General features: G+C 35.2%; 4 protein-coding genes across 11 annotated transcripts; 1 reads left to right on the top strand and 3 right to left on the bottom strand.

The window, feature by feature from the left end:
- Positions 1-21,921: 21,921 nt before the first annotated feature.
- On the bottom strand, positions 21,922-31,247 carry LOC123561557 (uncharacterized). Of its 2 annotated transcripts, none has more exons than XM_045354017.2 (11): positions 31,090-31,247; positions 26,674-27,011; positions 26,372-26,419; positions 25,771-25,982; positions 25,420-25,509; positions 24,622-24,961; positions 24,107-24,274; positions 23,729-23,854; positions 23,283-23,400; positions 22,621-22,723; positions 21,922-22,412 (listed from the first exon to the last, which is right to left on the bottom strand). In XM_045354017.2, exons 2-11 carry the CDS (start codon positions 26,993-26,995, stop codon positions 22,251-22,253), a joined length of 1,689 nt encoding a protein of 562 aa, XP_045209952.2. In that variant the 5' UTR covers positions 26,996-27,011; positions 31,090-31,247; the 3' UTR covers positions 21,922-22,250. The 2 variants fall into 2 exon arrangements, with proteins under 2 accessions (XP_045209952.2, XP_045209953.2); XM_045354018.2 differs by lacking the exon at positions 31,090-31,247 and adding an exon at positions 29,455-29,600.
- Positions 31,248-36,916: 5,669 nt separating this feature from the next.
- LOC123561558 (uncharacterized) lies at positions 36,917-52,801 on the top strand. The gene is made up of 11 exons (XM_045354019.2): positions 36,917-37,020; positions 41,369-41,549; positions 41,919-42,125; positions 42,824-42,871; positions 43,335-43,546; positions 43,882-43,971; positions 44,817-45,156; positions 48,155-48,310; positions 51,661-51,843; positions 52,076-52,130; positions 52,511-52,801. Exons 1-11 carry the CDS (start codon positions 37,018-37,020, stop codon positions 52,779-52,781), a joined length of 1,746 nt encoding a protein of 581 aa, XP_045209954.2. The 5' UTR covers positions 36,917-37,017; the 3' UTR covers positions 52,782-52,801.
- A 4,431-nt stretch (positions 52,802-57,232) lies between these two features.
- On the bottom strand, positions 57,233-114,434 carry LOC123561559 (N-chimaerin-like). 4 transcript variants are annotated; one of them, XM_045354020.2, is made up of 14 exons: positions 114,350-114,434; positions 106,406-106,536; positions 94,923-94,961; positions 90,415-90,470; positions 85,319-85,350; positions 81,680-81,796; positions 80,912-81,212; positions 79,882-79,944; positions 71,930-72,101; positions 71,115-71,288; positions 67,453-67,530; positions 66,512-66,649; positions 66,073-66,178; positions 57,233-65,728 (listed from the first exon to the last, which is right to left on the bottom strand). In XM_045354020.2, the coding sequence occupies exons 2-14, from the start codon at positions 106,479-106,481 to the stop codon at positions 65,551-65,553; spliced, it is 1,530 nt and encodes a 509-aa protein (XP_045209955.2). In that variant the 5' UTR covers positions 106,482-106,536; positions 114,350-114,434; the 3' UTR covers positions 57,233-65,550. The 4 variants fall into 4 exon arrangements, with proteins under 4 accessions (XP_045209955.2, XP_045209957.2, XP_045209958.2 ...); XM_045354022.2 differs by lacking the exon at positions 79,882-79,944; XM_045354023.2 differs by lacking the exons at positions 106,406-106,536; positions 114,350-114,434 and adding an exon at positions 95,416-95,680.
- Positions 114,435-121,715: 7,281 nt separating this feature from the next.
- Positions 121,716-213,931, bottom strand: LOC123561561 (protein TANC2-like). 4 transcript variants are annotated; one of them, XM_045354024.2, is made up of 22 exons: positions 213,560-213,931; positions 169,528-171,606; positions 147,587-147,808; positions 146,637-146,795; positions 137,357-137,540; positions 136,735-136,856; positions 136,091-136,330; positions 135,273-135,437; positions 134,676-134,777; positions 133,987-134,108; positions 133,550-133,691; positions 132,169-133,315; positions 131,518-131,749; positions 130,618-130,854; positions 129,213-129,389; positions 128,702-128,786; positions 128,259-128,516; positions 127,776-127,951; positions 127,212-127,436; positions 126,724-126,870; positions 126,161-126,261; positions 121,716-125,711 (listed from the first exon to the last, which is right to left on the bottom strand). In XM_045354024.2, the coding sequence occupies exons 2-22, from the start codon at positions 171,584-171,586 to the stop codon at positions 125,540-125,542; spliced, it is 6,474 nt and encodes a 2,157-aa protein (XP_045209959.2). In that variant the 5' UTR covers positions 171,587-171,606; positions 213,560-213,931; the 3' UTR covers positions 121,716-125,539. The 4 variants fall into 4 exon arrangements, with proteins under 4 accessions (XP_045209959.2, XP_045209960.2, XP_053409067.1 ...); XM_045354025.2 differs by lacking the exon at positions 213,560-213,931 and adding an exon at positions 205,423-205,605; XM_053553092.1 differs by lacking the exon at positions 213,560-213,931 and adding an exon at positions 174,819-175,180.
- Positions 213,932-280,988: the final 67,057 nt, after the last annotated feature.

Here is a 280,988-nt window from a genome sequence, read left to right as displayed (position 1 = left end):
CTGATTGTATGGGGAAAGAAAGAGTTCATATGGTATTGAGTTCTCAAATATGAGATGATATAATTGAGATTTCTTGATGGTATGAGATGTCTGTAATCTACAATTACTATGCTGTTTGCGGTTTCATGCCATGAATTCCCAGTCCAATACTACCACTTCATTTTTCCCGCAGTAGCGTACTATGACAAGTCTATATCTGCCTGTAGTTCTCGTGGGGCTATCATTGTGTATCATTACCGCATTCGCATTAACCGTTAATAAATAGGCTGTAGTATTTTTTTTAACCATCGGTATTCAAGAAATTACTTGAAGTGTTAAAGACCCACCACGACCTAGAGACCTACTTTTTCCTCCCACATGAACTTGGTGCAAATCTTTCTGATAATACTGGTATAATACAGCTATTCTACAAGATGACAGGTGGACAATTTAGGCCCTCCTTGAATTAATGTGTTTTCACAACTTCATCTGCAAACTTATTCAGTCATTCTCTTCTCTTCTCTATAGTGTTATAAACATAGAATTATAACTATATTACACTGTAGAAACAACGTGTGGTCTAAACTCACCTTAATACACGAAGCACCGTGCATACTACTACATATTTAGACATTAAACACATTGTCTTGGCCTTATATATGTCACTGTCAATTTCTAACTAAATACTTGTTTTATTTTCATTTTCTCCATGCAAAGAAGGTATAATTACCATCATGGAAACACAAAAGAATACAGTTATTTTGTGGTGCGTCTTTAAGGTAACTTGACAAACAACCACTACTGACCTTGACATTTTATAGGGAAAAATACAAGTATACATAACTCTCAAAATATACTAAGTATTTAAAATTGAACCTCAAACAAGAGTTGTTACTATTAGCGGCAAACACCCCCGAAGTGTGCCCAAGAATGCTACAGTAGTCTGCGCAAAATATGCCTTGGAGCTAGGGGTCTGGGTCTTGAGCATGACACACCAACTCATTATAGTGAACAGTTGTGACAAGTAATTTTAACATACCTTGATGAATGGCAGAGTTATTGACCTGACAAGAAACATACAATGTTAACCTTTGACTTCTAAGTGTGACCTTGACCTTGAAGCTAGGGATCTTGGTCTTGCGTCTGACACGTCATCTCAATATAGGGAGCGTTTATGCCAAGTAATTTTAAAATCTCTTCATCGATGGAAGAGTTATGGAACGGATAAGAAACAGACCATGTTAACCTTTAACCTGTAAATGTGACCTTGACCTTAGAGCTAGGAGTCTGGATTTGTGCAAGAGACGTTTTATCTTTATGGGGAATATTTATGCCAAGTAATTTCGAAATCCCTTGATGAATGGCAGAGTTACGAACCGGACACAAAACAGACCATATTAACCTTTGTCTTGACTTCTAAGTGTGACCTTGATCTTGGAGCTAGGGGTCTGGGTCTTGCACGTGACACATTGTCACATTGTGGTAAACATTTATGCCAAGTTGTTTTAAAATCCCTTCATGGCTGACAGAGTTATATACCGGACACGAAAAAGATCCTATAAAACTTTGACTTCTAAGTATGACCTTGACCTTGGAGCTAGGGATCTGGGTCTCGCGCATGGCATATTGTCTGATTATGGTTAACATTTATGCCATTATATTTCAAAATCCCTTCATGGATGGCAGAGTTATGGACCGGACACAAAAACAGACCCTGTTAACATTTGACCTCTAAGTGTGACCTTGACCTTGGAGCTAGGGGTTTGGGTCTTATGCATGAAACGTCGTCTCATCAAGGTAAATATTTATGCCAAGCTGTTTCAAAATCCCTTCATGAATGGCAGAGTTACAGCCCGGACAAGAATTTACAAAGTTACGGTCGGACGGACAGTGCGATTTATGCCCACCTTCGGGGACATAAAGATCAAAGACCTTACTGTAAAAAGTTATTTACTGAAACATCGTTTAAAGATGTAAGGGAGTTATTAATAAATAAATAAAAAACCAAAATTATCAAATGTTTGTGTTAAAATCAATCTGACTAAAGTACATCTCCTATTACGCTACGCATAGGATCTGAGAACGACCTATTCATAGCCTCGTTCTGACGACCCTTTCGCTAGCCAATCAGAGCTTAACTTACAAGATTTTGCAAATCTACCTTTAGCCTTGACTTTTGATATTTACAATTTTTGTGTCGTAATGTATTATACAGCCGGGTAGCTCAGTCGGTAGGTCACTTGCTTTGTAAGCGAGGGGTCCCGGGTTCGAGCCCTGGAATGACTGCACATTTTTCTTACTCTGACATTCGAACAAGTCTCTGATTGGTAAAAATAAAAATAGCAATACTGGAAATCCAAAATATACAGAAGACGTATGTGAATCGGTCGTTCTCAGATCTTCGTTTAGAAGATCAAGTACTTTAGTCAGATTGTGTTAAAATTCACGGAATAGATATATACTTAATAACTTAATAATAACATAATATAATAAGCCGCATTAGCTCTATTGGGTTTAATTCGTGCTCTAGTCAGTACTGCACATGTATTTACGACTATGCTTTGCACGGAATGTCACGGGTCAGAGGCGTAGGTAGACTGGCTGTACTCATCACTATTACCCGGCGCTGAGTTAACAAACTGTAGGAAATCTAAAGTGGTAGTATATTCATGGCATGTTTTACAGCATGATTAGAGATGATTTGTTTCTGCTCTGTTCTAATGTAGGCCTTAGCATTGATGTTACACTGCTGTAATGGGAGTAGTCGTTAAGTACGTGTCTTGCTGCAGCTCTTTGCACTCTTTCCAGATCATTTGATAATGTGTTCTGCCATGGTTGCAAGACTGTATTGCAATATTCAAGTTGTGGTCTTATATGGGTTTTATAGGCCTTTTCTTTGATGTTTATGTTGTTACTTTTGGATATTTCTTTTAATAAATCTGAGTGTACTTTTAGCTTGAGCTGACTTAGTTTCTATGTGTTTTTAGCTCACCTGTCACGAAGTGACAAGGTGAGCTATTGTGACCGCTTGATGTCCGTCGTGCGTCGTCAGTCGTCCGTCGTGCGTCGTCAGTCGTCCGTCGTCCGTCAACAATTTCTAAAAAAATCTTCCTCTTGAAAACCACCGGGCAGAATTACACCAAACTTCACAGGAATGATCCTTGGTTGGCCCCCTTTCAAAATTGTTCAAAGAATTGAATTTCATGCAGAACTCTGGTTGCCATGGCAACCGAAAGAAAAAACTTTAAACTTGTCCAAACTCACAGGGCCTAGGGCTTTGATATCTGGTGTGTAGCATCATCTAGTGGTCCTCTACCAAGATTGTTCAAATTATCCCCCTAGGGTTAAATATGGCCCCGCCCCGGGGGTCACATGGTTTATATAGACTTATATAGAGAAAACTTTGAAAATCTTCTTGTACAAACCCACATGGCCTAGGGCTTTGATATTTGGTATGTAGCATCATCTAGTGGTCCTCTACCAAGATTGTTCAAATTATCCTCCTGGGGTCAAATATGGCCCCGCCCCGGGGGTCACATGATTTATAAAGACTTATATAGGGAAAACTTTGAAAATCTTCTTGTACAAAACCACATGGCCTAGGGCTTTGATATTTGGTATGTAGCATCATCTAGTGGTCCTCTGCCAAGAATGTTCAAATTAACTCCCTAGGGTTAAATATGGACCCGCCCCGGGGGTCCCAAGTTTTACATAGACATATAGGAAAAAAAGTTTTAAAATCTTCTTGTCTGAAACCACAACACTTAGACCTTTGATATTTGGTTTGTAGCATTGCCTTATGGTCCTCAACCAAAATTGTTCAAATTGTACCCCTTGGGTGAAAAGAGGCCCTGCCCAGGGAGTCCCAAGTTTTATATATACTTGTATAGGAAAAAGCTTTAAAAATCTTCTTGTCTGAAACCATACGACCTAGGCTTTTGATATTTGGTATGATGCATTGTCTAGTAGTCCTCTACCAAAATTATTTAAATTATACCCCTGGGGTTAAAAGAGGCCCTGCCCTGGGGTCACTTAGTTAATATGTGAGTTATATAGGAAAAATACTTAAAAAATCATCTGATCCTATTTCCAGGACTTTAATTATAATTACCTGATGACCCCAAGTAATATGATGTCACTTGACTGTGACCTTGACCTACTGACCTACACTTTTGTTTTTTAAGATACAGTCTTGAAATTTTAATGACATACAGACTTTTGCACACAAATCGTAAAACTGAATTTCATTGTCCACTTTCTTAATATTATATCATCAGTTTGACATTTGAAACATGTAGCTCATATTACTCAGGTGAGCGATCCAGGGTCATCATGACCCTCTTGTTTTATATTGTTACTCCTAAATATTTTGCCTTTTTGTAGATTTAAGTTCAAGTTCATGTAATTTATACGGAAAGTGGACAGAATATGTTTATTTTTTGAAATTTTGATGACTTAACATTTATCAGGATTAAATTCAATTGACCGTTGACATTCCAATTTTTCTAATTTATTTAAATTATTCTGGAGTCTTACAGTATCTACAGAGAAGTCAGTTGTTAGATATAGTACGTTGTCATCGGCAAAGAGCCGGACTCTACTTTAAACTGAACTGTGAAGATCGTTTATGTAACAGGATAAAAGACAGGAACCCAGGATAGAACATTGGGGTACCCCAGACATGACTGTTACTGAATATTAATGGAAGCCTTCTACAACAACTGTTTGTGTGCGATTTTTCAGAAAAAGATCTAATCCATGAGACAGCATGTTTATTAATTCCAAGGTTCATTAATTTATATAGAAGAAGTTGATGGTGGACTTTGTCAATGGCCTTACTGAAGTCCATGACAATTAGATCAGTCTGTTTCCAGCTTCTAAATTGTCAGTGATCTCTTGAGTAAAAGATTGGAGTTGCGGTTCACTGCTATGTTTGGAGCGGAAACCATGTTGAAAAGGAGTAAGAAGATTTTTATCGTCAAGATGACTTATGGTATTCGAAACAAGGATGTGCTCCATTAGTTTAGAAGCAATGCATGTCAAGGAAATTGGTCTATAGTTGCTAGCTTTGTATCTAGGGCCCTTTTTGTACAAAGGAGAGACGACGGCAATCCTCAAGTCCTCGGGAACAGTGCTAGTATGTAGAGGGGCCTTGAAGACTTTAGTTAGAAATGGTGCTATCTCTAAACATAGTTCTTTTAGCAATCTGGGTGAAAGCTGATCAGAACCAGTTGCTTTGTTAGGATTTAAATTCTTTAATAATTTTATTACACCATTCTCAGAAATTTAAATTTCGTCCATACATTCATTTACTTGACAATGTCCATTTTCAAATAACTTCATTTCACACATTTGTTTAAGACTAATAGTTTTGGCTTTGAGGAAACAGATTGAAATTGTTGGTTTAAGATGGTGGCTTTTTCAACTTGTTTGATATTAGTTCTTCCCTCAGACTTTAATGGGACAACACCATTGTTATCAGTTTTCTTGTTCTTTGCAAAAGAGCAGAATTTTCTATTATTATTACCATTTTCAGAATCTTTGGCCAAAATGACTGACTCCAATTACTCCCAATAACATTTTCTAATTTTTTTTTTGAGAATCTTTGGCCAAAATGACTGACTCCAATTACTCCCAATAACATTTTCTAATTTTTTTTTGAGATCTTGAAGTGGTTAGGTTTTGCTTTAATTTACTGTATGTGTTACTTCCTACTGATTGTTTCACATTTATGGTGTAATTTATCAGTACTGCAGAACTGCTGGCAGACGCTTTGTGCGGAGGAATGTACTCGATGCAAAAGAGCTAAAAATAATTCAATACAAGAATCTGTATCAATTGTTTTTATCAAACGCCTTCACACTTTTCAACTTTCACAAATCATACTTCGAAAAAATAAAGAAGAAGGATATGGACTTGGCAAACTGGATACTATCAGATAAGTCTACACAGTGATATCAGTGAGACCAAAATTTGAAACAAACTACTTCCTTATACATCTTGTCGTAACCAGATTTTGTTCTCCGTTTCTCTTGAAATTTATGACAAATATACTTTGATCTGCCACTATTTCATCATAGAGATATTATCAAAACGTCAGTATGCTGTTCAAAATAGTTAATTTGAAATAATCAGGAAAGTCAGCAGACATTTCTATGAAGCATTGTCTACACTATGATATTCCTAAAACAACAGAGAACTATTTGAATCCACTAATACATAGATACTACTTTTTGGCCCGTTGATATTTGACTACTTATTGCACACCACATCATTAAAATTGTATTAGAGATTTTCAGCTTACTTCGATGCGTACTGCGGACCACGGACTGCGAACTTACTATAGGGGTTTTCTCAAACTGTATATGTTTATGCATAACTGAACAGCGGCATATTTAGCATCCGGTTCTTATGCCGTAATACTGTTTCCATTTAAAATATCCGAGAAAAAGACAGTTATAAGATTTTTTAATATCCGTTGTATTGTATATATGAATTACCGATATACATGTATTTTGTCTTACAAGCATTCTTAATAGCGTGGGCGCATTAAAACATATATATATCCTTTTACCTTTTATACCCTTTTTATAAATGTATCTATACAATACCTTCGACTACCGTATTTATAAATAAGACATCGCAAACTTATTCTTTTTTATCTGAAGTGTAGCAATTTATTTATACGCTTGTAGTCAATTTCGTGACGTTCTAGCCAGTATTCGCTAGCAGTGAAAACGACTGTTAATTCAACGATCAACATACCTTTTAATCAAGGATTTGAACCAATGACCACCTGGTAAGGAGACAGACACTCTTCCCCTGTGCCGCAAGAGGTTCGCCTATTTTAGATCAGGGAATCAAAACAACATATTATACAAGTTAGTTGAATATTTGGTATCACATAATGTTATTGTTATTTTGGAAACATAGTTTCGTACTATTGCACTCAGGTCGCTTAAGGAGGTAGGTTACCTTCATATTTGTATGTGCGCATGTCCAACCGGAAGCTAATGTGACGATTTACGACGACGTTTACGACAAACTAAATGTGTTTGTATATTCATTCTTCTGAAAACAAATCATGAACTTGTCTTCGATCTGACGCTTTATGGTTTAATAATGCAGAAATAATGAATAAATTGCAGCAGAAACGCTTCAAAACAATGTTGCCTTAAAATGACGTCATTGACGTCATGACGTTACGTGTCAGTTACCGCGCAAAATTAATAGCTTTTATCTTGAAAGTACGTAATTCTGTACATTTTCTTTATTTTAACTATTTTCAAATAACCATCATTTGCTGAAATATTTTTTATTAGTCTTTTGCTCTGAATAATAATCAATATTTTGCTTCTTTTATGTAGTTATATTGAAATGTTAAGCGGAATGTAAGAAAATGGATGACGGCAACCAATGTTATTTGGAATATAGTTGGGTGAAAGGTTACTTGTTACGGCCATTTTCAAATAAAAAGTCTAGCAGTTTGATTTGTAATACCTATTTTTCAGGTTCCATTGATAATTTGTTACTTACATACTAAAACTAAGATCTAAAATTGTTCAAATTTCAGTAGAAAATTGTCGTTTCTTGAATTGAATTGATGTTACCATGGAAACGAAGCCCGTGACCTATGTATCTAAATGTAAAATCCAAAAGCGTTGACACTGGTCTATTTAAGAAACACAGATTCGGCTTTTTATTTTCATTTCAACAATATCCATGAGAATAATAGCAGCACGCTGAACGATTTTTCCATGAAAAATGACAGACGAGGGGTACTGCTGTACGTATTCTAAGCTGTGAAATTTGTTTGAATAAATGCAAATAACACGAAAATGTAACCTACGTTAGAAATGATATGTTTTAAAGCTACATCAACTAGAAAGATAGTCTTATTCAATTTTTTTTAAAGAAATTACAACAAACAGCAAGATATAAGCAATTTTAAACATCTCTGTTGCCATGGTTACTTTAAAATTTAAGAAAAATAGGGTACCATGTGAAGTGCTTGGTATTTTGCTAATAATATTACCCAAATATTTCATGCTGGTCATTAACAGAATGGCACTGAAGCCGTCGAAAATCCCTATTTTTATACATAATTGTTTAAAAATGAGAGAAAATGCGTTACCATGGAAACACGAGCCCCGCGACATATACATTTTAAGCTTATATTAGAAAGATAACGTGCATACCAGTACAATTATCAATTATGCAGACTTCTACGGATATCAATGAAACTAAAATACACTGAAAAGTGTTAAATATCCGTATTTTCCTTCTTCTTTCAATATGAAATACCTTTGGAGGGTCATGTTCTTCAAACCTGGATAGAAATTGAACTTTAAGGGCCAGAGACAAACGAAATTGAGATTGTAGCAGTTAAAACTTCATATTACACGAAATACAAAAACATGCTGCGGTTCAACTAATTTGAATTTACCCTTGTAACAAGGTATCCTACCTCCTTAAATGCTGTTGTACGACGCACAATTTTGAATATGCACGCTACGATGCGTGACTTTTTAATGCACCGCGGTAAAAAATGTCTTACTTGGTATTATACATGTATATTCTGAACTATTTCAAACCCTACAAATTCATTTTTATACGGTACTGAATTCATTCAGTTTTCTCGGTCACGTTGTCAGGATATAAAAGATGACTACATTATAATTTTTTAAACCAATATATACTGTGAGTTTTCATGAGTTTAAAATCTTTGTCCAAGTTCCCCAAAGCCGAGTATCTACACATACCATATGTATGCATGTGTTCGAAAAGGTACCCGACTGAAAATTAAAGGCTTTGTCAATAATGATAAAGGTTAGTCTCGACTACTAAGCTGGTTGTATCAAATGACCACACAGAATTGCTCAAATGGTGTCAAAAATATAATTTCGTTGACAATTCTATGCATGCACTGGCCACAAAACATTTTTTGGAATATGATCGGAATTTGACCTTGGACGCGTCCCATGCCTACTGTTCACAAAACAATTTTCGGTCTCAGCTGGGTTTTAGATTGACATTTTGACAGCCAATTTTAATGGTACTTAAAGATTAAATTCCATTTGAGACTGATAACATGCAATTCTGATATCAGATTATGAAAATACGAAGTGGATATTTCTTTTTTTTTTTTTTTTTCCAAACATGCTTATACATAACTAATTCAGACTGTTTTAGCTAAAATATGGTAATGTATCGGATCCCGTTTCGACGGGGTTGAAAGATACATGTATGAGAACTTCCTGTATATTTAGACAAAGTGTTGAACTAAATTATTCAAGATATTTCATAAAAAACTTTTTTATCGAACATTAGATTCAGTTATCAAAATTAATGCAAAACAATGACCTTTTTCGTACAGAAGTCTATTAGAACACGGTATTTATACTATGCAACAAAAATTAAACGGACTTTCATTTCATTCAGAATGTTTTTTCTTGTTTGTTTTTTTCACAATAATATTTTGTACTGCATTTTTTTTCTTATTTTGTTGCTAGGAAAAACTAGTATAGGAATTGTATGAACGGACACATATTAAAACCAGGAATCGCCGTTATCTTCAAATCCATGTTTCAAGTTGTATTTTTAATGCATGAACATATTAAGGTAAAGTATTATCGTAGTACAGTGGATTCGAAACTTCACATGTCGTGTCGTTCGAGTCACGCGGAGGTTAAGTAACGTCAGAAATGTCTCAAAATATAAAAACAAAATGATAAAGCATATAGATAATTGAAGAACCTGCTTAACGCAAGTAAAATGCGACAGAGTATTTAGATGACATCTGAAAATTGCGATTACGTGTTTTAAATGTAGCCTGTTCACTATCCATATATTTTTAAACGTATGTATTGTATAATAGCAGATGATTATATCACAATACACTAATTTGTACAATGAAGGCAAAAGTAACTACACATTTAGGTAAAAGAAACATATATACCCTAAGTATGTTTTCTTTTTTGAGAACCTTTAAATATTTTGAGAAAACCCCCTACTGTAAGTACGCAGTCCGCTGTCCGCAGTCCGCGTCGAAGTAAATTGAAAATCTCTATTATCACATGTTTGACGTCAAGGGAGTGTAATAAAGCCATTACTTAAAAATGATAATACACTAGCGTAATAAAGCTTTGACGTCGACGTCGTTTATAGTGTAGGACACGTTGGTCAAATTGACTTGTTTTATATATTAAAAGAAAGTAGAATTTTTGATGTTCCGTCAGGAAAATCTAACATGTGATAAAAAGAATATTACATTCGTAACTTTCCACATTGCATTTATTAAACTCGTTGAATAAAATTGATAAAATGCTCGGCAGAGCTTCGCATTTTATTATTTTATTCAACTCGTTTAATAAATTCAATATGAAAAGACACTCATGAAATATCCTCTATATATATGCATTTTTTGTTAGTAAACACTAAACTGTAAATAGCCAATGTGACGAAGCACTGGTAGGCGCTACGGATTTAAAGAGTTAAGACTTTTGCAACATGTAAAGTATTTTTCATTAACTTCATTGCAAACTTATCTTTTCGAAATCACATTAGCTTGATATTTAGTAGCATATTTTTATGAAATGATTACTATACAGTCTGGATTTGTCATGCACACAAGTAAACCTCAATGTCATTTTAAGGTATCGTTATAGCTGAGTTTAAGGTGTACTATTATTTGTTAGTTTTTTGCATCAAACATGGCTCCCACTTTTTCAGCATTGACAGTGCACTTTGAGAAAGTATAAGTTACAAATATTTAAAACTTGGCCATACATTTTGCAATTCATATGGAAACAGCTTTTTATTGTTAATATACCTTTGGAACAATTCAGTGTATTGGAAAGCTTTTTTTCCGGCCCGTCTCGACGGAGTGATAATAACAATAAGGTTTGTTTGAATATAAGGAAAAGATCAAAGCTTTCAAATACTGCGGGGTTATTTTTTTTCTCAGTGTTGTTATGTTATATATTTTGGTCCTTTTGGGATTATTGAGTACATTCATTTTTACCAAAATGGAATTCCGCTTAAGCCGGTGCAAGGTGGCGTGAGGGGTGTTGAACATTCCATTACCTCTCATGAACAAACGCAGTCAAACCGATTCTGCATTATGTTGCTTGGTTGCGTTCTGTGCTTCCAATGGAATCTCTCACCGCTTTCTTTGCAGTAAATATTTGGCAAGTTGAGACCCAGCCAGCCTATCGCAATTTGCTGAACTCGTTTTAAATGGAATGACAATTGTTTGATATCTGTGGGATGCCGTGATTAATGTACTATACTGTGTTTGGACACTGGGTTCATTTACAAATTATTGAATAATGAAATCAATAAGGATATCATCTGGAAGCAAAGAGCGCAACCAATGATAATTTAAAACAAAAAAAAACCCGCTTGACTGAGTCTGTTTGTCAAACGTAATGAAATTTGCTACACCGCCCCCTGACTGAGTCTGTTTGTCAAACGTAATGAAATTTGCTACACCGCCCCCCCCCCCCCCCCCCCCCCACACACACACACACACACAAGTATTTCTGATACTGCCTGGTTAAAATGTATCATGGTACTTTAGAAAAAATGAAAATTTGTAATAATTATTATTATCAAATCTGTGTGTATAGTCCTTTCAACTGGTCTAAACGCAATCATATGATTAATGTTAAAAAGTAGGGGTCTTCGTGGTCTAGGGTTTAAGGTCACTGGCTTTAAATCACATGTCCTTTATTGCTGTTGTTTGAGCCGTGCTCGGAGCGTTGAATTCTTCATGTGAGGGCGCCACACAGCTGGCTTATGGAAGGTCGGTGTTTCTATACCTAAGAACCCGCTCTTCTTCCACCATTTAAAGCTGGAAAGTCGCTATAGAACCTATAACTGTGTAGATGTGACGTCAAACCCAACAAAAATGTTAAAAAGCCGTACGCGAACTCTTACGCGGACTTCTAGCTGTGACATCATGACATTTTGACGTCTGGGGAAAATAACCAACCGCTGCAAAAGTTCTTATTTGATTTCTCTATATCCAATTAACCTTCAAGATGATGAACTTAATAATAAAACAATTACTGCCTTTTGGGTTTGGACACTATATCACTCTTTCTAGGCTGATCACTACCAAATAGAATGTAAGCCTCCGCAGGTCTAGTCACAATAGTCCAAATATAAATAGTACTAATCTTTTTTCCTTTCCTAGTGCATTTTCTCGGCAGCAACGTGCTTACTTTTACCCTACCGCGTTTCAGTATGTATCACTTTGCATTCTAATGAAATCGGCATGTTCCTATCGCATGCTAGATAAAAATGGCGGCGTAAGAATTTAATGTCACGAAAAGAGAAATTGAAAGAAGCGAAAAGTAGTAAATTCAGCGGGTTGTATTTAACGAACTGTAGTTTTCTTATATAAAAGTTAACACCCCCTTTTCTTTTTGTTTTTCTAAAGTAGCGATCTAGTTCTTTATGGGAATATAAGTGTCTGAAAATCTGATATGCTAGAAAATGTCGAAACACCGTTATGAAGTGAGTGGATTTTATATGAAATAAAGAACAGCTGGATTTAGTGGTGTTCAGCCTTCTAGGTATCGACCTCACTTAAAGGCAATAATTGTATAGTATACAGCAAGGGCGTAGGAGCTGGGGCGGCAGGGGCGGCGCCCGCCGCCCCAATATTTCGAGGAGCGGCGAAATGCCGAAATCGTAAATTTTTGAAAAGGCTAGAAATTATAATAGAAAATAAATACAGTGGTCTTCCATTTATCATGAAGTGCATCGGCGACTGATATGTACACAAAATCTTGTCATATCGCTGACACCTTGCTAGATCACCTTGGTGACATGGTATTGTACAAAATCGATAATCCGCAACGACCAAGGTCGCTGTATTTTCACGCAACGCAGACTCGGATTATAGGCAATACATTAATTTAATTAATGAAAGTTAATTGTATTTAACTGCTTACTGCCAAAATTTAACTGCTTACTGCCAATGTTGTGTCTCAAATTCTGCCGACAAAGGAAAGTATCTTGAGTAAAACCTGGAACAACTGATACGTATTAGACCTTCCTGGTAAAACACAAACGCAAATCGAGATCTTTAGATGTCTTTACATAAAATATATTAAATATTTTTGACACTTACACATATTGTTTGAAAATCAAAGGCATCAATCATAATGATTAAATTCAACGCATAAAATGTAGAAAAGTCCTCATAGATTTTACAGATCTAATTAAATTAACAAGTATTACAGCTTCTACATAAAAATATAAAAGGCCAATCAGCCTCGCAATTTTGCATTTCCAAATCGATCATTTGGTTAAAAGAACCCCGAACTCCGTTCATTCAACCCTAAACAGGGAACTGCGTTTTACCTTTATAATGCCATTTAATGACTAAAATGCCACAAGGATTGGATTACCCCTTTAAGTCAGGGTATTGTGCTCGATCCTCTACTTAGATTAATTACTGGTTTTACCCTGGCAAGACATTGTCCTATCTAACATCGTGCCGCCATTACAGTGTTTAAACATAGTAAACTGTAAATAGGGGTGAAAACTCGGAAAAAGAAACGAGTATGTTCAACAGATACTGAGCAGTCCAAGAAGTCGCCAGATTGCACCATTTACTCTAGCTATATGCAAAATTTTCCCGGGGCCACCCCGGACCCCGTTCATAGGAGGGGGACCCCACCTCCCAAACCCACCCCCTCCGCCGCCCCAATGCTCAAATCGTCCCTACGCCCCTGTACAGTGTATGCACTTGTCTATAGACTAAATGGTATACATGGCAGCTCAAACCTTTTGGTTTGAATGTTCCGTTTGACGAAGTACATGTAATGTGTTCTATTTGTTGCTACTCATATATTAACAATGTTTTATTTCGCCAGTTCACGTCAGTTTTACGTCACACCAACACAATTTTATAACGTCTTTCCAGCTTCTGATGGTGGTGAAATGACCCATGTGCCTTCCCATTTATTATTGCAGACAGTGTAAGTCAGCTGAATGGCTTCCTCACATAAAATAATTCTACACCTCAAGGTAGGTTTCGAACCACAGCGATAAGAGACAAGTGATTCAAAATCAGCGACCTTAACCACACAGGCTTGGGGACCACTCCTCTCGTTGTTTACACAGTCAAAGGTACTGCTTTTACAATTACCACTCAGACAACTCTTATAAAATGTCAGATGGTCTGTCAATGAACAATTATTTATATGCCACAGAAATGTCTGTTACATACATTATATCATCTTTACTACACATGGCCACAATGGCAATGTTTACATATAAGAAACCCTTAGCAACATGTTAAATCTGAATCACAAGACCAATTTAAAAGAATGACAGTCATGCAAAAAATAACTCGTGTTTTCCTAATGAAATTCTTTCATGAAAATACCCATTTATAAATATATGCGAAAAGACTTGATCTATAAGTTTTATAAGTTCATTTGCAGTGTTGAGAGCTACAAAATAAACATATCCTTTCGACTACCGCTATCGTACACCGACGCACTACCCGAGACGCCAAATGCAGACTATATTTTTGGGGTTCTCTATTACCGCTACTGTTTTGCAGGCGGGCTACCGCAGACGACTAATACGTACCAGAAAAATGGGGGTGCTCATTTCCATAGCGCATAATGCAGTATTTGGGTAAAAACTGTATTTTTTCGCAATTGAAAGTAGAAGGAATTAACAAAAATATACTACATTTTTATGCTGCGGTAATTTTTATGTAAAACGGTTGCTACACTATGGTAGTTATGTCCATTGTGTGGTTATTGGTATAACTACACTGTGGCACAACTTATAGTTTCTTGTTTCCTGCAATAGTCTACTATGGTATTTATATGCAGATAAAACAAACAGTTAATGTTATTTATTAAAAGTCACATATTTAAACGGCCACTGCATCACTGTGGCAGTACATGCTATTTTGTGTGAATATGTATTAATACGCTGCGGCACTCTCTTTGGTTTCGCATGCCCTGCATTAAACTACTGTGGTAATCGGGGGAATAAATAATGCCTACAGGATAAGTTTTGATTACTAGTATAATCCTTTCGCAGGGTAACTTTCTCAGCACTGTGGAAGTGCACTTAATTTCATTTAATATGTATAACTACACTATGGCACTGCCTTAAAATTCAAGTTTCTCACGAAAGTCTACTATAGTTCTTAGTAACAGGATGAGTAAAACTACACTGCGGCACTATAATATAATTATTGAAATTCGTTCTTCCTGCAAACGTCTACTGTGGTAATTATTTGCAGAGTGGTTTGGTTGCTGTACCACTTCCTCCCTATGTCAGCCCCTCCCCCTCCCCAATCCCGTCTAACAAGACATATGCATCCCCACTCCTATACCTAGATCCTCACTCCCTGTAATTACTATAAGTACTCCTTTTTCCAGGCACCATAGTGCTTTGGAATTCCCTTCCAGTACAACTTGTGCAAGCCCCAACCCTGAACCAGTTTAGGCAGGGTTTAACCAAACTTGCACACAATACTTAACATGATAGACCTGTTTCTTTAAACTGCTTTTATCTGTAAATCCTTCTTGTTTTTAACACTATCAACTGTATTCATGTTTGCAATACACATCGTGTATTACTTTTATTCTCCTGTCCATTCTACTTTTAAAATTCTTGTACAGGCGCGCAGCTGCACGTAATACTCGTAAAGAGGAGTGATGCAGTATAAAAAGATAGATAGATAAACATTTAGTTAATAGTATGTATTAAAGAGAGGCTTTAAAATATTCGTTTTAGCAGATGCAGTTTCTGCATATCTTTGGAAGTTTAAAGTTTATATTAGAGGAAAACAAATAAGTAGAACTAACGAGGAAGGTTGTTGAACATCTGGTTGAACCGTATAGTGTTTCTAGACACATCCCTCTGGCACAGGCGTTCCTTGCCAGCTCAATCCATCTTTGTGGGTCGAAATAAAGGCGTATGCCATATGATTTGAAACCACAGAAATTAGTCCGACAGAAGGATGTTTCGGCAGGAATATAATGTAATACATGTAATACATTATAATTCCTGGTTTCGGTTAGTACAATGAACAAAGGACAGCATATGACACGTCAAATTAAAGATGGAAACATGGTAGCTAGAGTATGGAAGGTTACCGTTCAGGAATTAGGAAACCCAAACAAACGCAGGTAGTTGATACCATTGACCGAGAGTTTGCAGACTCACATGAAATGATCTCAATGTCAGGGCGAACAAATGCTTGTCAGTTTTGCAGTATGAAGAAACTAAAGACCGCCGGTGGTCTCCGAACACGAACGTCATCATTTGGTTGTAAGCAGTGTAAAGACAATTTACACAGGTATAACAATACTCTTCTTATTAAAAAGTTATATTGATCTAATGAGTAGTTTTAAAGATTTCATCGTATTATTGAGTCATTGCTATGTTAAGTGAACTTACTTTCTTTTACTCCATGTATATAAATTGGGTCTGAGTCAACAAGTCGCTCAAATCCAAAAATGTACTCAAATTATCGCTCTGGGTCAAATTTCTCGAAATATTTAAGCATGTCAGAAGAGGAAAAGTCTGTTATTGCATTATATATTCGACTGCTCTTAACAGGTTAATCTTCTTAGTACAGGATAAAATGTTTCGAGAAATCCAGCCCTTAAGTACAAAAGCCAGTTCCAGAGAAGTTGTGCAATAATTGTAGTTGAAAATCAAAATGTCTTGCTTACATAAAAATATTTTTATATATATATATTTTCAGGGTTAATCCCCGTGATCTTTTAAATAATACTTTCAGGGAATGCTTTCTTTCGTATCATGCGTCAAGAACTGGGATTGGCTAACTAAAGGACAAGTCCATACAGACCTCCAATCCGAAAACGTCCGTAAAACTTATGGCAAGAAGAGCAAAATTGGACACTCCAGAAAATCGATTTTAGTATATATAACCATTGCAAATCACTAAATGTTATAATTTGATACGTTTTAGTATTGCTCATTATTACTACATTTTAATAAGAAATCCCTTCCTTCAATTTAGCTACATAACGGTTGCAAAAACTCACCCAGGAAGGTACGGTACATATTAAAATAGAAACACCCCGTAAAATGCCAACAAAATTATCTTGGAAATCGACGAAGAAGAAATGACTGTCTGACTAGCGGACATTAAGCACAAACTGGAGAAAGAAACAGACAGTGTCTAAGATTAGTGACAACATTACATGGTGTACACATTTTTACTATGTGTCGTGTGTATATGTACGTTATGTTTTTAGTACGAATGAGAAAGTTTGATTGATTCATCTTTTGATAATTAATTTTCACATGTAATATACTTTTCTAATATGAGGTGTCTCAAGGGAAAAGGTGATTAGAGTTTTGAAATTCAAGAAAAACATGTTTCATAAAGTTTGGCTTCTTGTGAATTTTGATACATTGTAATATGGTATAGAAATAATAATCATACAACCGGGCATATTAAATATAGACACATAACTAACTGATTTTAAAAACAGTTCTACCGATGACATGTTTATCACAGTGAATTTTGGACATTTTATCTTTCTATGCGTCATTAACAATGCTAATTACCTTACCCCCACCCCCTTGCCTTTAGACGGCTATTCAAAAAATACATGTATATATAGATTAACGGTTATTGTCGTAAGTTGTTGACAAAATTGTTTCATTCTTTCTCAGTTTAAACGGACTACAGTACAAATTCAACAAAAAAAAACAGGAAATATTTCATGACTTTTAGTGAACTTTGTGTAACATTACATATGCTCTATGTTACCCTTTGCGATGATTTGTAAGTAATGAATGATCCTCATCTGTTATAGCTTTTACAACTTGCTTTCGTTTAAATATTTCTATTTTTTTTCTGTCAAATGTTTTTGTTTGCTTTTAATGTTTTACTTTTAGTCTCCTACCCGTTTATCCGGATCGGACTATAGGTAGACTGCCTATAATGAACTTTAGTCCAAAATACGTTGTTCAGGTTGTGTAGCATTTGATATATGATTCTTCTTACTCATACCCGTTCATAGGAGATTGCCTGTACTGTAGTGTTTTCATTCAGTTGTTAATTTTATTGTTTTATGTTATTAGTTTCTGTTATAAAAATGTTATTGTTGTATTTTACTTTTAGTCACCTACCAGTTATGTCAGCGGATCGGACAATGTAAACGCGTCAACTATACGTTATTTAGGTTCATTTAAATTTATTCATATTCATAATCTGTTTTTGTGGTGTGTACGATGCAAGTGCCAAAACAAAACTCAAAAATGTCGAATGACACTTCGTGGTAAAACTTATAATAGTAGCTAAAAGTGTCTTTTTCTTAGTTTGTTATGCTATACTAGTATTGACTTTCAAACAGATTTTAAAATAACTGAATTTATTAATAGCATTATATCTAAATTAGAGCGTATCCCAGTTGCGAGCTGTATTCCGTTGATACTTTTCTTTAAAGTCACAATTAGGGTATCAATTGTTTAATCATATAATGAAGAATTATAAGATCTCATTTCACCGAAAGCACATTCATGTACGGTTTTGGAAACAGATCATTTTAGAGTCTGTTTTTGTTTGAATTTACGGCCATTTTCAACATTATTCCAGTTATATCAGTCAGCCAGTTCAACTAACCATCGTTCCTGGAAAAGACAAGTACTAGACGCCAAAGTCCGTAAGCAACTGCCTTCTTCCTCACATAAAAATCCTAGTCGGTAGCACAGCTCGAACCTGCGACCCTCCGTGAGTGAGAGGATTCAGAAATTACAAGTGCACGAATGTATCTCCTACATTACGCACCCGGACTATAAATTAATATAATGAGTATACAGAGGCACATGTGAAATACTGAATACTGTACCATTTATATAGCATTCCAGAGTATCCATGCATTATAATGCATAATGCATGGAGCTCAAAGTCAAAATTACCATTGTGTACTTTGGGATAATTTAAATGCATTCTTACCTAAAGTTTGAGTTTTAAATTTGAAAAGTACAATACTTCCATAGTGGATAAATTTACACACGTCTAGTATGCAAATGGAAGAAGCGATGCGTGCATATGTATTACCGTTGCGGCGTAAAAACGATGAAGCGTTCTGTAGAGAATTACCACAGTGTATATATGTATGTTCCATGTGCAATAACAATTTAAAATATTACTGCCGTAGTGTATAAATGTACACTATTTCTGATTACCACAGTGAAATTTTGTATTTCATGGAAAAAAGTTCAGAACTACCGTAGTGCCAGAGTGAAAGTAACTGGTGAAAAGTCTGCAAAACGCATCAGTGGCAGACCCGTGGTTTTCAGACTTCTAGAATGCCGGAGCCGCATTATGCAGACGTAGTAAAATAGCTTTAAATACCGTAGCGTAGAAATGAGTAATTAATTAAGTTTTAAAAACTGAGTTTGGTAATTACCGCGACGAGCAACCATCAAAACTAATGGGTATATTTGGAGAGTAATGATCCATTAATTGTCTAAAAAGGATTTTCTTATCAACAAATTGCGATAACAATGATTTTAGAACATTATTGCGCACGAGACGTTTGGTTTTGTTTTTAAATTTTATGGAGACCTGTAATTTGTTGCGTAATATTATTTAGTATGTCATATGAATGATTTAACTTATTAGTTTAACTGATTTTATACCGTTTTGTTAATAACATAAATGAAAGTTTACACTTCAGATCAAATTCTGCAATAAATAAAAAGCATTCAAATTCCCCCAAGATACAAAGAAAAATTAAAAAATTCCGGTAGTCCTACGCTGTACGATGTCGGTAATCTGGACCCTCGTTTTGATGGTACGTTTTAAGCGTCTGCGGTAGTCAGTCGGTGTATGATAGCGGTAATAGCGACCCCCGTTTTTATGGTACGTATTTGTCTGCAATGGTAGCCGAAAGGATATGCACCAAAGCAGTGTTTACATTAGAACTTCAAACTCGTACAATAAATAAACATTCAGAAAAAAAGTTCGTACACTTGAAATATTGAATATGATAATTTCTCGATGAATTTAGTCTGAAATAAAATAATACGCAGGAACCTGTTTAGTGTCAAATTCTGTCTTAGCTAGCTGACACATAATAATGCGTTTAAGCTGCTTTTGAAATTTACAGATTCGCATGCGACTGTGACATTCATAGACACGAAAATATGTGCTTTAGACTATTGTATTAGAGACCACAGTATTCACATTTGATGCCAACTAGGCTGAAATCGTATTTCAGCGTGTGTAGTGAATTTATGCATATTGATTTTGTTCGTTATTGTTTCACATTATGAGATGTTAGGACACCATAAAACTTCAGATGGGTGGGATCGAGTATCCATCCGCCCTCCTACAATGACCCATACATAATTTTATTATAAACCTATATAAATTCTGTAAAACAAGCAAATATGAACAGGCAGAAAAAATCCGTATTGTACCTCTTGTATTGTATGTTGCCGGACTACTTTCATTAATATGCATGACCTGACACAGTTCTATAAATAGCGCACATAAAAATTTCATTAAGTTCCATTTTATCATCGGTAAACATCAAAGATAACAAAAACAACAAACAAAAAGGTGGAGGTATATAATGAAAGTATCATTATAACAGTAGCTAGATCTAGGATTTTGTATTCGGCTCTCGTAGATTTTGCAAGTTCGATCACATTCGGCGCTTGCGCGCCCTGACAAAAATCCGCTCTAGCCGAATACAGCATCTCAGATCGAGCTATTATTATAATGACCCTATTATATTATGCGTAATTGAAAGTGTTCAGATAACTATGTTATATAGTTATGAACAAGTTGCCAAGCTTTTATTTCACAAAATATTTGTTTTTCCATTGACATTTATTCTGATGCTTATGAAGGAAATAGAAATGAGAAAATACATATAAACCGTATGCGAATACCTCAGAACTTTAATAGTCAACTGTAGACAAATTCAAGAGAGTACACAGTAGTTCCTTATTATATTCTGTCTTTTTAATGTAATATTTTCAGAAGATTAAAATCTCAAGGCATTTTCTAACAAAAATAGTTCTGGATTTTTCACAACTGTTTTAACAATGGATGAAACAGATAATAAAAATATAACCGTTATTATTAGGTTATTACAATTTCATAGTTGTATAACTTTTGTTTAACTGCTTCGTTGAAATACATATCATATGGAACATATTTCAAATAAAGATACCCAAACATATTCGTTAGAAAGGATAACATGTTAAACATTACATATATGTCTCGGCACTTGGTCAGAATCGTATTCGTTTGCGGGTGAGGGATATTAGAACCATTTTTTTTTACATTATTCGTTGAAGAAATTGCATATAGATGATGTTGTGATATTTTTCATTCTGCTTATTTTTTGTGTTCAATTATGGGATTTTTTGTGTGTTACAATTATTCAGTGTATACTTAGACAATCTCATTAGACCAAAACTTTTCAAAACGATTTGCGTTGTAAATTCTTAAAAGAAGTTGACTTACACAAATATAACTACATGTGTGTATTTGAAGCTGGGGACAAAATCCCGTTTACCACTGAATTACTGTCGCCTTTAAGCCTATAAGACGTTTTCCTTTTTCTTTCTTTTAAAGATAAAGCATATGACCTTTGTAATCTTAACACGAGGCAAATAGTATCTAATGCATTCTCAAAAAATAATCACTAGCATGTCAATCATAAGCTCAACTCCAGTAAATATCAAAGAGACTACAGGGCCAATCAAAAGTGACATTTTGGTAGTTTCTACGTTTCCAAAGAATCTTTTTTTATAGATGGTGTATTAGTAATACGTCTTTTTTCCCCAAATCCACAATTGTTACAGTTGGCCTTCAGAAAGTTATACCTTAAATGTACATATCTATCCAGTTACTTCCCTTGAAATATATACAAAATACAATAACATAAGACGAAATTGTGTGTTATAACTTTTATTGTAAACCACAAGCATAATTATGTTAAACACACAAAGACGACGTTGAAATGACACATACATGTAAATATGTTTTATGGAAAAGACGGTTTAACTAACTTTGAACTAAGTACATGAAATACAGTGATACAGAATAAGTTAAGTGGCCTACTGAAATTCCTATGAAGTTCAATGATTGCATGTTTGACACGTGCATTTTGAACATGCCCAGATATGGTTGCAATTTCGGTATTTCACTAAGAAATGATAAATAATGACCGCTATTAAAAGTCTCTCCAGAAAACAGCTTTGATCCTAAGACAAAATGAGATTTATTTCTTTGTTTGAGGTGAGTAGTAGCAATAGTAAACTTCGCTTCCACTTGCACCAGTTGCCTGGTTCCAGAATTCCATTCCTGGGTGGACAGCACCGATCTCAGAGTTGCTTGGTGTTTTGAAATCCTCATCGTCGAATCTCAGCCACTCCTCTGTAACCTACACATATAAAAGTGGCTTGAATTTAGTTATATAAAATTGCTAGAGGGATAAAAATAGAGAATTCCTAGAAACTGTTATCGGCTCATTATCTGAGGGACTGAGATACAGAGGATATGTTTGTTAATATTGCTTACAAATCAGACAGTGCTCTAAGCAATCTAGTGTACATAGTAATGTCACGTAAAATTAAAAACGAAATATATACCTGCATGTTTGAAACTTTCTGGCATATGTCTCTCTTGTATTGGAATAAGTAGAAAGGTTTGTCTGTTGGCAAAACAATTGGTTCAGTTGGAAGACCATCGGATCTGTAACAGGAAAAATAAAACATGTGAAGTAAAACCTTTCCTGATACCTATTGTTTTATTTTAACTTGAATGAAGCGAGTTCTTCTAGATAGCTAGACCATTTCACCAATTAAGTTACTTATAGTCTGGATCAATTAAAACAGACCCCAAAATAAAAGATGGGGTGAAAGAGAGTATGGAAATCTTGAGTCGACACAAAACATCTGCAAGTCCACAGGATATGAATGCATTAGATGATGTACAGAACTTCAATATAATTTGCACAAGCATTACCTTTTATGTTACTCTAACAACACAACTAGAAGCAGTGTCAGAAAAACCTTACACTTGACAGTTTCGTACAGTTTAATGCATGAAAAATAACTTTTATTTTGTCTCAGAAAATGAAGTTTTCTCACGAAATAGGCGAAGTCTAAGAATTTGCAAAATGTTCTTCGAGAGAGAGAGAGAGAGAGAGAGAGAGAGAGAGAGAAAGAAAGATAAGCAATAGATCAGTTTTTGTTGTACTGTGGCCTCCTTGATCCGGATGCAATGGTACAACCAAAACTTCTATGATTACCTGCAACAGAATCTCTGTAGAGTGTCCTCATCATAAACACCATCTGGGAGAAGTCCCTGCCAGTCATTCCTGTTCAAACTGTCTTCATCATCCCATTTAACGTAACCCTCTGCAAAGTCTGCAAGTAAATGTAGATGATGCTACCATGAGGAAAACGGATAACAAAATGAGATCGTTTTGTGACTCAATGCAAACCGATTTTTTTAGCAATACACGTTTGACCAATGTGACCAAGGTGCTTCAATACAAACTAAAATAAAAGGACATTTTAATATCTGGACATACACTTTAATAAGTTTTTCTTCATGAAACATATAATGCTGTTATTAAAATCTACGCAACCAATCACTGACTGTCGTAAATACCTTGCTTCTTCATTATACACAAGTACCATTTTGTCCTATCAATTGGATGTATGCGTGAAGCACTCTTAAGAATCAACTTACCAACTGGGCAGTCGCCATATTTAAAGATACAGTAATCTCCCTTTGGCCAATGTCTATCAAAATCTGTTGGACTTTTCTCTCCTTTTGTACAGTATTCTAGTTGATATTGACCCTTCTCAAGTTTACCTGCAATGAACATTATGTTGTCATATCAGCATTTGTAAAATACATGTAGACATTTGTACATTTTTATTTACGATCAGTTACCTTTTTGGTCAACCTATGCGTTTAGAATAAAATGTACAAGTGCAATGTAAACACAGTTAAAAGAGCAAGTGAAAGTTGTGCATGTGGCTCGTCAGGATAATCCCCTCCTCTCGTACCTTACCGCATTCCTTATTTGTGTTTAAAATAAATAAACAATGCATATCAACTAACCTGCAAAGTGGTTGTTCACAGACCATGCGTTATCCGGGGACTGAGTTTCGGTATCTTGGAGCCTCCAGCCCTCATACCATGTGAAGTCTCCAGCTGGGCAACCACCGTTCGGTTTTGCTAGGGAGTAAGTTCCTTTTGGCCAGGTTACTGGCATCGCTACTGGGGAAGCTGTAATAAATTGAGATGTATATATTCAGATCCTTTGTGATCACGAAGTCCATTCAATATATCCATGTAATAAAGTTAATAAAGTTCGTCCTAAGCCGATGCTAGATGGCGTGAGGGGCATTATCTAATACACGAAAAGTCTCGATCAAACTGAATCGTTTGTTTAGTTGTGCTCTATGCTCCCAAAGCATCTTTTGATAAATTGCCATTTTGACAAGGTCATGCGGGCAGCGGATTTTAAATGCAATTGTCGCTATTTTTTTCTGCCTACCGCCTACTGCCTTTCATTAAAAGAAACATTGCCATTTTCAAAAGTAAAAGAATAATTCAAACAATATTAAACTTACAGACGGGTGATTTGGCTCCAAGAAGTCCTGGGTATTCAGTTATTGCTTGTTCAAGATTCTTTCTTTGGTATGTTAAAGCAGCCTCCTCACTTGGTGGACAAATTCCTCTCTGTTTGTAGTCATCCATATTTTGCCATTCAGCTGGGTCCAACATGTCAGAGATAACATTCATTGTGAAGCCGATTGGTTCTGGGAATTGTTCACTTCCGAGTGTAAGTGTATCTTGTAGTGTTCCAACAACAGTTCTGTATTCTTTCCTGTATCGGAATGCGTTGATATCAACAACCAATGAAGAAGCATGATTCATAAAAGATCCACCCAAAGTGACATCTCTTGAAGACTGAAATACAAAAAGAAATACATTAACGGAAGGCATGTTGGGTTTTAAAATTGTAGAAAGCATTAGATATTAGCAGTTAACTTTAAAATAGTAGGTAAGTTTGTATGTATGATGACTTAATATTGAATTACAAGTGAAGCAACAAAAAGAAAGCGTGTACATGAATGTTTCAAAGACATTTTTGAATACATTTGTTCTAAATTCCAAATTTGCTTCCAGTTTCAAATTAAAAGACATTGTTTGTCTTTGTTATTTTTGTTATTACTTGTAACGAAAAATATGTATCAATATATTGATTTTATACGATGGGATAATTATTTAGATTATTTTGAATTCAGATTACTAGTACATTATTTAGAAGAGGGTTCAGGGTGAAACTTAATAGCTATACAAATGTACTTTTCATACCAGATAATTCTACATTATTTATTGTTTTTATAGTTAGGGTAAATATTTACATTATTCATCACGAATTCAATGAAGTCCCTTAAAGGTGCCATGTAACGTTTTGTGGTCCTGCTTCCAGTTTCAACAGCAGTGGTGACATGCTGAAATATTGAATGTAGTTTCATATAATACATCGCATTAAAAATAGATAACAAATAAAAAAATACGATATTGAAAGATAATCATAAAATCATGTGCAGTTTATTTGTCGTCACTAACGGAAAAAAAATGTTTTAACCGCTCCGTTACATGTAAGAAAGACTTTTTTCAATAACCGTAGCATATACATGCACACTGATTAGTATTTATTTATTTTTTTTATTTATTTATAAGTATTTTTCTTTAAATTATTTATCACTTACAGTTCCCCATGTGTCTAAGAATTGCTTGTAAACTTGTTGATCATAGACGATCGGGAGTGCGCAGACGGCGGCGGCAAATTCGTCGGATAGTTTGTAATGGTTGCCCTGAGCCAACCCCAGTTTGTAACGAGCCGCTCCGGAAGTACATGTATTCTGGTCATCTTGAAACACGTAGAAGTCCCGGCGAGTCTGTTGATCAACTGCTTTGAACCCTTGAAATAAAAGAACATGCATGTAGCTCAATGTACAGAAAGACAGAGAATGTTTTAATGGAATTGACAAAAGAAAGACCAATATTATCTTGCAATATTTTGAGCGAAGGTTCAATTGAATGAATGTAACTTCTGCTAATGTTATATATAATCAAAGAAATATTAATATTATGCAACAGAATGGTAAAGTGCAAAGGAAAGTATTCTATATACGAGATCTCATTATGTTGACACGAGTTTTAGCGAGATCTCGCCCTAAGTTCTAGTTCAAGTTTCAGATACACATGAATACATGTATAATTTTAAAGACACTTCAGTCTATTATAAAAGTGTAAAGATATATTACATCAGCATAAAACACTGGTAATACCAGTTTAGATTTAACTTACCAGAGCTCATTGTAAAGGCCTTGTCTAGCAGTACATCATTGTTTGTGCCTGTAGAAAAAATAATAACGTTTATTTCAAACTTTTCAAAGTGTTCTTGTGCATATCAAACAAATATAATATGAAAACTATATTGATTAAATACTAACATATCTTCATTTTTATGAGCCGTAATAAGGAGTTGATATTTTTACATAGCTGTCTGCCGTTTTTGAAAAATTATCGTTTATCTATGTTATTTGTTGTAATTAAGGTATTATGCTTGACACATTACTGAACGGGTATTTGATCTGATGAATACTTGCCTGACGACTGAATTCTTTCAAGAAGTTTGTTCTGGTACGATTTCTGATCGCTGAAGAACGAGAATTCATGAGCGTTTCTGCATTGATCATGGTGCTCGTAAACAATCTCCGCTGGGACCACGTCATAACTAGACAGGGTAAGGACCTTTCTTGTACTCATCAAGCCTGGATCGTCCCCGCCGGCTGCCCAAAAGTTACCGTCGGGATTTCCACGAAGCATGTTGTAGCCAACACCTATGTAGTGGAGGGCTTCGGGTAGAACAGCAGCATAGCTTATAGCGATGTGTAGACACACACACGCACATACACTAACTGACCGCATGCTTGTTGGTATATATCTAAATGAAAATATATTCAATATAAGTCTGAAAACAAGGAATTAACATAAGTCTACAAACAAACAATATAATATGCCAACAGCAGACTAAGTCTGCGAAGACTTGGTCAAAATGAGTCTGAAAACATTTATTCTAATACAAAAAATCCATGTGCATTTTAGTTAAATGTGGACCTACTTTATCAATGCAACACATGCTATGTAGCAGAACTATATTTTAATACATCCTAACAATACGGATCGGTCATTTACCATGCGTATGACACCCCTCGTGAAATTATTCCGCAATGGCATCACCTCTTCGTATTGCTAAAAATGGTTCTTTTGTATATTATTTCTTAATTATAACATAAGTCTGCAAACGATTAATTAATACAAGTTTACAATCAGTTAATCAATATAGGTCTGCTAAACAATTAAACTGTAAGTAATTGATTGATATAAGTCAATAAACAATCGATTAATACAAGTCTGCATACAGTTAATTAATGCTTGTCTTTAAACAATTAGTTAACATTATGTATGTATACAGTAAATTGATACTACAAGCCCGAAAAATAATTTATTAATATAAGTCTACAAGCATTTAAGATTTTTCAGGTTAGATGAAAATGTCCACGCCCTTTTATATATACGATATATGTATTGCTCTTCAGTCAGATAGGAACAAGCCGTACTTGCGTGACATGAAAGGACATGTCATTATAATAAGGGTAAGGAATCGGTGTGACATTTTGTGGGAGTCTACCATAAAATTTGATAAAAGCTCAATTTATGAATATCAAATTTCGAAATTCTTTATGCCTTTATTTAAACAAGATAACCTCTGTTCCAATCCATTATCAGGTTTTGGAAAGAGCATACAAAGATAAAGCGCTAGGTGACAGGGACATTTCGCAAAGAGGTTACGGTATAGAAGACCTGATAACCTAAAATGAAATGTTATGTCTGATCTTTAATTCACTCAATGCGACAATTGGTTTCTCAGATGTTAAGCTGGATTGCGAATAATCACATATCAAAAGAATTAAATGTAAAATACTTATGACAGAATTAAGTCCCCAAACTACATGTGCCTGAATTGCTATATCAAAAATCAAAAAGATAAATGTTTAAGCAATTAGACTCATTAAAATATTTAACCATTGCAATAACGTTACTAAATTTCTATTTAGAGTATATTCCGGAGTAAAATATGGTTTTAAAGAACGAAACTTCTTGCATTGTAATAGCGTTAACAACATACTGTTTAGAATATATTGTTGTATGAAATTAGTACTAATCTGATGAGTTTGAATCTTCCTTCAAGTCTATAGTTAATAATGTACATGATTTAGAATTATTTAGACCAAAGTTCCGAGCTGAAAATTCAAGAAAAAAATTTTCATGAGGCATTCTGTCAGAGCTAACATTTGGTTACGATAATGCTGCGGAAAAAAATCATTTTATTGGAGTTGAGAGCTTTAAACTTTTAATGGCACAGATAAGCTCGGGTCTGGATAGTATTCTTGCAAACAAGGTGAAGGTCATCTGCAAACACATCCAGAAAACTGCTTTGTAGGCATTTTAAAAAAAGCCGCATTCCCAGACGAAAACCCATCGATACGTACAATACTACTGTAGATTTATCTTTTTAGAAACCTCAACTGTCTGAATTCCGTTTCATCTACGAAGATTCATGACAACTCAAGTATTCATATTTAATTTATGAAGAACGCATTATACTAAAGATAGTTCAAGCTGTCTATTTACGTTTGAAAAAGATTAGAAGAGATTTGTTTGAGTGTCAGGAGCACTTCAATGGATACACACTTGAAAATGTAGGTCAAACCGCAGTATCTGCTGTCCTCTACAAATATGTCATTCAAAACCTGCGCAGTTGCATTAGCACTATGTCACATTTCAAATTATTTGAAGAAATAACGTAAAATAAGTTTATAATTCCAAACATTTTGTTCTAATTTTGTTTAGATACTTTGAATTTATTTTCGTACTTTGAAGACAAATTAAATATTTAATTAATACAAGAAAGACTCACTACCGACCCCTATAATAATGCTCGTTTTTACCTATTCCATTTATTTCCCTACAACTGGCAGTGCATTAGAACGTAAAATTCTACACCCTCAAAAATACAAAGGAAATCTTGACTTGCAAGTTGACTTGTTTCTTTCAAAGAAAAATAATATTAACAAGTTATATCAAAGATCATGTAAAAATAATCATTAATACTAATAATAAATAATAAAGTCTGTACATGCTTCTGCTTTGGTAACTCAATTTACTTTCTGCGCAAATTAGAAAGTTCTGGTTTAGTTCGTGAATAAAAACGTCATGACATAATTATTCAGATTCCGTTACACGTTCATCGTCGTTACGTTTGGCCAGCTTATTTCCAGCATACCTTTGTAGCTACGCTAACTACGATGTGAAAACAAACTTACATCAGTGCAGAAATGGACAAACAAAATCCTTGTAGGCTACCGTAAACTTAATATATTTTCGTTCACTTCAAGACAATATAGGCAAAACAGACAGACACAATAATGATTATTGCTTGGTTGGCTGCTTTATAAAGCCTTTTCAACCTGCAAAAATGAGCTATTTCTGTCGGCCAATGTCAGAACCTGCGGTTAATTTAGGCCACGCAAGCCGAGTCACTTAGTCTATTATCAGGTGCACTAAAGTACTAACAAAATAAGTTCAAACTACAGTAGGCACTGCGATTGTACGAAAATGTTTACTAAAGTCGAAGGGTGGTATGAAATTGTTGAAGATAGATAAGACTTGACGAGAGTGTCTTTTCATGTTGAATTTATTAAACGAGTTACATAAAACAATAAAATTCTGCCGACTATTTTATTTTATTATTTGTGTTCAGCAAGTTTAATATATTCAGTGTATGAAGACACAAAAGTAATATTCTTTAATTTGAACATTAGCAATTGAAATTATTTTATTTGTTTACCTACCACAAACCAAGTCAAATCGACTAGCGTCCACTATTCTTGAAACAATGTCAACCTCCAAATGTTACTACACTATGTAATACCGAAATTATGAAAAGGCTTTATTACATTCCCATCCAGGACGACAAATATGTTGAAAAAAAAATCTCATTTTACGTCTAAGCTTATGCAACAAAGATTGTACAAAGTGGAACTACATGGACATGTTATGTTATTAAACTCGTACAAGTATCGGAACTACATGGACATGTTATGTTATTAAACGCGCACATGTATCGGAACTACATGGACAAGTTTTGTTATTAAACTCGTACAAGTATCGGAACTACATGGACATGTTATGTTACTAAACTCGTACAAGTATCGAGTAAGAGATTCTTCCATTTAAACTTATTTAGCGAACAAATATATTTGCACAGGTTTGAACATTTAATAACAGACTTCTTTGCAAGTGATGACATTCTAAAATGTTCCTAAAACTTTACACAAAATCATTTGCAACTCAAACAAGGTTGAGTTAGGGCCTCGATGACTATGCCACAATTACGTATATATAAATTTTAGTCTAATTATCGTGATAGTGTGGTCAATTTTACTACATCAAAAGCATCGTCACAGAAAAGAAGAGTAAACAAAAGTTACGTAAAAATGTTTATATTTTCTTATAGGAGTACAGTTTTAATCAAAATCGTGAGATGTATAAAAAGTGTACTTTGGCAGAAGGTCATGTTCTTCTGTTAAGTAAGTTTTATTTACTTTAAGTGCAGTCGGCGATAAGACGCAATATTAAATGCACCAACAAAACATCTTAGTACATTCGACACAAATTGTTAGTGTTACAAATATATTAACAACTGAGTTAAAAGCAATACTGTTTAAGTGTTCTGAATTTAAATATTTATTCCTGTATAACAAATGTTAGTTAACATGCCGTTTTAAAACAGATTTAAAATACAATAGGTAATACATACGCAAAATACTATTTGCATTAGAAAAGAACTGTCTAAATCAATAAATTAAAAAGTAGTTGCAACCTATTAAAATTCTGAAGTTTTTTTCCGTATTAAAAATGTTCTTTGTATCATTAAAGCAGGCATGAAATTTACTTACCCTAGTAAGAACAGGTCCTGTAGCCGATATGCGACACTCCCGTTCTGAAAGTAAAGTGACCCGTCTGAGATACTATCTTGCTGTATTTATACCCTGTCCCAAAGTCATCATGTACCCCAAAGCGGTAACCCGTTATAAATTGATACACACTTAATTGAACGGCAGATTTTGATAGTGGGGGATATCCATCATTCCTCTGTAACAGTCCCGTTGTCCGGCGTCACACGTGGAGTGATCGCAATCATTTTTGTAACGTTTTATGATTCAGCAATTAAGTCAGTGCAAAATGCTGACCGTTTTAATCTTTCTTAAAATTGTTACATTTTTTTTTTGGACTTCGAAAGTACTTTGAAACCTTACAAGTCTTACAAAATACAGGGTGTATGCAAAACTATTCTTTTTAAGTAAACGCCTATACAAGTTTACTGATATGTAACTGACAAAAAGAAAGGTCCATAATATTCGCCGAAAGGTTAGCTAGGATTATGCTATGGGTTTTGTTAATGAACAAGATCAAATGCATGTGAAACATTCAGTTAGAAAATATTTTCATGCAACGTCGCAGGAAAAAAAACAACAACTCAATTTTCAATAATTTTCAAGGGAGTAGGACCCTTGTAGACTTCGAAACACAAATGTAGAAATGTGTTACAGCATACGTCTTGAGAAGTTATTTGCTTTGTTTTACAAAATAGTAGACGAGTTTTTATTACATGTACTTTGTTAAAATCTAACATAAAATGTCATAATTAAAGTCAAGGAGTAAAGTAATACGTATAACTTTTCAAAGGTTTTAGCAAATAAGAATAAAATGTGTTTTCGCCAATAAAATGTCTATAATTTACAAAAGCAATATGCCATTTTACATAATTGAAAATTGAACATATATTACTTTCTATGTTCTTGCTACTCCGTTTTATTTTCCCAAATAGAAACGAAATTCCTGTATACCCTTAATGATGCATATATTCAAAGCAATAACTAGATTCAAGGTGTGTTTCTTAGCATAATGTTCGTCAAATACAATATTTAACTGTGTTATATTTGGTAATTAATTCACACGTGTACACAGTTATCTTACGTACAATTCGTTAAAACTAAGGATTGTTTCTGTCTGGTTTTGATCTCTTTATAAACTTTGTTTATTTGTAGATGTTGCCATTTTGTGATGTGTAGGTTGCACCTTGACTTAAATTGACATTATTTTGGAAATTCTTATATATCTTGTAACAATGTCAAAATAATTTTTATATATATTTAACTTATCAGCACTAATATTCGAGTGCAAGTTTACATATAGTGACTATTATAACCTATACGCTTCGTATCAAGTACCATTCTTGTAATGAATCATTACATAATTATCTTCTCTTATATATGTGATTGAAATAATATATAAGTATCACCAGTTCTCTTAATTCTAATACTCATTTGATGTTATAAGATCACGTATGCAAACTCTATTTAAAAATATTGAAAATGTGTTGAAAAAATCAAATTCTTAGAGATATATAAGTCAGTATTGGATGCACTGAAACACACGCAGTTAAGACTCATATGTAGTTTTGCGCGATCACTTCGTGCGAATGACGTCATTTAACCAATGATCAAAGGCAACTACAGAACTGCGCTGAAAAATAAATTTGACCCCACTTACTTTAAATCGTTATACAAAACAATGGGTTGTTTGGGGGCAGCGATTTTAAACAAACCTTTGATCGCATGAGGCAGAGTTTACCAATCGTTTCTGATAACATTGTGGTATGATTCTTTTATTCTCAGTAACATATTGTTCCTTACAGAAGATTTTTACCACACGCAAATACAACTTACCCGATTTGGATTATCCTATGTAATAAATGTTTATCTGCAGGGTGATTATTTACTTTGCTAGACTAGCGACTTCGATATTTAATAAACAATTACGACAAAACCAGAGATTAACGTAAGAACAAGTTCAATGGAACATTTCGACAAAATTGATAGAATAACCCCCAAATGTGATTGAAATTAAATATCAAATGTCGGTAAATAAATGTGTATTGAATTAAGGAAATATCAGGACGTAGGTGTATTGTTATTTAGTGAAAGTGGAGATAATGTTAAAGTACCCCCAAAGGGACATGAGATTGATTGACCTTGTGACATTATTGTTCTGGTTCTTTATGTTGCCAAATAAATTTGATTCCATAGCAACATATGAACATGTAAACATTGTTGTTGTATTTGCAACATCTGAGTCATAGTGAATTTCAGAAATTATTGTATATACTAAATGCAAACAAACGATAAAGCTCACCGGGTCTTTTTGTAGATATGCTCGTAACGGGAGTTTTATGATACTTTCAAACCTAAAATTCGTTACTAGGTACATTATAGTTAAGGAATTGTTTTAATATAAATAACTTAATATGCATTTAATAATTTTACAGGGTTAGGGTTAGCGAAGAGACTTTTAATTTACACCGTTTATTTAGCAAAATATTGTGTGAGGTTGGCCTGCCCTAAACCGATATTACTTGTGTTTATTGGTAAGTAGCAGTTCCAAGCGTATATTACTTTATTTCGTCTCTTCATTTCTTCATACTAAAACGGAAGATTGACGTCTAAGTGAATTTTGTTTGGGTCTGTTTGACTAAAATGTACCTATAATTTTGTAGGCCGGAACAAACCATGTTATTCTATTACAATATATGACTCTTTAGATTTTTTTTGATTTTTTTTCATTTTTGTGTCTTATGTTGCCATTACGTTTGTTTGGATATCATCTTGCGTTTACTATGGGTTGTGGTTTGTGGAGACTATGTTCTTGGAGCATCGCATGTCTTACTGTACAACTATATATTTACCTTTGTTTTTAACATTACTTCTGCTTATATCAAAGATCACTCCCAAAAACGAATGTTCATATTTAAAATATTTTCTACACGAATTTGCAGACGTTTTTGTTACAATGTTGCATTGTCTTCCATTCCAAATATGTTCCATAACAGTTTTGCAAAATCAGTAAACAGAAATTCGGACAACATTTTATACTCATTGAACAATGAGACAAAACCTTTCGATAAGAACATGTTTGTTAACCTTTAACATATATACTGGGGACATTTTGAGGACAAGAAAGTATAGATTATACAAACAAAATCGTGCGCTCCAAACTGCTATAGACAGAAACATTATCGGAAAATAGATTGGATTTCTGTACGTTGTAGTCCGTTTGCTCCGTCAATAATAGATCGAGGTAAAGCATTTTGTCATGACCCATTATAACATATATCGTCACATAACCAGCAATGTCATTCCACTCTTAGTCAGGACTTTTTAACAGGAAAAAATTATCAAAATATATTTTCTCCTGAATGAGCTTGACATGATGTGTTTCAAGGTTATTACTTTTTTGCATTTTATAAGAAATAATCACCCTGACGTTAATTTGAATAAAGGATAACAGCTGTATCACTGTAATCAAATTCTTATTAAATTCTGATTTATTACAAGACCGTATCATTTGCCACCCATTTTCATTGAGAGATATCAAGAATGTTATCACTTTCAAACGTTGCAATATAGCCTTAATCCTTTCCCGCCTACAACTATCATGTCCTGCCCTACTTCAATAGGCATTAATATTGTACAACCGCCAAAGACATTTTATCATATAGTAAATTATGTCTATGTAGTAAAGGTTGTAGAAAAGTGTTACTAACAGCCACTGAAATGAAATGAAAATGATAAGTACGTCACGAGCTGGGCTATATTTATAGTTGACTTTCTCTTTTATGGTTATATAAACAATGTGGAATGAAACTATCTGAACGTTTGCTGTAACTTAATTAAATTGTGACAATGTAATAAAAAATAAAATATGAAATGTTACGCAATTTTTGAATGGTCATATGAATAATATGACCTAAAAGGCTCCGGCTGTTAGCTGTAAGTTTACAAATTGTCTGCTGTAATTTCGATGTAATTATTGCAAAATGAGATATTTTGATAAATTAGACTACGAGTTTAAACTTTGATAAAAGTGGTCCATTTTTCTATCATAAATAAAACACAAGAGCCTTCAGAAGGAACAAACAAGCATTGTAGCTTTGACAAAATATGACTGATTCCAATATGAAATAAAAAAAATGTTTATTTTCATTAAAACACGGCAATATTGACGTCACGTCACATGTTATTTGACGCCATACAAGCGCCGGGAAAGAGTGCTACCATATTTGATGTACTATTTCATATAAATACATTTCAGAATCAAATCGATATAACAGAACAGAGTTGTTCCCTATTTCATCCACTTCTTTTTATAAAAGACATATTAGACTCAAGATAATATAAAGCAAAACTATTCAATATATTTAGATTCGACGAAGATGTGATACGCCAGATAGAATCATTCCACAGGCGTGTTACCCCTTCGTCGCATTTAGATAAATTAAATATGAGCCATGCCATGAGAAAACCAACATAGTAGCTTTGCGACCAGCATAGATCCAGACCAGCCTGCGCATCCGCGCAGTCTGGTCAAGATCCATGCTGTTCGCTAACAGTTTCTCTAATTGCAATAGACTTTGAAAGTGAACAGCATGGATCCTGACCAGACTGTGCGGATGCGCAGGCTGGTCTGGATCCATGCTGGTCGCAAAGCCACTATGTTGGATTTCTCATGGCACGGCTCAATTATGATTCTTCTATATATTATTTCTTACCGAGTAAAAAAAAACTTAACTAACGCGTTGAAAATAATCCTTTTAAGTAACAAATACTTACACAAATACCTTGAAATAAAATGTCTTATATCTAAGATTAATGTTAGATAGCTAAAACTACACCCTGGTTATGAAGTGCTCAAGATCTAACCACACAAAGAGGCATGTGCAACATTACAGAACGACAAACGTCATTATTGAACAAATACTAGTGTATTGCAAACATATACTAGTATAATGATAAATGTAGTCAACACATGAAATGCAGGAATTTATGCAAACAGGAAAAAAATGCGCCATATTAGTGAGCGAGCTTAAACTGAAACTAATAAGTATTCAGTATCTGGTATATTAACAATACATTTTAAATATACATCAGTTAAACTCAAACATGGCTCACGAGCAGTTTTAACCGATAAAGCCTAAGGATCTCCTCGTTAAAGTAATCCCGTATGCAAGAAAGAAAATATGCTGTCTCTTTTCTTGTGTTTCTACTATCTTGTTTTATATTTCATTGACACGAGACTAATCAAATAATGACAAATATGCTATTTGCCTTTATACAGAAGCCGCAACTAACAAACATACCCAAAGTAAAATATGTAATGTCTACCCTGAACTCAATTTTACACTGTTTCTGCATTGGAATGTAAATTTGTAGTTTAGAAAACGTTGATATTTTGTTTTTTCAACATGATAAAATGTTCAAGTGTTAGCTTCGAAACAATACATAGGAGCTTTTGGACATACCGATATTCTGGTGCCACTGGAAGCACCTTAACACGTAAAATAACGTTAGTTGCTAAGCTTGCCAGAATTCAAGTACTGCAAAAATGGCACTAATTCAAAAAAAAAATTTCATTAAACTAGTGTGTTCTGTTATCTGTACATCTTTGTTACACTTGTAGCTTATTGTGAACCCTCAGAGGTCTAGCGAACATCTTCAGGCATATACATGGGCAGTAGATAGAACTTTGAAGAACAGTACCACTGCAACCATCGATTGTTGTGAAGGTAATGTCTTTGCTAGGGATTTTATATCTTACCAATGTCCACTATGCGGACATACCTGACCTTTAAGGCGAATATTATTTGTATTGTGTTATGCAATACATGATAACAGGCATCCCGCTAAAGCGGAAGATGACCGTTACTGCTATCATAGAGCACTGATAAGAACATTCGGGATTGTAAATACAGGACAAAGGGCAACAAAATGGTAGGTCTTTACCGTAAATCTTAATGATAGATGATAAATGTTAATAGCCAGTTACATACCGACAGCGTTTGTTTTTAGGACTATAACAATAAAGAGCTGGTATTGTGCGGAGTTGTCAGCTGATGCTATATAATGTATCTGGATTGGTGTCGGGAATTATATAGACAAATAACTGGTATCGGCCATTTATCAATCGTTTTCTTGTCTGTTGAACGTTTCGGTAACCTATATCTAGAGACAGTTGGCCTAGAGACAGTTGGCATTTGCATAAAAAGAACTATTGACCACTTACCGACAACGCTAATTTAGTTTATGTTGATTGCGAAGCAAGTTCTACAACTTATATTTATCACTCTCGACGCCTTATTCCTGACTGAATCCATCGCCACGAAGTAATCAGAGAAGAGAAGCCTGTTTCCCTTTAAATGCTAATGGCCAAACAAGGGAGTTACTGACACATTTCTTTCATGTCTTTGGTATGACGCGGTCGAACTTCGAACAATCGACATCCCGCACTCGAAGCGCTTCTACCACTAGGCTTTGAGGTTTGTTTGAAGGTGTCAAAACGAATAATAGTGGGCGGCAATTAGAAAAAAAGAGTGTAAATGTTTAGACAAGCATAAAACTTTCAGCAAATTTTCATCAGACCTTAGGAGAAATATCATTCAAGATGACTACTGTTTTCAAAATGGCCATCTGAAATTAGACACAAGCCAGACAATGGGGTATAGCTATCCAGTTTGTATGCCCTTAAAACTCATACAATATCAATTTAAACGAGTCAAAGTATTAACCAAATATCTTTGCCTAAAACTATCCGTCCAAATATAGAGAAGTTCTGTATATATATTGCTCTTTAGATATAAATGAACACCTGACACTGATTTTTAAATGAGAAAGTCATCATACAGTTCTTCCTGTAAGTTTCGAAATGAAGGCCTGAAATAGAATTAAATAAACCATGAATAAATAAAATCTGTCCCGCTTTAAGTATTCATTGATGTAATGATGAAGTAAATCTCACAATAAAGAACTTAACTGTGAATGAAATAATGATAAAAATGTCGCCATTTTACAAAATGGCTGTTTAAAATAAAACGACAAATATACTTGTGTATCCACTGCTGTTCTAAAACTACAGTACGTTAATTCATTTACATTAGAATGACCCTATATTATAATTAAACTAATTGAAAACTTAAAAATAATATCTTCAAATGAGTATGAATTTTGAAAACGCCATCCGTATACAAAATGGCAAACCTAAATAGTGTCTGAATATTATCATTAATGTTTACCTATTTTCTATTTAAGCATAAACAATTATCTCAATAAGTCATAGCAGGATTGCTGCCATGTTACATAGTTTTTCTGACCGCCATTTTCAAAATGGCCACCTGAAATAGGACCACATAAAAATGAGTAAGTTGAAGTGGCCCGAAATAAAACCAAATATACTCAGGCTGATATCCTTTAAATACATTGCAAGAATCTAAGGTCTAGTCAGCAGTAGGCCAAGTAATAATAAAGTACAAAAAACAAGGATAAATATCCACAAGGGAAACCTTACTTTATATGTCATTGATGCTAATTGTTAATGAATAATTACAGATGGTGAAGATAGCATAAGTGCACTTTGAGTAAGTGTAAAAGGCAGATCTGCGCTAAAAAAGACAGATTATAATAATATATAATATTCACATGCTGTTGTTTTTTTTTTTTTATTATTTATTTTATTTTATTTTCTTGTTGCAGTATCATTTGATTTTTGAAAGATGTTAAGCTGCCAGTATTTGATTTTCCAGAGCTGTTGTTTTTTTAAGTGTACATGCTGTGCAAATGTATTAGGCATGCACTTAATATTGTTTAAACCTAATATGAATGAGAAATCCTGCTAATTCATTGTGTTTGTAAAAATTACTAGTACCTCTTACTGAGTAAAGTAGGTTACATTTAAAACAAAATAAAGAAAATAACTGTACTGATACTACTAATAAATATGACCGTCAGAAAATATATGCACACGAAGAATATGTAGCAGGCTAAATTTCAAATGACAACTGAGTACAATAACTATGAAGAATCAACGATATACTGTAAAGATCACTTTTATCTAAAAGTAAAACAACAACAAAACTGGGAAAAGATGTATTGTAAAGAAAGTTTCGAATGTTCCGCATTCAAACAATATGTGCAGTTATTAGGAAATTTGTACAAAAACATGGACAAATATCAACTACATAAAGTATGAAAATACTGGTAAAAGTAGCCAAAAACAACAACAACAAAAAACCTTCAGAAATGTATACATGGATGTGCAATAAATTAACAAGGGCAGAAACAAACGATAATACAATGCCTCCGAGCGATCAGTAGCAAAATGCCACTGACGACTTCAATCTGTTTAACGGTGTACATGTTCTCAATGTCTTTGCAGGAGACAGAGCACCGCCAAGTCTCACATATAAATGCATGCTGCATGTCTAATTGTCACAAGTCAGTTAAGTCATTAACAGACCATTTCTACGGGGCAAAAATGCATCATTGTTTGTACACATGGAAAAAAGCACTTGCGTTTAACGTTTCAGACTTCAAGATTTGATGTACTCGCAATGTCAAATTGTCTGGTGAAACATGATGCTTTAAATAAGAATAACAGTCATGTTAGGTCAGAGGCTACAGCCGTATGGTCAATATGTATCAAGTATGTAAAAATGTTATCCTGTTCATCCATTCATCTAAAGAAATCATGTAACTGCCTTATTACGCCATTTCAAATGCTGACATGAGCTTTCTCCATACTCAGTATACATCTATAACCATTGACATTGTCTTCGCCGGCGATGTGACGGACAAGGGTTGTTTCACAGCTATAAATCCCTAAATATAGTTTAATAGAAGAAACAGTGTGGCTTCATTGCACCTTTCTGTGAAAGATCAGACAAAGATATATCTAATTTTTATGTATCTGAGTTAATATGATTCTTCATTCTCGCATTTTAAATGTTTTAAAAATATGCAAAAGGAGTGACTGTCGAGTCAAGTGAAAATGAAACTGTTTTTATTGTTGAGAGTACAGTATAAAGTTTTTTGAACAATTATTTCTCATCAATATGACTCCTAAACACCCTGAAACAGAAAAAACATTTTATTATAATTTAATCTACTAAGAATCCATGTACAGATAGTGTAAACTAGAAGCGGAAAACATGTACACAAATAAAAGTATTTAATTCAGTTCGTTAGTCATTTCTTTAGTTTAGGAAATAAATTTTTTGAACATTCATACTACCTCAGAAATTTTGGAAACAGTCAACATGTTTTAAATATCCCGAAAAACGAAGGATGCAAGAAGAGTATCTTGTAATCTAAATCTCCATAACATCATGTATTGTTCGGATTTTTGGTGACAAAAATCACTACCAAGTCTAGCATAAATTCTTGTTAACTGTTTTTGATAGCCTATAACTTCATTTGCAACCTGCCATTTTGTCTGAATTCGCGTTGGTTTCGCAGACTCAATCCTGTACCGAGTAGTGGACGATGAGTACCAGTTTCCCTCGCAATGGTCATGCCAATGCACTTATGTGTGTCATACAATTGCTGAAGAAAATCATTGATTGTTTATACGACCAATATGTTCAAAAGGCGAAATCATCATATCGTGTATTTAAGTCGTTATTACATTGTCTGGAACGACAATACAAATTGGTGTTAGTTGTCAATCTTGCAAAAATCCAACAAGTTGAATACATGCACATGTTTACAATTCAAATTTTAAACATTACTTCATGAGAAATTTGATTATGAGGGTTAGTCAGGATCAAAGGCATGTCTATCAAATTAAATGAATTTGAAATTAAAAATAAAATATTTACCTGCATACTAAATATCCTTCCAGGAACAAAAGGGTCAATGTGACAATTTACTTTGCCTGGCACTAATATAGCAAGCATACATGACAGTATGACGGGTTTAATATCTACATCCAAAATTATCAGAAACTGTTACAATTCATCACTGAGTACGCTTTAAAATCAATGCAAACAAACAAAAAAATAATTACAATTCTAGCATTCTATGCTTAGACAAAAAATTTGAAGAATTACCTTGCTTAATTTTGCTCAAGGTTAAATTATATGACCATCCAGCGAAAAAAGAAGAGTTTATGCAAGAATTGTAGTAGTTCTTGGTAATCGGTAAATTCTTTGCCATAAGCACATTGTATAGTTCGGGGAGGGTGTTTTGGCGGGTGCACAAGTTAATATCAAAGCTACCAATGGTCTAGAAACAAGGTAAAATTCTGTTGGTGTAACTGTATTTTGATAGGCTATAACTTCATTTTCAGACCCTCGCCAACCTTTGTCTGATATTCCTCTTCCTTGGTGCGCATGGCCAGCTCAATCCCGGGTCAGTTACCGGAGGTAGTGGAACGGTATCTGGAGGTACAGGATTTCCCCTCCCGCCAATGGCCCCTCATGCACCAAATGCAATTCATCATGTTGGTGTATCATACAATTTGCTGAAAGGTAAAATATATTTTGATTTAGTTTAATTTAACGACGTCAATAAATGTTCCAAAAGGCACAATGCATCATATACGTGCTGATTTAAGTCTGTTTTAGGGATGTGGTCTGGAAACGTAACAATACAAATCTGGTGTTCAGTCATGTTCAACATTGCAATAAATCCCAACATATAGTGATAATGACAATTAACATGCACACTGTTTACAATTTCCAAATTTTAAAACAATTACCTTCATGAGAAATTATGATTTAATTAGGGTTAGTCAGGAGAATCAAACGAAATGATCATATCAAATGTAAAATGAATTTAACAATTAAAAATAAACATATTGTACCATGCATAACGATATAAATATATATCCCTTCCAGGCAACCCAGACGGAGAGTTTTGGTCAACTGGTGGAGAGGACCCAGGAGTGTCACTCACTAGGAAAATCTTCACAATAAGCCCTGGGGACAACCCACCTGAAATAATAGCAGAGCATCACGATGGATGCCAGTATTCGCACGGGTTTACACTATTCTACAATCCAAAATCCTATCAAGATAAACTGTTGACAAACGTTCATACTACTGGTACGCTTCTTAACACATCTAAAATGTCTAATAACAAACTAAAAAGAAATAAGTGTTAACAATTCTCATCAAAGCATATACTATGCTTTTAGGACAAACAAAATTTGTGGTGAAGTGATTATGGTTGTTTGCTCTGATTCACTTGCCCCTCACAGCTGTAGTTTATTGGCTATCACAAAGAACATAAAATGTTTTATATCCTTTCCGCAGCCTTAACGTACTAAAACGTCCACGCGCATACATTTAGACGGGGTGACGCCTGCGCGTGACCCCTGACTATCTACGAATCAAAATGCGGCTTTCGTTTTCAAGTTTAGCATTTCTATTTTCATTTTATTTACCTCCGGAAATAGCTGAAGGTCCAGTGACGTCATTTTCTGTGTTGTCAAAAACATACATATGCCTGGCGAGATTGCATAAATATGTGCTGGCCGTCCTAAGGATATGGGGATGCCACCAAGCTGGCTATTGGAAGGTTGGGTTTTCTACATGCAGTTCGGATTGGCACTCAATGTCTTTCCTATCATTACTTTAAAATCGCCATATTACCTTAACTGTGACGAGGTGACTTAAAGCTAAACATTAAAAGCTACCATATCAATCAGATATGCCAGTTTAATTAGTCTTTATCTGTTTATGATTTCAAGTATTCCGTATGTTGTTCAACATCATAACTTGCATTTTCACTTATACCATAGGCACTACAGACGCTGCGCTAAAACCGTATGCTTTCACTCTGAGCTCTGGTAAGTAGCAACATCACTAAATTTTAATATAAAAATTGATGCTTATTTTTTTCAAGAAACACTCAGACAGTAGATAGTTTTAGAATTACAAAATATCAATTGAACTCTTCAAATTTCTTGTCACAGCAAATCATTACCAAATCTTCAATATGGTAATAATTTGCGATGACAATATCATTTATATATAATGAACTTATAACTCTCATGGAAAAATTGATTACTTCTTTGCCATTGCGAAATTCTTTTGCCATTGCCTTCATTTATAAATTGCCCTATTTTTTTTATTTTGACTTGACCTTCTTTGTCCCAAATAACGCATTACTGTGGCAAAAAGAAGACTTCTGTATTAGTACCTCAATTTTAAACATTTCTTGTTTTCAGAACTTCTTAATTTCATAAGCCCAAGCGTGGAAACAATACCTCGCGGCTACAACAATACATGTATTCATTTTATATCCTGCAGCTTACAAAGCTGTCGTACAACAGACGTCAAAACATCACTACATTTACCAGGATGCCGCAACATATTGTAAACTCGGTCACGTGAGGTATTCGATGAAACTGGCAGAGGCAGATCACTACCCAGTCACGCGGGAATTTGCGTCAGACGTTTGCTCTCTGCCAACAACTTACGACGCTTCAGCATATATGCAGTTCATAGAAAACTGGGGCACGGTAAATCTCTCTCGCTCTCTTACTTTTTTATTTCTAGCTCCCGTAATGACAACCGGCAAGTTACGTAATGTCCGTATGCAATTTCAGCGTTCCATAGTTTTATTGAAAGTCAGGTGCGCGTTGAGCACTATTTACGTCTGAAGAATGCCAAAACGTAATCACGCAGATTTATTTCCTTACGGGCCTACTACCTTACATTAGGTAATACCGAGCATGTCGAAACCTGAATGTAATAAAGATAACTTTGTCCACAACTAAGTTCATCATTTAATTATCTTTCGGTTATTGAACAAATAGAAGATAAATTTAAATCAATTATTTGTACCATTTTTCAGCACGTTGTGACTCAAGTGGACATTGGGAAAGCCACTACAAACCGATATGTAGGAAGAATGAGGGATCTCTTCAACTTTGTCATGTTCAACGTTAGTATTTTTATCTGTAGTTATTTTCCGCTGATATCCGATTTTGTTTTGTGAAAATTCTTAAATTGTTTCATCCTCATTTATTGGTATTTCTTAGCGACTTGAAGAGCAATGCTTTTCAATATCTATGTGCGGGGGTAGCCAACCCACGTGACTTTTGGATACCGTGCACACGGAGAAAATGTCCCGATTCAGGTGGCATTTTGCCTATATTTTCCTTTTAGCCTATTATTACTTGACTGACTTTCATAAGATAAAGAGTGTCGAAGACAGCAAAATGAGTGCTTTCCTCGAAACGTCTGCAGTCAGATATCAGTACTTTTTATCTCAAGCACTTTGACCAACTGTGAAAGTATGTACGTTATTCTCACATGCAGTTAGTCCAGTGCCACCCCAAGGCATCAGTTTCTCTCTCTCATTTCCTTCACTAATAATGTCTGAAACATCTTCTAGGCTTAACGTTTTCGGTTTGATTTCTTAATAATAGAAATAGTATGACTTGTGTTTTCAACAAGTAGCATAATTACGACCAGTGAAAGGAATCCGGGGCACCTGTGTCCTATGGACACGTATTTAGCTGACACTGATACTAACATCATTACGGAGTCGAGGCACATACGGAAGATCGTTTTGGCGAATATGTAGCCTCGTTTAAATAAAATCTTTATTATCATTATTATTACTACTACTATTAGCATTATCATCATTATTATTAGATCTATTATTATTTTTACGGAAAACAGGAAAATTATTCTATATTTTCTTTATTAAGTGATATTGAACGTATTGCTTTAATCATAAGATAGTCATAAAAGTGTCACATTAAAATGGAAATGTTTTTCAAGGTAACGGACGAGATAAGTATGGGTGGAACTTTGGATGGGTTCCCAAGTTCCTATGTAATTGACCTCGACTCTTACAAATACCGACATGAGTATAAATACATAGTGGGCGTGTTTGAAGATAATCTAAGCATTGGCGACAAATACTACAATGACGTCATAGGAAAAACCGTACAGACGATCGATATGGCTTTGGACTCCAAGTACTGGACGTTTATGAACTATTACGTTCAGCAACACGTGTGTGCAGCTGGCGATGCCAACAATCTAGCGTCATGGAAAACAAATATTGTCACGGGACTGAAAGCTTACCCGGCATATAAACAGGCAACGCAAGCAGCAGGTAAATTATGTTTATCCCTACTGTCTCGACGCCTCAATGGCGAATTTGTTTAAAGTTTTCAGTTATGGGTAAAAGATAACATATAGATCTATTTTACTCAGACATTATTTCAATTGCACGTTCAGTAAACTAGGTATCTCCTTTAATGCTAAATTGTCATAATTGACACGGTTACATTGATATAAATGGCAGGTGAGAACAACATCATAAGAAGATAGAATGCAACTCTGTATTTTTTTTACCTCGAAAGTAACATTAAATGCAATATCTAATTGTGCAAGTTACAAATACAAAATGCAAATATCTTTATTTCACTTAGGTCAAGGTATTGACAACATGCGGCAAATAATTGTTAACACATTTCAAGGCTCACAGTGTACAAACACAACTCCATACCATTAAAAATGCAGACACGGTAGAGTACCAAACAATCATATTCCAAAAAAATAGAAACTTTACATATGTACATACACACACATATACATACATGTGCACACATATACCTGTACATATACATACATCCACATAAATACATGTACACATTCACACACCTCATACATGTAAAGGCATTTGGTCATTACATAAATGTCTCAACAATTTCCTTAATAAACAAACATATTTTGTTATACTCTGCAAATGTATCACTTCTTATATTAATAGGCCTATCAATACAGTGACTATTTGGTCTTTAATAATATTTACCTTTGAGATATATGTTTTTTCCCTTTGATGATCAAAAAGATAGTGAAATTCATCACCTATTGAAGAATTACATATTTTTACATGGATGTTGTTTTTTTAGGTACGTTTTACATTTTTACATAAATGTTTATGCTTTACAGTTGGCGTTCGCAATATGGTTTCTTCTCGGCGATATATGACCACTTTTTGACGATTCGCCGTAAAACCCAACTCACTCACTCACTCACTCACTCTAAATAACTTGGGCTGTGTATTTATGATAATATACTTCTTAAACTCGAGTCTATATTTAAACAATTTATAATTTCTACATTTACTAGAAGTTTCTAAACTTGAATACCATTGGTTTAAAAACAGATTTGATAGTTTTTGCTTGACTGCTGCAATCAGCCATTTTGAATTTGGAAACATATGTGTATTCCAAACATTGTTCATTCCACATTTGAAAAATTTATCCTTATTACATTTTATCCATTGAAATTTACTATTTGGCTGTAACTCTGCAAAGTTACAGCTATAAAGTGCAAAATTATACATAACATGTGTCAAATTAAAACTCTTAGGTAACACTAAAACTGGCCAAAATGAAGTAACCTTGTTTCAATATCTAACGAGAGTGGTTTTATTCCAGTTTCACCATACACCATGGTATTAGGAGCAGATGTTTTTAATTCTTAAATGTATTTCAAAAATTTAAGCTGAACTCTTTCAATGATATCTATGTTTTCATATCCCCAAATTTCACACCCATATAAAAGAATATGCTTTACAGTTTTATTAAACAGATATATTTGGATATCAATATGTAAATATAAAGACTTAATCTTTTTTTATTAATGTATATATTGCAATAGTTCCTTGTTTGGCTATGTGCTTTTTTGCATTTAAAAATGAACCACTTCTACTGAAAATAATACCTAGGTATTCACAACTTCCAGATTTTCATTTTTAAAGTAAAATTATACTCTGTATGTCTACCTCTTGCAAACACCATTATCTTTGTTTTTGTAGAGTTTAATATAAATTTCCATTTATCACAATAAATTCCATATACATTTAAAGCTTCTTAATTCCATATACATGTAAAGCTTCTTGTAAATCTTTGGCAGATTCAGCTAAAATAACAGTATTATCTGCATACAATAAGAAAAAGTTTTTAAAAGTTCATATAAATTTTCATGCAGATCATCTATGTTACATCTGACGCCTTCCACTATCGGAAAAGAAATCATGTAGATCATTTAGAAACAGTGAAAATAGGTGAGGTGCCAAGTTTTCACCTTGTCTTATCCCGGTTGAACATTGGAAATAGATTTACTACCATTTTTACTTACGCAAGACTTCGCATTTTCATAAATATGTCTTACCACATTAAAAAATTTACCATTTATATTGATAGCATATAATTTACACCAAAGCCCTGACCGCTGTAAAATACCTGTTATTAACAGAAAATTGTTTGCGAGGTTAAATTACATTAAAACATAGACTCATTATGTCGAATAAAACATCCAAATAGAATCTACAAATTAACTAAAAGGATTTTTAAATCATTTACTTTAACTTTTTGATCACGATACTTCATAATCACGAGTCATTATATGTTGTCTGCATATGACGCTACAACAACAAATCCGCGCTGAAGTAAATCATTCTTCAAAATTAGCGAAATTAAACCGCAAGTAGGTTCATCAAATTTTAATTTTACAAAAATGCAATATATATCATTCAAAAGATATATTAATTGAGAGTAAGAAATTGCTTGCACCTAAGGTTTCATATCAATGGTTTATACAAAAAGTTGCTTTAAATAAACGCATGTGTAACATTTGTACACATTTAATATAGAAAATAGAAGGGATAAAAGTGACGAAATGATGGCATCAAAATTGTTCTATGAGTCACTCAAAATTAAAGATAAAATTTATCTTAAAAATAGCATTTGATGAATCAAATGTTGAAAATGGATACACTTCTTGCACCTAAGAATTGTGTACGTGTTCTTATTTCTATATAGAAAATATGACCGCTATCGATTATTGGCCGGAGGAATATTCTTCGGAGTGTAACATTTGACACCATTGCTTTTATATCTCATCGTATTGCAATGGCATAGGGACAGTTCGTTACATTATTTACACTTCCATTTTGCGAACACCAAATAAAATAAATAAGAACAGTACAAAGCTCCTGTTTCGTACATGGAAATGTGCATATTATTATGATGTTATAGAACTCTGTAAAATATTTAACACCATCTGACAAACTACATTTGTGCAATTATTTCCTTCTCTAGTCTCACCACTAGCAATGCCTGCAACATGGCCACTGGGTACATATTCTATGCCAAAACCAAAGTCCCAATGTCCGTCGACAGATTTTATGGAAGGAACGGTAACATTGCCTCAGGGAACACACACGGGAACAGCTCCCACTGGACTTCATCTTGATGGTAATACGGTTCAAAACTTCATTTAATAGTTTGTGTTACATAAGAATAGTTTCAGTTCATTTTAAAGTATTGCATGTTTAGTGTTCAAGTGAATCAGGATTAGCAATTATGGTTGATTTCCCGCTTTACCCGGTTGAATTTTATTTATGCACGGGTAAGTAGACAGTATACACATTGCAGAAATATATGTATGTTGTCTCAGCGTTTCATTGACAACATGGTAAAACGCGTAATGTGTTCATATTTAATAGCAAAATAACACCACCTTTAAAATGAAAGCTTTGAATCGTGCTTGTTTCAGTAAAACAAAACAAACGATGTGATGTGTACAAAATCATTGTCATTTTGACAAATACAATAGTATCCAAATTGTCCCCCAAATTTACCAGTTAAATTGATCGTTGTATTTTCAAATATATGTCAAACACTTTTTGTAATAATTAGAAATGACCGGCACATTTTTGCCATTCTTTATTATTTATTTTAACCACCAAGTCGGGTAAGGTGGTGGCTCTGTCATGGTAAAGGGTTAATGTTTTCTCATGTGCCCGAGTCCTAATGTTTATTGGTGTTTTTTTAATCAAGTCCTGATAGTTTTTTCCTTTCATTTTTCCATTTTGTCCTCTTTCCTCCTCCCTTTTTAATGTTTTTATCAAGTTTTATTTACATATATTTCTAGATTTTAGGTCAAAGATCAAAAGGAAACTTTTACAAGTGAAACGACTTTAAATATTTTATGCAGAAAAAATTCTTTACCTGTCGTTTCGCTCACAAAACTTCATATCAATAACTGATTCAGCATATAACTATACATCATTAAAACCAGATTCTTGTAATAACTGTTTTACTTTAGAAGCCCAGTTTTGACCACATTCTTAATATCCCTGACAACGTTGTATATGTGAATCTCAGCACAAATGTGTAGTTGATGTGGATGATATATGTATTGATTTGATTTCTATCAAAACAATGTTTTAATGTTAACTCTAAGTGAACACCCATTTTCTCGGGGACAGTGTGGTTGTTATATTTGTTCACTTAGTGTAAATAATGGATGAACAGTTGCTGCAAACACCTCTTTTCACGTGTTCATTTTATAATCTAATTTACATCACGGACGAAGTATAAATATCGGGGTTTCTAAATATTAATCTCGATGTGAAATATCTTCATTAATTTTCCCTGTGGAACCCCTTAATTTACACATTGACCATGATGCATGTATGGTATTTTACTCTTTTACTCTTTTTTTCTATCCTATAATGATTATGTTCACATACTTATTCATAAATTTAAGCTCAAATTACAATAATTAAATCATTTTTGAAATTGACTAACATATCACAAATATTCAAGTAATAAAACAGAGTGAAAACTATACAGCATTTGAACATTCGATACCGCTTTGGGTAAAAGCAGTGTATTAGACGACAGTGTTGATAGTTATATTATATCATGTTACAGTGATCTGCTAGGCATTTAATTTCTCCCTATGACTATAAAATATGCCACAAGAAAGAGGGGACACATTGCTATATTTATCATTCAAGTACTTTTGAAAGTAAAACAAGATGGGGAATTACTTACATACTTCTAAATCTGTGGATATTGAAAAAGGAGCTGACATGAACATGCTCAAGTGTAAAGAAGTAAAAACAACTTGTGGATAGGGATGACAGCGTTTACATTATGGAAATAGTAGCCATTGAATTCGGCACAACTCATAACGAATATTCCGTTTTCTTTCAATGGCGATGAGAAAAAATATTATAACAGGCACACTTGTCTACTTCGAGTCTCCTTATGTCAGAGTGCGGCTTCAAAAACAAATTTCATAATTGAAAGTTTTTTTCCTGGAACAAGTTGAAAGAAACATCAAATAAAATGTATCGTTTGCACAACTTTTTATATAGGGAGCAGATGGACAAGTTCTGTGTAACAAAGTATTTGAAAAAGTCCTTACAAAAGTTGACATCATCGGATTTAATCAGCTATTTAAAATCAAGCAAGTTTTGCAGTGTAAAGATCAACATGTGAAAAAGCTGCCCATGGAAATTTCACAGTGAGATGACCCTAGATACTGCACAGATGATGATTTTGAAAACGCTGGTGATCCACAAAAGGACGGCTGGCTAGATTACATGGAAGTTGATTGCTTTCTTATAGTTGGTGAAAACGAATTCTTCGTGAAAGTGAAAAATAGAGTTACCAAAGAAAGATATTCCGCGTTTGTAACCTTTTTGTGAATTGTCGACGAAAAGACTTAATTAGCACTCAGCATTCATACTGCCATTGTACCCGGATAGTTACTGGCTGCGTTACCAGTCTCACATTCAAAAAAGTTTCATATCATGACTGTTCAATTTAAGTTATCACCATTCGTTCAAAAGTCAGCTGACGTCGTTAATCTCTGTCGACTTCATGTCTTACGAATTTTTGCGGAAGATATTTCATGTGTAATATATACATTTTTTAAATTTGAACTACATTGTATACTGGCATACTATTCATATAGAAATTTGGTTATTCTACTACTATGTGAAAAGGAAGTTGTATCCACATATTAGATCATCATTTCTAAGCGAGCAATCTATTGTCAAAACCTTTTCCAAAATCAAAAATTACATCATCATAAATATGTAGTTTACTGCTTGTCATACATGCTTGTAATGCCGTCATGGTCTAATGACTCTATGGAATAAATGAATAAAACTCAAATTAAAATTAATTATCCTGAAAGAGTTATAATGTCTTAGTTTATAATATGGTGTCATGTACATAAAATGTACTATATTTTTTTTTGGTCAGATTTTTTTATGTTTTCTCATAATTATGTTTGTAAAAGATTTTGATTAATATAGTATAAAGTACTCAACGGTTAAATCCATTTACCGGGCTATAACTGTTTATGTATTGTGCTTTTTTAACCATGTCAATAACGTTGTATCAATGTTTTTAGGAAAACTGTTTTACTGTCTTTTAATCCATTTATCAAGTCCAAATTGTGAAATTGTTGACTAACAACGAGTGATTTTTTTTCTGGTCAAAGTATATTTTTTAACAGGTTTGCAACTTATGTGTCCCAATCCTTCCAAATATTGGAACGCTAAATATTATAATCAGGAATCAGTTACTGGTGAAACTGATGATTTTCGACACTGAATTTTGATAAAAAATACTTTGTGATATCACATTTTCAATTGTTCCATAGCGATCAGGAAATAACCAAGTTGGCAATTTCATAAATTAGTCACATCAGTTTAAAGTTTTGAGCTCATACGCTTAATTACAGGTAATTCGTTGAAAGAAACATCAAATAAAATGTATCGTTTGCACAACTTTTTATATAGGACAACTCACCAGTAGCCAATATTCCCTGGAATACTGTACCAAGGAGGATCCCGCCCCTACCCCATATGACATTTATTGGCCCCGGGGTGATTACTGTATACTGCAATACGACAACAGATGTCCGTATGCTTTCAAAATGGGCAGAATGCTGCTGAGAGCTTCAAGATCGTCTTCTAAATCAGGCAAGTCAATTTAAATGGATGATATACCGTACTGCATTTCGTCAAGAAGTATCCTGCCAGTATATATGATATGAATATAAAAGCCAGTTTTATTAAAGTTTCGGCGAATAATGATATTATTTGTCTCTCTGTAGTGCAGATAATTTGAATACACTTAGACATGTAGAGGCTAAAGCGCTTGCTCCCAAAACACTTTATTCCTTGTTAAGACCGTGTACATTTTTCTTTGTAGGAATAGCTCCTACGGGCACTTACGGGCAATCTACAGAAATGCAGTTTTGTTGCAGGTGAGATTAGACTTCAAGCTTCAGTGTTTACACTGGAACGAAATCCTTTGAGTAAAACTTAGAATTGATAATTAAAGATAAGCTTTACTTCAGCATTTTGTTAGTTAGAGAGGTGTACATTTTTGTTCAAGATGGTCCACTTTGTATTTCGTTGGACCAAGTTTGAAATCAGACAACCTTTGTAGAGTGATGTTAATAACTGATATCCTAAGTACAAACTTATCCTGAATCGATGTTAATAACACATATCCTAAGTCGTTGTCCAATTTCTTTAAAAAGGGCATGTTCTTTATGCATTGGATTACATTCTAGTAAGTTTTCTCCCGTTTGTCTTTCGCATGCATGTTAACCATTTTAAGTAAAGACACTTTTGTTTGTAGAAATGACTCCGTGTATTCCCACAAGATTTACCTACCAGCAGATAAACCATTCTACTTATTCAAATTTCAACACGGCTGCCAGAAAGTCAATGGCATGTCTGTGACAGACGAAACCTTATCATTCTACAATGATGTCACTTCCGGCGGAAGCACGTACCAGACGAGAGTGTACGGAAGTTACCCGTATGTAGAAACAGTGGGACAGCTCTCAACATATGCTGCCAAGCAGTACAATCTGCATTACTGTTATTACCAACCTATTACAAAATAAATAAAATAGATACAATTTCAGTTGAAATTAAACCTTAAAATTTGGACGTCGAAATTAAGTTTTAGATCTTGTAAACTTCATTAATTATTCCTGGATGTTAATTAAGTTTTTGCCGACCATTGAGCCGCTAATTCTCAATAAATGTTAAATACAGATGTAGCTGTAATATGACAAAGTCAAACAGGGGCAAAATTTAAAAAATAGCAATCAATAAAAGACCATTTCATTCAAAGTTTATGGTGTATACCAAGTCTCATTTACATTGGATAGAAACTGTGGGAGTTCTGATCTAGCAGTAATATGGTTAAGACCAAAACGGTCACAACTCAAAACAGAATCAGATATTAATGTCCAAACAATATGCGCATGACAATTTCATGTTGACATTGTGTACCAAGTTTCATTTGAAATTGACAGTTTCTGACAAGACGACTTTTAAAACTTTCCCTGTATACATATAGGGGAAAATTACCACATACCTACGATGTTTTTTAGGTTTTATGAATTGGCAAGGTTTGAACTTTCTTTGTAAGAACATTTCTGTAAAATTGTTATAAAATCGTACACGCATTTTCTTTATGAAGATTTTTTAAGTTCCCACTATAGGCAATCAAAGCCTTCAGATGTCTGGTGGTTGCGGGTTTTGCTAGAGTTATTTTCATTTTAAATGTCAATCTATAAATATACAAGTATAAGAAACAAATACTAATGTGCCTCATATCTAAGATAAACTCTGCCTGACCTTACATGAACAGCTGGGAGTCAGTGATGTAACCATGGGCTGGAATACCTAATCATTGACAGATCTTATATAATCTAAACGGCCAGTGTGAATGGATAGAGGATGAATAAGAACTGCTTGATCATTGATAATTCATCCGCATTGTTCATAAATGGGACTACTTTGTGTAGCACATGAACAAATCCCTTTGGATGTGATTTGGAATCAAATAAAGATGCTACATGATTGTCAGAAATACACTTAACTTTGGTCGCGGGATAAACCCGCAGCCAAAAATGACCATGCCCTCTAGATGCCACGTTTTTGAAAAATAGGAATAATTTGAACAGTCTTGGTAGCAAAGGGTCTCCCAAACAGCACTTTGCTGAAATTACTTCAAAATAAGGCTAGCAATGAAAACTGCCATGAGTGTCAGCCGTTTAAGAGGAGATGCTGTTTGAAGAAATATTTTTGCAGTTTTAGTTCTGGTGGTCACATTTTGAGGAAATCGGAATAACAATCTTGATAAAGGGTCATTCAGTGAACATTAATTCGGGTGAGATGATTTCAAAATAAGACAAGCTGTTTCTGACTAGATTTTTTTTTTAATTTCCCGTTACACAAATATACGGGAAAACGGCCGAGTCCTCTGATGCCCATGTTTTTTGACAAATAATAATAACTTCAACAATCTTGGTTGTGGGTCACCCATGGGACACTTTTGTGAAATTACTTTATACTCTTTATCTTTACACTCGGACCAATAGTTTCTGACAAGACGACTTTTAAAGTTCCCACTATATACATAACAGGAAAAAGTATCACACACCCACGTTTTTTCGTTGTTTTTTGTTTTGAGGAATTGAAAAATTTGAACTATCATGGTAAGAAGGTCAAACAAGGAAATTATTACAAAATCTGGAAATCTGGAAAATAGTTTAAAATATTTTCGAAGTTCCCACTACATACATAGTGAAAATTGACCTCTAGCAACCAAGTTCTTTTTATGTATAGGAGTAATAATTTGAAATGTCTTTGTAGAGAATCACCCAAGAAACATTTCTGTCAAATTATTTTGAAATCGATGAAGTGGTTTAGGAGAAGATTTATTAAGTTTTTCTTTTCCATTGCCATAGAAACCAGAGTTTTGCATGAAATATAACTTTTTAAACTATTATGATAGAAAACCATCCAAGGAACATCTAGGCCAAGTTTCATTAACATGCACCAAATGGTTTTAGAGATACTAGTGGTGTGGACAACGGCAGGATAGTAACCTAGACATGATACATGCACATGTCCACTTCATATTTAAGATATATACCAAGTTCCATTTGTATTGTATGAAAATTGTAGGAGTGGAGTACACAGGGCAGCGTGGCAAAAATCTATGAAATCATATACTGCCATTTGCCTAAAACAGCTTAGTTGATGGAATAGCTAAGTTGATGGTGGGATGTCCGGAGATAGAGAGTTGGAAGGGCTGTATGTCCTTCAAGATGTAAACTGTATGTACAATCTGGTGCCAATGGCATTTATAACCTGTCTTGCATCTTGTGCACATACTGAACAAGACGGTCATGATACCTTATATCGCTCATCTGTTAAACTTGGCCTTGGAATCATCAAGATAAACATTCTGATCAAGTTTCTTGAAGATAGAGTCATAAACATGGCCTCTAGAGTGATAACAAGTTTTTCTGTTGATTTGAGTGGTGACCTAGCTTTTGACCCCACATAACCCAGTTTCGAACTTGGGCTATGAGTCATCAAGATTAACATTCTTACTATGTTTGATGAAGATAGTGTCATAAATATGGCCTCTAGAGTGCTAACAAGCTTTTCTTTTGATCTGAGTGGGTGACCTAGTTGTTGACCCCACATGACCAAGTTTAGAACTTGGCCTAGGAATCAAGATAAACATTCTTACCAAGTTTGATGAAGATATGGTCATAAATGTGGCCTCAAGTGTGTTAACAAGCTTTTCCTTTTATTTGACCAGATGACTTAGTTTTTTTACCCCCATATGACCCGGTTTTGAACTTTGCATAGGAATCGTCAAGATAAACATTCTGACTAAGTTTCATGAAGATAGAATCATAAATGTGGCCTCTAGTGTGTTAACAAGCTTTTCCTTTGATTTGACCTTGTGACCTAGTTTTTTACCCCATATGATCCAGTTGCAAACTTGACCTAGAGATCATCAAAATAAACGTTTTTTGCAAGTTTGTATCAAATCAAAGCATAAATGAAACCTCTATATGGCTGAAAGGGTCAAAATAGAAAATGATGGAATCTAGCCAGTTTTTGAAAGGAACCGAGATCTTATTGTGACTTAAGTTGTGTGTAAGTGTGGTTAAAATCAAATGTAAAATGTCACTTCTATTGTGTTCACAAGGTAAAAAATAACAAATTTTGGCTCTTTCAGGGGTCAATTAGGGGCCGTAAGTCCGGAACCTATGACTGGATCTGACGGATTCATCATCTGTTGTTGTTAAAGATATCTTGCAAGTTTGTATCAAATACAACCATAAATAAAGTGTTTATATGGCTGCAAAAGCCAAAATAGCAAATTTTGGCCCTTTAAGGTGCCATAACTCTGGAACCCATGATTGGATCTGGCCAGTTTTCAAAAGGAATAGAGATATTATGCCAATACAAGTATTGTGCAAGTTTTATTAAAATCAATTGCAAAATGTGGTCTCTATCATGTTCACAGGCCCTTTAAAGGGCCATAACTCTGGAACCCATGATGGGATCTGGCCAGTTTTCGAAAGGAACCGAGATATTATGCCAATACAAGTTGTGTGCAAGTTTGATTAAAATTGATTGCAAAATACGGTCTCTATCGTGTTCACAAGAAATTGTGGACGGATGGATGACGGACGGACGATTACAAAAGCTCATCCTGTCACTACGTGACAGGAAAGCTAAAAAAAGATTGTAGGTAATGCTTACAATCTGTTGATTCCTGACAATCTGAACAGAAAATGAGCCACAATTAATGAACAAGAGCTGTCACTAATGGTGACAAATGCCCCCGCAGCGCCTTGACTTTTGACCTGTTGACCTCAAAATCAATAGGGATCATCTGCTGGTCATGATGAACCTCTGTATCATCTTTCATGACCCTTGGCCCAAGCGTTCTCAAATTATTGTCCAGAAAAGTCAATAGGGGTCGTGTACTCAGTAAGTACTATTAGCATGTGAAGTTTGAAGGTCCTGGGTGCAGTGGTTTGCGAGTAAAGTGCCTTCATGCAAAAAGTTAACATTGGCCCCTGTGACCTTGATCTTTGACCTGGTGACCCCAAAGTCAGTAAGGGTCGTGTACTCAATAAGTACTATCAGCATGTGAAGTTTGAAGGTCCTGGGTGCAGTGGTTCGCGAGTAAAATGCCTTCATGGAAAAAGTTAACATTGGCCCCTGTGACCTTGACCTTTGACCTGGTGACCCCAAAGTCAGTAAGGGTCGTGTACTCAATACGTACTATCAGCATGTGAAGTTTGAAGGTCCTGGACCTTTGACCTGGTGACCCCAAAGTCAGTAGGGGTCGTGTACTCAATAAGTACTATCATATCAGCATGTGAAGTTTGAAGGTCCTGGGTTCAGTGGTTCACAAGTAAAGTGCCTTCATGCAAAAAGTTAACGTTGTGACGAACTAACGAACGGATGGACAGTTGAAAACTAATATGCCTCCCTTTGGGGGCATAAAAAAAGAAAGACAAAAAGAAACTTTTATATAAAACAAATTTATTTCAAAATCAAAATAAGTACAATATCTATGCATCATATATATGTCAACAATTCAGTTGCAGTAATTGTATTTTGTTCGATTTTAATTATCTTAAAAACTCAATTCTTTTAATAAGAGGCTTAAATGGACATAACCTGCTCACCTGAGAAAGAACCTTAACCTACAGACCTTGCTTTTGTCAAAGTCTGGTGAACATCCTTCAAGTTTTATATCTTTAAACTCTGGTGATACATAGATCTGCATTCTCCCTATTGAGCTATGGGTTTTGGATTTGACATTTCATTCCAAAGGATTACTTTACAATTCCTGGCAGCGAAGTTTTCTGGAAAGTTAACTTTATGTTTCTATAAATGTAAAATAACTGCCAGAAAATTTTCCTTTTTATATGTCTCTTACTAATTTTTCTGTCAAGAAATGAAGCAGTTCTTGGGAAAATGCTATTTACAGAGTTTTTTCCTTTCTTAGGAAGATTTAAAAAGATGTCTACATTTTTTTTTCACTCTGGAAGCTCCTAAAAGGCGCAAATGACAGACACAGTACAGTCGCAATTGCTCATCCTTGACCTTTGGTTCAGATTTCTTTTTTAAATCAGAAATAAACACAATTTAAATCATTCAACTACCAAATACAATGAACCTGTTACTGAAAACAGAAGACAAAATGAAATTAAATAATGAATGATGCCAAAAAGAGGTATATATGCAATGACCATGATATTTATAATAAATGTGACATGATGTTCACATTATTTCTCATTAACATACACAGTGTTTACATTATCAAATGATAACTTGTTATGTTACACAATTAAGATATACATGTATAATACTATGAAACCAAATGGAATTATTGCTACATTAACAACAAACAATAAGCATAATTAACAAGCAAGCTTACCATAATTATCATATACAAAACTACTGAATGTACAGTATAATTCTGACATTTTCTCCTCTCTGTAATCAGAATAAACATAATATTAAAGTGTCTGCTAAAGGCTGTCACCATTGTTTTAAATTGGCAATCCAGAATATTGTATAAAAAAATAAATCTTAAACTAACAGGATTAAATGTACATTATCAAATAGTCAAGAAATAATCTCTCTCTTTAAAATGTCTATTTCTCTGTAACTTTATTCTCAATTAGAGTAACTTCCCTTTAGTCAGCCTTGCGTCAATGTTTTTTTAGGTTGTTAATTTATGTGCCATGAAATCATTATTATTTTTGGTAGTTAAACTTTCCTGGATTTTGTGGTTGCATCAATCAACGAAATTTACCCTTGCACAGCTAAATTTCTATAATGAACCTGTCCATCTTTCAATTTGGATAGTACTATTAACTGTTAAAAGGAGTGCTTACCAAAAAGATACTGACTGAATGGCAAAACAGTGCAGACCATGATCAGACTGTATGGACATGCAAGGCTGATCATGATCTGCACTGGTCACAAAGGCAGAATCGATCGTGTCAAGCATGGTTAGGGTTAAATCCACACAAACTAATACAATTCACATTCATATTTACTGATGAATTCATGTCCATACTAAAAGCAACTTTTGTCGAAACTACGAAATTTTACCCCTATCAAATTCATAAATTTTGTAAAAAAAAAAAACAAACAAAAAAACAGACAGAAAAAAATGCACTTTAGTCCTGTCTAATGTTTTATCTTCGTGTATGTACATCAAATCTTTACAGCGAAATTTTTCATGATATTATAATGAACTGTGACATAAATTTCCATTTTTTTATGTGAAATATTCCTGGAAAAGATATATTTTCATAAAAAACATGGGCTTAATGCAAATTTCTATGACAAAATAAAATGAAACAATATAAGATGGAAAAACTGTGGTCCTTTATACTGGTCACACAAATAATGTAGGAAAATAAATTAAGTCTGACAGAGTTGTTTCCCTTCAGTTTTAAAAAACTAAACTTTGACAGATAATTGAAAATGTGAAATTACAGAAAGGCAACCCTTTTCGGGACCATTTCTGTTAAAGTAATTATTCAAGGAAAAAATCTTGAAAATACAGGTTGTCTGGAATGCATTATTACCAAGATAAAACTGTTTGCATTTTGATTTTTTACTATACATATAACAAAATCCCTCTTCCTTGAAAGCTGGTTAGTAATGCAATGTAAATAATTTATATTAGTTAAGCACTTCTTCTGCAATAAGTAATTGAATACTTATATAACACACTGTATCATAAAGCACCATTCCTTCAAAATTTCATTTCTAAAAAAAACACCCCTAAAATCTATCTAACACCTGTGATGTACACATGAAAACTGTCACCACAAAACAGAATGTTTTTACAAACAATCTGGCACACGGACCATTCTAAGCAAACTGCAGCATACTCATATTTTGTTTTCTACTTTCATTTTTGAAAAAAATACCTTAGAATACCCGACGCTGAATTATAAATTTATTATAAATCAAATTTATTTCAGAAAATAATGCTACTTTCTCCGTGTTAATATGAAAAAAAAAAAGATGTTTGGTCATATCAAAATATAAACAAGAGCACCGCCTTGCGGATGCTGACGCTCATCTGATTTTTTTTGTATAATAGAAATATTGTCCTACCCATGATTTTTTAAGTCTAAAAAGGGCCATCACTCTTGCAAAAAGCAGGATAGAGTTATGTTTCTTGATGTACAGTGTCCACTTATGATGGTGAAAAACTGTTGCAAGTTTTAAAGCAATAGCTTTGATAGTTTATGAGAAAAGTTGACTTAAACATAATATTCAACCAAGAAAATGATTTTTCTATGTCCAAAAGGGGCAATAATTATTGCAAAAAGCAGGATGGAGTTATGTTGCTTGCTGTACAGGGTCAGCTTATGATGGTGAACAAGAGTTGCAAGTTTTAAAGCAATAGCTTTGATAGTTTAAGAGAAAAAGTTGACCTAAACATAAAACTTAACCAAGAAATCTGATATTTTCTAAGTCCAAAAGGGGCCATAAATCTTGCAAAAAGCAGGATGGAGTTATGTTTCTTGCTGTACAGGGTCAGCTTATGATGGTGAACAAGTGTTGCAAGTTTTAAAGGAATACCTTTGATAGTTTAGGATAAAAGCTGACCTAAACATAAAACTTAACCAAGAAAACTGATTTTCTAAGTCCAAAAGGGGCAATAATTCTTGCAAAAAGCAAGATGGAGTTATGTTTCTTGATGTACAGGGTCTGCTTATGATGGTGAACAAGTATTCCAAGTTTCAAAGCAAAAGCTTTGATAGTTTAGGAGATAAGTTGACCTAAACATAAAACTTAACCAAGAAATCTGATATTTTCTAAGTACAAAAGGGGCCATAAATCTTGCAAAAAGCAACATGGAGTTATGTTTCTTGCTATACAGGGTCAGCTTATGATGGTGAACAAGTATTCCAAGTTTCAAAGCAATAGCTTTGATAGTTTAGGAGAAAAGCTGACCTAAACATAAAACTTAACCAGGCAACGCCGACGCAGACGCCGACGCCGACAACCGCTCAAGTGATGACAATAACTCATCATTTTTTTTCAAAAAATCAGATGAGCTAAAAATGGAATATATTGGTAATAGCTAAGTGCATAGCAACAAAATTAAAAGGTAAAACTAATACATTGCATGTAGTCGAATAAGAATGCCCATTTTACAATAAAGTAGCAAGTTGTGTGTAGATAGCAACACACATTGTCTGATGTAGTATTATATTCTATGTATTCTAAAGAAAGCTTCTATGCATCAACAAAGACTCTATTCATTTTACATGCCTTAACACGGTGGCCTTGTAGGTAGGCAGAATATCTATGAAGTGCAGGTAAAAAGAAAAACCTAGATCTACAGGAACCTACAGTAGGACAGCATTTATATAACAGGATGTGCAGATTCTTTGCTCTTTTTTGACATTTTTAGCATTGTCTAATGTACATGTAGTATTATATTCTAATTTTAAGAAAACTTCTATAGAAGCAGCTATTAATGTAGAATGGCATGTTATGTGCACCTACTGAAAGTCTTGGTTCTTTCTGATTCCTGAGTTAGTGACTTAGGTTCTAAAGGTATAAGACTGAAGAGTAGCAGATTTGTATAAACTTGCAATGAATAAATATAAAAAGTCACTTAATTCATGCTTAATAAAGCATCAAACAAACAAATAATGACCTTGAAATGTATGACCTCTAAAGCAATACATAAGTTCCCAGTATTCATTCCTTGTTCATTTAATTGTCAGGTAATTTCCTTTTTTTAAAAAAAAAAAAACATTGATAAATCAAGAAGTTGAAATAATATTAAGATTGTCAAAAAGACCACATTATGCTTAAAAATAATATATTCGAAACTGTGACTTTACAGCTCAATAAAATTGTTGTTTGTAGTTTAGATGCTTAGAACACACAAAAAAAATGTTCCAAACAATAAATCAGGTGCCACATAATCTTTCAAGTTAGATGATATGGATTATAATATAAAGAAACAAAATTAAAATGGAAAGTATAACTTAACAAATGTAACAGTCAAGGAAAACAAAGAACAAACAAAAATTACAACTAAAATCAACCAGAATGAGAAAGATGAACTGAAACATACAAATTAGAAAAATGAGCCGCGCCATGTGAAAACCAACATAGTGACTTTGCGACCTGCATGGATCCAGACAAGCCTGCGCATCAGTGCAGTCTGGTCAGGATCCATGCTGTTCGCTAACAGTTTCTCTAATTACAATAGGCTTTGAAAGCGAACAGCATGGATCTTGACTAGACTGCGCAGATGCGCAGGCTGGTCTGGATCCATGCTGGTCGCAAAGCCACTATGTTGGTTTTCTCATGGCGTGGCTCAAATAAAGTTTGAAAAACTGCATAAAATAAAATCCTGGGCCTTGATGTAATAAAAGCTGAAATTGAAAACAGCCTTATAATGCAAGCCTTGCTAACTGTCCATTTTAAAATTGTGCTCAGAAGCTAGAGATTTTAGACTGGTCCCAAATACAGTTTTATAACCCCAGGCTCTGACTAGTTGTTTATATGCTCAAATCAGAAGCTGACTAAAACTAAACTAAGGTTTCCATTTACATGTTTCAGAAATTAACAAAACTTTGTGGTCTAAACAGAACACATCAATTTATTACAAAGCTGAACTAAAAACTTTCCCCTTAGAAGCTTTGCAATTTCTTCAGTTACCACTGAAATGCATTAAAAAGCTTTCAAAGTGTGTAAAGATATGTTTAGTGGCAAAACGTTTAATTCCTATAACACAAAATGCACAGATATTTTTTTAAAAGTCGCTAGTAATAACCAAAGATTATAAACTGTAGTTTGGAGACCAGTCCCAGACTGCACCATTGCCATTGGTCAATTTTAAATTTGTGGTCATAAACAACCAATCAGATGATGGGGTTTTTGTTCCAACCCAATACAAATCAGCACTTAGAACTTGATCAGCAGAACATAAAAAAATATGGAAGAAAAATACTAGAAAATATTGCACAAGAACAGATCACTATTTTTACACAAATAAAAGTAAAGAGATGTGGACAAGCAAGAAAACTAGTTAATGTTTGTTTCATCTCATCTGCAAAATATCATGGCATAAAATGAATTCCTATAGCTTTATTTCATAAATATTAAAAAAAAAAATATGTATTAAAATATCAATTTGTGTGTTAGCATGCTACAGTATGAACCTATTATACTGGGGTTTTAAAGAGATAATTATAGTTTTATATAAAATCTCTCCATAATCATATTAATTGATATTGTGCCATGCCATAATTGAAATATACAAAAGATATTTTTTGTTTGCTTGTAGTCTCGCTGGCAGAATTTTGGTTCTATGGCAACTTTCCACCTTTAATGGTGGAGGATGACACTAGGTATCGCCCTGGGCATCATTTCAGGCACAAGTGAGCACCTGGGTAACAGCCAGTTGGATGGCTTCCTGACATGATGGATTAATCAGGGCTGCAACCTGCAGAGGTTTGAAATCAGTGCCCTTCACCACTTGGCCAAAATGACCCTCTTAAAGAAAGAAATGATGATGACAACTTTAATTTAGAGTTCTGTTGTTTGCTTCTTTAAACAGTACTTTGGGCATGGTTAACAAATGGCCTAAATCATCCTAAATTTGTCCACAACTGAACATGCTGAAAATTTACTGCAGTATGATATGAGAGAAATTTTTAACCAGTTCTTGCTTGCATCCCCTTTTTGCAACACAATATCTCCTACCAAAACACATATTATCTCAGAAAGAAGTGGTTACTCAATGACATACTATACAGAAGTTGAAAGTTATTTACAACAATGAAATCATATTCTTGCTAGATATGTCTGAAGAAATATCAACATGTAAAACATAAATACAGACCATCCTCATGTATGCCTGATGATTAATATTTCACTGAAATAGACTCTTGAGAAAGGTAAGCTGCTACAAGAAGCCATGGGATTGAAAACAGCTTCCTTTCTAACCAGGCCTCTTCATTTGCAAAAAAAATAAATCTAACCTAAGACCTATCTAATAATCCTTTTCATTATGATATGGAACAAACTTGTTTAGCATAAACTTTTAAGTGGAAGTATAAATTATTTGAAGAAATATCACAAACAAGTTAGTAACTAATCTTTTTCAGAAATAGATGCTAATTTTTTCACTTAATATAGAAAGCAAGGTCTAACTACTCCAGCAATGACTAATGTTAAAGGAACATTTGACAAAATGGTTTCATAAAAATTTCAAAGCCTAATTCCAATGTTACATATCTTTTGTTGACAAGTCTCAGAATGAAAGCATTTCATTGGTCAATATCAAGACTTGGATCTATAACATCCAATCAAATGTTAGTTTCGAGACTGGTTTCCAAATTTACTTATATAACCAAGCCACCACCTGATAACATATTAGCAGACTTGTCAATGAATAACACTTACATTTTCTAATATTTGGCTGAAATAATGTAGGTTAAAAAAGTTAAATAAACTCGTAATGGAAAACATGGCAGTCTTAAAATTCAATATGGGTATGCAAATCCATAAAATAATGAATAAAACGGTCAATAAATATGTATTCTCCAAAAAGCAAGAACACAAAATATGCCATTTGTTATATATTGTTAGTGGACTTTGGTGCTTCACATACAAATTCTAGGCATGTATAGACAGGTTGAGAATTCATAAATATGGGGAAAAGCAATTTTCAAATACATGAGGTATAATGAAGTTTATTCTCAGTTTCCTTTTGAAAGTGAGCAAAATTGCAAATAAATCTTTTTTAAATCCTAAGCCTTACTATGAAAAGGAGTAACACATGGAAAAGATCCAATTTGGAGCAGAAAGAACACAAAGGATAGTTTATTTGTTTTGTTTGGATTTAAGGTACATCAACAGTGATCTTAGTGTGACTTTTCCAGCTTTTATGTTGAAAGAAGACCCCAGTTGTCAATTTGGGCACTATCTCAGGCATAGAAGGACATCAGGGTAAAACCACTGAATGACAAGCTGGTTGACCTTCTCACATGACAACCAATGAGGGGCTTGAGCCAACAGAGGTGAGGGGTAAGTCAGCGACCTTCACCACACAGCCTAGGATGCCCCCTTCATTATCTTCCTAACAATTCCTTCTAATGCCTTTTTACTACATTATACTAATGGTACAGACATAAAACATACACCATTATGCGGAAGAACAATTCCTGAAATGCTAGGGATTTAAATACTGCCCGGTAATGATTGCATATATGCATTACCCTTCACTTGTTTACATTTATGTACACAAAAATATGACATAACTTCACGTTTAATTTTTTGTACACAAAAATACGTCATTGCCATGATTCAAACATCAGGATGTTAAGAATGCTACCGTTATCAATATGTACATAAATAACTAACTTTTGCTACAATGAGAATAATTCATTTTGATACATGTACTTCATTAACTGCCATTCATTTTCCTTTTAAACACATATAATGCTGGAAAACTTTACCACTCAATATCCAACTATGCTAATAACTATACCATACTATTTCTAATCTTCTGGTTCAAAACTTGAATAGATTTCTATATTATCTCAGTTGTAAGAAATGTCATGAAATCTTCCCTATGAAGGAGATTTTGTGCACTTTTTTGTCCTTCATATCTAAAAATGTTTCAACAGAAGAAATCCATAACATACTTGTCATAGCCTTTAAAACACCTATGACGTAAAAAGTAGACCCCTCTTCATCAACCCTTCAGTCGAAATGGACGAGTTTATTTAAAAAATAAGGTTGAACAGACCATTGTTAAGAAACCATAATCATTCATTTCAAGAATAAGTCTTTATGCTGAGAGATAAGAAGTTCCACACTTTTCTGTTCCGCACCAACGGACATGAGACTCAACATGGGGTCCGAGTCTGGACTTCGCATCAACGTTGGAGCGAAAACTATCGCGAGGTTTTCAGATGTCATCATGTTCTTTGATTTCTGCTCAGTCACCCTGAAATAAAACATGATATCCACATGCTTATCACAACCAAAACAAATGATGAATAAAGCTATCAATGGCTGTAATTGATACCTCACTAGTACCACTTTGTCAGATATCATTTTATTACAGAGTTCAAGGGCATAACTCTGCAATTCCTTTTCACTGGAATCCATTCAAATTTTTGGAAAAAGTTGACACCATAATTTTTTTGCAACAGACCAACCAACTTTAGGTGAAGCTGATGATGAAAGCCACATTTTCAAAACAGGTTAGCTGGTTCTCAGCTTGCCAACTGTTTACTGCACTGAAAGAAAAGTAAAAACTGAAAGAGTAAATAAGGGGAGAGAACTCACCTTACTAAATGATTAATGAGATATTTCAAGGTTTGATAATGTGCTGGTGGTAATTTTGCCAAGCCTTCTCTCACCAACAATACTTTATCCTTCAGTTCTTCTTTGTCTGTGGATAGCAAAAAAATATCATTCAACAGTTTAAATTATGATATACCAGAAAAGAGAAAATGCAATCTTCCTTTTAGTATCAAAAGACACAAAAATAAATATAACTTAATTTAGGAACATTTTATCACATTTTTTATTCTACATTCAAAGCGCAACAACAAAATAAGAAAATAGTACGAGATGCTTCTATTTAAAATGCTGCCTCATATCTGTTCCATTAAGAGATGTCTATCTTTACACAGACATGCCTCTGTAATGGAACAACTGTACACATTCCCCAATGTCAGGTGCTCCATTTTGGGGACTTGTGTATGTGGAGAATATAACTTACTCATGCCCTCTATAATTCTCTTGTAACCATCAAAGGTAACGAGAGGTATAGGTAACAATCGGAAGTAAAGCTTCAATACACTTGTTATAGTATTGATGTCTTCATACTTCGCACTGCTTATATTGGTACATTCACCATCTGAAACATGTCAAAATATACAGGTAAGTAACAAATTCACAGTCCTCAGGTCTGTTCTTTATATTGTATTAAGGCCTGTGGTTCTATCTAGGTGCCAACTAATGTTTAAAATAATGCTTAGGTGAGAATGTTGGGTCCTGATGAAAAAAAAAATATCAAAAAACATTCCATAATCTAATCTGTGTTCATGTGACATAAAACAGAAAGAAACAAGTTATAAAATTTGTTGATTTTTTGTTTGATTCTTGTTGGATTTAAAATTCCAATACAAATTCAGGTCACATGGCGACCTTACAGCTTATTACGGTGGAAGAAGACACTAAGCCTACCTTTGGGCATTAATCCTGGCATGGTCAGACACCTGGGTAGAACCACTAACCTTCTGCAGTTATTCCACTAGCAAGCAGACTTGCAAAGTGGATATTTTCCATGACAATCTGACAGAAGACAGTGAGTCAGAAATCATTTAGTTTCTCTTCTTTCTTTTGATGGGGAAGTTGTCAGTAACATGCAGAGAAGAAATCAGCTCAGTTACAGATTCCAGGCTATCTAGACACCATTACATAACTGAAATGCTGTTGAAAAATCCAAATCCAGCTAAATCAATTAACTCAAACAAAAAAACATAGCTAAGTGGCATACTATGTCCTCAGTATGAAACTGTTGCCTCTGCTACTTTGTTTATAATCAATCACAATAGTTCCATGCCAATGTTGATGTTATACAGAGAAACACTGTCTGTGCATACTGAAAGCAAGAATTTGTATAACAGTATTACATTAAGTGCCTAATGTGTACATTACCTTTATCAAATGCCATTCTAATTTCCTCCACCTCATCATGTAGACCAGCTACACGGTAAAGTCCTTCAGCATCTAAACCTGTGTACAAAAATATATATAATTATGTATATTTTCCATTTGACAATTTGTAATATTGCTTTGCCACATAGTCAGATTCCGGCATTTGTAGTTTTTGATAGAAATGACTTTTTCTGTTTCTTACAGTTAACGGATTAAAACAATACAATTAGTTCATTGATCAATTTCAATGACAATAAAACTATAGAAACTTAGCAAGGTTACAATTTGGTACCAAGGGTACTATAAAATCATTTTGATGGCAAGTCAAGCTTTACCAACCTTTTATGCCCCAAAACAAAGGCATAGGAATCATAATGGCACTGTAGTTTGTTCATCTATCTAAGACATTTTATATTTCAGCTATAACATATTAACAATTTAAGAATATTCAATGAAACTTTACACAAATGTTAAGCATAATAAGACAATGTGTCAATATGCAAGTCTGGTCTGTACCTCCAAAGTCACAGGCAAAGACCCTTACCAACAGGCAAAGACCCTAACCCAGAGGCAATGGCACTCTTACAGTATTCATCACCTACTTAAGGCATCTCTTGTTTGTTTCTTGTGTTGGGTTTAATACTGTTTAAGGGTTTAATACTGTTTAAATTATACACTGCAGTGATTACACCTAACAGTCTCCCTATCTATTCAAACACTACTTATCTGACTCATGTAATAACTGACATAGTCTTCACAGTAATCTCAAATGGATCATGCATGTCCCTAGACAAATATCCAGAAACTTAAGAATGCAACAATTCAACCTTTCATTTGCAGTGCATATCTGTATGTGACTGTGACCGAGATTATACACCTTACAGTTCAGTCTAGTGCAAGCAAAGCTCATCCAGTACAAGAAGTCATATAGATTGTGACAATTCTTTTATCTCCTAGCCCCTAACCTAATTATCAACACTGCCTGAATTTTGTGTAGTCCTGTGCTACATGCAACAAAAACAAAACACTCCAGATAACCTGTATCAATCCCAGCATGCATTGCAGGTTGTACTGATACAGCATGTTCTCCGAAGAGATCTGTTATTATCATATCTACAGAGAAAACTGAACACATCCACCTGGCTGGTATTTTTTTGTATGAATATTTTACCATCAGGTCTGCTCACTGAGGATAAACTAAGAATTCCTTTTTTAAAATCACCTCCACTTCCATCCACTGTTTCTGACAGATTAGCCGCTAATTATTTTAGACAAGGTTCATCTAGTAATCTGATTTCTATGAAATCATTTGGATGGTGCTTACATGTCTAAGTGCAGATGACTGTTATTGTTGTTTTTTTTTTTTTTTAATGCCACAGCAACAATAGTTCTGCAAGAACATGTTTTTAAATATTCTGGCTCATAGTTCTAGTGATCAATTAAGTGATATCATGCAGCTTCCAAAGTCTGGCTTTTGAGGAGAATATTTTCTAAACACCGTACAATGGTTAATTTTCACTTCAGTTTTATTTACTGACTTCATGGTTAGCAGCTTCATTCATGAAATGAGAGTGCTTGCATTTCAGGACATGATCCAGATTAATGTTCACAGATACTTGAATTTGCAATAACCATTATTTGCAAATATTAGTGAAAATAGAACAACTGCGGACATATCCCAATCTACAATAGTTATACAGGAAACAAATGCTGTCACAGGAGACAGCGCGCTCGACTATTTCGATGCTGGATAGTGAAACTGGGCACATCTGAGGAAACTAGAGCTGTCACTGGAGTGTTTAATGACTCCACTTGTGGATGAAGATATTACACAATAGCCTGAGTCTATGTCAAAAATATCAACTTAAAGTAATAAGAGAGGTAAAAATAAAATGTATCAAAACACTATATAAGTATATCCTAAGCAAAAAGGGGCATAATTCATTAAATATTGGTGCCAGAGTTATGCATCTTGTGTCATATGGTGTGGGTGATGATGTTGAACAACTATTTTAAGTTTGAATCAAATCCATTCAGTAATAACAGAGACAGAGTGAAAGTGCATCAAAACTTTAACCTAAAATTCTAAGTAAACAGAGGGAATAATTAATGAAAAATTGGTGCCAGAGTTATGCATCTTGCACCAAATGGTGTCGATGATGATGTTGAACAACTATTTTAAGTTTGAATCAAATCCATTCAGTAATAACAGAGACAGAGTGAAAGTGCATCAAAACTTTAACCTAAAATTCTAAGTAAAAAGGGGAAATAATTCATGAAAGATTGGTCCCAGAGTTATGCACCTTGTGTCATATGATAAGGGTAATGATGTTGAACAATTGTTTAAGTTTAAATCAGATCCATTCAGTAATAACAGAGATAGAGTGAAAGTGCATAAAACTTTAACCTGAAATTCTAAGTAAAAAGGGGAATAATTCATGAAAAATTGTGCCAGAGTTATGCATCTTGTGTCATATGATGTGGGTGATGATGCTGAACAACTATTTTAAGTTTGAATCAAATCCATTCAGTAATAAAAGAGGTAGAGTGAAAGTGCACCAAAACTTTAACCTGAAATTCTAAGTAAAAAGGGGGAATAATTCATGAAAAAATGGTGCCAGAGTTATGCACCTTGTGTCATATGATGTGGGTGATGATAATGAACAACTATTATAAGTTTGAATCAAATCCATTCAGTAATAACAGAGATAGTGTGAAAGTGCATCAAAACTTTAACCTGAAAATCTAAGTGAAAAGGGGGGCGATAATTCATGAAATATTGGTGCCAGAGTTATGGCCCTTATGTCAGATGATGTGGATGATGATGAGGAATAAGTATTTCAAGTTTGAATCAAATCCATCAAGTAATTACAGAGATAAGTTGAAAAAAGAGAAAGTGCACCAAAACTTTAACCAAGGTGGGGACGCGGAAAGACGCTGACGCCGGGGCGAGAACGATAGCTCTCCTTATACTTCGTATAGTCGAGCTATAAATAGCCTTTACCAAAGTTGTCATGCCTTTTGCTAAATCTTTAACTCTTTTTATACAGAGGCATAAAGTGATCATCTGAACCATTTAAGTTCTGACCATTGATTTTTTAGGACATTTGTTAGAGAGTTTAACAAAGCCATAGAGGGAAAACTTGCACCACCTGATGGCAATGTTGTTGTTTTTATCATTTACTAGTCAAACAGATTTAATATACACTGGAAGATAAACATATCTGCAATATCATGGTTTATGTGCGGTAGATTTCTAAGTTTTTAAGTTTTCTATGTAGCTATGTTGAGAAAACTGGTCTCATCGATTTACCGATCATATTGTCTTTAGATATTTTGATAAAAGGTCATTCCCATTAAATCCTATCCAATTTCAAGGAAAAGAATTCAAATGATGTTGCAATGATATAAGTGAACCTGGCCCTATGTCCTTACAGCCGTTGATTTTCATGTATCAAGTAGTGCCTTTATCCAATTCAATAGGGAGTCATCAAGATATTAATTCTGAGATTCTGACAACTGATTTCCAAGAAGTTCTTTGTGTGGTGTATGGACGGGGATGGGGATCGCAAAATGACGGCACAGTCACTCTTTCTGGACAACCAAAATAAAACAAACCGAATCAAAGAACATCCAGGCAATCCTGTAATCTAATCTCTTACCTCTACTCTCTATTTCTTTTATACACTTTTCCACCACGATAGGTATAGGAGACTTTCGAGCCTTTATCACTGTAGTCAAGTCCTGCCCAAATATGGACTTAACAAACTTTATATCTGGCATACAATCATTTGGCACCTTCTCAGAACATTTCTTATGGGCCTCGAAACCACAATCTGTTAAAAGAAAGTTAAGAGCAACTGAATTTGTGCTGCTGGATTAATAACATCAACACAATTTTAAGTCATGTGGTGACATTCCAGCTTCGAGTGGTCAATGGTGCCCATTGTGATATCGTCTTAGGCACCTAAGCAGATTCAACAGTCTTCTGTATTGACTGTAAGGTAACCAGTTGGGTTCCTCACATTAAAGAACTCTAGATTCCAAGTGTAGTCGCAGACCAACAACAATGATTTGAAGCAGACAACCTTAACAAACTGACACTGGACTGAGGCCCTGCCAGGAAATAGTGTACACCAAATAATATTCCAGATATCATAAGACTTAGTAGACTTATATTTATGGAAAGTGTAACTCAAAAATATACATTTAAGTCTCAAAGAAAAGCAACATTGATAGGCAAACTGAATTTTGCTTATTGCACAAAAACTGTTGCTCTGGAAAAGTTTAATTTGCAAAGAAACTTTTGTAGTGAGGAAACACTCTGCTTTTATTGGAAAGTAATATTATTTTGCTCTTGTGAGGTTGTCATACATTGAATGAACATTTTTTCCCTTCAAAAATCAGGAAGGAGGCTATCAATGTATCAATTAACAGTGCAGCATGTTAACATTGAACTCTTAAAGAGAACACTTACCTTGGCACTTTGATCCCTGGGCAATCAGTCCCCACATAAAATTGGCACAAAAGTCACACCAGTGTAGCCCTATGAAATTATGTGTTTTAAAAACATGAGGTTTCTCAAAGATGGACACATCAATTTCTCCGTCAGCTTCTAGACTATCAACATCATCATCATCATCATCTGGCTGTAAAATGCAGAAAAGAAATATCACAGGTACAAAAGGTCAGGATTTCATGTTTGTCTAAAACTTAATATGTATGTGTGAGATGAAAGAGAGGTTGCAATGTCATAGTTGCACTATTATGCATACATGTAATGTTTCCTTCTTTATAATTTATTTCAGTGTCCCAAGTGAGAAGCTTTTAAGATTATAAGCTATTCACAAAATAAAGCTTTATGCATTCAAGCCAACTTACACATTTTAAATCATGTAGATTTACCTGTAGCGAGCCAGTCCATTAAAGTTATTGGACAAGTTCAGCATACACTTCTGAAATCCTTACCTCACCATTATTCAATATTTTTGACTTTTCAAATCTCAGATGAATTTAGATGTATACATTTATACAACACTTGAAAAAACTATTTTCTGAGTTGCAAAAATCTTCTTTTGATAATTAGTGGTACACTTGCATCAATTTATCAGAAATATTTTAGCATGCACTTATTACCATGAAGAGCGATTATTTACATGGAAGTGTACACATACATTTTTTAAAATCTTAACCTCCCTGGTATTTCTATTAAATAACTGTTACAGCTGTGCAAAGAAGAGCTGATGTTGAAAACTGAACAACAAAATAATTTTATCTTCTTTAGGAAGCAACCTCTGTTTGCAATTTAACCTGTACCCTGCCAAATTTTTAAAATGGACTGTTCCATCATTCAATATTGGCAGAACCACTTATTATTCAAAGGGGTGTTCACTGAAAATTTACTGACTGAATAGCGGACAGTGTAGACCATGATCAGCCTGCACACCACCAGCAGGCTAAAGGTTAATAATTCTGCATGTACAAAGAGGTCATAAAAAATCTAAACATCTCAGTTATCAATATCAGATATCATATTGATAACCAAGTAAATTATAAAGTCACAAGTTTTAAATTTTCATGTGAAATTTCCTGTATTTTCATGATGTAAGGCAATCTTTTCAGTGACTTAAAAATAATTTCTACAACAATCAGAATTATAAACACATTTCTGCACTATTTATGCAACTCTAAAAACAATGAAGAATTAATTAAAATAGAGGGACAACATGCCTGAATACCAGATAGGTTTTAACTGTATTTATTTATAGATCTGAAAACAGGTCAAAGTATAAATGTCCCTGCCAATGCAGCTTATTTTAGAGACTAAAACTATTTGCAACCTGATGTTATGTTTGAAATTTCTTCCATGTCCTTCTTGAAATTACTTTTTTTTTTCAAATGGAACATATTTTTCATTTAATTTGAAAAGCTCCATGACTTTAACAAAATGTCTTTATTCAAGCTAAGTTATTGTAATCAGCAACATACTGTTACGCAAAACTACTCCATTTAGTTCAAACACATCAAAATGGCTCTACTATAAAATGGCGCATAATCATACTTTCACCTACACATTTATATGAACATGTAAATTCAAGCCATAAACTACTATGATTAGCATATAAAATAACTACTTTCTAGACAATGGCAGCTTAATATTTAGATAAGGTAAAATCAAACTTATCATTCCGTCAGAATTTTTTTCTAAATACAAATAAGCCAATCAGAATTCTGCACATATCATAAAATCAGCCAATGGGTATTTGCACAAATCATAACCAGCCAATAAAAATTTACCTTATCCCATCATTAACCGAAAATTAGGTGTAAAATATCTTTCAGCTGATGAAGGCTTTGAAGGCTTGGTATTTGTCATTATAAGAATACATTGCTAAATCAGACACACTGCAGCACATCAAAATTCTTCCACCACAAATATGGCTTAGGTTTTAAGATCATGTTCAAGTTAAACTTTAAATTCATAATAATTTTAAAGCAATAAATATGCGCTAATACTGTATACTTTACCTAAGCCTGTGTTTTTCCTACATATATATCTAATGTCACTAAAAACAAAAGTTAGATGCCTCAGTATGAGAGAACTAGAAAATGCTTTTGTAAAAAAGCGCATGTCTCCCCCAATGCAAAGTCCTATAGGCAAGAAGTCAATAGGGGTCAGGAGCGAAAGTCAAAGAGACACTGATGGTTGGCTGCAATAGGGATCATCTACTTGGCATGTCCAGTCATCCCGCTAAATTTCAACACTCTTGGCCTAGTGGTTCTCAAGTCACTGTTCAGGCTCCTGTGACCTTGACCTTTGATCAAGTGACCTCAAAATAAATAGGGGTCATCTACTCTGCATGTCCAATCATCCTATTAAGTTTCAACATAGTAGGTCAAGTGGTTCTCAATTTATTTCCAAAAAATGATTTCACATGAACAGGCCACTGTGACCTTGAACTATATTAGACTGACCCCAAAATCAATAGGGGTCATCTACTCTGCATGTTCAATCATCCTATGAAGTTTCAACATTCTGGGTCAAGTGGTTCTCAAGATATTGATCGGAACTGGTTATCAATGTTCAGGCCTGTGACCTTGACCTTTAACGGAGTGACCCCAAAAACAATAGGGGTCATTTACTCTGCATAAACAATCATCCTATGAAGTTTCAACATTCTGGGTCGAGAGGTTCTCAAGTTATTGACTGGAAATGGTTTTCCATGTTCAGGCCCCTGTGGCCTTGACCTTTAACAGAGTGACCCTAAAATTGTTAGGGGTCATCTACTCTGCATGACCAATCATCCTATGAAGTTTCATCATTCTGGGTCAAGTGGTTCTCAAGTTACTGACCAGAAATGATTTTCAATGTTCAGGCCCCTGTGACCTTGAGCTTTCACAGAGTGACCCCAAAATTGTTAGGGGTCATCTACTCTGCATGACCAATCATCCAATTAAGTGTCAACATTCTGGGTCAAGTGGTTCTCAAGTTACTGACCAGAAATGGTTTTCAATGTTCAGGCCCCTGTGACCTTGACCTTTAATGGAGTGACCCCAAAATCGAAAGGGGTCATCTACTCTGCATGTACAATCATCCTATGAAGTTTCAACATTCTGTGTCAAGTGGTTCTCTAGTTATTGATCGGAAATGGTTTTCCATGTTCAGGCCCCTGTGACCTTGACCTTTGACGGAGTCACCCCAAAATCAATAGGGGTCATCTACTCTTCATGACCAATCATCCTATGAAGTTTAAACATTCTGGTCAAGTGGTTCTCTAGTTATAGATCAGAAATGGTTTTCAATGTTCAGGCCCCTGTGACCTTGACCTTTGACGGAGTGACCCCAAAATCAATAGGGGTCATCTACTCTTCATGGCCAATCATCGTATGAAGTTTCAACATTCTGGGTCAAGTTGTTCTCTAGTTATTGATCGGAAATGGTTTTCAATGTTCAGGCCCCTGTGACCTTGACCTTTGACGGAGTGACCCCAAAAACAATAGGGGTCATCTACTCCAGCAGCCCTACAACCTTATGAAGTTTGAAGGTTCTAGGTCAAATGGTTCTCCAGTTATTGCTCAGAAATGAAGTGTGACGTACGGACGGACGGAAGGACGGACGGACAGGGCAAAAACAATATGTTTCCTGGGGGAGACATAATTAAGGACTTATTTAAAATATCCATTTACAGATAAAGTCCATAAAAGAATGAAATACAAATCATTTTTGATAGTTTTTATGGTACATTTATATGTGAAACAGTAAAGCATACCAAAATGCAGGGTAACAGAAAAGTTCATTTTTAACAACATTAAGGGTATTTCTCTTATATCTACAATTCATCTCACTTTCATTTGTTTCTTTTGTGTATTATGTTACTTAAACCATTTTGTCAATTATAAATGCAACAAGAGCACCGCCTTGTGGGTGCTGACGCTCATCTGATTTTTTTTTTTGTGTAATAGAAATATTGTCCTACCCATGATTTTCTAAGTCTAAAAAGGGCCATCATTCTTGCAAAAAGTAGAATAGAGTTATGTTTCTTGATGTACAGTGTCCACTTACGATGGTGAAAAACTGTTGCAAGTTTTAAAGCAATAGCTTTGATAGTTTATGAGAAAAGTTGACTTAAACATAATACTCAACCAAGAAAATGATTTTCTAAGTCCAAAAGGGGCAATAATTATTGCAAAAAGCAGGATGGAGTTACGTTGCTTGCTGTACAGGGTCAGCTTATGATGGTGAACAAGTGTTGCAAGTTTCAAAGCAATAGCTTAGATAGTTTAAGAGAAAAAGTTGACCTAAACATAAAACTGAACCAAGAAATCTGATATTTTCTAATTCCAAAAGGGGCCATAAATCTTGCAAAAAGCAGGATGGAGTTATGTTTCTTGCTGTACAGGGTCAACTTATGATGGTGAACAAGTGTTGTAAGTTTTAAAGCAATAGCTTTGATAGTTTAGGATAAAAGCTGACCTAAACATAAAACTTAACCAAGAAAACTGATTTTCTAAGTCCAAAAGGGGCAATAAATCTTGCAAAAAGCAAGATGGAGTTATGTTTCTTGATGTACAGTGTCTGCTTATGATGGTGAACAAGTATTCCAAGTTTCAAAGCAATAGCTTTGATAGTTTAGGAGAAAAAATGACCTAAACATAAAATTTAACCAAGAAATCTGATATTTTCTAAGTACAAAAGGGGCCATAAATCTTGCAAAAAGCAAGATGGAGTTATGTTTCTTGCTATACAGGGTCAGCTTATGATGGTGAACAAGTATTCCAAGTTTCAAAGCAATAGCTTTGATAGTTTAGGAGAAAAGCTGACCTAAACATAAAACTTAACCAGGCAACGCCGACGCCGACAACCGCTCAAGTGATGACAATAACTCATCATTTTTTTTCAAAAAATCAGATGAGCTAAAAATGATCAGTTTGTAAAATCAAGCTTTGCTACTACCACTAACTAGCACTGTGAAAGTCATTTAACACATTGCCCGAACAAAAACATGGGACTTCAGATGAAAATGGTCTTTGGCTAGCTTTACTTATGGCACACCTAGACAGTATGATCCTTGGTTATAAAACTGTGTTTGGAGAGCACCTAAATTCTTCAGCATGTAACTCTGAGCTCAGATTTGAAACTGATCAATGGATTACATTTCCAGACTGGTCTTCAAGCACAGTTTTAACATTGGAACCAGACTGATAATCAACATCCTGCCTGACAACAAAATCAAACCTAAACATAAGCCAAAACTTGTGTTAAATGTGCTTTAAAGGGGCATATCCAAAGTCAAACAAGAGCTCGTCGAACACGAAACGCCCCCCCCCCCCCCCCCCCCCCTCCCCCCTTGATGCATTCAGTAATTGCACAAGGAACAGAAATTATATACTCACCGTTAACAAAAGTTCTACCATTCTAATTTAATCTGACCTTGACCTTCAACCTATTAACCTAACAAGAGATTACAGAGTGATCTTGGCGCCATCCACTGAGCCATTTTTGAATGTTTCAAATTTCAAGACTAGCTCAAGGTCAAAATCAATGTCAAATTTTATTTCGGTACAAAAACAGTATTTGGTATTTGGTCAAAATTTGGAAGCTGTGGCTTGAGAAATGTGAAAGCAGGTCACTAGATCAATTTCAAGGTAAAAGTTCATTTCAGTAGACAGAACTATGCATGTGCTTCAAATTTGAAGGCTGTAGCTTGAGAAATGTGAAAGTAGGTAATAGGAAAAAATCAATGTCAAATTTCAATTCAGAACACAAAAATATGCAAGTGGTCCAAATTTGAAGCCTGTAGCTTCAGAAATGTGAAAGTAGGTCACTAGGTCAAAATCAAGGTCAAATTTTATTTCGGAACACAAAACTATGCAAGTGGTCCAAATTTGAAGCCTGTACCTTCAAAAATGTGAAAGTAGGTCACTAGGTCAATAACAAGGTCAAAGCTTTTTTTCGGTACACAAACCTATGCATGTGGTCCAAATTTGAAGGCTGTAGCTACAGAAATGTGAAAGTAGGTCACTAGGTCAAAATCAAGGTCAATTTTTTTTTTTTTTCTTTTTTTTTTGGATTTAACGTCGCACCGACACATGATAGGTCATATGGCGACTTTCCAGCTTTAATGGTGGAGGAAGACCCCAGGTGCCCCTCCGTGCATTATTTCATCACGAGCGGGCACCTGGGTAGAACCACCGACCTTCCGTAAGCCAGCTGGATGGCTTCCTCACATGAAGATGGTCAAATTTTATTTTGGAACAAAAAGCTATGCATGTGGTCCAAATTTAAAGCCTGTACCTTCAAAAATGTGAAAGTAGGTCACTAGGTCAATAACAAGGTCAAAGTTTTTTTTGGTACACAAACCTATGCATGTGGTCCAAATTTGAAGGCTGTAGCTACAGAAATGTGAAAGTAGGTCACTAGGTCAAGATCAAGGTCAACTCATGACAAGCTTCATCTTGCCACTCAAAACTACATGTGGTCCAAATTTGAATGATGTAAGTTATGGACATGAAGGTTCTAAGTTTTTCCCTATAAAAGTCTATATGAACCATATGACCCCTGGGGCGGGGCCATATTTGACCCTAGAGGGATAATTTGAACAAACTTGGTAGAGAACCACTAAATGATGCTACATTACAAAATATCAAAGCCACAGTCTTTGTGGTTTGGACAAGAAGATTTTAAAAGCTTTTCTCTATATAAGTCTATGTAAACCATGTGACCCCCAGGGCGGAGCCATATTTGACCCTAGGGGAATAATTTAAACAATCTTAGTAGAGGACCACTAGATGATGTCATATACAAAATATCAAAGCTCTAGGCCCTGTGGTATTGGACAAGAGGTTTTTCAAAGTTTTTTCCTATATAAGTCTATATAAACCATGTGGCCCCCAGGGTGGGGCCATATTTGACCCCATGGAAATAATCTGAACAATCTTGGTAGAGGACCACTAGATTTTGCTACATACCAAATATCAAAGCCCTAGGCCCTATGGTTTTGGACAAGAAGATCAGAAACAGTTTTAACTGTTCCTGGCCAATGTGACCTTGACCTTTGACCTAATGATGTCAAATCAATAGGAATCATCTGCTGGTCATGGCCAACCTAACTATCAATTTTCCTGACACTAGGCCCAGGCGTTCTAGAGTTATTGCCTGGAAACCATTTTACTGTTCCTGGTCACTGTGACCTTGACCTTTGACATACCGACTTCAAAATCGATAGGGGTCATCTGCTGGTCATGACCAACCTCCCTATCAACTTTCGTGACCCTAGCCCTAAGCGTTCTTGAGTCATCATCCGGAAACCGTTTTACTGTTCAGGGTCACTATGACCTTGACCTTTAACATACTGACCTCAAAATCAATAGGGGTTATCTCCTGGTCATTACCAACCTCCATATCAACTTTCATGATCCTAGGCCCAAGTGTTCTTGAGTTATCATCCGGAAACCGTTTTACTATTCAGGGTCACTGTGACCTTGACCTTTGGCATTCAGACCTCAAAATCAATAGGGGTCATCTGCTGGTGATGACCAACCTCCCTATCAACTTTCATGATCCTAGGCCCAAGCGTTCTTGAGTTATCATCCGGAAACGGATTGGTCTACATTCCAACCGACCAACAGACCGACCTACTGACCAACATCTGCAAAACAATATACCCCTCCTTCTTCGAAGGGGGGCATAAATATGATTTCTATTTATTGTACCTAGCATGACGTCACCCTACTAAAAGCGTCTGACTTAATATATTTTACCTGTCCTTAAAATGTTTCCATTTAACTTAAACCATGCTTAAATATGTAAGCTCTTAAAATGTTGCTAAAATGTTTTTGTATGAGGATATGCTCCTTTAAGAACTTGTTATGTTCAATGCAAGTAGAAAAGCCTCGTAAATCAGCCAGTCAGAAACCACAGCACGTTACCTTTTTCCGTACATGTTTTATACCAATAATTTGTTTCGTTTTTGTTTCTTTTACAGAATTTCTCTGAAAATATGAAGTTATAGAGTCAAATTTGTCACAGATATTTTTTTAGATACCAGAGATGTAAAAAATCTCTACATGTTAACTTCCCAACATGGAATAACAGCGGAAGTCAAGTGGCACATGACGCCATGTCTTCCATCAAGACATCATATTAAATATTGGCAACTGTTAACTATCAGTCAAATGTTTTGTAACAACTGAGAAAATAAACTATCTGGCTCTACCACAGAATATGTTTTCTGCATACATGCCAAGGGCTTTTTTTCAGCAAAAACATATTGTTTTATTTTAAGTTTGCATCAATATATGAATTCTGTTTCACAAATAGATTTTGTTTGTTTGTTTTTGGTTTTACACTATTTTTTAACAATTTTTCAGTTATGTAAAGGCAAGCAGTTAACTTAACCAGTGTTCCTGGATTCTGTACCAGTACAGACCTGTTCCTCGCAAGTGACTGCCAACTTCCCCACATGCATCAGAGGTGAAGGACAAATGATTTCAGACAAGATGCCTTTCATCAAATTGTCACCGAGAACATATGCTTTGTCCCGGGATCAGACTCACAATCCAGCGATCAGTACAGTGGCATTACTGTACCAAAGAGTCATTTAGATAAACACACCACTCAAATTACAAATTATACATATCATACAGGAGTTAATTCAACAATAGTCTTTTTATTACATTATCTCTTAAGTTATTTTCTTGAACGTAAAAAATTTAAACTGTTGAATACTTTACTTAAATGTCATATATAGTTATGATAGTGGTGACCATAGTATAGTACAAGTATATATACAAAATACTAAATCACTACACAGCCTGGTGTAAAGAACTACATTACAGTCATAGGGAACTACTTTTTCAGATGCACAGTGTTACGTTTCTTAAATACATCCACATTTTTCGTCGAAAACTGTATGATAAAAATATTCTATATAGAATATAGCGCAGTAAAACTACTTACTGATGATGGCATCAAGGAGACATTAGCATTAGCTAGAACATCTGGCTGGTTTACTCGATTATTTGAAACATTTTTCCGTGATTTTTGTAACCTCTTCCTTTTAACACTGTAAGCTAAATATGGCGACTGTGCGTAATTTGACTCATCTGAGAGTGATGCAATATAGTCTGAGGCTCTTGATTCGATATAAAAATGTATTAATCCATCAGCAACTAATTGTTCAACAGTCTCAAATCTTTTTTCACCTACATAATGTAGTCCGTCATAATATAACTTGTAGTTTTTCGTTTGTTTATCAAACCTGAAAAATAACCATTTATTTAAATGCCAATACTTAGCTCATCATTTTCTTTACATTCAGAAATCACTTATCAACAATATGTTTGATATCGATGATGATTATACACTAGACAGCAAGGTTTCTGTGGCACAGTGGTTAAGGTCACTGATTTTCTATTATTTGCACGCACCACTGTTAGTTCAAATCTCCTCAAGGATCAAAGTTTCAAATGGCTTTAATGGCTTGCCAAGTGGTTCTACAAAATAGAACTGAAGTAAAGCATGTGTCTGTTTTTCGTGTCTCCTTATAACCTTAAAGCTTGAAAGATTCCATATCACCATATCTGTCAATGTCTCATGCTCACACAAAATTAATAAATTTCCAGTTGATAGATAAAATATCAGCTCAGTTGGCTTGAAGTAAAACACAGACAAAGTGTAGCTAACAGTTGCATAACAGTTGGAAATTCTTAGAGAAAACATATTTACCTTATTGCTAATGTAAATGCATTTGGTGCTCTATCACTTTTTCTGACTAGATAACTACCGTCACCTCCCTGAAACAATATGTCCTCTGCCTCCTCCCTGGATATCTGACCATGATACCTATATACAAAATCTAAACATACAGTATATTCAATTGATATTCATAAATTATACAAAACAAAATATTTTCACACAGCAAAATAGAATAGTAATCAAACAAGAGCTGTCACAGGAGACAGTGCGCCAGACTATTTTTTGAAAGTGAAACTGGGCACATCTGGGGAAGCTGGAGCTGTCACTAGATTGTTTAATGACTCCAGTGTGGATGAAGATATTGGACAATAGCTTGAGTCTATGTCAAAAGTATTAGGTAATAAGAGAGATAAAGATAAAGTGTATCAAAACATTAAATAAGTATTAGAGGGACATGGTGAAAATGCATCAAAAATAAACTAAAATATTAACCAAAAAGGGGGCATAATTCATGAAATATTGATGCAAGAGTGATGGCCCATGTGTAAAATGATGTGGAACAACTACTTTAAGTTTAAATCAAATGCATTTAGTTATAACTGAGATAGAAAGTGCACCAAAACTTTAACCTGAAATTCTAAGTAAAAAAGGGTGATAATTTATGAAATATTGGTGCAAGAGTTATGGACTTTGTATCATATGATGTGAGTGATGATGTGGAACAACTAGTCTAAGTTTGAATCAAATCCTCTCTGTAATCACAGAGATATAGTGAAAATGCATCAAAATTAACCTCAAATTCTAACCAAAAGGGGGGCATAATTCATGAAAAATTGGTGCCAGAATTGTGGACCTTGTGTCATATGATGTGAGTGATGATGTGGAACAACTACTTTAAGTCTGAAACAAATCCATTTCGTAATAACTGATACAGAGAGAGACTGCACCAAAACTTTAACCTGAAATTCTAAGTAGAAAAAGTGGGGGGATACTTCATGAAATATTGGTGCAAGAATTTTGAACCTTGTATCATATGATGTGCATGATGATGTAGAACAACTATTTTAAGTTTGAATCAAATCCTCTCTGTAAAAACAGAGATACATGTATAGTGAAAATGCATCAAAATTAACCTCAAATTCTAAGTAAAAGGGGGGCATAATTCATGAAAAATTGGTGCCAGAGTTATGGACCTTGTGTCACATGATGTGAGTGATGATGTGGAACAACTATTTTAAGTCTGAAACAAATGCATTTAAAAATAACTGAGATGGAGTGAAAGTGTATCAAAACTTTAACCTGAAATTCTAAGTAAAAAGGGGGATAATTGATAAAATATTTGTGCGAGAGTTATGGCCCTTGCACCATATGATGTGGCTGATGATGAGGAATAACTATTTTAAGTTTGAAACAATCCATCAAGTAATTACAGAGATAAAGTGCATCAAAACTTTTACCAAGGTGCGGACGCGGAATTAGGACGCCGACGCCGTGTCGAGTAGGACAGCTCTCCATACTTCATATAGTCAAGCTAATAAAAACTTGTAACACACAGAAATAAAACTTACTGATCTGCTTATATCCTTGAAACCGACAATCTCTTGATAAATGGCGCTTACATAAAAGTTCTATCCAAATATTTTCATAATATTGAAAAAAGCTTGCTTGAGCATCAAAATATCTGTGACCTTAACCTTTAATGTATAGAACCATTCAATAAAATGGATCATCAACTGCTTACAGCCAATCATCAAATGAAGTCTGAAGACTGTAGGCAAAATAGTGCTGAAGATATTTTCTATGTTAACTATGACCTTGACATCTGATATATTGATCCTTAATGACAAAATGCAATTGAGAAATAAAATATGGCACAATACTAAGCATTCTCCAGTAAATGACTGGAAACCATTTCCACTCTCAAGTCAGTGATTATTTTATTGTGAATGGGTCTGGTACCAGAAAAATTGTGAAAATTAGCGTCGTTTTTCTCAAAATTTTCCCCCTTAGTTGTGAATTTTTTTGTTCTTTGTGAATCAAAATGTTTAACAATTTAAATGATTTGTACCCTATTCGTACCTAAACGTACTATGAATTAACATTCAAGAGTCGATAATATAGGGTGACGAATCGAACAAATCTTGACGCTTTTCCTCGCAAAAGTTGATAAAAAAAACTTCTTCAAAGTTTTTCAATGCTTTTTTTACATATTTCTACTATTTTTAGAGATTTTCGCACCAATTGTGAATGGGTCCAGCAGACCCAATTTGAAAACTGTGAAAGACCGTTTGCAATTGTGAACGGGTCCGATATTCGGTACCACTTATAATTATTATAAGGAAAAAAATTGCTGCAAGGTAATGTCAATGTGACCTTGAACTTTGATATACGGAACCCCAAAAGCAATATAGAGGTTAACTACTGACATCAGAAAACTGTTGATAACAGGCAATGATCCTTTGAAGTATGAAACAGTAAGCCAATGTGTTTTTTCCATACTGATCTGAAACCCCATTCAATTTTCAACCTCACTGTGACCTTGACCATTGGACCCCATCCTCTAAAAGGAATAGGAATCCAGAGTTTTTCCTCAGAAATTTTATTAAAGGGTCATCATAATCCGTTTGTGTTTGGCTCTTGCGGTCATTTTCAGTTTGAGTGGGTCAATTTTAATAATTATCATTAACTGTTAAGAAAGGAGAAAAGAGAAATGTAACGTTTGCCTTTGTGGAGTTGCTCTTACAAGAGTTTATGCACGAACATGGCCAGAACTTCATTTCACAGTTATTGTTTTCAATAAAAAGCCACTCATGTATGTTAAAAGCAGGACTTTAAGCAGAAGCAAATACTCACAATGTTTCTTTCACAACCACAGCTGACAATAGCAACCATGTTCTGGTGCCATTTTATTAAAAGGTTTAATTTATCAAGTGATTTTGAGATGTATCAGAACGTGTAAAAGGTTATGTAGTATAGACTGGTTTACAATATATATGTAGACTTTGAAGTGCACCCTACAGTTAAACTTTGGTCGCAGTCCACATTACTAATTCATACCGATGCACGAGTCAGTGCTTTACCAGATTGGGTACAAACATTCACATCACCAAAAATTTGGTCACAACTTCTTTTGCTTTATCAACGACATATTCAGAATTATTTTAGCGGTCATTTGAGAATATGGTGTGCTAAAACTCACCAAAGTGTGCATCAAGGACACTGGGAATCAATTACTGACCCAAGCAATCATTCTATTAAGTCTGAGAGTTGTAGACCCAATCTTTACATGGTTATGGAGCAAATCCCATTTTTAGTTTCAAGGTCCCCAAACTGATGTGAGCCATCTACATACCAAGGGCAGTCACTCTAAGAAGTCTGATTGCTTAAGACCCCTTAATGTTATTTTTTGATAAGGTTTGTTTAACTCGAAGCAGTGAACATAAAGTAGAATATGGCTCATTTTGGCACCATGACATGCTTTAACAGGAAAATGTTGATTATATGCAAACTAGGCTTGGTACTACACTATCCTACAAAGTTTGGTTAAAATCCTACTTGCAGTTTTAAAGCATTAGTTAGGACAGACAGACAGACAGACTGACAGACAGACAGAGCCTGACAAGACAAATTCAGTATTTCTCCCTACATATGTTGAGATATTATACTTACTCTCCCCCATAGTATGTTGGTTTGCTTTCAGGCTGAAAAAGAGAAAAATAGAAACTCAGGGTACTGAAGGGACATCCCATTACATATATTTCATAGAAAAACAATATTATGAATAAATGTTAAAATTAAAAAGAAACTAGAAAATGCTTTTGTAAAAAAGCGCATGTCTTCCCAAATGCAAAGTCCTATAGGCAAGAAGTCAATAGGGGTCAGGAGCAAAAGTCAAAGAGACATCGATGGTTGGCTGCAATAGGGATCATCTACTTGGCATGTCCAGTCATTCCGCTAAATTTCAACACTCTTGGCCTAGTGGTTCTCAAGTCACTGTTCAGGCTCCTGTGACCTTGACCTTTGATCAAGTGACCTCAAAATAAATAGGGATCATCTACTCTGCATGTCCAATCATCCTATTAAGTTTCAACATTGTAGGTCAAGTGGTTCTCAAGTTATTTCCAAAAAATGATTTTACATGAAAAGGCCACTGTGACCTTGTCCTTTAATTGACTGACTCCAAAATCAATAGGGGTCATCTACTCTGCATGTTCAATCATCCTATGAAGTTTAAACACTCTGGGTCAAGTGGTTCTCAAGTTATTGATCGGAACTGGTTATCAATGTTCAGGCCCCTGTGACCTTGACCTTTAACGGAGTGACCCCAAAAACAATAGGGCTCATTTACTCTGTATGAACAATCATCCTATGAAGTTTCAACATTCTGGGTCGAGAGGTTCTCAAGTTATTGATTGGAAATGGTTTTCCATGTTCAGGCCCCTGTGACCTTGACCTTTCAAAGAGTGACCCCAAAATCGTTAGGGGTCATCTACTCTGCATGACCAATCATCCTATTAAGTTTCAACATTCTGGGTCAAGTGGTTCTCAAGTTACTGACCTGAAATGGTTTTCAATGTTCAGGCCCCTGTGACCTTGACTTTTAAGGGAGTGACCCCAAAATCGATAGGGGTCATCTACTTTGCATGTACAATCATCCTATGAAGTTTCAACATTCTGGCTGAAGTGGTTCTCCAGTTATTGATTGGAAATGGTTTTCCATGTTCAGGCCCCTGTGACCCTTGACCTTTGATGGAGTGACCCCAAAATCAATAGGGGTCATCTACTCTTTATGATCAATCATCCTATGAAGTTTCAACATTCTGGGTCAAGTGGTTCTCTAGTTATTGATCGGAAATGGTTTTCAATGTTCAGGCCCCTGTGACCTTGACCTTTGACGGAGTGACCACAAAATCAATAGGGGTCATCTACTCTTCATGACCAATCATCCTATGAAGTTTCAACATTCTGGTTCAAGTGGTTCTCTAGTTATTAATCGGAAATGGTTTTCAATGTTCAGGCCCCTGTGACCTTGACCTTTGACGGAGTGACCCCAAAATCAATAGGGGTCATCTACTCTTCATGACCAATCATCCTATGAAGTTTCAACATTCTGGGTCAAGTGGTTCTCTAGTTATTGATCGGAAATGGTTTTCAATGTTCAGGCCCCTGTGACCTTGACCTTTGACGGAGTGACCCCAAAATCAATAGGGGTCATCTACTCTTCATGGCCAATCATCCTATGAAGTTTCAACATTCTGGGTCAAGTGGTTCTCTAGTTATTGATCGGAAATGGTTTTCAATGTTCAGGCCCCTGTGATCTTGACCTTTGACAGAGTGACCCCAAAAACAATAGGGGTCGTCTACTCCAGCAGCCCTACAATCCTATAAAGTTTGAAGGTTCTAGGTCAAATGGTTCTCCAGTTATTACTCGGAAATGAAGTGTGACGTACGGACGGACGGACGGAAGGACGGACGGACAGACGGACGGACAGGGCAAAAACAATATGTCTCCTGGGGGAGACATAACTAGAAAATGCTTTTGTAAAAAAGCGCATGTCTCCCCCAATGCAAAGTCCTATAGGCAAGAAGTCATTAGGGGTCAAGAGCGAAAGTCAAAGAGACACTGATGGTTGGCTGCAATAGGGATCATCTACTTGGCATGTCCAGTCATCCCGCTAAATTTCAACACTAGTGGCCTAGTGGTTCTCAAGTCACTATTCAGGCTCCTGTGACCTTGACCTTTGATCAAGTGACCTCAAAATAAATAGGGGTCATCTACTCTGCATGTCCAATCATCCTATTAAGTTTCAACATTGTAGGTCAAGTGGTTCTCAAGTTATTTCCAAAATATGATTTTACATGAACAGGCCACTGTGACCTTGACCTTTATTAGACTGACCCAAAAATCAATAGGGGTCATCTACTCTGCATGTTCAATCATCCTATGAAGTTTCAACATTCTGGGTCAAGTGGTTCTCAAGTTATTGATCGGAACTGGTTATCAATGTTCAGGCCCCTGTGACCTTGACCTTTAACGGAGTGACCCAAAAAATAATAAGGGTCATTTACTCTACATGAACAATCATCCTATGAAGTTTCAACATTCTGGGTCGAGAGGTTCTCAAGTTATTGATTGGAAATGGTTTTCCATGTTCAGGCCCCTGTGGCCTTGACCTTTCACAAAGTGAACAGAGTGACCCTAAAATTGTTAGGGTTCATCTACTCTGCATGACCAATCATCCTACGAAGTTTCATCATTCTGGGTCAAGTGGTTCTCAAGTTACTGACCTGAAATGGTTTTCAATGTTCGGGCCCCTGTGACCTTGCCCTTTCACAGAGTGACCCCAAAATCGTTAGGGGTCATCTACTCTGCATGACCAATCATCCTATTAAGTTTCAACATTCTGGGTCAAGTGGTTCTCAAGTTACTGACCAGAAATGGTTTTCAATGTTCAGGCCCCTGTGACCTTGACCTTTCACAAAGTGACCCCAAAATCGATAGGGGACATCTACTTTTCATGTACAATCATCCTATGAAGTTTCAACATTCTGGGTCAAGTGGTTCTCTAGTTATTGATCAGAAATGATTTTCAATGTTCAGGCCCATGTGACCTTGACCTTTGACGGATTGACCCTAAAAACAATAGGGGTCGTCTACTCTTTATGACCAATCATCCTATCAAGTTTCAACATTCTGGGTCAGGTGGTTCTCTAGTTATTGATTGGAAATGGTTTTCAATGTTCAGGCCCCTGTGACCTTGACCTTTGACGGAGTGACCCCAAAATCATTAGGGGTCATCTATTCTTCATGACCAATCATCCTATGAAGTTTCAACATTCTGGGTCAAGTGGTTCTCTAGTTATTGATCGGAAATGGTTTTCAATGTTCAGGCCCCTGTGACCTTGACCTTTGACGGAGTGACCCCAAAATCAATACGGGTCATCTACTCTTGATGACCAATCATCCTATGAAGTTTCAACATTCTGGGTCAAGTGGTTCTCTAGTTATTGATCGGAAATGGTTTTCAATGTTCAGGCCCCTGTGACCTTGACCTTTGATGGAGTGACCCCAAAAACAATAGGGGTCGTCTACTCCAGCAGCCCTATAACCCTATGAAGTTTGAAGGTTCTAGGTCAAATGGTTCTCCAGTTATTGCTCGGAAATGAAGTGTGACGTATGGACGGACTGACGGACGGACGGACAGGGCAAAAACAATATGTCTCCTGGGGGAGACATAATTATTAAGCTGATTTAGAGCTTGCTTATTTAATGTTAATACAAATGTAACTGGGTAACACACTATTATGATTTGCATACATGCTGATTTTCAAGTAGGCAATAATTATTATTAAATCTATATATCCTATTGCATTGTGGTAAATTTTCACTGCAAAAGGAATTCCAGGAAAAGTATTTCCATGAAACACTTACCATGCTGCATGTACATTTAAAGTGTAGTTTGTGTGGATTCTTCACATATGTGCTGTAGCATATTTTAAGATAGAACAAGAGCTGTCACTATTGGTGACAAATGCCCCTCCAAAGTGTGCCCAAGAATGCTACAGTTGTCTGCGCTAAATATGCCAGAATAGTTTTGGTATGAATCATTTTGTGACCTTGACCTGAGAGACCCAGGTCATAAGTGCGACACATCTTCTCAATATGGTTAACATTTGTGTCAAAGTATTTTCAAATAACTTGATAAATGGCAGAGGTATGGAACAGACAAGAAACAGACCATGTTAACCTTAGACTTCTAAGTGTGACCTTGACCTTGGATCTAGGGGTCTGGGCCTTAGGCATGAAACAACATCTCATTATAAAGAACATTTATGCCATGTAATTTTAAAATCCCTTCATCAATAGCAGAGTTATGGACCGGACAAGAAACAGACCATGTTAACCTTTGACTTCTAAGTGTGACCTTGACCTTGGAGCTAAGGGTCTGGGTCTTGTGCATGACACATCGTCTCATTATAGGGAACATTTATGCTAAGTTATTTCAAAATCCCTTGATGAATGGCAGAGTTATGGACCGGACAAGAAACAGACCATATTAGCCTTTAACCTCAGTGTGACCTTGACCTTGCAGCTACATGTAGGGGTCTGGGTCTTGGGCATGACACGTCACATTATGGTAACCATTTATGCCAAGTTACTACAAAATCCCTTCATGGATGGCAGAGTTATGGACCGGACAAGAAACAGACCATATTAGCCTTTAACCTCAAAGTGTGACCTTGGACTTGCAGCTAGGGGTCTGGGTCTTGGGCATGACACGTCACATTATGGTAAACATTTATGCCAAGTTATTACAAAATCCCTTCATGGATGGCAGAGTTATGGACCGGACAAGAAACAGACCATAATTATTAGCTTTTAACCTCAAAGTGTGACCTTGACCTTGGAGCTAGGGGTCTGGGTCTTGTGCAAGACACGTCATCTCATTATGGTACATTTATGCCACATTATTTCAAAATCCCTTCATGGATGGCAGAGTTACAGCCCGGAAGAGAATTTACACAAACACACACACACACAGACGGACGGACGGACAGTGGGATTTTAATATGCCCACCTTCAGTGTGTGAGAGGGGGGGGGGGGGCATAAAAAGCAACAATAGGTAACACCATATTTTAGTACAGTGAGACAATAAAAGAAATCGAAAAAATATAGTTTCACTTTCTGTTTTTACTCTGAATCTGACCATATCAAATTTATGTTAAAATACATGTGTGACAAACAATATATATTTCTACAAACCTCTCGTTTACACACCATCTTCTTTGGTTTTGGGGCCTCATTCTGCAACTGGTATACTATAACATATAGAAAAGTTTGTAAGTCTGTGTAGAATTAATACTTTTTTTACATAATGATTAATTTGAACACAAAAGAAGATATGATACACAATTTTGTTTTGTTTGTTTTGTGCTGTTGCTGCTTGGGAGATATGTTTGGACACAATGGATAAAATCAAAATGTCTATCAGCAAGGGAAAATCAATAGTTTTTCCCTACTTCCTGAATAGGACAGTTAATACTAAATATAGTAACCTGCTGACCATTCAGGAAGTAAAATCAGCTTTTTTACAAGCCTGGCACGTAAGAATATACATGTTATCATCTAACCAGAATAATGTCAACCTTGTATGTGCCCCCCACCCCTCACCCTGAAAATGCTTGATAGAATAATGAACAAAGTCTACAACAGGGCTCTATCTCCAGACAATATTACCAACCATGGATTTTTTTTTAGTTTTGAAAATATGTGCATGTCCACTTCATGTTGATGATGTATACTAAGTTTCATTTCAGTTGAATGGAAACTGTAGGAGAGGTTGAGCATACAGTTTGTGTAATATTTCAAGTCAAAAAAAGGCAAAGTCCACACAAAAAATAATCGGACATGGAAGTCCCAAAAATATGCATACAATTAGTATGATCACTCCATGCTGGTGAGGTATACCAAGTTTTATTTCCATTGGATGGAAACTGCATGAATTCTGATATAGTTGTAATATTTCAAAGTCAAAAAAGGGCCAGAACTTCAAAAATATTAAGCGGCCATGTAAGTCCCAATAACATACGCATGTCCACTTGACGTGGATAGGTTAACAAGTTTAATTCCAACTGGATGGAAACTATAGTAGTTGAGTGCACAAGAAAGTTTGACAAACAGATGGACAGACAGTTCAAACACTATAATGCCTCCAATGTTTTCGACACTGCGGGCATAATAAAATACATCAATGTGAAGCTGTAAGAAAGGCGGGGCAGGGGAGGGATTGATGGGAGGGATGAGTAATGTGGATTGTTACACTCCTTGAAAATTATAGTAATGTTGGGGGGGGGGGATATTGTGGATTTGCTCTCCTCAACAAATCACCTCATCACAACCCACCCTACTATATTCCAAGTTTAATGTCAATACCTTGAACAATTTTGAAGTTGTGCTCACTGAACACTAAATACAAAGGACAGATCTGAACATGTGTGTGACCTTGACTGTTGATCTACTGAAGTTCATAAGCTCTGCACATCATCTTTTCACCACTTACCTATAAACCAAGTTTGAAGTCAATACCTTGAATGGTTATTATGCTCCTGACACAGAATATAATGGACAGATTTGACTTACCAACTTACTTCATGAGCTGCGCACATTGTCTCATTTCCACCTACTTATATGCCTAGTTATAACATGATACCTTGTAAAGTTATAATGCTCCAGTAACAAAATAAGAGAGTCAAACTAAAGTCTTGATCCTTAATCTCCATTTGAGATCTTGACCTTTGACATAGAGACCTGGTTCATCCACTCTGCATATCGTCTCGTCCCCACCTACTGGCATGCCAAGTTTCAAGTCAATACCTTGAACTGTAACTGAGTATAATGCTCCTGATATGAAATATGACGAACAGACAGAAGGACAGATGGGCGGACCCACACACAATCACGTTTCAAAACAGGCATATAAAAATCACTGGTGCATCATAGTAACCAGGAAGATTGTTTCAAGGTGTACATGTAATATAAATATACCCTTTTCACTATACCTGAATCAGATAAAACATTTTGAATTAACATGTATCAAATTTCAACATTAATTTTTCACACAATGACTGCCATTTGGAATAGAGGGTGTCACATCCTGCTTGAAACAAGATTTTTTTTTTTCAGTTGATATGGGGGTGGGAGGTGGGAAAGGGGGCAACAGACAAAATATGGATTCCAGTTTGTACCAAAAGATTGTTTTTATTCTATTCAGCATTTTGATAATTTCAGCTGATTTAGTTTGTTTGAAATAATTCTACACATCACCTGTATTCTGGACCACAAAGAGCACTTCCAGACTTTACCGACTACAAATGATTTAATGAGCAATTCACATCACTTTCCCCTGTTGTAAATACTTACAGGACCGCCAAGGAGGTAAATTGCAAATTATTTCCTTTTAACTGAGTACAGAAAATGTCTGCAAAGCTGAAATGGTACTCCAAATTTACAAGTATAAAGTATGTAATGTCCAGGATTTTGTAATCTAGAATGGTGTGCCATTGTGTTAGATTACTCTAGATAGCATGTGATGTTATCTTGCTTAACATAAATTATATACACTTATTCAGTAAGTGTTTTATTACATGAAATCAGAAATAAATTTTCATACATTTTTTTTTTCAAGTTTCAACTTTAGCCAACCAAAATTTAGTGTTGAAGTATAGACTGGTCCACAGCACAAACTATGGACTGGAAATTTATACCAGAATCTAGAATGTCAGTAGTATGTTCAATGTTAGAATGTTAAATTTTCCACTAGCGGTTAGGTAATGTTTCACAGGTATGGTGCATAGCAATGCTGACTAAAAAGTTTTTTTCTCAACATCAAAATGGGGCAAAATGCTCAAAGCAAGTATGGAGTAAAATACAAACACTAAGCATGGTGTATATTGCTTGTTAAGAGTAAAAGTTTAGATGAAATTTAAAGGCCACTAAACCATAGAAAGAACTAGTTGTTTTACATGAAATTGAACAGAATATAAAACCTATATATACTATTATTTTACAAAATGATTGTCAATTTACAGATATATGCCTTGAATTCCAGAAATAGACCAAATAAAACAACCACAATGGTGGACAGTTCATGCCTTTAAAAACTTAACATTTTCAAAGAAATGTTACACATCTTCATTTTGAGGCATTTGCAACAGTATCCCAGTGCTGAAAGTGCATTGGTTTCAGTTGCAGTTTTGAAACTTGTTTATTTTCATATTTCTACAAATGGCATTTTTTCTAAAGGGGGACAACTTCTGAGAAAATTTCAGGTATCCAGTTGCACAGAACAAGGTGGGGCAGTATGGTACAACAAATATTGGACATGTACATCATTGCTAAAGATGTTGTTCATTTACAAACAATTGTGAAACCTTCATTTCCTGACTTATATTCTCTTTTTTATAGATGAATCATGTCGATTTCATTAAGTTGTTGTGTTTATTTCTTTCCAATTGTTGTTTATCCTCAGAATTAATAGCCAATGACAATCTATTAATCACTGCATATGGCAGACTCAAAACAAGGAATGATTAAACTCAATTTCAGGGCTCAGTCATTACTAGCAATGTTCAACAGTTCTAACAGTATAGAATGGTATTAAAATATAAACTTTGAACTATCTGAAAGTGTGACCCCTTCCTACAGTCCTATTGCAGATTCTAAGCCATATGTCAATTAAATGACAATTTTTTTGTAGCATAATAAACAAGAGCACCGCGGAGCAATATACATCCGAAGGTATGACCTTTGACCCCTAAGTGTGACCCTGACCTTGAAGCAAGCCATCCGAAACATGCGCTCTGCACATCATCTCGATGTGGTGAACATTTGTGCCGATTTTTTTTTTTATAAACCTTCAAGCAGTTCAAGAGTTACAGAGCGGACAGAAAACATAGTCATATGACCCCTAAGTGGGACCTTGACCTTGAAGTGAGACATGCAGATCATGTGCTGTGTACGTGGTCTCGATGAGGTGAACATTTGTGTCAAGTTTCTTCGAAATCCTTCAAGGGGTTCAGGTATGACTTTTGACCCCTGTGACCTTGACCTTGAAGTGAGCCATCTAGATTATGCGTTCTGAACGTCGTCTTGATGTGGTGAACATTTGTGTCAAGTTTCTTTGAAATCCTTCAAGGGGTTCTAGAGTTACAGAGCGGACACGAAATTGTTAACAGACGGACGGACACCTGGGGTATAACATAATACATCAATTCGGGCCTATAACAAGTTTTCTTTGATGTACAATTTACATATAAAACAAAACTCTTCCTTTCTGTGGTCTGATGTTCTGCTAAACCTTAGTAAGACATTTACCGGTACCCAGTTTACTGTAGTTCATGAACTTGTACGACTTATCCTTCAAACTATCCGCTAGGGTACAGCTTTGTGTCTTACTTTAAAGACATGCTTTAAAGGTATACAACCCTAAATGAACGGTCAACATGAAATCCATACCTGGACAATTTAAACTGCTGTTAAATGCAAAAACTGTTCAATATCTGGTGTTATATTCAATTCAGCAACTTTTTGAAATGAAAGGCATCTCTCCTATTACAAGATACACTGATTTCCAACAATATAAAGCAAGGGCTGAGCAAGAAACTATTGTATCTTTTTCTTATTTATATACAGTTACAACAGTTTTGTGCACAGACCTCAAATTTTTATGGAAAGCAATGTTGCTACCATGCAGTTTTATAAGTAATACTTACAATAAGTCTTCCATGTGGGAAGCTGGTTTTCACCTTCACCTGAAGAATACAAAAATGTCATTTCCATAAATAGATGATAACATTAAGAATGCAAGAAAAGTTTGTACTTACAGTAACCATTCCAAGTAGGTATACTAGTATTTGCCTCGAACCTGGCTGAATATTCCACAGTAAAGTAATCATGTCGAGGTTTCCGCTTCAATAGACTTATCATTTTGCATAGACTCCTGTTATCGCCAATTTCATGTATAGTATAAAGTAACACTTGTTAGTAAAATATCCTGATGTTTATTTTTTCACTTGTTTCACAGGACATTTATTAAACGTGTCAACAGAAAGACACATTTATCTTCCCCGCTGCACTATAAGAACTTCCTTATTGCTATTGTGTAATTGTTTCACTATAACTCCTAAATTCCTTTCCTTCCCAGATAAAAATTTGATTCCTATGCAAATAGGAAGTATTCTATATTAATACAAATTGTTCATTTACCATATATATCTCTTTATTCACAGTCACACTTTACTATATACCGCATACTACCAGCAGTCATTACGTAAAGCGAACCATTAATAACTAAGATGAAAAGAGATTTTCTAGTCCAAGATTTTCATGAACTGAAATGAAAGAAATTTCTAATGTTACACTTATTTAGTAATCTTAAATCACTAGAAACCTTTTATATTTATAAGACATTACAAATAAGATATGATTAGAAGTCACATGGTAAAAGTTTCCTATTTTCGTTTACAATTTTGCATTCTTTACTTCCCTATTCAAGTGTAAATTTACACAATAACAAACCTCTCAAGTATAAAAAAAATTATGCGAAGGGGAATTTTTCTTCTCAGTTACTATTTAATCAAAGCATGCAGGGGCAGTCCCACCTGGGGCAAGGCAGTCTCACTTTTGGCAGTCTCAATTGAGGCAAGGCAGTTGCACTTGAGTCAAGGTAGTCCTGCTTGAGGCAAGGCAGTTCCACTTGCACTTGGGTATTTAGGCAGTTCCACATGAGACATGTCAGTCCTACCTTCGTCATGGCAGTCCCATTTGGGGAAACATTATGCCAGTTATACATTTTTGTTTTCCCCCTCAGTGGTCTAGTTTAGAGAGGTTTCCTGTTTGTAGAGGTTTCAGAGTACATGTTTCAATGTCAAATGAAATTCACCAAGTTACGGATCTTGTCATTTTATGTGGGTGATGTTAAAGAACAACAGTTACTATTAAATCCATTGAGTTAAATTACAAATTTGTACAGCAAAAGATTGATCTACAATTCTAAGTAGATAAAAGGGGCATACTTCATGAAATACTGACAGTAGACTTATTGACATTGTAATATGGTATGATTGGTGACGATGAATAACTAGTCTGAAGCAAATATATTCAAAAAGATATAGATAGCAATGAAAAATAGAATGTGCACTAAAATAATAATCATCACCATCATCATCATTATCATCATCATCCTCATCTCTAAGCGGACATTCAAAAACATAAAGTTCTTCTCATCTGCACTGTGAATACCAGTACTGTAAAATCATTTACAGTAATATTCGCGGGGGACTAATTTTCGTGTATTTCGTGGTGTCAATCCAGGCAATTTAATCCTAACGAACAAGCAAAATTCTCATTAATTTTATGATCAAAAGTTGAAATCCACATATTCATATCCCTACGAAATTGCCATTTTAACCAAAACCAAGAAATTTCATGCCCATGAAATTAAATGATTTTACAGTATGTCTTTTGCAATGCTCCAGAGTAATTACTTTTGCAGCTGATTGTACACTGCATGAGAAATATCAGCAATAACAACTTATTTACTTATATACCCATTATTTATAGCTCCTTGAATGAAAACATGTCATGCTTTATTTACATGATGACACAGTCAACAATTCATTGTCACATGGATGTAGGGGAGGTAACCCAAACAATTGTTCAAGTAAAATCTGTCCTAGTTAGAGTTCTTTGTCCAAAAATCTTGAAATTTTTAGTCAATTAAACAAAACTTGATAATTTGTAGGCACAGAACAAAGGCTGCTAGTCTGATCCCCAGGGATCGGAATTCCATATTATGTTCTGTGTGATGATTTGACAGAAGTCTGAACTTTAAAACACCATTTGTTCTCCACCTCTAATGTATGTGGAGAAGTTGTCAATTGCATGCAGAGGACAAGTTATTACTGTTGCAGGAACACTGGTAAAGTTAACTTAAATTGCCATTACATCCAATTTATCCAATCAATCAAACATGGAATTACATATCAAGACTCCTAGGGTGTTATTCAAACAAAGCTGGAAACAGAAAAGGCTATACAGGGAAGACAATCCAAGAATGCTGAGGCTTCCAGGTACACATCATATGAGCCGCACCATGTCTGGTCTGAGGATCCATGCTGTTCACTAACAGTTTCTCTAATTGCAATAGGCTTTGAAAGCGAACAGCTTGGATCCTGGCCAGACTGCGTGGATGCGCAGGCTGGTCTGGATCCATGCTGGACTTAAACGCACTATGTTGGTTTTCTTATGGCGTGGCTCATATGGTAATGTTCTAAGACAAACAAATAATGCAGAATACCATCTAAATATTTAGAACATGACTGTGCAGACTGTTATCAGTGAAGCCTGGAGCAGACAGTCAGGACAAAATCATAGCACCTCTTGTTTCCAATTCACTATTGATATAAGGTCTGAGGAACCAGACAAGAACAGCACCTTATTTTATTCCATTGACAATCACAAAACATTTAATTAACTCAAAGATTCACTTAAAGATTTATCTACAAGGTTTTTTAATAAATACACTATATATAGTCTGGTTCAGTGCTGACTGGATCTGGCACATAATTATTTCCTCAAACATTCTAACATTTACGAGTCCAAATACAATATGGCCTTTATAATGAAGATCTATAAATGTCATTTAAGAATCATTCTAGGTGCTTTCCACTTTCAAACAACTAGTAATATAGCTATCAGAACAGGGACTGACTACATATCACACTGAAGACAGGTGACACGATACCCCACCCAGTCATATTATACAGACACCGGGCTGACCAGCCCTAGAACTATCTTCTTAATGCTGAGTGCTACACAAGAACGCTACTAGTACCATTTTTCATGTCTTTGGTATGACACGGCCACATGATAAGAGATGTAATGTACTGAACAATATAAACAAGAGCTGTCTGATGACAGCGCGCTCGACTATTCGAAGAATTGATTGAAGAATGGTGTCAAAATATTTCCACGGATATTCAGACAAAAGAAATAAATAGATCAGACAAACAATGTTCCTGTATTACTTTGATTTCGATAAGTCTTGCACTAAATGGCAATATATGAGCCAATTTCAAAGTCCAAAAAGGGCCATAATTCAGTCAAAATAGTTATGTACTCTTGCCTACAGATGGAAATCATAATGATAAACAAGTGTTCAAAGTTTAAAAGCCATATGTCAAATAGTTTTGACAAAACATGGACTTGTATGGAAACAGAACCAATTTCAAAGTCCAAAATGGGCCATTATTAAGCCAAAATAGATGACAGAGTTATGTTCTCTTTCCTACAGATAGAGACTATTATACTAAACAAGTGATAAAAGTTTCAAAGCCATATGTCAAACACTTTACAAAAAATATGAACTGGTACGAAAAACTTAACCAAGATTTCTCAGTCAAAAAGGGCCATAATTCAGCCAAAATCCTTGATGGAGTTATGTACTCTTGCCTATAACTGGACATGGTGATGGTAAACAGATGTTGAAAGTTTCAAAGCTTTATCTCAAAAGACTTTGTCAAAATATGAACTGGTACGAAATATTAACCCAGATTTCTAAGTCAAAAAGGGCCATAATTCAGCCAAAATCCTTGATGGAGTTATGTACTCTTGCCTATAACTGGACATGGTGATGGTAACCAAGTGTTGAAAGTTTCAAAGCTTTATCTCAAAAGACTTTGTCAAAATATGAACTGGTACGAAAAACTTAACCATGATTTCTAAGTCAAAAGGGGCCATAATTCAGTCAAAATCCTTGATGGAGTTATGTGCTCTTGCCTATAACTGGACATGGTGATGGTAAACAAGTGTTGAAAGTTTCAAAGCTTTATCTCAAAAGACTTTGTCAAGATGTGGACTGGTACGAAATATTAACCCAGATTTCTAAGTCAAAAAGGGCCATAATTCAGCCAAAATCCTTGATGGAGTTATGTGCTCTTGTCTATAACTGGACATGGTGATGGTAAACAAGTGTTGAAAGTTTCAAAGCTTTATCTCAAAAGACTTTGTCAAAATATGAACTGGTACGAAAAACTTAACCATGATTTCTAAGTCAAAAGGGGCCATAATTCAGCCAAAATCCTTGATGGAGTTATGTGCTCTTGCCTATAACTGGCCATGATGATGGTAAACAAGTGTTGAAAGTTTCAAAGCTTTATCTCAAAAGACTTTGTCAAAATGTGGACTGGTACGAAAAACTTAACCCAAGGTGTGACGCCGACGCCGTGGTGAGTAGGATAGCTCTACTTATTCTTCGAATAGTCGAGCTAAAAATCAAGAGCTAGCATCAGGACAGCTACAAGTGGCCAAATGTTTGAGTTAAATGTTAGGTAGAGTGCAGCTGTGAACATCTGATATTGAGGTATATTTTAAACTGATCTCAATCAGCTGTATCAATCTGTTTAATAATCCTGTTTAATGAACAAATGAGCCGCAACATGAGAAAACCAACATAATGCGTTTGTGACCAGCATGGATCCAGACAAGCCTGCGCATCTGCGCAGTCAGGTCAGGATCCAAGCTGTTCGCTAATGGTTTCTCTAATTGCAATAAGCTTTGAAAGCGAACAGCATGGATCCTGACCAGACTGCGCAAAGCCACTATGTTGGTTTTCTCATGGCGCGGCTCAAATTTTATCTTTAAAGTCTGAGATTCACTAATACATGTCCCAAGAAATAACAATTTCGAAATTCATGTCAAAGAAGTAAAATAATTTTACAGCATAATAAATTATGTGTTTAGACATTTGGAGGTGCATACCCCAAAGACTCCCTGGTAAAGGACCCCCTGTTTAGTCCAAAATCCTTTGCTTTCACCTGATAACTATTATATTTGACCAGAACAAAGAGGAAAAACAAATGTTTATAGTCAGCATGTATTTTTCAGAAAATTAATTGATATATTACATGAATGAGATTTTTTCCATCTGTATACAAACAGATCACAATGAAATATGCATTCTTTCAAAACAGGCCATGTGGTAAGATAAAAGATTAGCTCATGCTGAAACATTCTGTTATTTAAATAAAGACAAATATCTTAATATTCTTTAGTTTAATCATTATAACAGCTTCATTATGTTTCAGTGTTAAATATAACAGGAAACTGCAACTTGTAACAGATTGTAAAACCTATCGGAAAGAAACTGGTATTGAATCACATTAATTGAGGATCTGCTACATATGTTGCTCATTATTAAACTAGAGATGCTTTTGAGAAAAGGTACTGCATGTCTCCCACAACTGCCCCAATGAAAAATGTCTAGTTTCTCTAGATGGTTTAGACGAATGGACCCAATTAGATGGCTTAGACGAGTGGACCCAATCAGTAATTCAAGGGCCATAATTCAAAAGTGCCTTAACGGATTTGGCTAGTTATCAAACTTGGCCGAGGTCTTATGGTCTAACACATTTTGTTCAAGTTTGGTGAAGATCGGATGAGAAATGTTCGACTTAGAGTGCGGACAAGCTTTGTGACAGACAGACACACACACAGACTGGAGTAAATCAAAATGTCTCCCACACCACTGTGTGCAATGCAAGCAATATACGCTCGAAGGTATGACCTTTGACCCCTAAGTGTGACCAAAGTGTTAAAGGATGGGAATAAAATTTAAAGAACTTGACTGTTGAAGCTCAAAGGACAGGAACAACAAGTGGAAGAAATTCCAAAAAAAAAGTCCACAGAAAAAATTCTAAGTCCACAAAAAAATCCTTACCAGGTACAGATATGTCAAAATACACCTAAAAATTGGAGGTACCATCCATGTTGTACCATAGTAAAGTGGTCTCAATTTTTCCCACAGGCCAATAATAAAAAAAATACAAAATAAGCTATTTATAGTAACATAAAAGGCAAGTAATTAAAAAAAAAAAAAATTATTGTAAGTGAACAAAAAAAGGATCTGCCAAATAAAAACACAGCAATGCAGAGCAATATACACATGAAACAAAGTCATATGACCTTTGACCCCTAAGTGTGACCTTGACCTTGAAGCGAGCCATCTGAAACATGCGCTCTGCACTTCGTCTTGATGTGAATGTTTGTGCCAAGTTTCTTTGAAATCCTTCAAGCAAATAAAGAGTTACAGAGCGGACACGAAACAAAGTCATATGACCTTTGACCCCTAAGTGTGACCTTGACCCTGACCTTGAAGGGGGCCATCCGAAACATGCGCTCTGCACTTTGTCTTGATGTGAATGTTTGTGCCAAGTTTCTTTGAAATCCTTCAAGCAAATAAAGAGTTACAGAGCGGACACGAAACAAAGTCATATGACCTTTGACCCCTAAGTGTGACCTTGACCTTGAAGTGAGCCATCCAAAATATGCGCTCTGCACGTCTCTCGATGTGGTGAACATTTGTGTCAAGTTTCTTCGAAATCCTTCAAGGGGTTCAAGAGTTACAGAGTGGACACAAAATTGCTAACGGTCGGACAGACGGACACTGGGGGTAGAACATAATCCGTCCCTTCGGGCGTATAAAAAAATGACTTTAGATGTTTTGCCTGTTGTAAAATCTTCTTTACAAGCATGAACCTTGCCCAGGTACATATATCAAACTCTGGTAAATCTCCACACAGACTGGACATACTTTATTTATGATACTACACACATCTGCTCTACCCTTTCCCCACCAACCTCTCCTATTATCTCCAGCCAGTTAAAGTCAGTGCAAAAGCACACACATACAAATACATATTAATAACAGTAAAAATCAACAATCTACTCTCTGTACAACATATAAGTTATGAACTTGTCATTTCTAATTCACTAACACAATACTGACACCCTATAAAGATACTATCTGTGCAAGCCAGCAAGCTTGAACCTGCTACAAAAATCATATCTTGCATGAGTCAACTTGATCAACCTGTTTGGTTTTCTCATTTTTGACAAGAAACAATGTGGCGTCTCTATGTGTACATGTAACTAAAGTAAATACATTAACATCTGGTTATTATAAGATGTGCAATAAATGCACTCTTGAAATTTTAGAGAAACATTTTTTTTTTACTCTTGAAAATTCTAAAATTTAATCTAAGACACACCACAATATCTGCAACATTTCATTTTAAAATTGGAACAGTTTAACAGCTACAGGGTATCTCATGAGGATTTTGGAACACGAAAAAACAGAAGCCATACAAAATATATCCTAAGTACTTCACAGAATCATTATAATGAAAAAATAATATTGTGGCATCAATGAAAAAAAAAGGCCCTAAGAATCCCTTAACAAGAGCTGTCTCAGGAGACAGCACGCTCGTCTATTTCAATGACTGGTCACATATGAGGAAGCTGGAGCTGTCACTGGAGTGTTTAATGACTCCAATGTGGATGAAGATATTGGACAATTTCAAATGCATTTAGTAATAACAGAGATAGAGATAAAGTGTATCAAAACATTAGGTAAGTATAAAAGGGACATATTTCACTGAAAATTTCTGCAAAAGTAATGTACTATTTTAAGTTTCAATCAAATCTGTTTACCGGCAGTAATTAATGAGATAGAGCAAAACTGCTTCACAACTTGAACCTGAAATTCTAAGTAAAAAGGATGCAGGTGATGTTGAGGAATAATTATTTTAAGTTTGAAGCAAATCTATCAAGTAATTACAGAGATACAGAGAAAGTGCATCAAAACTTTAACCAAGATGTGGACGTGGACGCCAGGTCCAGTAGCAAAGCTCGCCATATACTTCGTATAGTTGATCAAATAAGAGCTGCAAGTAGGAAGTGAGGAAATGCCACCACAGTATTAAGGGTACCCTTTCCTGAGGGTCAAGGTTGGAGATAAGGTCCTTTGACCTGAATCTTGCTTCTGAACATACTTTAAACAAGACATAGGTCCTATACCAGAAGGGGCATTTGTCATTCCTGCTGCCATACGTACCACATTTACTGGACCTGCACATTCTCCAAATAACCCACTTTCTATATACCAGGTTTCATGAAAAAATGTCTTGTCCTTTCGTAAAGTTTAAATGCAGGATCTATCTTTTGTGACTGATAAATTGACAAATTTAAACACAAATTAAAATGATGAGCATATTCTATAATTTGCTTTCTAACTATGCCACAGGTTTAACATACAAATCTCATACTTCCAAAGTTATAGCAGAATCCACAAAATTGGGACTGACCAACAAGTAGAAAGTAAAGCAGAGCAAATTAAACAATGTGCATGTTCTCTACCTTGTTTTCTATCTATGTATCAAGCTTCATGAAAACATCTCTTGTAGTTTTAAGTTATTGAAACTTTTTTTATAGAGACTAAAATGTTACCATGGAATAAAATAAAAGAAAGCAACAAAATAACAAATATGTATATTCTGCATGCTGCCAGCTATCCATGTACCAAGTTTCATAAACAATATCTTGTATTTAAAAAATCATTGGTCAATCCCATTTTGTCACTTTTTGTTATATGTTGGACTATTTGTCAAGAGGCTTACAAAAAGGGGCCTACACCCATATTTGTACAAATTTGAGAGAGGACCTTATACTGATGCAACAGACAAAGTTTAATTACCCATCTAGCAGATCATGAGAAAAAATCATTGAAATGTCATTCTAATATTAGGTCTAGCATCTAAAATTGGAAGAAAACCTTATTTATGATGTAGTTTCATGAAAAGTTGTGTAAGTTTTTCCATTTTAAGCTCTAGCAGCGCCTATAACGGGCAAAGCATCCCCATTTTAATAAACTTGTGAGAAGATCTTATAACGATGCTACAGACCAAGTTTGATGAAGACCCATCAAGCATTTCATGAGAAGAAGTTGTTTTTCTATTTTAACCTCTAGCAGCCCATTAAGGGGGCCAAATGCCCCCATCTGAACAAATTTGGAAGAGAACCTTGCCAGGATGCTACAGACTCCAAGATTACCTCATAATGATGCTACAGACCAAGTTTGATGAAGATCCACCAAGCGATTTCATGAGAAGTTGTTTAAAAGTACTTCTAGATTTAGCTCTAGCCACCCTTAAATGTGCAAAGTGCCCCCCCCCCCCCCCCCCCCCCCCCACCCCCCACATTTGAATGAAATGGGAGAGGACCTTATGATGACACTACAGATCAAGTTTGATGAAATCCATCAACAAGTTGTTAAAATGTCTCTATTTTTAACTCAAGTGGCTCCAAAAAGGGGCTAAATGCCCCTATTTAAACAATCTTGGGATGATGCTAAAAATCAAGTTTTGCGTATTTCAGACTAGTATTATTCAGAGGAGGATATGTATAGGTAAAAATTTTAACGACAGACACCAGACCATCCACCTATACTACAACAGATCACAACCTTTGGTTCAGGTCATGTCTTGTGAAGAAAAATTGATTATACATGTAGTCTGCATTTTTCTTTCTTAACATTTTGTGACATAAGCAAAATAGCAAACTCTTTAATTGATATAATAACTTCCTCTCAAGATCTTTATCTGATGACAAAGTTTTTAAACAAATACCATAAACAATTTCTGAAACATTATGAAAATATGAATCTCAACCTAACCCTATGTGGTCCTATTTTCATAAACTGTCTAAAACTGAATCTCTATCTCTTTAAAACGTCAAAACACTGAATACTTTCAGATAAAGCAAAAAAAAATTAAAATGCGAGGTACATATTCACCATATATGTTGCCTTTATTTAAACACACCAATTAAATATAAGGACCTTCAAATTCTCTAAATTGCCATCTATAATTTTTTAAGTATAAACCAGGTTTCATGAAGTTATACAAAATGTTTTGGTTCTGAACGTCTTTTATCTTTATGTACCAAGTTCATTAAAATACTAGTATCCTGCCAACTTTTCATGTTTTCCATGATCCAGATTTTGCGGATGGGCATCTTTTTGTTCATAATCATATTTGAATTAAAAACTATTTTTTGCCATGGGAATCAGATCTTTCAATGTAACAATAAAACAAATGGATGTGAATAAAATCCTTAGGGTCCTTTATCATCATACCAAGTTTTATTTGCGATGCTTGGCTCTGGCCATGTTTGCTGGGAAATCTATCCTTACCATTTAATTATTAGAATATCTTTCATATATTTCAAATTATTGCAGGCTCCAGGTTTTGCGGACAGACATTGTTCAGACGGAAAGCAAATTTATAGTCCCCACTCATTCTGTTTTCGACCAGATTTAAATAAATTATGGAAAAGGTGAGTCAAGCATTTAAGAACAGAAAACAAGGAGCTGCGTTCAATAAACGCTTGATGCCCCCGGTGGCATCCTTGTCGATAGATTTTGCACCTAAGTCCAAAACGCTGTCAAGGTCAAGGTCAAACTGAGGTCAGGTGATGTTTGAAGATGAGGAATGGTCACAGTTTACATCTGTATTAGTATCAATTCATTCTTGTAAGAGGTATTGATGCTAGACGAAACGGTCCCATTTGGTTAACCAAGAGATGGCCAATATAAAGCAACCTAAGTCCAAAATGAGGTCAAGGTCAAACTGAGGTCAGGTGATGTCTGAAGATGAGGAATGGTCACAGGTTACATCTGCATTAGTATCAAGTCATTCTAGTAAGAGGTACATGTATTGATGCTAGACGAAACGGTCCCATTTGGTTAACCAAGAGATAGCCCATATAAAGCAACCCAAGTCCAAAATGAGGTCAAGGTCAAACTGAGGTCAGGTGATGTCTGAATATGAGGAATGGTCACAGGTTACATCTGCATTAGTATCAAGTCATTCTAGTAAGAGGTATTGATGCTAGACGAAATGGTCCCATTTAGTTAACCCTGTACGGACGGCAGTAGATGCCGGGGGCATAAAAACTCAAAAAGGAATGTTTGTAAAGCAATCTAGTAAGGTTAATTTTAAAGTTCTAAAACTTCTATTCATTCTTATCAATACTTATCATTCTTATAAATTATTTGCATCCTGACTCTTCCAATTACAATGACCAAATCTTTCTTGTTTTCCTTTCAGCCTTTGATTTTCAACAAAATACAAACTATAATTACATGTATGTTGGTATACAACAGAAAATAAAACAGCCCTTATTTAACAGTAACATTGTACCCTGGATCTTTCACATCCTGCCTACATAGATAATTATAAGCATTCTGATACGTTTTTACAGAAATTTTGCAATTAGCATACTGGTATAGTAATTTCAATTTTTTTTTAACTTGAAAGTAACCTAATATAGATTAATAAAATGTGTTAACATTACTTACCACTCATGGATGTACGGTGATAAACCATATTGTAATATCGGGGTCTGGGTACTGGCCTTTCTTTGTTCACAGACATTTTCTTTCAGCAGCAACTCCACTAAATTGAAGAATCACATACTATTCTTATGTACCTTCAATTAAAATAAAATCAGTGTTACTTCAGAGTAAATTATCTAGAGAACTCAGTACAGAGTAGACAACAACAGTACAATGTACGTATGTGTTCATTTTGGCCTCAGTAACCACCATGACCTTTCAGTCCAAAATGGATTAACAACAACAACAATACAAGTAAATGAAGGAGTAAGTTCTCAAGATCAAATGCTTATTTCATACTGCTGATTAACATTTAGATGCTTATTAGGTAAAGAATAAAGATCTTTGTCAATAAACAAGAGTTCTTATTTGATAGTCATCAGATTAAATTTGAGATCTCGCTGTTAATCAGGTCCCAGAAAAGTCACAAACTAGCTCTATAGCTAAATCTAGCTATATACAGCTAGAATTAGCTGTAAAACCAATAACAATAATGCAAAATATGTAAAAATCAAATGCAAAATAGTCATACTCATGTCCCAATGCTTTATATGATGAAAGACACAAAACCAAAATCTTTGCATTCACATTTTCAATAAATGCAGCAATATTTTGTGAATGTGTCACTTGTGAGAATCAGAGCTGCATAAGACATTTAGTAATGACTTATCACAGAAATTCGCAACATGTATTGAAACTGAAACTGCATAGATCTCTGTACTTTGCGACTGTCTTTTGTCTCATAAACCATTTGGATGGGATAATAATTGTTTTATATTTGATATTGACATATATTGAACTACTGTTATTGGTTTTATAGCTATTTCTAGCTATATATAGCTAGATTTAGCTATATAGTTAATTTATGACTTTTCTGGGACCTTTTAATAGTGTTAAATTGTCAGTTAAGAACTTTGTGTTTGAAAGCTAACTATAACATCCTCTCTGCATAATTATACCATTTTCATATTGTTTAATGGACAGTCCAACTCCTAGACAATCAAATTACAGGTTGTCTAGAGATTCGGTAACTGGACCTCTGGACTGAGAGTTCCAGTTAACAAACCCCCAGCCATTACCTTTTTAAATTGGAAGTGGCTAGGGGTCGAGTAACCGGACCTCTAGACCCGGAGTCTAGAGGTCTTGTAATCAATATACACTGTATTACTAAATTTTGTGTACCTATATGGTACATGTAATAGCTGGGGAAAAGTATGATTAGTTCAACTGTTGCCATAAGGTTGCCGTTATTACATTTCTTTTTTTTTTTTGAAAAAAAAAATTTATTAATAGGCATCACTCAGGGTGGGAGACAAATTGAATATGAAAGTTAGACAGCAATTTCCGTTAGCCAATGTTATTCACTCAAGCAGTAAAATGAATTTAACCATTTATGAACACAATCCAAGTCTAAAATACTAAAGGAAAGCATACGTTTATTATTCTAATCCTTCAATCTTGAGAAAAACACAAATTTGATATTAAAAACTTCCATTACAGCAAACAAAGTACTCTTTTTAAAGAATTTGCTACCATATTTTTCTCCAGACGGTTTTTTCTAGCTAATTTGGGAACAAAGCCTATACCCCCAAAATTGGGAAACTTGACGAGTAAATGTTCCAAATTGGGAAATATTTAGTCCCACAGGATATAGTAAAGATGTGTTTAAGCACTCTCTCATACACTTGTTTCACATTGTACAACCTCTTTTAACATACTTCCATTACAAAATTGTCCATAATTTGGTCAATGTTTGTTCAATTTTGATGAATTTTTTTTTTCAGAATGTAGATTGGGAATTTTTACACTCATTTTGGGAAAAATACATACTTTTTGGCATTGGGAATATAGCCAAATAACGGCTATAAAAACGGCCAAAAAAAACCCTGCCAGATTAAAGGATAATAAATACTTCTGTTTTGAATCACTTCGTCTTGCAATATATTTGAAGCCATGAAAAAAATAAAAAAAGGAAAAAAAAAGAGAGCAAATTTTGAATTATCTCCTATTTTGACAGATATATACAATATATATATACAGGGTTACCACTGGCCTTAATTTTTTTTCGCCACAAAATATTGATGTCTGTGAAGCATTTCTGGGGTGGGGGGTGCGCGTAGGTGTGCATGCACTGTGCATGTTGCAAGAATTTGTCATGGGGGGGGGGGAGTCAGGGGGCTTCCCCCCTGGAAATTTTTGAAGTACAAGCATGAAATGGTGGCCTCTGGTGCTAAAAGTTTGAGGTAATGGAGAGGTTAATACCGCCTTGATGACAGGGGGTGGGGGTCAGGGGGCTTTCCCCCTTGGAAATTATGAAATACAGGTGTGGAATGGTGGCCTCTGGTGCGTTTCTGGGTCTAAATTTTGAGAAAATATTATTCTTATTTCTTTGCCAAAATAGCAGGGTGCATCTTTGATGAGTATATCTCAGCTAACAGGGGTGTGGGTGGGGGGCAGGGGGGCTTGAGCCCCTGAAGCCTGGTTTGGAATTATTTGAAATAAAAGGGCTTTATAAATCAAACAAACAGTACTTTACATCTGACAAAATTTGATTTTAAATTAAAAATACAATTGCATAGGCAGGTCTTTCCTGAATTACCAAAATTAATCGGAAATTGGGGTCACGAAAATGTGTGACAAACAAAAAATAAGGCAATCTAGACTAGCATTAATTATATAATGAAAATTTATAACTTATTTTCTATGACCAGAGTTAATTTTTACTATTGATTTATGCTTGTTTATCGCAGTTTTTCATTGAAATTTGCCAAAATCAATCTACGAACATGACTTAAAATTTTTTTGAAATTATCGCGGATGTCTTGTCGTTCTACAAAATGTAACTTTGAAATGGCTACTTTGACACTTCTTTCGTGATTCCGCTAGTAAAAACATATATAAATCAGATTTATATGAAAAATATTGATTTGTGTTTTTCATTTAAAACACCTGTCATCAGCTTTTCATTCAGTATAACAGTAAACTACCTCGCCAAATTACTTCAATCAACGATGACATATGTAAAGGCGGAGCTAAATAATTTTGTCGATAAAATACGTCACGCATCGCATATCTAAATTGAAGTCAAATATCAAGATGCACGTGGCAGCGTTGTGTAATGGATGTCGCATTGCTAATCCCTCGGTTGATGACACGCTGTGTATTGTGTATTATGAATAGAAACGGCCGCGGGTAATATTGATTTTTAGGCTAGACAGAGAGAACTTTTGGCAAAGAAATACACATTAAAACAAGAGCTGTCGGAAGACAGCAACGCTCGACTATTCAACAGCCTTATCAATTGAATGAATACAAAAGTTGAAAAAGGGGCATAATTTTGTAAAATGCAAAGTAGAGGTATTGAACCTCTGTACTGCATGTCATATCATGACAGTGAACAAGAGTGTGAAGTTTCAATCCTTTCCAATTTGTGGATACTGAGATACCAGCTTACATACAAAAACTTAACAAAAAACTGCTAAGTCGAAAAAGGGGCATAATTTTGAAAAAAAAGAGAGTAGAGTTATGGGACTTGCTTAGTGCATGCCAGATCATGAAAGTGAACAAGTATGTGAAGTTTCAATCCATTCCCATTAGTAAGTACTGAGATACCAGCTTACATACAAAACCTTAACCAAAAATTTCTAAGTCGAAAAAGGGGCATAATTTTGTAAAAAAGCAAAATAGAGTTATGGAACCTGTGCAATGTAGATCAGTTCATCACAGTGAATAAGTGTGTGAAGTTTCAATCCATTCCCACAAGTGGTTACTGAGTTACCAACTTACATACAAAACCTTAACCAAAAATTTCCAAGTCGAAAAAGGGGCATAATTTTGTAAAAAAGCAAAATAGAGTTATGGAACCTGTGCAATGTAAGTCAGTTTGTCACAGTGAATAAGTGTGTGAAGTTTCAATCCATTCCCACAAGTGGTTACTGAGATACCAGCTTACATACAAAACCTTAACCAAAATCGGGACGCGGACGCGGACGCCGACGCATGGGCGAGTGCAATAGCTCACTATTCTATGAATAGTCGAGCTAAAAAATACATGTACGACAAAACATTTTTTCGCCACTTTTTTATTTTTTTCACCATTGGCCACTTTGGAGAATTGCAGCAGAAACCCTGTATATATATACACCAAAGTAGAGTTTCGTACATTTTTTTCTGCTTGATAGCACGTAAATATCGCCGAAAATCAGTTAATTTTTTTTCATTTTGTATGCTGTCTGCTGTTTAGGTTATTTGCACCGGTCACCTGATTGAACAGCGCTTTAGGTTGGGTCTAAAAGCAGGTACAGTGCCGTACCATAAAGTTGCTTTTTATTGCATGTTTTCTTTTTTAATTTTTAAGATGTAATTAATCGTTTAAGCGGCCATGTGTCCACAAAGTTGGTCAATTGTCGTACATATCCAACAGCGATGGATAATATGGGCCAGTAGAATTAATAAAACCTTGTGAAGTGCAAAATTTCGCGGTTTGTGTAAAATCAGTTAAAACTGTTGGTTTGTTATTTCTGTATTCCAAACCAAGCCAATTATTACTGATCAATACAGTCGATCATACATTGTTAAACAAACACGCAAATTAACTACTCCTTTGATGTGCCCATATATAAATTATGAAATGTTGTTCGCACATATAAATCTTGCTGAGGTGTTGACAGTTTGAGAAAGTGTCATGTCCTCAGAGTACCTGTAAAATATTGATACCATTTTTCAATCCGTAACCAGTTAAGATGCGAGTGTGATTTTCATGCAAAGTCATTACACAAGCCGAAAAATGGCCGATTGTAAACAAAATTCTCAGACTAATTTTCGATGCATATTATATTCCAATGTATGTGTTTGCCAAAGATTTTGATACAAGATCAGGGGTGCGTAATATACACGCTAGCGTAATATATTCAAGTTTTTATGGCAGTCTCCTGTCACCTTAGCCTTAGGCCTAAAAAAAAAATTCTTTGTTTCCGGTAACATGCTCAAAAAAATAAGGGTAGGTAGGTCGGAAAAATTTTTTTTTTTTGGAAATTTTTTCTATTAAGGGAGACTTTTCGGAAATTATTTTTATGTCAAAAAGTGATTACAAATAAGGGGGTTATGCCATTAGGGCATCAGTAAGTTGATTTCTAACATCACTGGCCATGTTTAAAGCATAAAAAGGGCAGTTTTGCATCTTTTAGTTAAAAAGTCGAAAAAAAAATTCTCCAAGGCCATAAAAACATTTAGGGTCGGGCCAAAAATTTAGGGTAGGTCGGGATACCGGAAACAAACAATTTTTTTTTTACGCCTTACTCATCTGGCTTATCGGGATGACTTATTTTATGACCTGATATTTTATAGTTGTCATCCCTCTAAGCCTTACCCATATCTGCATTTTACTGTTAGGAAAACAAAGACATTAAAAAATCCAAAAAAGTCAAAATATACTGGTCAGACTTACTTGCTCTAATAAATTAAACATTAATACTCATGTAGAAATTTCAAATGGGTTGAAAATAACACATAATTAATTAAATAAGAGACTTAAATCTTCGAAAATATAATGTAACAGGTGCAAGAAAATATCTAGAGTCAATGTACCCGGTTTCGCACTGTACGCGGTTTCGCACACCCAGTAAATTCATGTACCTTGTGAGAATAAAGCAGAAAATTCAACAATTCTTTGTTATTATTTCACGAAACTGAGTTATTCCCTACATAATTTGACAAAAGGGGTCCTTCCCCACTGGAGCCTCGTTCTGGTAAGTGCAGACGAAAACAATAACAATATCAATGGAGACCAGTAGGTCAGCTGAAAAATATTAAGTTTCATGAAAATAATGACTATGCAAACAACAACAAGGTGCAAAATAAATTGGAAAATCACTTTTCCATCATACAGGTAAGTATTTACCTACTACTTTGCCTAAATGAAAAATATTTCAACAGTTATTGAAGTTCTCCCAACCTGCAAAATGCCTTCAACTTGGTTGTTTGCTTTACGTTTTTATTAAAACAGAGAATTTAAATTTTAATCGAATAATTAGACTTGTGGGGGTCGTTTGTGATTCAACAGCTTCTGTTGTTTTATGTTTGTTTCATGTATTCAGTTGTTTTAGCCTTTTCTGCTTTTAGAAGTAAAAACAGGGTTTGGTACCTAGCGTTCACTTTCATAACTGCTTTTAAATTTCACTTTCAGATGTTTTATTAGAAAATACATGTTTAAATTGAATTATATAAATGGTTAAAAAGTTAATTAATATTTTTCTGTTGAGTAATTGCATTGTTATCACTGAGTTCTATAAATAGCAGGGTGTGCGAAACCGGGTACACTTAAATGCAACAACTGGTCAAAATATGTTATCCGAATCAAGTCCACTAAGAGGTATGACGTCATTGTAATGGGAAGTGAAAGTAGCTCGTTTCAAATCGAAATAAGTGTGTTTATTAAAACATATAGAGGTAAATTCAAATTTAATCATTTTTAGCTAGATAGGAAGGTATTCTTAGGAAAAGTGTGCGAAACCGGGTACACTGACTCTACCCTGACACCGGTTTCAATACACAGCAGACTGCCGATGACACTAAACTGCAGAAACAAAACACAAAATACAAATTCATAAAATGTCAGCTAGGCAAGTTTATGCTTTAATGTTAACATAAATTTATCAGAGATGTAATCATTACAAAAATACTTTGTACATGTACCAGAAAACGTTCCCAATGGATTTCATTGGGGATTTCCTAACAGAAATATGCAGAATACGTTTGGACGTGACAGTATGCCTCTTTCTCGTAATTCCGAGCCTTCTCATTGATCCGAGCCTTTGAAAAATTTGCACTTACAGCTATTTCCTGTTTCTAATTTTATGTATGTTGTAGCAAATCATATGACAGTTAAACAAAAATAAAAAGAAAATAGAATTACTTGCATTAAAATAGAAATATACACAACAGAAAATTTTGGCACAAAATTTGCTTATCTAAAATCATTGGGGTAATATATAACCTTCTTACAGAAAACAAAAAGCACTTATTTTAAAACTTTTTTGTCCGCTAACACAATAATATATCTGTTCTTATTTTTAACAAAGAACTTTTTCAAAAAAGCCTTATTTTTTCAGAGCTAGTACAAATGATTGCAAGTCTCGGTTTTAACGAGAAAGAATTTGGCTGTTTCAGAGGGTTAGGGTCATCATGTGGAAGCCTGGATTATTCATTAACAAAAATCCTTAGAATTTTTCTTCATGGGGATTTTATAAGTTTAGATGTTGAAGTATCAAACTATAGCAAAAACTCCTTTGAAACTTAAATCTATTACTGACCAGCACTGAAAAACCGGCTTAGGGGCTCGGAATAACGAGAAAAGGGCATAGTCCAAATAATAGGATGTTTTGGGACAGCGTGATAACTTTTGACTGTCGCTGTCCCAAAACGTCCTATTATTTGGACTACTGTCATCCAATACTATATTCAGTATTCATATTGATAACCGGACCTCTTGACAGCCCTATCTGGTTGTCTAGGGGTTTGGTGGCCGGACCTCCAGACTCTGCGTCTAGAGGTCCAGTTACCAGACCCCTAGCCACTGCCTTTTAAATTCCATTAGATCTTTGGTCAAACCAAATACCACCTTAATGTGAATTTTGTAATCTATCCAATCATAAATTATTGACAGTCCCGAAATTATCCAGACGTAACAGTGCATGTTCAGCCAGCTGAAATCAACAAAATCAGCTGACTTTTCTGATTATTTTTTTCCAGTAAGATACTGCCAAACTGACATAATTTGTTATACAGAAAGTCTGAAGAAACTGATGCGATTTCAGTATTCTATTCAAATTATGTCAGTTTGGCAGTATCTTACTGGAAGTAATCAAATCAATAGATATGCAGAAGTATTGTCCAAAACAAAGAATTTACCAAATAACTGTCGATGTCTTCTTCCGATTAGTCACAAAGCCCAATGTTTATTCAAAGTTATTCCCCTTGTCAAGGTTACTCACTGAACTTCACTAGCCTAAATTGGTTACGTATAGGTATATAAACACTAAATAACATAATTGATTCAAGGTTATAACACACTAAATAGTTCTTGTTCTTTATTCTATATAAAATTGACCTATTTCCAATGACCGCAGCACACATCAGGACCCATTTTAAATGTCTGTAACTTACATTTTCTTAAAGAATATTGTCAGTGCTAACTAAAAATAAAAAAAAAGTGGAGGTCATGCTTGATGCAAGAAAATTAATTTCAGTCCAACACACAAACTGCAAAATTAGCTAAAAAATGAGACCCCAAATTATACTGGTGGTGTATGATCTAAGTTTCCATATAATATTTTGTCATGTTCTCATTTCATTATGAAAATGCTACCTACATGTCAAGCATAGATCTGTCATGTGATTTTAGCAAAAAAAAAAATTGCAAAAAAATAAGGAAAATATCTCTACAGAGCAAAAAAACTGAGGACTATTTGTATCCGCCATTATGCGATACCATTTTTTTCGCGCCATTTTTCTATTTAGTGTCTGTATGCCTCAAAGCATAAGGTAAACACACAAAATTTTGACAGTCTCAAAAAGCAGCTTACTTCTTTTTATATAAAGCAACTAAAATATTTTCTGTGAAACAAATAAATTATAGGCCTACAGTACAGTACTGTACTGCAGAGGATTAACTCTAAAATGTGAACAGGAATATGTAGTGATGGTGTGTGACCTAAGTTCCAATTTATGCTGTTTACCAGGAAATGAAGAAAACATGCTATACAGAGCCAGAAACATCAACAGATAATTATTTGAACGTGTTCCATCGCGAATATAATTTTCGAGGGAGAAAAACGTACTGAAGATGACGCTATGATATTCAAAGAATTCCTAGGCTTATTTGCTCTTTCTTCTTCTTTTATGATAATGGCCTTGTTCAATACTGATACATGCGTGGGAGGGGGGGGGGGGTAAAAAAGTGAAAGACTATCAGGTTTCCCAAGCTACTCAGTCCACCTAGTACTCCCTGACAGTTGGTGATAAAAAAGGTGCAAAAACCTAACACCCTATAGCCCTAAGTGTAAGACATGTACATACGTAAGCTATTGTGCAGGAAAAAAAGAAATATTAGTAGGGTTAAAAACAGGATAAAACAAGTATATATAATAATTATGGTTGGAACATCTATGCAGCCAGTGCTGATTTGAATCCGAAGATTGTTTCAGCACTGACTACGATGAGATGGTAAGACGTTCCACTCTACCACAGTTCTGGAGAAGAATGCGTACTTGTAGTAGTCAACTATGGTAGAAGGTATTTGCAGAGCTAAGTGATGGTAATGTCTAGATTGTCTAGTAACTGGAGCGAGATATTGTTTAGGATCGACATCAACATGAGTATGAACCATTTTATAAAATAAAACCAACCTACTATACTTCCTTCTGGATTGGAGGGAATTCCAACTTAAACTGGTTAGGATATTTGTGACCTTGACCGGGGTCTTGCTATAATTATTTACTACAAATCTCGCAGCTTGCCTCTGAATATTTTTAATTTATTTATATCCTTCAGATGGCAAGAATCCCAAACACTGGAACTATACTCTAAAGTTGGTCTAACAATGGTGTTATAGGCTGCGGTTTTGGTACTACTTTTCGCAGAATGTATATTATGTTTTAAGAAACCAAGACTTTGACATGCTTTAGATATTTTGTTTATACGAGGGGGCCAAGATAAGTTTGATGTTACTTCTACACCTAGGTAAGTAGCTTGACTGACAACAGACAGAGGCTGATCATGTAAGGTATAGACAGTATTTACTGGTTTTCTGGATCTAGAAACATGTTATTGTTATTGTATTTTTTTTTTTGCTCTGAAGAATATTTGTTAACTTTATGTTCACATCCATACCCTACAAAAATCAGAAAGGGTGTAATCACATTTGCCAACAATGAATGGCATGAAACATGATGTTTTTAGCTCTTTGAACTGTATATTCTGTTTTCACCAGCTCTGTCAGCATTGTCTACAATTAAAAACCTTGCATATACAAAGTATTACTTTTACCATCCTCTACGTTTGTTTTTTTAACTATCTCGTAATACCCGATAGAGGGCGATGCAGTATCTATAGTTAAACTATAACAACGTCCCAGAAAAATAAGATCGTAAATGCTACTTACGAGCTATATGACCTTTACATTTTCGGAAACTGCATGAAAAGGTCTATAACCTGAAAAGAAAATCATTATTGGTCCTGTTTTATATTGAACCAAAACTGACATTTTGCTTATAACATAAAGTCGTATCTGTTACTTACGATCCATTTTTGGTCCATTTCAGAAATATCTACTGAAGAAAAAGGTCGTACCTGCCACTTACAACCCTTTAAGATTTCATCAATTATATAGTAAATAGGTCGTAAATAGCAGATACGACCTTTCATCATTGGGGACTCTATAATGTTGTATATACAATTTCTTAAATAGTATCATCTCTATAAATATATGACCATCAGTACTGTAAGAATTTAAAAGCTTTAGCTATGAGGTTAAAAAAACCAGATATGAATAATTTTGATGAGAAGTCTGTAAAATAAAATATTTAGCTTTTTTCAGTTTTCTCAAAAGTACTGTTTTTCACTTACGACCTTTTATTTCTGGGGCGTTGATAATAATATGTCACTGGTTGTACATACAGACGGGAATATCCGGTTCGAATAGTCCGAGTTACCACCAGAACTAATATTACCAGAAAGCTAGATATTCACATTTACATCTACAACCGGCAGATTTTACTTATAGTTATAATTTTAAATAAAGCACGAGAAATTAACGCCCGTGAACAGAAATTACGTTATGACCAACAATAAGGTTTGGGGAGGCTGCGTTTTTAGAACGTGGCTTCCCTGTTGGATATTCTTCCTTGTTTTTAGCTTTAGTTTTAACATTTAATGCGAAACGATATGGTTATTCTGTAAAAGTTGAGAATTATACTATGAGGCACAAAGAACAACCATCATTGTATATGAATTTTATCAAATTTTATATAAACACTATATAACCAATGCACCAGTCGTTAGTTGCCATCAATAGAACGAGAGTCATCTGATACTGGGGTATCAGACAGGTTTTACCGGCATGTTAACGCTAATCCGTTGTGCAAAAAGATTGATTTCAATGGCGAGTGTATGTTTAGTTAAACATATTTAGATTCTATTTCAAAAATAAAATACATACAGTAATAAATTATGTCATACAAAGCAACACACGAAAGGATAAGAATGGAAAAAAACTTCTTATAGAATTCTTCTCCTTTGTCATTGTTTCACATTTAAATACCATTTCCATCATGAAATCTTTGCTCTCAAATTTTCAACACGAGAGACTGGTCAAATAACATAACAGCAGTTCAGGATCTCATTCAATGAGTCTAAAGGACATACATGATATGGAGGTTTGATGTGAATGGTTACTTGAGAGGATGATAGAGAAATGTCTGATAGTGGAGTATGGAAAAAGATAAAGAAATGGTACAGTCAGGGAGACAGACGAGGAAACATGTTTGGAAATAATATTATAAAACACATTGTAGAGGTACATCAGAGGATTTCTTTTTTCTTTACAGATGAGCAGGGTTCAGTGGTTAGAGATGTTGAGATTAAACGTCCGCCAGTGGGATTACATGATCCATGTGAAAGATTTCAAGTTAACAACTGTCAGGGCAGTAGTATCAAGCTATTAGAATACAATTTCTGTATTTTTGTACAGAAAACAATATATTTATACCTATACATTTAAGTAGATTTAATGCACTGTCATTAAATATATTCGTTTATTTAAGTCTCATCATTGTACAACATTGCATATACATTCGACACAATTCCTAAAATAAAAGTACAATGCCATTCAAGATTTGAATTATAGGAGACTGTTTACAATTTAAATATCATATCTTGGACGGATAGCTCAGTGGTTTGCACATTGGCCTTCCAATCCCGAGGTCGGGGGTTCGATCCCCGGCAGCTACTCGGGAATTTTCAGAAACGCTTTTCAGTGTTTCCCATCCAACTAGAGGTGTACTGGTCAGGAACCCAGGCAATCCTTGCGTGTATCAGTGCTATACACTGGGCACGTTAAAGAACCAGGCTGTCTATTCGCAACGAGCTAGGCTAAGTTAGCCGGACAAGCCTGTATCTGATTTCTGATCTCTCTGTCGTGGGGGCTTTGTCTCACTCTGTCCCTCTGGTCAGAACGCTCTGAGTCTGTACTAGTAGAGGATGAATTATGCGCCCTGTGTGGCTGCATTTGAACTATGTAAAGCGCCTTTGAACGTGAAACTGATAATGAAAAGGGGGCTATATAAATCTGGTATAATAATAATAATAATAATAATAATCTTACACAACATCTTGTGAATTGTGAATCCGAATACATGCATTCCAGTTTGTAAAAAGAAACGACGATGACATGTTACAGTACTTTCAATGTTACGAACAGGGATGTGAAAGAATTAGACTGGATAATGAAATACGTTGTTGGTAACTCTTTTCATGGTTGGCAAAGATTTAATAAACCTATTGTTTGATCCTAATTTTCGTGAATTGCGGCTTTATTTTGTAAGAATCAAACTATATACACTATCCCAAAGGCCTAAAGGTCTTCTATGGCGGTAGTAGGATCTTTTGATTTTTTTAAGACATCTTTAATAATGTCCGGTGCAAAATCACAATTTCGAAAAGAATTTATATTTAATTTTCAAACTCTTTTCATAGAATTGGTTTATGCTGATTATTCAAAAATGTCCTGAAAGTTTACATAATAATCCACTGAAGTCAAAATTCGAATTTTTAAAAAGTTTTGGTATTAAAGATGTCCGAAATGCAATCAAAATCGCTTTATATACTTTAAAATCAAGATTATAAGATTCTTTCACTGGTTGTAGGTGCAGATGGGAATTTCCGGCCTCGAGGGTAACTGTTTAGGCGGTAACGAGGTTCCTACCGAGTTACCGCCTAAACAGTTACCCGAGAGCCGGATATTCCCATCTGAACCTATAACCAGTGACAGAATCTTTTTCTTGTATACCGATATAAAGATATAATAATAAAAATAAAATCAGTCGAACGGCTTTCTTTCTAGAACTATTTCTTATAGCAGCGTATTTAAACAAAGCGCGGGAAATCAACGTCCGTAAACAGGAAAGACGTCATGACGTTTCAAAGACAAATAACAATGTTTAGTTCCGGTTTTCTTTTATCAGTTCCAGCGTAACGTTATGAATTTTTTATAAAACAACGTGTTTTGAATCGAGAAATATACTATCAGGAACAAAGAGGAACTGTCAAGGTATTGGATTTTTATTCCGTTTTTCGAAATAAAATATAAATAACTACATAAATCTTCTACATATATGTAGTTCGTATACGTCATTTAAAGCACGAGAGTCATCTTACACCCCGGGATGTAAGATGGATTTTTCCAGCACCGGTAAAAATACAGGAAATCCCCGTCTGGTATGCAAGAAATTTAAAAAATAATATTCTATAATTTTGGAGCCACGAACATTTCTTCAATAGCTAGATAATTTTATCCAAGCAAATTCATTTGTTAAGAAACAACCAAACCAACCTGTCCTGGTGGTTGTCATCGTGAATCAAAGAGATACAGGACATGAAGCCCACGCATTGTATGGCTTTGGAGTGGATGAGAAATGCTGATGAGCCATTGGAATTTGTGTCCTTGGTGCAGTTTAGAAACAGGTATTTTCCTTTTTCTTGGGTTGCGACCTGTCTTTTAAATCAAACGGATACGGCAGGATGAATGATCAGTCTAGATATCAGAAAAATTTTATTTAAATGGATACTATTTTTATTTCAGGATATAAATTCCTTTCTTGACCAGAAGCTTATGTTTTGTTTACCACATTTCCAGATGCCCGAGCAGAGTTCCATTGTACCAACACTTCCATCAGGGCTTTCCTTTTAGGAGAACAGACAAGGCTCTGCTGAATTTAAGGGAGGTGAAAAGTGAACTGCTGCAAGGAAATACCAACTAGAAACATGCCATCCAGAGCACCACCAAAACAGCCTCGACAGGTGGTGTTTCAGCAAATAATGGGCTATACACTATTGCCCTTTGCTCATCAAAATTCTAGCTAGAAACAGATTCCTTTATATTATTAGTTATCAAAAAATGCATGTGATATAGACGGTCCTTACTGAAGTTGTTCTTACTGCTCTGAACAGGTTATTTTTTTTATATTTCATGTGCTTTAGACTCTGCAAACACATATCTGTTTGTAATGAAATTCTTGTATATTGTAGATAAGTATGTAAAACAATTTGTAGCGGAAACTTGTTTTATTCTATTTAAACATGATTGTTGGGTGCATTTTAATGATTTGTCCATTAGTTATACATGTTGAACCAAAGAGCTTAGTATTTTATACTTCTTTGGTTGAACATTATAACTGGGAGAACAATCAGGTTGGCAAGTTACTTAAAAGCACAGGTACCCTGAGGCTGGACATATAGCCGTCGTGTTGACTGCCCACCGTGATTTGACCATTATTTCCTTTACATTTATAGGTACCAAATAACCCACAACTTTCGATTAAAATGCCTTTTTAAAATATTCAGAAAAATATTCAGAATTTGCCGATATTAAAAAGAAAGAAATGTCATTGGCAAATTCTGAACAATATGCCAGGATACTATTGACCATATCTTATGTTATTGCTAGCTTATGGACCTGATAATCCATCAAGGCAAAACAGCTCACCTTAATAAAATCTATATGAAGATCCTTTGGAAGCATAGAATACAACCAAGCAAATAGCAGACTCTGTTTGATGGAGTCTGTTCCCGAGAGGTAATGGAAACCCCTAACACCAGCTTCGGCGGAATTCTGTTACATAGAATTTAATGAACTCCATGATCCCAAATGACCAGAAAATATAACAACACTGAATCTTATATTCAGTGCTATGAAAACAATGAGGCCAGTGCACTGCACACCATGTGTAAAACTATATTTTTGGGACAAGATAAAAAATCCAGGGGATAAATACATGGAGTACTATTTGACCTTTTATATACAAATGTACAACCTGCGGATAGGTATCAGCTAAATGTTAATAATTTGTGAGAGATTCTTGCTTCATTTCTTCTAGTCCTTTTTCTCGGCATGACAATTCAGTAGGAATATTCTAAGCAGCTTAGTATAGCTAAACCTATACTGAAATGTTGATGAAGATACATGATTCTAAAATCCATTTTCAAAAAGGAAAACAATATGTTTAATGTTTTTAGAAATTTATTTTTTCACTTTTTGAAATAACTGTGTTATTTACTTGAATTTGTAATGCTTTTCTTCACAACCCTATACAGTCACTGACATTAGAAACTTTACCTTTAAAAACATACAACTGTAATATATACAAGCTATCATAACTTACTTTATTTTGTCAATCTAAAAAACGACAGACTATCTGGATAAAAAATTGATTTCATACTAGTTAATCAGTTCCCGTATCACTCACGGTGTCGAAAAATATATATCCAACAATTTCCTACAAAAAACATTTGTTTTCTCACATGTTGCAATTACTGAATTCTTACATTTTCAAGTAACATGGAAAGAACTGTTACTTCTCTTTCTGTATTCAACTAGTATGCAAGATTCAACAATGCTTTAAATGAAAATATATATATAGTGATCAGTGTGCTTTTAATTAAAAGTTAATAATCTGCCATAAGAATTATGGGACCAAAAATTTTGACAGTTACAAATTAACTTTCATAAAGCCTTAAGTTACAAACTGACTAAAAAGAAACGTCACTTTCAATAGCACTATATACACTTAAAACATGTTTAATAGCAATGAACCATTTACTACCAAATCTGTCAGATAAAAGCCTTATATAATATGTAAAAATATATAAAATGATTATTTACAAGAATGATAATGTCTATGTCTTTGTACACAATGGAATTTACAACTTATGTATATATTTACAAAAAAATGGACACTTTGCACCATAATTAAGCACATCTGGTCAAGGAAATACATTCTATGAACTATCTCTATTAGTGCATCAATTTCTCATTTAGTCATATACTAGAATAAATTGCAACAAATACATGAATGCTTAATATCTATATAATGAACTGATGTGTCTGATTTCATGAAAACTTTAAGAAAGGTGTAATCCTGACAAATTACTCTAGTATGATGTAAATGTGAAAAACTACCCTTGAAAATGTAAACATGATAAACTGCTCTTCAGATGTAATCATGATAAATTACTTTGTAATATGTAATAATGATAAATTACTCTGAAAAGAATAATTCTAATTTTAGCTGCAATTAAAAATGTTTGTTCCTTGTAGTCAATATTTGGAAATGTGGAATAAGCTTCTCTTTGCAATTCTAAAAACTAGTACCATACAAAAGCTTCAAATAAAAAAAATTCAGAAGCAAAAAAGTAATTTATGGCAGACTAAAAATAAGCAGTTTAAGTTATGGGAATACCGTAGTTCAAGCAAAAAAAAAAAAAAACACAGAAAAGCATATTTTACAAATTCCGAAAAGCATGATTGGATGTCTAAGGATTCGAAAAGTTGTATCCTCATGCCGATAAATATTTGTGACTATAGTTCAATTTAAACTTGTGTGCCGTTAAAGTTTCCCTTTTGCAGTCTTGATGACTTACCTTAACAAGAGGACCATGATGGTCCTGAATTGCTCACCTCTTCCCACATGACCCAGTTTTGAGTACGACGTCATTATATGACATAGTGACCTAGTTTTTGAGCTCATGTGACCCAGTTTTGAACTTGACCTAGATATTATCAAGATGAAAATTTTGACCAATTTTCATGAAGATCCATTGAAAAATATGGTCTCTACAAAGGTGACAAGGTTTTTCTATTATTTGACCTATTGACCTAGTTTTCAAAGAAATGTGACCCTGTTTTGAACTTTACCTAGATATCATCAAGGTGAACATTCTCACTAATTCTCATGAAGATCTCATGAAAAATATGGCCTCTAGAGAGGTCAAAAGGTTTTTCTATTTTTATACCTACTGGCCTAGTTTTTGACCGCATGTGAACCAGTTTCGAAACTGACCTAGATATCATCAAGGTGAACATTCAGATCAATTTTTATGAAGATCCATTGAAAAATATGGCCGCTAGAGTGGTCAAAAGATTTTAATAATTTTAGACCTACTGACCTAGTTTTTGACCGCAGCTGACCCAGTTTCAAACTTGACCTAGATATCATCATGAACATTCAGACCAACTTTCATACAGATCCCATGAAAAGTATGGCCTCTAGAGAGGTCACAAGGTTTTTTTATTATTTGACCTACTGACCTAGTTTTTTAAGGCATGTGACCCAGTTTCAAACCTGACCTAGATATCATCAAGGTGAACATTCTGACCAATTTTAATGGAGATTCATTCACAAGTATGGCCTCTAGAGAGGTCACAAGGTTTTTCTATTTTTAGACCTGCTGACCTAGTTTTTGTCCGCACATGACCCTATTTCTAACTTGACCTAGATATCAACAAGATGAACATTCAGACCAATTTTCATACAGATCCCATGAAAAATATGGCCTTTAGAGTGGTCACAAGGTTTTTCTATTATTTGACCTACTGACCTAGTTTTTGATGGCACGTGATCCACTTTCGAACTTGACCTTGATATCATCAAGATGAACATTCAGACCAACTTTCATACAGATCCCATGAAAAATATGGCCTCTAGAGAGGTCACAAGGTTTTTCTATTATTTGACCTACTGACCTAGTTTTTGAAGGCACATGACCCACTTTCGAACTTGACCTAGATATCATCAAGGTGAACATTCTGACCAATTTTTGTGAAGATCTCATGAAATATATGGCCTCTAGAGAGGTCACAAGGTTTTTCTATTTTTAGACCTACTGACCTAGTTTTTGACCGCACGTGACCCAGTTTCGAACTTGACCTAGATAACATCAAGATGAACATTCAGACCAACTTTCATACAGATCCCATGAAAAATATGGCCTTTAGAGAGGTCACAAGGTTTTTCTATTATTTGACCTACTGACCTAGTTTTTGTCGGCACGTGACCCAGTTTCGAACTTGACCTAGATATCATCAAGGTGAATGTTCTGACCAATTTTCATTAAGATCTTGTGAAATATATGGCCTCTAGAGAGGTCACAAGGTTTTTCTATTTTTAGACCTACTGACCTAGTTTTTGATGGCAAGTGACCCAGTTTCAAACTTGACCTAGATATCATCAAGGTGAACATTCTGACCAATTTTCATGAAGATCTTGTGAAATATATAGCCTCTAGAGAGGTCACAAGGTTTTTCTATTTTTAGACCTACTGACCTAGTTTTTGAAGACACGTGACCCAGTTTCCAACTTGACCTAGATATCATCAAGATGAACATTCTGACCAACTTTCATAAAGATCCAATGAAAAATGTGACCTCTAGAGTGGTCACAAGCAAAAGTTTACGGACGCACGCACGCACGGACGGACGACCGACACCGCGCGATCACAAAAGCTCACCTTGTCACTTTGTGACAGGTGAGCTAAAAAATTTGGTACATGAAAATCAGACTGCCACAAATAAAAGTCTTATCCATGTTTTTGTTTTCACAGCAACAATGAAAAACTAAAATTTTGTAACAGCTAAATTGCAGGAGAACAATGGTGTATCTAGCATATCAATAAAGGGGAAAATCTTGGAAGTTCAAGGTCATGCTTTGAAGGGATGAAAAAATGTCTTATTGCACATCTAAAGACTTACAAAAAGTAGCAAAGCTGCCTTGAAGCAAATAGCCTATTCAAGAAAGATGCTGCAAACAAACATGTAACAACACTCATTCTAAGTTAGCTTTCATATCTGCACAGTCAACAGTTATGCTTAGAGTTACATTTTCAGTTTGCTTTTAGTCTGCATTTGCAGATGTTAGATATGCAGTAACTAGAATTAAAGAAAACCAGTTGCTTTCTTTCATACGCTTTAAATGTGTGATCAACTGCTATTCAACACAAACTTAAATTGTTCTTCTGGATATTCTAATAAGATATCAGCCTCAAGTTCCTTTACAGAGCTGTCTCATTGGATCTTCTGTTTTCATCAGAATCTTGTGCACCTTCACCCCTTGCCTGTTCCATACACTCATCACGCACACGAACTAGAAGTCTCTGCAGTTCCCGATTGGTTGGTGCCAGTTTCAGGGCTTCCTTCAAATCATCCATTGCAGATGCATACATTCTACAAATAGGTAATGTTGCAAATGTTAGTTCAGCTGCAGTCTCTAGACAAGAAAAAACTTCAGTTTTCCTAATTCTTCTTGTGGAATTAGCTATTTTCAAGGTAGCTATTTTCCAATACTGCATTATACATTATTTATGATCTAAAGATTGACAACCAAGATAATTTAAACAGTTTAATCTCTTAACCTGAAGTTTTGTATTTCCATATTGATGAATAAACTTACGCTTAGTATCTTGTGCAAAATATTTCTAAAATGTATTATGCATGTAGAATGAACTTGATATAACTTGGAAAACACAGTACTTATATTATCTAAATCTGATTGTTTGCACAACCATAACAAACCTAATTGGAAGACTGTAGCATATTCAATAATAACAGCAATAAAGATGACATCAAGACTGTTTTTTGCTAGTAACTTAGAAAACAAGCACATCAAATCTCACCTGTGATCCCTCTTTGCCCTGGCACGAGCATAGTAAGCCTCAAAACATTTTGGTTTTAATTCCAGTGCCTTGGTGGCCAGTTCTATTGCACCCTCACAGTCCTGAAATAGATTGAACAAATAATTAATCAACACTGAAATGCATAAAACACAGTATTACACCTGCTAGCAGCCATCCCTTTTCGTGTGGGACTTTGGGTTGGTCACTACTGTGAAATCATATTTCCATGGGCATGAAATTTTGTGGGTTGGGCCCTAACAGCTATTTTGTGGGGAATTATAATTCATTTCTTATTGAATTTTTATTTGTTCACTGGGTTTGAGTTTTGTGGACTGATGAAACAAAATCCCTGAAAATTTGTCCTCCATCAATAAAAATGGTTTTAGAGTATTCTCAATTAACTTGCAATGAATTAAAACTACCAACAACAAAAAAATTATATCAGATTGGAATGTCTTTGCCGATACTAAATTCTAGACTGATAAATAGGACAACCTTTAAAATTAAGCTGTAAGAAACAATCCCTTGTAAAAGAAAAATACTATCAATAATACAACACTTACATTCATTTTTCTCTTGCATCGAGATAGATTCAGCATCAAGTTCAACTTCACTTCCTTAAATGTCTTGTAATCATCACCGAAATCCTCCTGAGGAAATTTCTTCAAGGCATACTGGTAACGCTGAGCTGCCTCTTTTGTGCGATTTTTCTGGAAAAAGTTATCAACATAGTTTATCATGCCAGATTCATTTCAAAATATTTTTATTACTGCATTTAAAGTCATATTCAAAGGAAAGGGAACCAGTATTTTTGAATGAGCACATCTTGTTTGCTTGTATACAAAAGAAAATCCTTTCCTTAGCATTTTCTTTGAAAAATCTTGCTTTACTCTCACCAAGAGATTATTACTTTCACTATACAGTACAGCAGTTCGCTGCTCTGAAAAGATAAATTTACAAAGAAACTGGTCAATTTGGAAAGAAAATGTCTACTTTTGTAAGATGGCATTTGCTGTTCAGAGATTATGACATTGTGTTGTGGATCACTTACCCTATACAAGACATTTCCATCTTCCATCAACTTGTTGAGGAGCAGCAACATGACATCTGCCTTTCCCGCAGCAACAGCCCACGTCATCTGACCCAGTTTTGCTCCTTTACGCAAGAAACATACAACAACAGCTGTATTTCTGCGATCGATGGCACGGTCTAATGCTCGCATCCCGTTCAGATCAGCATGCTCAATCTGGGCACCTTGATCTATCAAATACTGAACCTGCAACAACAACATGTAGTTTCTAAGAATGTTTTAGTTAGGTACTTCCAAACTGATGTAAAGGTTTGCTGCTGAGGAAACAAATTCTAGTACATAAATGACTTGTTATTCAATAGACATTTTTAAAAAAGTTTATGTTATTGGACAATTTGTAATAATTAACATTATATATAGGAAAGTGTTGATACATGTTTTGATCAAACAAAGATTTCTTGAGCTACAAAGTTTCAACATGTCCTTACCTGAAACACTGTTTACCTAAGTTAACATTCAAAATACTAGAAGAGGCATTTTTATTATATTTTCCAATGTAGTAGCCAACAATATAAATACACTTACCACTTGTGCATCTCCGTGGAAGGCAGCCAGCTGTAATGGACTTCTACCACATCTATCTGCATGATGAAGATGTGAACCCCGATCCAGCAATGACTGTATAATATGTAGGTGACCTTTCAAGCAACCCCAGCATAGTGCAGTCAAGCCCTCCTTGTCTGTCTTGTGGATTGAAGCTCCTGTTAAAATAGATATGGCCAGTTATGACTTTTATCATTCAAATTAAGAACAATAAAGGTTGGGAAAAAAATTTGCAAAATATTCTGCAAAATAATGTAAATCTGCATATCACCTGTTTATCTTCTTACAATGATCCAGTCTATACTTTTGAGAATCTATCAAACCTCCTGAAGTTTATCTACATGTTTAAAATTGCTTCTTACAATTGTTTCAATTTCATACTTATAACTTGAGTAGAAATCTGTTTTAAAGTTTTTATTAATTCATGTTTTGCTAGTAAAATGCAACGCAAGTTTAGTTTTTTACCTCTTGACAATAGCATCTCTAAGACCCCAATATGCCCTTTGTATGCTGCAATCATTAACGGAGTACGACCATGTTTATCTGTCTGCTCAATGGAAGAACCTAAAGACAGCAGAAGATCGACAAGTTCCCACTTTCCAGCCTCAACTGCACACAGTAAAGGGCTAAATGACTTCAGATTGGTTGTTTCTGGACTGGCTCCTCGATCCAACAACCACATCACAATCTCTTTACGTCCATTCAAACATGCCGCCGTAAGCGCTGCAAAAGAAAGCAATTTGTCACTTGTAGCAAAATACACAGTGAACATTACTGTAAACACCAAATTCCACACTACTTCAAAACTAAACAATTGAATACTGAAGTTGAAAAAAAAAAAGAGTTTTATTCCCCATTCTGACTTATAAAAATAAATTACAATTTGTTGGCTACAAATCAGTACTTACGTGTTTCTCCTAACAAGGTGTCAACCACATCAAGACCAAAACCTTCACGTATATTCCTGTTACAGTGAAGTAGGTATTCAGAGATCTGTAAAACATTTGGAGGATAAAACTAGAGTCAGAAACATACAAGTTATTTCGTTCAAACTTTACAGCATGGAACAATATTTAGCATAAGATTTAATAAGTTTTTGCCACATGTTCCACTAAACTGATATGTTATGGTATGGTAGCTAAAACATATTTATGTGTTATTATTGTCGAGTATTGTTGGACTCACATTGAAACAATTATGGTCATACTGCAAAGTCCTAGCTTTTAATGCTTGAGGGAGATCCTAGGTGCCTCAGGCATTGTCAGGCACCGGGGTAGAACCAATGGGATTTCGCGATCCCATTCTTGTGTGACAGTTACGGTACTAACTACCCTTGGAAATATTATTGATTTAATTGTAATAAAAGTTTGAATACTAGCACTTCAACTACCATGAGATGTATAAATTTTAGTAACTCACCCCTTTGTGTCCCATTGCAGCAGCTACAATGAACGACTGCTGCATCGCTTCAACCTTGGTCACCTGACCCTCGTACACTGACCAATCACATTGCAGTAAATAAACCAGTGTGTCCAGGTGGCCGTTTACAGCAGCATGGATACATGCACACTGACCACTGTTGTCCACATGATTTATCTAGAAATATAAATAATATGAAATCATTACAACTTTTATGCATTACAACTTTCCTATTTGTGCTTCAGTCAATCATATATAACAGAATAAAACACTAATAAGTTTGGAATCTTAAAACCCCTTAGTATCAAAATTGTTTGGTCCCAAAGCAAAACTGGTGAACTTTAGATCCAGGCTTTATAAGAAAAAGTTATTTCATCTATGCCAAGTGGTATCTCAAACTAGATGTCCACAGGCAACATGTTGAGCCCGCGCTTTAACCCCTAATTGTGACCTTGACCTTTGAGATACAGTCTGTCTCATTGAGTTAAACATTCATGCCAAATATAAACAAGATTCCTCAATGCATGTCAAAGTTATTGGCTGGACAAGATCTGACATGACCTTTGACCTCCAACTGTGACCTTGACCTTTGAGATAGGAACCTAGGGTTTGCGCATGACACTCCGTCTCACTGAGGTTAACATACAAGCCAAATATAAACAAGATTGCTCCATGCATGTCAAAGTTATGTTCTGAACAAACAAGTCTGGACGGACAGATGCACACACATACACTGAACAGCCATTTGGACAAATGTCTTTGCTTCCACAAGTGGGCTCGACAAAAAGTGTCCAATAATTTGATGTAAAATGTAAAGCACCTCCCATTACCCCACCCACACCATGCCAACAGTTAGTCTAGACAGTCTGCAAATCTTTTTTTTCCCAGGTCTATGAAAGGCTATCATTAGAATTCAGGAAAAGCTGATTTATTTGGGAGCATGAATGATTAATAGAATTCTGTCACTTAAGTATAGAGAAAATTAAGATAAACGAATTGCAGACTGAAACCCAAGGGATTTGGTCAGGATTTTACAAGATCTTATCCATCACATAAATACAGACCAAAAGAAATCTGATTCCTGGAATTTCAATCAGATGACAGAACATTTTAAGCTTTTGTTATTGCTAAGTTTGATAGCAGACTGTTTGTAACTGAATGATTACAGCATTCTAAGCAACTATCACACTTTAGCTTTTGTATATTTTACAGTCAGTCTACATTATTTTTACTATTGCAGTGACATTCGCTTTCAAAGCCTTTTGTAATCAGAGAAACTGTTAGCGAAACAGCATGGATCCCGACCAGACTGCGCGAATGCGCAGGCTGGTCTGGATCCATGCTGGTCACAAAGCCACTATGTTGGTTTTCTCATGGCACGGCTCAAATTTATCTTCAATCTTACCCTTGCATGCCTCAGATACAGCATCTTGAGAATATCTGCATGTCCGTTAGCTGCAGCGTAACATAGCGCCGACATTCCAGTGTCGGATACAGCATCAACATTGGAGTTAAACTCGAGGAGCAGAGACACCATGTCTGTGAGACCTTCCTTGGCAGCAATACAAAGTATTGGAGAATTATCCTCGTAAACGGTTCTCGTATTGGGGTTGGCACCTGAGAGGAGTATCAGTCGACTGACCTGGAATGTATAAACATATTACAATAACATGTTAATTTATACCCTGTCACATTTATAGCACTTATACATCACCAGGACATATTGTTTTATCTACATACAAGTGTCAAGATATCACAGACAATGTATTTACTATTTAGTGCATCAAGTGTACTTACATCATAAACGTTATTCTGTCAAGGTTTACAACTCTAAATATTTCAAAATATTTCTCTTAGCATTAAGTGATGAAATGGAGTATGATCGAGACATAACAGAAATATGTACTGTATTTCAAACCCAATGGAACAGACAGAGGAAAACCCCTTTTCCTTACATACACTATAGGATAATGCTAAATGTGTGCAGTATGATATTTATTTATTTGGGTCGGCGCACCAACACAGTATAGGTTATATGGCGCCAAACAGGACTACAAATTTTGGTTCCACATCTCATTTACATCGAAATAAAAACATGAGGTATGGAATCAAAATTTGCATACCTGCTGGAATCACTGAGTTATAGCAAAACCAAGTGTTAGGACCCTATTAGTCACCTCTTATGATCATGCAAGGGTAAGGCAGTGGTTCTAATTCTTTTCATACATAGATCGTCCCAGAACCACATAGGGCATGTGCAGTATGACTTTCTTACCTTCACATTTGTGCAGTATGACTTTCTTACCTTCACATTTGGAGAGTACAGATTACGCAATGAGACTAGAGCTGCACTAAGGTTGTCTGCGCTGAGAGCGACCCAGAATGCCTGCATATCACGTGAAGAGTACCCTCGCTGCTTACTGATGTTCTTGTATATATGAGCCTTTAGAATGTGGTGGCCAAGTTCTATAGTTTTCTCAGAGTTCAGCGGGGCCACAACGCGAGATAAGTGGAATGCAAGAAGGGCGTGTCCATGCCTGAAATAGTACATTAGCATATTAGACTTTTGAAATTTTATCAAACTTTTACAGAACCATCTGCAAAAAAAAACAACATAGCAAATGGGATCAAATATTTCAGTTATAAAAAATAAACTTCAAGTTATTCAATTTAACTGAATCAATCTTAAAACAACAAATCCTGTATTTTTTTAATATTGCAGAACACTATTAAACAGGCTTAATTGGTACAATGTGCTAACAGTGCATCTTCAGCTATAGTTTCCCACTGTACAGTGTCAATTTAGGGGAAGGTTATTTGCATAATGTGGCTCTGATTGCGTTTGATAAACTCACTTGCAATAAGTGTACGATATGTTTAAATTCAAAATATGAAGAGTTAATTTTTTTGTCAGTTGTGCAGGTAAACTTTTAAGAATAAAATTCAATTTACTCACCTTAAATCACAGAGAAACTTTGTACTGTTATCTGCATCCTCTCGTCGTATAAGCCAATCTCGGAAAGCAGGATGGAAGAACACAAAAGTACCGTCACGTCTTTGGTACAAGAGACCCGACAATAACCCTAATCTTTGTTGAAAATCTTCCCATGATACATATCTGTCTGTAAATCCTGAATTTAAAGCCTGGAATATTTGTTCTAAAGTCAATGGATAAAGGGAAGCCAGGCATATGCCAAGAATTGGTGAAATTTTTTCGAAAGATCTCACACTTGGAAATTTTATGTTAAATTGTAAGAGAAACACTTCTGATAAAGTCACCGGTAAAATCTTATAATTTGAACTTTTTAGCACTACTTGTCCATGTTCTATTAAATCTAACGTTTGTTTGCAAAATAAGAAAGACCCGTGACTAAGACCCTGAACATACGAAGCGAATTTTACTTGCGTAGATGCATCCAATGTTTTCAGAGCCATATTGCGTTTAATTTGCACGCATGATTGCACTCGATGAATCACATATTCTTGCAGATCTCTCACCAGCATTTCATTGCCTTCTACTTTGTCAATGTAAATCCTTGGAAACGGCAATGAATTTGTAATCTCGATCATATTTGTATGTACACTAAGCACTAATTTCAGCCATCTTGGAAATTTATCAATATGGCGTACAATAAACGAAGCGATAGTATCTCCATAGTCAGGTTTATGAAATTCTGCTTCATTTAATCCATCCACAACAAACAAACACGTATCGGTGTCCATTTTACCGCTCTGTGTTAACTGTTCAAGAGGTTCTAAAACACCCTTAATGAATGAGTTAGACGGGTCCTGCACGCACTGTTTCAAACTCAACACATGCTGTAACTGCGGGTCCTGTAGTAAAAGTTCTCGGTATGCGTACAATTGTGGAGCATGCGCGAGGAACGCTGCAACACTGTGAACAAACTCTGGCACCATGCAGGTCACATTTACGTCTGCTTGGCAATAATGATATGCCACAACTTGTGACCCAAGTGTTCGCAATGCATCATAGTTCAGACTATTATTTGAACCACTCAGATTCTGTTGTTTATTTAGTGTTGATGTTGGACTATAATTCATACCACCATTCAGTAGTCTATCACCTTTTCTGTCAGTGGGGGCTGAAAAATATATAAATTTTTAAATTAGTAATGGTGGCATTGAGACAGTATGTAAATCTGCAGTTAATTTTTTAAACAGAGTTCTTTCTTCATCAAAATATATAAAGACTACAAACAATTTAAACAAATCTACGGCATAAAAAAGTTTTAGTGGTAAATGCCTAGCTTTAAATAATTCTCTGACATTTTCAAAACAAGCAATATAAGAATTAAAATCTGTAATGTTTGTACTACCTTGGACAAGACCTGTTTTGCCATCACCAAAACAACTGTGTGCCACCAACTGTTCTATAATGGCAGTTTTCCCACTACCAATACCGCCAGCAATAATCACTCCGGAAGGCTGGTCAGAGCTTGTATGTTCTCCATTCAATGACTGAAACATGGTAAACAATAGCTTTTATTTCAATTTGGCTTCTATCATGCGTTTTTTAATACTGTGATAGATTTTATTAAGAGAGCACAATGAACACGTCTATTTTTAACATTTTATGCATTTTCCACTATGCTCAATCAGTTGAATATTGTATATTGTACATGGTGTGTCTTGCATATTCTCTAGATAAATTGTCAGCTTCTCATTAGTACTAAAATTACAGGATAATTATAAATAGTAAAATGGTGTTTTTTCTTTTGAATAATATTCAGCTTAAACATCATTAAAGTCTTACCAGATCAACGTCTTTGAAGATCCACTCTCGTCCAATGAACATCGCCGTACCTTCTGCGTGAGGTATCTCAAAATTAATAGGGTTCAAATGGAGCTGAGGAGGTCTAATTGGTGTTATACGTACTGAAATGACACAGGTACACAAGCTCTTAATACTGAAAATGCCTGAAGAAAATTACATGGAATGCAAAATATACTTGTATTCTGAACAAGGCTGAACAAAAAGATTAACTGTGCATTCAACTGCAGTGAACATGCACTCAGAATTAATTACACAAGTGCAAACTGCAAACTTAAATTTTCAAGCTGACAGTAAGTGTAAAATTATCATGTGTATATCCTGAATTGCTGTAACATTTGAGCCGTGCCATGAGAAAACCAACATAGTGGGTTTGCGACCAGCATGGATCCAGACCAACCTGCGCATCCGCGCAGTCTGGTCAGAATCCATGCTGTTCGCTTTTAAAGCCTATTGGAATTGGAGAAACTGTCAGCGAACAGCATGGATCCTGACCAGACTGCGCGGATGCGCAGGCTGGTCTGGATCCATGCTGGTCGCAAACCCATTATGTTGGTTTTCTCATGGCGTGGCTCATTTATTGCTTTGATTTCCTTTTACATGGTTGATTTTATTACTCTGTAGATTTTTACATAATAAAGCATGCATTGTTAACAGTTGGATAGACTTACATCTAGAATCATCTGAATATCCTATTGTAGCTCTTGCAGATCGCCGAAGTTTAGACTTCCTGCCAAACAGGTTCAGATCTTCTATAGCACCAGGTGTGGATGCTGAATAAAAGTAACACTAGTTATCAAAAACTCAACATTTTTGTAAGTAGAAAAACCTGTCAAAAGACACTAATCCTAATGAATATTCATACTTCAGACAATATCTAGTTTGAAAAGGTATCACTTCCTCTTGAACCCTTACCCTGCTAAATTTGTAAAATGAACTGGTCCGTCGTTCAATTTGGGCAATACAATTTATTATTCAAAGGGTGTTCACTAAAAATTTACTGACTGAATAGCGAACAGTGCAGATCATGATTAGCCTGCACAATCTTGGTCTGCACTGGTGGCAAAGGCAGAATAACTCGCCACCAGCAGTCTAAAGGTTAAACAGCGTCATAATTCCTTGACTTTCTTCTGAAATTAAGTATGCTAGCTAGTACATCAAAACATGACTGAGTGACACACTTTCAAGATTTCTATTTAATGTCAGTTGTACTAATAGAAGGCATTTTCACTACAACATTTTGTAGAAAACAGTTGTTTAAGCCTTACTTGTTATTGAATGGGGTCTAGTTTCCGTGGCATGTGGACTTATACTGTGTCCTGTACTTGTACTTATCATGGACCCAAGGCTGTCTGTACTGGGGTCTCGACTGTGGTGGGGAACACCATAAGCCGGGTGTAGACTGCTGTGGCCTCGGTCACTTCCTGACGATGCTGGAATGATAACAAAATGTATTTAATATTCAACTTTATTATTAAACACAAACATGAAGCAGTATTATTACATGTCTGGCTGTATTACTACATATGATGTTGTATTATCAACTGTTTGGCTATTTTCACAGATAGCTCTTGAAAATAATTTAGCATCTCCTACATCATGCTTCCCTTGTTAAAATACTAAACAGAAAGATTGTCTGTTTATCTTGCAAAAAAATGTAAAATGTATTTACGGACATTTTCTTTCTGCCAGAATAATGCATTAACTACTTATTTCATACTATTTATCATCTAAAACATGTTTCCTTTTTCTCTTATTAACTCAATAATGTTATATGATTAGATTCAATTTATCTAAAATTAAGTGTAGACATCAGAGAAGCAGACACTGCCTTTGATTAGATGTTACTATCTCCGCCCTTTTTATGTGTCAGACCTTTAAAACATATCAAGACTGAAGCAGACAAACGTTTTCCATACATGGACGTAAAGGGAGAAGTCACTGCTGAACAACAGGAGTGTTAGGGATATTTTCAGTCAAGAAATGTTCTCACAAGTCTCACACCTTTGACTAGAAAACATTCAGCTGTGCATGTTTTCTATGTTCCTGTGACTTTTAAAAGCTGTTTATTGTACTAAAAATATACCTGTTAATGTAGACATTGGACTAGTATCGGAAATCCCTCTATCTGGGGTACCATCCCCACTGGTCCCTAGTGAGGATACAGTAGTGTAAGACTCATCTCGTATATGATTGGCTGCTCTGTGACCATGTGACATTGGCTCTGGCACCTGATTGGAGGACTTGTCACCTAGCAACAATCCTAACCTCATCATAAGGTCACCATGGGCAACATCAGGAGGTGGTGGGGGTGGACTGCTTTTACCTGTGAAAAAAATTCAAGCGAAATTATACCTGACTTTCCATATTTTTCTTTTAAAATAGTCCCATTTAAAATGTTTCTATTTCCAAGAAATGCAAAGGGCCTATTCTGCAGCAATGTTGCAATGCTAAGGGCCCACTCTGTAGCACTGTCTCAATTAGCAGGGTCTGCTGTGCAGCATTGTTGCACATAGGTAAATACGTCTCTCTTATGCTGTGAGGAGAACATAATTGGAAGCTAGATAACCATTCAAAGTACCAATGTGCTGCCAAAATGGACTACTACAAATATTTCAAATCTGTATTACCACAATTTAATTTTTCCAGTAAACATTTACCTAGCTTTAATGCATTACTATTTTACTTATAAAAACTACTAAATAATGAAACTAAACATATTGTACACACCAACTTGTCCAGCACTGTTAACATCAGTATGACCAGGTAGATCGTCTAAATCTTGGCTATGACCTGCGACACCACCACTGGCGTTACTGCTGAAATCTGGTGAACCAAGGGCAGAATCACTACTGTAACAGAAAACAAAATTATACTTGCATTTACTTGAGTCCATGTGTTACCCTATCCCCCATTAATGTTATGTGTGTTACATGGTAACAGTTTTGTATCACAACTTACTAATGACTTTGCACAATTACTATGATTATTATTTTGTTGGATTTTTGTTTGCTTGTTTCTTTTGGGTTTAGTGCCCTTTCCAACAGTATTTCAGTTATGTAATGGCAGGCAGTTAACCTAACCTGGGTTCCTGGATTCTGTACCAGTACTAACCTGTTCTTCACAAATAACTGCCAAATTCGCCACATGAATCAGAGGTAGTGGACGGATGTATCTTTCATCAAATTGTCACAGAGAACATACACCGTGCCCAGGAATCAAACTCACAACCACACAATCCGTAGATCTGCATTCTCTGTACTGAACTAAGCAGGCAGGCTGTTGGATTTTCGTAGTTTTTAAAACGTATTTCAGCTTCATGCATGAATACATTTATAATGATAAACACTACCTGTAGTAAGGATCCCCATGATGCTGCTGTTGTTGTTGTCTGTTATACTGGCCACTGTGTTGTTGTTGCGGAGTGTAGTTCTTCAGAGATGGAGGTAGACTTTGTTGCGGATAAGCTGATGTAGCCAGTTTAGGTTTCGAGGGAACCACTGGGGCTGGTGCCTGGTTCTGCTGCATTCTGGAACCTGAAAAATAAACAATCACTCCAAATTGCAATGTACGTCAGTTTTATTCTATCATTTTCTTTCCAAACTGCGTAAAGATACATGTCACAAGCTAGAGCTTTTTTTGTTGAGTCCAAAATTTTCTCCAGTCAGCTCTTCTTCTCTTTTCTCTTGTATCCTTATTAAAACCATTACAAGATTGACAGCTAAAATACTACCCCTCTTCACACTTTGTCTTCCCTTCTCACTTTGTCTTACTCTATTGCTTTTTCTTTTCCAAACAAAAATTTAAAGGATAATGGTATTAGCAGGTAATATTTAGGTACCACTTGGTTTCATATAAAAAAAACTGTGGCTAAACCGTTACCTCCACTTAACATTATTATGTTTTACCTGGTACTGAGCAGAACAAACTATGACAAAAATGTTATGATACCAGATTGGATGATAAAATATGTCAGAAGAAGATATACCATATAAATATTTTATAATGTCAGGAGGTAAATTTATAATGTATCAAATCTTCCCTCTTAAATTTTACAACTGCAGAAATATGCACATTATGTTTAATATGTAACAAAATTTAATACTCTCTTAAAACTGTAATTTCTGTGCAGAACATTCTTGATAGTAATCTATGCTCCTAAAACTTGATGAATCGCACTAAACTTGCCACCATAGATACTGAATCACAGGTGAAGAAGAATAGGGCCATTGTCTCAGAAAATACAAAAATCTCAAGGTATCAAGGAAAAGTAAAGTTTTTTAGTTTCTAAATGACAAACCAAATTTTAATCTTATTGCAAGAAATGAATGTCTATACATTAAAATTATGTACACTATAAGATAACTAAAACACCGACTACAGAAGGCATGGATATAAAATCTGAAGGGACAGACTTTAAATGTGAGTTGGAAGAATAAAGTATATTATACTTAAGGAAGTGGACCAAAAATGGCAATTGTCAGATTAAGTATTTTCTGTAGGCGAATTCGGCATTCTTCTTCTTTTTTTTTTTCAGAATGACCTGTGTGCTTTCAACTACATTTACAGCTGAAGAACGCTGAATTACCTAACAAGAGTATATAATTTTCAGTGTCATTAAGGGTCCCCTACTTTAAACATATAAGTATTATAATTTTTCAGTAACGGACACTGATTTACTTTCGTAAAACAAGATTTCCCAAGTGAGGTGTATGTTCTCCATGACAACTGACTGAACATACTATGTGTAAGTGTACATAATCCTCCACCTCTGATTCATGTGGAAAAGTTGTCAGATATTTGCTGAGAAATTGTCAATACCAATAACTGATTTTGTCAACCGACTTTCCTATGTAACTTAACATTGAATATTTCATACACCCAACAAACTCAAATGGCACATACTATACCTACAGTATATTCAGTCATGGAAAATGGAATGACACATAACCAAAAATTATTGCCAACAGAGACTATGTTTTCTATATCTGAGTATCTTCAACAGACAAAACATTCCTATGACTAGACTCCAGCTTTTCCAAAGGTATAAAGTCTTGAACCTCTGCCATGTGATGCTAGCTTGTCCAAATTTTACACAAACTATGTGATTCAGCATAAAACAGAGCCAATCAAATATATCTGAATATGTCTTAAAACACTGCAAGTATTTCGATCAGTATTTAATCAATGAAATGTGCCAAGCAAAACATGATCTGAACACTGATTTCTAACAGGTAAAGCCCTTCCTTAAAATTACAGACAAAAAGAATGAAATAGTTTTCATAACATTAAAATTAATATCATTAGTTAACATGACGTGTTCAAACCATGATCGAAACCTAATAAGCACAATAAATAAAAAGGTAATATCGCAAGGTCAGAAGTAATGAATAATGTTTGTCTACTTAATGTTTTCATGAACGACTTTTCATAAACAAAACTTGGTATGACTTAACATTTCCGTGATCTACACAATCAAAATCATTCAAATAAATCAAACATGTTAGAGGTGAAAACTGCATGTCTATAACAGGAGTGTTTTTGTTGTTGTTTTTTTAAAAAAAACATAAATCAGTCAAACCTTTTTCAATATAAAGTCATTTAATTCCTACCTTTTTTCTAATTAATCACAGGTTAAGCTTTAAGTCACAAAATTAAACTTTATGTCACAGTAAGAAGTTTTATTTATACATCTGACCACATATTTGTCCACATTTAGATACAATATTTAATTATAGAAGCAAGGAAGTGTTAAACCTGCCACTGCTTCAATTGCCGAGTATGTTAGCGGAAATTATCAAATTATATTCCATTGCAGTGTTGATTACCATGGAAATTAGAATAGAGTATCTGGAAACACAAATTCATTTGAATATTGCTTTTGGAATTATTCTGCTTAGAATGTATGAATGCGATGATTACAAGACAGACCAGCTTACAATCACTTAAATTATCCATGAAGGCAAAAAGCAACACAATTAACACAACATTACCAATTGTTTATTCTGGAGTTTTTTCCCTTTTCATCCTTTAACAAAAAAGTCCATTCTGCTAAAATGGCCAACTGTAAATCCATATACAAGCTCAAGCATATTGCAAATATTCTACAAGTATGTAGACATTATTTCTGACATACCCAGACAGTAATAGCATCATAGATTACATCCAGGCATATTCTAAAGAGCTATTTTCCACAAAGAATAACAATAAATTCTGTGGAATTACAACATTATAGCAAGAAGTCCAGAACCACCAGACAGAAAACAAACTCATAAAACAGAAATTTCTGACATCATTTTTGGATATTTCTGCAAAACAGACTCTATTAAGGCATCATTTTGCACCTTCCTGCAAAAATCAAAAACTTCTGTTGCCAGATAATTAGTTTAAATATGAGACCAACAACATAACTTTTAACATATAAACACTTTGATGCCCAGAACCTGACACAATATTCAAGAAATTAACTAAATTTTTTCCAGTAATTAAATGAAAAAGCAATGTTATGTCAGACATAATTCAAAGATAAAACAATGCTATGCCTAAAAACTCTATCATAATGGAATGTTACACCAGTTATTTAACAATACAGCAATGTTATGACAATAGTTCTATAACAAAGCAATGTTATACCTCGCATTTCCATGATAAAACAAGCAAATTCGATGAATTGGAATCCCCCGCCGAAAGGGTCAGAGTTGAGGAACGGCAAAAAAATATATCCAGCAAAAAGTTAAGAATGTTACCAAGAAGCAAATAATTTCATTAGTCAAAATCAAATTAAAAGAAAATGAATGGTTTGTTTGGGTGGGGCGGGGGGGGGGGGGGTGAGGACACAACAGTTTACATGTTGATTATAAATATTGATAGAAAATGAAAAATGAAAAAAAAAAAAAAAGTGGGGGGGGGGGGGGGGGGGGACCAAGGTAAGGTGGTGACCAGGTGTAGGTACACAACATCACATGTTTATAATAAATGTTCATGGAAAAGAATGAAAGAAGTTTAATGAAATTCTTCCAATTGGTTGGTTTGTTATGTACAGATCTGTGGATTTTTAAACAATTAAAGGGCAATAACTATATGGAAAATTGACCAATCGAAAAAAACCTTGAAGGGCATCGTCGCAGTATCTTGGTTCATGTCTGTTTCAAGTTTGATGAAATTCTACCTGCTAGTTACTGAGAAATGGCTGCAGACGGACATTTTTCATTAAATCAAGGGCAATAACTCTGACGGAAATTGACCTATCAAAAAAAAAACTTGACGGGCATCAGCACAGTATCTTGGTTCATGTCTACTTCAAATTTGATGAAATTCTACCTGTTAGTTACTGAGAAATAGCTGCAGACGGACATTTTTTATTAAATCAAGGGCAATAACTCTGAGGGAAATTGACCAATCAAAAAAAAAACTTGACGGGCATCATCGCAGTATGTTGGTTCATGTTTATTTCAAGTTTCATGAAATTCTACCAAGTAGTTACTGAGAAATGGCTGCGGACGGACGGACGGACGGACTGACGGACGGACGGACAACGCCATTTCAATACCCCCCTCCCGATTTCATCGGCGGGGGATAACAATGCTATGCCTAAAAACTCTATCATAATGGAATGTTACACCAGTTATTTAACAATACAGCAATGTTATGACTATAGTTCTATAACAAAGCAAAGTTATACCTCGCATTTCCATGATTAAGCAATGCTATGCTTACAAATTCTATGAAAAAGCAATGTTATACCTTGTAATTCCATGATAACGCAATGCTATGCTTACAAATTGTTATACCTTGTAATTCCATGATAAAGCAATGCTATGCTTACAAATTCTATGAAATAGCAATGTTATACCTTGTAATTCCATGATAAAGCAATGCTATGCTTACAAATTCTATGAAAAAGCAATGTTATACCTTGTAATTCCATGATAACGCAATGCTATGCTTACAAATTGTTATACCTTGTAATTCCATGATAAAGCAATGCTCTGCTTAGTCAATATTCCATCATACAGCATTGTTTATGATTGTACACTTATTCAATGAAAAAAAGTAATTCCATGATAAAGCAATGTCAGAGCATCAGAAGCTCTAAAAATTGACCATTAAACAAGTGCAAACCAAAACCAAGAGTGCTACCCATTGTACACTACAGTGTATCCTCACACACTGATCAACAAAACCTTTTCACATTCATTTGTGCTAACTTTCTTTTCTGAAATCAGGGTAAATGAAGAAAAACAAGATGAAGATAATTCTTAAGCCATAAAACCTGGCTTTGGACATAAGTATAACTTGTAAACAATTTACAAACAAATTCCAGTTGTATGAACCTGGGGTATAATGGATATTTACTGTCAATGTTTAACACTCAAAACACTGGTGCAGCATGTTAAAGAACCAGTTAAACATACACAGACTGGCTATCAAAAAGGATGTGACTTAACAATGAACAGTTTCAACATGAAAACACTTCACAATGCTTCTTATTATGTGCATATTAATTAGAATGTATGCTTCAAAAAAGATCTATATGAGCCATGCCATGGGAAAACCAACATAGTGGGTATGCGACCAGCATGGATCCAGACCAGCCTGCGCATCCGCGCAGTCTGGTCAGGATCCATGCTGTTCGCTAACAGTTTCTCCAATTCCAGTAGGCTTTAAAAGCGAACAGCATGGAGCCTGACCAGACTGCGCGGATGCGCAGGCTGGTCTGGATCCATGCTGGTCGCAAACCCACTATGTTGGTTTTCTCATGGCACGGCTCAATTATAATGAAGTTACAATAATGCTTTATTCTATAATTACACAATTTAATAGAAAATGTGACAGAATATTTGATAAATAATGTGAAATAATTTAATTTTATAGGCCCCTATAAAATCCTGTGGTTTTGCCAAACCCACTACCACATAAGTACTTAAATTTTTAAAGATAAAGTAAATAAAATATTTTAAATGTTCATTGTGAGTTAATGTCATTGACTAACAGAGCCACTTTAACCATGAAAATGTGTCTGTCACACAAAAATAATGATTTAGCATTAAGAAACGTAACTTTCGACATATAACATAGAAAGATAGAAAATACCTTTCTTTATCATTCTGTGTCTGTCCATGGAAAAATCCAAGATTACCACACCTTCACTAAATCTTCTAGACTGAGATTTTTAAAACACCCTCCAAGCATATGGTACTTTTAAAATTCACATGCAGATAGAAACCAACTGTTACAAAGCTTAAAACATTCATCATTTCCAACAGCTTGCACTACACCTACTCCAGGAACATTATTCTCAAAAACAGACCAAATTGCTAATCAAGTCTTACCTGGGGATGAATGAAGAAAACAAAACATAACCAAATTCCATCTAATTTAGATAATTTGTTTACAGATGCAGTAATCGAATCATAACTCCATACAAAAGTCATCATTCCAGTCATAGACCAACTAATTTGAAAGCTTTGGTATAAACGCAGGCATCTGTTTTATGTTTGTCTACCTGTACAAATGTTAACCTATTATTTTTCCAACAATTATGATTGATTACTTTTCTAATTAATTTCACAACATCCCAGACATTTTACATAAATTCAGCACTGAGCTAATAAGGTAACCCCTTGACTAAATGATCTATTGATTTAACTGATTGATTTGCTTTGAATAATTTAGTTCTTTTAAGATATTTTTTAGTCATTTCAAACTGTCACAAAATACACCTGTGATTTTGCAGATTTTGAGTAATTCAAGGGCCATAACCAAACAGTGCCTGGGGCGATTTGACTGGTTATCAAACTTGGCCGAGATATTATGCCCACAAACATTATCAGCAAGTTTGGTAAAGATCGGATGAAAACTGTTCGTCTTAGGGAGCAGACATGCTTTTGGACGCCAGCCCGCCCGCCACGGGTGTTCACATAATACGCCCCGGGCGTATAAAAATGGAACTTTTCAAAACAAGCTGGAAATCAGATGCTGTACTTAATTCTGTATTTAATATAACTGCAAATTTTATACCAAATTAGGAACAGTTTATATGATTTAAGATTTAGAACCTTATACACATAACATAATGTCTGAACATGAAAAAGACACAAAACATTACTTCTTAATTCCTCCTCAGATGCAATTTTCTGGTAAAATGTATTCCATCTCTGGTATCAAATAACATCTCTTTGATGCTCAGTTCAATTATAATTTAAAAATTCTGAAATATTTCACCCACTGTATCATCAATTGCAAAAACTACCTCCTTAAAATTCTTCCGTTTTGACAAAATCTATTTATCATTTCCACCTTAGAGATGAAGAATCAATGAAACATGGCTATTATGTCATCAATTTTGCAGAATGATAAATGTATTTCTGCAAAATACTGAAAACTAAATTGCACACAGAATGAGTCACCAAAAAAATTAGTATTATTTCACAAATCCCTGTTGTGTTTATATAATGATATTTTCCATCAATGATTATTTTTTCAAAAGCATGATAAATACAGAAGCGATTCATTACAGACTTGCTGCCCTAACTCCATGCAACCAAGTAATTTTATGAAAAGTTAATGAAATTTAGCGTGGAACTGTTACATCTGATCATAAAAAATTAATGAAATTTCATCAGAAACTGTAAAAATTCAATTCAAAATGAAGCACCAATTAATTATTGTAATCATTTTTTTTTTTTTTTTGATAAAACATCAGGAAGAATTTTGAGATTTTAAAACACTCTGTTTAAGGAAACGATTTCAGTAAAGAATATGGCAATATAACTTTACAAATAAAGTAGTTTTACCTTCGTCTTTAATAAAAAGCATCCAAACTACTGCAGTTTTGAAACTACAAATATATTTTCCATTTCACGACAAAAGAACTGCTATTACTTCTTAAGATTCAGAGTTGGTTTACACAGATATTTCCAGTTTACATAATAATAGAACAATTTCCCCTGTCTGAGCGAGAACGGCTAATATTTCAACGACATGCGTTTTCTTGAACATTGTCTCCATGGCAGTAGCACACTATCTCAACGGCTTTATGCCATCTTGTGTTTTCAATTGAAAATGATGTCTTCGCAAAACTAACTAGCGTCATGTTGCATATTGATTTATACTGGCAACAAGATTTCATTATCGTCACAGTGCTTTGAGACATTCTAGTTGTCCTGCCCTATTGTATTGACTGGAGAAAGTTCTATAATATTAAGAAAAAGCATTCTCAATCAGATCATCCCAAAAGTTAACGTTTCATATCTGTAACATCAGACTAAGCTTAATTTTCTTCAGTCAATCAGTTTAACGTTTGAAAAATTTAATTAAATCTACTAAATTCAAGCATAATTTTCTTCGGTAGATCAATTTAAAGTTTGTATACTTCAATCAAAACTACTTCAATTCAAGCTTTTCCTTAGCATTTGTATATTTCAATTATATCTACCTAATTCAACCTTAATTTTCTTAAGCATTCGTATACTTTAATTAAATCTTAATTTAATTTTCTTCCTTATCTGTTTCTACTAGAGCAATTTAAAGTTAGTAAAATTCAATTCAACCTAATTTCCTTACTTACTCAAGAAGATCAAGTTAAAAATTTGTATATTTCAATTATATCTACCTACTTCAAGCTTAAATTTTTCAGTAGTTTGTGTATTTCAATTAAATATACCTATTAAATTTACCTAATTTAAAGTCGAAACATTTAAAATGAACCCACAAGTGCAGTCTTTGTTAACTGCTATGCATCCGATCTGAATAAACTTATGCTTTCAACTACAGTGAAAACATGCTAATTATGGCTGTCAAGCATCATTTAAGGTCTGCAGCAGTCAATATTAAGCATCAGTCACCTGCCTGAAATAACAGGTTTTCACAAAGACGTTTATTCACTGACTTAATTTCCTGGTGACCACATGGTGACAGCTTCATGGTAAGTGCACAATAAACGCAGGAATCTGCTTCAATTGCTTATAATCTAGAATATTGATCGGACTGAACATCGTTCATGACAATACTGTTGACAACAATATCCGACAACAACCGTGCCCTATTGTCCTTTGTAAAGTTTGTAGACTGATTTTATTACACTCTATTTGCCATATAATAAAATTACAGTAACTTAATTCAAGCCATAACTATAATACAATGTGTTAACAGTCAATAGATTGACAACTGGATGAAACCCAAAAACATGCTTTTAGATTTATATTTTTCCTAATTTTTAAGTTAAAATTATCACCATGCAGAACGACTTTTTAAAATGGCGGCATTTCATGTAAGATTGTAAAGTAGGTTTTATGCATGCTGCTTTCATTCCCTTTGCTGTCTCCTCTTGCTGGAATGTCTACCTCTATCTCCGGACGGTAAAACATACACCATAATTACTGACATTTTCAATTGATAGTATAGTCATCCAGCTCTTTACTGGTACATTAGAATTTGACTCGCATATTTACACATGGTCACAATACTAAATTTGACAGGACTTTGGTAACTCAGTTCAGACCCTTTCCTCAGCTCAGCTCACAGACTCTTACTCCTTTTTTTTCATAAAAGAATGTATAATGTAGCCATGAAAATTTGTCATTCAAGTTTTCTCTGCACATATCAAGGTGCGATGAAAATAAAGCACAAACCTGTTCTCTGTGGCACTTGGTAGTGTGGCAAGTTGTCGGGTGTGTCAGTCCGTGTCTGCATGAATGTTGTGAAGTGACCATTGGTCTTCACTTTGGGTCTGTGACCTAAATCTGCACTGTGACGCAAGTTACCCGTACTGTGCTGCCGCTGAAGAACATCTGCAAGGCCAAAGACAGCAAAATATACAAGTCGGAAAACAATATTCTAAGAATGTTTATTTGACTGATTTGGATTTAAGGCATAGCTTATATGGTGTCAAAACAGAATTAACAATGTTAGTTTCACATTTCATTTACATCAAAATGAAAAACGGGGTACGGAACCAAACTTTAATACCTGCTGGAATCAGAGATGTTTTCAGATTCTAGTAGGAATAATAAAATACCGAGGGAAAAACTAAACAGAATAGATGTAAAACCAACCAAGTTCTTCATTTTGCTTCTTTGCCTTTAGCATAAAAGTGGAATGTAGGGACAAGCTTAGCTGATGCTTTTATAGCTAAATCTGATAATAGTGAGAATTCCAGCACTATAAAAGGAATGTTTTACACACACATTTATGGCTTTATTCCATTAACTGCCATTTACAGCAAAATTACTGCACAATGAGTTCTGTACAACTGCTACTTAGAAATACAAAGTGATAGATTGCCTAATATGGTAAAATATGCAATTCTTTCATCTCCAGAATGATAAATATGATTTCTTTAACATTTAGAGAAAATCAGACTGGTATAAAAGCTTTAAAACAAGCTTTAAACAATCTGTATTTTGTTTCACTCGGGACATTATCATTACATTGAGGACAATATCAAAATCTTACTTTGTTACACTGAGGACAATACCAAAATCTTACTTTTGTTATAAAGGGGACAGTATCAAAGTCTTGAGGACAAAATCAAAATCTTATTATTGCTGTCATTACACAGGAGACAATATCAAAATCTTACTGTTGTTACACAGGGGACAGTCCTCCTTGCTACTGAACATACAAGACCAGCATCTTTCATGTCCGCATGTGTCTATCAATTTTCTCTTCTTGCCCTTATCAAAAGGTAGGTGGCAGGTCGGGCATATCTCTTGCTGGGACAGTAACTGTTGACTCTGGGCCGAGTTCAAGGTCCCTGGGCCCATCGGGCCATCCATGCCCAAGTTCTGTATGGCATCTAAATCTGAAAAGATATAATAGAAACATTAACTAACTTGGTCTCAAAGTCAACAAAATGTGTATTTAGATCTAGCATGGATTTTTTTCCAGATTACAACATTATTACTGAACCTATACTATCCATCTATACCCATTTGTAGTTTCGAAAGTGTTTTTTTTTTATTAAAGCAAGCCCATTTTCACAGAAAATTATACCACGTGACATAATGTTTTAAGAAAAATTAAAGAATGAACTCTATAAAACATCCTTAATAGACATATGTTCCTCTTTCACAAATGACAAGACACTATAATTATGCATGTCATATAATGATGATATGCAGACATGCAATATCACAGCCTTGTGCATTATCTTCCTGTAAAATATTTTATAGACTGTATGTAAAATCTTCTATGTTTTATGTTTCATTTTATGTCATTCACAATGTATTCATCTGAGGTAATGTATAAAATTCATGTACAATGTATTTATACATTGTTGATTTATAAAATTCATGTACAATTTAATTATAAGATGCGATTTATAAAATTTATGTGCAATGTATACCAAGTGATACATAAAATTCATGTAATGTCTTCATGTGCAGTCGATAAAACTTATGTACAAATGATAAAATATATGTACAGATGTCTTTACATTAATATACATATAAATTCATATACAAACTTCATGTTACTAGTATAAAGTTCATGCAGGTAATTTATAAAATTTATGTACAATGTCTTCATGTAAGTTATATTCTTAAAATTCATTCTCAAGTTGTCTTATGAGAACATTTTGTCACCCCAAGGTGCATTTTGCATTTTGTCATACCCATGTGCATTTTATCATCCCAATGTATATTTTGTCATCCCAATGTACATTTTGTTCATCCCAATGTGCATTTTGTTCATCCCGATGTACATTTTGTCATCCCAATGTACATTTTGTCATCCCAACCCAATGTACATTTTGTTATCCCAATGTGCATTTTGTCATCCCAATGTACATTTTGTTCATCCCAATGTATATTTTGTTCATCCCAATGTATATTTTGTCATCCCAATGTACATTTTGTCATCCCAACCCAATATACATTTTGTTATCCCAATGTGCATTTTGTCATCCCAATGTATATTTTGTCATCCCAATGTATATTTTGTCATCCCAATGTACATTTTGTTCATCCCAATGTGCATTTTGTCATCCTGATGTACATTTTGTCATCCCAATGTACATTTTGTTCAACCCAATGTACATTTTGTCATCCCAACCCGATGTACATTTTGTCATCCCAATGTACATTTTGTCATCCCAATGTGCATTTTGAGTATATGAGGCAGGTTTATGTACAAAATGGCAGAGATGAAAAATCTTGAATAACACTGACCTTTTCATGCCTAACATAAAAGCTGTTGCACCAATTGTCATCAATCTCCCATAATTATGCATCATAAAAGTCACAGAATAATATAAAGTTCCATATAAACAAGATAAAATATACATTACAGACAATGTGAAATGTTCACCAAACAACAACAACAACAACAATACTATAGAACCTCTGATCTACATTTTTCACAAATTGCATAAATATATAGTTGCAGATAGACCACCTGTATAGAGTTCCATTAGGATTTGGATTCTCAGTTTGTGGGGGAGGAGAGATTTTTTTATGCATACCATATTTAACACCACTAGAAAACTAAAGGAAGGAAAGTTTTGTAACAAATGTCATGCTCATTGTTAAAAAAGTTATGGAAGACTTCTTGTTCATGTACATGTCCCCCATTCCATTTCAAATTCATAAAACAGAAAGCTACATTTATCAAAATGACATTTAATTTATCTAAATTAATTAAGCTATACATTAAAAATGGATATAATTTGAAGAAGGGCAAATTAAGAGCACTTGTAAATGCATATTAAACTTCAAGTGCTATAACGTGAAACTAGTTCATCATAACTTCCTTATCAAAATTTATCAATGACTCATTAAAATAAAATTTTAAGGAAAGTTTTCAAGCCATCAAAATTTAAAAAGAGTTTAAATCATCATCTTATCAAGTTTGCACAGCTGATTCATTGAAGGAAGTAAAGTGAAGTTAATTTTATCGCAGTGTGGGCCCTATCCCCACACATACCCCAACTACCTTTAAAATTCCCTTAAGTAGTTGGGCATACATTGAATTACCTAAAAAAATGAAGATATAAGTCAGTTATATAGAGGTGAAAACTAACATTGAAACCTGACTGACCTTGAAAAAACTGAGAAGCCAAATGACCGACAATTGCACAATCTAGTGTAATCTGCTTATGAAATGTCTGGATATATTGGTTATTAATACCCTGCTCCCCAACATTTCTGGATGCCCCCTCCCCACCACCCATGATTTTGCAAAGGCTTAGCATCCTATAATAATCTCTTCATTATAACAGATTACCCCATCTGAAAATATATTTCAGGTTTAATTTTGTATTGGGTGGAGTCAATCCATATAATTTCCTCTTGAAAAAAGTATCATCTTGCAAGATGATAATGAAGAAGGAATTAAGACCTAATAGAGAAAGAAATGAAAATAATGTTTTGTACGATACATTTTCGTAAGTATAAATTTTGTTCCTAACATTATATTACAGACAGCACAACTGTTAAAAGTTTCACGTAATTAAAACAATGTTTCTAAATTTTACCTCCATTCGTAACTCCCATACTAGTGTTATCCATTCAAATAATACACCTTTTTTGTCAAGATCCTGTGAATATTATCCTAAATTAGTACTCATAAAAATTTGATTGATAAAAACCACAAAACACGTTTGAACGGTCACATCTGAGTGAAGACAGACACACGCCTTCCACCAAATTCACGCATCGAGGCTGCACACACTTAAATAAAATTGTCAGTAAGTATGAATGAATGACGGAACATAAAACATTACACGTTAGATGTCAGTATGTCGCATACCGGGAATTAAGTCTTCCATTAAACTGACTTTAACAATATCGACACTCCTTTACTACCTATAGATTAATAAAGTTTACATACTACAACTCTCCTTAAAGGTAGCCTTACGCTACAATCGATTAAAGCTAACTTGCAAAGAACACTCCATGCCTCAAAGCAAAACATTTTTATCTATTTCTTTATTCATATGCAGTTACAATAGGTTCGCACTTAAGTGACAAAAAAGTTCTTATTTTTAACCTTTAGCCTGCTGGCAGCAAGAGATTCTGCCTTTGCGACCAGTGCAGACCAAGATCAGCCTGCACATCTGTGCAGGCTGATCATGGTCTGCACTGTTCGCTATTCAGTCTGTAAATTTTCAGTGAAACACCACTTTGAATAGTAAGTGGTATCACCCAAATTGAATGAAAGACCAGTCCATTTTAGAAATTTAGCAGGGTAGAGGTATAAATAGACAATCAGTGCAGTTAATTCATCTCATGATCAAGGAAGTTTTTTCGAAGTTTATTCTTAAAGAAAAATGGCTTCTCTTTCCTGTCTGATAAGGTAATAAGTATGGCACAGGAACAGGTGTCAAGCTTTAATTGACTCTATCTTCTAAAATAACAAATGCGTTCTGACTTTCTCATCCTTCCTAAACAGTAATTATTGTCAGAACTGCCCATTTCTCAGCATGATAATACCACTGATTATGGTATTGGAAGTCTATAAGAAATGCATCTCCATCACATGATATAAAGCTTTAGTGCTCTGTTTAAAGGAATCCGCTCAATATTATAGTATGCCAAGATCTAAGCTCCTTGTATGGCATAAATATGGATAAAAGTACATCATTATTATGATTTCTAGAATCTGCTGTCAATTCATTATGATACTGTTATACAGTAATTTCCAAACAGTAATTTAAATATGACAATTTCTCATTTCGAGGGCTCAACATGAAACTAGTCTATCTGCTTCTATTTCTATATACACTTAGACTAGTTGCGCGTTGAGCCCTCGATTTACAGTCTCTTTTATGAATATAATGGAAAAAATACAAACAAATAAAACAATATTCTCTTTTTTTTTCAAGAGATGCAAATTCTTTAACAAAGATGTGCATAAACTACCCATCATCTAAAAATTAAATTCTTTTAATCACAAAGTATTCAATTATGTATTTTTTCATTCTCTGTTTTTCACTACCCTGAAATTGAATTACCCCCTTTAATAATTACATTATTTTTAATCGCATGCAGGTGTATACAAAATACAATCCCTAAATATGATCTTATATGATTAAAGGTTATTATCTTGATCAGATTTTATTCATTGAAGATTTTAGAAGGACATGGGTCCATTATTAAATGAAAAATTTGCAATTTATCTATGTCCAATTGTGATCATACCAGTCTTAAGTCTATGCTGGGGGTCTCTATTTATACAGCCCTTATAGATCTCTCCAAAGATTTCTTCAGAGAGTGAATTTAAGCGTTTAATGAAATCTACAACAATATCATGGCCAATGAAGCTGAAAAATGACCATAAAGGGAAGTAACAGACTGAAAATGCGCGAAATAATGACTTGTCCAAAAAAAAAGCAGAAAAAAAGCACCAAAAAACCAAACTCTTAAGCCTATTACATGCATTGTGAACTGCACAATTCAGTAATTAATATTGTAGGAAGTTGTAACCTATCTTTCTCAATGAAACTTAATCCTCGAGTCCGTTCAGTACAGTACTTCATAATTTTAATACGATTAAAACAAGCTTAAATTTTCTCGGTTTTTGAACTAACTGAATATTATAATTATATCAGTACCCTTCCCTGACAAACTATAAAGGTCTCTTTTAAGCTGGGTGCAGATTACCACGGGTGTGTCATGTTTCTATGTGCACCTTAATTTCTAAGCTAGATAAAAATTAAAAGGATGCCTTATACCCTTTCTTATTTCCAAGAATTGTTCACTAACAAAGAACCTCAACACCCAAAGTAATGCATACATACAAAATCTAAATAAAACTTGAGAACTGAAGAAAGAAAAATGTTATAACAAACAAATATCAAATCTAAAATAACTTTCAAACCTCTAGAACAATGAAAACTGCTGCTGAGACTCCACATTACACCTTATCCTATACAATACAATGAATATTTGGACAATAAGGCTAATAAAGCACCACAGAATGTGGGTCTATAGGACCTATATTGACTTTATTGAACACTATTATCAATATTTAGATAAAATCTGCCTCCATCAGGGACAAATATTTCTACAAATTAATGAGCTTATAATCTACCCAGATTACAGTATATAAGATCTGATGTTGATAGTGGTTCACACACAAAAGGTCCTTATGACAATAGTATTGATAATATTGAAGAAAATGTCCTGGTAATTCCCTAGCCTAAAAATGCACCAGTTCATCTTAAATGTGCAAAAACAGACCTAAACTGTTATGATGATCATAATTATGGTGATTATTATTGTTGTGATGATTATGGTGATGATGATTACTGTAATGATAAAAATCAATTTTAATCCACTGATGCTTGTCATTACAGCTTTAAATTACTAAATATTATATTTTTGCCCCTTTGCTTAACTTAAATGAAATTTAAATATGTAATCAAGAAATGCAACTCTTGTAATAACTTCCCTTCATATTTTCTGGATTACTTCCCTTACACTATATTTCATTTCCAATCAGCAAACATAGCTTCCTGACCTTCAGCCAGCTTCTGGCAGGTCATTGAGGGGTTCCACCCAGGTGCCTGTCCATGCCTGGAAAAATGCCCAGTAACTAGGGTATTCCTCTTCCTTCAAACCCTAAAGAAGTACACATATGACCAAATAGTCCCTGGTGCAATTCTAAACTCCACAAAAAATTAACAATGAATAAAATGTAAAATGTACTCTAAACAGATTTTCTCCTGAATGGTCTTATCTTGTTCCCAGCAGGAAATCCATGTATGAAACAAAACACCTGATTCTGGCTTTATGTGCTTTCTTCCTATGTTTTATCTGTATCAATAATTTTCCTTACAATCTTTGTCTTATAAAAGGATCTTTGTAAAGACTCATAAATGTCAAGATAAAAAAATGTTCAGGTTTCCGGTAACAGCTGGGTATAAAGGTGATATCAACTCACACACTCTAATCCCACCAGAACATCTAGAACAACACTGAGAAAAAATCTGTATACATAATGTTTTAGTCACAGGTCAACAGCAAAAAAAATCAGGTATGACATTATTGAAACTAACATATTTCCTCAATTATCAGGGACTAACATATTTTTACAAGTCATATACCCTTAATACATATCTGGTTAAAAGCAGATTTTATGATATGTTATTTTATAGCTGCTGTCTCACTAAGTGAATTTTTTCGAACTGCCCTAATTACTGATTAACAATATGACAAGATCAGACTATAAAATGCTTCATCATTAGAGTAAAGACACAGTGTTCGGAGCCACAATTTAAAATACTAAGTTGGCACTACCTTATTATACCTACAGTTTGAAAGTTCTAGGAAATAATCCTATACAAAAGTCTGCTGTCATTAGTATTCAAACAAACAGCATAAGGTCCACTAACGGATGAAGCACCCATACCCCACATCAAATTCCTACAGCTGTCTATGAAGTAACAACAACCCCTCCTCCAATTATCTAAACTGCACAGCTGCAAGTATAGCACCTTGAGCCAGCCCCAAAGACAATTCTTAATGAAATTCTTGTTTAGTATCATCATAAAAAATACAGAAGCGTGGGAGAATTTCTCCAGGAAAAAATAATTTACTGTATCAGAAAATCTTCAGACAGTATCAAGTGACTTGAAATCCCCTGTGGATGAATAGCAAAGCTTATTTAATACTGGGACCATATCTGCACCATCATAATGAGAATTCCATGTGCCTATAATCATCAAGGTACAAAAGGTCTCTTATGAAAAAACAAAAAGAACTTCACCGAATCATTCCTGAACTCTGAAATATAAAGGTGTGCCTTCATCCTACCCCCATCAATATTATACCACAGGAAGTGAAGATGGGTGGGTGGGGGGCTGGGGCAGCATGCACTAAGCGTTATTGAGGTACTCACATGCATGATTGTCTTTTCGGAAAACCACCAATTATAACAAACCACCAATTATAACAAATCGGTACTACATTTTTGACAAGCATCATTACACTCAACAGGAAGCAAAATGTCCTGATAAAAAAAAAGACACTTTACATACCAAATAAATTGATGTACTGGCACTGCAATGGTAATAAGAGCTGTAACAATTATTCTTAATGTTTGATCAGAGTGCAGTAACATTGATTTCTCACCTCCATTGAATTGTTCTCCTATAATCATTTAAATGTCAAGTACAAATATAATTAAGTCAGTTCTCTGGAGTTTGTCAGTGTTCTGACCTCTTGTTGGATCTGGATTCAAGGAAGCCAGACAAATCTTTGTGCTGAAAGTTTTTCAAAAAAAAAAACACACACACAAAAACTACCACTGGCTCAGTGGAGCCTGACTTTACCTAACAGTTTCTATGATGACTTGAAAGAAGCAGTGTGTCTGAAATAGCTGGTCTTCCAACTGGTGTGCCATGTGGAGAAGTTGGTAGTTACTTGTGAAGATAAAGGCTTAGTCTTCACTTGTATAGAATCCAGGTACATAGGTTAACTGAACCCTATTCAGTATCAAGCACAAGTAAAAGAAGAATAAATTACTCAGGTAAACTATCTCTTCTTTTTCTTTTACTCTCTTTGTATTATTGTTCTCTTAGACAGGACCTTATGACAGAACGTAGGAGGGAGATAAAGTTGTTATCATATACAGTGGGCGGTTGATATACAGGAATTCAACAAAAAAACATTGCTTTGTTGAATAGTACACGATTGCCTTATTTTCTTTACAAGTTATAGGGAAATATCAATTATGTTTTTTTACATGCTGACAAGTTTAATAGATCCTTTTTTCCTCAGTTTCTCTCTAAAAGCAGGGGTTGCATTAATTACTGAAGCAGAAGTTGGAAGCAGCAAGGTAGAGACTGTTAGAGGTCTGAGGGCCCTTTGGTAACTTTTAAGTAGCAAGGACTTCAAAACAGTATATCACGGGGAAAGACCACTGATCTTGAGTTGCAATATGTTTATGTTATGATAGTATGTATAAAAATAACCATTAAACCAAATTTCATGAACATTTGCCCATCTCAAAATAACAGATGTTTGACCCTAAATGCTATGGTAAAATTTGTTAACAAAAAAGTTAAGTTGGCTAACTAAGAATATGGATAAAAGTAGTCTGGCTTTTCAATACGTTAAAAATGTTTTTCTTTTCTATATTTGTCGGTATTTTACTATCTCAGCAAATTTCTCCAATGTTCTGAATTATCCTAAGAAAAAAACATAGGGTCCTTATGAATATAAGAACATTAACAGAATTTAATGTCTAAAATAATGACAGAAATGATGCTTGACATGAAATAATAGATTTTACACAGTAAAGCTTTTAGCAAAAAGGTTAGCAATTCAATTAGGTTGTTAAAATTCATTTCTATCAAACTTTGATTATTAATAATAACAAAATATTGGCAGAAATGAAAAATAATTGTTCTTGATCCAAATATACAAGGTAGATTTAAACGGACATTTCAGAGGTGTTTTAAACTGGCAGTACAGTCAAACTGGTAGTATTTAGCAGACAGTCAATGGAGCCACACAATCTGGCTGCTTAAGACAAGTTTAAACAACAGCTGTTTGTAAAACATGTAAGCCCCAAATGATGGGTTGTCTCAATTTCAGTCCTGTGATCACCATGACCTTGACCTACTAACCCCCAAAAACATTTGGGGTCATCTACTTCATAATCCCAATCATGCTGTCAAGTTTGAAGATACCGAGTCAAGTGGTTCTCAAGTTATTGAGCAGAAATGTTTTAAAAGTTCAGATCCCTGTGACCTTGACTTTTGACTTACTGACCCCAAAAACAACAATGGTCATTTACTTCATAGCTCAATCACAATATCAAGTTTAAGGTTCTGGCTCAAGTGTTTCTCAAGTTATTGAGTGGAAACTGTTTTTAAGCTTCAAGGCCCCTGTGACCTTGATCTTTGACTTACTGGCCCAAAAAAACAGAATGGGTCATTTACTTCATAAGACCTAACTGAAGGTTCTGGGTCAGGTGGCTCTCAAGTTATTGAGTGGAAACCATTTTCAAGGTTCTGGCCCCTGTCACTTTAACCTCTGATTTAATTATCCCCAAAACAATAGGGGCTATCATTTCATAAGCCCAATCATGCTACCAAGTTTGAATGTTCTTGGTAAAATAGAGCAGAAACCGTTCACCCTTCCAACATACAGACCAACCGACCTATGCACATGACTGACAGGACTGGTGCAAAGCAATATAACCCTGCTTCTTTGAAACAAAAACAAAAAAAGTTTATTTTGGGAAGTTAGCTGACCGGCTGCTAATAAGCAAAATGGCTGCTAAACAGGTGGTCGTAAAGACAGGTTCAACTGTGGTAAAAAAAACTTTAAAAAAGTTGCAGTACCATAAACTTTCAAACCGAAAAGTAGTTTTGTAAAATGGCTTATTATATAAAGCAATCCAGGAATATAATTTGCTTTTTATAGTAAAAGGATAGGTTTTGGTTAACTGAGTTATTACCGGTTTCATGTTATTTATGAAAACAGGTCACCGTCACTTCCCAAAGTACAGGATAAAGAAGCAGTCAAGTCTGTGACCCTCCTAGATGGTTGGACTAAAGGATTTAAATTGAATATAAACAAGTTCCTATGTATACAGATGCACAGTAACTGTTAACCTTTTGAATGATTAAAGGTTTAAAACAGACCAGCAAATGGCAACATGACAGCTTTTTTGCTTCAAGTAAATTTCAAATTTTCATGTAAAGAGCATGCATGTACCATAAGCTATAGACTGGCCAATGGTCATTGAAAACTCCCAGAACCTCTAAAACACCGCATGTCATCATGGATGAGCTAGGTGCCAAAGTTCAATTGTCTAAATGAAAATGAAAGGAACTTAATTCTACTTGAAGTTGTACATTATAATCTATTCATTAGTTTTGACTAAGGAATAAAATCTTGTCAATTAACTACTCATTCTTATAACCCTAAACCTCTTAAGGTCTTTGGGTTTGATATCTTACTTTCTTCTTTAAAGTATGAATTTATGTATAAAATTTTCAATACAAACTAGGGCTATAATCTGCATAAATTTTCAATTACAGGAGCACTTAAATTTTGTAGAATCAATATAGGATCAATTTCAGCATTTTAAGTGGGTTTAAATTCAACTAAAACACTTTTATCAAATATAAACTTGAGCTTTTCTATCCATTACAGCTCTCAGGACTTATTGGGATCAAAGTGAAAAAGAATCGAGGATAAAACTAAATATGTTGACGAAGCAGTATCACTGAAAATTTATCCAATATGGCTTCCAGCCTTGTCATTAATTTTGTTTGTGACCTCCATACCAGGGAGTGTTAACTTCTTCACAAGTCACATACAACTGTCCCACATGAATCAGAATTGGAGACTGATTTCAAATTGTAACACTCCCAGGGAAGATACAGACTGGCCAGTACGGCCTTCTCCCCAAGAAGCAACGAAAACAAGCGGAGCTGTTTTCACCTGTCATAAGGGTGCAAAATACAAACATAATTACACAGCAAAATTTAATGATGTTGACACTTAAATCTGTCTTTCACACCTTGCCTTGAAAAAAATTTAAAAAAATGTCACCAAAGGCATTCAAAAATCTTACCTCACAGTCAAAAATAATCCATTTATTTACCTGAATAATGTAGGTAAAAACTTGTACATAAAGTCATTAACGGTGGAATGCTTTGATATGGGACACAGCCGGATGATCCTTTGACAGTTTTAAGACATTTTGCCCCAGGAATATAAAAACAATAACATTTGAGCCGTGCCATGGGAAAACCAACATAGCGGCTTTGCGACCAGCATGGATCCAGACCAGCCTGCGCATCCGTGCAGTCTGGTCAGGATCCATGCTGTTCGCTTATAGTTTCTCCAATTCCAATAGTCTTAAAAAGCGAACAGCATGGAGCCTGATCAGACTGCGCGGATGCTCAGGCTGGTCTGGATCCATGCTGGTCGCATACCCACTATGTTGGTTTTCCCATGGCACGGCTCATTTTTGTTTTAATAGAGATAATGTACTTAACATGCAAATTAACACTATCTTCTGATTGGTGAGGATTTTTACTAACAACTAGAAAGATATTTTCCTAAACTTGCCATGCACTTTACTAGGTATTATAGTCCGGTATGACCAAAACATAAAAATGATTTCTTATACACAGATTATCATAAAAACCTGTTATTTAGCTATTTTTCCAAAAAATAAAAAAATTATGTATATAAAATTATATATAATGAAAAGCTAATGGTGCAAGATGGAGAAGCAGAAGTAGAAGTATACAAGGGTGCAGAATGTCACAATATACGCCCGTCACAGCAAATTTGTTTACACTAGCACCTGTATTTGCAAATGGAATTTTAATTTTCTAGTTGTTTACAATGTTGTTTTTTTTAGAAATTATTGTAATTCTTTTATTTTTCTAAGTCCACAAAAAAAATCCTTACCAGGTAGAGATACCTTAAAATACACCCAAAATTTGAAAGTAATATCAATGTTGTACCACAGAAAAGTGGTCTTGGTTTTTCCCTACGGTCAATTATAAAAAGTTACAACGTAAGTTATTTATAGTAACAACTAAGGGAAGTTAATCTTTAAAGAGAAAAAAAAAAAAAAAAAAAAAAATCGAAAAAAAAAAATTACAAGTCCACACAAAAATCCTTACCAGGTAGAGATAGCTCAAATACACCTCAGAATTGGATGTAACATGCATGTTGTACTACAGAAAAGTGGTCTCGATTTTTCCCTACGACTTGTAATGAAAAAGTTACAATATAAGCTATTTATAGTAACAGCAAAGGGAAGTAATTTTAAAGAAGGGACCAGTGCATGACACTCCGTCTCATGATGGGTGTACAATTGTGCCAAGTTGCATCAAAATCCCTACATGCATGAAGAAGAAATGCTCCAGACAAAGTCATTCTTGTATCTGACCTTTGACCTTTAAGTGTGACCTTGACCTTAGACCGAGGGACCTGGTTCTTGCGCATGACACTCCGTCTCATGCTGTGAACATTTGTGCCAAGTTGTATCAAAATCCCTCAATGCATGAAGAAGAAATGCTCCGGACAAAGTTTTCATTCTTGTATCCTTTGACCTCTAAGTGTGACCTTGACCTTACCCCTAGGGACCTGGTTCTTGCGCATGACACTCCGTCTCATGATGGTGAACAATTTTGCCAAGCTACATCAAAGTCCTTTCATGCATGAAGAAGATATGCTCCGGACAAAGTTTTCATTCTTGTATCCTTTGACCTCTAAGTGTGACCTTGACCTTAGACCTAGGAACCTGGTTCTTGCGCACGACACCCCCTCTCATTATGGTGAACAACTGTGCCAAGCTACATCAAAATCATTCCATGCATGAAGAAGATATGCTCCGGACAAAGTCATTCTTGAATTTTTCATTCTTGTATCCTTTGACCTCTAAGTGTGACCTTGACCTTAGACCTAGGGACCTGGTTTTTGCGCATGACACTCCGTCTCATGATGATGAACAATTGTGCCAACTTTCATCAAAATCCCTCCATACATGAAGAAGATATGCTCCGGACAAAGTCATTCTTGAATTTGACCTTTGACCTCTAAGTGTGACCTTGACCTTAGACCTAGGGACCTGGTTCTTGCGCATGACACTCCGTCTCATGATGGTGAACAACTGTGCCAAGTTTCATCAAAATCCCTCCATGCATGTAGAAGATATGCTCCGGACAAGGTCTGTGGACGCCGCCCGCCCGCCCGCCCGCCCGCCCAACCGCCCATCCGCCCGCCAGGGGCGTTCCCATAATACGTCCCGTTTTTCAAACGGGCGTATAAAAAGGGTAAAAGATTAAAGAAATTTTAGCCCCAAATCATTTTAATTTATTTTATCTGTACTAAAACTATTGCACAATGGTTTATAACCAGTGAGGAAATTGTAACTATAATTTGTCAAGTCTGGCTATAAAATTAATTGACATTTCATAAATTGATCAATATCAGCAGGTAATTAGTTACCACAATCATTACCTAGCAACCAGTAATGGCTGGTTACTGTATCATATTTTAATGGAGGAAAGTCTCCTATATCTTCATCAAGTTTATTTTTAGACAGATTATTACTGCACTGTCCAAGTATACCTGTATTGTTTGTACAGCATGTTTTACTATATTTGTACAACTGAAAAAAGTCTTTGGCCTTGTAAAGTTGTTACTTCGCATTTGCAGAATTTGTCAAAAGAATGGATTCTATTGGCAGAATTTGTTGAAAGAGATGGTTCTTTTCAAAAGTGTTTGTTGCTTCTGATGGACTTGTCTTTAATCCACAGGACACTGCTGTCCCCACTTACTGTCACTGTACTGTACTGTACAGCCTTACATGTGACTTATATTACTTTTGGTTTAAGAGAGACAAGATACTTTAACAAGCTATTACTAAAAGAAGCACAAAATAAAGGAATAAAACAAATTTGAGAAAAACAAGAGCTGTCACTACTGGTGACAAATGCCCCCCGAAGCATGCCTAAGAATGTTACAGTTGTCTGCGCAAAAAAATCACACATCATTATGTGACCTTGACCCAAGCTACCCAGGTCATAAGCGTCACATATCTTCTCAATATGGTTAACATTTTTGTCAAATTATTTTCAAATCCCTTGATAAATGGCAGAGTTATGGACCAGACAAGAAACACCTTTGACTTCTAAGTGTGACCTTGATCTTGGAGCTAGGGATCTGCATCTCGCGCATGACATGACCTTTTTTATTCCTTTATTTTGTCATCTCAATACAGGGAACATTTATGCCAAGTAATTTTAAAATCCCTTCATCAATGGCAGAGTTATGGACCAGACACGAAACAGACTATATTAACCATTAACCTCTAAGTGTGACCTTGACCTTAGAGCTAGGGGTCTGGATCTTGCGCATGACATGTAGTCTCATTATAGGGAACATTTATGCCAAGTAATTTCAAAATCCCTTCATCAATGGCAGAGTTATGGACCAGACAGGAAACAGACCCTGTTAACCTTTGACTTCTAAGTGTGACCTTGACCTTGAAGCTAGCGCAAGACACGTCATCTCATTATGGTTAACATTTATGCCAAGTTATTTCAAAATCCCTTCATGGATGACAGAGTTATGGACCCGACACAAAACAGACCCTGTTAACATTTGACCTCTAAGTGTGACCTTGACCATGGAGCTTGGGGCATAAAAATAGGTTTATTTTCTTTTTTTGGCAGGTGTGGTTGGTGGATAGGGGGAGAAGGAAAAGTTTGGCAAGTGTAAATCCCAAATAAGACTCCTGGTGAACAGCATCACATATTTAAGTCAAATGGCATACAGGTCACATAAACTTTTAGGCCTTTAAAGCTTTTTTTACTAAGCCAAGGACCATAACTCTGGTCTTGAAGAGTGAAATCCCAGGCTAAAGTTCACATGCTGAATAACAACCTTATGATGTTTGACGACTCTAGACCAAATACTTTTTGCAATATGTACAATAGAAATTCAGATGTACATCCAGATGGACGGACAGACATACTGATAAAGGCAAATCTATTAGTATAGTGCCTTCTCAACATTTTTGGGTGCAGAAATTTGTCTCAAGACAGATTTGTTTTGGCAGAACCTATCCTTTTGGCAGAATTTGCCTACTAGAAAAATTGTCTAAAGAATGATATCTTATGGAAGAATCTGTGGTTGTTTTTAGTAGAATAGTTCCTTGTGGAAGAATTTGTCTGTCAGAATACATTTGAAGAATTATTTTTTTGGCAGAATTTTGTAGCATGGTTTATTTTGACAACATTTATGTAAAGAATGATGTTCCTCTTGGAAAAATTTAAGTGAAGAATGTTCCTGATAGTAGTATTTATGTAAAGAATAGTTCCTTTTGGCAGAGAATACAATTATCATAGGCAAAGTGAAACTTTAATATTTAGTCTTTGTTCAGACCCTGTGTTTTGTTCACAGGAGATAACTCCTGAGGCTATTCAAATTTTGTATAATAATGTCCCTTCTCTTCTCAAAACACTGGGTAATCAGAGCCAAGAAAGACTGTTCAGAATATGTAAGAGAAATTATTATAAACAAGAGCTCATAGAACACGAAATGCCCCCTTGATGCATTCAGCAATTGCACAAGGAACAGAAATTATTTGACCTTTTACCTATTGACCTTAAAATAAACAGAGGTCATCTGCTGGTCATGATCAACATCCCTAATATGTTTTGTGATCCTAGGCCCAAGCATTCTCAAGTTATCATCCAGAAATGGTTTATCTGTTCTAGGTCACTGTGACTTTGACTTCTGGCCTACTGATCTCCATATCAACTTCCAAGATCCTAGACCCAAGCATTCTTGAGTTATCATCCGGAAACCATTAAACTGTTCCAGGTTACTGTGACCTTGACCTTTGACCTATTGACCTCAAAATCAATAGGAGCCATATGCTGGTCATGACCAACCTCTCTGTCAATTTTCATGATCCTAGGCCCAAGCGTTCTTGACTAATCATTCAGAAACTGTTTAACAGTTCAGGGTCACTGTGACCTTGACCTTTGACCTATTGACCTCAAAATCTATCAGGGTCATCTGCTGGTTATGATCAACCTTCCTGTCAACTTTCATGATCCTAGACCAAAGCATTCTTGAGTTATCATCTGGAAACCATTTAAATGTTCCGTGTCACTGTGACCTTGACCTTTGACCTATTGATCTCAAAATAAATAAGGGTCATCTGCTGGTCATGACCAACCTTCCTGTCAATTTTCATAATCCTAGGCTTAAGCGTTCTTGAGTTCTCATCCGGAAACTGTTTAACTGTTCTGGATCACTGTGACCTTAACCTTTCACCTACTGATCTCAAAATCAATAGGGGTCATCTGCTGGTTATGACCAATCTTCCTATCAATTTTCATGATCCTAGGCCGAAGCGCTCTTGAGTTATCATCCGGAAACGGATTGGTCTACATACTGACAGACCGACTGACATCTGCAAAACAACAGACCCCTCCTTCTTATATAGGAAATGTATTTTTCCAATTGGTGATGTTTAAAACTTCATATACTAACCTTTAAAAGATGCCATTCCTTTTTTATTTAGCAATAAAACTGTCAAAATATTTTGAAATAGAGTCAAAAGCATCCCAGCCTCAGTATAGAATATGATCCTTTTAAATCTGGGTAGGGTCATACAATCAACTTACTTATTATTCTTCAAAATAAACTAATATCATTTGTGGATTAAGTAACTCTTCAGAAGCAGAAGAAATGATAGCCAAGCTTACAGGAAGTGAGAAAGCATGCTGGGTACTGGCTCTCCAGTACTAGAGGAACAAGAGCTGTCGGATGACAGCGCGCTCGACTATTCGAAGAATTGATTGAAGAATGGGGTCAAAATATTTCCATAGATTTTCAGACTAAACAAAAAAATGGATTAAACAAAAAATGTTCCTGTATTTGTGGATTTCGATTAGTCTTGCACTAAATGGCAATGTGTGACCATGATGGCAAATATGTTAAGTTATATGTTAGGCAAAACATGGACTTATATGAAAAATTTAACTAATTTCCAAGTCCAAAAGGGGCCATAATTCAGTCAAAATAGTTGACAGAGTTATGTACTCTTGCCTACAGATGGAAATCATGTTGATAAACTAGTGTTAAAAGTTTCAAAGCCGCAGTTCAAATAGTTTTGACAAAACGCTGACTTGTAAGAAAAACTGAACAAATTTGAAAGTCCAAAAAGGGCCATAATTCAGTCAAAATAGTTGTCAAAGTTATGTACTCTTGCCTAGAGATGGAAATCATAATGATAAACAAGTGTTTAAAGTTTAAAAGACATATGTAAAATAGTCTTGACAAAACATGGACATATACAAAACAGAACCAGTTTCCAAGTTCAAAAAGGGCCATAATTCAGCCAAAAAAAGAGAGAGAGTTACGTACTCTTGCCTATTGATAGAGACTATTATACTGAACAAGATATAAAAGTTTCAAAGCCATATGTCAAACACTTTACACAAAATATAAACTGGTACGAAAAACTTAACCAAGATTTCTAAGTCAAAAGGGGCCATAATTCAGTCAAAATGCTTGATGGAGTTATGTACTCTTGCCTACAACTGGATATTGTGATGGTAAACAAGTGTTGAAAGTTTAAAAGCTTTATCTCAAAAGACTTTGTCAAAATGTGGACTGGTACGAAAAACTTAACCAAGATTTCTAAGTCAAAAAGGGGCCATAATTCAGTCAAAATGCTTGATGGAGTTATGTACTCTTGCCTACAACTGGACATGGTGATGGTAAACAAGTGTTGAAAGTTTCAAAGCTTTATCTCAAAAGACTTTGTCAAAATATGAACTAGTACGAAAAACTTAACCAAGATTTCTAAGTCAAAAGGGGCCATAATTCAGTCAAAATGCTTGACAGAGTTATGTACTCTTGCCTATAACTGGACATGGTGATGGTAAACAAGTGTTGAAAGTTTCAAAGCTTTATCTCAAAAGACTTTGTCAAAATATGAACTGGTACGAAAAACTTAACCAAGATTTCTAAGTCAAAAGGGGCCATAATTCAGTCAAAATGCTTGACAGAGTTATGTACTCTTGCCTATAACTGGACATGGTGATGGTAAACAAGTGTTGAAAGTTTCAAAGCTTTATCTCAAAAGACTTTGTCAAAATGTGGACTGGTACGAAAAACTTAACCAGGGTGTGACGCCGACGCCGACGCCGTGGTGAGTAGAATAGTCGAGCTAAAAAATAAATATAACCATCCTTTTTCATGTCTGCACCATATTGAATTGTAACAGTTTGTTGTCCTTGTATCATGATGAAATTATGACAGAAAGGTATAATTTGCTGACTCAAAAAAAAGAACACCAAGAGAGAGTCCATTGTTACTATGTACTGGGTGATCTTTGACCAGCCATGTAATCAACACCTTCTGAAATGAATGCCTTTTAGCATTCAAACTGGAGAAAATACTGAACAACCTATTCAAAATGTGCAGTGGCTTGCTCACACCCGGCTTGATCCCTGCCTGGGTTCTATTTCAGATCTGTAATTAACACAGCTGGTCGCAGATGATCTTTCGATAACCTTATTTAGAACACGCTGTTAAATAGAAAATTATGTTAACCACACATCCAGATCCAATTTGGCTGTGTTTACTATACTTTTACTGCCTAAGTCTTCCAAAAGTCAATGATAACTTTTGTAACAAGGCTTTTGTACTGAAGTCCATTTGCAGCTTCAAGAAATTCTTCAGAATAAGGGCAGCAGATCAATTCATTAGTTTAGTGAAATGAAATTAATTGATGTATCTTCATTCTTCTTATATACTATTTAAATGATGTGTTTAAGTTTTCATCAAAGTATTACATATTCTGCTCTGCTTTCTTTAGTTGTGCTTTCTCATATTTTTGAAAAAGTGCCTTGCTGTAGGGCCCATCTTCCCCACCCCATTGCCCATCAATAGTTGATATACAGATAGTATCTTTGGGCAAAGGTAATCAGTACTTTCGCATTAGTCGTTAAAAAGAGAACGTTACACCAACAATAGTAAAAATTGAAAGGCCAAAGAAAAATTAAAACATAATTTAGGCAAGGTTAACTAGGCAGCAATCATTTAACAATTAGTCATTCTTTGAAGTTGACATATTTTGGATTTTCTCAGTGTTATGGAGGGATTAAATAAACAATCATTCCAAAAGAACAAATATGGAAAGAAGTACCTATATATTACATACTAATGCTCTCAGACATCAAGTCTATGGGAAATCTGAACGGCAGTATTATTTTTTGCAAATTCCACATTTTACAAATGCTTCTTAAACTTGGCCTTATACTTATGTTGTTAAAATGTCTTTCAGATTTCAAAGATTATATCATAGTAAATTCTTTTTACAGACATGGAGTCTTTGATGTTCTTGTTTTTCAACCACAGGTCAAGATAATATCTGGACATGTCGCCATTAATTGTTGGACAATTAAAATCAATGGCAATTCAGGAAGATCCTGTATTAGGCACCTTTCAACTTGGACAATGGGAGCAGTTAAGTAAAAGTAAGCTTATTGTTATGTAAGCATTTTAAATAGAATTCCTATTTCCAAAATAAAACATGATGACCTTATACAAAATGTTTTGACATAAAATATTTTCCTTGTATTCTTTGATACTCGTCATATTTATATAATTTACCAGTCAGTTCATAAGTTACAAGCTACAGCTGGAAAAGGCTAAATTTTGTTTCAAAATATAATTTTTCACAGAAAAGTAGAGATTTCACACGGGTGGTAAACGCGCAATCCAATTCCCGCTGGGAATACGCTTAAAATGGGTTGCACAACGTCCGGTGCTCAGGTGTAGCGCGTAAATAAGACAAAATTGAGGTATGTGAAGTTATGATTTTGCTTAGTATGAGACAAGAATAAAATTTCTCGAAAAAAGCAAAATGCTATTCGACACAAATATGATTATACATCATATGTGTAAAATATCTGGTTTGTAATTTATGATTCGGCTCTAATATCACAAAAACTCAGGCGACACGAAGCTTGTAAAAAGTATGAAATCAACAAAAATGGAAGTTTCTGACCTCATATGTCTAATCTGAGGACATCTAATGCTTTTTATGATAACTCAAATGTTATAAAGTAACGAATATCAAAATTATTTGCTTCAAATCCTGCTTATGGTGACATAATTGACAAAAAATCATCGGGAATGGGGTTGCGCACCAGGAATGGAGTTGCTCGTATACAACATAATGTATATAATGTATATGCGCAACTCCATTCCCGGGGCGCATCCCCATTCCCGATTATTTTTTGCCAATCTTTTTCCCAAAAGCAACATTTCATTCAAGTGTATGTAATATTCATGACTGTTTTACACATGTTTGATCATTAGAAACGTCACATTTCCAGAAATATGGCACAAGAGTTAGAAAATTTGCATTTTTCATGATTCCATGCTTTTTTGACAGTTCTAACCAGCAGAGTTTTCGTGATAACAGAGCTGATTCTTAAATTAATAAGTTGGTATTTCACATACATGATCTTTATTCATTTTTGTGTCGAATAGCATTTTGCTTTTTCGAAAACACGCGTAAATGTGTCGTTATTTACAAAAACAAAAACCCACCTACCTTGATTTTGTATATATTGATGCGCAACACCAGCACCGGAAGTCGCGCAACCAATTTTTAGCGTATTCCCAGTGGGAATTGGATTGCGCGTTTACCACCCGTGTTTCAATGACATTCACTGTGTCCCCTTTTTTAAATATTAAATGCCTAATGAAGTTGAAAAAAATAAGAAACTTTTGGCAATGTTCGGGACTCCAGCAAGACTCAAACCTGTGAAGTGCAACCATGAGAGACAGCCATTATGATGCCTTTAGCTTGGACTCTGTATATTCATATTTTCAAGTCCTTTGGGACTATGATGGAGAGCATTCTTTTTTGCTAAAATCCAATTCCAGTGTACTATAGCTGGTGCTACTGGGGTGCTACAAGTGTTGCATATTTCATAACCTTTTATGAACCGAGTCTGCTATTATTGTTGCTTCATTATGTTTCAAGTTTCTTACCACCCCTTGTATGTAAATTATACTTCAACTTTAATGCTCATTTTTAAGTATGATGCAACTATGAATTCATTGGAATGTTTCACTTAAATCAATCATTTACTATCAACATAAAAATCATAATTACTGATGGATGAATTTTAATTGTTTCAAGCAGCAGGTCATCAAGGTTTTTATGAAAAGCACCTGACATTTATATCGTACATGTTTCATGTAGCTATGTTCAATCTATCTTATAAATTAACTTCAAAAGCCTTTTGTGGTTACACCGAGTAATCCTGAGGATATGTCCTTGAGCCGGAATACTAATCGTACAAATATGACAAGTATGCTGTAAAAATGCTTATCTATAAATGCAGATAATAAATATATTTAGCAAGAAAATACCAGTGGCACAAAATAAAACAAATGGAAAATTATGTATTACATGCAGAACCAGCCATCCATCATACGTAAATGTCCCAATATAAAAACTGTTTTGCACTCTATTCTGAGCCTTAAAGAAAGACCCTTTTATGTGCAGGCAACATTAAAATCATGATTTTTCATGAAAAGTTATTCATGAAACATTTTATGAATAACTGGAGATTTTCAAACAAAGGTACAGACTGTGCAATGTTTGTTTACAAATGAAAACATGCACAGTAAGCAATCTGCCAAAAACATTTTTTGTCTGTGAATGAAATTATTCTAGACTCTGTTCATTAAAAAGACAGCGGAAGAATTAAGATCTGGAATCAAGCCTAACTTTCCACTATTTATAATAAAACAGTTTTGAATCCTTCGCCTTGAACATTCTGTGAAAGTTAAAATAAAGGCATTTCTGCAATTTCAAACCATCTGGGCTATTAATTGTGGTCTATCTGCAACAATTCTGAGCGGCCAGAGAACCATCTCTGGTTTTAACCAGCAGTGATAACCAGTTAAAAGTGGGCAATACTGGTCTGGAACATGATGACAACTAACATTTCATCAAGACTAGTCTACAAACAGATCAATTTTGCAAATATACCTTTGGAGAAGTTCAAATTTTCTGGTTCAGGCCCATCATCCTCTATAATGGAGATGAACCGTTGTGGCTGAGACGTGAGATCAACTGGAAGTTCCGCTAGAGACATTTCACTGTAACTCCATAAATTATTCACAGTCGGGTTAGTTACACTATTTATATGTTGTTCAGACTCGTAAACACTTTTACGTGATAACGATGACCAGCTTTGACTACGACTTCGGAATCCAGAGTCTCCACCTGTTGAAACAGGAGTACTGTCATATGACTTAGACTGAACGTGTATAATTTTGGTCTCTGGCTGCACCGGTTCCTGAACTTTCTGTTTTGTCAATTGTTCCTGGATCATCTGTTCCACAAACTGTTGTTGTTTTTGTTTCGACGATAGAATTGAGAAGCTGCTACTTCTTTCCCGCATTCCTAAATCAAATATCCCACTTCCTGGTCTCTTCTTCTTCTTCTGTAGCTTGTTGTGAAGTTTTTCGTAGTCCGTTGAATTGGTCCCAACACCTTGATTGTCTAGCAAGAATTTTTGCATAGATTTAGTCATATTCGCTGCTTGAAGCTGGCTTTTATCAACATTTTGTAGCAAGGTACTGCTGGCTGATGTCGAGTCCTGTTTCTGAAAGACTTTCTCAGAAACCAGTCTGTTCACAGTAGAGGGGCTTGAACTTCTGCCCGTCTTATCTGGAGATAGGTGCTGTCCTAATGCAGGGCTTGAACTTCTACTTGTTTTATCAGGAGAAAGATACAGCCCTAATGCAGGGCTTGTACTTCCGTTTGAGATCGGGGAGCCAGAACGTCCCTGACTTATTGCACCAGGTGACATAGACCGAGTAGTTTCAAGAATATTTGGAGAAGATGATCTTTTCTGTGGTGTCACTATCGGAGGAGAGTCATCTCCCTTTTCTGGGGTATCACCATCTTTTAAAGCCCTAGCAACTAGCATTCTCCGTGCAGATATTACATCTGGTCCAACATTGTCTGTTGAATTACTTTTTTGACTAGATTTCTTTGGATCAATGGCATACTGTGATGCCAAGTTCCGACGTATTTCTGCACTTGTTGCTCCCATAGCAACATGCTTTCTTTCATAGCGGCCAAGATCAACTGCTGATGCAGAATTTGTTCTTGGCCGTGAGAACATATCATCACTGTCATGATCATCACCTGAAAACTGTGATGTTATACTTCGACATAATTCACCCACTTTACTACTGCCCTCAAAGGAAAGTAGCTCCCCAACTTTGCATCTTTCTTCATAATCCCAATCATTAGAACTTAAACTATGCATAGATTTTGATCTATTTGATAATAATCCAAGACTAGCATTCGACAAAGACAAATCACGGTTTAATGTTGCCATTCCACGTCTTTTAGCCAAATCCTCCAACTGATCTGAAAATAACTCCCGGGAAACATTCCTCATCTGTGATACAGACAGTCTGGGAGATTCTGAATAATCCTCAATCAACTTCGGCTTATCAGATAACTGCTTGTTTTTCAAATTTTTCAAATTTGAACTTTTTATAATCGTATCGTCTTCATTATAGATAAATCCTTTAACTGGTGTTCCGAGAGTGCTTTTTGAAATTGTGCCATCACTGTTTTCACTTGAAATTTTGGAAGGTGTCGATGTTTTAGAACTGGTCTCTTTGGTGGGAGTCAAATGTTTGGTCGGAGATGGTTGCCTGTAGTGAAATGGACGACCACCAGGCGCCGACTGCGATATCTTGGATAAACTCTCCTCATTTTTATTTTTAATATTCCTTTCATTTGTAGGAATATCAACACCTGTTTTTGTGAGGGTTGCAATTGGAATGTCTGGCCCACGTTTTATAACATGTCCATTCTGACTACTTTTTAAAGCACCATTTTGACTGCCTCTTCCGCTACCCTTCCTCTGAGGCTTTGTTGTCTCTCCAAAGGAACTACTTCTGTCACGAGGTGGACTCCTGCTCGCCTTGCGGAACCTTGAAGCAAGTCCGTTAAAAGATCGGCTTCTCCCTCGCGACTCGCTTGAAAAATGCGGATCTTTCGCACTTGACGATTTATTACCCATTGTTACACATCACATACAACCTGAAAGTAGACAAGATAAAAAAGAACATGTAAAATGAGTCTGAACAGCATATAAAACTCTTTTCTATAGAAACAAGGGACATTACAATCATCAAATAAAACAAGAAATCACATCAGCTAATTATATAATGTCAATATTCAATTAGAACAACTAGTAAAATTTAATGTAATTTTAATCTTAAATCTGAACAAAACCTTTCCTTTATTTTACAAAAGTATTGTAACAATCACAGTGAATAAGGAAAAATCTTCCGTAATATGAAATATGCGTACTACAAGGAACACTTAGAAGACTTGACCTAAGATTTCATGAGGCAAAACAACATCTAGGAAGAGAAATTTAAACAGGAAATCAAAAATTATAGAATCATTCAAATCCAACAAACGAAACTTGAGGAAAACCTCAATTCACCTAGGAATTGCAAAAAATGTACTTGTCTTGCCAAGAACAAACCACAAAGACCAAGACAAAAAGGCAATCTTCACACAGAGACCAAGGAAAAAAAACAATCTTCAATTAGTCTTAATTCAAATTATATCACCACAGTCACTATATCACACTTCTATTGTACTATAACACTTCTGACATCATATGACACCACATTTTTAGGTGCAGTAACTCTTTTTTTTTTTTGTCGTTCTGTTTTAATTCACACTATAGGTGTTACTATAAAGGTTATAGAATAGGTAAAACTGTATACATATTATTCAACCTTTGGCCATTATTCCTAATCTTTTAATAATCATAATAAAATCAAAGGTCTAGACTGAACTCTGACAATAAATGCTTTATGTTACATTAAACAGCTATAAAATTCATTAAGTTATTATAACTTACATAATTTCAAACAGAATAAAGATAATAATTATTATATATCTAAGCATATATGTGTAATTTTGAAACCAACATTACTTAACATTCACTAAAATTACATAATAAATGTGTTTAAATTTAACGCTTACAAATTCGTTTTTAATTAAAACTTTTACAAAATTTATCATCTAGATCAGATAAATATAATTAAGAAGAAACCTGTATTTATCCTAAAGCAATATCTGTGAATTTAAAAAGTGTTCTTAATAACTCTTAAGCTATCTTTCATTTTACCTGAAAACACAAAGAACATTATCACTCCATCTTTAATAAAGCTATCTTGTAAACACACAATATAATAAATTTAATATATCCTTTATCGATCGATAAATGTTTTATTAAAAACAAATCTTCTGACGCTTTTATTTATCCAATTCACGACTGTCACTCGCTAGTTTTAGCACTTAATTCCCTGACACACTTACATGTAATTCGTAAAGCTACATTTACTCCTTTAACAGCACAAAAACACACGATAAGGGTAATCAAGCGTAACGATACTAAACATTTGCACGACTGACTCACTTAATCTCGCATCATTATGAGTGGTTTCACGTAACACGCTTCTGTTTCTATACTACCTGTATAATAAAATTCATTGTTTTTTTTTTCCTTGACTCAGTTTTACAATCCTATATCTTTAATCATAATTTTATGTAATAAATACGACTTAAACTTCCTAAACAAATGTTTTATAGATTGCTAACAGTAATTCAAGAGTATAACGGCATAATATACTTAAGTTAAATTCTGCTAACTGACTCATCAGTAATAATAATTAGGTTATTTCCCACAGTAATGAGGTAAAGGTACACAGATGCTTTTTAAGGGCATCTTAAAATAGATGAAACTAGAATGTATCACTGAAAGTGATTCAATACTCTGTTTAAATACAGGCCGCACTTTGCTTGCGGCTTTGAACCAAGACTACAATGGACTACTTTTATAACAAGAGCTGTCAGTGGACAGCGCGCTCGACTATTCTCAGTGCTTGATAGTACAATATAAGCAATGAGTAAAACTTTAACATTACAATAAGCATATTCTAAGTCGAAAAGGGGCCATAATTCAGTCAAAATGCTTGATAGAGTTGCCTCCTCCTTTTTATGATGGTAAACAAGTAAGCAAAATATGAAAGCAATATCTCAATGGATTTTGAAAATATTTGGGGTGGTACGCAAACTTTAACATTTGTGTGACGCTCACGCTAACGTCGATGCTGGGGCGAGTAGGATAGCTCCCCTATTTTTCGAATAATCGAGCTAAAAATCAGATGTAGAATTCAAGCTAGCCACAGGTCCTTTAGTCATTACCAGTATTTACTAGTTCTACCCAAAGAGACATACAACTTCTCCACATGAATCCCAGGTGGAGGACAAATAACTTCACGTATATTGCCTTAAGTCAAACTTCTCGAAGAAATATTTATCAGTTGAGGAGTCAAATTTGTTATCTCTTGTTCTAATTCATGCAACCACATTCTTAAAACCTTTTTGGTTACCTTTAACATTATTTAAGAATAAGCAAAGACTTTCAAATTTTGACCTACGAAGCAAGTTTCGGCTAGAATCTATAGACTGTAAAATCACCATCAGAAACTGCTGATGACAGATCAGACAAAACATCCGCATTCTGGTATCTATAAAAAGAATTCTTACAGAAAATGTCAATTTCTGTACTCTGCTGATAAGTAATCCAGTCTTCCAACATTTCTGAAGTTTGTTTAAAAACACACAAAGAACAACTTAAAACTCACAAAAGCGTGTTTCCCAGATTGTAGCTTACCAAGCTGTATTTACCTGATAAATAATCCAAAATTTCAACACAAAAAAATTCTTAGAAAACAATCTGTAATCTATTATCAAAAACTATTTTTTTGTATCGCTACATGTTTTAAAATTAAATGTCTTAATTTCAATTCACTTAAGGCCATGTCAAGTAAATGTTATCTGACAATATATCTATGACCTTACATTTTTGATAGTTATCCAAATATGCATATACACTATTACTTCATCTTAAACTTCAGAAATGAAAATATTTTAATGAAACTGTATATGTCACGACTATTGATAATAAAAATACATCTTACTTAATGCATTTTAACTGGAAGACATGTTAAATTCTTAAAAAGGAAAGCATACTTATTGATTTAGTCTTAACGTACCTACAGCTTTGAATAAAGAGTTAATTTAAGTTTAAGCTTTTTAAATTTTTGAAATAAAAATAAGAAAACCTTTTGCAAATTTTGGTAAGTTAATTATCACTTTATATAAAATCATTCCACACATTTTTCTTTCTTTAACAATTAAATACATGTACAAGTTGTGTGTCTTACCTTTACGCTTATATATATCCTGCTTAAATAATAAGTATCCTGTTATACATGTACAGTAAATAGTTATCTATTAATAATTTCACTTTTTGCAAATCTTCGAATATATGAATCATCATTTAATTACAATATATCATTTTCCCGTTTATTAATTTTTGTAAAACTGCTTCAATTGTTAATTCAGATTTTATAAAATGATCGCTAACTATAAAATCCATGCTAAACTATCATAATCCACCTCAAACTCTTAATTCATCTCTTATCACACAAACAAAATATCGTAGTTTTCAGTTCGTAAAATTTCACTAATCACAGTGTAACGAGACTCGTTAACATTGACATTATGAATAGCCCCAAACAGTATGTGTCTTTAAGGTGCATAACTGTATTATTGCCCGTCAATGGATTATGGTTATTCAACCTTGAAGGAAAACTTAGCGAATAAGATGTTAAAATTAGATCAAGTGACGCTTCACGTGTCATCAATATGTAAACACAGTCTTTTGCAGACCCAAAATATCTAATACAAGGAGTGGTCCCCACTTGAGATACTTTATTACTATAACTACGCAAATCAACACAGGGAACTAGTCCTCTTAAATATCGGAAATTTACATAGTAACAAAACTTTCTCGATTTTTGTGGTCTGAAGTAAATTTCAAAAGATTTCATCACAAAGAATTGTCACCGGAAGTCATTGACAATCAATCATTTATTTTGATATCTTTGAATGGTTTGAGTAATTTACATAATATATATACCTTACTCTGAAATGAAACTGTTTAAAGATTTTAATTATTTGTTAATTAAAAATTAACAAAGGAAAGTTTAAATAAATTCGTTTTACAAGAAAAACAAAACCCACAACAAAAATTTTCAAACTAAAAATTGATCAAGAAAATTTAGCCAATTTTGATAATTTTCCATATTTTGATTTAATTTTTTTTCTGAATTTAATCACTGAAACTATTTTAACTGATCATTTTTCTATTCAAACACAAATTTTAAAATTCAAAGATATCAAATGACAGGTGTCATGTACTTCATGACATCGTAGAAAACAATGCTACCCCCATTAGCTGTATATCCATTAACACTGCAAACAATTACCAAAAATATTTCAATATTCTAATTTAAAGATCAAATCTGGACTAACTGATGACAATCTATAATTTCAAATCTTCAAATGAAATATGCACACATATATGTACTTACTGACAAACACTAGAGATGATAAACATTTAAAATCATTGTTTAATAATAAGTTCAAACAAATTATCTATCACAAGGTTTTATTTCAATGATCAAAGTACTGACAGCCCGCTTAACTTCATAAACTGTAGCAAGTTAAGACAGTGCAATTAAAACAATCATCCCCGAATATACACCATTCCAAATGAATCATTTTGTTAATCTAGTATAGCAACAAAATAACAGCTTCTTGAAACCTCCAATACCAACACATCTCTTCCCCTAACTGTTGAACCTGACCCCAAAGGCAGCAGCATTAATCTTGGGACTTTATGAATCATCCACTGAAAACTGATGGACTAACCTCTCTGACAAGTTAATTTGTTCATTTTAACAGAAGTTATGAGTAATTCTCTAAGACTTCTTTGGTAACATGGATTCTGATTGATTCATTTGTCAGTATTATTGTGCTCGGCTTCATAAACATGCATGATTTATTGGCCGGAAAATGACCGAAGAAATGTTACTCACCATACTGCATATCTATTTTATTTCTTTTGGATAATCTAACAAGATCAAGCCAATACTTTTTATTACCCACACACAAATTGCTTGGAAATTAATTGATACTAGATAGAAGAAGTCAAGTCTTGTATTAAACTGTACAGAGGATCAAGTGTTTCCGTTATTCACGAGTAGCTTTTATAATGCTAAAATAATAATTATTATTGTTCACCACATTTATTCTAAATTTTGCATCATTGACATAATTCAAAAGAATAAAGACCTGTTTTAGTCCTCTTGCAATATTTTAACAAGTCATACACTGAGCATCTGGGTAAGCCATTGTTGGTAGGTAAGTAACAACATAGCATTATGGAAAAATCACTGTTCAACATAAAGGAGGTACTAAATGGTCATCATCAAGGAGCAAGTGGTAAGCATAGCAACAAGGAACCAGTGGTCAGCAATTAAAGAAATGGTCAGCTGCAAGGATTTTGTGGTTAGCAGCAACCAATGTAAAACTGTAGCTACCCACTGCAATATTTAAGTGTCTAGCAGCATCAGCAGTGATTAGTGACTAACAAGAAAGGAAAAGGAAAGCACAATGCCGGTGGTCTCACCAAAGGCTGACCAAGTGAAAAGAAATTTCGAAACAAACAAAGAAACTGACCCAAGATGTTATGATGAACAGTAAATAAGAGTTAGTGGACTTAAAGTTATCACAGAAGCTATGGAGGAAATTATCTCTTGACCACTCCATATAGCCCTGGTCAACAACTAACACAGATATAAGGTAACATAAATAATCCTTAAATATACCATTCTAAAGTGCAGAGCAATTTATTTGCAGTCTTTTAGAAAGTTTGACCTTTGAATGTCTCGTCCAGTAAACTTAATAATCCTTTGTTATTGAAAATATCATATTAATCTATATCATACATGATTATTTCAAGATTATAGATCTTCAAGTGTTAAATTTCGCTGATCTTTAAAGAGATCCAAAGTGACAGTTTAACACAAAGAAATATCATATCTTTATATTAAACTGTCATACATCAAAGGCAATGTCAATTATGAAATGATTTCTGCATTTCTTGATGCATGAGTCACTCGTCCAGTTTTTTTTCCCCAATTATTCAATCCAATCTCTAAATCTGAAGATGTGCTTCATGAGAGATAACACGCTTATCTAATTGCTTGTCTGCGCAGCATGGCATCATGGGCCAATGTTTGATTCCCAGTCAACTGATACTTTGTCACCATCTGCAATCTCTCTAAAACAGGATACCAGACACTGAAGTTGAGTGAGTCAAAAAGATCCCCTTGAAGCAAACAGACACAATAATAATTTAAGGGACTTGGTTTGACGGAGTCTGATCATGTGAAGTAAAGTAATGTATAATGTTCCTAAATGCCCTGACTAACATCAGTTTATATGGAACTTTATTTAAAAAAAAAAAACCACTAGCTGTACTCAAAGATCCCAAAAAATCCTGTCCAGAATAAGACTGAGTACCGAGAGACATTTTACAGCTACCACATGGCAAGTTAAAGACTGCTCTTGTGAAAGTTGATAAAGTTTAGTCTGTCTGTGTTGTCTGTCTGTCTGTCTAAGTTTATAATTAAATATGTCCCTTTCCAACAATATTCTGTCCCTTTCCAACAATATTTCATGTATGCACTTGCATTTAACATTGTCTGCATTTCTATCTATACAAGCTGTGTTACAAGTTTGCCACAAGAACCCAAAGATTTGCACTAACTAGTTATAACAAATCAAAAAAATTACAACTTTGCACAATTTTGTATACTGTACAATTAAAAGAACTAGAAATAATCACAAGTATCATTACCCAATATAGTTTCAGAAATATTCCAAGAACAATTTTATACACTTTACATTCCTCAGGTACACAGCGTAATAATGACTTTGGAAAAATTTACAGAAGAAACCACAAACAATTATTACTCCAAAATATCTCAAATAGTGTAGCAGTGACAGTCAGAAACAATAGCCGTTTATTACTATTCACTTGTCACTAATTAGTACATATGTACATTTGAAAACAGTAACTATCAACACATCCTTGTAACAAATGACCACAACTATGATACACTATTACATATTTGTCACCTCAAGCGCTTCTGTAATGATTTAGGGGACACTTTGAAGTGATGCGACATTCATACATCTCCAGGCAAATCAACTTCCTTTTCCCCTTCTATATGTATGAACTAGAACAGATTTCCACAATCTTTATTAACAAACATTAGTGATAAAAGCAAACAGGGATTTTTGACAAGGCCATTAAAACAGTAGAGGTGTTAAAATGACACCCTGGCTAACACCTGGACATATGAATTATAACATGAAACTGAAGACTTCATCCACTGAAGATGCTGTAGGGCAGAAAAGTGCGATGAAGGAAGTTAATATATATCACAGAACAGTTTTTCTAATTTTTATAAAGAAGAAGGTCAAAATTGCATTGTCAACAAAGAATTAAAAGCATTTTGAACTTTAAATGAAATATTTCCAGGATTAACAAACTCACATGTAGATATTACTATAACATTATAACATGAAATTATTCCAGAATACAAAGAGTCAAATGTAGTCTTTACAGTAAGCTGACACAAGAGAAAGAAATATGACAATTAAACTGTTACACAAACTGATCCATGGATATTTTATCTACATCCGAGTCTTTGTGTTATATCTGCAGACAACAAACAACCATGTTCTTTCCAAAACAGCTTCTACTTGAAGCATAAAACAGACGCTTGACAGCTGATCACCTGTTTAGTGTTTTTTATCTCCTTAAAGCTGACACAAAGTAACAATATTTAATCAACCATGCTCAAAAAAATCTCCAGAAGGAAACAGGAACAATATGGTCTACAGAAGATTTTGCAAGTTTTGTATCTGTCGCTTCAATGCCTCATGCATTACATGTATGCAAGGATTACATTTAATGATCATTAGAAAAGTGTTGACCAAACCCTTAATCATGTTTTTTTGTTGTTACGCCATTTTCACAGTATTTCATATGTAAAGCGGCAGTTACCTACATTTTCTGGATTTGTACATACAATGTTCCAATTACTGCCAATCCACATGAATCAGAGGTGGAGGACTAATGATGTCAGACACAATGTCGTTTATCAAATAGTCACGGAGAACATGGTAACATACACGTTTACAACAAAGTTTTGCTTAAGCATTCTTTGACAAAGCTCCTGAAAATTGTGTACATGGAGTGGTTTTATCACAGTTTGCAAATGGACTGTTAGAGACTTTGTCCACATTCAGCAGTCAAACAATTGCCCACAATGGAATCTAAGTGTAAAGTCTTCAAACATTTGAATATGGTTTTTAATTTTAAAGTTCTTGTACACAAATTTTATAACTGTTTCCAATTTTTAAATCATAATATTATGAAGGAAAAGTGGAACACACAACCAAACACCGAATGGAAGTTTCGGGCTATGTATTAACCCTTCATCAGGGATACATGTTTCTAATTTTATATGAAAAGGTTAAAGAAAACTTGCTCTTTGATGAGCCCCTTGGACCGAGATCAGGGGTCATCACTGATATTGTAATACATAATCACTGCAAGTGGAAAATCTATAAAATATCCCATTAAAGTAACCAGGAAACTTGCAGTATCAGTAACTGCAATAATACCTTCTAATTTGCTTATCCCATTACCATTATCGTTACATTAGACAGATCAAAATTTTTCCATTTTCGTTAGGTTCACATGTTCTCAAAAGTGAATAAGCTATCACATGGAGAATCTAACATGCAAGTTCATCCTGAATCAAGATATTCATAACCATGAAGCAATTTTCATATATAATGAGAAAAGCAGTGACTGACAGGATATTAAATCATGCTTAATTTACCATATGGCTCATAAACGTTTTTTCTTCTTCTGAATTTCATTGTCCCATTTAGACCAACACTATTTCAAAATGTTTTCAAAGAGAAACAGTTTGAATTGAATATGGGGATTTCTCGAAACCTCAAGTTTTCATCAATGTTAAGATAATACACTTTCTTAATAGGGAATCTCAAATTATTGAGATTCTATCATTTTATAATAGGAAAGTAAGAAAAATAATTGTTGCCTAGCAGTATTTTAAGATTTTTTGCAAGCAATATGGTTTAAGAAGAAAACAGGAGCAGTTGTTACATGAGATATAACAAACATAAATGATCACTCATCAAAATATTGCAGTTTTAAGACTTACTTAAAAAGCTTTTTTATCCTATTCCATCAAAAAGTGCATCATTCATACAAGATCCATGGAAGAATCTACATGGCACATTTTTCAAACATTTCACTCCAATATTGAAATGGTATAAAAAAAATATGAGACACCTGCAATATAATACTATTAATAATCTGTTACTTTCTCTACTTATGAATCACAAAGTCCTTCAAGCATTTGTTTCATTGTTCACTTTTGACCACCAAATAAACTGTATCTAGAAGCCGCAGTTTAACAGTGAAATGTAAGACGCAATTCACTTACTAAATCACCTATTGTCCTTCATATTCTGACCACCCACTAATCGACGTAAGTGCTCTTAAATACAATTTATAATACGCAAAAAAGCCTATCTACTTTTTTATTTTAATCTAATGTGACTCTAAAACCTAATGTCATAAAAACTGTAACAGCTGAGCTATTGAGCTAAATTATATCAATTTAGCCAAAAGGCATCATAATAAACCCAAAGTTACCTTTGTCTTCAGATCGAACAAAGGTAAGGAATTTGATTGATAATCAATAGGGTTACAGAGATCGCAGAGTCATGCACTCGTGACAAGTTAAAATTAACAGGTGGAAAAGCAATAACAAAACGGGTAGTTGTGACATCAGGCGATACAGCAATATTCTACTCGTGATTCCTTGCAACCAGAATTAGTAATCTTGATAAAATGAAAATTTTGAAATCAATATTTAATGTAACAATAGCAAAACTATGTGAAAACGTCATAAAAAAGTTCAATATGCATTGTAAATTGATTCTCAGCAGGCAACTTTAAAACCAGATGTGAAATAAGAAAATAATTTTAACAGTAGCACAATCAATCATAATTAACTTGCAAAAATGACTCAAAATATGCAATTAACATGTGTATCACCTTATTTTATTTCTTTTGATGAACAACACAGCATGCCATTCTGTAAAACAAAGTGGCAAATTTGGTTTTGTCTGTATCATATTTCAACATTATTTCAGTTATGTAATGGTAGGCAGTTTCCTGTGTTCTAATTATCAGTACTAACCTGTTCTTGAAGGCACAAGTAACTGCCAACTTCTCATGAATCAGATGTGTAAAATGAACGATTTCAGAGTGTCTTTTACCAAAACATCACAGAGAACATAAGACTCACCCAGAGATCAAACTCATGACCCTGCAATCCATATTACTGCGCCACGCTCTCCAGAATTGCAGGAGGACTATGAGCGGAAAAGAAGTATAACCCCACTTTCATCCTGATTGTTATCAATATATCTAGTCATTCGAACTGTTTGCATTAACTGGACAAGTAAATAAACACTTTCTAATACTTCTTGTCGGTTCTGTGTTTGGTTTTTGTTCAGTTTACTTTTTTTTCTTCAATATCATTTCCTTGCCTTTGATTTGATTGTAAGTTTGTTGCAACATGTTCAATTTCCTGGTCTCTGATCAAAGTCAATAATTTACTGATAATAATTTTATAATTTAAACATATTTCTTCCCATGTAACATGGGCAGACAGATGTCATTATATCCAAGCTGTTCTTGCCCTAAAACAAAACACCCTTAAATGACAAAAATAAATTAACGAGGGTTATCTAAAACCATAATACTGTTTTTATCAGCTCTTCAAAGAGCATATTTTATACCAAAATGTCTTTGAGTGTCTATCAATAATGACCTCTGAAACACTGGAGGGCTGCTTCAACTACACCAAATACCTTATCTGTCAACCAGATAAGCACAAAAAATGGAAAAAAGAAGTCCAGAAGACTTTTAATTACAGCAACTTGGAGGGTTTCAAATATTTCTAGATTATTTTCTATCACTGAACCTTTCTGACCTTAACCTGAGATTATGTAAATACTTGACCCAGATTTAGTTAAAATGTACGACTTCTGTCTCTACTTCAACTATATCTTTGATAAACTGTGACTAAATCTATAAATAGTATCACTATGACTTTGACCTCTTGGTTTATTCTACAAATAGCAATCATTTGACCTCGACCTTAGGAGAGCCTCACTTTCAGTCTCACTCTGGTTAAACTTTACAAATGGCAATTCTGTGACCTTGACATTTGAAGAAAGTCTCACTTTCAGTTTTATAATGGTTAATCCTACAAATAACAATCATGTAACCTTGACCTTAGAAGAAAGTCTAACTTTCAGTCTCTGTAAAAGCATCACTGTGATCTTGACCTTACAAGACAGCTACTCCGATTAAATTTGAAAATAGCAACACTGTGACCTTAACCGTTGAAGAAAACTTCATTTTCAGTCCTAAACTGGTTAAATCACCATGAGCAACCCAGTAACCTTGACCTTGGAAGAGAGCCTCTCTTTTAGTCAGACTCTTTGAAATCTGTTAAAAAAAACATAGCAAATCTTCAAGTTTTTACATCATTATCACTTGAAGTAAGCAAATGACAGCAACATCATTGTGATGATGCAGAGACTCCAAAAAACAAGACAAGCTACTTAAAAGTAAACAGATAAAAACATTTCTACAGGCAATATTTTAATGAGAAAAGGTAATGTGTTACTGTAGCATTACCAGATATAAATTACCAGATCAGCAGATTTGAAGATTTTATAAATCACTGATAATCAAATATGTGAACCCTCAAAAGCAGATGACTGCCACTGTTTTAGAATAAAGCAGATAAATTAGACCTTTCCACACACCTGCAGTCCTAGACTGATAGATTTAGATTACCACCTTTGATCTTGGTATGTCATTATTGGAATAGTGATTGTCAAAAAGATACATATCAATCATTGATGGTTTCTGCTGACATGGAACAAACATTCAGACTATTCAGCCATCTTGTTTGTTTTCTTGCAGTTCACATATTTTAAGTTTTCCTGGATTTTGTATCCATACTAATTATTTCTCATCAGATAACTTGCAACTTTCTCACACCAACTGATGAAAGAAAAGATTTCTTAAACATATATCATTGTAAGCTAAACTTGTTGAAAAGAGGACTTTTTTCTTGCATGCAGAATGAGCCCAACAACACTCTGGACTGGAAGTATCAGACTCTTATCTACAGACTGGTTGAGATTGTAAGAATCTTTCATTGGCTGAAAGGGTATAGTAGTGTTTGTTCATAAATAACACAATAATCAACCTACATCCTGGATACAAGACAATTTTTGAAACACTGAAAACTCGACTTTTGTCAAACATTGGTGAAAATGTTTTCAATCTTGAACATGCCATTTAATACAACATGCATATTTTATAGGAATGGGTAATAAAGTTTCAATTTCAATTTCTTGAAATGCTGCTTAGGAAGCAATTTTCATGAGAAAGTGTAATCATTTCTTTTTTGTCAATTTCATGTTCATTATAGTGATCAGGAGACTAATGTGCAATTTCAGATAACTTTTTGTCAGTATCATGTCTCAATTATAACATCATACTGTGAGATGAGCATAAATAATTATGCATTCAATTCCCTCCCTTTATAAGCTTAAGAGGTAATAAAATTAAGATAAATTTTTTTTTCTTTTTTTCGAGTTGAAGATTTTGTAATTCTTTGTATTATTAGGGTATGTCAAAAAACATAATGTTTCAAGCAGGAAGGGCGTTTTAATAGATTGTATCATATGTTTATACAGAGGTCATTTCCCAGATATCTTAAGTTCCAACATCTGCATATACAGCTGTTACAGTAGCTTTCTGTACAGATGTCTTCATAAATGCACTCTTAGTTTGTGTTCAGGGGATAAAATCACAGAAATTCAGAATTATCTAAGTGATTGTCAGACTGCTTTGTCCATAAAACACTAACTTTATGACTTTTCTTAACAATCTGAGCCCTGATGATATTCATAAAGCATCTTTGTGGAAAAAGCATCACTGAGATCAGAATTTCAGATTTTCTTATAATTTTCTGCTTCATTCTTTTCAGACTATGTAGCAACTTATATTTTTCATTCAATAGTAAGTTGGAACCTACATTTTATCAATCATCCACGTAATGTCCTAATATGTCAACAGCAAATGTATTGGAACCATCGACACTGATGTGCAAAAATGTAAATCTAGGCTCTGGTAATTAAATATTCAATAATACACAAATTAAAACTTTTACATAATATCATAATAGAACCAAACACTGTTAGCCTGCGTTCTGCCTTGTATTAACATTGTAAAAATTTGCATTTTTCTTCTAACAATCAACTGTTCCCCTCACATGGGGTATACCCATAAAAATTCTGCACAACAGATAAGTACTGGCAATTAAATTTTGTCCTCCATTAAACCATAACATCTCAAATGATTATCAAACAAATCTCAGACATAAATCTTTACAACTGCACCTGTTTATTACCTTACCAACCTAAACATGTCATGAAAAAAGAAGAGGAAAAAAACATATATATACACATATATACAATCATTCAAGTTCAGACGGTTCAGAAAGAGTGCCACTATACAAGTGTAATTATCCCTGTTTAAATGAAGTTATTTCGAGCTGAAGTATGCATGTTTTGAATATGCTAATATTTAATATGATACATAAAACAAGATGTCCACACTGACTTTAAGGCACTCAACTGACCTTGACCTTTTGACCTTGGATAAATATGCTTGATGACATACACAGTTTTCAGAAAATTGTGAAAAATATTCATGAAAAAATATTAGATAAATCAGATAAACAAGTTGTGTGGCCTTGACCTTGAAAGGGTCAATATTATGTAGAAATATCTGACCTTAAAATCTTGCAGTTTGGGGACGACTTTTCTTCAGTATTTCCCTATTTATGTAACTCTGCTCCTGTAGCAGTCAACTTAGGATCCAAATTTCATGTAAAATAGTTTAGCTCTATAAATCCTGCTCTTTTGACTTTTCTTAATACATTGTGTATATATCTTTGTAAAACTGCTGTCCCTGTTTGCAGCCCAAACTTTGGTCACAGGAACCTGGCTTGAAGAAACTTGCAATGGACCACTAGCCAATGCTCTCTGCAAAATACTTCACCTCTAAATCATGTACTTTTGGTTCAGAGATTATCTCACTAATTGATTAGCCATAAGCCAGAATGTTGCAGACTAAGTTTTATATTAAATTCAGACCAGTAGTTCCAGAGCAGACATTTTATACTTGCAAATGCAACCCTTTGATAAATTTAATGTAACACATCATTCCATGGGCTAAGTATTATTTCTTCAAATTTAAACTGATGCTGAAATAACTCTATCTTGGTTGGGCAACAAGGATAGGAGAACACCTCTAGTGAAAGTCTAAGATGAATTACAAACAGTTTTGAGCAAATAAGTTAGCTGACCAAAATGTGATATACCTCCTTTAGTTTTATAAGTTCATAAGAATAAAACAATGACTACTATTTTTCTGATCTTTGACTGAGTCCTTGCTCCACTCTGTATTTTACAAGCTTAAATGTTGCTTTACATAAGTTCAATTTCACCTACTCCCATCCTTTTTTTAAAATCAACTTTGCCTGAAATAGTTAAACAGCTATTATTCATTTATTAATTTTGTTTTATATTTCACCAACACAGCCACCTGCTATACCCTATATATGCATGTTTTATCAATTATATTTACATTTTATCAGCATAAAGCCTACATCAAATATTTCATATAATATGCAAACCTGGAAAATTGCCAAAGATTATAAACTTTTACAAGCTTAGGCACATGAACGGAGACAACCATTACAAAATTCATCAACAAGCTACAAATTTTCTAGAATAGTTATGACATTTATGGCTGCACCTTATCAGTCTACAACTATAAATAGCCATGACCTTGAAAAAAGCATTATTTGACCTTTGCTTGTTTCCTAGCTGCAAAAACAATGACCTTTACCTTTAAGATTGCAAAAGACAAAGTTAGAAAAACGAAACTTGTTACCATGATAAATTTATCCATCAATAAAGGCATATCATAAATAAGACCACAGCCATTTTATATTTTTATCAGTGTGACATAGGTAAAGCTAGATAATGACCTCACAGGAAGTGCCTTTGTCCCAGTTTTGAGGCCAAGATAATGTATATCAATAATTGCATATCTTTCAAAATTCATTTCAAAAACATCAAACAGTAATGTAGATAAGATATGATTGTCAACACTTAACAATTATGATTTGAAGTGCATTTAAAATACAAGACGTGACAATACATAAACACTAAGTATATAGCTCTTGAACTGAAATCCAAAATGATGTATGCAAGTCTTGAACCTAGACTGAAGTATTAGCATAATGAAATACAAAATAACTGTCATTTAAATAACAGGATTTGTTTTCTTTTTATTGGAAAAATAGAAAATTTGTTCATTAAGGAACTTATTAAGACATTTGGATACATAGAAATTCCATGAAACCAGAGTTTTCATACATTTTCTATTTTTAGAAACAGTGACCTTGACAAACTTGTGACCTTGACCCTAGTTACAAAAAAAAGTTCCCCAATCTTTCAGCCCTATTTAGCTACCTACATACCAAATTCACCCCCTAAAACATCGTCAATTTAAGAACCAAGTTTCAACACTGAAAAACCTGCTTAATAAGTATGCTTGACATTTCCATTCAGCATTTTTATGAAAACATATGCCATCGAAACTACTGAACTTCAAGCAAGAATTAGAAAATACATAAGAAATAACTTAAAATTGCGTATTTTTACAAATGTGTGTATTCATACTGGAGAGACACAAAATGCACTACAGAAACAACATGCAGTACATAAACATTATCACACTGCAGACCAAACAAAAGATGAACAACCTCAATAGAGTACTTCTAGACATTGTGTGGTGGTAATTTGTGCCAACAGATCTTTCAGTACAATGTAGACTTATAGAAGATACTTGAAACACGTTTTTTGTAACTATGTAGAAGACTTTTGAGATACATTATATCTCTTACTATCTACAGTTCAGTTAAAAAGGTATGTTCCAAGTTTGGTTGAAGGTCATTGGTTAAGGTACATGGTAATTAAATGAAGTAATGATGTTAACATTGCTGTCAGCCTGATTTTCACATGATAGTTTGACCTAGTATTAAATGTGTATGTCGTGATAACAGATACATGGCCAAGTTTACACAAAATCTTTTGTAATAATGTAAATATTTACATATAACAATATCAGACAACTCTTCATGAACAGATGTATCATATCAACAAAGTCAAAACTTCAATATTTGCAAACTACAACAGACAACTTGTATATACTGAAAGTAACAATACAGTTTCTTATTGTATTCATTGATAAACATAATCACTTTGTATCAGTATATGACAACCTACACTACCAACTAGAGCTCCTAACGAAAACTACTCTTGGAGAGAGTTCAGCTTGTAAACCAGGGAAGCTCTAGTGACTACTAATTTTACTTTCCTCACAGTAGAACTCAGCTCTGAGACATGGATGACTGGTCCCCGGCTTCCTCAGGAGAGCTCTGAGAGGGATGACTGGTTCCCAGCTTCCACACAGAAGAGCTCTGCTCTGAGACAGGGATGACTGGTCCCGGGCTTCCTCACAGAAGAGCTGGGAGGACTGGTTCCCGGCTTGTAAGAGTAATTACAGAACAAGCAGAGCAAATGCAGTTTTACTTATTGTCAGGGCCAAATTAAGACTGTACAAGTCGAAAGATTTCCTGCGGCCAGAAGTTATATCCAGGCTAAAAAGAAACTTATGAGCGCTTGTTTTTTTTTTATCATACCATTACGCTTTACATAGGAAAAATAACTCCATTCTACATGCTGTACAAGTAGACCTATGAAATATATATTTCTTAATTCTGAAAGTTATTATGAGCAAAAGTAACTATATTTCCCTTTCATGTATGACATAACTTTTAGCTCAACTGGCCACATTCCTTGACTATTGAAATACTTTACTAGAGCTATCACAAATGTGATGCATGCCTTCACCTGGACTTAATTGACATATAGAGCAAAACAAAACAACTCAAGACCATAATCCAAGAAATTAAACAAAGAGGAATGTAAAAAAATCCCTTATGCACAACTAGGTGTCAATATTGATCACTGCTGAAAGTTTGAATAAATTATATGAAATAATGAATGAGGAATTCAGGTCACAAGACTTTCTCTATATATATCATACAGAGTGCCAGCTTTATTGCGATAACGGCGTTCCATAAATCCGATAAGCCAATCGCATATCGGTAAAATATCACGTGAAATCACCCAGTCTCCATGTGCTTTACTACTTGTTGCATTGCAATATACCTGCGGCCTCCAGGCCGCAGGTAATGAGAGTTTTTCCAGCTGACCTCAGATAAGTGTATACTGCAAAGGTCAGAGGTGAAAGCACACTCTCTTGTCTTGAAGAGTTCAGACCCTGTATCCCATTACAAATGTTCCATTACAAAAATATGGCAGTAACTGATATGAAACAATTTTATGGTGAAATTATCAGGCAGCAATCCATTAAAGACAGGAGTTAATTAATACTTCTAGTCATTAAGCTGTTTAGCAGATATTAAAGACAAGGAAGTTACTCAACAGGTATACAAGTAACCAAAAAGAAAGCAGTACCTTTAACACAAATCAATAGCCTATTTTATTTTAAGGTTTCTAGTCTGTGTTCAGACCCTGTCGTTTTGTTCACAGGAGATAACTCCTGACGCTATTCAAATTTTGTGTAATTATGTCCCTTTTCTTCTCAAAACACTGGATAATCAGAGCCAAGAAAGATTGGTTAGAATATACAAGAGAAATTATTTAAAATATTAAAAAAGGTAATCTAGTCACAGCCAGACTAGTGTTTCATGAAACAATTGGTGGATTTCAGTTTATTGATCAGTAAACTTGAAGGGAGTTTGCTGACCTGGTATCTGTCTATTTTAGTTTGAACACCTAGGAAAATTTATAGCCATCTCTATAGGGGGTGGCATCAGTGTCTGGTGCTGAAGAGCAAAATGCTTAAAAATGTCCAGAAGGGTAATTTTCTACAGCACTCCAACTAAGTCTCAGACAATCCTCTTAAGGAAATATATTACTGCACTTATTACATTGACAGGACAAAATGTATAGCAGTTGCAGAACTGGAAAATGTCCATTTCAAAGACTTCAACTGAAAAATATTCATTTTTTTAACAGGGCATACATACTTGAGTGAAGGGTACTTTTTACCGAAATGGTTTAAACATTGTAATTCCATTACAAGATCATGTACAAAGTGCAATATAAGCATATCTTTACATGCCATAACCCGCCTGCTTAGCTCAGTAGGGACAGCACAGACTTACAGATTGCAGAGTTAAGAGTTCGATCTCCGAGCTATATGTATGTTCTCCATGACGTCTTGATAAAGACATTGTGTCTGAAATCATTCTTGTTCCATCTCTGATTCATGGGGGGTGGAAGTTGGCAATTACTTGCTGAAAACAGACTTGTACTGGTACAGAATCCACGAGCACTGGTTAGGTTAACTTCCTGCTGTTACATAACTGAAATACTGTCATAAACCGTAAACAAACAAAACAAATTATATATATGCCATATTTATTGAATACAACTCTTCACACTCAGACATCAGCTGATACAGCAGTGCCAAGTTTTGTGACGACTGATCAAGCACTACCTCGGGAAGTCAGTTCTAAAGATTTTTCTCTTTTCAGTCTATAATTTTGCTATCCCTGAGTGAATTTAGAAAAAACTGAGCAAAGATGTTACAGATCAAATTTATCCACCATCCATAAAGAGCCTCATGAGAAGAAGTTGATTTTTCATTATGATTATCCTCCCGTGTTCATTCAATGGGGCATGTGGAGTGGATGCATATGAACAAACATTATTGAGAAATTTATGTAAGGATGCTAAATGTCAAATATACTCCCTTAGCCTACTAAATTTCTAAAATGGACTGGTCCATCATGCAATTTGGGCAATACCATTTATTATTCGAAAAAAGGGTGTTCACTGAAAATTTACCGACTGAATAGCAAACAGTGCAGACCATGATCAGCTTGCAAGGATTACTGCAGGCTGATCTTGATCTGCATTGGTTGCAAAGGCAGAAACAATTGCTGCCAGCAGACTAAAGGTAAACATCCATCACGCTGTTCATTATCTTACACAATTAAGAAAACGTCACTTTATAAAAAAAAAATTAAGACAATCTTTATATAAGGTTTAGTACAGCACAGTGTAGGTCAGAAAAAAATGCAAAGAACAAGCCGCTGTGCAATGGTAACTTAAACCAGACAAATGTAAAACAATTGAATTTCCTAAAATATCACATCAATTATGTCCAATTAAAACACTGTCACTTGTACATAATTTACAGGAACAGAAATCCTAGCACTGTCAATGCTTTCAATTTGGACAAAACTTGAATTTCTCTTGTTTCAAACTCCAAACCACTTAATTCAATTACAGCTTAAAGAAACAGCGTTTAAAAGCAATTTGGCCTAATTAGAAATTGACACAACTGAAATTTATGTCCTCAAGATTGAGAAAGAAGAACTCTTTCTTTAATAAAATGTCCCATTACCAAGATGCTGCTGCAATTAAAATGTAAATTAATGCACTTGTTACCAGTCTGCAAAATGTGCATCACAGCTGCTTAAGATTCCAGTTGCAAACAAAATGCAAAACTAGCTTATCAGACTGTTCATTAATACTGACTTATTTGAACTTTCTGTTCAGCATTTTAACGCTTCCCTAATTTGTTCTTGTAATATCATTATATAAACATTTAAAACTTTTCGTTCCCCAACAATGGGTCTTAAATTGAATTTGCGGTAATCTTTCTGCTAATGAGACAGCAATAAACAGATACAAAAAATATCTGACACAAAATTTAAAGCACTACAGTGCAAAGTCATTTAACATATCCATTAAATTTTGAATTATTTGGAGAAAATAAATCTATCACAAAGGAAAGAAAACTGCAAATGTCTTCTGCACAAGACTTAAATTTGTTAACTCCACAAGAAAACTCAACAATTATGATGCATGCCAGAAAATGCTTGATAAATTATTATAGTAGTTCAAAAATAGGGGGAATAACAAAAACAAGAGGGCCAAGATTGCCCTAGGTTGCTCACCTGAGTAACAAACCATAACAGTGTTTGACCTAGTGACCCAGTTTTTGACATCACATGACCCAGTTTCAAACTCATGTGAGTTTTCAAGGAGATAAATATTCTGACCAAGTTTCATGAAGACTGGAGCAGAAAATGTGGGCTCTAGAGTGTAAACAAGCTTTTTCTTCAATTTGGCCTAGTGACCTAGTTTTTGACCCAACATGACCCAGATTCGAAATCATTCAAGACCTCATGATAACAAACATTCTGACCAAGTTTGGCCCCTAGAGTGTAAACATACTTTTTCTTTGATTTGACCAGGTGACCTAGTTTTTTACCCCAGATGACCCAGATTCGAACTCGACATAGATTTCATCAAGAAAATCATTTGATCAAATTTCACTAATATCCAGTATGCATACACACAGTTTTTCTTTGATTTGACCGGGTGACCTAGTTTCTGACCCCAGATGACCCAAATTTTCAAACTTGATCTAGATTTCACCAAGACAAACATTCTGACAAATTCTCATGAGTTTCAAAGTTAAAATGTGGTCTCTAGAGTGTTAACAAGATTTTCCTTTCATCTGGCCTACTGACCTAGTTTTTGACATGACCCAGTTTTAAATTAACCTAGACATCATCAAGACACACATTCTGACTAAGTTTCATAAAGATTGGATCAGAACAGTACTTACTGTGGCCTCTCGAGTGTTAACAAGGCAAATGATGACAGACGCTGGACGTTGCCAGACAATGACTGGTCACAATAGCTCACCTTGAGCACTTCGTGCTCAGGTTAGCTAAAAATCAATCCATTCCAAGTAGTGACTTTACATACAAAAACTTGAAAATTAAAGAAGAGTCCTGGAATCTGTTCACTCTATGTAAATTAAATCATTACAGCATGTGAAGTTTCAATCCATTTTCATTAGGGGTTACTGAGATACCAGTAAACCAGTCAGAATGTGAATGGAGAGTACATTATCTCTACCTGTTCTTCAAATACTCCCTAACTGATGTTGATGATGCGTACCAAGTTTCATTTGAATTGGATGAAATCTGTAGGAGCTGAGTACACTCTACTTGTAATACTGAAAAGTCCCAAAAATGGTCTGAACTCGACATAATAATTGGTCACAAGATCTTGACAGGTCTACATGTACTTCATGTTGATGATTTATATGATGATGGAAACTGTAGAAAGGGTTTATTATAATAAGTCCACAAGGTTGTGTGACGAATGGAATGATGGACAAACATTATATATGCCTCATAGCTCTTCAAAAGTTAAGTACAATTATTAAACTACTTGTACTTAAGACATTTAAGAAATATTTGAACACAAAAACTGCAGCGAGTGATATTTATTATTGTCGCTTGCACAGATGATTGATTGTTAAGACTTTGATATAATATTAGATTCGTTCCAGTGACTGCAAACATGTCAATCTTACCGATTTTTCCAGGTATAATATGGTACATATTCCCTGCTGGGAGAAAAATTAACAAGCATACAGTTAGTCTCTACAAAAGGTAAGACTTAATGAACAAATGACAGGCTGGTTCCGAACCTTGGAACAATATACAGGTATGACTGACTTGACATTTGATAACTGTAACTTTAGAAAATGGTTCTAAACTCATACCAAAAAAAAAAGAAATTTAAAAATGGAAAAGAAATGCATTTCCAAATTTGAAACAAAGCTTATTCAAGACAAAAGAACTTGACAGAAAAATGTTTTTGCAAGAAAATGCCTTCTCCTCTGCACATTTTCAAGTCTTGATGACTTTTCCTGGATTTATTTTTATTTTTCATGTAAAAAACTAACTCATGGTACCATACACACCTTCCCTTATTCTGAGTGCATAACATCATGCAGGTTAAGGAATTCCAGCAGAGAATCTCCTATGACCTGGAACAGAAGCACTTAATGAAGAAGTCTGTAAAAATACCAAGACAAGATCAGATTACATAAAACATCAAATAGCCAATCCCTCACACAGCTGCACTTGATACTGTGGCTAATTTTGCAAAGAATAAATACCTTTGTGGAAACTTCAAGTTTTTGTTTTTTTTGGAATTGAAGAGATTACCATGCAAGGTCTTGGAGTTTTGAAGTACCTAAGAAAACTAACGAAGTGATAAGATGGACAATGTTCTTGAAATTTATATACAAATTCCTTCAATCCATAATCATTAAGGTGTCAGATACACCTTTAAATGGTATTGTTTTAACCTGTACAGAATTGTTCTCATTCCTGATATTGTTATAAAGTCCAGTTCATTTCAGAGACATTCATGGTACTTTAACTGCAAGCCTGACAACAACAAAACACCATTTTTATAACATCAATTTATCTATACAGCTTGTCCATTTTTCATGCAGACAACTCAAGTGCCCCAAATTAGGTGGTCATCAACATGTTAAGTGAATATTAGTGAAGATAATAAGTGGACAAATAACTGATGAGCAGATATGTCTGTCAAAAATTTCAATAAAAAAACAACCATTACCATATCAACTAGATTTTCCCATGGGGTAAACTACAGGAAAAAGTGGGTAATCTTGAACAAGATCATGATGTTTTAATGTAACCTATCAGAAATGTACTTAAGACAGCTTGTAAACACACTGCCATATTTCATTAAGATCAGAAATCTCTGGAATATAGTATCTTAACAAATGATTAAGTTATGGGGAAAGGACAAGAATTTATGATTATCAGGAGAGATGGTAAAAAAATGTAATAAATGAAGACCAGGGTGTCTATATAAATTGTTCAGGTGGTGAGTTCATCAGCATTTATTACCTTTGGTAAATGATTCTCAACATCATTCAAGCATTCAAGTATTCCTTACTCTTATCTTTAAAGATAAAAGTAATATAAAAGTCTACATGCAGTACATGCAATAATCAGTCACAGATTTCAATTCCCCCCCCCCCCCCCCGACCCCTCTGGACTTTTAATAAACAGGTTATTGTAGCAGCACAGTCTACAAGCTAAACCATCATTCAATGGCTGAAGAAACAAAAGAATCAAAGAGACAACTTAAATTTTGAGTTAAAAATGAGAAATGTTGACAGCAAAATAACTTTATTACCTGAGACTTCTTAGCATTAGAGATATTGAAAAGACTGCTTAAAGCTTATATTTCAGTTACAATTTCTAAACCAGTCTGAACAAAACCAGACTGAGAGGAAAATATTCATTCAATTTGACTACCAGCTGATACATCTAAATTAACATGTAAGGGTTCTTCAATACAATCATGACTTACTTTACGTAGAAAAATCCCCTTACTACAAGAAACCTTTCAGTAAATTATCAGACTGACTATTATGTTACGAGTTATTTTTTAATGAATTATGAAAACTACTAACCTTAACGCAAGGTATCTGTTCCATGGTGATGTTTGTGGTTTGCAATATAATTAAATCAATAATGCAAAACTGGGAAAAAAGGACTGATTAGGAAAAGATTACATATAAATATGCCATATTTGTGTAAATCTTTGACAAAAAATTGTAGAAAAACAACTTCCTTAATAGTTCTATTTAATCTTTTCATGCTTTGGGAATTACCTAATCTCAGTAAAATATCTGTAAAGTATGATGTATTTGGTTAAATTCCCAACAGTTTCTCAAACAAATTAATAGACAAATGGAAAATTTGAAGTGCTAATAAAAAAGCAGAAACTCAAAGAGCAGCAGAAAAGTTGAAAAATAATTCCTGTATTACCAGTCTACTACGTACCCTACAATAAACCACATTAATAACTTACTTATAATCTTCCTTATTTCCCTTCCTCTTTTCAATCCATCAACTTCTTTAGGAATTTTGTAACACTGTCATTCCTATTAATCCAAATGAAGGTTTCAATGTTACAAACATTAATCCATTAAATCCCTCAAGTACTGTGTAGACAACCACAGCAAAGTTTCTCCCTATCACAAAATAAACATGTACAGGTCTCATTTATATCTGCCCCGTTTCAAAAAGACCCTCTCCAAAGTTATCATGATCACCATATCTCATCTATGATGTGTATTTCTGGGAATAAATTTTATTTTGATGTCTAGAGATTAAAAATAAAGTCACAAAGAAATTACCCACACTGTCTCTTTTCATTAACCACAAAATTTGTTTTTTTTCAGGTAGAAAAAAAGCCAACTCTGATCTGCAGATAGCTTCAAGAACAGGTTACCTACATATTATTTGAAGAATAAACCACAAGAAGCCTGGCTTTTACAGAGGTTTCAACAACCAATCATGTGTGAAGCAAACTTCAAGCAAAAACCAAACTGCCAACAAATAATGACAGCAGTCAGCAGCAAACTGCAATGGAACATACATTTCAAAGGAAAATTGTATCTCAATATACTACACTGCAGTAACTAATTACTACAAAAGCAAACTGAAACTCAGTAGACTGTACTGCAGCAAATTCCAATGGAACATCTACTACAAAGGCAAGCTGTAACTCAGTAGACAACATTGCTGCAAACCACAGTGGAACATCCATTACAAAGGCAAATCATAACTTAGTATACTGCACAACAAACTACAATGGAACATCCATTACAAAGGCAAATCATAACTTAGTATACTGCACAACAAACTACAATGGAACATCCATTACAAAGGCAAATCATAACTAAGTATACTGCACAACAAACTACAATGGAACATCCATTATAAAGGGAAATTGTAACTCAGTAGACTGCATTGCATCAACCTGCAATGGAACATCAATTACAAAGGGAAATAGTAACTCAGTAGACTACATTGCAACAAACCACTATGGAACATCCATTACAAAGGCAAATCAAAAACCGCAATGGAACATCCATTACAAATGGAAACTGTACCTCAGTAGACTGCATAGCAGCAAACTGCAATAGAACATCAATTACAAAGGGAAACTGTAACAGAATCAGACAGCAGACTGCATTTGAGCAAACTGCAATGAAACATTCATTACAAAGGACAATTTTAACTCAGTAGACTGCACTGCAGCAAACTGAAATATTGGAACATCCATAACAAAGACAAATGTAACTCAAAATTGACAGCATTGCAGCAAACTGTAATGGAACATCCATTGCAAAGGGACACCATGACTAAGTAGACTGCATTGCAGCAATCTGCAATGGAACATTCATTACAAAAAGAAATCATGACTAAGTAGACTGCATTGCAGCAATCAGCAATGGAACATTTATTACAAAGGGAAATCATAACTAAGTAGACTGCATGGCAGCAATCTGCAAAGAACATCAATTGCAAAGGGAAATCATAACTAAGTAGACTGCAATTCAGCAAACTGCAATGGAACATCCATTACAAAGGGAAATCATAACTAAGTAGACTGCATTGCAGCAATCTGCAAGGAAACATCAATTGCAAAGGGAAATCATAACTAAGTAGAATGCACTGCAGCAAACTGCAATGAAACATCAATTGCAAAGGGAAATCATGACTAAGTAGACTGCATTGCAGCAATCTGCAAGGAAACATCAATTGCAAAGGGAAATCATAACTAAGTAGACTGCATTGCAGCAATCTGCAAGGAAACATCAATTGCAAAGGGAAATCATGACTAAGTAGACTGCATTGCAGCAATCTGCAAGGAAACATCAATTGCAAAGGGAAATCATGACTAAGTAGACTGCACTGCAGCAAACTGCAATGAAGCATCAATTGCAAAGGGAAATCATAACTAAGTAGACTGCACTGCAGCAATCTGCAAGGAAACATCAATTGCAAAGGGAAATCATAACTAAGTAGACTGCATTGCAGCAATCTGCAAGGAAACATCAATTGCAAAGGGAAATCATGACTAAGTAGACTGCACTGCAGCAAACTGCAATGAAGCATCAATTGCAAAGGGAAATCATAACTAAGTAGACTGCATTGCAGCAATCTGCAAGGAAACATCAATTGCAAAGGGAAATCATAACTAAGTAGAATGCACTGCAGCAAACTGCAATGAAACATCAACTGCAAAGGGAAATCATGACTAAGTAGACTGCATTTCAGCAAACTGCAATGGAACATCCATTGCAAAGGGAAATCATGACTAAGTAGACTGCATTGCAGCAATCTGCAACGAAACATCCACTGCAAAGGGAAATCATCAATTGCAAAGGGAAATCATAACTAAGTAGAATGCACTGCAGCAAACTGCAATGAAACATCAATTGCAAAGGGAAATCATGACTAAGTAGACTGCATTGCAGCAATCTGCAAGGAAACATCAATTGCAAAGGGAAATCATAACTAAGTAGACTGCACTGCAGCAATCTGCAAGGAAACATCAATTGCAAAGGGAAATCATAACTAAGTAGACTGCACTGCAGCAAACTGCAATGAAACATCAATTGCAAAGGGAAATCATAACTAAGTAGACTGCATTGCAGCAATCTGCAAGGAAACATCAATTGCAAAGGGAAATCATAACTAAGTAGAATGCACTGCAGCAAACTGCAATGAAACATCAATTGCAAAGGGAAATCATAACTAAGTAGACTGCTTTTCAGCAAACTGCAATGAAACATCCATTACAAAGGGAAATCATAACCAAGTAGAATGCATTGCAGCAATCTGCTATGGAACATCTATTACAAAGGGAAATCATAACGAAGTAGACTGCATTGCAGCAATCTGCAATGGAACATCCATTGCAAAGGGGAATCATAACCAAGTAGACTGCATTGCAGCAATCTGCAATGGAACATCCATTGCAAAGGGAAATCATGACTAAGTAGAATGCATTGCAGCAATCTGCAATGGAACATCCATTACAAAGGGAAATCATAACTAGTAGACTGCATTGCAGCCAACTGCAAGGAAACATCCATTACAAAGGGAAATTAACTAAGTAGACTGCTATTGTAGCTAACTAGCAAGAAACAGATTTTCACATTGAAGAATTGAACGTAGACTATTATTAGTAAGTTAAATTTTTGATCATTTTTTTTTTTTTAGTGAAAGACGGCCATTTGATACCTTTAAACAATAATTGCAATTCAGTAAATTGCAGCACACATGATGGCATGAAAACTAATAAATCTGCTAATTTCATTGCATGACAGGATTAATTGAATACATAAAGACAGATTCATAGTTTCTAAATGAACATATAGCACTATGTAAGCATGGCAAATCTCATAATTTTATTATATAATGTTACATTTATATCCAGCATTTAATTTACAGCAGTTTTCACATAATGCCTATTTTTGTTAATAATCAATTTAATTACCATAATAAACAAATTATTACACTCAGTATGCAATCTAACAACATGTTTTCATCCTTAATGCCTATAATTTACATAGTTATATACCATGGCCTAGTAAAGTAGAGAAGTTTGCCTTGACATACAACATAATAAATATATATATTACATTTAGAATAAAAGGGATAGGATAAATTTGTGGTTAGTGAAATATGTATGGATTGACCCCAGTGGCTATGATGATGGTCACAACATACTTGGCTGGTCAAGGTTGTGGACAGGATGAATGGAGATAAAGTGGCTAACAATGGTACTGATGGAGATACACAGATAGAAAATTCTGTCAACATTTTAACCACAAAACTCAGGTGTGGTAGGTCAAAGAATGGAAAACAGTTTTAAGCAAATTTCTCCAAATTCATGATCTATTCACAACTTTTCAGATTTGTAGTTACTGAACAAAAAACAGAACAAACTATAGAGTTAAATCAACCTTACATGACGGAATACAGAAAATGGCATTTCCTAAGCATTACTGAAAAAGGACATAATTTGATATATCCTTAGAGTTTTCACTATATAATGGAAGAATTGACTTGGCAATACCGGAGCTTTTACTGATGGCCATCTCCTCAAAACCACTTAACTGGGCATTTTCTTATCTAAACCTCAACTAGAACATTTAAATTCACTGGCTTTTTCTGTACAAAATTTTGAAACTCACCAATGAAATTATCTAAGACTGGTCCCCAAACTCGTAGTTTTATAACTATGGAGCCTCACTGGGGTACATGAACTCATAGTCCTAAGTAATATACTGGTAGTCTCGATTTTTCCTTTATAATACTATCTGAACCAAACAAGGAAACAGCATAATTATATATAAGAGAAATACATTTATTTTTTAAACATAAATCAATGAATAAATTCCAAGGAGATGAAAGAGGTACAAATGATATCATGCAAAATACTCATCCCTCACAAACAAAGAGGATTCATTTCCTTTCCTCCTACACTTTGGGTGGATGTTTTATAAATTCTCCATCCAATTATCTTTATCTAATTTATACAAACATTACATCAAACATTTCTCTGTGTTCAAGGGTGTAAAATCTGCTTCACTTTTCTTTTCAAAATATTTGTCATATCTCATTTTTTGATTATTTAGTATACACTGATCATTCCAAAAATATATTTATCAAGTTATTTCAAGAGAATTTAAGAGGCTTGTTGTAAAGGCTAGCATTAAATCAATTTGCATCATATATAATTTTCTCAGACTACATGCTTAATGTTGATAAAATTTTGAAAACTTTACAGTATTCAGCAGATACAAGAAAATATCTGGTTCACACTGTCTTGATTTCTACCGAATGATACTGAAATCATGTAAATCTTTCATTATCCTTACTCTTTACTTACTTCTTTCATTAAATTTTCATAAGTCTTAGTAAGTCACTAAAACCAGTAACAAACTGCATGACAAATTATTATACTGGAACTAATAAATTAGTAAGTCGAGTTTGATCCTAATGCTTAACAGTAAAAGACTGCAGGAGGATGAGTAAAATGCTTGCATTATCCAGGGTTTCGAGCAAACAACAAAATATGAAATAAAAGGAAATGAGAGATCAGATGACTTTCACAAGTTTCAGCTACTGATGCTCGAGTGAGCAAAGTTATACTGTACATTCCTAAAATAATTTATCTATTTATTTATTTTGTTGGGTCTAACGTCGCCACGACACAATTATAGGTCATAAGGCGACTTTCCAGCTTTGATGGTGAAGGAAGACCCCAGGTGCCCCTCCGTGCATTATTTCATCATGAGCAGGCACCTTGGTAGAACCAACGACCTTCCCTAAGCCAGCTGGATGCCTTCCTCACTTGAAGAATTCAACGTCCTGAGTGAGGCTTGAACCCACATCAATGAGGGGCAAGTGATTTAAAGTCAGCAACCTTAACTAAGCCGCCACGGAGGCCCCTCCAAAATAAAAGAGCTAATAAAATTTCTTGTTTATCATTTGACTAAATAAATATTATCTTCGATTTAGTTTATGATGGAATTTAACACCTTCAGGCAGAAATTTTACACCTTTCAGCTATTTCTGGAATCAAGAATTTTTTGAATTCCGACAAAATTATCAGAATTATTCGATTTTTCCAGACAAAGACATTTCCACAAGCTGCTGCCAGAAAGATATGTATCATGTCAGATTTCAGACATGTTTTTTATACATACCAATTAGTCTAACATTAACAGGTGCCCCGCAGTAAATTGTTAAAGCTTGAAAATCGGCCTCCTGCTCCAGAAATGGAAACATGGTTATTTACAAGTGGTGTGAAGAGTTTATTATAACCCATCAGAACAAAAAATTTATGCCATGTAATGTTTCTGGCAGGTCTGCCTTTACAATGTCTATGGGATATCCGAATAGTATCATCATACTCGAACATGATCCTATTATTTATGGGGTGTCCCAATAGTAACACCATACTAAGACATGATCCTATTCTTTATGGGGTGTCCAAACAGTAACATCATACTCGAACATGATCCTATTCTTTATAGGGTGTCCCAATAGTAACACCATACTCAGATATGATCATATTCTTTACGGGATGTCCCAGTAGTAACACCATACTCAGATATGATGACATTCTTTATGGGATGTCCCAGCAGTAACATCATACTTACTTGTGATGATATTCTTTACTTGTACATATCATAATCTTTATGGGGTGTCCCAATAGTAACAAAATACTTGTACATAATCATGTTCTATATGGGGTGTCCCAATGGTAACATCATACTTGTACATGATCATACTCTTTATTGGGTATTCCAACAGTAACAACACTTTTGAGATCTGGACTCATATCACTGAATTTTGTGACATAATTTCAGAATGCCATCTTGCCCTTTGTCAAAATTAAGCTTGTGCTCAGAAACAACCAATCAAACTTTGGGCTTATAATATATAATATTATAGTATCACTTAACTCTGATCATCCCAAGTCGATGTTGTTAATCTGAATGTCCCTCTATCAAGAAATGGGATCAAACAGGGTCTAGAAATTCACAGAAAATCTCACAAGACAGACTTACGTTTTTGTTTTATCATCATCCACTTAGTATAATAGATAGCTCATTGTGTTATAGTTATGTTTCTTATCATTCTTAAATTTCATAAAAAAAAAATGATTAAAATATACAATATTTTCATTGCAATTCATATACATAGTGAACAAATCAATCGAAACTTCATGAACACCTATTTCAAGAGCATCTAAAGGAATTCCATCAGCACAAAAATCTTACTTACAGTCTATTTTATTTATATAATCCACCTATAATTACTGGTCAGAAACTTTACCTCTTGCCTAATCCAAATTTATGCATCCAGTATGGAAATTTATTTACCATGAGCCAAGCTCCCATAACACAACTGGAAACCCAATCCACCCAAATCCTCAAAAAGAAACCAAATTCCCATAAATCAGCAGCATAACTAAATACCCTGGCATGCAACAGATTTTCTTCATAAATTAAGTCTCTTAAATGTACAGTTAAAAGAAAACAAACCCAGTAGCATGCATATTCCCCTGTGGTTAATTAATTAACATGATAGCCTTTAAACTGACTGGTGTAGCTGTCATTTCAATTTGCACATAAAGGCCGTTACTGTATCATATACCAGCAGAATCTGGACCTATCTTTTGATTTTGCTATCAAAGAGGCATCATGTTTGTTTATCTGATACAACTAATTTCAGAAGAATCAACACCTAGAATACCTTTGAAAGACATAATTATAACTAGAGGTGCTTTTGAGAAAAGTGCATGTCTCCCACAACTGCCTAATCATCTGAATAGTAAGTCTGTCTTTGTATACTGTTTGTGGCCTACTGGTATTCACATGTTGGAGTAACCAGTCTACAATGCTGTGTCAGTAGTGGTAACTGGTCTACAATGCTGTGTCGGCAGTAGTGGAGTGGAGTAACCGGTCTACAATGCTGCGCCGGTAGTTGTTGGTAATTATGTTCAAGGGCCATAATTCGTAAGTGTCTAGGCCGATTTGGCTAGTTATCGAACTTGGCCGAGGTCTTATGGTTAAACACATTTTGTTCAAGTTTGGTGAAGATCGGATGAGAAATGTTCAACTTAGAGTTTGTGACAGACACACAGATAGACAGACACACAGACTGGAGTAAATCGACAATATGTCTCCCACAACACTGTGTGGTGGGAGACATAATTAAGTGAAAACTTCCCTACATGAAATAGAGGTGAAAGAATGAGATGTGTTCCTGTTTTTATGTTTATATTTACTTTCCCATGCCAAACATGCTATCAAATCAACAGCCTCTAGGTGTTAAAACTTTTCATCATGTAGCAAGTGTCAGGATCTTGAAGATGTGAACCAATTGGTCATCTGCAGGCAAGACTGCTTTTAATGGTCACAATTTGGCTAGCAAGCTGCCAAATATGGCAAACACAAAGGATGAAAATTTGCATATAAATGGTAAAGATCTAGGTATTACAGCCCTGGCACAGGAAATTCTTCTGGAACAAGAGATTGCTTTTTAAAAGCACAAGTCCGCCCATACCACTTCATTTAAATGGAAGGGTGTATGGATAAGTAATAAATGACCACATAACAAAGGGATGACCTTGACCTCATACTGAACTGCTATATAATTATGTCTCTTCATAGTGAACAATTTTGTCAAGAAATACAGAAATTGTTCACACAGAGCTGACACAAAGTACTGCTTATTTGACCTTTGATCTCATCATATGACCTTGACTTTGAACTGCATCAGGCCAAAAGCTGCCTTCTGCACACCATCATATTTGTGGCTAAAATTCAACTTGTACAGGGTTAACAAGACACAGAGTGGACAGGACAACGCTGCCTATATGACTGGTGATCTTATCATATGACCTTGACCTTGAACTGACATGACTGAAAGCGACATTCTGCATGCCATCTTATTAAAGTTAATGTTTGTGCTAAAGATTTTTGAAAATCCTTTCATGCAGAGATGGCACAATTTTGTAACAGAAAGATGGACAACAGGACCAAACTGGATATGAGGCGCCTCCCCTTCCCATCTCCTCAAGAATTTTGTGGGAAGAAAAATACAATATTTTTTTAGTGTGAGTAATGGCTAGAAGTCCATGGTGCAATCAAGAACTCATTATTCTTTTTATGTTACAGTTCATTCAGTTAATACGAATGACTGTAGTTTGAGGAATACTTGCAACTTTCTGTGTAGATCAATTTTCTGTAAGTGCAACCACTTCAATAAGCACAGGAGTTGGCAATATTTGCTTTATATTAGAACAATAAAATAAATCAATTTAGCAATGTTCTACCTAATTAACACAGTTGCATCCTATTTGAATGGGAAGCTCTTTACAAGTAACTTAATTTTCTCACCATATACTTGAATATCCATTCAAATAATAGACCACAAAGTGACCTGCCAACGAAGAAACATGCTGGCTTCACGAAATACAGTCAAGTACTAGTAACAACTAGTAAAAAGAGTTTTTCGCGAAGCTGCAGCGACTTAAAACCGCATACAATCTTCTTTTGTTTTCAGTAATACCGTATAAAATCTTCTTTTTTCAGTCAAAAAATCATATGAAAGCCTAAAATAATTTCCTACAGCAACACCTTAAAAAATATTTCAAAAATAAACCTTTTAAATTAGAAGACAGACACAAAAATCCCAAAATCAACAGAAGGAAACATGGTGACCTTATTAAATGGAAATATGAGATAGCACTTGGAGCTCCTGTAGACCTAGTTCCCACGATTTTCAGATCTCAGAAAGACAAATTGAAACAGTAAAATACCACATTTTATAATGTATGAAACAGTAGGGGAGATTAGTGGTAAGTCATGTCTGTACTTACGTGGTCTCATTTTTGCAAGTTTTTAAACACTTTTAAAAAAATATTTAAAATTTCTGATGACGAAAATCAGAGAAAGTGATGATAATGATGATCAGATACTGCTACAATGACATGACAATGATGATGATGCTTGGCTGATTAATTATAATGATCATAATATTGTGATGTTGATGGTTTTATAAATGATGGTACAAATGATATGGTCATACAAGACAGTATGTAGAATTTGTTAAAAAGCCTAAATATGGATCTATTTTTCAGAGAAAATGATAACAATTATTCCTGTAGATTGTTTTTAACAGTTAAACAAACATGATTTTTGTTCAAACACGAGCTGATGTAACAAAAATAAATGAATAATTTTTCAATAGGTAAAAATGAAATATCACAGAACAGGAAAAAAATGAATTTTGATATAAAATGTAGTACCTTTAAATTATCATTTCGCTATCTGTAGCAGTTGCAGACAAGATAATCCAATTTCAGTATCACACAGCATGTGCGATTTGTGCTAAATTCATATTACAGTCTCCTCAAATCACCCATATCAAATTAGTATCAATTTTCAAAAATCACAAGAACCGAAATCATCTTAAAATATCATAAAATGTTACATCCCTCTTGCATCTCCGAACATGATACTCCTGCTAGTGTGGCCCACAGAGAAATGAGCGGTACATTAACTCGGAACTCCTGAAGAGCAGGCCCCACAATATCACCTCTATGAAACAGTATGTGGAAAATATTAATGAGCGATAAATACTCTTCCCAAGTGGATTTAAGGGGCTGATTATCTGAATTAAATTATCGCATAACACTGCTCTGCTGTCACAGGAGAACTTCCGTTACTACAGCTCCATAAAATTCTTGGCCCTGATAACCCCACAAGAAGGCGGAGTTCTGTAATGAATGCCAGACCCCTTAATATTAAATACAGCAACTTTGGTATTTTATAGATGGCTTATGAGCTAACATAACAGAAATATCCTTTCACACTTTCTAAAGCTCTTAAATGTCATCAATTTTTGAAAACTTATTATACAAAGGGCAATAACTCTGTTGAATTCAACAATTTAAAGTATTATGACCAAAAAAAAAATATTAAGATAATTTATAGAGCCAATTTAGAATGAATGGCAAAGGTAATACAAAATAAAACTTTGTTATCAAAGAAACACATTAAGTAATAATGTAATAATGTTTGCCTTACAGCCAGTAAAAAAAAATAAGAACATCATGTGGCCCCTTGTCTCATAAGACATAGATCACCTGGCATAGATTGCATGGCCTGGATGCAGGCCGGGATGTAGCATTCTGTCTCTATCTTGCAGAAACACAAACACATGGGTTGCTTAAGCATGCACTTGGCATGTACTGAACGGCTTTAGTAAACAATCATGCATGCTTCAGTGGCAAGCCTGAAATATTTAACAAGTAATGAAGCAAATAATTACTGTAAAATGAGGGAAAATGTCACAAGCCAGTTTGTATAATGTCACAATGCCTGCATATATATGTTATATCCATCAAAATATCACAAAGGTTATAATAACAAAATCAGGGCATAAGAAAATGCTTTTTTAGGGAGAGTGGGGGAGGGTGGGGAAATGTCACACTGACAAAATTACTGGTCTACAGTGCACAAAAATACATGAATAATAGAATATTTCATTTGAGGCTGGTTATGTAAAATGATGCAATTAGCATACATGAGAAGAACAAAAAGTGTTTTCTGCAACAACCTTGCACGGAAATTTTCTTTCCATGGTAACCTTTTCCTAAGAAATATTAAATTGCCTTCATGGGACACTTCGAAAGCACTCATGTAATCACTGAATGTGTCTTACTTTTTGTAGGCAAGACTGATGCAACTGATAATCATCTTGTTAGGTTTTAAGTCATTTGAAACACCTGCCTGTTTTGGATAGTGAACCCATTCAAACAATATTCTAGACATGGGTCCCTGCTGAACATTGGTTTGAACCACTGACTTCCCACAAACCAGGCTGACAGATTCCCCAAATAGAAGGAAGCATGCCTTAATTGCTGGTGGACTTTCAAACCAACAGTGTCAAGGTTCAAGTTCAAAGTTCAACCAAACCACTTGGCCGTAGTTGTCAGGCCAATTTGATTTTTTTTAAAAGGGGAATTATAAAGGTATGACTAATTTATCAATGACCTGTTACTTAATCATACTATTATGATAATAATTTGGATTAAATAATCAATGGCACCTTTTGGGATTTGACAAACTCTGCATTAAGCAAATAAATTATGTTTTTCTATGGTTTTAAGGTAATCTTTAAACATACATGTGTAAATTAATGTTGAAAAATCGCTAAATAAATTTCATATAATACCTATTTACATGACCAAAATTTACAAAAGAAATACCAGACTTTTCAGAAAATTAAGTGCCATGTAATGTCAATACAATTGTGCCATATCTTTCCAAAGAGTACCAGAATTTCAAGTAGATAATAAACTCTTGCAGATCATAAAAATATAATCTTTGTACAATTAACAAAGTACTTTGATTAGTTTGGATTTAAGAAGCTCTCCAGCATGCTAATCCATACATGAAGCAGGAAAGGGAGGGGCTTTCGGATAGTGCCTGTATACACAGCTCACTTCATGTTTGAAGAGTAAGTTTGCAGAAACTTATCAAAGTCTCTGTTCACAGGAACTACTTAACATCAAAGTCCTTGACTTCCTTTCTATATTTTTTTCTGAATTCTTTTTTAAAATAATTACAAACACCATAAACTCTATTTATTCTAACTGATGGTAGAGAAAGTTCTCACAACCTGACTAAATTATACTTGAAGATTACTTACTACTGTGCCTTAGAAAGGGAATGTAGATACCGCAGTCAAACTCAGCTGTCACAGGGATTCCTACCTGTGACCTCTGGACCAGGAGTTTGACACTATATATCCCTGAAACACTGCTTTCCTATAAAAAAACACCCTTATATTCATGGTAATACCCCTTATTGAATTGTCATCACAACAATTATTTTCTACGACTTTTCAAAACTACACCTTCTTATATAAGGTAAAATGATACTCAATCACTACCACATACTCTAATTAATACAAATTTAAATGACAGTTTAATTGTTTACATTTGAAATAGTATAATTCTAGTAATTCTGTTTTTGAGTAATTGTGGAACACTATCTGTCTGTTATATGTATCATAACCTATCATTATAATATTTCTCACGGTCTCCCATTACTGTACTCTTTTTACAAACGTACAATACATAATCTATAAATTCTATTCCTCAAAATTTTAGTAATAATTCTATCATAAAAAGATCTACAGTTAACTCATAAATACTGTGGTACAATTAAGTCTGTTGAAAAGAGAATCAATGATTCATCCTAGTAGGAAAATATCAATTTAAAGCCCACAATGGTTTCTCATTCAAATTCTTAATCATAATGCTACCCTTAATCCTTATTTCATAAAACCAAAAAATAAAGCAATGGACACTAGTCTATCCCCTGCGAAATGCAGCTCTTGAAATCATGAACACTTCAAACCGTTTAAGAACTGTTCATGACCAAACCTTCAACAGTTCTTGATTTGTGTTCATGAATTTTTGGACATGAACTGTCCTTAACAAGAGTGCCAGAATGTCACAATATACGCCCGTCACAGCAAATTTCTTTACACTAGCACCTGTATTTGCAAATGGAATTTTAATTTTCTAGTTGTTTACAATGCTTGTTTTTTTTTTTTTTAGAAATTATTGTAATTCTTTTATTTTTTTAAGTCCACAAAAAAAATCCTTACCAGGTAGAGATACCTTAAAATACACCCAAAATTTGAAAGTAACATCAATGTTGTACCACAGAACAGTGGTCTTTTCTTGTTCCCTACGGTCAATTATAAAAAAGTTACAATGTAAGTTATTTATAGTAACAACTAAGGGAAGTTAATCTTTAAAGAGAACAAAAAAAAAAAAAAAAAAAAAAAAAAAAATCAAGAAAAAAAAAAATTACAAGTCCATACAAAAATCCTTACCAGGTAGAGATAGCTCAAAATACACCTCAGAATTGGATGTAACATGCATGTTGTACTACAGAAAAGTGGTCTCGATTCTTCCCTACGACTTGTAATGAAAAAGTTACAATATAAGCTATTTATAGTAACAGCAAAGGGAAGTAATTCAAAGGAAGGGATCAGTGCATGACACTCCGTCTCATGATGGTGTACAATTGTGCCAAGTTACATCAAAATCCCTCCATGCATGAAGAAGAAATGCTTCGGACAAAGTCATTCTTGTATCTGACCTTTGCCCTTTAAGTGTGACCTTGAACTTAGACTTAGGGACCTGGTTCTTGCGCATGACACTCCGTCTCATGCTTGTGAACATTTGTGCCAAGTTGTATCAAAATCCCTCAATGCATGAAGAAGAAATGCTTCGGACAAAGTTTTCAGTCTTGTATCCTTGACCTCTAAGTGTGACCTTGACCTTACCCCTAGGGACCTGGTTCTTGCGCATGACACTCCGTCTCATGATGGTGAACAATTGTGCCAAGCTACGTCAAAGTCCTTTCATGCATGAAGAAGATATGCTCCGGACAAAGTCATTCTTGAATTTTTCATTCTTGTATCCTTTGGCCTCTAAGTGTGACCTTGACCTTAGACCTAGGGACCTGGTTTTTGCGCATGACACTCTGTCTCATGATGATGAACAATTGTGCCAATTTTCATCAAAATCCCTCCATGCATGAAGAAGATATGCTCCAGACAAAGTCATTCTTGAATTTGACCTTCGACCTAGGGACCTGGTTCTTGCGCACGCCACTCCGTCTCATGATGGTGAACAACTGTGCCAAGTTTCATCAAAATCCCTCCATGTATGTAGAAGATGTGCTCCGGACAAGGTCTGTGGACGCCGCCCGCCCGCCCGCCAGGGGCGTTCCAATAATACGTCCCGTTTTTCAAACGGGTGTATAAAAAGTGTTCATGAACAGTTCATGAACTACTAAAGAATCACAAAGAGTTCTTGAATTGTCCATGATAAAAGGTTAAAGGAACAATCATGATGTTATTTTCTTGAATCTTTCATGCACTACTCACGACAGGCAGTTCATGAACTAATGAAGAATCATGTTCATGAATGGTTCACTGCTAGTTTGTGAAATTAAAATGGCACAATAAAAACATATAGCAAGAAGTTCACGAACTATTCATGTTCAACAAAATATCAAGAACTATTCATTAAGTGAATAGTTCATGTCATTGAACTGTTCATGTACATTAGTTCTTGAAGTCTCTTTCACTTTTCATGAACATGGTATTTAAGAATGTGTCAAGAATTTGTGCCATTTTATCTTCACGAACAATTCATGAAGTGTTCATGAACTCCATTCATGAAATATGCATGCACTGTTCATGAACAGTAACGTTTCATTTTGCAGGGGATATATTATGCAAGACTCAGACCAATGGTTGCATAATAAATGGCAATAAAATTTAACTAAGCAATTAATTTCGCATAACAGTTTTTGGGCAAAATGTGTAGGATGCTGGATTAAAGCCCGGGCTACACCTTGGCCACTTCCAACATCTTTTTGTTGATGTTGTGTTTTCAGGCTCATGTTAAACAGCATCAGTTTTTTCAACATTAAAAAAAGAACACATTAGAAAGCACATTTTTAATAAATCTCGACTTGAAAAGAAGAATTAACTGTCACTGTAGAATATAAAGCAAGTGACAGATTAGCAAGTAGCAGTCACTGAAACCACTATCTGGCAAATCTTGACAGTATGTTGAAAGTTGCTGATTCCCCAAACAAAACCTGCTACCAAGATTTGTATTACAACTTGTACAAGCATTTCAAACATGTCTCACTGTATAAAGAGCTATAATTATATTGTCATCAATCTTCGTTTACACTCTTTTGTAATAATATAGGAAAATAGCCACATTTGATCCGCCTAAAAACTTTTACCCACGAAGGAAATCAATGTTTTGAGCTTCTTCTCTGTTGAAACATCATATTATAATTACGTATCACCATAGTCGATTTAATGAAATCATAATGCTTCTATTATCAATGATTGGGATTTTGTATTTTAATACCGGGAAGGTATAATGAAATTACTGTATCCAACCATGCAAAAAATAAGGTTTCAAGGAACATGAAAGGACATGAAAAAAAAATCTTTCATTTTAAATTATTCTTCTTTTATTAATTAAGTAGAATGATCAAACAAAGAACATAATTGAAACTTGTAATTAAAGAATATTAAGCAGCAAAAACAACTGAAAATTGTTCAAATTGTTGCAATTGTTTTGTTCAGCTGTGGGAACAGAAGATTTATCAAACAGCATGCAGTTTTTATAATACCCATTTTCAGGTGTATAAAGTCACTATTTAACCAAACAAGTTACTTCTGGAATTCTACCAAAACCCTCTGCAACTTACAGACAACTTCCTCAAACACTTAGTAACATTGCAAAGTCTTTCAAACTGGGATATCACTGGTTAGAAGCAGTACCCTTGATTCAACATTATATATTAATGACCTAATATTAGGCACTACTTTCATTCAGATGATCCGGATTACTGAATAAGCAATTAAAAGAACCCTCAAATATTGGAAACTGTAAAAGATATAATCAAAGCAAAATTTAGGCAGTTAACACCTAAAGCTAATCAAATCATTACTGTAGCAGCTCCTGACAAGATCAGTTAACTCTTAAAGCTACTCAAATCATTACTGTAACAGCTAACTCCTAAAGCTACTCAAATCATTACTGTAACAGCTCCTGACAAAAGCAGTTAACTCCTAAAGCTACTCAAATCATTACTGTAACAGCTCCTGACAAGAGCAGTTCACTCCTAAAGCTACCCAAATCATTACTGTAACAGCTAACTCCTAAAGCTACTCAAATCATTACTGTAACAGCTACTGACAAAAGCAGTTAACTCCTAAAGCTACTCAAATCATTACTGTAACAGCTCCTGACAAAAGCAGTTAACTCCTAAAGCTACCCAAATTATTACTGTAACAGCTCCTGACAAAAGCAGTTAACTCCTAAAGCTACCCAAATCATTACTGTAACAGCTCCTGATAAAAGCAGTTAACTCCTAAAGCTACCCAAATCATTACTGTAACAGCTACTGACAAAAGCAGTTAACTCCTAAAGCGACCCAAATTATTACTGTAACAGCTACTGACAAAAGCAGTTAACTCCTAAAGCACCCAAATTATTACTGTAACAGCTACTGACAAAAGCAGTTAACTCCTAAAGCGACCCAAATTATTACTGTAACAGCTACTGACAAAAGCAGTTAACTCCTAAAGCGACCCAAATTATTACTGTAACAGACATTGAAAAAAGCAGATAACTCTCAAAGCTACTCAAATTATAACTGTTACAGCTATTGGCAAGAGCAGATAACTCCTAAATAACTACTCAAATTTTATATAATTTTGTCTAAGAGAAAGCCCGCCCGCTTAGCTCAGTAGGTAAGAGCGTTGGTTTACGGACCGCGGGGTCGCGAGTTCGATCCTCGGGCGGGGCGTATGTTCTCCGTGACTATTTGATAAACGACATTGTGTCTGAAATCATTAGCCCTCCACCTCTGATAATTCATGTGGGGAAGTTGGCAGTTACTTGCGGAGAACAGGTTTGTACTGGTACAGAATCCAGGAACACTGGTTAGGTTAACTGCCCGCCGTTACATGACTGAAATACTGTTGAAAAACGGCGTTAAACCCAAAACAAAAAACAAAAATTGTCCAAGAGACACTCAAACATTGTTGTGGACATTTCGGAACTTCTGTCTCAAGACAAAAAGACTGTCAAAAATTTATTTAAGAAGTGTCATCATACAATCAAGGTATGAAATATACCTGTATATTCTGAAATAGATCTACATACTTTCTGCTCATTAGATAAAGCAGCTGGTAGAGGGAAGTATCCTCTGTCATACTGAGAGAAAATTTATCCGACAACCATAAAATTTCTCATCATTATAATAAATATACAAAGTACTATTGAGAAAAGAATCTATAGACAGGTGTTACTAATGGGGACAAATATAAATACTGTTATTAGCATATTTTCAAAAATACCAGTTGACAAATTTATATGTTAATACATTTAAACTGTTATATTAGAACATCAGAAACTGTAACTTAGCTACTAACGACACAATGCTTAAATTTGTGACCTGGGTTTTGAGCACATTCTGTCTATGCCAGGACACTGACATGTGCAGTCAGAAACAAGTCATGTCCGTCTAATTTAAAATCAGTTTGGTGTTCAGGTCAGCAATGCTATTGTTATTATGGACTTCCTTACAGAGGGGTGTTTGCAACACTTACTTAGTATACCGGTCACAAACGACTTACTCATTCACAGGCTGCAATAATAAAAGCTCCTGCACACGAGATTTTACTTATGGAAATTCGACCATGCTCTTTTTTTTTTTACCAAATTGAAATTAAGGTACGACAAAAAAAACAACAACATCTTCAAAGTCAGAAAACAGCATCACTTCAGACTTTAAAAACTGAGATGAAATTGTACCTACCTCAGAATAAATCCAAAACTAAATCAACACAAAGACTTTCTGTAGCTACATGTACTACAATATCAGGGGTCTTATTAATGATAATTTCTGCAGCAATCAAATCATATCATTGCATCTGTGCATTGAATGAATTCACTTTCAACTGCAGTCTGCCATTAATGCATCTGCAGGGCAAAATAATCTGATTTTCATCAAAAAATCCAAATTTTCCCCTACGGTTAAGTTTAATAAAAGCAAATCAAAGTAAATTAACTCAATCTACTATATTAATCTCCAATCCAAATTTGTACACGAGCTTTAGGTTTTAAATAGTTGATACAATTACTTAAACGGTAACTATTCTCCACTACTTTACGTCCATTAAACTTTTGCAGTCAACTTGCAAACGCAAATGTCAACAAACAACAGGTATTTAATCAGGTATCGTAAATTTTCACCTCAGTCTACGCAATACAACACTGAATCATCGGATATCTGTGATACCAGCGGTATATTGAACAGTTACCGGTTTTAAAATAACTCCATGTACCCTAAAAAACAAAATGTACAGGCCCACCTATATTACAATCAAGCTCTTATAATACTGACTTTTTCTTCAATAACTTTTAAGGTAACAAATGATATATATCTGTGTGTTTATAAAAATCATGCTGAAATATTTAAAACCTTACATAATGATAAAACGCAAGGTTGACCCAAATTTGAGTTGACCTTCAAAGGAACAAAGGCTGCTGTATAACAGGTAGATATACAAGGCAAAACTCTTTAAAGAGTACTAAGTCTGAGATCATTTTATTTTTAAAATTATTTTCAGTTTCATTAAGATATGATCATAAATGTGGCCTCTGCAGTGTAAACTAGCTTTTCCTTTGATTTGACCCAGTGACCCATTTTTTGACCCAACATGACCCAGGTTCGAACTTGACCTAAAGATCATCAAGATTAACATTCTGACCAAGTTTCATGAAGATACAGTCATAAATGTGGCCTCTAGGGTGTTAACAAACTTTTCCTTCGAATTGACCTAGTGACCTAGTTTTTAATCCCACTGGACCTAGATTTGAACCTGACCTATACAGCCTCAAGGTTAATATTCTGACCAAGTTTCATTAAGATATGGTCATAAATGAGGCCTCTATAGTGTAAACTAGCTTTTCCTTTGATTTGATCTGGTGACCTAGTTTTTGAACCTACATGACCCAGATTTAAACTGGACCTTGAGATCATCAAGATTAACATTCTGACCAAGTTTCATGAAGATACAGTCATAAATGTGGCCTCTACAGTGTTAACAAGCTTTTCCTTTAATTTGACCTGGTGACCTAGCTTTTGACCAAAGATGACCCAATATCAAGCTCGTCCAAGACTTTATTGAGGGTAACATTCTGAACAAGTTTCATTAAGACTGGGCCCAAATTGTGATCTTTAGAGTGTTAACAAGCTTTTCCTTTGATTTGACCTGGTGACCTAGTTTTTGACCCAAGATGACCCAATATCGAACTCGTCCAAGATGTTTTTAAGGCTTACATTCTGACCATGTTTCATTAAGATTGGGCCAAAAATGTGACCTCTAGTGTTAACAAGCTTTTCCTTTGATTTGACCTGGTGACCTAGTTTTTGACCCCATATGACCCAATATCGAAATCGTCCAAGATTTTATTGAGGGTAACATTCTGACCAAGTTTCATTAAGATTGGGCCAAAATTGTGACCTCTAGAGTGTTAACAAGCTTTTCCTTTGGTTTGACCTGGTGACCTAGTTTTTGACCCCAGATGACCCAATATCAAACTCGTCCAAGGTTTTATTGAGGGTAACATTCTGACCAAGTTTCATTAAGATTGGCTCAAAATTGTGACCTCTAGAGTGTAAACAGTCAAATTGTTGACGAAGATGACGGACACAGGGCGATCACAAAAGCTCCCCTTTGAGCACTTTGTGCTCAGGTAGCTAAAAAGAAAGCTGACTTCAAACCGGTGACCATGACCTTTGAACTAAAGGTCTTGTTGGGGACACAGAACCTTATCTTGATCAGTTATTTGAAATTCCACCAATACATACAGAATTTATAGACAGTACAAGAAATATATTTTACAATATTTTACTTATATGTAACCATAACCTTTGAACTAGAGTCAGTTATAATGTTTTAATATGGTGAATATTTATGCAATCCATTGCATTGAAGTTACAGGCCTTACAAGAAATAATGACATAAATGCAAAGACTACGACTGACAAAGAAACTATACCTAAAATAGTTGGCCTTGACCTCTGAGCTTGGAGACTGGATCTCAATGCCTTGTTACATTTATATTTCTATGTTATTCCAATATCCACCTATGCATAAAAAAGTTACAGACCTGACAAGAAAAATGATCTCTTGGTCTTGCACACGATTGTCATATTATATAGAGGATATTACATGAGTGTCTTTTCATATTGAATTTATAAAGGAGTAGAATAAAATAATAAAATGCGAGGCTCTGCCGAGCATTTTATCAATTTTATTCAACGAGTTTACTAAATTCAATGTAGAAAGACACAGATGTAGTATTCTTTTTATCACATGTTAGTCTTTCCTGTCGAAACATCAAAAATTATACATTCTTTTACTATACAAACAAGTAAATTTGACCAACGTCTCCTATTCTATAAACAACGTCCACGTCAAAGCTTTATTACACAAGTGTATTATCATTTTTAAGTACAGTACGTTCCACTTAATTGCATATCGGTTAATCGCATATCCCAGATATTCGCATACGAACTTGAAGCACCGATCGATCCCTATATAATTACCTTTAAAGTTTTTCGCATAATTGCATTGAATTCTTAATCCGTCCCGCTTAATTGCATAAAACATTTGGCTAAAAGTCCACTAATTTGGTCGGAAACAGCGATAAAAACATCACTGTTTGATCGTACCGCCTCGGTTCTTAAGTGCTGAGAAGTAGATCTAGTGTTGTAACAATCAATAAAACAATCAATAAAAAAGCTTCTTTTTAATTTGTTAAAGCGAATGTGCAATATCCCGTATAAACTGACAGGTAAACGTGTCAAACTATAATAGCGGATTTCTTACCCCTGTGACCTATTTGCCCTCAAGGAAATTACAAAATGGTTTGAGAAGAATATCTTATTATAAAGTGTCATGTCAAAAAATACATGTACATGTACAAAGATTCATTCAAAACTTATTAAAAATACGCAACAACATTATTGTTTTTGTTTTTTAACCGCATTTTCTATGTATGTTCACGAGGTCGCGTAACAGAAATCTGTGCAAAAATCGTTTTACTTCATATTTTTAAATTGCTGCCGCCTTTTCATTATTTAAGATTTTTCTATTCTGTTTTTTGTACTTTCTGGTCAAAAGTCTGAATTTTATGCCCATAGTTTGTATTATCTATTTACTTTTAGAAAGTAATAAGTATTTAGGATCGCGCTGTTTGAAATTTTGCAAGTAATTTTATAAAAATTCGACCGTTTTTATAGAATTTTGCCAACCTTTTGTTAAAACCTTTTTTAAATCGTTATAGAATTCAAACTAAATTACTTCTCAATAGGTGTTGAAAATCTGAAGCGATAAAATAAAAAAATGAATGCGTGACGCGCGTTTTTTGTATACGTGTTGATGAACAAAAGTAACGGCGTTGTAAGTTAGGCATTACGATAGGTCGCACGTGCTCGTGGAATGGAAAATTACCGGCACGGCGTTTTGATATCTGTACGATTCGCGGGTAAATTCCAGTCAGTGGTAAATAAAAAATATTGTCGTTTACAGCTTTATTTGTTTAACACATACACAGGTATGATTAATCACTCCATTATTGACACATTTTCTAATTAATGTTGCCGTATTGATTCAAAGTAATAACCATTGCTCCTAGAGCAGCCGAAGCATACCGAAACAGATGCCATATACGTATATTCGGATAAACGAATAGCCCGGTTATTCACATATTTTGCTTTGACAAATTGGGTATGCAAATAAGCGGACTCCACTGTAATGGCTTTATTACACTCCCCATGACATCAAACATGTCATAAAATAAAGTTATTTACCAGACAAAAACTGGATGATGACCTAACAGTCCTGATGCAAACCTACAGTCCTTGAAATTTCAACCATTAGCAGACTATAATTATTCTGAACAGATGGCCGTCTTTTTTCTATTCCTCAAGTACAATTTAGACAAGAGGGCTATGATGGCCCTAGATCACTCACCTGAGTTTCAGAGCTTAAACTGGCTAGAGAGTTTGCAACTTTCGTAGAAGATCATATTAAGGTGCATGCTCTAGGTGCTGAAAGTTCCAAAGGCAGATGAAATTAATAACATAAACAAGAGCTCGTAGAACACGAAATGCCCCCCTTGTTGCATTCAGTAATTGCACAAGGAACTGAAATTATTTGGTCACTGTACACAAAAGTTCTACTGTTCTGGGTGAATATGACCTTGACCTTTGAACTACTGACCTCAAAATCAATAGGGGTCATCTCCTGGTCATGATCAACCTCCCTATTAAGTTTTGTGATCCTAGGCCTAAGCAATCTCAAGTAATGTCCAGAAACCATTTAACTGTTCTGGGTCACTGTGACCTTGACCTTTGGCTTACTGACCTCAAAATCAATAGGGGTCATCTGCTGGTCCTGACCATCCTCCCTATCAATTTTCATGATCCTAGGCTCAAGTTTTCTTGAGTTATCATCCGTAAACCGTTTAACTGTTCCGGGTCACTGTGACCTTGACCTTTGACCTACTGATCTCAAAATCAATAGGGGTCATCTGCTGGTCATGACCAACCTCCCTATAAACTTTCATGATCCTAGGCCCAAGTGTCTTGAGCTATCATCCAGAAACCGTTTAACTGTTTCGGGTCACTGTGATCTTGATCTTTGACCCACTGATCTCAAAATCAGTAGGGGTCATCTGCTGATTATGACCAACCTCCCTATCAACTTTCCTGATCCTAGGCCCAAGCGTTCTTGAGTTATCATCCGGAAACGGATTGGTCTACATACCAACCGACCGACATCTGCAAAGCAATATACCCCTCCTTCTTCAAAGGGGGGCATAACTAGTTTGACAGATGACATACTTTTCAAACACTATTATTGTTTCTGTGGTCTTTTAAAATTAGGTGGAAAAATACACATAGGCCATTGGAGCAGGCTGATAAGTTGTTTTTTTTGGAAGATCTTTTTATAATAATTATCTGTATCCTGTGGTTCATGAGAAGTAGTTGTTCAAAGGTATTGCTATATTTAGCTCTAGTTGTCTCTAAAGAGGACCTAACAATGATGCTACTGACCAAGTTTGGTGAAGTTCCATCAAGCTGTTCATGAGAAGAAGTAATTTAAAAGAATTTTTCTAGCTCGAGCGGCCTCTAAAAGGAACCCGATACCCCCAACTGAAAAAATTTGGAAGCTGATTAACCATGATGCTACTGACCAAGTTTAATGAAGATCCATCGAGCAGGTCGTAAGAAAAAGTCATTTAAAGGTGTTTCTATTTTTAGCCGTTGCGGCTCCTAAAAAGAGACTGAACAAAACCTGAAGAAGATCCAGCAAGCGGTTCATGAGAAGAAGTCTCTTAAATGTTTTTCTATTTTTAGCTCAGGCAGCCCCTAAAAGGCACCAAGTGCCCCAATCATAATAAATGTAAGAGAGGACATTATAATGATGTTTGATGAAGATCCATTGAGCAGTTCATGAGAGGAAGCCATTTAAAGGATTTTCTATTCTTAACTCTGCCCATTCTAAAAAATTTGAATAAATTGATAGAGGACCATGCCAGAATGCTACTGACCAAGCTTGTTGTAATTCTGACCATCAGTTTTAGAGGAGATTTCATCTGAAGTAAACTGTGGATGGACGGACAATGGACGGTGAACAATCACAATAGCTCACCCAGAGCACTTTGTGCTCTGACGAGCTTAAAAAGTGCTGTAGACGTTCTTGAAACGACCATCAGTCTCCGGCGAAGCAGACAGACTATCAGTGCATTTAATGTGAAGCGCACATGCTCGTTTTAAAAACGACTGTAATTTGAACAGAACACAAGATGCACTCTACAATGAAAGATGAAACGGGAGATGTAATTTTCAGTTTTCTTTTGTGAATTATGTAGTTCTGACATCCAAACAGATTCATATTTCACCATAATCTACTTACAGTATATACAAACACATTACAAACCATCTTTGTAAAGACTCAGCTGGAAACTTAACTTGACCATTGTCAAGTTCGTCATTGATAAAATTTGGAGAGCAAACAAATGAAAACTTTTCTATTTACTTTTGTTACTGCTCTATTTCCTGTTGCTTTCAAAAACAGAACATAAATCCTTCTCAACTGGCAACTTTTCATCTATTTAAGGATGGGGTCCAGTCACCACTATTTGTGTTGTCATGTACATTCTCCAAAACTACCTCAAAATAGCTTTTAAAGCTTAAGGTATTATGTTTACAGCAGAAATGGATAAAATATGTTCTCACAGATATTTATTTATATCTTCTGATTCAATTTTTTTTCTTCATATTTTTAACACCATTTTTAACTCTTTTTTTTCCAATCAGCTCCCAGTGAGAGGCTAAATCTGACTGAGGAAAATTTGAAAGGGCATTGCTCAGTGGTTTGCAGAGTAATACAAATACCAAGGAAAATCATTAAGCACTTTGCCCCAACAGGACTTTCCATGGGGATTCAAAGACCTCACTGAGAAAAATTTTGAATAGGCTATTAAATAATGCATTCTTGTGCATTGTTTTAGCATGGAAGTACTGTTAAAATTGTTTAGAGAAAGTGAAAGCGAAAAATTGTAAGGCAAATGTGGGTAAAAACTGGAAGTGGTATAATGCCTCAAAAGTCACTACAGCCATGAGCTCCAATAATAAATGTCAAAAATATAGTTTACTAGCAGCAACTATTTATACATATCCATTTCTTTGTTATGACTAGTTCATAACTTTTAAGAGACAAGTAGGGACAAGAGGGCCATGATGGCCCTATATCGCTCACCTGAGTTTAATTGCTTTCTTGAAAAAAAATCTTTGCTAAAGCTAAACAAGTAACCCCATGGGGTGGGGTCAAATTGACCCCGGAGATCATGATTTGAACAAATTTTGTAGAAGTCTTAACTAGGCAATGCTACATGTTAAATATCTAAGATCTAGGCCTTCTGGTTTATTTTTAGAAATTTTTTGAAGATTTTCCTATGTAAAATCAAGTGACCCCTGGGGCAGGGTCAATTTTGACCCCGGGGTCATGATTTGAACAAACTCGGTAGAGGTCCACTAGGCAATGCTTCACACCAAATATCTAAGCTCTAGGGCTTCTGGTTTTTCAGAAGAAGATTTTTGAAGTGTTTCCTTTTGGTTGCCATGGCAACCAGAGTTCTGCATGGAATTCAATTCTTTGAACAATTTTGAAAGGGGGCCACCCAAGGATCATTCCTGTGAAGTTTGGTGTAATTCTGCCCAGTGGTTTTCAAGAAGAAGATTTTTTTAGAAATTGTTGACGGACGACGGACAACGCACTACGCATGACGGACATCAAGCGGTCACATTATAGCTCACCTTGTCACTTCGTGACAGGTGAGCCAAAAATGACACAGAATCAATTTTCATAATTCTGCATAGCTTTTCACAACTTCTGGTCCAAATCACAAAGTGGTTAATATTTTCAGCTGATTAATTCAAATACCACAACAACCCTTTAAATAGAATAAATCTGGATAATAAGGCATGATATCCATTTCCGTAATGCACTTGCCATTTCCTGCCCGATGCCATAATCTAAAACACACCTGCATTTACCGATTTCTTTAAAAGTATAAACTCGATTAATCCAGTATGGATTAAAACTTGTTAAGATTTCAAAGGACTCTTTTATCATATTAAACTAGGAGTGACTCTCAACTTATATTGCCGTTATCCTGTTTAATATACATTACTATATGCTAACCATCTCAAAGTAGCCTTTTTTCTAAAGGCCATACCAAATTGATTAATAGTTCTTCGGAAAATTTTCAAAAAAAATGGGAGCGAGCAAGCGAAATTTTTTTTTCTTTTTTTTTTTCCTCAATTTTGATTTTTTCAGAGGCGGGTAGCTTTTACATGGAGCGAGCGGGTATTTATTTTTTTTTTTTTTGCAGTTATGATTATAGATGAAGTTAACAGTTCTTTAAGAATAACACAGAACTTAAACATTTACAGTGTGACTAAGACAGTAGACAGCTTTTCTGTATGTTTTAAAGACTACATGAATGGTTTTGCAAATAAATTCTTGCTAAAACTCACTGAATCACTTTGTTTTTATTTTGTATTTATAATTACTGAGGGATGAGTGTCTTATTTTTAATTTTGATTGTTCTACATTAATCTGAAGGCGTGCCCATTTAACGGCAGAGGATGAGGAATATTTAAGACAAAACAGGCACCCAAGTGGAATAACATATCTTCTGAAACCCAGTTAGATGGTTTCGACACATGAACAACTTTGTGCCCCTAGTGAAACTCCAAACGGTAGAGGTGAGGGGAAAGTAATAAATCACTTGACCAATGAGACCAAATGGAGTTGGGCACACAAATGCTTCGACATTGCTCGAATCCATTGGAACAATTTCTTAACAGATAAGCTGAGCTTAAGTTTTTGAGGTAGAGGTTCATTTCAGTCAAAAATGATAACAGACAGACAAAAAATGATCCCAATATGGCCACTCTTTAAAAGTGTTTTTTGTTGTGCTTTGATTGACCAAGAAATTTTGAGTTGGGAAGGTCTGTTTTTTCAGATTCTTTTTTTCAATCAATTCACAGCCAATTAATATACAAACAGGGAAAATTGGGGTTACAATATGACAGAAATTATTTTTTGTATCTACACAACTTATTTGAAAACTAAACATTTTTTAAAAATTTTGATAGAATATCTGACTGCCGTACTAAAGAAGTTACGTTCAAAACGATTTGGGCCCGAGACATTATTAATGTGATGGATCAGTCAGGATCTGTGAACAAACTTTTTTTTCAAGAAAGCACTGGCTAAACACACTGATAACAAATGGTTTGAAAACTTTATCTGAACAATATTTCTATGTTTAATCCAAATATTTTCAATTTGAATCCCGGTGGCCGTGCACGTCTTACAAGTCGGGCTTTGTTCTTTTCACTGTATAATTTGAACAATCGTAGAACGTGCCTACTTCATCACCTACCGGCACATCGAAGGCCATCTGTGGCAATAGCACAGACACTTCAGATTTAAAACAAATGATGAACAACACCATAATTCCTGACTTCTTGAGTTTGTGTCATCAGCTACATGTATTACGAACGCATGGATTCCGGTCAATATCACTTTGACGCATTAAAACAGCGATAAAACCTGTTTACTGTTATCATTCCGGACTGCGTAATCAGAAAAAAAAAATTTCGGCGATTTTTATGTACGTGCGGACGGGTGAATTTTTTTTCTTCTTCTTAGGAATGAAATCATTGATGCGGTAGTTCCGACGAACGACAAATCAATTTGGTATGGCCTAAAGGAAAACTATTACAATGTTATCATGCATTCAATTTTAGAACTCAAGTCTGATCTTTTGACATCCAACAGTAGTCCTGTCTGTTACTAACATAGCACACGATTAACTTAAAAAGCAAAAGTTAATCAATTTAAATAATTAAAGTAAGACCTTCTACAAATCTTCTAATTGCTTGCCTGGTGTCAAGGATAAACCTCTAAGGTATGAATGAAGTAGGGCTACTTGAGATAATCCAAATCCATTTACATAATAATCCTGGCCAACAGTTGTTAAAAGCTCTGGACTTTGAACATGTAAATGATACTGATTAACTTATTTAATGGGTTTTTATACTCTTGTGTTCTATTAATTTTATTTTACTTCTCAAAGTCCCTCTCTTGTTGAAGATGGTTAATACAATGCTATGCAATACGTTTAACATAAAACATTATAAACACATAATGCTAGTACATGTCAAAAATAGACATATTTAATCGAAATATTAGAAGATTTGTAGCATTCTCAAAAGACCATAAAAAAATAAACGACATAGCTTTCACAGAAACAGAATCAGTTTCATTTTGATTTTTAAAACTAAGAACTTTAAAATGGACCAATTATACTTATTATGTAGCACTCCTCACATATTCACCTTCTTGTCAAGCACTTTCATAAGTTGAATAAATCAGTCATGCAATTATCAGCCAATGAAAGAACACATATTTCAGGTTCTTGTTTATAAGCCTTCCATCACCATGACCTAAACATGCCCTGACAGCCAAACTGCCTTATCAGTTATGATGATTGTGTATGATAAGCCTTAGGCTTCCTGCAGCACTTGCTATCCAAATTTATTTACTTATCTGCACCTTACATCAGACCAGTAATTGAAAAATCTGCTAGGGTCATCAGTCATGGCTCCAAGATGACATTCCAGCACCTTGTTGAGCTGGAACTGTAAAAGACTGCGGTATATGTTAAACCAACTTACAGCAGCTAACCTGAGTAGACAAGTTATCTCTTTCTAGCTCTTAACTCTTCAAATTGTGGTCAATTATAAATGTCACACTATTAACTGAAATTAAGATGTAAATGGATTTAACAGCCTCTTATATTAGAAGTGTTTCTGTGGTCAATTTTTCATACATAATTTTTTTTTTCCTGGTGTGAAGTGGGTGAAGATGACATGCCCTTTTGGCACACAAAGTACATCTGCCACATCACCTATGAATACTCACAATAAACTCCTTGTGCAATTGAAATTTCCTCTACTAAGCGTTTATTAAAGTATACCTTCAATTTTTTTGTATGCATATGTGGGTTGAATATCTCTTTTTTGTTCACTCCCACATAAGACAGAACTATTTTTAAACCAAATTATAGCTGATCTTTTCATTAAGTTTAGATCTAAATTTATGGGTTTTTTTAGCAAAAATGGCATTTGTAAAGTTCTACAATGCATTTTCTCTTAATATCAATCAATTTGTGCATAAGAAAATGCATTATAAACATATTAGCTTATCCAAAAATAACAAGAAAGAAAGAAATTTACACAAAAACTTACTATATCTTGATTAGGTATTTTAAAAAAAAAAACAACACAATTTACGTCAAAACACCATAACCAAGAACGTGTCTGGTTTCAAATCGGCAATTTATAATAAACTGAAGGAAATTATTGAGCCTATCTTGTTTAAACACTAGAATGTGGTCTGCATGTCTGTTTGAACAACAAATTAATCATAACATTTTTCATGTCAATTCTCTTATCTATGTTGACTTAAAACTTCCTATGTCATATTCTTAAAATAGCAAAAGTTTTCACAACTTAAAAGTATAATTATTCATTGAAAGAGAATATTATCTGGCATGACATAAATTGATAAAAAGACAAAGTACTTTTTTACATAAATAATGTAGCTTTACTGACAAACTAGAATGTGTCTGTAGGACACAGGGTCACTAGTGTGCCCCACTGGTACATTTGTCACAAATAAGGGGCAATAATTCAAATGTTTGCAGTCTTAAGGGGGCATGGCATCAACAAACATTTTATATAAAGGACTCATTATTGTATGCCATAATACTTTTTGAGCTATGAGCATCATAAACAAAAAAATCCACTATTTTGGATATTTCAAGAGCCGTAACCCTGTAATTAGAGCTAAAATCTCAAGAAGAATGCCATGTGTGCAAGGTCACATCATGATAAAGACTCATGCAAGGTTTCATGAATTTACATCAAATACTTTTTGAGCTAGGCACGTCATTAGGTGAAAATGTGTATTTTTGACTATTTCAGGGGCCATAACTTTGGAAATAGGGGGTGGAGCCAGACGAAAAATAGGAGGTGCCCAAGTTTATATCATGATAAAGACTCATGCAAGGTTTCATCAATATATATCAAATACGTTTGGAGCCAGGCGCGTCACAAGGTGAAAATGTGCATTTTTTACTATTTCAGGGGCCATAACTCTGGAAATAGGAGCGAAGGCAGATGAAAAATAGAAGGTGCACAAGTTCATATCATGATAAAGACTTATGCAAGGTTTCATTAATTTACATTGAATACTTTTTGAGCTAGGCGCGTCACAAACATTTTTCGGACAGACAGACTCACGGAGGGACAAGACCAAATCTATATGCCCCCTCCACCAAGTGGTGGGGGCACAAAAACCCCACAACTTGTTGTATACTATCTCTCAGAAGAACAGGAAACTACTGACCTTTAATGTTGAAATATGACCTTGGCCTAAATACATGAATTAAATAAGTCTTTGATGAGGCATAAAAATCTTGGAAGAGAAGTTGAAAAAACAAGAGGGCAATGAAGGCCCTGTATCGCTCACATGACCTATTGACCTAAAGATCATCAAGATTAACATTCTGACCAAGTTTCATTAAGATATGGACATAAATGTGGCCTCTAAAGTGTTAACTAGCTTTATCCTTTGATTTGACCCCGGTGACCTAGTTTTTGACCCCACATGACCAAGATTCGAACACGACCTAAAAATCAACAAGATTTAACATTCTGACTAAGCTTCATGAAGATACAATCATAAATGTGGCCTCTCGAGTGTGAACAAGCTTTTCCTTTGATTTGACCTAGTGATCTAGTTTTTGACCCCACCCGACCCAGATTTGATTGTGACCTATAGATCATCAAGATTAACATTCTGACCAAATTTCATTAAGATATTTCATAAATGTGGCCTCTACAGTGTGAACAAGCTTTTCCTTTGATTTGACCTTGTGACCTAGTTTTTGATCCTACATGATTCAAACTGGACCTTGAGAACATCAAGATTAACATTCCAACAAGTTTCATGAAAATATAGTCATAAATGTGGCCTCTACAGTGTTAAGAACCTTCTCCTTTGATCTGACCTGGTCACCTAGTTTCTGACCCCAGATAACCCAATATCGAACTCGTCCAAAATTTTATTGAGGATAATATTCTGACCAAGTTTCATTAAGATTAGGCCAAAATAGTGACCTCTAGAGTGTTAACAAGCTGTTCCTTTGATTTGACCTGGTGACCTTGTTTTTAACCCCAGATGACCCAATATCAAATTCGTCCATAATTTTATTGAGGACAACATTCTGACCAAGTTTCATTAAGATTGGGCCAAAAATGTGAACTCTAAAATGTTAACAAGCTTTTCCTTTTATTTGACCTGGTGACCTAGTTTTTGACCCCATATGACCCAATATCGAACTCATCCAAGATTTTATTGAGGACAACATTCTGACCAAGTTTCAATAAGAATGGATCAAAATTGTCACCTCTAGAGTGTTAACAAGCTTTTCATAGGATTTGACCTAGTGACCTAGTTTTTGACCCCAGATGACCCAATATCGAACTCATCCAAGATTTTATTGAGAGTAACATTCTGAACAAGTTTCATTAAATTTGGACCAAAATTGTAACCTCTAGAGTATTAACAGTCAAATTGTTGACGACGACGCCGACGCCGACGGACACTGGGCGATCACAAAAGCTCACCTTTGAGCACTTTGTGCTCAGGTGAGCTAAAAAGTGAAATGGAATAAGCAATGAGTGGCAGAAAATATGTTCTTGTATAATCTACTAGTCCTCTTACTGACGCATAATATGCTTTTCGATTGACAGTAAAAACTATTGACCGGCAAGCCAATCAATAACTGTTTTATTACATGACATCAGTTTTTATTTTTTACATTTCATTTTTTACTTATTAGCCCAGATAATTATGGACTTGCAATTTATACGTATCATATTAGGAGTCATGAAATAATAAACTATAATTTCCTCTGATTAGAATGAAGGTGACTAACATTTAGCATTACTAATGTTTTTTTTAAAATCTGAAACAAGACCCCTATAAAAAGAATCAAACTGTAGCCATAAGATACCTTAAAATGATACAATAGCCAATATAATGACCTCATATGGTGATGATAGGTTACGGAATGGTACCTGACCAAAAAACATGTCATCAAATTTTATACCTGTAGATAACAGGACAATTTCCTGTTTATTGTCATAAGTGAATTAAGGGGTATCTTTGTCTAGCAAACTTTCAATCGCCTTCAATACACTGGGCCAGTTGTGAAGAAAACTTATATATGCATTAATCGTCTTATCAAACCTTATGAGTATCAGAATGGCGAATTTGATGATTAGGCACACTTCTTTGTTGACTTCTTCCATAAAAATGATTCAAATGTGTTTTTTATCTAATCAAGCGTGCCCCACTGTATTAAAACATTTCGTTTCATCTTGTTGCACTGATCAATTTGTTTCTCCAAACATAAAAGACCTTTGGTTAATTCTTTCCGATGGCGTGAAAATGACCCTATACCACACAATGCGCCCAAATTAAGTGCCAATTTGATTTTTTGACAACCGTCATTGAACCCTTTACAATTCAAGTACATGTATCATTCCATTATAGAGAAGTTGATCAGATATCTGTTGACATCTAGCGTACCACCTCAATTTCTATTTAGCTCCCCGTAACACTTCTCAATGATCTTTTCTATGGCAAAGGCCACGATACCCCAGAAATCATCTGACATGACATGCATTTATTTTAAAAACCATTTTTAATTAAAACCAAATTATTTAAAAACCATTTTTAATTAAAACCGATGAAAAACACTTAAAGAACACTGGTTTATCAAGATAATGCAACCAATTAATATGCCTGCTAAAGAGAAAATAATCAGGGTATAAGCTTTTCTTGCTCATTACAACTTTTTTTTCCTACTTGGTTAAGTCTTGAGAAATTAAAAAACAAATGCACCACCTGTGGTTGCCACTGCTTGTCTGCAAATGCTGGATAATATGTAAGAAAAGAGTTATAGTTTTTTGCCTTCTTACTCAAAGCTTCAACAGTAAGTACTGAAGAAAAGTGAACAAAAAAACAACCAGAAATACTGATTTTCTAAGTAAAAAAAGAGACATAATTCTGACAAAATGCTGGTTAGAGTTATGATTCTTGGTCTACTTACTCAACTAATGATGATAAACAGATGTGCAAAGTTTCAAAGCTGTAGCTCTATATAGTTTTGGGGAAAAAGTGGACCTAAACAAAACAAGAGGGCCATGAAGGCCCTGTATCACTCACCTGACCTATTGACCTAAAGATCATCAAGATTAACATTCTGACAAAGTTTCATTAAGATATGGTCATAAATGTGGCCTCTAGAGTGTTAACTAGCTTTTCCTTTGATTTGACCCGGTCACCTAGTTTTTGACCCCACATGACCCAGATTTTAACCTGACCTAAAGATCATCAAGATTAACATTCTGACTAAGCTTCATGAAGATACAGTCATAAATGTGGCCTCTAGAGTGTTAACAAGCTTTTCCTTTGAATTGACCTAGTGACCTAGTTTTTGAGCCCATCGGACCCATATCTGAACTTGAACTATAGATCATCAAGAAGATTAATATTCCGACTAAGTTTCATTAAGATATGGTCAAAAATGTAGCCTCTAGAGTGTTAACTAGCTTTTCCTTTGATTTGATCTGGTGGCCTAGTTTTTGACTATACATGACCCAGATTCAAACTGGACCTTGAGATCATCAAGATTAACAATCTGACCAAGTTTCATGAAGATACAGTCATAAATGTGGCCTCTAGATGGTTAACAAGCTTTTCCTTTGATTTGACCTGGTGACCTAGTTTTTGACCCCAGGTAACCCAATATCTAACCCCTCCCAGATTTTATTGAGGGTAACATTCTGACCAAGTTTCATAAAGATTGGGCAAAACTGTGACCTCTAGATGGTTAACAAGCTTTTCCTTTGATTTGACCTCGTGACCTAGTTTTTGACCCCAGATAACCCAATATCGACAACCTCCCGGATTTTATTGAGGGTAACATTCTATCCAAGTTTTATTAAAACTGGGCCAAAATTGTGACCTCTAGAGTGTTAACAAGTGTTTCCTTTGATTTGACCTGGTGACCTAGTTTTTGACCCCAGATAACCCAATATCAAATTCCTCCCAGATTTTATTGAGGGTAACATTCTGACCAAGTTTCATTCAGATTGGGCCAAAATTGTAACCCCTTGAGTGTTAACAAGCTTTTCCTTTGATTTGACCTGGTGACCTAGTTTTTGATCCCAGATGACCCAATATCGAACTCCTCCAAGATTTTATTGAGGGTAACATTCTGACCAAGTTTCATTAAGATTGGGCCAAAATTGTGACCTCTAGAGTGTTAACAAGCTTTTCCATTTATTTAACCTGGTGACCTAGTTTTTGACCCTAGATAAACCAATATCAAACTTGTCTAAGATTTTATTGAGGGTAACTTTCTCAACAAGTTTCATTCAGATTGGGCCAAAACTGTGACCTCTAGAGTGTTAACAAGCTTTTCCTCTGATCTGACCTGGTGACCTAGTTTTTGACCCCAGATGACCAATTATCGAACTCCTCCAAGATTTTATTGAGGGTAACATTCTTACCAAGTTTCATTTAGATTGGGCCAAAATTGTACCTCTGGAGTGTTAACAAGCTTTTCCTCTGATTTGACCTGGTGACCTAGTTTTTGACCCCAGATGACCCAATATCGAACTCATCCAAGATTTTATTGAGGATAACACTCTGACCAAGTTTCATTAAGATTAGGCCAAAATTGTGACCTCTAGAGTGTTTAACAGTCAAATTGTTACGACAGATGCACAACGGACATAGGGCGATCACAAAAGCTTACCTTGAGCACTTTGTGCTCAGGTAAAGTGCTCAGGTCAAAATCAAGGTCAAATTTCATTTCTGAACACAAAACTATTCCTTGATCCAGATTTGAAGCCTGTACCTTCAAAAATGTGAAAGTAGGTCACTAGGTCAATGTCAAGGTCAAAGTTTATTTCAGTACACAAAACTATGCAAGTGGTCCAAAATTAAAGGCTGTAGCTACAGAAATGTGAAAGTAGGTCACTACAACTAGGTCAAAATCAAGGTCAACTCATGTCAAGGTTCATCTAGCCACTCAAAACCATACATGTGGTCCAAATTTGAATGTTGTAGGTTACTGACAAGAAGATATTAAAAGCTTTTTCCTATGTAAGTCTATATGAACCATGTGACCACCGGGGCAGGGCCATATTTGACCCTAGGGGGATAATTTGAATAAACTTGGTAGAGAACTACTAGATGATGCTACATTACAAATATCAAAGCCCTAGGCTTTGTGGTTTGGACAAGAAGAATTTCAAAGTTTTTCCCTATATAAGTCTATGTAAACCATGTGACCCCCAGGGCGGGGCCACATTTGACCCTAGGGGAATAATTTGAACAATCTTAGTAGAAGACCACTAGATGATGTCACATACAAAATATCAAAGCCCTGGGCCCTGTGGTTTTGGACAAGAGGTTTTTCCCTATATAAGTCTATATAAACCATGTGACCCCCAGGGCAGGGCCATATTTGACACCAGGGGAAAAATTTGAATCATCTTGGTAGAGGACCACTAGATGATGCTACATACCAAATATCAAATCCCTAGGCTCTGTGGTTTTGGACAAGAAGATTTTCAAAGTTTTTCCCTATATAAATCTATGTAAATTATAAAAAATAAACAAAGGGCCATAACTCATTAAAAAATTCTTGAACCAGTCTGATTTTCAGGGAGACACAACTAGGGTACCAATACATCATTCTGACAAAGTTTGGTCAAAATCCCCCCAGTAGTTTCTGAGGAGATGCGATAACGAGAAATTGTTAACGGACGGAAGGACGACAGACCACGGACGCACAGTGATTTGAATAGCCCATCATCTGAGAATGAATTGACCTATACTCATCAAAGTTGCACCCAATTATTTATTATTAGATTATCTATTATCAAATTTAAACCCAAAAACGCCCCAGAGGCCACTATTTCATACTGATATTTCAAAATTTTCCAGGAGAATAGTCCCCTGACCCCACTAACATGAGTGGGGATCCACCTCCCATATGCCAAAATTTAGTATAAACTAACAAACTACTAGTAAACTGATAAATAGCATGTTGTTGTATGTCTTTACTGATTGATGTCTGATTTTACTGCAATGATCGTATCCAACCATGTAAGTCTAGGATAAATCCCTAATTATCCCTGTTATCAATATTTTTTTTTTCTTAAAATATGAAAGTAACTGTTATAAGTAGGGCTAAAAGAATGATTTTTACTGTGATATAACACATTCTGACAGTGCTACAGAATCTACCGGGGGAAAAAGATTTCCGGGGTAGGCCATGCTCTCAGACCCCGCTAGATTGCCTCGGTTAAAATTTGTGTCTGGCTACGGCACTGAAGTCATCCCTTTGATATCAAGGGATGTCAATAAAATATTTACAATTAAAATAACATTTCAAGATTAAATCACTTCCACCTTCAATGATTATATTACCAAAAAGCCACATCAAAAAAAATCTTATCAATCTTTATGCTACAATTTTGTTGTGAAGATTTCTATCTGACATTTGTTACTTTTTGGTGTCATTCACTGTAACAATGCTGCATTCATTTTTCAGCCTGTAATCACTGTGCATTCTAAGATTTATTGATGTTCAGATTTAAAGTATCCTTGCTATTATCTGGCAAAAAAATCGACAATATTTCATTACACCAGATTTAATGGATTTTAATGGTCATGATTTAACCTTTAATTGAAAAACCTGACCTAAGAAAGGAGATATACCACTGCGAAGAACAGTTATGGTATGTTCAAACATGAGAAATGAGTGGAATTCATATCAAAGCTTTTTGAAAATAAAATTTCTTATTGGCTTCCTTGCAGGAAAACATCAACAATGGTATTTCTGTTTTTGTCACTACTGACATGTTACTGTGACTTTATTAATAAAAGATATTGTATCTTTTTAATCACACATTTTCACCATCTCATAGCTCCTTCATAAGAAAGGGAGATAATTTTACAGATATCTGAATAGCCATAGGAGTTATTTCTAATGCTACAAAATATAGTGTACCAAGAGGAGGCTGGGTTTGGGCCCTTTACACAAATGAACACATTGTTTTGATAAATGTTAACTGTATTGCTATTGGTAACACAAATCACATGGTATAAGGGGATTCAGGGGTCACAATCTATAATCCCAATTAAAGTAGTTCTCCCTATCTTAAACTGTTGTATACATCATAATTTATCAATATGCTGTATCAGCTAAATGTCTTCACAGTAAGATACCATATCAAAAGGGCCACAGCTTCCACCATCTATTATGGACACAAATCATTACTGTCTGCAGTGCACAACAAGCTGCAGCATTTCAACTAAATGTGCAAACCTGGTATCAGTTATTACAAGCAGTCTTAAAGCTTGCTATTTTTCCTGCTAGTTAGTATAGAAACAAGGCAGTCTGAAAGACAGCTAAATCCCCCGCCACTGCTATGGATAGTGAAAGGGTAAAACCTTTGATTTTAGCTGTGACCTTGACCTTGAACTGACATGGCTGACTCATGAATTCTGCACGTCTTGATGAGGTGATCATTTGACCAAAGTTTCATGAAAATCCTTCAAGGGGTTAAGGAGATACAGAGCTGAAACCTTTGACCTTCAGTTGACATGGCTGACTCATGAGTTCTTGAAGAGGTGATCATTTGACCCAAGTTTGATGAAAATCCTTCAAGGGGTTAAGGAGATGCAGAGTGGACACCAAATGGAAGGCTCAAACCTTCGACCCTTAGTTGTGACCTTGACCTTGAGCTGGCATGGTTGACTCATAATTTCTGCATATCGTTCTGATGAGGTAATCATTTGACCCAAGTTTTATAAAATTCCTTGAAGGGGTTTAGGAGATACAGAGCGCACACAAAATGGAAGGCTCAAACCTTTGACCTTCAGTTGTGACCTTGACCTTGAGCCGACATGGCTGACTCATAAGTTCTGCATATCGCCTTGATGAGGTGATCGTTTGACCCAAGTTTGATGAAAATCCTTCAAGGGGTTTAGGAGATATAGAGCGGACACAAAATGGAAGGCTCAAACCTTTGACCCTAAGTTGTGACCTTTGACCTTGAGCCGGCATGACTGACTCATGGGTTCTGCACATCGTCTTGATGAGGTGATCATTTGACCCAAGTTTTATAAAATTCCTTCAAGGGGTTTAGGAGATATAGAGTGGACATAAAATGGCAGGCTCAAACCTTTGACCTTGAGTTGTGACCTTGACCTTGAGCCGGCATGGCTGACTCATGGGTTCTGCACACGTCTTGATGAGGTGATCATTGACCAAAGTTTTATAAAATTCCTTCAAGGGGTTTAGGAGATATAGAGCGGACACAAAATGGCAGGCTCAAACCTTTGACCTTGAGTTGTGACCTTGACCTTGAACCGACAAGGCTGACTCATGGGTTCTGCACATCGTCTTGATGAGGTGATCATTTGATCCAAGTTTCATGAAAATCCTTCAAGGGGTTTAGGAGATATGGACCGGACACGATTTTGTTACGGACAGAAGGACGGACGCAGACCATTCCTATAATCCCTCCGACACGGCGGGGGATTAAATAAACACATTAAAATAAACATTATTTTCCTTAATTACATGTGAACATATTTCTTATATATATGTACATGAACATATTTATAGAACAAAATTGTGAACACATCTCTTTGTTTCATTTATTTTCTTATTTCACAAGAATTCATGTTTCATTTCTAACCGACTCTCTTAATAACTTTACAGATTGTCTGCTGAATTCACCATAAATGCATCATTCAGATTATGGTCAACTAGAACTAGCCATGGCAACAAGCTTATCCACAAAGCAATCCTTACTTGCATTATTTTTTCAAAGATGGTAAAAAATGCTGACTTTGACGAATTCTGATCAAAATGAAGCCCTGCATGCATTCTCCAAACGACTATCAGTCTTTAAACTGTGACTGTTAACTCATTGTCTGTGTTCAGACCCTATGTTCTGTTCACAGGAGATAACTCCTGATGTTATACAAATTTTGTATCATTATGTCCCTTTTATTCTCAAAACATAATAATAGATAATCAGAGCCAAGACTGACGAAGTCAGAATATAAAAAAGAATTATTTTTTCTAAAAAAAAAAAGAAAGATTATCTAGTCGGTAGCCAGACTAGTTAACTCCCTCTCCCCTTGGTAAAGAAAAGGATAAACATAATAAGCAATCACAATGGGTACTGTTACTGAATACTTCGGGTACTGTTACTGAATACTTCAAAATGTTTGTTACTTGATATCACATGTGTGCATATCATCACCTCAGCAAAAACAAAATAATTGCAGTATTTTTTTATGGTGAGGTGATGATGGTTATCAGTTTTTAATGCAAAATGTGGCAAGTATTTCTGGTGTTTTCATCTTCCCTAAAAAACTGGTCTCACACCTTGTAACTGTCTTGATGTAAAAATATGTCTCTAGTGTATCATTTTTGAATGAATGCATAAACTTAATGGAAACAGCACATCTGTATCATTTATGAGAATAAATGCATAAACATGATGCAAACAGCAGAGTGTATCATTTATAAATAAATGCATTAACATGATGCAAAAAAGTATGTGTATCATTTATGAATGAATTCATGCACAACTGTAAGAGAAAAGAGGTTAAAAGGAAGTAATTTTTCATTTCTTTTATCATTTGTAATTTGGAGAAGAACCTGGATATCACCTGTTAATACAACTATTCTTGAGCCCCATATTCTTAGTGGAGTTTTTCTTATGTTTCAATACTGTACTTTGTCTGCAAGTCGACAATGAATCTGAACAAGAAGGAATGTGCAGTTAAATTTTAAGTATACAAACATGAACCACATTTTCATTTTATACCTGCTTGCTGATAAAAGTTGACTATGAAATATGCTTTGACAAAGAGAAAATTGAAATCTTCCCAATTTGGCAGCTTCTCAAGTATTTAAAATGAACAACTTAAAGAGTCCTTGAGCTGGAATGTGTCCCATCAGCAAACCTGTCACTGATTATTTATATAAACTCACATCAAAAGCATGCAGGTAAATTAAACCGTCTCTGTCTGAAAAATACAATGGACTTTTCATGAAGCTCATCAAAGTTGAAGACAATTTGGAGTCTTCATGCTAAGCATTAATTGCTTCTTCTTTTTTAACAAAAACATCAAAATCATCATCAACAAACTCCTAAAAAAACAACAGAGTAGAAAATCCCAATAAGGGAAGTAAACAGTAAAAGTCATTGTTTATCATAATATCTGAGTTATCATTCTTAATTTTGTGTATATCCTTCACTTGAATAAGTCTGAAACAGTTTCCTCCCTTATTTCTGAGATCTTTCTAGATTGCTTAGGCCAAGACAAATCTAACAAAGATACATTTTCTGGCAAAATTAGAACTCTGTAAAACCTAATCTTGCTAAAGTAGTGTTAAATGTCTTGGCAGTGATATGATCATTAGCGGTTCTCTGTATGAAAAAGCTTTTAGAAGAAGGTAAAGTTCTACTAACTGCTTTTTTAACAGAATCAGAGAAAGAAGAACAGTTGTCCTATTTATTTTAAATCCTTTGTAGAGAAAGTTCTCTCAACTTGTGTTAGCTAAGCTTGATGACTGCTTCCTGGACATGTGAGGAATACTCCCACCCTGGCAACGTGGAAGGACCTCCGACCAGTACTGTCGCCTTGGTAATGGAGAGAGACATCTGACCTGTATTCTCACTTTGGAAAGGGAGACCTTCAACCAGTGCTGTCGCCTTGGTAAACAGACAGGGAACTCAGAGCAGTACTTTAACGTTGGTATCAAAGAGGAACATCTGACCAGTACTCTCTACTTGGTAAGGGAGAAGTATTTCTGACCAGTACTCTCAGATAAGTATGGGAGAGGGACATCAGAACAGTACTGTCACGTTGGTTAAGAGAGAGGGACACATGACCAGTACTCTCATGTTGGTAAGGGAGAGAGACCTCTGTCAAGTACTCTCACCTGTGTAACAGAGAGGGACCTCTGACCAGTACACTCATGTTGGTAAGGGAGACGGACATTCTGGTATTGGAGAGGGACCTCTGACCAGAACTCTCACGTTGGTAACAGAGACAGACATCTGACTAGTACTCTCATGTTGGTAACAGAGAGGGACCTCTGACCAGTATTCTCACGTTGGTAATGGAGAGGGACCTCTGACCAGTACTCTCACATTGGTAACAGAGACAGACATCTGACCAGTACTCTCATGTTGGTAATGGAGAGGGACCTCTGACCAGTACTCTCATGTTGGTAATGGAGAGGGACCTCTGTCCAGTACTCTTCACTTGGTAACAGAGAGGGACCTTGACCAGTACTCACACTTGTAAGGAGAGGGACCTCTGACCAGTCTCTCATTTGGTAAGGAGAGGGACCTTGTCCAGTATTCTCACTTGGTAAAGAGACGGACCTCTGACCAGTCTACATTTGTGGGAGGGGACCCTGACCAGTTCTCTCAACTGAAAGAATGAGGGACCTGTGTCAGTACTCTCAGTTGGAGGAATATGGGGAGAGGGACCTCTGACCAGTACTCTCACATGATAGGGAGAGGGACCTCTGACAGTTCTCACTCGTTGGTATGGGAGAGGGACATCTGACCAGTACTCTCACATTTGGAAAGAATGGAGAGGAAACTGTCCAGTACTCCACATTGGAAATGGGAGAGGGACCTGTCAGTACTCCATGTATGGGTGGGACAGGGACCCCTGACCAGTACTCTCACATTGGTGTGGGAGAGGGACCTCTGACCAGTACTCTCACATTGGTGTGGGAAAGAGGCCTCTGACCAGTACTTTCACACTGGTGTGGAAGAGGGACCTCTGACCTGTACTCTCATATTGGGTGTGGGAAAAGGACCTCTGACCAGTACTCTCATATTGGTATGGGAGAGGGACCTCTGACCAGTACTAACACATTGGTGTGGGAGAGGGACCTCTGACCAGCACCAGTATTCTCACATTGGTGTAGGAGAGGGACCTCTGACCTGTACTCTCACACTGGTGTGGGAAAAGGACCTCTGACCAGTACTCTCATATTGGTATGGGAGAGGGACCTCTGACCAGTACTCACACATTGGTGTGGGAGAGGGACCTCTGACCAGCACCAGTACTCTCACATTGGTGTGGAAGAGGGACTTCTGACCTGTACTCTCACATTGCTGTGGGAGAGGGACCTCTGACCAGAACTCTCAAATTGCTGTGGGAGAGGAACCTCTGACCAGTACTCTCACATTGTTGTGGGAGAGGGATCTCTGACCAGTACTCTCATATTGGTGTGGGAGAGGGACCTCTGACCAGTACTCCCATATTGGTGTGGGAGAGGGACCTCTGACTAGTACTCTCATATTGGTAAGGGAAAGGGGGCTCTGACCAGTACTCTCATATTGGTAAGGGAAAGGGACCTCTGTCCAGTATTTTCACCTTTGTAATGAAGTTGGACCTCTGATCAGTACTCCCACTTTGTTAATGGAGAGGGACCTCTGACCAGTGCTCTCACACTGGTAAAGGGAGAGGGATATGCGACCAGTACTTTCACTTTCGTAATGGAGAGGGACCGCTGACCTGTACTCTCACACTGGTAAAGGAGATGGATACATGATCAGTACATTCACCTTGGTAACAGAGAGGGACATAAGACCAGTATTCTAAGGTTGGTAACAGAGCAGGACTTCTAACCAGTACCCTCACCTTGGCAAGCAAAAGGTCCATGTCAGATTCCACCCTTACCAAGATTCCTAGCAGCAACCAATGGAAAAGAAGTACGACACTCAACACAGCTGTAAAGGCAGAAATAGATAGTAAAGCCCGTTTCATATATACACTGACAACCATTTTTTGTTGTTTCAGAAATGGCAAGTGATTTCTCAGTGCCACTTCCATCAGTTGCCTGGATGACATTGTCTAGTAGCATAGCATACCTGAAAAGACCAGTATAATACATGCATACAAGAATGTTTTCAGTATCAGTTCAGTTTCCATTTCTGTTTTTGTGTGTATTATGTGATATAATATGAAATGGCCTTAATTAATCAGTGCAGGTAAGGTAAACAAACTATGAAATATATAGTGTAAGATTTCAAACTTCAATGTCAATGGTTACAAACTCAACTTACGAATGAAAGAGATCTCTTTGATATGTTGTAATTTATACTCTCATCAATAAAATGTGCAGTTTCAAAATAAAGTCGTTTTCACTATATTACATAATTACTCCTTTCATCTTGAATGTACTATTCTGAAAAACCATGAAAAATCCATGACATAGGTCATTAAACATAAATTAAAGAGGAAAATGGGTAAAACCAATTACAGATCTTCAAAGACATATACTTCTCATCCATATCAGATTTTCTGATAAAAGTAAGAAGTAGAAAATTATCTTGCACACTTAATTTCAAGTAACTGGTTTACTAAGAAAGACAACTCTTGCAGGCTTATGTTGAAACAAAAGTTGGGAGTTACATTATAGATTGTAGAAAACAAACCACTTGAAACACTTCACTTCAAAAAGAACACTTCGAAGTAATTAAGATAGACAATTAAGAAAAATGCAAGAAGTAACTAGCGCCTTGGTCGCCTAATCAATATGCTTCAAGGACTGAATGTTTGTCCCTATGTTTGAGTACGGTTTTATGCAGTTTGTCCATTATCTTCATTTTACAGAAGATTAATGCAAACTAAACCTCCAAAAACTTTTGATAACTGCCCCAAATACAATATTTACACACAGCACCAGTATCGTTATATACAGATCAAACATTATTTTTTGTTCAATATGTGCTAACAATAATGGCAAAGCCATAAAAGTATGTCCATTTATTCAAATATGGATTTTGTGTTACAAGATAATTATCAATTCACATTATTTTGACCATAATTTTTTTTTATGCATTAACCCTTAGCCTGCTGGCGGCAAGTGATTCTGCCTTTGCGACCAGTGCAGACCAAGATCAGCCTGCACATCCGTGCAGTCTGATCATGGTCTACACTGTTCGCCATTCAGTCAGTATCTTTTTGGTAAACACCACTTTTTACTGTTAATGGTATTGTCCAAATTGAAAGATGGACCAGGCCATTTTAGAAATTTAGCAGGCTAAGGGTTAAGGAAAATAATGATGGATGACCAACTTACAAAGCCTTAAGTCAACTTGACACAAGCTAAAATTTTCTCAAAATGATGCTGCAACAATGTAAAAATACTGCAACTAGGCTTCCTCTAACATAATAATATATGAAAAAATGCCTATAGGTTGCAATTTTTGGCAGGTTCACTTTTTACATTTTCTTCTTTCCATAAATCACTATCTGACATTTCAATGAATAGTAAAATTTGGCTATTCTGATCGGACAGAAAATTTATCATTTTCAAAATGATACAACACTCTAGAAATGGCCAAATATGGAGGTTTAGCATTTTTAAATGAAGACTAGCAATAACTCTAAAATTTTCTTCCTCTTCTGCCTCATTTACTAGCAAAATTCAAGGTTTATGATTACATAATGCACCAATTTTATTACATAAATCACTCAGCAGAGATGCACATAAAGATTCTGAAATACTGCCATTTGAGAACCTAACCATTTATTTAATACACTAACTCAATATAACCACACATCTTCCACATACCACACAGGGTGTTTTTCAACTTAATATTAGATTATTAATAATTGTCTGCACAACCTGAGTAATCTTCCACAGCAATAAATTCTGCATGTCACTCTTAGTAGACTGGTATTACCTTTAATTTGAGATTATATGTCTGAAAGAAGACTCAACAATCTGATACTACACAACAATTTAGCTGAAAATGCTTAATATAGCCATGACATAGCAAAATATTTCAAGAAAACATGCAATAAATAAATAATGAAAGACAGAACAGTTTGTGTCAGTAAGTTAATATTGACATTACTGATTGATACCAGCTCAACAATTCTTGCATTGCATTAAACAGATTCAGATAGTACAGTCACTAAGGTCAATGTACTCCGTCCAGACCACTTCTTATAATCAATTATTGTACAAAAAAATCGTCCTTTCCACTATAGGAGAAAAGAGAGAGATATAACATATTAAAATTGAATCCAACTGACTTAAACACAGAAAACAGACCCAACCAGTTCACACGGGTTAGAGTGACCAGCAGTGTCAGTAACCTGCAGTTACTCTACCATACACATTTTTTTTTCTCCCTGTACAACAAAAAAGATCATTTTATCTTTTGTAGGTCTAACATCATTTATCAACTCTACATATTGTAAAAGTAAGTTAACCTAGCTCCAATCAGTTTGCTTGAACATTGCAAGTAACTTAAACTTCCTCACATGAACCAAAGGATAACCATTAAGTCATTTATCTCACCCATGGATGAAACTAAATTAACCTCGCTCTAATGTTATAGTTGAGTATGGAGATCAGTCTCAGACAGTTATCTTACCATTGGTCAAATTTTAAATCTGTTCTTGGTAACAGCCAATCAGATCCTAGACTGCTCTCCAAATTCAGTTCTCAAACATTGGACAAAAAACGGAACTATCAATTACATAACTTGTTTTGAGAAAATATACATCAATCAGGAAAGGACCAGGAGAACACTAGCATCAGGTTGGCAACAGATCAAGGGCAACTCCTGTCAGAATTTATCACCTCTTCTTTCAGCTTTACAAAATATTTACTCAGGAAACTGATGATGAGCATAACAAAAACAACAAATTGTGTGTCTAGTTCCACAACATAAATAAACCAGAATCATCCAGAAATGTCGAGATAGACAAAAGGATTATGGGAGAAAAAACATAATCAAATTTACCTATTGCCAACAAAATAATTCATGAATGTTTTATTCATATCTGACAGCCAGGAAACTCTTGAGGCAGTTTTATTCATAGAAAAAGTCATCTTTAAAAGACATCAAAATGTGTTAAGCCATTGTTACAATTGATCTATCACCATAAAATGATTTGATTATGAAAATTAAATTCCCTACAAAGGTGCTGACTCTAAATCAAAAAGAAAATAATTCAGTCAACTAAAAGAGTGGTATCCAAAAAATAGTTTATGGAAAAATCAGTTTACATACAGCACAGGGATGGTTTTGAATTCGGGTCTAAACAATATACCCTTTGTTTACATTAGCAATGACTTGCATAATCTAAAGTACCTAGATGTTATTCAGATTTGTATTCAATTCTGGCTTAAGTATTTTCTTACTGAAGCTAAATAGATAGCAAGAACACTTATGATGTTATGGATATGAAACTGAAAGAACATTTTTGCAGATATGAAACCCTCTGAATAGTTTAAAGGAACATTTTTGCCCATGTAAATCCACCTGAATGTTTTGCCAATGTAAAGCCTCCTAAAAAAGACAATTAGAATATTTTGCAGATATAAAGACCCCTGATATCATTACAAGAACACTTTTGTCAAACAGAAGCCCTCTGAATAGAGAAAAAGCATGTTTTTGCCAATATGAAAGCCCCTGAATGGATTTTGGGAACATTTTTGATGTGAAGTGCTCTCAGCACAGATTTCAGGAACATTTTTGCCATATGAAGCTATAGATAAACCTCCTAAAATAATATCAGAACATTTTTGCCATATGAACTGCCATGTGAAAATAAGAACATATTAGCCAAAAGACAACCCTTGAATAGATTAAACATTTGGAGCTAATATGAAGCCCCCTGATTAGATTACAAGAACATTTTGCAGATATGAAGCTTCCTGAAATGATTACAAGAACACAAGCATGTTTTTGCCAATATGTAAGCCCCTGAATAGGTTGCAAAAACATTTTTGACATATGAAGCCCCTTCAACAGGTTACCAGAACATTTTTGGATACGAAATGCCATATGAAGCTCATGAATAGGTAACAAGAACATTTTTTGCCAAAATGAAGACTCCTGAATAGATTGCAAGAACATTCTTGTGATATGAAGTGCCGTATGTTAAGCCCATTAATAGATATAAGAACATTTTTGCCAAATGAAGACCATTGAATAGATTACAAGAACATTTTTGCTATTTGAAGTGCAATATGAAGCCCCTGAATTTATGCGATATGAAGCCCCTGAATATAACAAGAACATATTTGCCAAATTATGCCCCTTAAATAAATTACAAGAACATTTTTTGCCAATATTAACCTTCAAGAACATTTTGCTGTTAGTATATAAAGTCTGTCAGTCTAATTATTCCATTGATATATATTCCATAAAATACAAAGATAAGGACAGCCAACACATTGCCTTGGCAAATGTAGTCATATTCTTACAAATATAGTTCCATTGGTCTTCTCTATCAACAAATTTTGTCTGATTTAATCTGATCTAACCCTGTCAAGCCATAAACATGTAAATTTCAAAACTCTTACCTGCACTTTCCCTTGACTGTTGCTTTTTGGACAGGCTCTGCTCTTCAGCCAGTGCCAAAATCTTGACCATTCTCTTCGTCTGGTCCCCTTGCATTCTGATTTCCAGTCTTCTAGGCTTTAGTACACATCCATCCATATTCTCTGTCTTTTATTTTTGTTCTGTAACTTTCCAAGTTCACTGTCTTTTTCCCAGCATTATATATTTGAGCCCTATATCTTTTAAAACTGTAACTTTTTGTTCTCCAAATATGCAGTGATGGAATACAATTTAGTACATCCTGAATAGCACATTTCACACTATATGTTAATCAAACAAATTTTGGTATGTTAAAATAAAAATGCTAAAACTATATTGCATTTTATACATCATTATACAGGTCAGGTACATAAATTGAAATCTTATTTGCATTTTTCATACACATAACAATTATATTTCCACCTCTGCCATTTTCACTTAACTAGACAATGCTTAAAAACATAATTTATATTATGCCTGTGACCTGCAACAGTAAAAGGAACCGCTCTTTTAATGGTATAATAATTACCTCTAGAAATTATTTTATATGACATTTAGTTACAACTTGGTTCTTATTTAAATGCAAACTGTTTTGTTTCACTCATAATAAATTGAAGAAAAACAGAATATTCATTAGCAAAGATATAGCAAATTCTAACTGAAGATTTACATAAACTTTGCTATTCCAACTAAAGATTTACACCCACTCTGCTATTATAAGAAATGCTTTATCAAAAATTTAACAAGACAAAAAATGAAACAATTCTAATAATTTAAAAATTCTTAAATATTGAAATATGGTAAAACACTAATTCGGATGCTGCAGTAGTCAAAGTATTCAAGTTACCTTAACATAGCAAATTTATGGAAAATGAGCATGGGGGTGGAGGGTACACACAATAACTCGAGTCAGTCATGGTGCCTCAGCTACTGATGCTCGATTTCTGTGATTATATATTCTCTTTAGGCAATTGGGCATTCTTCAAACATATAGTTGTTTCAACACCCAATTAACTTTCTGTAAAAACTGAGAAATGGCTAAATGGCATTCAGAGACTACATAATTTGCCAAATGTCATTATGGGTCCACTTCCTTAAAATGTGGATAATGTGTCGACTAAAAATATTTTTGAAAAGCATTTTTTTTACATGTCCTGAAATTAATTTTTTAAGATCAAAATGTAGAAAATAAAGCTTGTTACAACAGCTGTAATACGAAGCATACAACAAAACATGCAAGCCACCTACTTTTACGTCGGTCCCAGGTTCGAGCCTGTGAAGTGCGATACATAGCTACACAATATTTACACTGCACTGATGAGGGTTACACAATATGTATAGGTGTTCATCAAGGATGCATGCTTACAGTAAGCGTGTACACTGAAAAGTAAAAGCAAAATGTGCTTTCATAAGAAAAAGAATCCATGTGCAGTTAATTCCTGTCATATTCCCCATTGTTTATTTATAAACTGACAAATTAATATGCCACTAGGAAAAGGAAAAGCAGCTCTCTTTTCACTAAGTACTGATAAAGCATGAGAAACAAAAACTGACCTTTTTAATGTTGCAAGTGCACAATACAATACAAAAGCAAAATACAGCAAAAAGATGTATTATAAGAAGTATATGACTTAATCAGGGCTTGATTATTCTGTCAATTAAACAAAGAGGGAAGTTTAGCATTGTATATTCTGTGATAAAAAACAGTTCATGTGCAGAACGGTAAGAGAACATTTTGAAGTCAATTATGACATCTAACAGCTGCATGACACTCGATTCATTACTACTTGGACGAATGAAATTCAGAATAATTTTTATCAACATAATTCACAAAAAGAGTAAGCCAGCTTCTGAAAAAAAATTGTCTTCTTGTTGTATATCAGCTGATTTACCATAGTTTATTGTTCAGCTGAATCCAACTCTGAACTCTGTGAGTATATGTGTGTTAATGTGGGGACTGGGGAAGTGGTGTGTGGATTATTGTACTCTGCAAATCCTCTCATCACCACCAACATATAGTCCAAGTTTAAAGTCAGTATCTTGAATAGTTGTGCTTTGGACACAAAATACAAAGGACAGACTCAGTCTGTGACCTTGACCTTTGACCTACAGACCAAAATATAACCATAGTGCAGCCTACCTGTATGCCAAGTTTGAAGTCAGTATCTTGAATGGTTACTAAGTTACACTGTGGAATTATTACCTAGATAGATGCAGGCAACACCACGTAATATAAGCGCTTTTCCAAAACTGGCATATAATAAAAAGCAATGTTATAGTGCTGCAAACTTAGAAAGCAGACAGTTCTGTTAAAGCTAAATTTTGTTATTATTGAGTGCTGCAGGATAAGGCTGTAATGCGACTCAATTGAAAACAAGGAGCTGCGTTTTCAAAAAGCAAAATGATGCCCCCTCTTGTATAACCAAAGATATTGATTTTTGAGGTTTTAAGTTTAAAGCTGAAGGTCATATGAAGGTCAAGATTATCTATATATAGGTCAGATCTTGTAGGTCTTGTCAGAAGGATTGTGGAGTGTGAGTATGAACTAAATCAGTTCATTAATGTGGACTGTAGGCAATCTGTGTCGTAGAGACGGACAAACAGACTAAGAGATGGACAAATAAATGGATGGACAGTTCAACTGCAATATGCCGTTTACATTCTTACATGTTTCTGAGTAAAGGCTGACTGTGGACCTTATATGTAAAGTTTTCATGTGCATAATATGGTGTTCTGTTTCAATGAGACTTTGTTTGCCCCTTCTCCCTGCAGATTGCTTTGATATGACCTGATGGCAAGATCATACGATGTGAAAATGTGAAAAAGACGCATTATCAATATTACACTTTCACACTGTTTTTTTCCACATCTTCACACTTTGACCTACAGGTTGCATTATGGAAGTAAGATCATGCGATGTTAATACTGCATTTTCGTGTGTTTTCCAATCTTCATATAGCACTTCGCACTGTGTTGTCATGTCATCGCCTCTTCCACCCCTTAGTCGAGGGGGCCATATTGCAATAATACGATGCCAAAACATACAAGAGCTGTCCGTAAGACAGCGCGCTTGACTTTTCTCAGTGCTTGACTCTGAATTAGAGCTTTGCAATTAAAAAAATTCTAAGTTAAAAAGGGACATAACTATGTCAAAATTCAAATCAGAGTTATGGGAATTATGTCTCCTGGTGTAGACTTTGATAGTAAAAAACTAGTTTGAGTTTCAAGTCAAAAGCTTTAATAGTAACAGGGATATTTGACTTTTAACAAAAAATTCTAAGTTAAAAAGGGGCATAATTCTGTCAAAATTCAAATCAGAGTTATGGATATTGTTTCTCCTGGTGTAGACTTTGATGGTAAATAAGTGTTTTAAGTTTCAAGTCAAAAGCTTTGATAGTAACAGAGATATTTGACTTTTAACAAAAAATTCTAAGTTAAAAAGGGGCATAATTCTGTCAAAATTCAAACAGAGTTATGGATATTGTTTCTCCTGGTGTTGACTTTGATGGTAAATAAGTGTTTTAAGTTTCAAGTCAAACACTTTGATAGTAACAGAGATATTTGACTTTATCAAATTAAAAAAAAAATCTAAGTTAAAAAGGGGCATAATTCTGTCAAAATTCAAATCAGAGTTATGGGGATTGTTTCTTCTGGTGTAGACTTTGATAGTAAATAAGTATTTTAAGTTTCAAGTCAATAGCTTTGATAGTAACAGAGATATCTGACTTTATCAAAAACTTTAACCAAAAATTCTAAGTTAAAAAGGGGCATAATTCTGAGTGTAGTCTTTGATAGTAAATAACTATTTTAAGTGTCAAGTCAATAGCTTTGATAGTAACAGAGATATTTGACTTTATCAAAAACTTTAACCAACGGCGACGCCGACGCGAGTGCAATATAGGGCTGTAACGAGTATCTGAGTTCTCGGATATCCACGAGTTTGACCAAAAGTTCCAGTACGGATATTCGTCATTGTCAACATCGTTGGATTGTGATCTTTTTCATTAATACATGCAATATGTATAATTCTATCAATCGAACTAAATTAAAGCCACATTAAACGTCTTTAATGAATTTTCTTGCACATCTAAGATGAATACACGTTGTTAGATTCTAAACCGGATGTAAACAAATAAATGTCTTAGGTAGAGTTAGCATCGGTTTTATATTCGAACTAAAATTAATATGAAATCTGTCAAAACAGTGAATAAACATTTATCATTTAAGAAATTAAATTCAATAAAAAGTTAGATACGAAATTCCTGTCCAACAAATAAAATTTTCTTATAAAAAAAATATTGAACTGTTACTAAATATTGTGATATTAATGACCGATGTCATATCGTTCATCTGCAAGAATGGCCAAACATTACAGAAGTCCACCCGCGAAACCTGACTTTAATTAATGAGCAAAACATTAAACATAGGTCAAAACTATTAAACTGAGCACCATGAGAACTGCAAAGTTTAGATTCCATAAAGAAACAAGAGTGCAAGAATGTCACAATATACGCCCGTCACAGCAAATTTCTTTACTCTAGCACCTGTATTTGCAAATGGAATTTTAATTTTGTAGTTGTTTAGTAATAACTAAGTGTTTTGTTTTTCTAAGTCCACAAAAAAACTCCTTACCAGGTAGAGATACCTTAAAATACACCTAAAATTGGAAAGTAACATCTATGTTGTACCACAGAAAAGTGGTCTTGGTTTTTCCCTACGGTCAATTATAAAAAAGTTACAATATAAAGTTATTTATAGTAACAACTAAGGGAAGTTAATCTTAAAAAAAAAAAAAAAAAAAAAAAAAAAAAAAATCAAAAAAAAAATTGTAAGTCCACACAAAAATCTTTACCAGGTAGAGACTGGTCAAAATACACCTCAAAATTGGATGTAGCATGCATGTTGTACTACAGAAAAGTGGTCTCGATTTTTCCCTACGACTAGTAATGAAAAAGTTACAATATAAGCTATTTATAGTAACAACAAAGGGAAGTAATTCTAAAGAAGGGAACTGCGCATGACACTTCGTCTCATGATGGTGTATAGTTGTGTCAAGTTACATCAAAATCCCTCTATGCATGAAGAAGAAATGCTTCGGACAAAGTCATTCTTGTATCTGACCTTTGGCCTCTAAGTGTGACCTTGACCTTAGACCTAGGGACCTGGTTCTTGCGCATGACACTACGTCTTGTGGTGGTGAACATTTGTGCCAAGTTATATCAAAATCCCTCTATGCATGAAGAAGAAATGCTCCGGACAAGGTTTTCATTCTTGTATCCTTTGACCTCTAAGTGTGACCTTGACCTTAGACCTAGAGACCTGGTTCTTGCGCATGACACTCCGCCTCATGGTGGTGAACATTTGTGCCAAGTTATATCAAAATCCCTCTATGCATGAAGAAGAAATGCTCCGGACAAAGTTTTCATTCTTGTATCCTTTGACCTCTAAGTGTGACCTTGACCTTAGACCTAGAGACCTGGTTCTTGCGCATGACACTCCGCCTCATGGTGGTGAACATTTGTGCCAAGTTATATCAAAATCCCTCTATGCATGAAGAAGAAATGCTCCGGACAAAGTTTTCATTCTTGTATCCTTTGACCTCTAAGTGTGACCTTGACCTTAGACCTAGGGACCTGGTTCTTGCGCATGACACTCCTTCTCATGATGATGAACAATTGTGCCAACTTTAATCAAAATCCCTCTATGCATGAAGAAGATATGCTCCGGACAAAGTCATTCTTGAATTTGACCTTTGACCTCCAAGTGTGACCTTGACCTTAGACCTAGGGACCTGGTTCTTGCGCATGACACTCCGTCTCATGATGGTGAACAACTGTGCCAAGTTTCATCAAAATCCCTTCATGCATGTAGAAGATATGCTCCGGACAAGGTCTGTGGACGCCGCCCGCCCGCCCGCCCGCCCGCCCGCCAACCCGCCCGCCCGCCAGGGGCGTTCCCATAATACGTCCCGTTTTTCAAACGGGCGTATAAAAAGTACAAAAATAACAGGCTTGCATTTTTGTATCATTATAAGTTGTTCCTGCTGATCCGTGGTTCGATCTGTAAATTGTCAGCCCCGACTCGCGGATCGGATCGGATTGCCACTTGTCTGAAGATCCACAGCCCTAGTGCAATAGCTCTACTATGTCGAGCTAAAAATGAAAGTGTGATACTGTGTTTTCACATCATGTTTTTGCATCGTATTATCATGCCATCACATTATATCTCACATCATATTACAATTTCACTCCTTCCACTCTACAGGGTGAAGGGAAAAAACAAAGATTACCCAGCATAACCTTCATTATTTTGAATGGGGCAAACTTGGAAAACATAACTCTATTTCCACAAAAAAAAAAGAAGAAAAAAGATTTATATGGTTTTTTTTAACAAGACTGTCTTTAAAGCATCTTATTATGTTTTAATGAAAAGAAGTAACATTGAATACCATATAATGGCTTTTTCCACACAGATTTTGATTCATACAGGTGTTTATTTTTTATAGCTTAACTAAATAATCTTACAATATGCAAGATGACACTGTGACACAACTGATAAAGCACAATATTCAAACTGATAGAAAGTATAATATTGATTACTTCTTAAAATCTGACCCAGTGCTCTAGTTTCAACTGAAGGATGGATTTCTTCATATCAAGAAGTTTCATACACTGAAATCATTATTCATCGCAAATATTTTTTTGTGTTTATAAAACCTCAATTATAATCTGGTAATCTACAGTTGTTTGACATAAAATGTTTTAGATTAGAATGTTGGGCAAGGTGTCAATTATTATAGTTAATTATTATTATAGCTAATTAAAAATAAAAGTTCCATAAAAGTTGCAAGATCTGACATGATCTCTTAGTGTGACCTTGACCTTTGAGATTGGGTCCTGTGTCTTGTGGCTGTATTCTGTTTCACTGAGGTTATTAAATTTTAATTCTGCTTAATAAAAACAGATTGCTTGATGCATTTCAAAGATATGGCCATGAAAAAATCTGATATGATCTTTGACCCCTAATTGTGACCTTGACCTTTGTGATGCAGGGTTTGTGCACAACATTCCACCTCACAGAACAATAAAATAAATTTGGTCCATTCTGTCAGACAAGTTCTAAAATGACTTCTGATCTGTATCTGTTACCTTGACGTTTAAGACAGGGGCTTGTGGCTCAGGAGTGCCACTCTGTATCATTGAAGCAATCATTTAAGCCAAATAAAAATAATGATTGCTCCATGCATGTTGAAGATACTGCCTGGACAAGCTTTACAATGACCTTCAACCCCTGTGACCTTGACGTCTGAAATAGTGTTCTAGGATTTACATGCAACACTCCATCTTACTGAGTCAAATATTTGTGGCAAATAAAAATAAAGATTACTCAATAGGTGCAAAGTTACTGCCAGGACAAGCTCTAACAGTGACCTTTGTCCCCTAAGTCTGACCTTCACCTTTGAGATAATAATCTGGGATTTGCACATGACACTCTGTCCCATTACAGGTAACATTCATAAGACAGTTAATGTCAGAGCACATACACCAAACAGCCATTTTGACAACTATGTTGATCTCACCACAAGCAGGCTAGACAACAACAGAGAAACAAATGCTAATTGTCCAAATATCAATACAAGAGCTGTTGGAGGACAGCAACGCTTGACTATTCAACAGCCTTGTCAACTGAATGAACATAATTATACAAGTCGAAAAAGGGACACAATATTGTAAAAATACATATTGGACAAGTGTATGAAATTTCAATCCATTCCCATTAGTGAATACCAAGCTATCAGCCTACATACAAACAAGAGTGCAAGAATGTCACAATATACGCCCGTCACAGCAAATTTCTTTACTCTAGCACCTGTATTTGCAAATGGAATTTTAATTTTGTAGTTGTTTAGTAATAACTAAGTGTTTTGTTTTTCTAAGTCCACAAAAAAACTCCTTACCAGGTAGAGATACCTTAAAATACACCTAAAATTGGAAAGTAACATCTATGTTGTACCACAGAAAAGTGGTCTTGGTTTTTCCCTACGGTCAATTATAAAAAAGTTACAATATAAGTTATTTAAAGTAACAACTAAGGGAAGTTAATCTTAAAAAAAAAAAAAAAAAAAAAAAAAAAAAAAATCAAAAAAAAAATTGTAAGTCCACACAAAAATCTTTACCAGGTAGAGACTGGTCAAAATACACCTCAAAATTGGATGTAGCATGCATGTTGTACTACAGAAAAGTGGTCTCGATTTTTCCCTACGACTAGTAATGAAAAAGTTACAATATAAGCTATTTATAGTAACAACAAAGGGAAGTAATTCTAAAGAAGGGAACTGCGCATGACACTTCGTCTCATGATGGTGTATAGTTGTGTCAAGTTACATCAAAATCCCTCTATGCATGAAGAAGAAATGCTTCGGACAAAGTCATTCTTGTATCTGACCTTTGGCCTCTAAGTGTGACCTTGACCTTAGACTTAGGGACCTGGTTCTTGCGCATGACACTACGTCTTGTGGTGGTGAACATTTGTGCCAAGTTATATCAAAATCCCTCTATGCATGAAGAAGAAATGCTCGGACAAGGTTTTCATTCTTGTATCCTTTGACCTCTAAGTGTGACCTTGACCTTAGACCTAGAGACCTGGTTCTTGCGCATGACACTCCGCCTCATGGTGGTGAACATTTGTGCCAAGTTATATCAAAATCCCTCTATGCATGAAGAAGAAATGCTCCGGACAAAGTTTTCATTCTTGTATCCTTTGACCTCTAAGTGTGACCTTGACCTTAGACCTAGAGACCTGGTTCTTGCGCATGACACTCCGCCTCAATGGTGGTGAACATTTGTGCCAAGTTATATCAAAATCCCTCTATGCATGAAGAAGAAATGCTCCGGACAAAGTTTTCATTCTTGTATCCTTTGACCTCTAAGTGTGACCTTGACCTTAGACCTAGGGACCTGGTTCTTGCGCATGACACTCCTTCTCATGATGATGAACAATTGTGCCAACTTTAATCAAAATCCCTCTATGCATGAAGAAGATATGCTCCGGACAAAGTCATTCTTGAATTTGACCTTTGACCTCCAAGTGTGACCTTGACCTTAGACCTAGGGACCTGGTTCTTGCGCATGACACTCCGTCTCATGATGGTGAACAACTGTGCCAAGTTTCATCAAAATCCCTTCATGCATGTAGAAGATATGCTCCGGACAAGGTCTGTGGACGCCGCCCGCCCGCCCGCCCGCCCGCCCGCCAACCCGCCCGCCCGCCCGCCCGCCAGGGGCGTTCCCATAATACGTCCCGTTTTTCAAACGGGCGTATAAAAATTAACCAGAAATTGCTTAATCAAAAAAGAGGCATTATTTTGTAAAAATGCAAAGTAGAGTTATGGAACCTGTGCTTTCAGTCAGTTTATAAGCGTGTGAAGTTTCATTCCATTCCAACAAGATGTTACTGAGATTCCAGCTTACATACAAAAACTTTACCAAATCAGGATGCTGATGCCAACACAGACGCCGATGTACCAGCAAGTCCAATAGCTCTACCATTTTTTCTAATACGTCAAGCTAAAACAAGCTCATTATTCTTATCCATATCCATTAAAGATACATACCCAATTCAAATATATCATTTTTAATGGTGCTATTTATATCTTACCATTATACCAATTTGGTTGTAGATGAATACCGCCCCGTTCCTCAGGGATTACATCCATGGCAATGCATAATTCCTACATTATCCTTTCACGTGTGCAAATATTCCATAAAACAACTATTGTCTTACTAAGAAGATATCCAAAGATAATGAAAAACACTTTGCCTTGAAAAAATCCAATCCATTAATCCCCTGTATTACTTCTCAAAGCCTCTATAGCGCCCACGAGAGCCTATTTTAAATTGTGGTGTTGTTTTATCATTGTGATTCACTCTTGTGCAACTTAATGTTCAAATTTACTCCTCTCTTCCTTTCAAACTTATTTCTGGCTCTATAAATATTGAATTTTGTACTTTTTTCTATCCATTAACTCTTGCAATTTTCCACATTTTTACTCCCTGATATTTCAAAATATTTTTTACCACTTTTACTTCAACAAAAACAACAGTTAATATCAGCAAAATCTGACAGCAACAGAATCTTGTATCTTCCCACTAACTTTCTATTTTATCGCATTTTAAATTCTCCCATGTATTATGATGTTTTGTGTATGGAGCCAAATCACCATTATCAATTGATAAAACAGACAAATAGCTACTGATTGAACTAGTAGGAGGTTACCAGGTCTTCCACCAAAAATCCTCTATTCTTGGCAAGTTTTTTACTCTCTTCTCTCAGACAGCCTGAAATGAAAGAAACAGAAATTATTACTATATACATTCAATCAATTTATCACCTGCATGGCATTAAATGCTACTGCACCATTCCTTTAGTTTGTTGTTGTGGGACGGGGGGTGGGGGGACTTCATAAGAGTAATCACTCCATCTATCCAAAAGTTATTTAAAATGTATAAAAATATATGATTTGCCTGATCCCACAATTTTGTGTGTGTGATTTCAAACTGGTAACATGTACTGCCTTGTTGTAGACCGTTTTGAAGTAGACCCTAATATGCTTGTATCAAAGTTTATTTAGAGTTGCAACCTGTTGCCCATATGCAAAACACCTCCAGATGAATGGTGCTTGATTTAACTTCTAGGCATAGTGCATAGTGCAAGATGGGTAAGATATTCCATGCTAGCCTAATTCATCTCTGATTTGACTCATTTTATAAAATGATATTTGACTGTCATTTCTATGACAAGACCAACTAATTAGACTACTCCAAATAAAACAAGAGCTGTCATTAACGGTGACAAATGCCCCCCCCCCCACCCCACCCGCAGCACCTTGACCTTTGACGTGGCAACCCCAAAGTCAATAGGGGTCGTGTACTCAATAAGTACTATCAGCATGTGAAGTTTGAAGGTCCTGGGTGCAGTGGTTCGGGAGTAAAGTGCCTTCATGCAAAAGTTAACGTTGGCCCCTGTGACCTTGACCTTTGACCTGGTGACCCCAAAGTCAATAGGGTCGTGTACTCGATGAGTACTATCAGCAAGTGAAGTTTGAAGGTCCTGGGTGCAGTGGTTCGCGAGTAAAGTGCCTTCATGCAAAAAGTTAACGTTGGCCCCTGTGACCTTGACCTTTGACCTGGTGACTTATGGGTCGTGTATTCAATGAGTACTATCAGCACGTGAAGTTTGAAGGTCCTGGGTGCAGTGGTTCACGAGTAAAGTGCCTTCATGCAAAAAGTTAACGTTGGCCCCTGTGACCTTGACCTTTGACCTGGTGACCCCAAAGTCAGTAGGGGTCGTGTACTCAATGAGTACTATCAGGATGTGCAGTGGTTTGCGAGTAAAGTGCCTTCATGCAAAAAGTTAACGTTGTGACTAAGAAACGAACAGTTGAAAACTAATATGCCTCCCTTCGGAGGCATAAAAAACCTTCTGGTTCTGCCTTTGCGACCGGTGTAGATCATGATCAGCCTGCACATCCATGCAGTCTGATCATGATCTGCACTGTTCGCCATTCAGTCAGTATCTTTTTGGAAGATGGACAAATTCATTATAGAAATTTAGCAAAGTAAGGGTTAACATCCGAAAAAGCAATGTAATTTCAACTGAAGGAGCTGGAGATCAAACTGGTTTCATAGTCCAGCACCTTCTTACTTGACCTATAATATAGGAAAATTTGTTCACTTTATCCCTAATTGAAACAAATGAGAATCATTGGCCACCTAAATCCTTCACTTAATTAATGGAGCACTTATCAATTTGCAGTGCTGTTATCTTTACAGCTAGACTTCAGATGCTTAATGAGGTATAAACAAAAACATACTGCCTGCTACAAAAATCTTGTTTTTCACTTATGCACCATTTAGTAAATGAAGCATTTTGTTCATTGACTAAAACAAGAGAAAAATATTTTCATCTGCCAATGATACAGGTGCCATCACTTTTAACATTTTTATTCACATGTTGACTGCATGAATTTTATGTAAAATACAGCCATATTTTCAATATTTTTCTGTTTACTAAATAAAAATCTGCAAATGCAAAATTAAATTTTGTTCTAGATATTGTAGATTTGATAATTTTCACACCACTTTAATTTAGCAAATTTGATAAAAACTAGAATGTGTCTGTAGGACACAGGGTGTGCCCCCACTGGTACATTTATCAGAAATAAAGGGCAGTAATTCAAATGTTTGCAGTCTTAAGGGGGTATAGCCTCAACAAACATTTTATATAAAGGATTCATTATTCTAGGACATATACTTTTTGAGCTATGAGCATCACAAACAAACAATCCCTATTTTGGCTACTTACTCTGTAATTAGCACTAAAATCTCACGAAGAATGCCAAGCGTGCAAGGTCACATCATGATAAAGACTCGCGCAAGGTTTTATGAATTTACATCGAATACTTTTTGACCTAGACATGTCATTAGGTGTAAATGTGCATTTTTGACTATTTCGAAGGCCATAACTTTGGAAATTAAGGGGTGGAGCCAGACGAAAAATAGGAGGTGCGCAAGTTCATATCATGATAAAGACTCACGCAAACTTTCTTCGGATGGACGGATGCACAGATGAGACCAAATCTATATGCCCCCTCCAATGAGTGTTGGGGGCACAAAAATGATCCAGGTTTATGAAAGTTAGCCCTTTAACTGTCACTTTGTCTATGAGGTAGTACTATTTCATTAATATTAATGTCTGTTATGAGTCTGGAAGTCATTCAGTCCGAAAATAAAACTGCAGCCTATTCTATTCAATACAGACAGACAGAAAGATAGATAGATAGCAAACCTGGCAATAACATTTCCTGCATCCAACTGTCAGATATATCCCATATACAGAAAATTAATTGTGTTACAAATCATCCAGAATAAATAGGAAATGATAAAGCCTCCTGCAACAGAGAAAACAGTGACTAATATGTAAAAGTCAGACAAGTTCAGGAACAAACTTCAAGTGTCCTTCCCTAAAAAGAAAGCTGGGGGACACTTCAATGTCTCCTTTATACTGCTGTGTAATATCAGAATTCTTGAAGAGGTAATTACCAAGAGCAACAAGTGCTTTCAAAATGAAGTCATTCTGTTACAGACTGTTCCCTCTACTACAGGATTTTAAATACCAGTTATTATATATGAGCTGCGCCATGAGAAAACCAACATAGTGGCTTTGCGACCAGCATGGATCCAGACCAGCCTGTGCATCCACGCAGTCTGGTCAGGATCCATGCTGTTTGCTAACAGTTTTTCTGAATGCAATAGGCTTTGAAAGCGAACAGCATGGATCCTGATCTGGATCCATGCTGGTCGCAAAGCCACTATGTTGGTTTTCTCATGGCGCGGCTCATATATGTATTGTACTTTTCACTGCTGACACAGAATCTTCATAATATTAACTGAATATAGCATGTTCCATAGGGTTTACATGTAATTAGATCATCCATAACAATATTTTAATATTACATTATAATAATAGTGTCAGGTGGCATAGCACATTCTGCAGTGCCACAATATCTTGACAGGAAAAATACAAATTAAAATACATCAGCAGAACAGATTGGAAACACATTGGTTTCACCAATACTGGAAGATAATTCTTATGCTCTATAATTTTATGACATATTACAACTACATCTATGTGGTTGATTAATGCCAACTTGTATTGTTTTTTGCAATTGTAACATCACAACATATTTCCTGTTTATTCTCTACCAATTTGCATTTGTACCATGTGACCATACATTACATTTCTGCATTGGATACTAATAAACTTTGATAAAGTGGCAGTTGACCTCAATACAATCGACACTGTTTATTTTCCAATACAGGTAAATCCAATAACTGCTTTACAATAGATCTGTGACAGATTATCTTTGAACACCCCTGGACTTATTGGACTCAACTGCCACATTATCAAAGCTTATTAGTACATTATATTATCTCCATGTTATCTAACAACAGCTAGAAGTCGTTGACCAATCAAAGTATCCCCATGAATGTCAGTGTCAATAAGGGCTTGACAATGTTTCTGTACACCTCTGAAACATGGAATACTGCAACAACAATGTAAAATGGCATTTTAATTATTTGCCACCCCGATATGTTAAAATTATTTGAACAAATTTCATATCTATCTTGATCATCAATCAAGATAATAGATTGTAAACAGCAAAATAAATACTGCGCTTCTTTGCACGGTAATAGCATATTCCACCATGCATTTAACAAGTATTACAGTTTTTAAACTCAGACTAAGCATTTTTAGCTTTTAGCTACTCCATTCATAAGTAAGTTAATCTCATACAGTACTCTTTGTATTAAAAAAGTGTTTCTATATCCCAGACAATATCTATCAATGCCAAATTTTAGTGCTGCAAAAATAAGAAAAATTCTAAGGAATATGTTTTTGTGCACTGAGTATTATAGGCATTTCTTATCACAACTGTCTGAAAGTGAGAGAAATTGCTTTTAGATCAGAGCTGTTGTGATCAGATTGACAATCACACCCCATTAGTAGTTCAATGTATCCTTACAGCCACAGTAGACAATGCTTTCTCTATCTAAATGTTTGCATCTGAATAATTTAACAAAAAAACAGACTTCTGAGGAGTGAAACTGACATGTATAGAATCCACAAAGGAGCTTTGTCACTTTTGAGTATAAAATGTCAGCAGTACCTTAGAGTACAGTAATAAACAGTAACTATAACAACCAAGCACATATAGACAATGTCAGCAAACCAGAGAAATGATATTTTCTAAAAGTTCATCCCATGCATGTCTCATATTCAGAAATGAAAGTTTTGATAGTCCATGACCAACTGTGGTTCCTCCTTAAATAAAGTCTTTATTATTATTATCATTATTACTACATAATTCATCCAGATTTAAATAGAAAATAATACAGTGTCCTTTCACAGAGGAAACAGTGACTAATATATAAAAGTCAGACAAGTTCAGGAACAACTCCTAACAGGAAGTTGAAGGACACTTCAATGTCTCCTTTATAGGAGAGATCGTGTTTGTACACAAATCCGTTGTATATTCTATTTTTAGAACTGATAAGACAAAGATCGGGTGGGCAGACACCGAGCGTCCATGCTTTTTTTGTAACAGTAATGTTTTTCTAACGGCTTAGACTTTCTTAAAATACAAATAATATCAATATTTTTTTGATCAATGGAAAGGATATAAACAAGCAATTTATTAATAACTTTTAATCATTATTTCGAAATAAAATGGATTAATTATGAACGCTTAACTTACAGTGTTTTTTCTAAAAGATTGGAGCATCGCTACGCCGCTATTAAAATCATAATATTACTAATAATGAGATATTTGAATAAGAAAATATGAAAATCGTAAGCATTTCAAAACTTTTTGAATTTTTAAAATCCATAAATGAACGAGGAAGTTGTTAAAAATTGAAAATTCCGATCCCATACACAAACGATGTAAAAATATTTTGTTTTACCCACCACCAGATAAACAGGTGTTGATGCCTGACGTCAGGGCGATCACTCCTACACTGCTGTGTAATATCAGAATTCTTGAAGAGGTAATTACCAAGAGAAACAAATGCTTTCAAAATGAAGTCATTCTGTTACAGGTTGTTCCCTCAACCAGGACAAATAAACAAGAGGGCCATGAAGGCCCTGTATCGCTCACCTGACCTATTGGCCTAAAGATCATCAAGATTAACATTCTGACCAAGTTTCATTAAGATATGGTCATAAATGTGGCCTCTAAAGTGTTAACTAGCTATTCCTTTGATTTGACCCCGTGATCTAGTTTTTGACCCGACATGACCCAGATTCGAACTTGACCTAAAGATCATCAAGTTTAACATTCTGACTAAGTTTCATGAAGATACAGTCATAAATGTGGCCTCTAGAGTGTTAACAAGCTTTTCCTTTGATATGACCTAGTTTTTGACCCAACCTGACCCAGATTTAAACTTGACCTTAAGATCATCAAGATTAACATTCTGACCAAGTTTCATTAAGATATGGTCATAAATGTGGCCTCTAAAGTGTTAACTAGCTTTTCCTTTGATTTGACCTGGTGATCTAGTTTTTGACCTGACATGACCCGGATTTGAGATTATACTAAAGATCATCAAGTTTAACATTCTGACTAAGTTTCATGAAGATAAAGTCATAAATGTGGCCTCTAGAGTGTTAACAAGCTTTTCCTTTGATTTGACCTAGTGACCTAGTTTTTGACCCCACCTAACCCAGATTTGAACTTGAGCTACAAATCATCAAAATTAACATTTTGACCAAGTTTCATTAAGATATGGTCATAAATGTGGCCTCTACAGTGTTAACTAGCTTTTCCTTTGATTTGACCGGGTGACCTAGTTTTTGATCCTACATGACCCAGATTCAAACTGGACCTTAAGATCATCAATATTAACATTCTGACCAAGTTTCATGAAGATATAGTCATAAATGTGGCCTCTAGAGTGTTAACAAGCTTTTCCTTTGATTTGACCTGGTGACCTAGTTTTTGATCCCAGATGACCCAATATCGAACTCGTCCAAGACTTTATTGAGGATAACACTCTGATCAAGTTTCATTAAGATTAGGCCAACATTGTGACCTCTAGAGTGTTAACAAGCTTTTCCTTTGATTTCACCTGGTGACCTAGTTTTTGATCCCAGATGACCCAATATCGAACTTGTCCAAGATTTTATTGAGGGTAACATTCTGACCAAGTTTCATTAAGATTGGGCCAAAAATGTGACCTCTAGAGTGTTAACAGTCAAATTGTTGACGACGGACGGACGACGAAGGACGACGGACACAGGGCGATCACTAAAGCTCACCTTTGAGCACGAAGTGCTCAGGTGAGCTAAAAACATTTCTTATAACTTTCACTGCTGACATACAATCTGTTTTAAATACCATCCTCATTATAATACAATATAACATATTTTAAGGTTCACATGTAATAAGGCAATTAATAATTTGAAATTGCCAAAGCTAGCTATTGTTATAATGTACATAGTTAGAGCATGTATTTGGGATAAGCACAGTCAAATTTGTCTGACATGGAAGACAAAAAAGTCAATATGACACCATTATGAAACAAGTGAATGAAGTATTGCCATGCAATACAAAGTCCCCTACTGGAAGGCACCTAATTTTCTCTACTGCAGTATAACATAATGAACTGATACTGTCAATGATGTATAAACAATATTGTACTATATATACAATAATATGTTATAACAACACACTTGGATTAAAATGTGCATATATAAAAACCCACTGTTGTTTTCATATTGAATTTTTTTTGCTGATTATAAAAATGTTACCATATAAGTTATTTATAGTAACAACAAAGGGAAATTAATCTTAAAAAAAAAAAAAAAAATCTATATAAGTCCAGAAGAAACTATTTACCAGGTAGAGATAGGTCAAAATACACCTAAAAATTGGATGTAACATGCATGTTGTACCACAGAAAAAGTGGTCTCGATTTTTCTCTACCACCAGTAATAAAAAAGTTACAATAAAATCTATTTATAGTAACAACAAAGGGACGTAATTCTAAAAACAAGGGTGCCTCATGGTGGTGAACATTTGGTCCAAGTTACATCAAAATCCCTCCATGCATGAAGAAATGCTCCGTACAAAGTCATTCTTGAATTTGACCTTTGACCTCTAAATATGACCTTGACCTTAGACCTAGGGACCTGTTTCTTGCGCATGACAATCCGTCTTATGTTGGTGAACATTTGTGCCAAGTTACATCACAATCCCTCCATGCATGAAGAATAAATGCTCCAGACAAAGTCATTCTTGTGTCTGACCTTTGGTCTCTAAGTATGACCTTGACATTAGACCTTGGGCCTGGGTTTTGCGCATGACATGTTGTCTCATCAAGGAGAATATTTGTGCCAACTGATATCTAAATCCTTTTTGCATCACAAAGTTATAGAATGGACAGGAAAAAATTCCTCTTGACCTTTGATCTCAAAGTGTGACCTTGACCTTTTAGCCAGGGTACTGGGTGTCGCGCATGACACGTCATCTTATCATGGGGAACATTTATGCCAAGTAATATTGTAATCCCTTGATGGATGACAGAGATCTGGATCGGACAGGAAAAAAACCTTATTGACCTTTGACCTCCAATTGTGACCTTGACCTTTGAGCTAAGGGTCTGGGCTTTGCGCACGACATGTTTTCTCATCATGGGGAACATTTGTGCCAAGTAATATTAAAATCCCTTCATGGAGGGCAGAGTTTTGGACAGGACAGGAAAAAAAACTCTGTTGACCTTTGACCCCCAATTGTGACCTTGACCTTAGAGCTAGGGGTCCGGGATTTGCGCACGACACGTCATCTCATCATGGGGAACATTTGTGCCAAGTGATATTAAAATCCCTTAATGAATGTCAGAGTTATGGACTGGAGACGAAACAGACCCTGTTCATGCTATGTTAACTTTTGACTGCTAAGTGTGACCTTGACCTTTAAGCTAGGGGTCTGAAATCGTGCATGACACATCGTCTTATTATGAGGTACTTTTTTGCCAAGTAATATTAAAATCCCTTCATGGATGGGAGAGTTATGGACCGGACAGGAAAAAAGCCCTGTTGACCTTTGACCTCCAATTGTGACCTTGACCTTTGAGCTAGGGGTCCGGGATATGCGCATGACACGTCATCTCATCATGGGGAACATTTTTGCCAAGTAATACTTAAATCCTTTCAAGGATTGGAGAGTTATGGACCGGACAGGAAAAAAGCCCTGTTGACCTTTGACCTCCAATTGTGACCTTGACATTTGAGCCAGGGGTCCGGATTTTGCGCATGACACGTCGTCTCATCATGGGGAACATTTGTGCCAAGTAATATTAAAATCCCTTCATGGATGAGAGTTATGGACCGGACACGAAAATGCGGGTCGACGACGGCAATGACGGAACAGAGCCATTCCTATTTGCCTGAAACGGTTGTTCAACCAGTAGGGGACTAATCAAGTTTTATATTACATTAACCTTCAGGTGCACAGATATCTGGTAGTAAAAATGCCTAAATAACAGCATCCTTGTCGTGACTGATAACATGGAAAAATGCTTAAAATTACTAAACATGAACATCTTGCAACTGGCCAAATACATCACACCTTGCATTGCGAACAGGAAACTGCTAAAACATGAACTCTGCATTGCCAACCTGGCAAAACATGAACTCTGCATTGCCAACTGGCAAAACATGAACTCTGCATTGCCAACTGGCAAAACATGAACTCTGCATTGTCCACAGGCAAAACATGAACTCTGCACTGCCAACTGGCAAAATATGAACTCTGCATTGCCAACTGGCAAAACATGACCTCTGTAGGGTTGGATACCAGTTCCCGGTATCGGTACAATACCGAATAATCACTTCGAAAAGTACCGATATATACCGTTTCGTAAAAGAACCGGTATCGATTTCGGTATTTCCATAAAAGTAAAAACAAAATTCTTACAAAATCTGCTGCAAAATAAAGCAGAAATTTAAGCAAATAGCGTAATAACGTGATCGACATTGTTTACTGTGATACCGCTCAGAGTAACCTCCCTTGACATGGACAGCCAACCGTGCGAATAGTTTCGTATGCTAAATATTTCCTGAAATACTTCTTTCCCCGTCGTTTTAAACAACGTAAACCAATACTTAATTTCAAAATATATGACACTATTTTTCTTTGTAGTTTTCTTTTAAAACCAATGAAAAAAAAATGATGTAAATAAAAAATTACGAGACTAAGCTGTAACCTACGTAAACAAATAATCAGTTTTCGCGAACCATTAGAAATAATGTTATTGTTGGAATGTTGGTTGTTTCAAGTGTTTTGAAGGTTGTTGTTCAATTAAAAATGTGTTGCAAAGTGTTTCACTTTAAAAACATTACTAGTCAACCTACCGTATTTTCCCGTATTAACGCCCCCGGGGGCGTTACATTTTCCAAAGAGGGGGCATTTATTTGAGGTAAAAAAATAAAAAATGAAAATTTTTACAAAACTTAAAAACATCGTTCAAACTAGCTATAAAGTGTTTCTGTGTTGTTTAATCCCCCTAAAACGTAATTATTTGGCATCCAATTTAATGCAGTGTGTCTTTTATGCATTTAAATACGGTACCTCGTGTATATGTCTGGCTTTTTGACACGCTCGCGACACTACACATTACGTCATGACCCAAACAGCTGTGTACTCCGATAACATTTTCCTTAGTATATGCGGGTAGCTAATAGCGCAATACACAATGTCAATGGTTTGACACGCTGCTGTGCCTGCTTTTAAATTAAAAGTTCTTAAAACTGCCGAAGAAAAGGGTATATCGTAAACACATTGCTGCAAGTTTGTTTAAAGTCGGCAGGAAGCGTCTGCGCGAGTGGTGTAAAAACAAATCAAAAATGTATTTACCGTTTAATTTTCTGTTACGTACCGTACTTAGTACAAATGTTTTGGCTTTACGGTACATGGACTGTTTAAATGTGTGTTTAATTTTTAATACATTGGACTTTAGTACTGTAAATTACTTATTATGTGGACTTATAAAAATGAGGTAGGTGATTTTTTCCCATTCTTGTTGACTTTTTTTCCCTCCAAAATGGGTGGGGGGCGTTAATTAGAGGGGGGGCCTTAATTCGGGAAAATACGGTAGTCGAAGATTATCATGAGTGAGAATGAGTCTGACTTGTTAGAGGGGTACTTTGAAAGGTAATAAGTGTTCAGTTTAACAGTTCTAGACAGTACTGAGCTTTAAAAGCATTACTACAGTGAGTGTATTCATAAATTTTAATTGCATAGTAAGCGAGGTATCTGCTCTAGATTTTTATTTTGGAAAACTAGTCTGTAAGATATGTTTATTTTTTACTCTTTCATAATCTAATACATACAACATTCCATTAACAAACTTAAAATGTTCATTTAACACAGCAAATTTTCATGTATATCTACTTACATAGGTGTATATAATACTAAGCAAATCGTTGCTTATGTAATGTACTACAAAGCATGGTATCGGTATCGTTAAAAATACCGTATCGTTTCGTTGGTATCGGTATCTGTATCGGACCGCTTCGTCCTTAACGATATCCAACCCTAGACCTCTGCATTGCCAACTGGCAAAACACCAACTCTGCATTGCCAACAGGCAAAACATCAACTCTGCACTGCCAACAGGCAAAACATGAACTCTGCATTGCCAACAGGCAAAACATTAACTCTGAATTGCCAACAGGCAAAACATGAACTCTGCATTGCCCACTGGAAAAACATAAACTCTGCATTGCCAACTGGCAAAACATGAACTCTGCATTGCCAACTGGCAAAACAGGACCCTGCATTGTCAACTACAAACTGAACTGAATACTGATATTACCTGCTTCAAGCCTGCTACTGACAACAAAGAAAATGAAGTACCCCTGGCAACATAGGATGGCAACGCAATGCCTTTATTGGTTAATGGTACAACAGAAACTGTAATGAATTTTTGTAATTATAAGGAAAATGAAATTCCTTATTGCAGTACAGAACAAAAGTGCCTAATGAAAATACAAAAACTTTAATACCTAATGATAACAGTGGCCCTATGTTGCTCATCTGAAATTGACTATTAGACCTTGAAATAATTTAAGCTAAACAGTTTTAACAAATTTGAGAAAGGACCTTATAATGATGCTACAGACAAGTTTGATGAAGATCCATCTTAATGAAAAGAAGTTGTTAAAGGTTTCTCTATGTTCTGTAAAGCCCTAATGGAAATACAGAAATTGGCAATACAGAATGAGTGGTGCCTTGCTGATAACACAGGAACTGAAGTGCTCTGTTGGGAAGTGCACTGCAAGCAATACAGAAACTGAAGTGCCCTCTTGGCAATATAGAAACTGAACAGCCCTGCTGGCAATACAAAAACTGAAATATCTGAAGAAATTATAGAAACTGAAGTGCCCTGCTTGCAAAACAGAAACTAAAATACTTGCAGGCATTACAGAAACTGAAGTGCCCTGCTTGCAAAACAAAAACTAACAAGCCTTAATGGCAATACAGAAGCTGAAGTGCCCTGCTGGCAATACAGAAACTGAAATACCTGCAGGCATTACAGAAACTGAAGTGCTCTGCTGACAATACAGAAACTTAAGTGCCCTGCTGGCAATATGGAAACAGAAGTGCCCTGCTGGCAATACAGAAACTGAAGTGCCCTGTTGGCAATACCCCACTGGCAATACAGAAACAGAAGTGCCCTGCTGGCAATTAAGAAACTAAAATGTCTGCTGGCAATACTGAAACCTAAGTGCCCTGCTGGCAACGCAGAAACTGAATTGTCCTGCAGGCAATATAGGAGATGAAGTGTCCTGCCAGCAATAGGGAAGCTGAAGTGTCCTGATGACAATAGAGAAGCTGAAGTGTTCTGCTGGCAATACAGAAACAGAACTGTCCTGCCAGCAATAGAGAAGCTGAAGTATCCTTCTTACAACAGAGAAGCTTGTCCTGTAGGCAATGCAGAAACTGAATTGCCCTGCTGACAATAGAGAAGCTGAAGTGTCCTGATTGCAATACAAAAACTGAAATGTCCTACTGGCATTTTATAGAGAATCTTAATTGTCCTGCTGGCAACAGAGAAACTCAATTGTCCTGTTGGCAAAAGAGAAGCTCATCTTGCAGGCAATACAGAAACTGAATTGTCCCGCTGGCAAAGGAGAAGCTTGTCGCAGGCAATACAGAAACTGAATTGTCCTGCTGGCAAAGTAGAAGCTTGTCGCAGGCAATACAGAAACTGAATTGTCCCCCTGGCAAAAGAGAAGCTTGTCTTGCAGGCAATACAGAAACTGAATTGTTGCACTGACAATAGAGAACTGCTGGCAAACAAAAGCAGGAACTAAAGTAACCTGAAGAACCTAGTTCTAACAAAGAAACTTTCTGTAATGCCCACTGCAACACTGATACTCAGAACATACCAACAGGAGCCAAGATGTTCTCATTCAACCCTAAGACAGAGCTGAACAAAATAACATTAGGTACCACTTAACTGAAATAATTCCTTGAGATACTATTGTCTTGAAATATCTTACGTAATTCTACTAAATGACATTACATAATGCTCAAAAAATATATTCACAGATAATAAACCTCTTACCCTATTGCATCAAACATTGATTAATGGTAAACACTGTTTGAAACATTCATAACCTTAGACATAAACTTATCCACTTATATGCTACTAAACTGAAGTAAGTTTTTGAAAGGTATCATGGTACACTGAAAATGTTGTTGGTAAAGCACCAGATTTGCTCACTGATTTTAATGCATTCATTGTTTGAACACTGTAGAATTGGAGCAATAAGTAAAATGAAATTATCACAGGATTCAAGAGGAGACAAACCCCTTAAACCTGGATAATGGTTATCAATGTCTGATTTCGATGGTCAAGTACACCAGTATAGAAAGAAATTTATCATTGGTGCAAGAATTTGCTTCCATGCTAATATTTGTCAAGGCAATAATTTATGTATAAAGATTATCCCCTAAGTGTAGTAAATTTTATGGTCAAGCATATTTTCCAGTTTTAGGGTCAAGCATAATTTCAGTTTTTAGGGTCAAGCATATTTGCAGTTTTAGGGTTTAGCATATTTCAGTCAATTTACCAAATTAAAATCTAGAATCTACAATAGTATAGAGTGATATCCTTGAATGTCTTTCTACAAAAACTTTTGGAATAAAAAACATCTGGGACTAGAGGCAGGCAATTATTGTTTTATCCCATCTAATCCTAAGTTTATTAGTTTCATTTTCTTTACAGTTTTATTTCTAGGCTAGTAAATCCTTTACATTCTTTCAACTGGCATCCTTTTGTCCAAATGCTTGTATGAATGGAGAAAAGTTAATTTAAAACAGGTCATTAATCTAAAAATTAAGACTTTGAAACCTGACTGTATACAAGTCTTTCTTAATTAAGAACACTGTAATAGTCAAGTAGGCATCTACAGTTTTTTTTAAAGATTTCCTATATCATTTCTTCATTAGTTCAGAATTATTCTGTTACTTTATAGATTTTAGTCGAAAAAAAACATTTCATATGGATTTGTATGAAGATTGGGAAGTGCAAGACAAACGCAAGAAATTCCGACTGAAAATTTGCTCAAAACAGAAAGGCGCATCTAAACTACCCTATGATATCATAATTATCAGGAATGTAATGAGAATTCTACCGTAAGAAAGAAACAGTTTTAATCAAAATTGTTTTCACCGCGAATGTGAAATGGCATTTTAATTATTCACCACCCCCATATGTTATTTTGGCAAGTTTCATATTTATCTTTATCATCAATCAAGAAAACTGATCGTTAAGATGTTATCTGATGAGCAACAAAATACATACTGCACTTTCTTTGCATGTTAATGGAATGTTGACTGTTGTTATTCCACCTGTTTTGCTCCAAACATTCAACAAATCTTGTTTAAAGGTAACTATAGCCAGCAGTTAATATGGGTGACTAAACTGACGTCAATTTTAAATAAAACAGTGTGATCTATATAGAGCTAACAGGGCTGAAATGTGATAACTGTAAACAGGCAATTGCTCCAGAGAGGTTAATATTTTTACTTAGAATTCAATCTAAAGAAAATGAAATTTCCAGACTTCAGAGGTAAATATTTGATCCTGGGGTAAAGGTAAAGAAACTTTCTGCATTTGTATGGAAGTATTTGATCCTGGGGTAAAGGTAAAGAAACTTTCTGCATTTGTATGGAAGTATTTGATCCTGGGGTAAAGGTAAAGAAACTTTCTGCATTTGTATGGCAGTATTTGCTCCTGGGGTAAAGGTAAAGAAAATTTCTGCATTTGTATGGAAGTATTTGCTCCTGGGGTAAAGGTAAAGAAAATTTCTGCATTTGTATGGAAGTATTTGCTCCTGGGGTAAAGGTAAAGAAAATTTCTGCATTTGTATGGCAGTATTTGCTCCTGGGGTAAAGGTAAAGAAAATTTCTGCATTTGTATGGAAAAATTTGCTCCCGAGTTATAGGGAAAGAAAATTTCAGCTTTTGTATGGAAGAATTTGCTCCTGAGGTAAAGGGAAAGAAAATTTCAGCTTTTGTATGGAAGAATTTGCTCCTGGGGTAAAGAAAATTTCTGCATTTGTATGGCAGCATTTGCTCCTGGGGTAAAGAAAATTTCTGCATTTGTATGGCAGGATTTGCTCCTGGGGTAAAGAAAATTTCTACATTTGTATGGAAGTATTTGCTCCTGAGGTAAAGGTAAAGAAAATTTCAGCTTTTGTATGAAGTATTTGCTCCTGGGGTAAAGGGAAAGAAAATTTCTGCATTTGTATGGAAGAATTTGCTCCTGGGGTAAAGGTAAAGACAATTTCAGCTTTTGTATGGAAGAATTTGCTCCTGGGGTAAAGGGAAAGAAAATTTCTGCATTTGTATGGAAGTATTTGCTCCTGGGGTAAAGGGAAAGAAAATTTCTGCATTTGTATGGAAGTATTTGCTCCTGGGGTAAAGGGAAAGAAAATTTCTGCATTTGTATGGAAATATTTGCTCCTGGGGTAAAGGTAAAGAAAATTTCTACATTTGTATGGAAGTATTTGCTCCTGGGGTAAAGGGAAAGAAAATTTCTGCATTTGTATGGAAGAATTTGCTCCTGAGGTAAAGGGAAAGAAAATTTCAGCTTTTGTATGGAAGAATTTGCTCCTGGGGTAAAGGAAAAGAAAATTTCTGCATTTGTATGGAAGTATTTGCTCCTGGGGTAAAGGGAAAGAAAATTTCTGCATTTGTATGGATGAATTTGCTCCCGAGGTAAAGGGAAAGAAAGTTTCAGCTTTTGTATGGAAGAATTTGCTCCCGGGGTAAAGGTAAAGAAATTTTCTGCATTTGTATGGAAGTATTTGCTCCCGAGGTAAAGGGAAAGAAATTTTCTGCATTTGTATGGAAGTATTTGCTCCTGAGGTAAAGGGAAAGAAAATTTCAGCTTTTGTATGGAAGTATTTGCTCCTGGGGTAAAGGGAAAGAAAATTTCAGCTTTTGTATGGAAGTATTTGCTCCTGGGGTAAAGGTAAAGAAAATTTCAGCTTTTGTATGGAAGTATTTGCTCCTGGGGTAAAGGTAAAGAAAATTCCAGCCTTTGTATGGAAGTATTTGCTCATGGGGTAAAGGGAAAGAAAATTTCAGCTTTTGTATGGAAGAATTTGCTCCTGAGGTAAAGAAAATTTCAACTTTTGTATGGAAGAATTTGCTCCTGAGGTAAAGAAAATTTCAGCTTTTGTATGGAAGAATTTGCTCCTGAGGTAAAGAAAATTTCAACTTTTGTATGGAAGAATTTGCTCCTGAGGTAAAGAAAATTTCAGCTTTTGTATGGAAGAATTTGCTCCTGAGGTAAAGAAAATTTCAACTTTTGTATGGAAGTATTTGCTCCTGGGGTAAAGGGAAAGAAATTTTCTGCATTTGTATGGAAGTATTTGCTCCTGGGGTAAAGGTAAAGAAAATTTCAGCTTTTGTATGGAAGTATTTGCTCCTGGGGTAAAGGTAAAGAAAATTTCAGCTTTTGTATGGAAGTATTTGCTCCTGGGGTAAAGGGAAAGAAAATTTCAGCTTTTGTATGGAAGTATTTGCTCCTGAGGTAAAGAAAATTTCAACTTTTGTATGGAAGAATTTGCTCCTGAGGTAAAGAAAATTTCAACTTTTGTATGGAAGAATTTGCTCCTGAGGTAAAGAAAATTTCAACTTTTGTATGGAAGAATTTGCTCCTGAGGTAAAGAAAATTTCAGCTTTTGTATGGAAGAATTTGCTCCTCGGGTTTAGCTTAAGGTTGTACACCCATGATAACAATCGACACTCTCGTGCAATTACATATTCTATAAAAGCAATTTTAGCATTCATCTGGCCAAAACATAACACACAGTTACTGTTTCTACAGAAAAAGTGGAAAGTTTTCCTTCTGAAGTATTACCTAGTAACAATTAAAAGATGCACTTTTACAATTATACAGAGTCTTATTCATTATTTATCTATCTGTAACTGATCAATTATAATGCTAAGTTTCTGTGTGAAGCAAAATTTTCCAAATTTTGAGTGGTGCAAAATTACCCAAGGGTTTTCAACCTGACTGCACTGAGTGGTAAGTGGGCCTTTTGTTACATCTGTAACTGAGGAAACTATCACAAATTACTTTTAGATCACAGTTTTTGTAATCAACTGAGAGACAGTTACAATCACAATTCATTGGCAATTCAATGTATCTAAACCAAACCACAGTGGACTTCCTTTTCTATCTCAGTTTGTATGATATATATAATTTTACATAAGCCCTGACTTCTTAGAAATGTAACAGAAATAGAGAATCCTCAAAGGAGCGTATGTTGTTAGTTTTTCATTTTAGAACTCAAGCTAGTCATGTTTTAGTAAGTTAACTGACAAGATCCCATTTTTCCAGAAGTATTAAATGCCTTTCAAGGAAAACACAGCATTAACATACAGCTATAATAATAAAGGGTAAATGCGAAAAAGTTCTAAGTGCTTCTTTATTTATATGCCCCCTTGTATTCACCCCTTGTTAATTGACCAGTGGCCGTTTATGTGTGGGTGGTCTAATTTTCCTAGATTTTTATGACTGCATTAATCTATAAAATTAAATCCAAATAAACAAGAAAAATTCCAATCAATTCTATCTTCAAAAGTTGAAATCCAAGAGATCAAATCCCAAAGAAACAGCTGCTCTGGTCCAAACCTCAAAATTTCATGCCAACCAAATGCAAATAATTTTTCATTATGTTTTAGAATTCTGTTGAGAGGACTATTCCAGTTGGAAAACCCTGGATGCCCTTCCACATTTCATTTCAGGCACATGTGGGCATCTTGGTACAAAGCAGCTGGACAGCTTTCTCACATTCAGTCTGAACTGGTAGTGGTGCAAAGCAAGTGATTTGAAGTCAGTAACCCTCATTCCACTTACAACACCTATCAAATAAATGGCAAAATGGAAATCTGTACAAAGTATTCTAACAAGTACTTAAAAGTTTAGATTGATGACAGGTGCACTTTAATAAATATGATTTCTATGGTTCTGAAAATGATAAACTGGCAGTTAGCAAAATTTTCAGAAATACATAGCAACTGATTTGCACTTCTCAAAATTCAGATGAGAGTATATTTCCCATATTGCTATCAAATACAGGACATTAATGCCAAAGATTTTTGAAAGTTCATTTATATTGAAATATAAAATGTGGTGAAACTGTAAGCTTTTGTGCAGAAGTTGTTAGTTAATTGATAGAAATCAAATGAAGCGCAACAAACTATACTATAAAAACTTAGCAATTGATAGATCTTTTGCACATTGCTATCAAGCACATCACAATAACTGAAGCTAGAATGGGAGGGGTGCGAATTCGGTTTTTGTTAAGCGTCTGACCAGACAGGTTGTTTCTGAGCACAGAAGTGAAATTTACTTATGGCAAAGCTGAATTTTGAGACTTGTCCCACTTGGAACCTGTTGCTGCTGTTTTTTGACTACAAAACTAATAAGCCTTTCCCCGATAACTCAGTAGGTAGATAACAAGACTGGCAACCCTAAGGTAGTGAGTACGATCCTCTGGGAGATGACCATATCAGAATAACAGCAAGTCTGAAGTCATTTATCTTTCATCTCTGGTCCATGTGTGAATCAGAAAGAACAAATTAGTACTTACAAATCCAAACACACACAGACCACTGCTATATAAATGACATTAAATCCTTATCAAATTCAAATACAACCCCAATTCATACAGGGAAATGTACTGCTCCATTTAATTTGTTCTTTGCAAAAATTTTCTTAAACAAAATAGCTTCCACATAAGTTTATCTTCCAAGAAAATTTTACAGACAGATGATTTTTAGTGGCGGCTGTAATCCATCTAAATACAAAGCCTGTATAACAACAGACAATATAAGTCTGATTAGGACCATTTAACCTTCCATTTTCTTCCATACTCTCTCCATACAGGCAATTTAACATTATTAAGAGAAAAATATTCTAATGTATCCATTCCGATCAATCATTTTCTCCAACCTATATAGGAGTAGCTTAGACTTGGAGGTCCCAGCTGACAATTCAGGCTTTGGAAACCTGTTTGTCTTAAAACACCGGCATCTGATTGGCTGTTTCTGTTTACAATCATGAAAATGACCATTAGTGAACTTTACTCCTAAGACTGGTTCCTTTTTTTTGTGTCAGGTCTGACCTGCATAATAAAAAAATTCATGTCCTTCAAAATAGGAAAGTTTGAAACATTATTCAATCTTAAACATTACCAAGTCTCCTAAAACAAAAATTATCTACCCACTTCACTTGTTTAAAGATGGGTTTAAGATATTTATTTAATTAGTCAAACTGACCCTACTTGTTTATCTTAGTTAACTGGACTATTAGTCATGATGAGGTCCTAGGTCATAAAGGGTAGGGAGACTTTATAATGAATCAAAGCAGATTCTAAATTTACAAAACTATTTTCTATAAAGGTCAATTCAGGGTAGAGTTAACAAGATAAACACTGAACTATATGGATCAACTGACCAATGTTTGTTCAAAGATATCAACCTTACACAGATGGTTCATTTCTCCTGATAATTCACTGATTAATTGGACAAATTATATACTGCATGGAGATTATAATGGCTATAGAAAAATCTGACCTGAACATAGGCTAGTTCTCAAAATTACCTCTGCCTTCTGCAACAAGCTCAAAAACAGGCAGCAAAGCATTCAGCAAAATTTTCTTGAAGTAACTTTATTGTACATTTTGTCTTTTATTAGAAACACTCAGTATCTTTAACATAAATTCAGCAACATCCCCTCAAGAGAAAGTTCTACAAACAGCTGATTGTAATGACACGGCAGCCTGTTGGAGGTCACAGTGGGTACCGGTATGTAATTTTGTATGCTGTGTCAATGACTTTTGACCAAATGACCCAAAAAAATCATAATGGCCACCAACCACGCACATGCAATCATCCTATGAAGTTTGATGATTGCAAGCAAAGGCATTATTTAGTTAGTTGAAACTGTTTTCAAGTCTAAAGGTCATTATGGGCTTGAACTTTGACCTACTGATCCCCAAAACAATAATGGTCATCTACAGACCACAGGCAATCATGAAGTTTGACGACTGTGTGCCACAGAGTTCTTTAGTTACTGAGTGGAAAAACTTTTCATTCTTGAGGATACTGACCTTGACCTATGACTGAACCCCAAAACAACAAGGGTCATCTACAGACCACAGGCAATCATCCTAAAAACTTTGGCGACTGTTTGCCAAAGTATCCTCTTGTTATTGATAGGAAACCAAATGGTCTACAGACAAACTGCCCAATGGAATGAGCAAAAAAAAAATCCATCCCCTCTCCTTTGAACAGGGGCATAATAATAACAACACATTACTGCTATATTCACTATAATGTTAAACTTATCATAATCATTAGTGGCACAGGAGGAGGTAATGGTCATGAAATCTATTACATCACAACTCCCAGCCATTTGCACATACATTTTAGGTATTCTAATCAATTCTGTTCTATTCCAGTAAACTGTATACTTCCATAAAGTTCAAGCAAGCAAGTGCATTTCATCAACATGTAGACAATTAATGCATTTTATGTGACAGGAGTTCCAAATAAAGGCTCATCCCAAAACCATCACAATCAACTAGATTGGCAAAAACTTGCAGTCCCAGAAGTCGTTCTATTGTGATAAACAACAGAAGCTGCTCAACCGTTATTTCCATATGAATGGGGCACCCCTCTAAAACAGCTGAATTAACAAGATGGCCGTCATGGTCCCATATCTATCCTCAACCTTCTAACCTGGAATATTACTCTTATGACAAGCTGTAATATGAAATGCAACATGAAATCTTTCATCCAAAAATAACAAGTGAATGAAGTATTGCCATGCAATACAAAGTCCCCTACTGGAAGGCACCTAATTGCCTCTACTGCAGTATAACATAGTGAACTGATATCTGTCAGGGAATATTTATGCCAAGTAATATTAAAATCCCTTGATGGATGACAGAGTTCTGGACCGGACAGGAAAAAACCTACTGACCTTTGACCTCAAATTGTGACCTTGATCTTTGAGCTAGGGCTCTAGGTTTTGTGCATGACACGTCGTCTCATCATGGGGAACATTAATTTTGTGCCAAGTAATATTAAAATACCTTCATGGATGGCAGAGTTATGGACCGGACACGAAACAGACCCTGTTCATGCTATGTTAACATTTGACTGCCAAGTGTGACCTTGACCTTTGAGCTAGGGGTCTGAAAGTTGTGCATGATACATCGTCTTATTATGAGGTACATTTGTGCCAAGTAATATTTAAATCCCTTCATGGATGGCGTAGTTATGGACCAGACAGGAAAAAGGCCTTGTTGACCTTTGACCTCCAATTGTGACCTTGACCTTTAAGCTAGGAGTCCAGGTTTTGCGCATGACACATCGTCTCATCATGGGGAACATTTGTGCCAAGTAATATTAAAATCCTTTCATGGATGACAGAGTTATGGACCGGACACGAAATTGCGGACGGACAGAAGGACGGCCGGAAAAGCGCATTCCTATAGTCCCAGAAACTGGTTTTCAACCAGTAGGGGACTAATAACCTAAGAAAGAAATAGAATCTGGACAAACTTGAGAAAGATCCACTCAAGGATGATGTATGAGAAGATGTTGTTTCAACATTTTTTTTCTTTTTTTTTTAGTTTCAGCTGCAACTAAAAGCAAACAAGTTGCAAAAACTTGAATAGCCTGAGAAAATCTCAACCCAAAGATTTGTCTGACCAAGTTTGGTACACACCCAAGAAAATTAACTTAACACTTTCTTGAATTTTTAGCTCTGATAACCTGTAAGTGCTGTCAAGTGGAACCATCTGAATACATTTTAGAATGTTCCATAAAAGGGTATTCTGGCCAAGTTTGGAGAAGATCCATGAAGTGGTTCATGAGAAGAAATAGTTTATAGTTTTTTCTACATTTCGAGTTCTAGCAGCCCATAAATGCAGCCAAGCAAAAAAGTTTGTTCAAAATGTCCAAGTCAGGATGCCAGTTATTTCACAGAAGATGTTTCAAGTCAAGATGCTGATGATGGACAACAGACAACAGAAGCCCAACCATCCACCTGTACTAATAACTCTCCCTAAACATTTGTTCAGGTGAGCTATAACTGCATGCCGTATATTTACAAGTGTAAACAAACAAACTTACTTGATATATATCTTTGATCTTGTCCAATTGTCAAATACACTACCAATCCCTAAAGTCTTGAAAGTACCAAGCCTATACTCATTCCTCAGAGTATGGAGGCTATATATATATATTATACTGGCTATAAAGACTGTGCAGAAGATTGCAATATCAAATTCCTCCAGGGTTTATTCTTAAAATATCTAACAATAAATACATTAATGATATAAGAAAAAAGTATAAAACAGAAAGTTACCTTAAGCCAAAATTATCCTTCCCAATTTATAACTTTCTGAACAGTTTTTCTGTTTCTGTGGAACTATCTTCAGTACCTGTAAAAATAATCACCGTTTCAGACTTTAATTACAGGAGAGCATAGCAGAAGAAAAACATGAATAGGTACATTATTATTCTCCGGAAATTAATTAACTTTGACTTTCACTTCTAGATTGATTGCAGAAGTCACTTCAATAAACTTATGTTAATGGTTTCATTCTCATCTTTATCTTTCATTCTGATTAATGTACGTTGGGTTATTTTCGGAGTCTTTCATTTGGCAAGACATACTGATGTTAAGACCTCAGACATCAGAACTGTCTATTGAACATAATGCTTAATATTTAAGCATCTTTAGTTCTATGGTAGCTCTGATCACAAAAATTAATCCCCACCCAAAATCCTGATCTACAGTAGTTCTTTCTGTCCAGCATTACACCAGAATGCATTGCTAGAGCCATGAAATTCATACAGAATGACAGGCTACCTATGAAGCAGAAATTCATTAAAATACCCCTGGTGAATTTTTTTAGGGATTTTTTATTTCACACTCAAGAAGTGTGAGCAAACAAAAAGAAGCATTTTCTACATACAGAAAACTTCGGATGAATATTGTTTACTGAACCAATGGTAAAAATTATTTTACTTTCATGTGGAGAGTCACGAATGCCCATTATAGGCATAAGGATGCAAGAATATGTCTTCATACTATCCATCAAATATTCATTTTTTGATGGAAGTCTAGGGACATTTATTGCAAATATCATACTCTCATCATTAAAGTTTTTGCATGACATTCTCATGTATACATTGCAGTACTGAAGGAATGGAGGAAACAGTCAGCATCTGTTAATAATGTATGTCATTATTCAAGTTGACAGCACGAAAAAAATACTGCTGGCACGTACATTCCCACTTGGTGTCACTTCGTCCTTTTATGAAAAATAAAATAAATTGCATCTATTCTAAATTTGGATGGCATTTATGCGCTGATACATGTACTGAGATGGGATAGTTTAAGCAAAACATAACTTTTAGCAAAATATAACTGTTTGCATTTCTTATAAATCTGTGCCTAGTAGATGCATATTTTTTAGACATATGGTTCTTTTTCTTCGTACGCAACTACACTGTCAGACCAGTAGCCTTGATGAAACTTGTAGTTTGCCACAGATCCTCAATGCCTCCATACAGTTTCTGGTGGATTGAGGTATCTATCGGCCAAGTCGCAGCTCGCTCCTGGTCATGCCTTTTACATCTCTGGAGTATATGCTCCGTAGTCTGATCTTCCTCTCCACATGGACAAGTTGATGATGATGCCTGGATCTGTATTTCTTGTACATGTGAGCATTGAGCTTGTAATGTGCCCTGAGCGAAGCCTGACCAGCATCACTTGTTCAGACCGATCAAGGAGATGAAAAGCATCTTCCTCTATCCTTGGTCTCATTAGTGCCTTGACGATGGTGACTTTCTCCTTGTAGCTCACAGGTGTTGTTGGCTGTTCTGACTGAGCTCCTAGCTTAGCCAGTTGGTCTGCCTCTTCATTGCCTGCAAGACCACAATGGGATGGAATCCACTGAAGTGCTACTTTGCAGGTTATACTCAGGCTCTGCATTCTCATGGCTAGTTGTAGAGCTTTATTGTTGATCAGAGCTTCTATGACAGACAGTGCATCTGTGAGAAAGACGACTGAGGAGCTTTCTTCTGCTGAGTCTTCCATCATTGAGACGGCCTTCATGAGTGCTTCAGTCTCCCCCTTGTAATTGCTGCAGTGTTTTCCTGTGGCTGCATGTAGACTGTTTCTCTCTTGCCAGATGGGTATTGAATTAAAACTCCTGCTCCTCTATTTTTGATGGCGCATGTGGCTGATCCATCTGTATCTATAGACATGAGTCCATTTTTCCGGAGGATAGTCTTCATTGATCAAAGCCAGTGTGAAGCTCTTCCGAATACCTTCATCCTCTTGCTTCCTGCGGTCAAGATGAGGAACAGCAAGTCTCACAATCACTGAGGACAGATCATTCGCTAGAGGGTTTTTAATGTCTTCTCTACCTAGGGGAGTCGTATGTATGTTCAGCTCAGTTTTGAACTCTCGATTGAGTTTCTTTGCCTCGTGAACGAAGCTGCTACGTTTGAGCTGATTTTTGGTGTAGCCATCCAACTTGGCTTTCATGGGATGGTCTTGAAAAGACCTGAACTTCTCTGCTTGAAGCAGGACCTTTGCATGTCTCCTGTCTTGTAACGGCTGTGTACCTGTTAGCTTCTCCATGAAGGAGATTGGTGTAGACTTTGTAGCACCTGTCATGATCCGCAATGCTTGGTTTTGAACCTTGTCTAGAGCCTGTTGTTTAGTTTTGGCAGGACCAGGCAGTTCAGCTATACTCTAAATGGGGTCTCACTATTCCCTGATATATTGTCTTGAGAATGTGCTCATTTGCTCCTCACGTTGTTCCAGCAAGTTTACGCATCATGGCAAGCTTCCTACGGGCCTTCCCTTCTGCTTAACTAATGTGGGGTCTCCAGGTTAGCCACTTGTCAAAGGTCACTCCAAGGTATTTTGCCTTGTCTGCTTCAGTCAGCAAAGTATTTCCCCTCTTGATTTTACCCACCTTCTGCTTTGACGACAGAGAGAATAGTGTGGTAGATGATTTCTCTGTATTGCTTGAGACACACCATCTTCAGCCAAAGATGTATGGTTAAATGCAATATTCGAACCTGCATCATTTTCACCATGGTTATTTGCAGTATTGGATACACTGTACATGGATAAAAGTGGTCTGCAAAAAAAATGGACATTCAACAAGAGATCACAGAGTGATCTTGGCGCCCACCAATGTGCCATTTTTGAGTGTTCCAAATTTCAAGACTTATTGACTAGCTCAAGGTCAAATTTCATTTCCGTACACAACACAAATCTATGCATGTGGTCCAAATTTGAAGCCTGTACATTCAAAAATGTGAAAGTAGGTCACTAGGTCAATGTCAAGGTCAAAGTTTGTTTCGGTACACAAAACTATGCATGTGGTTAAAATTTGAAGCCTGTAGCTACAGAAAAGTGAAAGTAGGTCACTAGTTCAATCTTAAGGTCAAAGTTCATTTCGGTACATAAAACTATGCAAGTGGTCCAAATTTGAAGGCTGTAGCTTGAGAAATGTAAAAGTAGGTCACTAGGTCAAAATCCAGGTCAAATTTTTCTTCGGAATACAAAACTATGCATGTGGTCCAAATTTGAAGCCTGTACCTTCAAAAATGTGAAAGTAGGTCACTAGGTCAATGTAAAGGTCAAAGTTTGTTTCGGTACACAAAACTATGCATGTGCTCCAAATTTGAAGGCTGTAGCTTGAGAAATGTAAAAGTAGGTCACTAGGTCAAAATCAAGGTCAAATTTTATTTCGAAATACAAAACTATGCATGTGGTCCAAATTTGAAGCCTGTACCTTAAAAATGTGAATGTAGGTCACTAGGTCAATGTAAAGGTCAAAGGTCATTTCAGTACACAAAACTATGCAAGTGGTCCAAATTTGAAGGCTGTAGCTTGAGAAATGTAAAAGTAGGTCACTAGGTCAAAATCAAGGTCAAATTTTATTTCAGAATACAAAACTATGCATGTGGTCCAAATTTGAAGCCTGTACATTCAAAAATGTGGAAGTAGGTCACTAGGTCAATGTCAAGGTCAAAGTTTTTTTCGGTACACAAAACTATGCATGTAGTCCAAATTTGAAGGCTGTAGCTTGAGTAATGTGAAAGTAGGTCACTAGGTCAAAATCAATGTCAAATTTCATTTTGAAACACGAAACTATGCATATGGTCAAAATTTGATGCCTTTACCTTCAAAAATGTGAAAGTAGGTCACTAGGTCAAAATAAAGGTCAAAGTTTTTTCCAGTGCACAAAATTATGCATGTGGTCCAAATTTGAAGGCTGTAGCTACAGAAATGTGAAAGTAGGTCACTAGGTCAAAATCAAGGTCAACTCATGTCAAGGTTCATCTTGCCACTCAAAAATATACATGTGGTCCAAGTTTGAATGTTGTAGTTACTGACAAGAACATTTTAAAAGCTTTTCCCTGTATAAGTCTATATGAACCATGTGACCCCCGGGGCGGGGCCATATTTAACCCTAGGAGGATAATTTGAACAAACTTGGTAGAGAACCACTAGATGATGCTACATTACAAGTATCAAAGCCCTAGGCTTTGTGGTTTGGACAAGAAGTTTTTCCCTATATAAGTCTATGTAAACCATATGACCCCCAGGGCGGGGCCATAGTTGACCCTAGGGGTATAATTTGAATAATCTTAGTTGAAGACCTCTAGATGATGTCACATACAAAATATCAAAGCCCTAGGCCCTGTGGTTTTGGACAAGAGGTTATTCAAAGTTTTTCCCTATATAAGTCTATATAAACCATGTGACCCCCAGGGCGGGGCCATATTTGACCCCAGAGAAATAATTTGAATCATCTTGGTAGAGGACCACTAGATGATGCTTCATACCAAATATCAAAGCCCTAGGCTCTGTGGTTTCGGACAAGAAGGTTTTCAAAGTTTTTCCCTATATAAATCTATATAAATTATAGAAATAAACAAAGGGCCATAACTCACTCATAAATTGTTGAACCAGTCTGATTTTCAGGGGGACACAACTAGGGTACCAATACATCATTCTGACAAAGTTTGGTCAAAATCCCCCCAGTAGTTTCTGAGGAGATGCGATAACGAGAAATTGTTAACGGACGGACGGACGGAATGACGGACGGACGGACGGACGGACCACGGACGCAGAGTGATTTTAATAGCCCACCATCTGATGATGGTGGGCTAAAAATTGCATGACTAGTGAACTCTGTTGCAGGGACCTGTGTGATAACAATTGTAAGTCACTAGTCCTGCAGGATGAGTTGTCTCTCAGAAAAATTTTGTCCCCTGTTAAGTACAAATATTTTTCAAACTGCATCGCATATACTTAAATGATTCTAACAGGTATGGCTACCCTAGTCAGACAGAAATTCAATTACTTATGACTGTTTTACAACAAAATAATAAGACTGCTATATTCCCTGCTGGGACAATTTACAACTGCCAAATGACTGAGCTAAAAGTAAAATAACCTGAATAAGACAGTTTTTATTGTTGCCTTATTAAGTGGCGGGAAATGTTTTTAATGACCAGATAGGCAATAAAGATAGCCAGTGAAGGATTTTAATTAATGGTGATGAAAAATATATATTAAAACCTTTCTTTGCTGTAAACTTATACCTCATTCCTACACAACTGGTTTCATTATTCAATTTACAGTACTATCTATGTAAAATGACTACATAAAAAGTTTATAAGTATTTGCTCTGTATATGGGCTATGAAAAAGGGCGGGGAAAAATTCTCATATATTATTACTGATAAAGAAGGAGGTGGAAAGGTAAATACGTGCCACAATTTTCATCTTTTATCCGTTTTATAATAAAGCTTAGCTGAATCACATAAAAGTCCAACGT

This window comes from Mercenaria mercenaria, chromosome 10, assembly GCF_021730395.1.
Source record: "Mercenaria mercenaria strain notata chromosome 10, MADL_Memer_1, whole genome shotgun sequence".
In the NCBI taxonomy this organism is placed as follows: Eukaryota; Metazoa; Mollusca; class Bivalvia; order Venerida; family Veneridae; genus Mercenaria; species Mercenaria mercenaria.
The sequence above is the reverse complement of the archived record's forward strand: the minus strand, read 5'-3'. Positions and strand labels throughout refer to the sequence as shown.

What these genes read in the sequence shown, in the direction of transcription:
- LOC123561557 (XM_045354017.2), bottom strand. Translation starts at nt 26,995, where the DNA reads ATGCGGTCAGTTAGTGTATGTGCGTGTGTGTGTCTACACATCGCTATA. An exon ending in TCTTAGACACATGGGGAACT is followed by an intron (nt 25,510 to 25,770) that starts GTAAGTGATAAA and finishes TCAATATTTCAG; the next exon opens with CATGTCACCACTGCTGTTGA. An exon ending in AGAAAGTTTCAAACATGCAG is followed by an intron (nt 22,413 to 22,620) that starts GTATATATTTCG and finishes TTATATGTGTAG; the next exon opens with GTTACAGAGGAGTGGCTGAG.
- LOC123561558 (XM_045354019.2), top strand. An exon ending in GACAAACGTTCATACTACTG is followed by an intron (nt 42,126 to 42,823) that starts GTACGCTTCTTA and finishes CTTATACCATAG; the next exon opens with GCACTACAGACGCTGCGCTA. An exon ending in ACAGGCAACGCAAGCAGCAG is followed by an intron (nt 45,157 to 48,154) that starts GTAAATTATGTT and finishes TTCCTTCTCTAG; the next exon opens with TCTCACCACTAGCAATGCCT.
- LOC123561559 (XM_045354020.2), bottom strand. Translation starts at nt 106,481, where the DNA reads ATGTCTGTGAACAAAGAAAGGCCAGTACCCAGACCCCGATATTACAAT. An exon ending in TCCCACATGGAAGACTTATT is followed by an intron (nt 90,471 to 94,922) that starts GTAAGTATTACT and finishes TATATGTTATAG; the next exon opens with TATACCAGTTGCAGAATGAG. An exon ending in AGATGGTGTGTAAACGAGAG is followed by an intron (nt 85,351 to 90,414) that starts GTTTGTAGAAAT and finishes TCTCTTTTTCAG; the next exon opens with CCTGAAAGCAAACCAACATA.
- LOC123561561 (XM_045354024.2), bottom strand. Translation starts at nt 171,586, where the DNA reads ATGGGTAATAAATCGTCAAGTGCGAAAGATCCGCATTTTTCAAGCGAG. An exon ending in ATATTCAGATGATTCTAGAT is followed by an intron (nt 134,109 to 134,675) that starts GTAAGTCTATCC and finishes GTGTCATTTCAG; the next exon opens with TACGTATAACACCAATTAGA. An exon ending in AAGTTTCTCTGTGATTTAAG is followed by an intron (nt 131,750 to 132,168) that starts GTGAGTAAATTG and finishes GTACTATTTCAG; the next exon opens with GCATGGACACGCCCTTCTTG.